Raw genomic sequence first — 288,358 nt, 5'->3', positions numbered from 1 at the left:
GGAAAACTTCTTCAAGGCAGGTATCCTTGCAAGAGGATTCGCAGTAGGGTTAAAATCAACGAGGTGAAAACATTGACTGCAGATGCTGGAAACCAGATTTATTCCTGATGAAGGGCTTTTGCCCAAAACGTTGATTTCGCTGCTCCTTGGATGCTGCCTGAACTGCTGTGCTCATTAGAATATAGAAGAACTAGAGATAACCTCATTGCAATATATAAGATTCTTCAGGGACTTGACTGTACAGATGGCGAAAGGTTGTTCCCCCATTATGTGAGAGTCTAGGACCAGAGGGCATAATCCCTGAGTAAGGAGTATCCAATTAGGATAGAGATGACAAGGAACTACTTTTTCCAGGGTCTTGAATCTGTGGAATTCTTTACCACCGAGCACAGTTGAGCCTGGCACTTAAATATATTCAAGATTGAGAGATAGAGAATTTTAATAAGTAAGGCAATCAAGGGTTCTGGGGAAAAGACAGAAAAATGGAATGGAACATTAATAGACCAGCCATGATCGAATTGAATGTTGGAGAGATTTTGATGGCCAAGTAGCCTAATTTTTGTTCCTAAATCTTACGGCCTTAGGTCTTATGCTGAAAGGTTACCTTATTTTGTTCTCTCCATTTTCTGTTCTCCCAATTCCTGCACTTAGCTTCCTGTCCCATCACATGGTTGCAAAGGTAAAAGTAGTCGTTGCCTTAACAGACCTTAGGTCTGTGCGCTCATGTGAGACAGACATCTGATGGTGGTTTAACCTGAAGGGCACCATACCTCAGGAGAGGTTGGGAAGGAGAATTCTTCACGGTAACCTCAGCCAGTATAGGACTGGAACCCACTCTGTTGGCATCACTCTGCTTCGTAGACCAGGCACCAAGTCAACTAAGTTAAACTAACCCCTCTGCATGTACCTACATGCATCAAGTCAGATGTTATTGGAAGCAATGAACAAAGCGTGCTAGCTGTTCATTGAACCTGCATTTGCCTGTAAACTTTCAATGGGTTTTTGCATGGCATGATACTGTCAGCCAAACAGCTTGGTGCCTTCTGCAAGCATCTGGATTCTATAAACAAGCCAGTAACTCGGTTTATTCTGAACCAACCAACCAAATTGAAAAATTATTGATCAGCAGATGAATCAGCAAGTTAGGATAGTCCATAAATACAAAAATAGGTATAAAAATGAAACGCAATGGAGAAGGAAAATAAGATTGATTTGAGAGAGGTAGGAGACAAAGAAAATGTTTGTGAAGTATCTTCCAAATCTCGGTAACATTAAAATATAAAGGAATGACATTTCATGCGGTGAAGATATGTGCCAAAGAAACTGGTTTTTTTTATTCATTCATGGGATGAGGCTGTTGTTGGCTAGGCCAGCATCTGTTGTTCATCCCTAATTGCCCAGAGGGCGGTTAATAAACCACCATATTGCTGTGGGTCTAGAGTCCCATATCGGCCAGACCAGGTAAGGATGGCAGTTTCCTTTTCTAAAGGACATTAGTGAACCAACTAGGTCATTCTAGCAATCAACCATGGATTCATGGTCATCATAAAACATTTAGTTACAGACTTCTTTTTAAATTGAATTCAAATTCACCATCTGTCGTGGAGGAATTTGAACCCGGGTCCCCAGAACATTATCTGAGTCTCTAGATTAACAGTCCAGCGATAATATTACAGGCCATTGCCTCCCTCCTATTAAAAGGACACTTGTGCTAGAATGAACAAGCCCTAATGTTTTTAATGATGGATTTGTTTCATATCTCCAATGTCAATACAGAAATATTGCACAATTCAATACTTTTGAATGGAAAGCCAGAATATGTTGTTTTCATGCATCTGGGACAGTTGTATGTTTGTATCCAACTACTATATTGGTAGAGCTTGCTGTCTGATTTGTGCATAAATAGAGGTAAACAAAGCTCACTGCTATTATTGTCACCATTATTCCTGCAGCCAGGTTTGGCCAACTTATTTGTAGAAAAAAAAAACTACTAGGAATGAAGAATATTTGAAAAAAACGTCTGATAGAATGTGAGGATTGGCTTTGTTTGGAGAGGTGCAACAGTGAAAGATGGAGAGGCAGATGTGACTGACACCTTTCAAAATCAAATTTCCAGAGTTGTGTGAAGCTGTACAGCTGTAACCAACCTGATATCAGTAACAGCCTTCAACAATGAGTTGTACAAATTACTATTCTAATCATGCCGTTTCACTGCTAACTTTAAAGAGCCTTTTGCTCAATTAAAAACTGAGCACCTACAATAAATAGCTTTTCAAATGCTTTACTCATAGCATGGAGTCATTTTTCTCCCTTTTAAAGTTCATTTTTGATACAGTATTGGTATAGGCCAGCATCTGCACAGTAATATTCCTATACTCTGAGAGAATGTGTTTATTACTCCTCAAGAGGCATATCCAGAACAATAAAAGTGAAGGAACATTGTTATAGTCACAACCCACAGCATGGGTTTGAGTTAAATAAAATAATAAAATGGTTCCACATGATGTAGAGCAGACAACAGATTTCTTTTGTAATGCCAAACAATTGTTAGACATGTGTGCAATGAACACATCTGATACATTGAAATATATTGGCAACTATTTCAAAGGTAGCTCTAACAAACCTAGCACAGACGGCAAAATTCCTGTGGTTTGTTGTCTATAACTGTGAATAAAAGGTCATTAAAAGTGAGTTTGTTGCAATTTTCTTTTCCAACTATATACATTTGCTGTTTCACTCTAGGTGATTTAACTTTACAGTGATGTTCAATATTGAGTTCCAAAGCTTCACAGGTTTCTAATTCAAAAATTTCAAATGTAATTAACTTTACTCTAATACCAGACTATAATATTTCTTTTTATACTCTTAAAACATAACCTGCACTCAAATGAATTTGTGGTATAAAACCCCTGACCCATGACTAGATGCTATGGAAGACTTTCCTGGGGTGAGTTTCTGACTGCCAATCTTGGAATTTCATGGGCTTAAAGTCGCATAGCATGGAAGCAGAGCCCTTTGCTCCAACTTGTCCATGCTGACCAGATACCCTAAATTAATCGAGTCCCATTTGCCAGCAGTTGGGCCCATATCCCTCTAAACTGTTCCTCTTTATATACCCATCCAGATGCCTTTTAAATGTTGTAATTGTATTCACCTCTACCACTTGCCCTGGCAGCTCATTCCATACCCACATCACCCTCCATTTGAAAAGGTTGTCCCTGACATGCCTTTTAAATATTTCCCCTCTCACCTTAAACCTATGCCCACTAGTTTTGGACCCTCCTCCCCCCCCCCCCCCCCCCCCCCAACACTGGGGAAAAGCCCTTGTCTGCTTACCCTATCTATGCCCCTCATGATTTTACAAACCTCAGTGAGGTCACCCCTCAGTCTCTGCTATTCCAGGCAAAAATAGCCCTAGTCTATTCAGTTTCTCACTGTAGCTCAACCCAACAACCCTGGCAACATCCTTGCAGATTTTTTTTTTGACCCTTTCAAGTTTCACAACATCCTTCCCACAGCAGAGAGACAAGAATTAAACACCGTATTCCAAAAGTGGCCTAACCAATGCCCTGTACAACCACAACATGATCTCCCAACTCCTATCCTCAATGCAATGACCAATAGTATTAAGGCAAACATACCAAATGGTGCCTTCTCTGTCATGTTCTCCTTAGCACTGTTCCTTTCTTCCTCATCATAGATCTGAAATCAACACTTTGCTGTGTGGGAAAACCTTGGTGAAAATTTAGTCTCGTTGTAGTTTAAGTAGCCATTCTGTGCTATGTTTTAATGTATGCCTCACCCCTCTACTTCCCAGTGTAACAATGCCTGAATGTTAAAATTCTCCCCGTATTTTCAAATCCCTATGGCTTCACCCCTCTCCGAAATCTTTTCTCCTTCTCCAAGTACTCTGCATGCCCTCATTTTTGGCCTCCTGTCAGCCCAAATTTAATCCCTGTATTTTTGATGACCTAGGCTCGAAACATCTCTGCCTCTTGTCTCCCCTCAATATACTCCTTACGCCGAACTTTTCTTCATCCATCTTAATTTTCTCTGTGAGACTGTGCCAAATTTTATTTCATTATCCTTTCATTTGCTGAGGAACGTCTTACTCTGCTCACGGTGCTACATAAATACAAGTAGTTGTTGTTGCTATGCGCATCGCACATAGGTATGACATTTTCACCTCAACAGATTATTTCTGTCATTGTGATACCAAAAATGCCATCCTTCTGTTGCAGTGGAACATTTAATCCAATGGTGCAATGCAGTTTCCTGGACTGTAAATATCAGATTTTGTCAAATTTGAATTGTGTCCCTTGCACATTTTTGAATCCACGTAACAGAATTACAGCAGCATGGTGGAAAGAGTACTCGATAGGGGCATGAGATGCCTCAAGAATATTTTGATTTTTCAGTCAATATTCAGTCAACAATCTGTTATAATTGCATTTCTCACTAACTGTTTTCATTAACTGTTGCTGCCTCCAAAATCAAAACACTGCCTTCACAACATGAATTGTTATTTTCTTTAAATCCAACCTCCTATTAATGCTGATGAGTGGAGAAGCTGATCAGCACAGCTATGATCACTGTGTCATTAAGTGTATTAAGACTGCTGCCACATTTGCCTTACTAAACGGATAGTGGGTGACAAACCTTATTCACTCTCAGCGACTACTCCTTATTTTAAAATATCTCCGTGCAATTCTTATACTGGTTTAATCAGAATGTAGCAAAAGTATAGAACAAAATGTTTTAATTCATTTTGAAGTACAGTTAAAAATCAGCTCTGGTGCCAGCCAATTTTATTCAGTTCATTGCTTCATGGCACATGCTGTAACCTATTTCTGTCTACTTAAGGCAAGATGTTTGACATCTTAAGTTGTCTCTATGGTGGCAGCATTCTTCCCATTCATCGTCTGGCTTGGTCCCCCTTGCATTCTATTCCCCTAAACTGGAAGTGAGGCTAATGCATCCTGGGTATCTGTCACTGACAGTACCATGAGCTGAACATAGCTCCTTGTTTGTATCTATCAGGCGATTGCATCTTTGGTAAGGTAACTTATCCTTATCAATTAATCAATCACTCCAAAAGCATCTTTAGATACTTTATGAACGAGTCTATTGGAGAATTGCTGGGTAAAAAACACAATTTTGTGCAAATATTTTTATCTGGCACCCATCAGGCCAATTTGCAGGAATACCAGCATGCAATTTGTGACTTTTTTACACTGGATGAGCTTAGAGTACTGATAAATCCAATTTATGTCCAGCTTCCTGTTGTCTTCAGGTGCTACAGTGGTGTAGGGAGGATTGTAGCATTGTCCAGTCTTGTTTTGTGTGGGGGTGTATATTCTTCCTCTTCCAGAGTTTGGAGAAGCAAAAGAAATGTCTACTGAGTTTTCTAGTTCCTATCTTTGCTTTCTTAGTGAGTTGACCATTAGCAGGACATACAGCTTCAAGTAAGTCGAGCAATTGACTGTTTCATACCCTTCTCATCAATTGAAATAAATGATTTGTATGTGAATATAGGAAACAATGGTTAGTAAGTTTGCAGATGACACCAAAATTGGTGATGTAGTGGACAAAGAAGAAGGTTATCTCAAAGTTAAATAGGATCTTGATCAGATGGGCTGAGATGTGGGAAATGGAGTTTAATTTAGATAAATGTGAGATGTTGCATTTTGGTAAGGCAAATCAAGGCAGGACTTATCAAGTCCTTGCCATTAATTGTGTAAGTGTTGCTGAACCAAGAGATCTTGGTGTGCAGGGTCATAGTTCCTTGAAGGTGGAGTCCCAAGTAGACAGGGTGGTGAAGAAGCTGTTTGGGATGTTTGCATTTACTGTCGGAGACCGAGAGGTGACATTGTAGAGGTTTATAAAATCATGAGGGGCATGGATAGGGTGAATAGCCAAGGTCTTTTCGCCAAGGTAGGGGAGTCCAAAACTAAAGGGCATAGGTTTAAGGTAAGGGGGGAATGATATAAAAGGGACCTAAGGGCAACTTTTTCACGCAAAGGATGGTGCGTATATGGAATGAGCTGCCAGAGGAACTGGTGGACGCTGGTACAATTACAATGTTTAAAAGGCACCTGGATGGGTACATGAATAGGAATAGCTTAGAGGGATATGAGCCAAATGCTGGCAAATGGGAATAGATTGATTTAGGATATCTAGTTAGCGCAGACGAGTTTGACCAAAGGGTCTTTCTGTGCTGTACAACTGTTTAACTCTAATTATCCATTCATCAGTGTTGATCACGTTCGAGAACAAAGAAAATTTACAGCCCAGGAACAGGCCCTTCGGCCCTCTAAGCCTGAGCCAATCCAAATGTACTGTCTAACCCTGTCGGTCAATTCCTAAGCATTTGTATCCCTCTGCTCCCCACCTACTCATGCATCTGTCCAGATGCATTTTAAATGAATCTATCATGCCTGCCTCTACCACCTCTGCTGGCAATGAGTTCCAAACGCCCACCACCCTCTGTGTGAAGTACTTGCCATATGTATCCCCTTAAACTTTCCACCTCTCACCTTGATAGCATGACCTCTCGTTATTGAATCCTTCACCCTGGGAAAAAGCTTGTCTCTATTCACCCTGTCTATACCCTTCATGATTTTGTAAACTCAATCAGGTCCCCCCTCAATCTCCTTTTTTTCTAGTGAAAATAACCCTAACCTACTCAACCTTTCTTCATAGCTAGCACCTTCCATACCAGGCAACATCCTCGTAAACCTTTTCTGCACCCTCTCCAAAGTGTCCACGCCCTTTTTGGTAATATAGTGACCAGAACTATACACAGTATTCCAAATGCGGCCAAACCAATGTCTTGTACAATTTTAACGTGACTTGCCAGCTCTTATACTCAATCCCCCGTCCAATGAAGGCAAGCATACTATATGCCTTTCTCGACCACTCTATCTACCTGTGCAGTAACCTTCAGGATACAATGGACCTGCACTCCCAGATCTCTCTGCCCATCAACTTTTCCCAAGGTTCTTCCATTCATTGTATCATTCACTCTAGAACTAGACTTGCCTAAATACATCACCTCACATTTGTCTAGATTGAAAGCCATCTGCCACTTTTCCGCCCAACTCTCCAGTCTATCTATGTCCTCCTGTATTTTCTGACAGTCCCTTATGCTTTCTGCTACTCCACCAATCTTTGTGTCATCTGCAAACTTGCTGATCATACCAACAGTGCCCTCTTCTAGATCATTTATGTATATCACAAACAACAGTGGCCCCAATACTGACCCCTGTGGAACACCACTGGTCACCTTTCTCCATTTCGAGAAACTCCCTTCAACTACTACTCTCTGTCTCTTGTTGCTCAACCAGTTCTTTATCCACCTGGTTAGAACACCCTGCACACAATGTGACTTCACTTTCTCCATTAGTCTACAATGGGGAACCTTATCAAACGCCTGACTAAAGTCCATGTATATGACATCAACAGCCCTTCCTTCATCTATCAACTTGGTCACTTCCTTAAAGAACTCTATTAAGTTGGTAAGGCATGATCTCCCCCACACAACACCATGTTGCCTATCACTGATAAGCTCATTCTTTTCTTAATATAAATAAACCCTATCTCTCAGTACCTCTCCAACTTCCCCACTCCCAACATCAGGCTCAGTGGTCTGTAGTTACCCGGAATATCCCTACTACCCTTCTTGTACAGGGGGACAACATGAGCAACATTCCAGTCCTCTGGCACCTCACCTGTATTTAAGGATGCTACAAAGATATCTGTCAAGGCCCCAGCTATTTCCTTTTCGCCTCCCTCAACAACCTGGGATAGATCCCATCCAGTCCTGGGGATTTGTCCACCTTAATAACCTCTCGCACACCCAACACATCTTCCCTACTTATGCCAACGTTATCCAGACTAATCAAACTTCTATCTCTAATCTCAACATTCATCATGTTCCTCTCCTCAGTGAACACTGATGCAAAGTAATCATTCAGAATCTCACTCATTCTCAGGTTCAATCAGAATGCCTTCCTTCTTTATCTTTTAGTGGACCAATCCTTTCTCTAGTTACCCGCTTGCTTCTTATATAAGAATAAAATGCTTTGGGATGTTCCTTCATTCTGCTTGCTAAAGCTATTTCATGACCCCTTTTAGCCCACTTGATTCCTTGTTTTAAGACTTGTCCTACCCTTCCGATATTCCTCCAGGGCCCGTTCTGTTCTTAGTTACCTAGACCTTATGTACGCTTCCCTTTTCCTCTTGGCTAGTCTCCTATCATCCACAGTTCACTAATCTTGCCCTTCCTATCCTCTCTCTGTTATGTTGGTCGTTAATGATCTGATAGTCCTTGTTTAGCCATTTGTGCTTTTCTGCTCATCGAGACTTTTTACATTAAAAGTAAAAAGCTGTTAATCTTACAGCTACATTTAAGACAAATGCCTGTGAACTCTGTGACAACTATCAGTTTTTTCAGTGCAAAATTGAGGATGCTGCAGTCGTTAAATGGGATCAATATGAGAAGGCTTGCCATGAGTAATATTAGCCTATTGCAATTCTCACCACTCTCTGACCTTTCACAGCTCTTAGATTCATCATGTGTGGCTTTTATCTAAGTAATTGTCTTTGCTAGAAGTCTCTGGTATTTTCAGATCTTCCAGAATCTACTCCAAAAACTCCTGTGAATTTTAAAGTTGTCTTCTGGTATTTCCTCCACAAGTCTTCTCGAGATGAAAATTTGATCTGAACACAACTTACAGATCAAAAATGAGCTGGTTCTCATTTTTACTGAATGTTCAGCACAGAAACAGTCTATTCAGCTTAGGTGGTTCATGCCTGTGCTTACACCACTCCTGCTAATTCATCCAGCTCTATCCAAATATCCTTCTGTTCCCTCCATTATTGTTGTATATGTCTTCAAATCTTTTACCAAGTTTCATTCCTTTTGTATGCACCTTCAGTTTCTTATCATCCTGTCCCTCTGGGTTCTGTGGTAATGCCACCTTTAGTTATAGCTTAAAAACAATGACTGAAGATGCTGGAAACCAGATTCTAGATTAGAGTGGTGCTGGAAAAGCACAGCAGTTCAGGCAGCATCCTGCTCCTCAGAAGCTGCCTGAACTGCTGTGTTTTTCCAGCACCTTTAATTTTATTTTGATTTCACAAATAGCAAGATGGAGCAGGTCATATTCTGGCAGAAATTGTGATTTCACTGTGTGAATGGTGTCTCAGCTGTTTCAAGTTTTAAACCTTTTGAGCAGGGCTCGTCCTTGTATAAATCTTTAAATTAGTGGCAGCTTAATTTTAAGTGTCTCCAGAACAGAGTCACATTGATGTTGAAGTCAAAGTGTTGGCCCAAGATGAGGATAGTTCCTCTTGTTCTGCTTCATTTGAAGCTGGATTGTGCTCTGACTCTCTCTCATGAAGAGGAGCAGTCAACTGAAGTGTACTAAAAATGAACGCAGGAGTGTTGCCATCATTTATATATGGGTACAGTAAAAACCATAATGAAAAGGGAATGCTGGAAAAATTCAGCAGGTCTGGCAGTAGCTGTGGTAGGGAAACAGATTTAATGTTTCAGTGTGTGATGACTCCCCTTCAGAAATGAAGAGAGAATATGGGTTTTCTACTGTGGACAACAATGGGGAGAAGCAAGTAGAGCAGAAGGGAAGACTAGAAAGTAAGGTAGATTAGAGAGCATGGGTGTCGCAGGGCAAAAAGCAAAAGCGAGTGGTAATGGTGTAAAGGGGATAGTTCCAGAGTAGTGCAGAATGTTGGTCAGGTCTGCAAGAGAATCACACTTCAGGCGGGAGGGGGGGGGATCCAGATGAAGAGAGAAAGGTGAAGAAAACACAATGGAGCTTGACATTCATGGGCTGAAGTTGTTGAATATTGAATCTCAAATGCTGTAAAATGCCAAAACGCAAATGACGACGACGACTCCTGCTTGTGTTGGGCTTATCCAGAAGACGGGATGACCACTTTGCAGGTCACCTCCATTGATCCCAAGTCCCTCCTGTGATTTTCATTTCAATACACCATCCAGCTTTCATGTTCACAATTCTGTCCGAGAGTTCGTGAAGCTCAACGAAAGATAGAAGAACAGTGCCTCATTTTCTATTTTAGAAACTTTACAGCCTCTGGACTTGACATGAAGTTTAACAACTTCAAACCATGAACTGTGTCCTTTTTTGATTTGTGTCACTCTCTTCTGTATTCACCCACACCACCAGAAAAAAATCTTAAATTCTCCTATTAATATGTGTACTGCCCACCCTGCCCACTCCTACTCCCTATCCCTCTCCCTCTTCCCCTCTCACTCCGCCTCCCTCTCTCACTCTGCCTGCCTCCCTCTCTCACTCCGCCCTCCTCTCTCACTCCACCTCCCTCTCCATCTCTGCCTCTCCGTCTCCGCCTCCCTCTACCACTGCCTCCCTCTTATTCTCTGATTTGCTCTCCTTCTCTGCCTCTCTCTCTCTCTCTCTCTCTCTCTCTCTCTCTCTCTCTCTCTCTCTCTCTCTCTCTCTCTCTCTTCCCCCCCCCCCCCCCACACCATCTTCCTCTCCCATGCCGCCTCCTTCTCCCTCTCCCTCTTACTCCCCCCCCCCCCCCCCCCCCCCCCCCCCCCAACACGGTCTGTCTTTCCTCCCCTCCCACTGTCTCCCCACTGTGATTCCAGTGATCTCTAATCCACTTTGCCCTCTGAGCTTTCCTTCTGCTCCACTTACTTCTCCCCCACTTTATTCTACTCTACCAAAATCATCAATTTTCGAACTCTTCCTTAAGTTCCCAAGAAGAGTTAGGTTGGTCTTGAAGCATTAGCTCTGTTTCTGTCACCACAGATGTTGCCAGAGCTGCTGGGCTTTTCCAGCATTTTCTGTTCTGATTTCAGATCCCCAGTCAGTGTTGGATTTTACTTCCAATAAAAGCCACCTGTTCTAAATAAGCACAGACTCTAGCCTTGCCAACATAGTCGCAGAAATGCGAGGAGCATATTTTCCTGAGTACATTCATGCCTAAGCAAGGTTTGAAGTGTTAAAATGTACCTCTGGGGAAAATGCAGATATGGGCTGGAGACATTTATAGTGAACTGGAACCATTAAGGCTCTCCAGTAAAATGGCAACATCTTCATTTGGCTGTCTGACTGGCCTGATCAAGATTAGCTTTTTTTTTACTTTTATGGTGACTTGTTTGTCCTTAGTCTTGTATAATTATGAGAGGTGGAAGGGGATGCAGTCATTGGTCTGCTGGTAGTAATATTTTTTTCTACAGTCCCAACTGATGGAAAGTTAGCGCTGCAGTCAATTTGATCCCTCCATTCACTGGCTTAAAACAGTGTGTCCGCTATTTCTGTAAGGCATTGAATAATGTCATAGTCTCATACACACTGAAGCAGACCCTTCGATCCAACCAGTCCATAATCCCAAACTAGTCCCACCTGCCTGTTCCTGGCTCATGTCCCTCCTATTCATGTACTTACACCATTTAGAAGACACTTGGTAACTGTGCCAACATCCACCAATTCACCAGAAAGTTTGTTCCACACTGTGTAAAAAAAAAAAGTTGACCCCTCGTGTCTTTTTATAAGTCTGTCTTCTCACATCTTCAAAATATGTCCCCTAGTCTTGAAATTCTCCCATCCTAGGGAAACGACACCTACCGTTAACCCTATCTATACCTCATGATTGTACAGGAAGTTCCCGGGTTACGAATGAGGTCCGTTTTTAAGTCTGTTCGCAAGTTGAATTTGTAAGTAAGTCAGAACAATTATGTACAGTTCACACTCTAGCGTCAATTAGTCAAATGTTTATCTTAGTATATAGTATATATTTTACCTAAAACATCTTAAATATAATAATATAGTAATAATAGTTAATTTATCAATAGTACAGTATTTATAATTGCAAAAGAATGTGTGTGTGTGGAAAGGTATATAAAAAATTAAAGAAACATTTCTTAAACTGTTAGAAAAGATAATGATTAAAGGTTAACACTTCCACTCATTCCAATCGATGTCTTTCATACTGGAAGGGGCATTAATGATTAATTAAGAGGACTTTATTAATTGGAGGATGGGCCTGGTGCTGGAGAGGATGGGCCGGGTCAGGGATTGACTCTGCTGCTGGAGAGTGAGGGTTTACTTCTAAAGTCAGTTTCTTAAAGTAAACATCAAGGGTAGGTTTTCTTTTTCTCATTATAACTGGCCGCCTTCCTCAACTGCTATCATCTGCTCCAGCTTCATAAGGTCCTAATTGGTCAGTGAAAACACGCAATCTTTTGAGTGTTGCACAAAGTAGTCCGCCCATTCGTTAGTCCAACTCCATTTTTAAAAAAATAATAGGCTCTACAGAGGTCAGTTCTTAAGTACGGGCTTTCGTAGGTAGGGCGTTCATAACCCGGGGAAAGCCTGTATAAACCTCTATAAGGTCACCTCTCAACTCTAATAAACGGCATTCAATTAGCATCTGTTGAAAAGAAAGGGTGGCTTGGCACAGTCAACATGGAGTCTATTTCTAGACAAATATAACTCTTAAAAATTTCTGTTCTGAATTTTGTTGCTGGGTTTCCCTGCTAGTTAATTTGGAAATTCATAGCCTGACATGGGAAATGAGGTTACATAGACAAGACAGTTCCTTTTGGAGTCAGACCTTCATCCATGCTGATTCAATTGACCTTGACTGGACTAGGCAATACAGCAATTGTCCTTTCCACCATGGAACATAACTAGACTCAGACTCCTGCTGGAAAGTGTAAATTTACAGATGGTGGATGATGGCGCAGTCAAGCTCTGCTGTAAAACCCCAAGCACTCAAGGTCTTTGCTAATCCATTGGGATAAATGGTTACTTTGGCAAGACATTAAAAGGTAAGCAGCAATGTGCCCCAGCATGATTCAATATCTTCAGTGTTGGAAAGTGCACAGTCCTAATGCAGGTGGGTTGTGTCAGTCAGGTAGAAATTCCTGGTTAGTCCTATTGTCATACCCCTCGTCAATTCCATGTCAACTTCATTCCTATCTGGTCTTTGACAGCCTTTTTTCTGTGTTCTAAAGCAAAGCTCCTGCTGCTTCCAGGCAGAGAACGTACATTTGATGTGAGCAGGGAAGCAGAAGGATAGAGTCAACAACTGTCGCAATGAACCAAAAAACTGCAGTCTTCCATTTCAGTCTTGAAAGACTCCCATGGCTCTCAAAGGCCAGTGTGTGTTTGCTTTGGGTTTTCTTGTCTCTCCTACAATATTCTCTGAAATGAGAGTCTGTGGGGTTTTGTGCATTCCAGCCATTCTACTTTATAATATTCTGCAGGTGGAATTACCAGGAAATCATTCCTACAGATGTTATTTTATTGGAAATGCATGTATGTTTTCATTTTGAAAACTGTTTTCTTAATAAGTGAATGGTTCCTGTAAGGTCATGAGATCCTTTGTATTCATTCATGCGTGAAGAGTGCACATTCTTATCCATCTTCTTTTGAGTTGTGTTTTCCCCTCAAGTTATTTTTGAAGCTGTTTCTCTGGACAAGATACAGTGTCAGTCTGAGTTGACAGGTCTATCGTTCATGTATTCTACTGCTTCATATTTTGACGTTACTTCTTTCCCATTTTTCTCCCACTATATATAAGTGATGACCATTACATGCTCATGCTTGTCATGCTTGTTGGTTTAGTCATCAGATATAATTCTCTTACTGTTCTTCAAAATTGTCAATGGGATCTTTATCCATTTGGACCAGCAGGTACTTATCCATAAGGTGTGACCTTCAACAGAGCAGTACTCTTTCAGAAATTCATTTCATTTAGCAGTAATTTTTGAGCTCCAGGGCTCAAATAGATTTTGAACCCTGAAGTTTGTGATTCAGAGATGGGACTGCTGCTCTGCTGCTAACTGGTCCACAGCTACTGATTGGATAACTGGGTTTAGCTCCAAGTATTCTTCTACTTGTGCAGCGTAGTTGATCTAGCAACCAGTGGCCGAGGAGAATATTTGCACAAAGGTAGAATCATCTACAAAACCCAAATATTCCTTACTACTTTATTTTTTATTGTAAAGAACATGACTTGGTGTGCTTTTGAGTGGGATGCAAAAATCTTCGAGGGAAGTATGTGAACTTTGAGCATTGATGTAGCAGTCACTCTCAAGGTTGGGCAGCACAGTGGCTCAGTGGTTAGCACTGCTGCCTCATAGCAGAAGGGACTGTCTATATGGAGTTTACAAGTTCTCCCAGTGTCTGCGTGGGTTTCCTCTAGGTGCTCTGCCTGGTTTCCTCCTACAGTCCAAAGATGTGCAGGTTAGGCGATTTGGCCATGCTAAATTGCCTATGTTGTCCAGGGATGTGTAGGCTAGATGGATTAACCATGGGAAATGCAAGGTTACATGGATAGGTAGGGGCATGGGTCTGGGTAGGATACCTTTTTGGAAGGTTGGTGTGGACTCGATGGGCTGAATGGCCTGTTTCCACACTGTACAGATTCGGTTCTATGATACAGGGAATTAAGGGGAGAAAGACAGAAAAGTGGAGTTGAGAATTATCAGATCAGTCAAAATCTCATTGGTGAAGCAGACTCAATGAGCCAAATATGTAACATCTGATCCTATCCCTTATGAATTGGTAATGGTAGAGAAATAGTACACCTGTGTTCATGTGGCATGCAGTTAACTCCTGGACCCCATACACTTCGTCCGTGCTCTTTTGGTGTGGAGTAATTTGGTTTTCCTGATCTTCAGATGGGGTTACTATGGGAGATCAGTGGGCTCCCATGGATTGTCAAGCCTGTGGTTTCTACTAAGGTTCTGGTGATCAGAGCAATGAGCATATTGTAGGTTAGCAGAGGTAGTGCTCCAAGCTTCTTACCTCTTTCTTTGAAAATAAATACATGTGAAAGCATATATGCTCAAGAAAAGCATTCTCCTGTCCTTTGCATCCTAGTATTTCTTAGCAATATGGTCTATCCTAAACCTATAGCCACCATTCTGAGAACTCAAAAGCTGTTTTATGTGCATAGTCTAATTCTGTGTGAATATGTAATTTCCATTCTCAGAAGACAGCTGCAGATGGGAAGAGACAGGAAGTCATTGTGTTAGACTCAAAACGGAGCAACGCCATTAACATCGGACTGACCGTATTACCACCACCAAGAACAATCAAAACTGCAATTCTGAACTTTGATGAATATGCCTTGAACAAAGAAGGTATAGAGGTAAGCATTTCTGTGGATTTTCTCACTGTGCAATAGGGGAATGGGATCAGTCAGGAGAAGCCTCCTGTTTGGGCAGTTGGTGTCATTTTTAATTTCTCAGTTGGTATTAAAACAAATGGTGAAGCAACATGTTTTGAACAACAAAAAACTTAAAATCTCAGTTTGCGTGCAAGTGGACCAACTTACTCTTGATATCCTGAACATTCCCTACACCTCAATCCTGCTAGGAGAAAGTGAGGACTGCAGATGCTGGAGATCAGAGCTGAAAAATGTGTTGCTGGAAAAGCGCAGCAAGTCAGGCAGCATCCAAGGAGCAAGAGAATCGACGTCCCTGAAGAAGGGCTCATGCCCGAAACGTTAATTCTCCGGCTCCTTGGATGCTGCCTGACCTGCAGCGCTTTTCCAGCAACACCTTTTTCACCACAATCCTGCAACACCTTTTTCACCACAATCCAAAGGTCAAAGGTGCAGGCCTCCACTTGGAATTGTGGGAATTGAATTACCTTGAGTCAGATAGGTCAAGTAACAGGTAGAAACATACATTCTGTTGATGTAAACTTCTGCCCATCTTCCTGTGTAAGCCACTTATTTAGGCAATGAATTTTGTTGATCAATTATGGGAGATTTTGTGTGTTAACAATTAGCATCAAATCGACCAGGTTAGGCCTAACACTGTGCTGAAGATCTAACCAACATTGCATCATTTTAAAAAAAAAATCCAAATCAGCAATAGTGGTGATTCAAACATTAATGTGAGGGCTTGTGATTTCCAAGGATAACATTTTTCATTGGAAACAGAATTTTTCCAGCTGATTTTTAGTGTATTGTAGGGTATTGAAATTTCTGTAATTCACAATGTGGGCCAAAGTATAAGTGAATGCCAATGATTACCTCCCTGATGGAACTTCCTATTTCAATTACTCACCTTCACAACTCTCTAAATACAATGAGTGGCATCATCAGGTTATTTTGGTTCATATGTTCATTAATTTGCACCATATCTGAAACAGCAGTAGCAGGTAGTGTGAAGAAAATACATCTTGTGTGACAAGAGATACATTTTACACTGAAATCTATTTGGATGAAACTGCATATTTTTGCAGCTTGTTTCATGTGGATGTTTTGGGAGAAATATTAAATGAGTATACTCACCACTGTGACTCCCCAAAACAAGCAGGTCAATTAAAAATGTTCTACCCTGACTTCAGACTCCATAAACCAGGAGAAGAAAGTAATACCTTATTCCAGTGCTGTCCTCCAATCTGTCTGATTCTAACAAGTTGCTGGTCCACTTTCTGATTTGATTAGTTAAAATGGTGGCCCCTAAAGTCAGTGAGAAAATCTATAATAATGCAGAGATTGGAGCTGAAATGTTGACTATGAACTTAAAGAAAATAGTATACCTGAGTGATCACGCAAGGTAAAATTCCTCTGTTTGCACAGCTAGATTGAAATTGTAAACCATGTTCAAAAAGCCTTCCAATCCTTTCTTTTTTTAAAAAAAACTTTTTAAAAGAATTTCAAACTCCCAATTCAAGACCGAGAGAATGAAACAACACAGTTTCACATTTTGAGACATTTATTGTAACTAACAAGCTGTAAGCGCTATAGACTAACATTATTTTTGTAGACACTCTATACTTTTAATTACGGAACAGAATATATAACACAAGTGAAAACTCACTATCTAGTTTATAGATATTCAATTCTCCTGGAACCAGACTAAAATGATTCTTGCCTCCCTAGTGCTTGCTTTCGATCTATTCTTGGAAATGTTTTAATTCACTGGTCTTTCACAGTGTAAGCTTCCCCATTGACTTCTTTCTCTATCCAGGCAAATATTCCAGCCTTTCTCTAACTCCTCAGCAATTTGGTCTTTCCAGTCTGAGCACAAGCTTCCCACTTGCAATCCTGTACAGCCTTGAGCTGTTTTCTGTCTCCCAGGAACTCTCCGGCTGCCAATCTGGGAGGCTCAGATCTCCAGAAAAGATCTCATCAAAGTCCATCTCCTTGTCAGTGTGAGTCATACAGGTCTTGTATCCTGGTAGAAATGTTGAGTAGCTATTCTTTACAATTGTCTTTTATCTTATGGGCAGCTTATAGAACTGTTTATAACCCAGTATTTACTCTATCCGCTATTCGCTCAGGCTGCTGCCATTGTCTCCAAGTGCAAAACCCCCAGTAAACAACAGTTTTATATTCAAACTGTGACAAAGGACCGAAAACCACTACTGCTTGCTGTCATGCAAACTTAGGACAGATCACATGATTGCCTTCATTTTGTCTTGTTTATTGTATCAATTACATATTTCTAACAGGAAACATGAAACCCCATCCCCACACCCTGACCAAGAACAAAAATTAATCACTGACCTAATGAGTGTCTGTAAACATGCTCTGAAATGTAAAAACTAATAACACCTTAGCAATTATATTGTTGAACATAATATGGAGTATTCTTCCTTGTGCTGCTATGTTTATCATTAAGCAATGCACCTTGACAGCATTGCAATTTTTAAAGTGTATCAACTAAACAGAGGGGAAGTAAGGATTTCAAGTTCATTCTGTGGCAATCTTTTTTTAAAGTTCACTCTTTGTGTACAAGCATTTGTTTCGCTCCTCTTGGCTTCTGATACACATCATAGTCAACCTTTGCTCTCATGCCAATTTGAATGTTTGTGTTTCCATGTCATTACTTTGGATAATTGTATCCTTGATCTGGTTTGGTTAACCTTATCAGAAGCAGCATTGCTCACCATTATGAGGAGGGAACCCGTTCCACAGGGCGTTCTTTGGTTGTATTCCCACCCAAACAACAGGGAGATGCCCACCACCAGAGAGTTGATCTTTTCCCAGAGGTTGACTGGAAAACTCCAAACTTCCTTCTGAATTAGCCTTTAGTGTGGCTCTTAATGCAGTAATAATCTGCAAATGTGACTAGGATTGATGTGCTGAGACTGACGTGCAGTACAGTTCTCAGTGCACTCCTCTCCCCTCCAACCACCACTTCCCTTTCCTTTCTGTGTCATGTCCAGTCTCAAATCCAGCTTAAACCAACCCTCGGCGCCGGGAGGAAACTGGCAGGAATTTACCCAAAGCTACTGTTGCATGTGTTACTGGTGGCTGATTTAGAGCAGCCAGTGTTGGACTGAGGTGGACAAAGTTAAAAATCTCACAACAGGTTAGAGTCCAACAAGTTTATTTGGAAGCACTAGCTTTCAGAGCACTGCTCCTTCCACATGAACCTTTTGGACTATAAACTGGTGGTTTGTGATTTATAACTTGGTGGCTGACTTGGCAGAGGCCCTGAAATAGACACGATTAGTGGCAAACAAGTGGGAGAAAATAAATTTAAGCTTAATGAAGGTTTAACAGCAAAGTGTGTGGTTCCTTTGCTGTACTCTAAATTAGAGCAACTATCCGTTGGTTTAGTTCAGGTTTTCAAATTGCTTGCAAGAATGCTGAACTGTGGATGATCAAAATAAGTTGGCGCATCTGGAGGGCCATATTTCCCGAATATCGTGTTCAGTATTGCCACAAATGTCAGGGATCTCAGCTCTCCTCCTCAACACCAGCAAAGCCCCCATCTCAGCCCACCCTGGACTCTCGCAAATGTTCCCGGGAGTTAGATCAGAAGAAAACAATAACAAAATAAATGCAGCCAGTTCTGTCTAGTTACTACTCACTTATGTAACAAAAAAATGCATCTACATAGCACCTTTCGTGGCTCAGGACACACAAAACATCCACTTGATGTGATGTCACAATTGTAAGGTAGATAACTTGGCCAGCAATTAACATGCAGTGATATCCCAAAAACAGCAGCATGATAAATAACTAGGTAATTTTCTATGTTGAGCTATTGATTGAGGGAAAGATATTGGTCAGAACATCAAAGGTTTCCTTGCTGTTATTCAAAGTAATGCCACGGGATCTATTAAATGGCCTGGGAGAGCAGACAGGGTCAAAGTTTAATGTTTAGTCCCTTCCTTAGCACTGCACTGCATTGCATTGTTCACCTGGATTACATGCTCCTATCGCTAGAGTATAACTTGAAGCCATGACTTTCCTAGTCCGACGTTACTGTCACTGAGCAGTTAACGAAGAAATGAGAGAAAAGGCCTTCTGATCCATTCATCTTTGGCCATCATGTCTGATGATGTAGCATCTAGTTTCATTTTTAGTATCTCTAATGTACTTTCCTTTATCTTTCTTAGCAGATTTTTTCAAATTTTTATGTATATAGGACTAGTGTTTGTCATGTCTGACAAAGTCCCCAAGGTCCACCTGTAAGGAAGATACATTCTTGTAGAATCTAACTGATTTGAGAGTTGGCCAAAATTGAGATTTTCTCTTTTTGAACAAATTTTGCTACAGAATTTCCTTTCAATGTTCACCTTAAGATTTGATATACTGCACATTCAGGCATTCACAAGTCAGAAAGGATTGTATGTCACCATGTACATCTTTACCCGACATGATGTTAGACAAATTAACATCTAGGATTTGATAATTCAGACCCTCTCCTGCTCATCATCTTCAACACTGGAAAAGAAGAGTGACTCATCTTAATTGTATAACCAGGGGACAGTCTTGTGTAGAATAGTCACTCTCTAAAGTAAAATGCACAAACCCAAGAAAAAAAAATTCCCAGATCCTGCAGGCAATTAATAATGAAATGGCTTTCACGTATCTGATTTTGTTTTAGAAAATCCTGACCATGATTCCCAGTGAAGAGGAAAAGCAGAAGATCCAGGAGGCCCAGTTGCTGAATCCCGACATTCCTTTGGGTTCTGCAGAGCAGTTTCTTCTAACTTTGTCTTCTATTAGTGAACTCTCAGCCAGACTCCAACTCTGGGCCTTCAAGCTAGACTATGAGACAGTAGAGAAGGTAACTGCAACCTAGAAAAAAACATGATTTGTTTGTATGTGCAATATTTGATTAACAGCATGGCCTTCTGATGTCCACTTCAATGGATAGCTAAATAATATCCTTTTGCTTACAGGAATTATGACTTGCTACCGGTTATGGATATTAATGAGAGTGATGTTTTCTCACTGATAATAGGTGCAATTATGGTGAGGGAGTAAGTGTCGAGATGTGTATTCTTGAGCAAGACAATAATTGCAAGAGTGATTTTAGTTCAATTTAATCCGTTGCATGTTTATTGGTTGCTAAGGGGATAGTTAATGAAGGTACAATGTTTGATAGTATGTCAACAATGCAACTCAAAGTAGTTTGAAAGGTGATATTTTGCAAGGCCTCTGAGTATTGTTCCCTGTTCAGTACTGAACAGCTGATGCTGCAATGAATCTGAATCTGCTAAACTGTAAGGAACGGCAAGTGAGATTGAGGCTAATATTCTATCATTTGATAAGATACCATGGCTATATAGTGATTTTTTTTTTGTGGGATGAGTTTATGGTATTCGAGCAAGGAATTTGCACAACTAACATTCGCGAGCTGCCTTTCTTCATGAACATGAATTTCTTGGTGTAATGTAGCTTGAGGGATTTAAACGTATAAATGGCATTTAGCTTTATAGAAGGATCATAGATAAGCTGATAAAAACTGAAGGAACCACAGGTGCTGTAAATCTGAAACAAAAACAGAAGTTGCTGAAAAAGCTGAGCAGGTCTGGCAGCATCTGTAATGAGAAATCAAAGTTAAAATTTTGGGTCTGGTGACCCTTCCTCAGAACTGGATAAGAGATTAAGTTGATGTTTGGATGAACATACGTCAGCGGCTTGCCACCACCTTGTCGAGGGCAACTAGGGATGTATAATAAGAGGTGGTGCAGCGAATGACACCTTTTTTTTTAAATGTTATACTGTGCATAATGTAACAAATGCTTGTGACCTTGGTGGTGTGATATGCTTATGTTTTACTTGCAGGAAGTTGCAGAGCCTCTACAGGACCTGAAAGAAGGCATGGACCAGTTAGAGAACAATAAAACTTTAAGATACATCCTAGCAACATTGCTGGCAATAGGGAACTTCCTAAATGCATCAAATGTAAGTTTGAGTGTCTTCTTCCTCTAGTTTGTATATTCTTAATTTATAATGGTTGAGCTGAGCTATTTACTTTTGTGCTTCCTGCTTCATTCATTCATGCATCCGTATGAATTAGGAATAGGCCATTCAGCTCCTTGAATCTGCTCCATTGTTCAATAAGATGATGGTTGATCCAAACATAGCCTCAAATCTGCATTCTTGCTTACCCCTAAAAACGTTTCATACCTCACCATCCCTGCCCCACTTAACAAAAGCATTTACCCATCCTAGTTTTGTCTCATTCACAAGCTTTGGAGTTCTGCTCCAACAACCAAAGCAAATATCAAACCAGGCAGTCATCTTAATAGTGACCCTTGTGTGACCCTAATGTGTTTCCCTCAAGTCTGAATAATGACAGTTTTACTCTCTGCTTTCTTTGTTTTAGGCACTTTGCTGCATAGGCTGCTGCTATCCCATGACTCCTTTAGATGCCAGATAAAGAAACTATGGGTTGGTCATTTTCAGAAATTCAAGGCTGTTGATTAAATTTGTACTAATTTGACATATGCCAATAAACAAACAAATGAGATTTGTATGGGTCAAAAGAGAACAGCACCCAAAGACTTTCAGCAAAAGGTCATTTATTCCTCCTTTGCACATGATTAGGCACAATTTTGTACAGCATTGTTTGAGCCTGATTGATCTTAAATGACTACAAATGTCAATATATTGAATTATATCATGTACAAGAAAATTTGATCATGGGAAAGGTGATGCAAGGAAATATTGGGGATTTACTTTTGGCATGGAGCTCATTCAATGAAAGGTTTATCAATAAACTGAGTGTACAAGTCTGATTTATGAACAGCCTATCCATTTCCAGTTATTAACATTGCTCATCTGTTTTCATGTTACTTGCATAATGGATTTGGAAATAAATGATTTAGTTTTAAATAATCTGCCCTGATGATGAGATAATGTTATCATGTATCAATGAATAGCTAAAAAAAGACAAGGTTCAGCTGTGCACATCATGGATTAGCACACTAGCTGAGGGACCTTGGGAGTAGAATCTCTAAGTAACAAAGGTGAAAATGGAATTGAACTAGATAAAAGACATCGAGGAAAAGAAATCTCAGCTCTAATAACCTTTCGAGCTAACAATCTGAAGTAAAAATGCCTGGAAACACTCTAAGTCAGGATAGCGAGGGAAAAGACAGAGAGATGTTTAATGAATGGCTATGTGATTAAATAACAAAAGGGAAAATGGAATAATGCTTTCTGGGCTGGTAGTGGGATAAGTAAAGGAACAAAACATGGGACTAGAGGAAACCTAAATGGTAAATGGTTACAATAGAACAGGTAAATGGACAGGCTGAGCAGATCATCTTGGCAGGGCATTCCAGACTTGAATGACAGGTTCTTAGGAAGTGCTTAGAAATAAAGGAACCTTAGTGGACAATTCCTTAGAACTCCGATGATGTCAGCACAAGCAGACAGGGTGGTGAAGAAGACATAGAGGATGCTTGCCTTCATTAGCTGTTGTGTAGAATATATGAGCAAGGAAATCTGGCTGCAACTTTATGAAACATTGATTAGGCCACAGATGGAAAACTGTGTACAGTTCTGGTCGCCACACTCTCAGAAGAGCGTGATTGCACTGGAGAGGGTGCAGAAGAGATTCGCGAGGATGTTGCATAGGATATAAAGCTTCAGTTATGAGGAAAGACTGGCTAGGCTTGGTTTGTTTTTTGGAGCAGAGGAGACTGAGGAGGATCTGACTGAGGCAAACAAAATTATGAGAGGCATAGACAGAGTAGTCATGATTTGGAGATGCCGGTATTGGACTGGGGTGTACAAAGTTAAAAATCACACAACACGGGCAGCACGGTGGCAGTGGGCGGCACGGTGGCACAGTGGTTAGCACTGCTGCCTCACAGCGCCAGAGACCCGGGTTCAATTCCCGCCTCAGGCGACTGACTGTGTGGAGTTTGCACATTCTCCCCGTGGTCTGCGTGGGTTTCCTCTGGGTGCTCCGGTTTCCTCCCACAGTCCAAAGATGTGCAGGTCAGGTGAATTGGCCATGCTAAATTGTCCGTAGTGTTAGGTAAGGGGTAAATGTAGGGTTATGGGTGGGTTGCGCTTCGGCGGGTCGGTGTGGACTTGTTGGGCCGAAGGGCCTGTTTCCACACTGTAAAGTAATCTAATCTAAAAACCAGGTTATAGTCCAACATGTTTAATTGGAAGCACACTAGCTTTCGGAGCGACGCTATAACCTGGTGTTGTGTGATTTTTAACTATAGACAGAGTAGTTCATGAGATTCTCTTTCCAATAGCAACCGTGTCAAATACCAGAGGGCGTAACCTTAAGGTGAGGAGCCAGTGCTTTCAAGGAGATCTGAGGAAAGAAAAGTCACCCAGATGGTAGTAGATATGTAGAATGTGCTACCTGATTGAGTGGTGGAAGCACATTCTCTTGCAACATTTAAGAAGCATCTGAATGAAACTTAAAATGCTGGGGCACAATAGGCTGTGGGCCAAGTGCAAGTAAATGAGGTTAGTGTAGTTTTGTGTTTTAGTGATGAGTAAAGACATGGTTTGCCAGAGGACCTGTTCCTACTGCATGACTCTGAAAGATAGATGGACAGAATCTTGGACATAGATCAATCCTTAGATTTTGTTCTGATAGGAAGCCCCACACTCCAGGGAATAATTCACGTCACCTTCCATCAGGTTAGTGCAGGAGGCTGAACCCCTCGAGTAAGTAAAGTGAAGAATTAGTATCACATTACTAGAAGTTCAGGTCATGATTTCAGATTATATGAAGTTATTCAGGAAAGCTATCACCCTGTTTGCATTTGGGGGTCTCCTGAATCTACAGAAGACTACTTGTTGACCAACGGTACAGCAGACAACATTTGGGATAATGTTTGGGGCTACGGTGGTTGGGTGAAAGGGGATGAAATAGCAAGTGCTAAATCTCTTGCATTTGTGTGGGGTTTTAGGAAAGGGTGTGTGGGCAAGTGGACAGTCTCCTTTTGAATGCTAAAAGTATAGGGGAGATAAAAGTGTATTTATGAAGAGACGCGATGCTGAATGATTTGTTGAATATGGAAGCTGGTGGTTAAAATATAGGCAAAGTAAAATGTTTTGTAATAATTACCATAATATAATTGAATTTAATATTGAGTTGCAGAAAGATGGAGAAAGAAAAGTCAAAGACTGGTTTAAAATTTTAAGTTGAGCATCATTCAACTGGAAGGAACGTTACATTACCTGCAGTGCAAGCTGTTGAACTGTTTGTGTGTAAATCTATGAACAGGACAAAAGCTTCTGTCCATTTTTGCTTTGGTATAAAATTGATATACATCACTAAAAGGCAAAAGTTTACTTGAGTAATTAAGCAACCATGTTCAATAAATTAGATAAAATACTGCGGCAAGGTAAAGTAAAAGGCTTATAGAAATGTGAAGAAACTGGAAATCTAGACTGGATGCATTTATAAAGCAACAAAGGAATACAGAGAAATGTCATGAGGTGCAAAAAGGAAAACCATGCTAAGAGCAACATTTTATGGTACTTAGATGCAATGGTCAAGGTAAATATGGGCCAATGAAAGATACATCCAGGCAAGACTGTGTTGAGCAGTATGGAATGTTCAGATTTATTAAGTTAATTTTGTCATTTTGACAAAGCAGGAAGTTAGTTTCAAAAATCAGCCACAAGGAAACCTATATTTAAGTCAATATAGAGTAAATAAGGTTGGAGTTTACTGAATTGAAATTAAATTTTTAAACAGTAGAGGACATAATGAAACCCAATGCCAAGTGCCAACAGTATTATTGTTAAGCAACAGGAAAAGAAGTTATGAATCCGTGTCACTGGGATCAGTTTACAACTTAGGTTGGAAGTGTGTATCTCTCTACTCGTTGAGACTGACATCTTCGAAGCTGCTGAAACTGTATATAAAAGCTTCTATTCAATGGCTAAAACTATAGAGAATTAAGTTGCCTTATATGCTAATATTGAGAATGGATAAAAAAAAAACAAATCGCACCTACATTAGGAGAAGAGTGGGAAACCTTCCTCAAAGCATGAATTTTTACAAGGAAGCTTATAGTAATGTCATTTTTAACTAGCTTTAGTTGTTCAGTTTACTCAGCTTAAAAGTAACCCATTTAAGTAGTTCACATATAGATAGTGATTAAATGTGCCTTTTTAATCTGACTGCAGTTCACATTTTTTTCTTGTGTATTAAGGAATTTTGATGTTGGTCCAAGGTTTTAAAAAGGAACATATGAAGATATTAGGGAGTTGTTGGTCAGACTTGGCTTCTTGAACTGCAACATTCTTAACAGGTTATGGTTGTCAGCAGAAGAAACTTTACTCAGAAGATTTTGCAATAAACGTAAACTTTTACAGTGAGCCTTTTCATGTACTCCCTCCCTCAACTTTCTGTCATCCTCTCCCAAAGACTTGGACTCATGTAGGGATATGGTCAGCAGCCCTCCAATCAGCTGCTTCGGGTGATGATAGGATAGTGATAATATAGTTGGCCTTTGTAATCCAGAGTGTTCCAGGGGACAGTGGATTCAAATCCCACTGCATTAAGCTTCTGTATTTAAATTCAATTAGCTTTCAATTCCAGATTGAATTTTAATCTCCAGAACGGTGACCTTGAAGCTATCAACACTTGTCCAAAAGGAAACCATCTGGTTCATGAACGTCCTTTTTACATAAGGAGTTTTTCCACCCTCCTGTCTTCTGGTCCAATATAGTTGACTCTTAACTTCCCTCTAAAATGTTTGAGAAAGCGACTCCATCCTTGGGCAATTGGGGATGGGCAACGAATACTGGTGGTGTTGGATGTAGGCCACAAAGAATAAATCCACTAATTGTTGGCCACTTATTTGGGCTGGCCCCTGAGTCAATGCTCTCCTTGACTAAAAAGCACTCACACGGGGACTTGATGGTGAGCAGGATTGTTTACATTTTCAACCAACATGTTCAATTGTAATGCCCATCCACTTAGTGTCGTCTCCTATTTCTGTTTTATATTACAGCAATGAATTTTAAACATTTAACATTATTGCTAGCAATAAGATCACCTTTAATTGTATAATTTTACTTTATATGTGATTAAGTTCTGTTTTTGCAAGCAGAATGATGTGCTGTCAGTGCTGAATACTTGGCTTTGTGGAGTAAGTACTTTTCTCCCCCTTCTCCTGGCAGGCGAAAGGTTTTGAGCTTGGGTACTTGGAGAAAGTACCAGAAGTAAAAGACACAGTGCATAAGCAATCCCTGCTGCATCACATCGCAACTATTGTGGTGGAAAAATTTCCAGATAGTTCGGACCTGTATTCGGAGATTGGGGCCATCACGAGGTCAGCCAAGGTATGTCAGTGAAAAAAAATTCTGTCTGTCTATTATCCAGATGTTGCAGCTGTATTTTCCAGCCAGGCCAGAAGGTAACAAAATACTGTTCTGCATTTCACTCAAAAACTTTTCAAATTGAGTTTTGTGGCATTTTAGAAGTCTTCACTTGTCCACTGCATTTAAATGGAATTTTAAGGAATCAGCTAACTTCACCCTGATTTCCAATATCAGACATACAAATGGAGCATTCAAATAAGTTTCTCTGTAGCTGTAACATTATATTCTGCATTCTGTTGTATTACTCTGTTGTACTTGCATAAGGTCTGATTTGCCCAGATAGCACACAAAACAATACTTTTCATTGTATCTCAGGACGTGTGATAATAACAATTCAAATCAAAGTGGTAGTATTAGCTGAAACGATTGAATATGATTTTATTTGGAATTAGGAAATATGAAGGCTTACTATGTCATTCATCCAAGGCACATGTGGAACCTGAGAGTTTAGTAGTTCTGCAATACTATCTATGTAAAAATATCAATCTGTTCCACAATTCCTGTATAACACAGATTACCAAGGCTGACAACTGAACGTTTTCATGTCAGAAGCAGTATCGCTTGGATCTTCGCCGTGCCCCCTCTGCCTGCTCTCCGTGCCCCCTCTGCCTGCTCTCCGTGCCCTGTCTGCCTGCTCTCCATGCCCTCTCTGCCTGCTCGCCATGCTCTCGATGCCATGGAAGTAGGTAACAAACTAAAGGGGGATGACCGGCAATCATAGAAAAAAGAGAAAACAAATTCCACGACCGCTGCTTCCATTTCCCAGACAACAGAAGAATTAAAAGCAGTGGGTCAATCATACAGCCCTTCACCCTGCTCCCCCTTTTGACATAAACATGGCTGACTTTCTAGCTCAACTGTAAAGCATTCTTTCTGTTGCTAAATCACCACCTCAACATTTTTTTTTCTTTTTTTTAAGACAAACCACTATTACCCTTTAGCCTCAGTTACACAATGCAAGCTCCTCAGTCTCTTGTACCTGGACAAAAGGACCAGTGTGAAACAAACAGTAGCATGTTCTGTGTGGGAATTGTTACTTGTATCAATCTATTTCAACAATTGTAAATTCCTCAGGAAGGAGCTGCTTGATGGTGAATGGCTTTATAACCAGAAAAGCAGTAATGAGAGTGAAGCACAGGTGGTTATGCAACATCCTACCCTCTGTTTGAGCTCAAAATGCTGTGCACTGTCCCTGACTCTGTGACAGATTTACTTTCCCAGTTCCCTTTTCCTTCTATTATTCAGCCTTTGATATAGCCATGATATGGAGGTGCCAGTCTTGGACTGGAGCGGTCAAGGTCAGAATCATAACTGTTGTAATGGAGGAAAGTTTGAACACCGAAAGCTCCTGCAAACATCAATGAGCAGAAAATTTGTTACTTTAGTGAATAAATTTTCTCCCCCAGAGTGATAATCTTGTCCAGTCTTGTACCAGTCTTTTGCATCTACTTGATTCAACAAGACCAGGTCATAATTTATCATGTTGCCTGAAGGTCAATACTCTGACAGTGAGGGCAAAGAGGCACCTTCTCAGGTTTGGACAGTGCAATGTCCCAATAATGCGACAACCTTATGATATAAGGGTGTGTGTGCTACCAACTGCACAATGAGTGACATGTAGGGAGTATTTTGTGCATTCACTGACTGGCAGAACTGATTGCTGTAATTTCTGTCTGATTTGTTATTAAAAATGAATAACAATTCTTGGTGTGACAAAAGGTATATGAATGTATTCTATTTCGGGTTCTGGATTTCAAAATAGAGGCAGATGGATATGAGTTCGTTTTGTGAAAACAATTTTTTAAAAAAAAATCTAGCAAGTCATCTGGGCAGTGACCTAAATATAACAAGTCTAAGACGTGTAACTTCAGTGATTTGCCTGGGACAAATTCTGTAGCTTTAATGGATATAATCTTGAAATGGTTGAGTTTATGACAGTATAAACATATTAAGGTAATTAGTTAAGTTTTGACTTCAGAACACATACAAAGTTCCGACTATTGGTGACTAGATAGCACAAAATAATTGCCTGACACTATGGAGGGAGTGAGTTAAGCTAACTCTGACCATTTTAACTGTGGGAGCAAAGATTATTTGCTTCCTTCATGTTGCTGAACTCAACAGTTAATCAGCTACTGATTCCCTGATGCTAGAACTGTCAACATTGATTGCTAAAGAAAACACATTAACAGTGTGAAACTGAAAGTAAAAACTTCATTTAACTTTTGATATTGTTTAAATTTGCTTGAAAATGCAATTCCTTCTCTAAAACTTAACAAGCAATTTTTACGCTTTCTTTTTAGAAACACAGCTCTTCGTTTACTTGCACTTCTATTTCTTCATGAGATTAGAGCAGGCATGCATTGTGTTTCTTGGGCTTATTACCATCAGCACTAGAATCTGCTGGCCTAATCAATCTAACCTTGGCCACTAAGGGGAGTTTTGCAAATGCTGCTGTCAGCTGTGTAAAGACAGGTTTACGATCCAGCCTGACCTTTTGGGATTTGTGCTGCGAGAGACTCTTCCTCACTGGAGCAGCTCTATTTGTCATAAATCAAACACCGGGAACAGTTAGGAGTTAGCATTTGTTAAACTAATGACTTTATCGTGCACAGGAGCTCCATGGAATCCCTGAGGTTCTTTGTCTTGAAACTGTTAACCATTTTACCACCTGAGAGGGAGACCTCCAAGAATTTTGCTGATTGCTGGTGTTTAGTGTAAAATGAATCAGTACAACACTAGGTATCATCTTTCATTATGGTTTACATTTGGAAATCACTGATATAGCCGTAGACTTAAACAAACTAAGGGTAGAATTTCTGTGCTATGCAACACCTGGCAGGGGCACAGAATGGGCAATTAGAGTCCATGAAATCGGGCAGTGATTGTAATCGCTCAATCTCTGCTCCTTGTCTGCCTGTTTGCACTGGACAGTCCTAAGGTGAGTAACAACCTCATTTCAATTTAAAAATCAATGCAAGTTTGTCTGAAATTACCTCGAGCAAGATTCTTTAATTTTTCTTCTGGGCAATATGCTGTGCATTCCAAAGGGTTGTACTCGGTTCTTGACCAGTTATTATGGAATGCTCCTTTGAGACCCATTGCTTCATGACATTTCTCCCTCTTGCTCCCTCTACTTCTCAGCTGTTGGGGTTGTTACTGCTGATCCCAACAGAGAAAATGCACCAAAGTAAATGAAGTGGCTACAAAAGAAACATGTTATTCTAAAAAATGTTTGTGTTAGCATAGAGATATACTCTCAGGTTGGTGAATGGAACACCACTGCATTTTGATAGCACTGTATTACTGTCAGAAAACCTCCACAGATCAATCTCATTCTGTCTCTCAAAGCATGCTTAATCCCTATACTGTGCTAGTCTGATGTCCCATTCCAGTGATCCTACTGGCTTTAATATAATAGAATCAAGACAATTCAATTTATTACGCTGAGTACTTTTTACAGACAATAATTGTTCTATTAGTTTGAGTCATATTCAAATCTAAGAAGTAAAAAAGTTAATAAAAACAGAAGAGACAGGAAACTTTCAGCAAGTCAGGAGTGGAGCACAGTTAGCATTGAGCATTAAGACATTTCATGGAAAAAGAAAAGTCATATCCTCTCCAGCTGCCCAATCTCCACAAAGTTCAGCTGAGACACGGCTCTTGATCGATTGATTAGCTCATTCTGGAATGATCTGTGTTTTGTTGGCACTGCAAACCTTCCTGTTCTGCACCTTGGCTGCCTGTTCATATGACACTGATATCTGAAATGGGAGTTAATCCGAGTTAAGCTCACAAAAAGGATTGTGAAAAGAAACCAGGATTGATTTTATTTTTGAAACTCTTGTCCTCAGGTTGACTTTGACCAGCTTCAAGAAAACCTTTGCCAGTTGGAGCGGAGGTGCAAAGCCTCATGGGATCATCTAAAGGCTATTGCAAAGCACGAAATCAAATCCAGCCTGAAGCAGAAAATGTCTGAGTTTCTGAAGGATTGTGCTGAAAGGATCATCATTTTAAAGATCGTTCACAGAAGAGTAATGAACAGGTACAAGATCTGAAAACCTATTCCCAAATGAGCTCTGTTATCTCATTCTCTTTTTTTTTTGTTTGTAAGTTAAACTTGTTTTTTCATAGTTTGGTTCTGGATGTTTAAAAAAAAATACAGGAAAGGTAGGTAAAGGACTTAATTTTGTTTTCAGAATTTTTAGTTTCCATCTGAAAAGCTAGGCAAAAGTGGCTGAGACCCTTCCAGAATTGGGAGTAAAATGCAGGAGAAGATGTGAAATGAATCCGGAGTTAGTGGCGTGGTGCAATTGAGTTTGTTTTTAATAAAAGGTTGTATTAGTAAAATCCAAATTTAGAGAATTATGTTTAACTCTAATATTCCTTTATTCTGACTTCTCATAATATGTTCATCCTTGTGCAGATTGAAAATAGTGCTTTTCAAATGTGCAGACCTTCCTGTAATATGGTGGGGGAGAATAGAGGATTAGTTTATGAAATACAACTTTTGAATTTGGGCTAAGTGCCAGGGTGACCTATAGTAACAACTCACACTTACTTTTACAATGGTCATCTCGCATGAGGATGTCTCAACAATCTGTCATAGGGAGGAATTTCTGAGCATGAGAGAAACAAAAGAAATAGGGAAGAGCTTTTTAATCAATTTTTGAGAAATGTTATTACACACCACTGGAGCAGGTGAATCCAGGCCTCCTGCCTCAGATGTAAAGACCCACTGCATCACAAGAGCCTTTGCATTGGAATTTGAAAGAAACTGGTCAAAATGAAGTATGAATTAAATTACATCATAGATAAGTAGATATTCTGGGGGTGTTATTAGTGAGTGAGAGGTCAGAAGTAGTGTGCAAAAACATAAGCCAAGCTTAATTCCATCCCTTTCTTAGTGCTGCTCTTTAAACTGACTTCCTGATCTTAGTCAGTCATCACCAGGTGATGTTTTCTTGGAAGAAAGTAGTGGTAAATCAAAAGTTAGCCCGTCTCTCATCTTCAGCATCAAGTCAAAAGTGGAATCAATACAGAGTTAGACAGAGTTGGAAAAGGAATTGATATTTTTCTATTTTTCCAAGATGTTCAGGACTCTGTGCCTGGCCTGTCAAGACTACAGTTGACAATCTAAGCACACTATGCTTATAGTTTTCTAACCATTTCATCTGATGATGTTGGCCAGTGTGTGTCTAAAATCCCAATTTACCCTGGCAGGATAGACTTGTGAAATTGGTTCCTGCTCTACCCACTCTGAGTAGGAGAACATTTTGGATATAATAAGTTACAAATGTGCTGCTGAGAAATAAATGATGTCTGACACTTTTCATTCACCCTTCCGTGCCCTAAGAATGTCCCATAGCCCTGTGTGACTTCTGAAATACTGTTGAAGTGTTGCACTTCTGTGTTATTGGATGTGTGGCAGCTAATCGATGCACAGCAAGCTCCCACATTCATTAAATGAAAGGCTACATCACAAATGGAGTTTTACAGTGCTGACCTCTCCCCTCTGTTCACACCCACTGCTGAACAAGCAGAGTTTGTAGGAATTTTAGAAGGGGCATGTTGATGGGCCATCCCACTGGCCTCTCTCCCATCCTGACCATCCTCTCAGTCCTGGAATAGGGCAGCCTAGGGTCAGAACATGCACCTCAGTGCTGAATGAGACTCTTAAGTTGCCAATGAATGACTAAGAGAATTTCCCACCCCAGCCTCCGTTTTCAGTTTGGCTGGAAGAGATCAGCAGCAGCAGGGAAGCCCAGAAAGTGATCCTGCTGAGGCCTTGGGTAGGAAGGAGGCAGAAGGTGCCTTCATCAACTGACTCCCTTTAATGCAAGTGACATTCCCCTTCCCACCATCAGTAACATGGTCTTCCCCTGCAGGTAGTCCTTCTACCATCCCATCCATCTCTCCATTGGCACCCACAACCATCCATTGACAGCCTGAAACCCCTCTCTACTCGGTTACTGAATTCTGCTCCTTGTTCTGTAGTCACCCGTCAACTGAGCACTATCCACAACTGGGATCAGAGGATGGCTGATCAATCTGATCAAGGAGTGGGTGATCGGTGAACTGTGGAGCCCTGAATGGCTACAGTGCAGCCAGAAATAGTGCTAGTACCTTCTCCACTGAGTATATGACTAGTGGGCCAGGAATCATCACCTTGCAAAGAAATCCTAGCCCATCTTTATTGGCCAGATGGATGGGTATTAACTTGGACATGGGGAGAAAGACCTCTGATCCTTTTCAAAATAGTGCCAAGGTTCCTTTTGCATCCATTATGGGATCTCTTACACTCACCAAAAAGGTTGAGGCTTCCAATCATTGCCTCATCTGAAAGATGGCACCTCCTCAACACTAGAGATGGCATCATTTCCTCAACGCCAGGAACATCAGCATGGGTCTTGGTTCACACAATTCATGAGTACATGCAAACCTGTAGGACTAGGAATAGGCATTCAGTCCCTCATGGGTGATCTGATTGTGGCCTCAATCTCACTTTTCTGCCAATTCTCTTTAACCTTTGACTTTCTCTCATTTGAAAAATGTTCATCAACTCTGGCTGTATCGATCCCTGGGAAAGAGATTCACAACTGCCCGAGAACCCACTATTTTTGGACACTGAAGCAATAGGGCCATCACCTGAGTCCCTGTTGATACTCATGAAGTGGTTCGTGATTTTTCTTTTGGAGGTGAAATTTGTTCTAGTGTCAAACTCATAACTGTTCCCAGTCAGTGTCTCCTGTGAAAGCATTAATGTCGCACTAGGTAAAGTATTCCAATAAAGTCTAAAATTAAGACAGAAAAATGTTTGAGAATATTGACATTAATTGTAACTGCATGCCATGATTCTTTATTTTTCAAACCTTCACTTGCCATCTGTTACCATGAAAACGAAATTAGAATGATTTGTTACAGTCATAGACTTAATGTGAATGATGCAGGCATAGACTTGAGCAGAACAAGAGAAAAGCTTCTAGCACTTCAAGTCTGTGCAGACCATTTCACAGTTAGTCCCATTCCTTTGCTCTTCCCCACATCCCTGCAAATTTGTTCTCCTCTTGCATTTATCCAATTCACTGTTGAAAGCTACTATTGAATCTACATCCACTATTTTACCAGCCAGTGCATTCCAAATCCTACCCACCTTGTCTTTTTTCACATTGCCTCCTTTGCACCTTTTGATTATTGCTCCTTTAGCCATTGGAAGCAAGTTTATCTTTATTCTATCTGAACCCTTCATCATTTACGACTCTACCGACCCTAATCTCTCCTTCTCTGCTCCAAAAAGAGCTACCTCCGCTTCATCAGCCTATCCATACAATTGTAATCCTTTAACTTGGATCCCTTCTGTGTCCTCTCGAAAGCCTTTGCATCCTTTCCAAAGTGTGGTGCTAATACTATTATTTTGCATGGGTTTTGCATATTATTATGGCTTTTGTACATCATGCTTGTGATAAAACTGACGTCCTTTAGTTGCTTTGTTAACTTGTCTTGCTGCCTTCAAAGATTTGTGCAAACATCCAAGGCATCTCCTTGATTAGTTTAAATTGTACCAGGTTTTCCATTGGTTGGCATCATTGTTCTGCTCAAAACACACAATCACGTACTTTAATGCATTGAATTTTGTCTGCCATTGTTCACTCATTCGCCAGCTTGTCTATGGGCAAGAGTATTAACCTCCCTCAGGGTGAAATGTGAGGAGGATGTTAGGAGATTACAGGGTGACCTGGACAAGTTAGGTGAGTGGTCAGATGCATGGCAGATGCAGTTTAATGTGGATAAATGTATGGTTATCCACTTTGGTGGCAAGAACAGGAAGGCAGATTACTACCTAAATGGAATCAATTTAGGTAAAGGGGCAGTACAGAGAGATCTGGGTGTTCTTGTATACCAGTCAATGAAGGTAAGCATGCAGGTAGTGAAGAAAGCTAATAGCATGCTGGCCTTCATAACAAGAGGGATTGAGTATAGAAGCAAAGAGGTACTTCTGCAGCTGTACAGGGCCCTGGTGAGACCACACCTGGAGTACTGTGTGCAGTTCTGGTCTCCAAATTTGAGGAAAGACATTCTGACTATTGAGGGAGTGCAGCGTAGGTTCATGAGGTCAATTCCTGGAATGGCGGGATTACCTTACACTGAAAGACTGGAGCTTGTATACCCTCGAGTTTAGAAGACTGAGAGGGGATCTGATTGAGACATATAAGATTATTAAAGGATTGGACACTCTGGAGGCAGGAAACATGTTTCCGCTGATGGGTGAGTGCCGAACCAGAGGACACAGCTTAAAAATACAGGGTAGACCATTTAGGACAGAGATGAGGAGAAACCTCTTCACCCAGAGAGTGGTGGCTGTGTGGAATGCTCTGCCCCAGAGGGCAGTGGAGGCCCAGTCTCTGGATTCATTTAAGAAGGAGTTGGATAGAGCTCTCAAGGATAGTGGAATCAAGGGTTATGGAGATAAGACAGGAACAGGATACTGATTAAGGATGATCAGCCATGGTCATATTGAATGGTGGTGCAGGCTCGAGGGGCAGAATGGCCTACTCCTGCACCTATTGTCTATTGTCTGTTAGGTGCACTGCTCTCAACCCAGCTCCAAGGTGGATATAGACTGCTGAATTTCTGGTACACGTTAATGGCTGAAGGGACTGGCGCACACTAACGGCTAGACTTCCTTGGCCGCAAACTGGCCCTTAGAGACATCGTCTAAAAATCCATCAGGTTCCTTACACCTGAAACCCCAGCTCTACCTTGCTACTCCTTTGCTATCTCTGATTTGTTATCTTTGTCTTGCTTTCAATACTGTTGGAGCAGGAATTTTCTGCAGCCACTATCTCCAGTTCCTTCCCCAAAGCCCATTCTTTCATCACAGTCTCAGTCATTACCATTTTCTTTCAGAACCTTGGAATCTTTCTTCATCTGAGATGGTCTTGCGACCATGTATCCAGTCCATTCTGAAAATGGCTAACTTCTATCTCTAAGACATTGACCCACCTCTCACCAAAACTTCCTCTTATTTTTGTTGTTCCTTGTTTGGACCTCAGTGTAGTTTTATTCTGTGTAGGTATATTTAAATAAGAGTGGAAGTTGAGTGGTGGTGGATGATGGGGTGTGCACACCTTTCTAGGAGCATTGCCCTGAACACTCTGTTAGTTTATCTGCTGCAGAAACACTTGTCCATGCCTTTATTGCCTCTTGAGTATCCCTGATTTATAATCACTCTACCATAATCTTGTGGAGCCCTAAATTCTGCAAATTCCCACACAAGCCTCTCTACCTCTCTTCTCTCCTTTGTATTAATCCTTAAAAATGATTAGATTGTATCCTGATATTTCAAAGTATTATGGTGTCAAATATTTGATTATTTTTTTGTGAAGGTTTTTGGAGTATTGTATCAGTTTGCCAGTGCAATTTGTCGTTGATTTTTGTGATGAGCAAAAGTGAGGAGAGGCACAAAGCAGTCAGGGTTTTCCTGACCATTATTTCCTCTGGAAGGACTTGGGAAAAATCCAGGACCCTTGAAGTCTTTTTGCCCAGCAGCATTTTGAAAGGCACTGGTGTTGATTTTAATTAGTCAAAATTGGCATTAGGCAGAGGTAGCCTCAATGGGGTTTGTAGGCATACTGCCATAGTGTTAGCACTCTTAGAGGGTCTACAGTTTTGTGAGGCTAGGAGGATCAGGAGAATTTCTCCCAAGAATAGTCAGGGGTGTTGCTGCTTCTGGGTCCTCCACATCCTCCAACCACTCCCATCAATCCATCTACCGTTTTGCTTTTTGATTGACTGACAAACTCTGGATCTCAATTTCTCATGATGAGCTGTAGGAAGAGGGTGAGTGAAAAGTCAACGGGAGGCTTCCTGAGAGTCTTCACCTTGGTCAAAAAAACCACACTATGTTAAACATTGAAAAACTAATCCTCACTCTTCTGTGGTTGTGTTTTCCGACAATCTGCCTTTGGGCCAGATGTGATCATTTTCAATGTCTAAAATTTTCTCAGGTGCCATTCTGTGGTTTTCCCCAGTGCCAGCTGGAATAATCCAGCAGGAGGCAGAAGTTGTAGAATCTCCTGAAGTGTGCCTCAAGGGCACTGTGCAAACTTGGACCCAGACATTCACCGTAGGTGCCGTTGGAATTTAATTTTCCCCAAATCTACCCCTCAGTTTTGTTCGATGTGTTTGAAGTTTCCACTTGTGTATTATTTCACTGAGTATTTGAAGTGGGTTCTGTTGAAGCATTTTAGGCTTATAGTTGTTCCATCTGTTGCTCATTCTACAATTCTGCATAACAGTGACACTGTCTTGTTAGTCCTTTGAACGATAATGCAAACTGCACTTAGACATTTAAACCATGCTTGTGGACCCAAACACCAAAGTTTGAATCATCGAATGAGAGAACCAAAATTAAAATCAGTTGGTCTTGCAGTTCGACAAAATTACTGCAGTATGAATGAAACATAGTCAAGAGAACTCCCAGATAAGTACATCTGAAGTGTGTTCAATGGGATTCTTGGATAAGTGAAATTATCTGATTTTTACAATACATTGTTCTCAAAATAACTCATGACTACAAGCCCATATACAATGGGGAAACAACCAAGTCTGTGGAAATGCTTCTGTGAGGAACCCTACCCTTATAACATCCCATTATTAAATGTTTGTAATTCTATCACTGTTTGTCTTGTAAAGGATTTTGTGCAGTAATTGTCATGCATGCAAGATTTGGTCTGGTGATCAGGTATTCGCATGTGCAATGGCTGAACAGATTATTCTAAACTCTACGTTCCTTCTCCCCAAATTTGTTTTATAGATTCCATGCTTTTTTACTCTTCATGGGACATCCTCCACATGCAGTGAAAGACGTGAACATTCACAAATTCTGTAAGATCATCAGTGAGTTTGCTCTCGAGTACCGCACCACGAGAGAACGAGTGTTACAGCAGAAGCAGAAACGGGCCAATCACCGAGAAAGAAACAAGACCAGAGGCAAAATGATTACAGATGTAAGTAGAAGCATGTTTTGTTTTCAGTATTCATTAGGGAAGATGGAGAGTGGGAGGTAGTGGGCATTTACTGCTGTCCATTCAGTTGGAGCTTCAATCGTCCTTCAACATGCTTCCGGGGAGCCATGGGTAACAACGATCAGATAAATCGGTATTCCAGAATACTTCAGAACAAGGCAATAATGGAATATTTCTTTGGACATGAGCTGTGGTTCTATGATGAAAATTGCTGGAATCCTTTTCCTGTCCTTCACCATTGCTATAAGCAGTGAGTTGTAATTCAATCCCAATGGAAAGCATACACAAAACCCTTGAGACAAGTTTCAATTCTTTCTGGAGGATGAGAGATCCCAGGAATGCTTCAGGGATTTTAAAGGACTGGAAGTAAAACAATAAAGGCCTTTAATAATAGTGACATTTTGATGGTGTTTGTTCATATTTTGAGGATGAGGTTCTCTAGTCATCCCTAAATTTAAATGTCACAAACTCTGGAATTCTCTCTATATCGATGGCCTTCTGCTTGGTCATATTGAAATGAATCTGCCTCAGAAAAGTTAACCTTCTCTCTTAACCAAAAGCAAAACCCCACAGGATGTTTTACATTTGAGTTTTGAGAGTTATGAAATTCATTTTGTTGGCATGAAAACTATGGATGAATTAAGTTATGCAGCTGGTTGAACATTCTGGCACCTTCAGAGGCAATTAATAAAATATCAAACCAGTAAAAACTGCTGATTATGAACCTTGCAAATCTAGTCATTGCTAACCTCTTCTAACCTTAGGTTCCACCCTCTTCCTTTCTCTAATGCATCCCTTCCTCTGTTTGCTGTCGAGCTAAAAACCCAGTCAAAAATGTGACTACTGCACCCATATTTTGCAAAGCTCTTATAGCATCTCTGCAGGGCTTTGGGCAGGAGGCAGGTAAAACCTATTGCCCAAGAGACCCCTGTCTTTCCATAAATTTACTTCAAGCCTCCTGTCCCACTCTCCCTTGAAACCATTCCACTCTTTCTCCACATTCCTGCTACTGTGATCTGTGCTTGCCTTGGGGGAAAGATATAAAAGAGACCTACGGGGCAACTTTTTTCACACACAGGGTGGTATGTGCATGGAATGAGCTGCCAGAGGAAGTGGTGGAGGCTGATACCATTGCAACATTTAAGAGGCATCTGGATGGGTTTGGAGGGATATGGGCCGGGTGCTGGCAGGTGGGAATAGATTGGATTGGGATGTCTGGTCGGCATGGACAGGTTGGACCAAAGGGTCTGTTTCCGTGCTGTACATCTCTATGACTCTGACTTAGTTACAGCTCAAGAACAGCAAGTACATGATCCTGCTTTGTCCTGTCCCAATAATCCCCATTGTGTAAAATTATAATTTTTTTAAATTTTAGTTTATTTACCAGTAGTATCTCATCCAGAATGGAACAAATTGTCATACAAACTGTGAATTTTAATTAATAGCACCTAAAAATGTTACTCTGTGTTAATTATTGTAAAATGTCTTTTACTTATCCAAGGAGGATGTACAGACTTTGAAAAAAAGTGTTTAGTTTTTCTGTAACATTGGAACAAAAGGTCCCTCGGAACTTTGCATGGAACCCATAAGATGCATATGCTTTTGTGATTGGAATCCTGTGACATGCAGAGATGCTGGGTTCTTTGCTGTTGTAGTGTACGATAATGATCTAGGCACAGATGTAGGATGTCTGATCTGGAAGTTTGTATGTGACAAAAAAATTGGTGATGTGGTAAATAATGAAGATGAAAGCCTTAGATTGCAGACAATATTGGTCAGAACAATGGCAAATAGAATTTAATCCTGAAGTGTGTGGCTTTGCATTTTGGGACGACTAATGAGGCAAGGGAGTACACAATGAATTGTAAGACCTGGGAAGTACAGAGAATCAGAGGGCCCTTGGTGTGCTTGTCCATAGATCCTTGAAGGCAACAGGATAGGTAGATAATGTGGTTAAGAAGGCCCATGGGATACGTGCCTACTTAGTCAAGGCATTGCATACAAGAACCAGGAGGATATGATAGAGCTGTGTACAATGTTAGTTAGGCCACAGCTGGAGTTATGTGTGCAGTTTTAGTTGCCAAACTATGGGATGGATGTGATTGCACTAGAGGGGATGCAGATGAGATACACCAAAATATTGTCTGTACTGGAGCATTTAAGTTATAAGGAGAGATTGGATAGGCTGGGGTTGTTTTCCATGGAGCAGGACAGCTGAGGGGGTACTTGATTGTGGTCTTAAAATAAAAATGTAAACTTCTCCACTTAGTGATTAATAACAGAGTTAAAGTAAGGAGCAGGAGTTTTAGAGGTGACTTAAGGAAGATTTCTTTCACCCAGATGGTGTTGGATATCTGGAATTCACTGCCCCAGTGTGTTAGAGGCAGGAGCCATTACAACATTTAAGAAGTGTTTCGCTGAACACTTAAAAGCACCATAACATAGGGTTATGGACCAGATGCTGGAATACCAAGCTAGAATGGATTAGTGCTTGATGGCCCGTGCAGACATGATGACCTAAAAAATCCCATTCTGTGCTATAAAGCTCTATGATTCTGTTAGGTTTTAGGAGTTCAGCTCCCTCAGAAGAAGGGAACACTTCTTTTCTTACACTCTCACTGTTGGTCAAACATTAAGTCCCTGTGTAACAATTTCAGGCTCAAATCTGTTAACTATTTACTTGAAAGGCTGCTGTGTTTCTAGAACTGTGATGTCAACATCTTCTAATTGGATTAAAGAACTACAAGTGCTCAAAATCTCTAATAAAAACAGATATTGCAGCAGAAACTCACCAGGTTTGGAGTGCACGGAAAAAACTGAGTTAACATTTTGGGTCCAGTGACCCTTCTTAGCAACTGATTGTAGCCAGGAAATGTTAGTATGTATACTGAGGACAAAATTGGGTGGCGGGGAGGAGTAAAGGGGTAAGCGGTAGGTGGAGACAGAGCCAGAGGTGGGGGAGGAGGACAAGCAGACAAAAGGATGGATGACAGTAAAACAGGGAGAAAGATAAGCTGCTAATGGAGACCTCCTTGATGTGAAAATGGGTGGTCTGTGCTGAAAATCATAGTGATAAGGCCTGGGTGTTGGGATGGGTAAAGGACATGGAACAAAGAAGAAGAAAATTATTGAACTCGATATTGAATCCTGAAGTCTACAGGGTCCCCAAGCACAAAATGATATGCTGCTGTTCCAGCTTGCACTGAGCCTCAATGTAGCAGGGCCTGAGGCAAAAATGCTGGCTAGGGAACACAGTAGTGTTTTCAAGTGGAAGGCAACTGGAAGCACGTGGTCATTTTTGAAGAGAGAACATAGGTGTTCCACATTTATGCCTCATAGAAAGAGGTTCTGGTATACAAGCTTTTGAGGGATTTTGAAATTTGGAATGTGAAGCGTACTTGCGAAAGGTTCCCGAAACCACTGCTCCATTAGAGCTTTCCTTATGCCTGGGTGCTTTTATTGTCTCATTGATGGAAATTGCAGGCTTGACCACTACAACAGAACCTTTCATTTATGTAGCATGGTTAATATGGTAAAGCATCCCATAGCTCTTCAGAGAAACCTTATCAAACCTGATCCATGACTCCCAGGCACGTATAAAGATTGATGATCAAAACAATGGTCAAAGATGTAGGTTTAAGGAGTATCTTGAAGGGAGCTCTGAGAAGCAGAGATGTTTAGTTCCCAGGCTGTGGGTTTAGGCAGCTAAAGACACTTTTACCAGTAGTTCAGTTTTTTTTTTGTTTTTGTTTTTTATTTGTTTCCGTTTGTTTTTATTTTAAGTTTGATTTGTCCTAAGAACTGGGGAAACAGAGGGAGGGAAGCCCAAAGACTTGGCTTTCTCTCCTCCTGTAGTGACTCATGAACTGGTCAATAGAATCTGACTCGACACTGCTGGAACACTGAAGTAAACTGAAGGACTTAACAGTGCCTCAGCTCTGTGAGAACTATCCTGGCTCAGGCCTCTGTCCCGTTAACAGGTCGCATGGCAGATGACCCCTCCCATGTTCCACATCCAGCCCCAACCTCCTTCCCCTCTCCTGTTGCAAATGACTTCTTTCTCTAAGCCTCCACAACTCATCACATGCAAACTTTGGTGGATACTTACATCCTGATCTGACCACCTCCTGCTCTCCCTCTCCTTTCTTTGATGCGCCTTTGCAGATAGATCCTTCACGTGTCACTGCTCTCCAAATGGAGGTGGTTGATGACTCTATCCTGCCCCACTTCCCAAGCCAAACTCCTCCCTCTTGATGGTACGGTGTGAGGATGGGTGATGGTGCGGGTGTGAGACAGAGCTCTAAGACTTTGGAGTAGGTGAGATACGCACACAGCCTTCTCCAGTTCTAACCTCTTCAGAATCCATCCACATAGTGGGCCAGTTGAGGAGAAATCCCCAGACTGAAGGTAACTTGCTTCTAACACCTACGTTCATATGAGTTCCACAGCAGCCAACTTGAAACGTGTGCCACTGGAGGTGAATACAATTGAACCAGATTTCTTTGCTTGGCTCAGGCCCTCATTCCTTTCCTAGTGGCTAGGATTTGGGCCTGTGCTTTTTTCCCTTTAGCTGTGTTTATTGAGCAAGAAGATTTTATTAGCTAGCTCTGCTGCTTGGCATTTTTTAGTGGATATTTTTATTAATTGCTCATTCTGTGAAATTATCCAATTATTGATTTTGACATTTGTTCTGGTCAGCAGGTTGTTTGTTTTCTTTCTATCTTAACATTTTGTTTAAAATTGACTTTCAATGTGGTATCAAACCATGTCTCGGGTATCTGATGTTGGCTTTCTTGCTGAAAGGGAATAAGAAGGTGAAAGAAGTTTTTTTTTGAAGGCCAACAAAAGGAGTTATTTTTGCTCAACTAGAAACAGGAAATTTTGGAAATGCAGAGCGGATCAGACAGCATTCATGCAGAGTCCAATACCTTTTTGTCAGAACTAGTGCCAATTGTGGACCTAAAGCATTGACTCTTTTCCTCTCTCCATTGATGCTGCATTTTGTCCACATTTAGGATTTCCACCATATGACTATCCAAGGCTTTATAAATTTGGTTAGTTTCAAGGCAAATTAAGAAAACATTTACCAGTCAATATTTTTTTGTTTAAAAACCTTGTAGATGTTGCTGTCCAGCTATTGCATAAGGCCAGATTCAAAGGAATGGAGCTGGTTATTTGTTGTGAATGACCAAGCCGCGTGTAATTGTTTGACAAAGCTGGGGTTAAAAATGGCGAGGAGGGGAAGGGAGTGGAGGTGCAGTGGGGGTCGTGGCAAAAGAGCAGAGTCCATGATGTCTCTCCCCAACCCTCCCACCACTTTGAAATCTTTTGTCCAATATCAAAATAAGTCATTGACATGTAGGATTAAGCATAAATGTTATTACTGCATAATGATTCACGTACCACTCTCTATATGATTCCCTCTCATCTGCAATTGGTGTTTGAGTTTTTATTAGTTGGAGTTTCAGGTTCTAAATCACATGATTAATCTGCTCCCTAATACATACATTAATGGTTATCACTAGGAAATGATGTAATGTCACTTATTTATAGTCTGTTTTTCATGATATATACAGAAGGAAAGAGATAGACAGATACAATCAAAAGCAATGAAGAAACTTTGCATGACGCATCTTTCACAATATATCAGATCATAAAAACAGATGTTCACTTAAGTGGTGAATTATTGCTACAGAGCCAAGCTAACTGAGCTATTCTGCTACCTACAGATGCTAAAGTGACTCTTGGGAGTAACTCAGCCACAGAAGTATCATTCCAGATCTTTTGACGGTATACTGAAACAATGCCCATTTATAAGGAACTGTATTCTCTGAGCTATATTACATGGTTAGCCATTATTTGAGGTTACAGAGGATGTCTGTTCTTCAGTTAGAAAGATAGTCAGGTCTTAACATGTTGTGCATCAAAAATAGTGCAGAAAGGTAACTGGTGCATAAGCCTCCCTCCTACTGATACCAATTCCAGCAATCTCTGCCCCCATCTACATTAAAGCGGTGTCATCAGCTGTGTGCACCACCAGTCTGCAGAGATCTGCAAGCCTCCACCTTATCCAGAAATGTGACTCTTAACTTGACTGGAATGTTCTTTCCCTCCAGCCAGTCAAAGACTGCCATCACACACTTGTTTTGAGAATGTTACTATTAACCAGGAATGTGAATCAATAATCTAATAAGGACATTTCTTTTTGTCAAGCTGCATTCTTCAGTTTCTACTGATTTCAACTGAGCTGAGATGACCTGATCTGTTTCTCTTCATTGTTAGATTACTGAAGTGATGGGCAACATTCTGCACGTGCAGACTAGTCTGCAGAACTTTTGCATCAACGTCTGATCCCTACAGAGGAAGAGCCCACACTTAGCACAACCTTACCAAGATGTATAGTACAATATTCCCACATACAGTGTGAGGTCATGACCCTCACGATCGAACCCAAATCATTGAGTCTACAAGATCTGCATTTGTTTCACTTGCTTCCCTTAGATCCTCAACTTGAGTGAAAATCTTCTTAAAATATTTCAGTGTTACAGAATTATAGAATTCAGCCTTCTTAAACCAGGCGATAGTGTAAACTATCCAAGTCACGCCATACCCTTGTTGCCTCCCCATGCTCCTACAAACAAGTGAACCTCTATATTCATGCAAATGTCTCATTGCCCTTTCACCATTAATCACTCACCATTAATCTGTTTTCCATTCGTCAGTCCATTCATTGAAAAACTTATTGCTCAGCGGTCAGCACCACTTCCTCACAGCACCAGGGACCTGAGTGATTCCAGCCTTGGCTGACTGACTGTGTGGAGTCTGCGCGTTCTCCCTGTGTCTGTGTAGGTTTCTTCCGGGTGCTTTGGTTTCCTCCCCAGGAAAGATGTGCACGTTGGGTGGATTGGCCGAGCTAAATTATCCAGGGGTGTGCAGGCTAGGTGGTTTAGCTATGGGAAATGTGGGGGCTACCGGGATAGGGTGTGGGCTGGGTCTGGATGGGATGCTTTTCGGAGGGTTGGTACGGACCTGATGGACTGAATGGCATCTCTCTGAGCTGTAGAGACACTATCATAAAAATAACTTCCTTATGGATGTAGGTTTGCTCACTGAGCTGGAAGATTCATTTTCAGACGTTCTGTCACCATACTAGGTAACATCTTCAGTGAGCCTCCAGACGAAGCTCACTGAAGATGGTCGCCAGTATGGTTGCGAAACATCTGAAAATGAACCTTCCAGCTCAGCTAGCAAACTTACATCCAGAACCTCAACCTGAGCTACAAATCTTCTCTAAATTTGATAGTTTCCTTATCTCAAGGCAATTGTTTATCATTTCTAAAGCTGTCTCCTCTGGTCACTAACAGTACTGTCATTTCTCCCTTATTTACTATTTAATTTTTGACATCACCATTAAATGTACGCATCATTAAAAGGCATGATTCCAGCCTCCGTTTGCTCTCCAGGTTACTGAAGCCCACATTCCCTTTAAGCTCATTAATTTTCATTCCTAGCCCTTGCTTTTTCTGCTACTCTGTGGTGTAAAGGATTGGCGTAGCTATTCCACCTGAAGCCTAATCAGTGGATGTTCGGCATGCTTCCTTTGCTTTTGGACTGTGTCGTGATTTACAAAGCGGAGGATTTCCTATGAATTTTTACAACATTATCAACTTGTCCCATGAGATTCAAAAGTATGTGACCAGCTCGTGCAGCTCCTTCACCCATGTTAAGATGGTACCATATTGTTTATGTTGCCTCCATCTCTGTTCTTTTGTGTGAAATGGCTCACTTCACATTCCTCCAAGTTAAATTTGCCATGTGTCAGCCCATTTCAGCAGTCAATGATTCAGCAATCAATGACCCCCCCCCAAAAGTCAGCTGGTATCCTTGCCACCCTGTCTTTATTCCAAGTTTTGTATCATGTGCAAAACATTGACTGTATGCCCCCTCCACCCTTGTCCAGGTCATAAAGTATACAATGCTCTAAATGCAGTCACCTGGACCACATCACTATATATGTCTCTCCAGTCTGAAAAGTAATCATTCGTCATAGAATCCCTACAGCGTGGAAGCAGGCTATTCAGCCCATTGAGTCCATACCAACCCTGAAAAGAGCATCCCATCCACATCCTATCCCTTTAACCCTGCATTTCCCATGGCCAATTCACCTCGCCTGCCACACCACTGGTACTATGTGTAATTTCCCATGATTAACCTAACCTGCACGTCTTTGGATTATGGGAGGAAACTAGAGCACACTGAGGAAACCCAGGTAGACAAAGAGAGAATGTGCACACTCAACACAGACAGTCGCCTGAGGGTGGAATTGAACCTGGGTTTCTGGTGCTGTGAGGCAGCAATGCTAAACCACTGAGTCACCATGCTGTCCTAAAGAGCACTTTATAATCATCATGCTATACTTTGTGTTCCATACTTAATTTTGTATCGATGCTATCACTGCCCCGTTAATCCCTTGACATCAGGATTTCTAACAATTCATTCTGTTGCATTTGATTGAACCGTATTGGAAAAGTTCATGTGCAAAACATAAAGCATTATTTCTTTGAAGAACTCTGTTAACCAACTGCAATTTACCTTTAAAGAATTGGTGTTAGCTTTAATTTAATAACTTATCAGATTTAGAAGAGAGAATTAATTTTGTCTTTGAATATGACCTTTAGTATTTTCCTCACCATGGATGTAAACCCTGTAGGGCGTTACACCATACTTACCCCCCTCCTCTTTTTAATGATCTATGATAGAGTTTTGCTTTATCTTTTGAATTTACCTGCAGACAAAATAATCATTGTTAGCCAAAACAGTGATGCTTTTTCATCATGTAAAAGAGATCTAGTGCCTTCTAACTCAAGAAAGGGTAATAGCTATTTTATATAGCAAAGTACTGTTCTGTATCAATATTTTTAAAGGACTGTTTTAAAATGTATCAATCCAGATACAGATCTACAGGTATTGAAAAGTATTAACCTCTGCTTGCTATATTTCTAATGATTCTGAGATTATCAACCCCTAGCAGTGTTTTCAACAATGAAAGGAAAATACCGTACAATTAAATCCTCAAAAGGGTAGTTTTTTTAAAAAACACTTTTAACTGTTATAACTAGCTGTTCTTGTTTATGGTAGTAAGCATAGATTCATACACAGATCTTTAAATGATCCACTTTGAATGATATTTAAATAATCCAACAGTCATTGGGTGCACTGTTGAAGCTAATTTTTCAAAAGGGAGAATTGATTGGATGTTAATTTCTTCACCATTCAACTAAATGTCCTCTTTGGATTGATTATTTGAAAAAATATCTAATTGTATAATTTTTGTGCTCAAATGGATATTGCATTGCTTCCATTAAGTGCCACAGGAAGCACTGAAGCTAGAGATAATTAGTGCAACCAGTACATATTTTCTAAGATGCTGCAAAGAACAATGAATTAATTGGGCATTTAAATCATTTCAAATATTGTTACTTAAAGGTAAATGTTGATCAGGTCACTGAACAAACATTGAGTGAAATCCCTGCTCCCCTCCATATAACGCCATGGGATCTTTAAGATTCACCCAAATAGGCAAACATGGCTCCAGTTTAACATTTGGAACTGAAGAATGTTTTGAACAAAAACAAGTATTGTATTTGTATTGAAAACAGCCTCCGAATGTTACAAAGCTTTTTACGGTCAATTAAGTACCTTTTCAAAGTGTGCAAAATTTGGGCCCCAGTTTGCTTACTGCAACATTCCACAACAGCAACAAGATGATGGATCAGACCATTTGGCTTTTGGGTGTCAGTGAAGGGATAAATATTCCTTGCCCGCTCAAAGGGCAGAATTTGTATACACAAAAATATCTATAGTTCGTCAGCATGGAAGTGCCAGCCTTTTTAGTTATCTGAAGCTTTATTACATTTATTTGTTGAAATGAATACTGTTCATTGTGTGCAAATTGTTTATGAATTGGATGTTTTTCCTTCAGCCTTCATTCTGTGGTTTGCAAATTGTGACCATGAGCTTCAGTTACTGCTCTTTTGAATTGCTTCAGTTGAAGGTTCCTTTACTGATCATCATCTCATACATGTGCATATTTTAAAATTGTATATGTTCAGTTTTACATCTTATTTCCAATGTGTTTAGGATCTAATTGTTAGCTTGCTTTATTGATACCCTAGTTTATGTATGATAACTATACTTGCCGAATTACATTATTTCCTTGGTTGGAAAGTACTTTGAGATGCCCTGAGATCATGAAAGGTGTTATGTGAATGCCAGTTTGTTTTCTTTCTTAAAAATGGATTTGTTCCAAGTTAGACCAACCACTATCAGCTGCATTACCACCCAGACTTAAGCACAAATTTATCAGGAATACGAGTTTCTCTTCTCAACCATCATCCAGAGCAGAGCTGCACTATTTAATTTGTTCTTGAAGTGCATCAGCAGTGCAGATGGTCCTACACCACATGGACTGCAGTGGTTCCAAAAAAATGGCTTACTATCATCTCCTTCAGGCCAATTAAGAATGGACAATGAACACTGGTCTTGCCAGCAATGCTTTCAGCCATTCTCTTTGCATGCATGTGTAGGATTTCAGTAATTTTCTGTTTTGAAGTCATCCCTCATATTTATAAACTTGTATAATTAACTTGACCCACTGCCAATTTAAACATTTTTGTAGTTTGCTGAATTACCTTTGCTATTTCTGTCGGACGCTTTGTACTAGGAGCTCTTTCCATTTCAGTCATTGTAAGCCGCATGTACTTTTTATCTTAAAACCTCCAATTCATTGCTGATGTATTTGATGTATAAAAACTATGGGATATCTTAAATAATCTTCTTAATTTGTTTTTTTTTAAATTATGTCTATAGTTACACAGTATTATCATAGTTTGCTACAGAATCACTATTTCAGCTCAGCACAAAACAAAATTTGGTAAGTTCAGATGGAGACTGATGGGTGTTTAGTGAGCTCTGACTGAACAGGCATCTGAGCTACTCTTTTTGCTGAATTGTATTTTTTTATTGTCAAAAAGTAAATGCAAGGAGTAAAGTGATGAACTTTATTCAGTTATCAGCTTATAGCTTAGCCAGCACCAATCAGTACTGACTGCCATCATGTAATATGGGTTATGTATTTCCATCCATTCTTTATATTTCAGGCCAGTTTGCAAATTTACAAATTTTTTTTTGCTATGTTTCTAATTGTTGATTTTTATTCCTGTGTATTATGACATTCCTCTTCACCACCTTTTCCTCGTCCCATCTCTTTTTCAGACTGATGACGAAGATGATGGTGAGGTATGGCAGCTGTATGTGATTGCGGTGACCACTGTCTTGTGGGCACAGATTCTTACTAATATCGTGTTGATTCTAACTGTTGTTATCACAGTGCACGGCTAACATGAGCCAATGGCGAGCCAATGGCAAGCCAGGCCCTCATGTTGAATCGCACTTCTTCAAATAGCATTAACCTATGGTAGTGTGTTTGAGTGTTTTGACAGTGTTATTTCACATGTCTTAATGTCTGGGGAGCTTCTGATGCACAAATTTGTTGGTTTCGATTCTGTCCAGATGTAGGTGTAACAGAATTTCCTCAAACTCTTTTCAGATGCCTGTGTTCAATATAAACTTTTCATGTCCTTGTTTAAACTGGTAATGCATATTCAGATATCTGTGTGTGGAATTCCTTCGCATAAGATGTTACTTGGTTAAGTTTTCCACTTTTTTTTTCTTGTTGCATATCAATTCTTTGAGAGAATTCTTTCCTCAGTACTTCAAAACAATAAAATCCCCAACTAAATCTCTCTGAATATCTGACCGGAGTTATGCTTGTTGTATTTCCATATTTATGCAGCAAGAAGATACTCAATGCTAAATAGATAATCTGTTATTAAAAACACAATTCTGTAAGTGGTCCTGTTGATCTGGTGTTACCTGAGAAAAGAATGATGTTTAGAAACAGGCTGACAGATTTTTTTTATATGGATTGTGGTTTCACAAGGCATACAGTTAATGGGATGAAGGATTCGCAATATCTCAAACAATGCTTCCATCTTCAAAAACTCAAATCTGTTTTCATGTCATGATTAAAAGTAAATACTTTCTCTTAATTTTCATTTATTGCAAATGAAGGTCTTGTCTTTAATGTAGTCTGTGAACAATAACCAAATGTGTGAAATTATAAGACACCCACTAAAATGTGACTTGGGTTTGACTGAGGGTGATCAGCTTGCGTGGCTGTTTTGGATGAATAGTGCACTGATATTCCACTGATCCCTCCCATACATTTATCTTGATGAAAGAAAAATGTTGGTTAAAAGGTTTAAAAGCTTCGAGTGCAGAAGGAGATTGATCAGTCGACTCTCTGTACCATCTCTTTGTTAAAGAAATCCAAACTTTATCTCTACTGAGCTCCTTCCCTGATCCCGTTCCAGCACTGTATATGAGATGCAATTTTAGTTGGGTTTAATGATGAATTTAATAACACTGAGCCAGAATTGGCTGCTGTCCAACAAAGGACGGTGCCCACCTGTTGTTAGGTTTGTGCCTCCCCACCTATGTGAGCATTTGCAGAAAGTAGGAGATGAAATTCATGTGGTGCCCTCTACGTGGCATGTGGTGACTTTGTGAACTGTACAAGCAACTGTGAATGTCCCAATCAATTCTTCAATCTAACAGGTTAACATAGAATACAGAGCCTTGAGCAAGGAATGCAAATTGGATTGGATTAAGACAGAGACAATAAAGATGAGCAAAAAGTTCCAAAACTGAATTTGAAAAAAAAATCTGCAACTATTAAAATCTGTGGCAATGAATCTCCACACTTGTAAAACTCAATTTTCAAATCCTGCAACTTTTATTTTGTCATTTAAGACTTTCCACTTAGACTGAAATGGAGAAGGCCTAACAATTTTGAGGTTTTTACTCTGTATTTAAAATGTTCATACAAGGGCATTATATTATCCGTGATGTTTGAATTAGGTTGGCCAGAAGATGCAGTGCTGTTTTTGTGCATAGGAGCAGCGCATGGAGGATTTTAAGATTTACTCATTTAACTGAAGTTAGAAACAGGAAAGGAGAGGTCACCCTGTTGGGAGTTTTCTATAGGCCCCCGAATAGTTCCAGAGATGTAGGGAAAAGGATAGCAAAGATGATTCTCGATAGAAGTGAGAGAGACAGGGTAGTTGTCATGGGGGACTTCAACTTTCCAAATATTGACTGGGAACACTATAGTACGAGTACTATAGATGGGTCAGTTTTTGTCCAGTGTGTGCAGGAGGGCTTCCTGACACAGTATGTAGACAGGCCAACAAGGGGCGAGGCCATATTAGATTTGAAACTGGGTAATGAGCCCGGGCAAGTGTGAGACTTGGAAGTAGGTGAGCACTTTGGTGATAGCGATCACAATTCTGTTATGTTTACTTTAGTGATAGAAAGGGATAGGTGTATACAACTAGGCAAGAGTTACAGCTGGGGGAAAGGCAATTATGATGCGATTAGACAAGATTTAGAAAGCATAAGATGGGAAAGAAAACTGCAGGGGATAGGCACATTAGAAATGTGGAGCTTATTCAAGGAAAAGCTACTGTGTCCTAGATAAGTATGTACCTGTCAGGCAGGGAGGAAGCTGTCAAGCGCAGGAGCTTTGGTTTACAAAGGAAGTGGAGTCTCTGGTCAAGAAGAAGAAGGCAGCTTATGTTAGGATGCGATGTGAAGGCTCAGTTAGGGCGCTTGAGGGTTACAAGGTAGCCAGGAAAGACCTAAAGAGAGAGCTCAGAAGAGCCAGGAGGAGACATGAAAAATTGTTGGCGGATAGGATCAGGGTAAACCCTAAGGCTTTCTATAGGTATTTAAGGAATAAAAGAATGACAAGAGTAAGATTAGGACCAATCAAGGATAGTAGTGGGAAGTTGTGTGTGGAGTCAGAGGAGATAGGGGAAGCACGAAATGAATATTTTTTGACAGTATTCACTCTAGAAAATGACAATGTTGTCGAGGAGATTACTGAGATACAGGCTACTAGACTAGGTGTGATTGAGGTTCCCAAGGAAGAGGTATTAGAAATCCTGCAGAGTGTGAAAACAGATAATTCCCCTGGGCCGGATGGGATTTATCCTAGGATTCTCTGGGAAACCAGGGAGGAGATTAACAAGCTTTTGGGATTGATCTTTAAATCGTCATTGTTTACAGGAATAGTGCCAGAAGACTGGAGGAAAGCAAATGTGGTTCCCCTGTTCAAGAAAGGGAGTAGAGACAATCCTGGTAATTATAGACCAGTGAGCTTTATTTCAGTTGTTGGTAAAGTGTTGGAAAAGGTTATAAGAGAGCGGATTTATAATCCATCTAGAATAGAATAATTTGATTAGGGATAGTCAGCACGGTTTTGTGAAGGGTAGGTCGTGCCTCACAAACCTTATTGAGTTCTTTGAGAAGGTGACCAAACAGGTAGATGAGAGTAAACCGGTTGATGTGGTGTGTATGGATTTCAGCAATGCATTCGATAAGGTTCCCCACAGTAGGCTATTGTACAAATTGTGGAGGAATGGGATTGTGGGAGATATAGTAGTTTGGATCAGTAATTGGCTTGCTGAAAGATGACAGAGGGTGGTGGTTGAGGGAAATGTTCATCCTGGAGTCCAGTTACCAGTGGTGTACCGCAAGGGTCGGTGTTGTCCACTGCTGTTCATCATTTTTATAAACGATCTGGATGAGGGCGTAGAAGGGTGGGTTAGTAAATTTGCAGACGACACTAAGGTCGGTGGAGTTGTGGATAGTGACGAAGGATGTTGTAGGTTACAGAGAGACATCGATAAGCTGCAAAGCTGGGCTGAGAGGTGGCAAATGGAGTTTAATGTGGACAAGTGTGAGGTGATTCACTTTGGTCGGATTAACCGGAATGCAAAGTACTAATGGTAAGATTCTTGGTAGTGTAGATGAGCAGAGAGATCTCTGTGTCCAGGTACACAGATCCTTGAAAGTTGCCACCCAGGTTGATAGGGTTGTTAAGAAGGCATACAGTGTTTTAGCTTTTATTAATAGAGGGATTATGGTTATGCTACAGCTGTAAAAAAAACTCTGGTGCAGTTCTGGTCACCGCATTATAAGAAGGATGTGGAAGCTTTGGAAAGGGTGCAGAGGAGATTTACTAGGGTGTTGCCTGGTATGGAGGAAAGGCTGAGGGACTTGAGGCTGTTTTTGTTAGAAAGAAGAAGGTCGAGAGGTGACTTAATAGAGACATATAAGATAATCAGAGAGTTTGATAGGGTGGACAGGGAGAGCCTTTTTCCAAGAATGGTGACGGCGAGCATGAGGGGGCATAGCTTTACATTGAGGGTTGATAGATATAGGACAGATGTCAGAGGTAGTTTCTTTACTCAGACAGTAGTAAGGGTATGGAATGCTTTGTCTGCAACGGTACTAGATTCGCCAAGTTTAAGTGCATTTAAGTCGTTGTTGGACAAGCATATGGACGTACATGGAATAGTGTAAGTTAGATGGGCTTCAGATTGGTATGACAGGTCGGCGCAACATCGAGGGCCGAAAGGCCTGTACTGCGCTGTAATGTTCTATGTTCCTGCATATCATTAGCCTGAAACTTTTCAGATTTCTGCATAAAATAACTTTGAGCACCAAATATCCACACTGTTCTTGTACTAAATTCTGCTGCTTCTTGCAAGCAAGTGGGAAAAAAAAACTTTCTTGTTGCAATAATGGGAAGTTCCAAGGAAGTGTTGCTGAACCAAGAGACCTTGGAGTGCAGGTTCATAGTTCCTTGAAAGCAGAGTTGCGGGTAGATAGGATAGTCAAGAAGGCGTTTGGTATGCTTTCCTTTTTTGGCCAGAGCATTGAGTATACGAGTTGGAAGGTCATGTTGCGGCTGTACAAGATGTTGGTTAGGTCACTGTTGGAATATTGCATGCAATTCTGGTCTTCCTATCAGAAAGATGCTGTGCAACTTGAAAGGGTTCAGAAAAGATTTACAAGGATATTGCCAGGGTTGGAGGATTTGAGCTATAAGGAGAGGCTGAATAGGCTGGGGCTGTTTTCCCTGGAGGGGTGTTTTCTCTGGCTGAGGGGTGACCTTATCGAGATTTATAAAATCATGTAGGACATGGATAGGGTAAATAGACAAGGTCTTTTCCCTTTTGGGGGAGTCCAGAACTAGAGGGCATAGGTTTAGGGTGAAAGGGGAACAATATAAAAGGGACCTAAGGGGCAACAGTTTCACGCAGAGGGTGGTGTGTGTGTGGAATGAGCTTCCAGAGGAAGTGGTGAAGACTGGTTGAATTGCAATATTTAAAAGGCATCTGGATGGATATATGAATAGGAAGGGTTTAGAGAGATCTGGGCCAAGTGCTGGCAAATGGATGGGATATCTGGTCGGCATGGACAAGTTATACCAAAGGGTCTATTTTCGTGCTATACATCTCTATGACTCTGTAACTAAAGCAAAATATCAGTCACTTTTAAAATCGAAAGGTAACAAAGAGCTTGACAACTAGAAGTTTAAGTTGCTTGTCTGCCTCATTCCATCTTATAACGTGTTTCATGTTAGTCTTACTTACAGCTACATGGGGCTAGATGGTGATAGCATAGTTGAAGATAGCTCAATCTCAGCAGCAGGATTTCAGAGAAGGAGGATTGCTTTACTCAAGAGGAGCATTTAGGTTAGAGTTGCCTTTTGGAAAATAACAGTTTCAGAGTCTTTGTTGAACTGAGACACTCATCTGCAATTTCTCCTTGTAAGTACACAAACACCGCACTCCTCCAAAGTTCTCCAACCCCCATTCCCACCACAACCTCCAAGTCCCCAACTTCAGCCTCCAACATATACACTCTTCCCCCTCAGCCCCGCATGCACTCGTGCCCACCACCCCATATGCACTCTCTAGCTGGTTGTCCCTTGCTGCACAGTGGCCTTCAGCAGCTCAGCTGTACTATAAAGCCACTTATTTGATGCATGTCCATGCTCTCCTACTCACCACCTTTCAGACATTAAATCACTCACTCACCTTAATTTGTTCATCTTGGTGAATAAACTTTGCAGTATGTTCCTTCCAATAGATTGCATCAGAGTCTCCTTGGGATTATTTTTTATCTGCCAGTGAAATCAGGTGGTTCACACTGGGTAATGATGCTTGTTTGAAGAGCCAGTGCAGGTACAACTCCCATCTCCTTTTCAGGACTGGATTTATTCCTGTGTGCAAACCACTGAATTCCCCCATCATTAACATTATGCAGGTCCCAGTTAATGAGGTAGATAGCTGGACCAATGCGCGCGCACATACTGTGGCTATGAGTGCAGGTCAGAGGTTGGGCAGTGAGTAACTCACTCTGCCACACTCAACCATTTCCACTATTCACAAAGCGCAAGTCAGGAGGGTGATGGAATGCTCTCCATTTGGCACCACTGTATTGGTGCAACTCCAACAACTCTTTAAGTCTGACACCACACATTTCAAAGCAGCCTGCTAGCCCCTCCCAAAGTGTTTATTCCCATCTCACATTGGTTGCAGCATGATCCATTTACAAGAGGAATCTCTACAGCACTTTTAAAACCACCATCTGGAATTACAAGAACAGTTGATCTTAGAGTAGGAAAGAAGGACCCGTACTGTTCTATGTTCCATTCATTGAAAAGCTACCATCTGCAATTTCCTCCACAAGTCTCACCCACTGACTTGCAAGCGAATCACTATTTCTTCAATCTGGCTGTGTTAAAATCCCAAATGCCTGTCCCTGGGATGTACATACAAGGCAGTAATAGTTGAAGAAGGCAGCCCACCATTCGTTTTTTTAGGACAAATTGTGATGTACAGCTAATGCTGGTCTTGTCAGCAGCACCATGTTTTGTGTCTGTATTTGAAAAGAATAATGATGTTCCGGAAGTGGACAATCAGATGCAAGAAACTTGTTGGTGTAAAAGGCAGATAAGGACCAGTGTTCCAATGGTTTCTCATGTCTTACTCCCGTAGGCCTTCACTAGCCTTTTGAGGCTGGAGGTTAATATTGCATTGTATGTATCATGGCCCAGTCAGCAACTACTTCAGCTTGAGAGTCGACCAAAACTCTGCTGCAAACTTTCCCTTTATCAGGAATGGCTTTTGCCCGAAACATCGATTTTCCTGCTCCTCGGATGCTGCCTGACCTGCTGTGCTTTTCCAGCACCACTCTAATCTAGACTCTGATCTCCAGCATCTGCAGTACTCACTTTCATCCTTGCAAACCTTCATGCCCTGGTTCTGATTAGCTTGGAAAACTCAGTTTTCACATTGAAATTTACGATTCTTTAGGCACCATTAAATGGATAATATCTTTTCATGAAAAAGTGCGAATTTGCAACACTCCTCTGATCGCAGTCAGACTCTAAATGTTGCTTATAGTTTTAGAAATAAATTCATGATCATTCCAAAGGGCAAGATGGTATTATAGAATATTTGGAAGGCAAGGTCACGTTTTCAGGTTTAAGGTTGACAATTTGGGTTTCGTTTTTATCTGGACTCAGTAAACCCAGACTTGCGCACTTTTGTGGATCTCAAAATTCACACTTGACCCTTGTGTGACTTTACTGAGGATTCCTATCCCTTCACATTGATCAGATTCACAGTGTGAGGAGTGTGCCTGCAGAGGTGGGACAGTTAGGGGACTGCCTTAGTTCGCATTATTGGTCCCCTGACACACTCTCCCTCAACTCCTATAACCTGTGCTGCTTCAAATTCTCTGATAAACTTTCCTGCCCCCTCAGATTCCCTCAATCCTCTCAATGACACCATCTTCCCCCTTCCCAAGAACATATTCCTCCATGTATCTATCCTCCATAACTGCATACTTACTTTGCACTGTGCCCAGTTCTTGAGAAACCTGCAGTAGTAATGGGAATTATTTTAAAATCATTAAACTTGTAACGATCTTTTTTTTAAAAAAACCTGAATTCAGGCACATGTTGGTATTGAACAGAAATCCCAAGGGGAAGAAGAAATATTGGAGTAATTTAAGAATGTATTAGGTTTGGAAACAAACAAGAAATTACATCAAAGATATAATTTGTTTATTATAGGCTCCAAAGTTTCAATAGATCAATAAGACCACCTGCTAAGCTGAAGATTTTGAAACCCAGCCAAGCATTCACAATAGAATATCTATTGTAACAAAAACTTCCAGCTGTACTGACCGAACAAATATCCACTTCTATTTCCATGCAGGATGTTTTGTCAGTCAATGACAGGGGAGTAAGTGCAGACCATATCTCCTAGCTTTAGAAGTATTTGATTTTTAAAAGACAGCCAGATTTGGAAATCCAGTTAAGCCAGAGCATAAGAACATTACAACAGAAGTCTTACTTTGTACCTTTTAATACATCATGGTACTTTGTCCATTGGAAACGTTCTTACTGCAGTGAACACTTGGACTGTGTTGGTCAATGTAAAGGGCCAATTTATCTTAAGAGGACAGAACCTAATCGTGACATTTAATGGTGTCAAAACATTTTCAGAATGTTCCCAATTCTTCAGGTTTTCCATTTTCTTCACAAGCTCTTGAACCTTGTGTGCATTTAATGGACTTCCAAAACCCTCACACCACCAGGTGAATGTTTTGTACAAGAGAAAATGTGACTTTTGCTCACCACCCCCATTTACAATGGGGCAGCTGACCTCAGCAGGGACAGGCCTGTATTTTACACTTTAAGCATATCCAACCTGCTAAAAAGGTGAGGGAAGAATAGCAAAAGAAAGTAGAGATTTGTCCAAAAGCAATCAGTGCAGCCACTTGAGCTCTGAAACATCCTTTGTCACCCAGACAAAAGTAATTTCAAAGTTGCTTCTTGTGGGATCTCAGATAGTGCTCCTTTTGTTGCACATGCTTACGTACGTGTTTTCATAGACATGCAGTGTGTGTACGTCTAAGATGTGAAAGAATATAGCCCCACGGGCTGCCAAAGGAATGATGTGATTTGTGTATGTGATTTGTTATGCAGACAGGAAAGTTCTCCAGCAACACAGAAACTGTCTCGGGTGAGAGCCAGCCGCACGGATTGCAGTCTGCAGAAGAGGCAGCAGAACATGAAAACATGAAAGCAGTTCTGAAAACCTCCGCACCATGTGGCGAAGTCACCACCGCTGTGCCAGGGGTGCGGACCCGAACAAGGGCCAGCAGAGGTAAATGGCCCTGTTTACACTGGTAACTCATCTGATGCCTCAGTTGCAAATTACTATCTAGTATTTACGGCACAATACAGAAAAAAAGCTTTTTGGTACAACAGGTCCATGCCAGTATTTAAACTCCCCATAAAATCATAGAATCTCTGCAGTGTGGAAGCAGGCCATTTGGCCCATCAAGTCCATAGAGACCTTCCAAAGAGCATTCCACCGTCCCTACCTTATCTCTGTACTTTCCATGGCTAACTCCCCCTAGCCAGCACAGCCCTGGATGCTATGGGCAATTCAGCATGGACAATCCATCTAACCTATCCATCTTTGGACTGGGGGAGGAAACTGGAGGAAACTCCCACAGACACAGAGAGGACATGCAAACTCCACACAATCCCCTGAGGATGGGATTGAATTTGGATCCGTGGGGCAGCAATGCTAACCACTGAGCCACTGTGCCACCCCATAAGCTGCCAATAGAATGACGTGATTTGTGTACTTGATTTGTTTTGCAGATAGGAAAATCTGCGACAATACTGAAACTGTCTTGGGTGAGAGCTATGCATGAGCCTCCTCCCATTCTTTGAGCACTTGCCTTGAATTTTCGAAGTCTGTATCTGAGATCAGCACAGGGAGGGGCTCACCTTGACAATGGACAGCCCCAGCATCTTAACTGGGTGAAGAAAATCAATCCAAGGGCTTGGATTACGATGAATCAAACCTCACTCCGATCTAAACAAGAAAGTCATCATTATTTACCCTTTGTCTATGACAACTACAAGTACAGACCTCTGCTTTCTCACAAATCGTTCAATAAAAAGACAACACAGCACTGAGGAAAGCACGAAAGAGTCTCATTAGTTCACCTTGCTGACTGATATTCCCTAATAAAGTAGGTTCCACAACACAGTGTCCAGATCACCAGAAGTATGTAGATGTGAAGTGCCTATTTCAAACAAAAGGGAATCAAAAGCAGTGTTTTTAATGGCAGCGAACTGGCAGTCTGCCTGTCAGTGTCTGAGCATTCTTGGTCGTCAGCCTAAGAAACAGTGGAATGGTCTACCCTTCTCAATTTAGTTCGCTCGAATCCAACTTAGTAATTGACTTTTCATGGAAAGAGCTCGGCAATAATATAATTCTACTTTTATTCGTTTTCTGGGTTACTTAAACAGGTGGGATAAGGTCAATCGAGTAGAGCGGAGTTTTAAAGTATCAGGGCTAGATAAGCTGAACCCATTCCCACCCGTTCAATTTTTGGCCAAAGCTAAGCCACCTGCAGAGATTTCTCTGCACAGGGTAGGAGTCAGCCCAAGTAATACTCAGGGGTCTTGTGCCCTGGCAATAGCATCAGATCTGAGGCAACAGATGCCAAGTTTTTAAGAGCAACTCCTTTCAGAATTATTATTTTGGATCAGGAAGCCTCTTATGGAAGCTTCTCCCTTGTGTAACTCTAGTTACAGCCCAGAAATCCAGCCACCTATCTCCTGGTCGACCACTCTCCACTCCATTGTGTCAGTCAGAGGACTGTCCAAAGGTATTTGAATGTGCTAGGTCAGAGGTGGGGAACCTTTTCATGTTGGAAGGCCACATTATTTTAGTTGTAATCTAATAAGACCACATCCAAGAAACTTCAATTATATATTCTTCAAAATTCACATTATTTTGTAAAATCTAACTATGTACTAACTAACTAAAATAACTAAATCATGAGCATAGCAGGTGTCGAAATAGCCCTCATGACTTCGCAATTTTTTTAATTGTGGGCGTTCAGTCTGAGAGGATTATTTCGTTGAATTTTCTTTTACTCTCTGGTATTTTAAATACATTCATTTTAAGATTAAAATAAAAATAATAAAGGACAAAAAAATATATTAATAAAAAATAAAAGATTTGTTCTGCAAAATTTGGATTCATTCAAAAGGCCACACACAATGACCTAGAAGGCCGCAGGTTCCCCACCCCTGTGCTAGGTTCTCTCATCGGGTTGGGCTCCTCTTTTCTTGTCACTGCGACTTTCCCCATGGCTGCCTCCCGTCAATGTTAGTGCCTGATGCTCTGCGTCACTATTTTAGCCATAGAGTTGCAAATTGTAACTCGCTCATTGTGTTCCATGGCTTTCGCTCCATCTAGGCCGTGTTGGATCGTGGACTGCAGGCAACGATGATTCCCCAAATGCCACAGACGATGCCGCAGACGAAATAATGGATCGGATTGTCAAGTCAGCTACTCAGGTGCCAAATCAGCGAGCTGTGCCTAGAGAGAGGAAAAGATCACGTGCAAACAGGAAGTCATGTGAGTGGCCTGTGTTCCCAAATCCACTGTGTGTGTTACTGCAGTACGCATAGCAATAATTCTGAGGAAAGATCACATTCCTGACCATGTAATGTTCTCAGGTAACTTGACCCGCTGTCCCCAGCAGTCTTTCAAGTTTCTATCCCCTGCAATATTTAGGTTTGTTTCTTTTGACGTGTTTTCCACCTTTCTGCTTCATCTCTTCCCCAATCCAGTCATGCTACTGAACTCCCGTGTGAATTAGATTTTAAAGGTCTTTGTTTTGTTGCTTGAGCTTCGGGCTTATTTTTCATGCAAATAAGCTCTGCTCAGTGGGCTAGAAGTTGTGGTGCTTCTCCCTGGGTCTCCAGTTCACCACCTTCCCTGACGGACCCATACCTCCTGCGCCAACCACCTCTGGATTGGAAGGCAGATCCCGTTCCTGTGCCTAATCCTTATTCTATTCAGTTTCTCTTTTGTCTCCTTATGGTGGTTGTATTTAGGTGTGAGTGGATTAATACTGAGGAGTGCCATACGCACCAGCCTCTATCATGATCTCATGTAGATTGAACGGCAAAACGGCTCAAAGGATTGAGACCTAGAGTCTGACCATTCTCAAAGTGTGTAATAATGTCTCTCGTGCTGATGCCAATTATCTTGTTAACTGCAGGAAACTACTTTTGTGATTTTCCTCTGTCACATTAAGCCAAGTGCACATTGTAGTTTCCAGCACTTAGAGAGGATTGCTGCCATTATCCTTTATGAGCAGCAACTTGTACAGCAAACAGAGATGGCATGGCCCTACAGTAACTGTGACACTGGAAGCTCTTAGCCTTGAGAAAATAGATAGCAAACACATGGAGTGCACCTCAGTGTGGGGGCGGTCATCTTGATATTGTCTTCGGAAGTGAAGCTGAACAAGTGGAAGAAGTATTGATGGGTGATCATTTGAAAGATCACGGTTATTGAACATCGTGGGAAAAGATAAAGGTAGAAGAAGAATAGGAGCTTTAATTTGTGGTTTAAAAAAAGAGTTCCGAAACTGAGGGGTGGTCTGTAAAAATGGACTGTATACAGCTACTTGAAGGAAAATTGGCGACAAATCAACAGGAAGCATTTGAAAGTGGGATTCTATGGGTAAAATGTCGGCATGCCCCAACATTAAAGAAAAGGGTGGTACTGCCAAGTCGAGAGCCACTGGTTGTCCAGAAACATACAGATTAAGATGCAGCAGAAAAATAAAGCTTACTACAGTATTAAATTTTTGTGACTGTCATAGGCCTGCAGAATTATAGTAAAATAAAGTCACTATTATCCTAGCAGATCATATGACCGCATTCTCATTAGGGAGAGATAGATGATAGTGGTTTAGCCTGTGAGGGTCACCACACCTCAAGCAAAGAGAGAATTTGACATTGTGGGACTTTCACGGTAACCTCAGCCAGTGCGGGAATTGAACCGAGGCTGTTGGCATCACTCCGCATTGCAATCCAGCCATACTGAGCTAGCCAGTGTATATGAGCTGGAGCACTAGGGTTTAAGTAAACAGGAGGAAATCAGGATGAAAGAGAGGATGCAAGAAAAATTAGCAAGTACAATCAAGAAAATCCAAATGTGTTTTATCGGTATATTAACAGCAAAGAGGATGATGAAGAGGAGGGTATGGTCTATCAGAAACATAGAAATTTGTTCATGCATGTGGAAGATGTAGGCTTGGTTCTTATTAACTACTTTGCTTCATCCTGACAAGGATGAAGGTTGATATAGACATTCCAGCTGAAGAGGATATTGGACCATAAGGCTTTTGGGGGCCATTTAGCTATTTGGCACATCTGCCTGACCTGTGTTTTTCTAGTGCCACACATTTTGACTCCAAGTCTCCAGCATCTACATTCCTCATTTTCTGCTATTTGGCCCACAAGTCTGCTTGTGGCTGAGATTGTGGCTAATCTGATTATCCTCAACTCCACTTTCCTGCTTTCCCTGTCACCCTGGATTCCCTTACTGTTGATACCCAGAATGAATGTCATTTAGATTAGATTAAATTCCCTACAGTGTGGAAACAGGCCCCTTGGCCCAACCAGTCCATACCGACCTTCCGAAGAGTAACCCACCCAGACCCATTCCCATTTGACTAATGCAGCCAACACTATGGACAATTTAGCACGGCCAATTCACCTGATCTTCACATCTTTGGACTGTGGGAGGAAACCAGAGCACCCGGAGGAAACCTACGCAGACACTGGGAGAATGTGCAAACTCCACACAGACAGTTTCCTGAGGCTGGAATCAAACCTTGGGACCCTGGTGCTGTGAGGCAGTGGTGCTAACCACTGAGCCACCCACAAAAAAAAAAATTAAAATCCACAGTTGCCCGAGGCAGGAATTGAAGCTGGGTCCCTGGTGCTGTGAGGCAGCAGTGCTAACCACGGAGCCACCGTGCCGCCCCATGTCATGAACCTTCTCTGGACTGTATCCAGTGCCAGTATATTTCCCCTCAGACAGGGGAACCAAAACCAAGGGGGCATAATTTTCAGGTGAAAGATGGAGGTTTTGAGGGGATGTAATGAAAAGCATTTCACCCAGAGAGTGGTGTTGGATCTAGAATGCACTGCTTGGGTGGGATGTAGAGGTGAGTAACCTCTCAACCTTTAGGCAGTGTCCGGACGATCACTTGAAATGTCATAACATTCAAGCCCAGTGCTGGAAAGTGGGACTATTGTAGATTTAGCATTGTTTTAGCAGTACAGACTCATTGGGCCAAAGGGGCTCTTTTGTCCTGTATGATTATAAAACTGTTTACAATACTCTAGGTGTGTGGTCTGACTAATGATCAGAACTCAGAATTCTCATTAATTTGTTGTTACCTTCCCAGTATTTTTAAAATTGCTGAAATAAGGTGCTCAAGGGTAACTAGAGAGGGGCAATAAATGCTGAGTGAATTTTTAAAAATCTAATGTTCAATAAAATACAGATGCTGGCTCACCATTCCAGGGCAGAGATATATTAGATGAAGTATTTTATATCACTGTTATTAATTTTGTTTTTGTGTTCTCCATTGGTTCATAGATATCTTGTATTAACTTAGATTGGTCTACTTCTCTCGGGCCAGTTCAGATCCTTAGAACTGCTCAGTAAATATGTCTGGTGTGAGGGGGATTCAACTCTGCATTCTGAAAAGTGCAAGGGTTTTTTTTCTCCCCCAAGTGCTGGAAAAAGGCATGTTGCAAGTGAGACCTTGTTGATACGTTTGAATTTATCCTCTTTTACAGTAAGAAGAACATTAAAGAGTGGCCTGACGCCAGAAGAGGCCAAAGCATTGGGTTTACTCTCCACCTCAGAGATGCAGGTGTGAGGTGACTTGAGCATGAACTGAGGCAGGAGACACCGCGAACGTTCGGACAAGGCACAGCTAGAAACATCAACTGGCAACCAACTGCTGCTCTTGACATCCAGCAATCCCCCAGCTCTGGTCATCATACGATGCCTATGAGAAGCAAGAGCTAGAAAGAGATGTCGTGTATTGGCACTAAAGTTCTGACAGCTTTCTTAAAATTTAAAATCAGGATTGTTCAGAAGTATTTATACCTTGGTAAAAGTATTGCTTTTTTTTGTTTTCGTATCTAATTGAAGTGATTAGAAAGATTTATTGAGTAAGCTGTTGTACGTGATATGTTTACGTTGGCTTTACTTGTGGCCTACTTATGTAGCAGGAACATTCACCGTATCAGTGAGAATACCGGGTCTTAAAGAGACAGTGTGCTGATGTTGACAGGCCAACGACCCCACTGTCTGTTAAAACTTTCTTATGGCAGTTGTGTAACTTTCTTCCAAAATGAATCTAAGATGCTTTGAACATCAGTCCTTCAATTCTGTGTTGTTTTATTTTTGTAAGCCTCTTTAGTGATGGCAAAGGATTCCGCCCCCGCACCCCCAATCCTGCCACCAGAATACTACTGCCACTGATGCACATTCAATATTTTAAAATGTTCATTTTAAGTATTATGAAATACTGGTAGAGAAGGGCCTAAAAGAGGTAACCGATATTCCCTTATTCACTCAGTGTAACTAATAATGGCTAAAAGTGGTGGGACTGTATAGCACGAGATTAAATTGACCTCTCTATTAATAGCTTTGCATTTTTTCTTGAAGTCATGTTGCAGTAAAATTTTCTTGACTTGCTTTGTTCAGAGAAGGTCAGACAGTAGTTTTTTGTTGAGTATGTGTATGAGTGATTCTATACTGGCTGAAGAGCAGAAGTTTGACCTTAGCTTATGTGCCTATTAGATGAAGATTGGCCTTGATTGTTCATTATTGAATAGAATGTTTGAAGGCCTTTCAGAATGCATTTAAGACATTGCTGCATGTAGCATCTGGAACAGTTCTTCCCCAGACCCTGTGCTGACCATAGTTTCCGGTTTGCAGTTAATGGAGTAATCCAGAATTTGGACTCAGTGTGTAACCCCACCATTCATTCGCCGCTGGATACTCACAAATCTCAGTGACATGAAGCGGTGTGAATTTTGTCAGAAGCAGAAAGTATAATGCACTGGCCTTGCAATAAACTAAACTTGGCATTGTCACGTACTTTAGTAATAATGTATATGTGCGTTACATCCAGGAGTGGGAATCAAAATGACAGACATTTTGAATTCTGAAATTCAGTAAGCAATCCTTAATGGTATAGTACTGGTCATTTTTCTTCCCACTACCCAGTTAATAGGGGGACTAGGTTCCTGAAATTGAAAAATGGTGTGTTTTGAGCTATGGGGTGGGTCCTTCTGGAGGATTGAAGTCCTTGAGATGAGGCAAGTATGGTTAGGGCTGGCTGAGTGAGGAGCGAGTCAAAAATCTATTTCTGTAAATTCACTTCAAGCTTGTAAGGTGATTTATTGACCGTTAACCAAAGCAATGCTACTGTACTTCACCAGAGTATAGAATATGTTGAAATGTTATTATGAAAGCAGAAGTGGTTGTATGCGTGAAATAGACCACAAGAATGTCTTTTGAATGTGACAAGTGAGGATATTCTCAATCATTCGGGGACATTATCAGTCAAGTTTGAAATCCAAAGTCAAAATGTTTTGTGTTGTGGTTGACCATGTTTTGAAGATGCTTTTAATTATTTTAAGGGTGTTCTATCCATTTCAATTCAGTGCACCAGTAATTTCTATATACTTGGGCTCAATCTTGCTTAGTTATGAGCTTATAATTAAATGGGCTGAATTTAATTAGTTGGGTTACATATCAGCCGGATCCATTTAATCCGGGAGAGATCCCACAGAAGTCTCTCGGCAACATTAAAATGCATGTAATTCAGTGGAGGCTGCGTAGCTTTTCCTGAAGGCAACCTGGATAACCCTGTCATTCTGGTTAACAGGCATTCTGTGTTTGATCAAGGGACCTGTCTTCAAGAAGGTTGATGGCAATGAAAGTTGCCAAACCTTCCCGACAGCCCCAAATTGCATCCTGCCCTCCCTCACCTCTGGCCTGGGCTCCATTAGCAACCTGGGGCTCCAGTGAACACATTTGTCGCCAGCTGACTGTCGTGAGGGGAGCTTCTGGCTCCTGGAAGGCAGAACATCTGTCATCAGCATACTTAATCCCAAGACAGACTCCATGTTAGCCATTTATATGTCTGAAGGGCACTTAGTTGTGTTGATCCTTTTGCAGGGGTTCCCCACTGATTCTGCAACTGTTGCTATGATCCTTATTGGGCTAATTAAAGCCCACCCCAATGTCCCCATAACTAGGGAGGCAACAATCATCATAAAATATTTATAAAAAGACGCATGTTATAATTTGCTGAGGTTGAGTTGCTGTGAAAAGGCTTGGGAGGTGGGGTAGATAAAGAGCTTTTTTTAATTGATGGAAAGAATATATAAAGTACACTTAATATCAGAAAGTATATCAAGCTCCTGTATAATCAGTGGCAAGTAACATTGTAAAGGAATTCAGACAAGATTCAATGCAGTTAAAGGTCACCTGAGCCCCATAATTGTGTTGTTGCTTTTTTACTGTCCTGTCTCTATGTACCATTTATTGTTTAAACTTGAAAAAATTCTGAATTATTTAACTAATGTGTTTTGTAGAACCCAGGAATGAATTAATCAGCCCTTGGACCAAGGTGGCAGATCCAAAAGATTTTTTATTTTATTTTTTTACACGTGCATTGTTTCTGGCTATGTTATTGTCTTAACAACACATCAATGAATCCCACTTCTCAGTATCTGTCCAGAATTGGACATTTTTAAATCTCCATGTGTTTTCATGGTGTTAGATGCTGATTAAGTCACTTGTTTTAGAAGCCTGGGTTCAATCTTACTGAAGAGGAAAGGGTATTACTGGTACTGACTAAATCCAGCATCACTCTGAATTATTTTAACTCTTAATTTATTACTCTTAATCTAACTTTAAGAACAGAAGAAACCTTTTGTAGATTTATAGGTTTCAGGAGCATTAGAATAATCTGCAGTTATGTGGCAAGGCCAAAAATCTGAACATGTGCATGATTCTAAACACAGACCACTTCCAAGATATAAGGAAATCAAAATTAGTGAATCGCTACTTGGATTTGGACTTAGTGAGGGAAGGTCCAGATGTGAAAGTGTTCCTTTCCTTTTTTTAAAAAATGTTTTGTTTGTTTTGATATCATGACAAATTCCTGACTCAACACCCACTAGATTTCCATGCCTCTTTCCATCCAGAGTTGCTCAGTGATTATTGATTATGAAGTGTTAAAGGTTGTACTCATTTCCTGGAGTGTCTCATTATCATTGTAGCGCAGTTGTGATGTCCATGGTGGGTTTGCAATCAGATGTTGGATGCTGTTTCATATTCTGGTGTTCACACAATTCAGATTTTGGTCAGTTGTCCGCTAACTCCCAGAGTGATACAAACCTTCCAACATTGAAACTAATAATTGACTTCAGGCAGTCCCACCTGCTAACTGATGGCACTAGTGGCGCTCTAGAGAAAAAGGGTTTGAAAATGATATGTTGCCTTGAAGCCAGAATGTAGATATTATTTTAAAATGTGTAAAAGACCAATTAGTATATATACATGAGCTCTGAAATAGTGGGCTAATTTAAACAGCGCAGTCTGCTTTAGATGAAGCAGCTTAAAGTTTGATTGCAATTGCTGACCAAAAAGATCTCAAGTTGGAATCCAATTTTAGAATATTTTAAATTAACATGTGAATGAAGAATGGGATCAGCCATGTTTTAATCTGTAGGAAGCAATACTTAAGTCTTGAAGTATGGTCTATTGCTTTTCTTTTAACACTGATGACACAAAACTTGAACTTTAGTTCTGCGAATCTCATCACCTAGCATTGTGTCTCATTTATTGCAATGTTTTAAGTCTGGCCATTAACTTTTGATCCAAAGTATAGTGTTTTTGACATGAAAGTAGTAAAACTGGTCAACAATGAGCTAAAACAGAAGTTGACGAACCGAAGTCAATAACACTTAACAATTATGCATTTAAGTGTTATTTATAATTACCTCTTTGAAAGGATTACTATTATGAAAACAGTTTGTTCTAGTGTAGTGCAGGATCACCAGCTGCAGCATGTTATGGAGGATATACTTTAGAAGTATAAAGCAGTTACACGAGGAACTACAAATTTAAAGCCAACAAAAAGCATTGTGCACTTTAATAGTTCAACATCTGTCTCTTCATTATTCATTGAATATGTTTCTTAATTTGCTCCTTTATTTCATATGATCATGCAATTGTACAGCATAGTGATTTAACAAAATAGAATTGTAGACTGATTGCAGCACAGCCTGAGGTCCCTCAGTCCATCGTGACTATAACTGATGGTTGTAAATGCATCTCTGCTCTTCCCAATCCTTAACATTTTATCATAGTCCTGAAATCAATTTTCTTCACAAAACTAAGTTCCCTTTCAAAGCCATATTTGAAAATACCTCCACCACCAACACTGGCGGTTCATTCCAATGCTAACAACTGGTTGTATTTTTTTTACAATGTTGCCTTTGGATCTTTTGCAATTCACTTTGAATTGTCACTCTTTGATTCTCAACTCTTTTGCCAATGGAAATAGATTCTCCTTATCTTCTCTATCCAGGCCTCTCTTGGTTTTGGCAACCTCAATCCTTATAATGCCAGCTTTTTCAATCTATCCATGTAACCCAAGTCTCTCATTCCTGGAACAATTTTCAGCATCCTCTCCAAAGCTTTTGTGTCATCCCTTAAGTATAATGTCCAGATTGGTGCAATATTCTACCCTAGTCCAATCCAGTGTAACATAAGGCTCAGTATAACTTGTTTTTTTTCAAATCTACCAGCTTCACACCCTTACAGACCAACTAATCTCAGGGCACTCAATCATAGATTTGTTCTACAGGCTTTCCCACCTAAGAAACACCAGGCTTCTCAGTCAGGAAGCTGCAGGTAATAAACCTGCAGAGGAAATATGAAGACAGCAGGGCATTAAGGAGTTTGGTTTCCTCAGCTCAAAAGCAGCCATCCTACCATTCCAGATACTCTCCACCATCACGGCTGCTCCCTCCCTTTCTCTCATATCCAACATATGGAATTAGAATTACTTAACCACAGGAAAGTTGTCTGTTCTAACTGAATACTCCAAACTCTTTCCTTTCAGTAACCGTAGGGGTTATTCCACAAGTCTATTGTCGTAACATCCCAAGTGTTATATCTAATTTCCTTTATATCTCAGTTGAACATTGTAAGGTGAAAATTAAAGTTTGCTCCTGGTCTGAGAGACAGGTTGCCAGCATTTAGGTAAGTCTACATTGCAGAAATACAAACGATATTACTTTTTAGTTTTTGTTTTGGAGAGGTTGATGTATTCTGGGAAAAGCATGTTCTTTTTTTTTTACCAGTTTTGTATTTTTGATTTAAAAAGAAGATGCTTTTGGCTACTGTGACTTCACAGACACTTTCCCTGCTTGTTTTGATCTTTGGCTTCTGGTCTTAGTAATCTTTCATTTAAAACTGCCAATTTATACCAGTGCTCAATAATGCCACTTTCAGATTAATCAGCATTGCAATATGTTCATTTTGGTGTTGGTAAAACCCTTGTGTTTGAATTAGGAAAGCCAACTTTAGTTTTCTCAAAGTCAGCTTTACATGTGATTTCTGAATATAACCCTAATTGGTGATCACTTCTCTCTCATCTGGTTACAGCTCTAATACGGGGTAAGCCTAATCACTTTCCTTCAATAGTTTGAGATTTTATTTTTGCCTTGGCCTGCAGCATAGCACCTGTCTCTTAAACTTACCTGGATTGCATAAGGTGGCTACATTACACTGGCAACATGAATGTTGGATTCTGTAAAGGTTACAAACTGTGTAATGAAGCTTCCTGGAGTATTTGGATAAAACTGACTCTTACTTGCTTTTTGTGTTTTTTTTTAGAAAAGGAAAGCAAATGCATTCTTTCAAAAAGAAACTATCCATTTGCAATCCTTTGCAACCTGAAGCCAGGCTTCCTCATAAACTCTGCACTTTTACTGATGACAGTAGAGCTGAATATCAGACCTTATAGTTTACCAGCCCTTGCAAAGGGCTGCCAGTACAAGATTCACAGCCTTTTGGTTCTCTGGTATGAATATACGCAAAGCTTTAACACTGTAGCGAGGCCACACAAATAGTCATCTCCACTTTCTAATTAAAGGATAAAAACAAAAGTTCATCAATTCTCATTTAATTTGAAACAGTCTTCACAATAATTAACACCTTTTGTTTTGAGAACTGGGAATTGTAAAGAGAATAAACAGTTTTTTTTAAAGGACTTGTAAAGTAGAAAGGGCAAGTTTCTAAGAACAATAAGAATAAAAGAAGGGCAATGCTGTACAGTTGTGTAAATGTCGCTATTCATATTTTTTTTGTGTGTAGCATAGTGTAAAATAAATCAGACATGCTGAATGCAGTGTTAATCTGTGAATTGTAATTTAAAAAGCCATGCATGGTCAATTATTTACTTCACAAATTGCTCATTATAGATAAGGGAGTTTGTTATCTGTTACTTTTGTGTGTCTGAAACTACATTTGTTGTGTCAATTTTATTTTAAGGACATGAAACTACTGTTATTAAACCATTCACTCCACAGCCAACATATATACAGCCTTAGGAAGCCTTGTTGCTGCATTCACTAATACTAGTGGGAAGGAAAGTCTGTCTACTTTATCCATCTTTCTGTTCATTTGCCCTACTCCCTGCTCAACTAGTACTGCAATGTTCTCTGACTTACTTCCAGTGCCATTCAAAGTAAACCTGTGAAACTAGCTGCAAAACCCTGCATTTTAACTTTCATCACAACCCTCACAGTTCAATAGCTTGCAGCAACAGTAAAGTGTACAAACATATGGAAATAAAGCTTTATTAAGCATACTTTGCCTGTGTCCTGTGTTTTGTCAAGCTCAATAAATGAAATATTCAGAGGCTCGTGTAATCCTGTAGCATTGAATTTTCCAGGACTGGATCTGCAGTTACTTTTTCTGACCTAACGTGGTATTTCTACAATCCGGCATTCCCAACAGATCTCCAGCAGAACCCTGATTTTGGCTACAATATTGGAAGTTCATCTCTAACCATCCCATGTGAGTGTAGCTTGCAGGAGGGGTGTTAGCACAGGCTTTGAGATCTGAAAATCTTGTTCCTGTGCTCCTGCTGTTCTTTGTTCTTTTCAGTCTGAAATGTCAGTCATTTATTTTGATCTGTTTGAATGATTTGATTTGATTTGATTTGATTTGAATGTTTTGAAAAAATTGTCTCCCTCATAATTTTGGTATCTGTTTTGAGTGCTCAGACCTAACTGTTGTTTACCATCTTGATTCACACATGGACAGAAAGTTTGAACTCCAGAGGTGAAGTCAGGGTGACTGCCCTTTCAATGCAACCTTTAATCGAGTGTAGAGTTAAGGAACCCTATTGATCTTAGGAAAATGCAAGTTGATGGTGGATGTTGAAGATAGTTATGCTTATCTACCTACCTCGACACTGTCCTATCCCCCCTAGTCCAGGAACTCCCCACATACGTTCGAGACACCACCCACGCCCTCCACCTCCTCCAAGACTTCCGTTTCCCCGGCCCCCAACGCCTCATCTTCACCATGGATATCCAATCCCTCTACACCTCCATCCGCCATGACCAGGGCCTCCAAGCCCTCCGTTTTTTCCTCTCCAGACGTTCCCAACAGTACTCCTCCACCGACACTCTCATTCGTTTGGCCGAACTGGTCCTCACCCTTAACAATTTCTCCTTTGAATCCTCCCACTTCCTCCAGACCAAAGGGGTAGCCATGGGCACACGTATGGGCCCCAGCTATGCCTGTCTCTTTGTTGGCTACTTAGAGCAGTTGATCTTCCGTAATTACACCGGCACCACTCCCCACCTCTTCCTCCGCTACATTGATGACTGCATTGGCGCCACCTCGTGCTCCCGCGAGGAGGTTGAGCAATTCATCAACTTCACCAACACATTCCACCCTGACCTTAAATTTACCTGGACCATCTCTGACACCTCCCTCCCCTTCCTAGACCTCTCCATCTCCATCAGTGACGACCGACTTGACACTGACATCTTCTACAAACCCACCGACTCCCACAGCTACCTGGATTACACCTCTTCCCACCCTACCTCTTGCAAAAATGCCATCCCGTATTCCCAATTCCTCCGCCTCCGCCGTATCTGCTCCCAGGAGGAGCGGTTCCACCATAGAACACACCAGATGGCCTCCTTCTTTAGAGACCGCAATTTCCCTTCCCACGTGGTCAAAGATGCCCTCCAACGCATCTCATCCACATCCCGCACCTCCGCCCTCAGACCCAACCCCTCCAACCGCAACAAGGACAGAACGCCCCTGGTGCTCACCTTCCACCCTACCAACCTTCGCATAAACCAAATCATCCGCCGACATTTCCGCCACCTCCAAACAGACCCCACCACCAGGGATATATTTCCCTCCCCACCCCTCTCCGCCTTCCGCAAAGACCGTTCCCTCCGTGACTACCTGGTCAGGTCCACGCCCCCCACGACCCATCCTGGCACTTTCCCCTGCCACCGCAGGAACTGTAAAACCTGCGCCCACACCTCCTCCCTCACCTCTATCCAAGGCCCCAAAGGAGCTTTCCACATCCATCAAAGTTTTACCTGCACATCCACTAATATCATCTATTGTATCCGTTGCTCCCGATGCGGTCTCCTCTACATTGGGGAGACTGGGCGCCTCCTAGCAGAGCGCTTGAGGGAACATCTCCGAGACACCCGCACCAATCAACCAAATCGCCCAGTGGCTCAACATTTCAACTCCCCCTCCCACTCTGCCGAGGATATGGAGGTGCTGGGCCTCCTCCACCGCCGCTCCCTCACCGCCAGACATCTGGAGGAAGAACGCCTCATCTTCCGCCTCGGAACACTTCAACCCCAGGGCATCAATGTGGATTTCAACAGTTTCCTCATTTCCCCTTCCCCCACCTCATCCTAGCTTCTAACCTCCAGCAACTCGATCCCCTGACCTGTCTGGACTTGTCCGACCTGCCCAGCTCCTTTTCCACCTATCCACTCCACCCTCTCCTCCCTGACCTATCACCTTCATCTCCTTCCCCACTGACCTATTGTACTCTATGCCACTCTCTCCCCACCCCCACCCTCCTCTAGCTTATATCTCCATGCTTCAGGCTCTCTGCCTTTATTCCTGATGAAGGGCTTTTGCCCGAAACGTCGATTTTGCCTGTCTTCGGATGCTGCCTGAATTGCTGTGCTCTTCCAGCACCACTGATCCAGAATCTGGTTTCCAGCATCTGCAGTCATTGTTTTTACCTTATTTATAGGTTAGTCATCTCAACCCAAGGGCATCTCTGCAGGAGCTCCCCAGGATAGTGCCCTAGGCTCTATCATCTTCAGCTGCTTCATCAATGACCCAAACTCCATTACAAGGTCATAAGTAAGAATGTTTGCTGATGATTTCAAAATGTTCAATTTAATTGAACAATTTTTTCAATGAAAACAATTCTATTTGCAACTGGACAACATTGAGTTTGATCTGATAGGTGGTAAATTCATTTGGGTCATAAATGCCAAGCAATGACTGTCTCCAACAAGAGTAAATGTAACCAGAGCACTCCTTGAAGGTCAGTGGCACCACCTTCACTGAATACCTCATCACCACGTTTTGGGAGGAGCAAGATTTGGGGAGGTCACCTTTGACCATAAACTTAACCAAGAGCAAATCAGAGGCTAGATAATTTCATCTACCTCCCCCAGTGTCTTTCCACCACCTGCAAGGCACAAGTCAGCAATGCAATAGAATGCTTTCTACTTGACTAAGTGGGTGCAGCTCAAAGCTCAACACCATCCAGCACAAAGCACCCATCTGCCACCTTAAATTTTGAAATCCTAGACCATCTTTATATTCATGAATATAACTTGCCTTCATAACTGTCAACCATAGATGAAGGACCATCAGTTACCACTGTAACGGATGCTGCGTTGTCTGCAATCCACAAGATGCACTGTAGTGACTGTACAATTCTTTGAAAACACTACTCAGCCTCTCTTACCTAGAAGGTCAGAGTAGTAGGTTCATAGGCACATCACCATTTTCAAGGGTCTGCCTCCAAGATGATGTATGACGTCTTTGACTTGGATGTTGATTACTTCATTGATGCTGGGCCACAACTAATCTTGGAAGCCCCGACCTATGAATATGGATAGGAGTAGTTTAAAATTGCAGGCTGCCACCACCACTTCAAAGGGTAATTTGCAGGAGGAGTTAGAACTCTTTCATAGAACATGGGTAATTGATGGAAGGAACAGAGTCAATAATTGGAATTAACAGATGGCAGAACTAAAAGGGTAATGTTTAGGAGGAACTTGAATAATATATTGGAAGAACTGGGGCTAATTATAGAAGCTACTGGGGATAATTTCACCACATTTCATAAATAAACATTGAAAAATCTCAAAATGAACAATGGTTCACAAAACTGATTCCATTTGAGTCCAGTGAGATCTTTCAATCCTTTGTAGGTCAAGGTTTTATATGAGATTAGTTTGACTTGAGAAATAACTTGTACCTCAACTTATTTTATTTGTTGAAACCACTCCACCACTTGATTTCAATGAATGTGTTACTTTAGTGCTTCTGTGATCTTGGTCCTCCATCTGTGGTTGACATTCATGAAGGCAAGTTAAATTCATGAATTAACCACCTAAATCCTGCTATTATGCTGCTTCACCCGAATGTTGTTTTTTTATTATTCATTCAGGGGATGTGGGCATTGCTAGCTGGGAAAACATATATTTCCCCAGCCCCAGTTACCTTGGAGGAGGTGGAGCTATCTTTTTGATTCACTACAATCCATTTGGTTTAGGTAGGCCTACAATGCTATGCGGGAGAGAGTTACAGGATTTGAATCCAGTTACAAGTGAAGGAATATCCATATACTTCCAAGTCAGGATGGTGTGTGGCTTGGAGGAGAACCTGATAGTGGTCATGTTCTCATGTATCTGCTGCCCTTGTCCTTCTAGGTAGAAGCATTCTAGGGTTTGGAAGGTGCTTTCTAAGGGGTCTTTGTGAATTTCTGCAGTGTGCCTTGCAGTTGATGCACAGTGCTGCTACTGAGCATCAGTGGTCGAGAGAATATTTGTAGATGTGGTGCCAATCAAGTGTGCTGCTTTGTTCTGAACGGTGTCAAGTTGTTAAACTGTTACTCGAGCTGCACCCTCCTAAGGTATGTTAGCCAAAACGGAATATAATACTTTGGACTTGATCTCATGAGACTCTTAAGCTGATCACCTCTAGCTCCAGCTCAGCACCATTTGTATTGGTTTTAATTATGTCATTGCTTATCTGACATCCTGTATTGGATGAGCAGAAATTTCCTCCATTATAAATATTGAGAATATAAATATCTTCCCATGGTTTGGCCAAGTGTCAATTTTGGGGAGTTTATTGGAGGGACTCCCCCCGTAAGCTCCAGCAAGATTTCTGGCGTAATTCTGTCTTTTGCCTCCATTAATTATACATCCTGCCTCCACAGCACCATTCTCATGCTATCTTGCACTGGGCAGTAATAGTTGATAGAGCAGAGAACTTGTGGCTTTCTCACCATGAGTGCCATACTTTATCTGCAGTTGCACACCATTTCAAACTCTGCAAACTAGGAACTGCCCTCTGTGTTGCTGTGTAATTCCAAATGACATAGATGAGAGAAGCAGGTTGGCATCGTGCTTTGCCTGCAGGCACCTGGAAGTACCAGAGGTTCTCAGCCTATTCTGAGCCACCCAGTTCAGTGCAGCAATGATACGAGAAAGCTAATGACCTTCTGCACTCTGCAAGGTTAAGTGCTACCATATCTCTGCTGTCTCACACTTGCTTTAACCCTGCTACTGCACCCAGCTCCCACCAAGGCTCATAGACTACCACACTCTACAGGGCATGCAGCAACTTCCCTCGGCGGTTCTCTCACAAGCTAACACTTCCTGCTCACTTGCTCCGGCCATTTACCACCTTTCTTGGCCAATGATGGATGAGGGATTAGATAATGCCCTTACCTGACTCTGGTGGCATCCTTTGACTGTGCGAAGGATCTGTCCCTTTAGCCTTTCAGATATGGCCATTTGGTTGGAGCATATGCAACATGTTTGCCACATAAGTTGCCGGCATATTGCTGTAGATTGGTTATTGAAGTAGCACATTACCATTATTAACGTTTGAATTCTTGACCCTTCAGTGCTGGCAAATATGACAAGTTAAGTGGCTGTCTGACAGCATTGAAAAGAAGGGCAAGACAGAACCTCTGCGAATCTGAGTCCTGGATGAAGTAGAAATTTGTAAAAAGGCACGGCAGTGATGCTGTGAACATCAGAGTGTGTGATGCAAGTGTGATGCAGCGCGTTCTGAAGCCTAAGATGGGTGTTTATCCATACAGGCAAAGTAGCCTGGCAGCTACATTGCACCATAAAATGTCAGTGAACTCCAAAGGGCACTATTGAAATGTTGTACTTTAGTCTGCAATGATGCAGTGTTTTGCCCGTGATGACTTCTATGGATTGAAGGTGCAGGCAATCACTGCCCAGAGATTGTGCCTTGAGATGTTGGAAAACGTGGGCCAACATGGAGGCACAAGTAAGAAGCTGGTGAGCTGTAGCTTCAAGTCTGGAATTAGAACCAACCAGTTTCTAACTGGTACCTGGAGGAACAACAACCTGCATATAACTGAGGTTAGATTAGGTAATAATGGTGTGTTAATGTATGCAAATAAGGCCTACTCTATTGACTAGCAATTCTCAATATTGAGAATATTGAGCAATATCCTCAACCCAGTATTCCATTAAGGTTCCAATAAACCTTAATGGAATATTGGATTTTGTTTCTTGGTGTTGAGAATTTCAGTATTTCATTCTTACCCAACTTACTTGCATTGACCATATCATTCAGATGCTGGGAAAACTCTGCCCTTTTTCTCATTCACTCAGGCGATGTGGGTGCCTCTGGCTGGGCCAGCATTTATTGCTCGTCCCTAGTTGCCCTGAGAAGATGGTGGTGAGCTGCCGCCTTGAACTACTGCCGTCTATCTGCTGTAGGCTGACTCACAATCCCATTTTCCACTTCCCTCTGAATTAAGTTCATCTCTGTTTAAAACTGCAGGCAAATCCAGGAGATTGGGTGTTATGGCTTACCATCGCAGCCCTATATCAAAAGAATGGCCACCAAAACTTCAATCAGCATAACTAAGTTATCTTTGTTCCTTCCAATTTGTATATCTTATCTAATGCCATGTGAATAATAGGAGTTTTCTGCAGATTGTTAATACCAACCATTGTTTCAGAATTTGCTGCATATCTGTAGAACTTACTGGAACAATGATAGCTTCTTGCAGTTCTAGAACTTGCTTGGACAGTTGTCACGTGATTTACATACTAGAGCAGGACAAATGACTTAATTTTAAGTAAGGATATTGATTTCCTAATTGAACCTTTCTTCCTATGATATTGGCTGAGGAAAATGAAGTGGTGAGATGGGAAAACTAAGGGAAGGTATTCGTCTGAAACATATTGGTACCTGTTCCAGTCTTAGAGGTCTTTAAATATCTCAGCCCTTGAAATGTTCAAAACTGCACTTCCAGACCGATTTGGATGACTCATGTTGTAGGAGTTTGGAGCTCGCCTTAATAATGAAGCCTACTATGTGAGCACATTTATGGAGTTTTTTAGATTTGGATTTGAATGTACAAAAAAAAGTATGTAATATTATTTCTTAAGTATACAATCAGTTGGCAATTAACAGCACACAGGTGACTTTGAAAATTGCCTTTGACACGCCATGTCTCTTATTAACACGCAGCTAGTATATGTGATGCCCATCATCTGATTCTACATATCCATGCCTACTAACCAGAAAGTGGTCATGAAACTTTTAATGTGTGAAAATCCATAATATCTGCTGTAACGAGTCTCAAAGAATATCTGAAGAACACCTTGCAGAAGAGAGAAGGTGGAGTGAGAGCCACCAGCCTGTGCTGATGCTGGAAAAGCAAAGCAGGATTCCTGATGAAGGGTTTATGCACAAAAAGTCAATTTTCTTGCTCCTCGGATGCTGCCTGACCTGCTGTGCTTTTCCAGCACCACACTCTCAACTCTGATCTCCAGCATCTGCAGTCCTCACTTTCTCCTAGTCTGTAGTCGGAGAAAGGCAACAGTAACAATACCAACTCTAAGTCATTACCTGTTAAAATATCAACTAAAAATGTTCATGCTTCCTGGATTCTCTCCCCTCCACCCAACTGAGCCAAAGTTCTGTAAAACTCCTATTTCTAAAACAGCTGAAGTTCTCTTTCAAAATGTTTTAAAAAGTCCCATTTTACATCAGTCAACTCAATCTCACAACTGTGTACATGCACTGTTAAGATTACGTGGTCACCATGTTTATCTTGGTGGATTCATTATGAACCCTTATTAATTTTAAATAGTTCAGACACAATTGCATCTTCTCACAGCATCCACCCACTTATACTTGCTAGCTAGTGTATATAAGTTGCTATTCTTCCAGAAGGGGCTCACTGATTGATGGTAGCTGAGGAGGTAAGGGGTTTCTGTGGACAGTTCCAAGGGCTGATTTGACACTGCCTTGGTGAAGCTGAATTGTTGAGAGGCTGGATTCCAGCAGGGAGATATCAAAGGATTTAAAGTCCACAGCGAAACCTCTCTCACATGAAGGCACTGAAAGGAACAGGAGGAAGTCAACTTATCATTTGCATGAGAGGAACTGATGTTTTGAGGAACATTAACTAATGTACTGCTGCGGAGCACAATATATATCTTCAACTAAGCTTAAAACCCTCTGATGATGAGTCTAAACCAATCCATATACAAAAGAAATGCTGGTCTTCTGATTTAATGATCGAGAATTCCTCCCTGAAATTCCACTAATTCATAACACCTACCAAAAATGATTGGTCTTAGCAGAGCTTAACCTACATTTATTTTTGAGTTAGCCACGTTTTTTGAATTATTATGAGTCATTCTGTTAAACTATGCCACCAGGTATGTGCCAATAAGTATTTTCACTAAAGTTGGCTCCTGGATAAGACTGTGAGGCCGTTTCCTAATAGCCTTTCATGAAAAGAAACATTTATCAGAATGAATGATTGCAAACCGAGATTAGGGCTTCTTCTTTTGAAATAGCTCCAGTGAACTGTTGCATCAAACACAAAGCTTGGTATGAAGCATTTGAATCGCTCACTGGAAAATATTAGAAGCTGCCACAAACACATTAAAGTTCCATTAAAGCCTTTGTAGAGCCAGGAATCTTTTATTCTATCCTGGGAAGTGGCGTAATGGCAAAACTTTTCTGGTATGTTGCATTTCTGGACTCTCCTTTAAATTTTTTTTCACTTCAAACCAATAAAGAATTTTCAAAACTTTCACAAATTGATTGGATTCCGCTAAGAATCTGGATGTTACAGAAGTGTTGAGGCTTTCCAGAAAGTGTTTCCACGACCTCGCTTTTGCTTTGGTGTCCCATTTTTCTGTGCGAGGTTGCAATAGGATATGATTGCTGAAAGCAAGCCTTTCTCCTTGGATGGTGAAGGACGTCAAAAAGGCAGTTCACGTGACCGGTGTAAACAAAAACTACTGCCGAACTGAGTTGTGCACCGGATCGGACAGATGGTTTACTCGGTACATAATTCATCCAGGAAACCCAGGTTTCACACAGATTAAAGTGGAAATTTCCTATCAAACTTCAATGGGAAGTTAAAAGTGGAAGTGGTGTGTTTTTGGTGGGTGGAGTAGCTTGACATGAGAGCACAAGCATAATTTCCTCTCTCATCTGCACCATGTAAAATTCAGTGCATCTGAAACACTTCTGCTCATATTCTATCCTTCCCAAAATAACTGCCTCTTACCACTCATGTGAAGTCTTTGAAAACACACTGCTTAGATGGCATGTTAACTTATCACTGCTAATGATGTTAAACTTCATCTGATAATTGTTCTGCAAAGACTTTTTTTAAAATTTGAATACATTATACAGGTGCAAGTTGTTTTTGACTATCAGTACTGTACCAAATTGAGCTTGAGGTATGAATTATATACTGGAGCCAGGGTGGGGTGCAACATGGTAAACCAGGGGCCCAGACTAACGCTTTGGTGAAATATTCATAGTTCAAATTCTGCCTAGGTGACTGTTGGGATATAAATTCAGTTACTAAAATGAGAATAAAGCTTGTCTTGCTAATAGTGAGCATGAAATATCATTGTTGTTGTATAAACCCATGAATACCTTTTGTGAAGGAAATCTATCACTTTCACCCAGTCTGGCCTACATGTGACTCCTACCAGCTTAGTAAACTATTCAGTTCAAGGGTAATTAGGGATGGGCAATCAATGGTGGCTTTGCCAGTGATGCCCCCATCCCATGAAAGAATTCTCAAAATGATGTACCACTCATTTGGGCTAGAGAGGAAGCAATACATTACATTTTTTAAACATTCATTCATAGGACATGAGTGTTGCTGGCTGGCCAGTATTAATTGTCATAGTTGCCCTTGAGAACTACCTTCTTGAACTGTGGCAGTCCAGGTGCTTTAGTTGATTCACAATACTTTGAGGGAAGGAATTCCAAGATTTTGACCCAGAGACAGTGAAGGAACAGCAATATATTTCCAAGTCTGGATGCTGAGTGGCTGAGATGGGAACTTGCAGGTGGTGGTGTTACCATGTAACTGCTGCCCTTGTACTTCTAGATGGAAGTGTTCATGGGTTTGAAAGGTGCTGTCTAAGGATCTTTGAATTTCTGCAGTTCCTCTTGTAGATGGTACACATAGCTGCTACTGAGCACCAGCGGTGGGGGGAGTGGCTGCTTGTGGATGTGGCCAATCAAGAGGGCTGCGTTATCTTAGATGATGTCAAGCTTCTTGAGTATTGTTGGAGCTGCACTCATTCGGGCAACTGGGGAGTGTTCTATCACACTCCGGACTTGTGCCTTGTAAATTGTAGACAAGCTTTGAGGAGTTGAGAGATGAGTTACGCGCTGCAATATTCTTAGCTTCTAACCCACTCTTGTCACTGTGTTTATGTGACAAGTCCTGTTGAACTTTGAATGGTAACCCCAAGAATGCTGATAGTGGGAGATTCAATGATGGTAATGACACTGAATGTCAAGGGGCTGTAATTGGATTATCTGTAATTGGAGATGGTCATTATATGGCATGAATGTTACTTGCCACCTGTTAGCGCAAGTCTGAACATTGTCCATACTAGAATTAGGTTTATTGTCATGTGTAGTCAAGTACAGGAGTACAGTGAAAAGTCTATAACATCACCCCTCAGCACTATCTTAGGTACAAGTACAGAGAAACATTGATTTTCCAGCATTCAATTATCCAAATTTAGGATTATCCGAACAAGATCTCAAGGTCCCGATGCTTTGCTAAACCTTGTTATCCGGCATTTGATTATCTGGCATTCGATTATCCAAACAAAATACTTCCTGCCCATGTCCTTTGGATAATTGAGGTTCCTCTGTACCTAGGTACAAATCTTAGATATAAAATAGCGAAATAAAGGGAAAAAAGGTTACTTCCTATTTTCTAACTTATGTTATGAATCACTGTAATGAAATGTAATTAGATTAGATTAGATTACTTACAGTGTGGAAACAGGCCCTTCGGCCCAACAAGTCCACACCGCCCCGCCGAAGCGCAACCCACCCTTACCCCTACATGTACCCCTTACCTAACACTATGGGCAATTTAGCATGGCCAATTCACCTGACCTGCACATCTTTGGACTGTGGGAGGAAACCAGAGCACCCGGAGGAAACCCATGCAGACACGGGGAGAACGTGCAAACTCCACACAGTCGCCTGAGGCGGGAATTGAACCCGGGTCTCTGGCGCTGTGAGGCAGCAGTGCTAACCACTGTGCCACCGTGCTGCCCACAAAGTTAAGGGTTACACATTAGTCAGATAAACAAATTACAGATAAACATTATGTTGCAGTACATTAGCACAGGGGCCTTACAGATGTGGTCTGATGACCCACACTGGTGCCCAGTCCAACAACTGTCCCCATTTCGGCCCTCAGCTGCTTCGCTTCAGGTGTCGAGCCCTCACCAGAGGATTGTTTTATTGGTTGTATTTCAACATGGACAGCTTCAGTATTTGAGGAGTGATGAATGGTGCTGAACACTGTGCAATCATCGGCACACGTGCCCATTTCTGACCTTGTAATAGAGGGAAGATTAGTGCCTAGGATGCAGGCCTGAGGAACTCCTGCAGAGATGTCCTGAAGTTGGGATGACTGAGCTCCAACAACTAAATCAACCTTCCCGTGGTCTAGATATGACAGCAACCGGTGGAGAGTTTGACCACTGATTCCCATTGATTCCAGTTTTGCTCAGGCTCCTTGATGTCAAGAGCTGCACCTCTCCTCTCACTCACCCATAATTGAACATACAAGCTTATGAAACTGAAGGGTGGAAAAGGTTTGCAGTTCCATTATGAGCAAGACATATGTACTGACAAAGATAAATTATTTTACTTTAGAGGATTATCCAAAAACAGGAGCCATGTTTGTTCTTATGCTTAAGGTTATGATTATCAAATATTGCACAAGTTTCAGTCATGGGCTGTTTCAAATCCAGCTACGTCAAATGTTATTTTGGAAGGTAGCCTTCAAGTCAGCATTGTCCGCTCACAGCCAGGGCAGAAGAGGAAGCTTTGAGCATCCATTATGAGACAATGAGGACTGCAGATGCTGGAGATCAGAGTCCAGAGTGTGATGCTGGAAAAGCACAGTGGGTCAGGCAGCATCCAAGGAGCAGGAAAATCGACGTGTTGGGCATAAGCCCTTCATCATCGAAACGTCAATTCTCCTGCTCCTTGGATGCTGCCTGACCTGCTGTGCTTTTCCAGCACTACATTCTCAACCCATGTGCATCCATTATGTTAGGATGTCATTCAGGGTCAAGTCAACAATTTGACACTTCACTCATCAAAACAATGAGAGAATCGACTGCAAAATGCAATGGGGTGGCAGTGCTGTCCCTGGGATTTAGGAATGAGATCAGTGCCAAGGTTCACTGACCGACAAATCTTGCCCTACCCATACTTCTTCCAGTGGTGCACCCATGTTTGCATTTAAATTATAGTTTGAAAAGTTTATTCGATTGTCATAATACACAGCAAAAGGCTCAATGCACACCATGATATTTATTTGTGAAAATACTCCTCTGAAAATCCCAAAGTTGCCTCACTAATGTGACATGTAGATGTGTACAATTAAGTTATATGGAAATAAATTTCTCAAGTGCTTCTGTAATGTGGGCTGGGATACCCACACCCCCAGATCTGAGCGCCCACCTGAGTATTGCTTAACACAATGTTTCTCATAGTTGCAAGTACTGTGACTTATATTTACCACAAAGCAGACTGCACGTTTCACCACTGTTTCCTGCAGCAGGCAGAATAAATAGCTGCAAATTCTGTGACCCCCACTCCCTCCTCCACTCTGGTTCCTGCACTTTGCTTACAAATGTTATCACCTAGCTACATTTTGCAAATGAACAGTACTGTATAAACATTCTTCATTGACAAATAAAGGGGATTTTTCTCCCTACCTTTCAGACGACCTTTAAGCTGCCCAGTGTTACTGGAAAAGGGCTATGCCACAGATGCGTCAACATAAGCCACATACACTGATAACATATTCTCTGCAATTGCATTGTAATGTTGTCACAAATTTTATGGAATCCAGTAAATCTAAATGCCAGTAGCTGGCTAAAGATTTATGAGATAAGTATGAAACAACAACACAACAGACATTGCTAGTTTACAACAATTAGTAGGTTGTTACTTACTGACTTCACAAGTTCATTCCTGAGGATTTTCTTCAAGTTGGTACCATACAAGGCTGGAGAGATTTGTATAAGAGTTAAACTGAACATTGTTACTCTGTATCTCTGACTAAAGATGTGCAGGTTAGTTGGATTGGCCATGCTAAAATTGCCCATTGTATCCAGGGATGTATAGGTTAAGTGGATTAGCCATGGTAATTGCAGGGTTACAGGAATAGCATAAGGGGATGTGTCTGGATGCAAGGTTCTTCAGAGGGTCAGTGTGGACTCGATGGGCTGAATGGCCTGCTTCCCCACAGTAGGGATTCTTCGATATTAGTCAAAATTTTTCTAGTGTAAATTTGAAAAGTAATTCCCAGCTAGCAACTTCAGAGTTTAGTCAGTTCTGAACTCAGTGGAAGAAAGCTTGGGCCAGAGAAAGTTCAATCTTTTGATCATGTGAGCTGATCAAATGTGCAGAAAAAATGGCCTACCTACTGTCCCTGAGAAGTGATTGTGAATGGAATATTTAACTATGTTGGCCTTTAAGTATGGTGCCATCCATATCAGACTGTCAGGCGTGTACTTTCACAGGCATTATCAAGGATCAGAACCCTATTATTGACTTTTCCCCATCCAAAGTCAGGATGGGAATCAGCTGATGTAAATCAGCCAGCACAACACAGACCTGTTAATGAAACTGGATCTTACCTCTTTTTTTATTAATCTAATTTTCTATACACCTATGTTTACCATACACCCCTGGTGCAGGTGCGACTTGAACCCAGGCCTCCGAGCCCAGGGTTGGGAGTACTACCATTGTGCTCTTCCTAAACTACAGCTTGGAATTATTATATGCAAAGGCAATGGGCCTTGACAATGGACTGATAATAGTACTGAAGACTTGTTCTCTATAGCTGGCCCTACTCCTAGCCAAGCTACAATACTGGCATCTACCTGGATTGCAGAAAATGGCCCTCTATGTCTTGGTCTCAAAAAGTAGGATGAATCCAATCCAGCCAATTACTGCCCGATCACTCTACTTTTAGACATCAGTTGATTGTTGGAAGGTATCATTGACAGTGTCATTAATTGGTATTTGACCAATTGTCCCATCAAGAAAGCCTGACAAAACTGGAGGCAATGGAAATCAAGCAGAATACTCTCTGCTGGTTGGAGTCATTACCCATTACCAAAGGAAGATGGTTATGATTGTTGGAGGCCAGTTGTCTCAGCCACAAGACATGTCTGCAAGAGCCCCTCAGGCTGTGTCCTAGGTTTAATATTCTTTTCTACTCCACCAATGATCTTCCCCCATCGTAAGGTTAGAAGTGGGGATGTTTTCTGATGATTGTGCAGTACCATTTGTAACCTCTTAGATACTGAAGCAGTCCATGTCCTAATGCAAAGACCTGAACAGCATTTAGACTATGGCTGACATGTAGCAGTATCATTCATATCATATAAATGGTTGCAAGAGAGGTCAGAGTCTGGATGTCTTGAAGTGAATTACAACTTCTATCTTCCCTCGATGAGTGCAGTTCCAACAGCACTCAAGAAGCTCAACACCATCCACGATGAAAAACAGTTTTGAACTCATCTAACTCCTTCAATATTCACTGACACATAGACAGCACAATGAATTGTAGACAATGAAATACTCTACAACAACTCACCTAGGCTCCTTAGACAGCAGCTTCCAAATCTGCAACCTCTACTATCTAAAAGGACAGAACTGTAGAGGCAAGAGAACATCACCACTTGCAAATCTCCTTCCAACCACATATGATTTTGACTTGAAACTATTTAATTTCTAACTAATATGTCTTTGATTTTAAAGTAATTGCCTCTATTTTCTGCTTGTTTCAAAAATTTCTCCATCACAATAATATCGACTTAAATGATTGCATTTATCAATTAAATCTTCTCTGTCACAATTCCTCAAATGCTGTTTGAAGATGAAGACGTTGTCTGTTGGAGGTAATTACTCATGTACGAATTCAATTGGATACGTATTGAGTAGCCTGGGACTATACTCTTTGGAATTTAGAGGAATGAGATGGGATCCGATAGAAACATATAAAATTATGTTTCTATTCAATAAGATAGAAGCAGGGAAGTTGTTTCCACTGGTGGGTGAAACTAGGGGGCATAGCCTCAAAATAAATGGAAGCAGATTTAGGACCGAGTTGAGGAGGAGCGACTTCACCCAAAGGGGTGTGGAACTATGGAATTGCCTGCCCAGGAAAGCAGTTGAGGCTACCTCGTTGAATGATTTATGGCAAAGATAAATAGATTTTTGAGCAGTAAAGAAATTAATGGTCATGTTAGGCAGGTGGGTAAGTGGAGCTGAGTCCACGAAAAGATCAGCCATGATCTTGTTGAAAGGCAGACCAGGCTTAATGGGCCATACTCCTGCACATTTTCCTTATGTTCTTATGCACTGACCTTAATGGAAAGCAAACCCTAAACCTTTCACTTGGAAAATATCAGGGGGTTAGCTATGGCAAAACACAGTAGAAGATGAGCAATGGGCTGATCACAGCACAGGGTCCAAGGGTTAGTCTACATTTATTACTAACCATCAGCTCCAAACAAGGAGAGTTGGGGTAATTGAACAGGGCAGACATTAAAGTAGGAAAAGCACAACAGGTCAGGCAGCATCCGAGGAACAGGAGAATTGAAGTTTTGGGCAGAGGCCTTGCAGGGCTTTTCTAGTGCCACACTTTTCAATTCTAATCTCCAGCATCTGCAATCCTCACTTTCTCCTAGTAATTAAAGTTTGGTAAGATAAAATACATGAATGAAATAAATAACGGGCACCCTTTTAAAATAAGGAGTATGCCATTAAAGTGAAGAAAGAGGGGAATTTTCTTTTCTCTCTGAGAAGCTCACCAGCCTTGAGAACTCTCTTCCGCTGAAAATGGTGGAGGTGAGGTCATTGAATATTTTTACAGCAGAGTTAGGTAGATTCACAGAATTGCTGGAAAAGCTCAGCTGGTCTGGCAGCATCTGTGGAGAGAAATCAGATTAAAAATTCGGGTTGAGTGACCCTTTCTCACAATAGGTCTGAGCTAGGGTCACTCAACCCGAAACATTAACTCTGATTTCACTCCACAGATGCTGCCAGACCTGTGAGCTTTTCCAGCAATTTCTGTTTTTGTTTCAGATTTACAGCATCCACCGTTCTTTCAGTTTTTATGTAGATAGATTCACAACTATCAGGAGAGTCAAAGGTTTTCAGAGGTAGGTGAAAATGTAGAGTTGAGGACACATCAAACCAGTCATGATCTTATTGAATGGAGCAGGATTGAGGAACAGAATGGTCATCCCTGCTCCTAGTTCATATGTTTGAGAATCAATATAAATAATTCCAAATATTGTATAGAGGAAAGAGAAATGGTGATGTGCATATTATAGAAGCAGTGATAAATAGGATACATCCCAAATGAGACTAATGTCAAGAAAGACCAATGTTTCTTAGATTCAACATGCCTTAGTTATAACTCTCTAAGTTATGATATTAAAAAAAAACAAATTATGCAGACATTCAAGCCAGGCTACTTTTAAACCTCATGTCTCACTTAAGGAGCTCTAAGAGTGAAAAGTATGCAAATCCCAAGGAACTGATGGAGCAGGGGTAATGATGCAGAGACAACATATAGACCAGCTATAATTTCCCCAAAATTCTTCACGTTGTAGAATGGCCCCACCTGACTGGAGGTTTGTATATGTAACATCACTATTCAGGAAAGGAGGGAGAGAGGAAACAAGCCAGATAGCCTGACACCAATCATTAGAAAATTGCTGGAATATATTCATATGGATGCTTAGAAAGTCAAAATTTGATCAAAGTCAAAATGGTTTTTCAAAAGGAAGCCACTTGAGAGTTGTTTGAAGATGTAATTAAGACAGATAAAGGGGAGCCAGTAGAAGTAGTATACGTTCATTAAGGTGCTGTACAAAAGGTTAACACACAAGATGAGAGTTTATCGAAGTTAGCCTAAACGAAGGGAGGGAAGCAAACAGTATCAGGGTATGAGGTATTTTCAAATTGGCAAGCAGTAACTCAGGAATTTCCAAACTATGGAGTTGGGCCCCCACCAGGATGGACAACTGGGATTGTGAGCTTGAGGCAGCAATAGCAATATCTGAAAATAGTCCTGGAACCATTCTGAAACCCAACTCTATGCATTTGTATGGCTTAGGGTGTAGGTTTGCTCGCTGAGCTGTAGGTTTGATATTTATATGGCTTTTTATTTGGGTCCAGTTCCCTGACATCGGAGGAAAGAGAATGGGGTCCCAGGTGACTTTTTTTCTGGCCTTCAGTTTGCTGTGGGGTGAAGATACAGTACTCTTGGCACGATGACCCTGGCTTGACAATGTCACAAATTTGAAGTTTTGTGAGTGGAGGAGGGAGGATGTGCACTGTATCAAGGATAAAGAAGATCTTTGCCTTTCCCAAATATGGTCATAGAGTTGTACAGCATGGAGACAGACCATTCGGTCCAACTCATCCATGCTGACCAGATATCCTAAACCAATTCAGTTCATAGATTGCAGCACTTCTTCAATGGATTGCACAAGGTAGTGAGATCTCTTCAAAGCTTTACTGAGGTCCACTTCATCTATTACACCCAGTTTTCCAGGGTTTTTCACTCTAACCATGGTGTTAATCCAGTATATAGGGATTGCCACTTTTTTGATTACACCCTTCTTTTGCATCTTTCATAACTTCTATTTCAGGCTGACCAGAAGACTTTGGAACTGTTCTTGGCAGATACTGTTTCAATATGATATTCATCAGAAAGATACCTCATAACTTTAAAAAGAAATCTTTGTAATGTTTTAGGATCTGTTCAGCAGTCAGTGATAAGTGACCTGGGAGATGGGACTAATACATTCTGGCATGTGTGGGATTACCAATCCAAGCAATAGACTTGATTCAGTTGAGACAAGAGATTTTACTTAATGTCTACTTTCTTGGAAGTGCAGATCTATGTTATAGAATTCCATATTATAGCACAGAAACAGACCATTTGGCCCAACATCCTTCCTGATCAGGTTTCCTAAACTGAACTAGTTCCATTTGCCTGCATTTGGCCCATGTCCCTTTGAAACTTGTCCTATCTTTGTACCTGTCCAAATGCCTTTAAAATGTTATAATTGTGCATGCCTCTACCACCTCGTCAAGCAGCTAGTTCCATATATTACACATCCACTGTGTGAAAAAAGTTGACCCTTGGGTCCCTTTTAAATATTTCCCCTCTCACCTTAAGCCTATGCCCTCTAGTTTTGGGCTCCCCTACCCTGGGGAAAACATCTTGGCTATTCACCTTAACAATGCCTCTCATGTTCTTCCAATTACATTGGCCTCTCAGCTTGGGATGGGTAGTGTCCTATCAGAATGGTTCAACTTTAATTTCAAGAGCTCCACCATCTGTACCACTTTGTGCAGGTTTGGGGAGCTCATGATGTTATATGAAGCACAGCTATCCATCTGGCACTTCCCATTACTTGATGCTCTCCTCGTTCAGTCATCATTCTGTCACAAGCCATTTATCACCTTTGGACCTGACCAAATCAACCTGTTGGATGATGTAGAGTGATTCATTGGATTCGTTGTCTGACACCTCTCCAATGGCGACCTGCGTGGCATTCCCATATCTCAACTGTCATCCTACGAATGTATCAAGACTGTTGCCTATGTCATCTGTGTCACTTCACCACTGTTCCATTGCCTGTGACTGGGTCAGTGGTGCAGCCTGGACAGTAGGTTTCATTCACATAGCTAGCCTACCCAGGATGCAGGGTTCTGCTACTTGGATCGGACAAGTGGGGTCTTGCAATGTACTCCAGACAGAGTGTGCTGTATAATCTGAGGATGCTGTACTGTGCACAATTAGATCAGACAACAAGGACATCTGCTGGATGCTGGCTGCTGACAAATTGGGAGTGCCCGAGCAATCCTCTGAGGAGGTGGAGGAGGAGGAAAGCGAGCAGATAGAACGTTACCTTCTGTATGATGAAGTGCCCCAGTGTCAGGGGCTACAAACCACATGGGACATGCTGGATTCCAGTAGGTGAGAGCAGGGTGCAGTGATCGATCGTTGACTGTAAACCTATTGGCACTCAACAGGCAAGCAGTTCATTTGTGTTTCAAGAGACAAAGGCATCATCCGTTTATTGGATTTCTGTTCATTTTTGGTGTTTGTAAATATTTTAAAGTTGGCAGAAGGCTTTCCTGTTGTGATTGTCCCACATTGCACACTGATAATATGCTGGGCTACATTAGGCACTGGAGATAGAGAGGAATGGAAGATGGGATGTAGCCAAAGACAAGTGAACTGTGTGCCCCAGTGCTTAAACTGTGGACAGGGTAGGAATGTGCAGATGTTTGTACAAGGAAGTGTCAGTTTGCTACTATGTATGGTGAGAAGCTGCAGTGCCTCTATGATGAAGGGTAACTCCACGCTGCTAACGTTTAACAGAAGAGTCTCTAAGATAATTCAGCAACAGGAATCTGGGGCCATTCAGACAGTGTTGAATACTTCTGGCTATTGCAACTGAGAGCTTCAGATGAGAGGGGCACCACAGGACTAGGTAACTGATGAGGTATATTTGGAATGATCATATGAGAAAACTCATTAGTCTTCATGGAGAGATCATGAAATGCGACAAAACATTGACACTTGGCCCATTTCTGGTAAGATTCAGCCCAAAAGATAAGGTTCAAGAGACTTGCTAAGAGAATAAAGCCACAAGTTTCCATGGTTTTGAACAAAACACAAATACTTCAGTATATAAGTTAGACAGTAATACAATCTACAATATAGGTACAACTTATTTCTAGAGCACAGAATTAACATGGTATTTATGGTAATATATTGTGCTTGAACATCCATAGCACACGTCAAGTGGTCAAGATAGATCTCACAGATTTCTCAGCAACTCACCCCCAGACATTACGAAATGATGGCTCACCAAAAAATGTTAAACATCATATGAGATCACAATTCTTCCCCTTCCTCAATCTATCCTTGAACTTCCGTTTCAAAAGCCACTTAAAATCATGGGCTGCCTCAATGATTGTTCACATTTTGGTTGATCACCCGACCTTTTCAGGATTTACCCTCCTCTGTACTCTGAAATTGTATTCCAGCAACCATTCACACGCATGATGACAGATTTCCACCCACAGCTCACTTCACAAAGCTAAACCTTTCCTCTTATGTTTTTAGCTCCCATCTTACTCGAGCAGACACTATTTCAATCCCACTCTCTTAGCTGCTCTGAAATATTAATGCCTACAAGCTTCTTCTGAACCCTTCATAGCTTCCCCAATATAGAGTCAGCAACCCTCCCACATTTCCAGCTCCTCAGCACTACTTCTGAGTTCTGATTCTGATAGTTAGCTGCCTGAGTTAATTCCAATAGCACGGAGCTATTCCTGCCTTGCAGAGCAGCTAAGAATCACTACTCCTGACATGGAGTCTCTTTCTTGCACTAAACTGTGCTCTTGGAACTGCTTTTCATTGACCCCATGACAATCCTGGGTGATATATTAAAAGCATTGCATGAAGCCCCTTTCTTGGATGTTGAAAATTTATTAACCCTGGAGCTCTCCATACCCCCTGAAATTTATAATTTTATCATTTTCACAGAATTCTGGGTTTCAGCACAAATAATATTTACAAAAGGAAAGATTCAGCACAAGCTTTTAATAGTCCAAAGATGTGCAGGTTAGGTGGATTGGCCATGATAAATTACCCGTAGTATATAAACTAGGTGGATTAGCCATGGGTAATGCAGGCTTACGGGATTGGTGGAGAGGGTGGGGAAGGGATCTGGGTGGGATACTCTTCGGAGGCTTGGTGTGGACTCAATGGGCCAAATGGCCCGCTTCCACACTTTAGTGATTCTACTGCTCTATTCTACGGTGCTATTTCATAAGTTGGCCATTGAGACTTGAATTTCCAATTGTGTCTTATTTCACCTTTTATTGCCATAGCACAAGGGGTTGGAAAATTCATAGCCATTTTGGCTCATCCAGCAATTCAAAATACAGACTTCTGATTCACATCTTCCTTATTGGTCTTGAGCAGGTAGTTCTCTTATACCTCTGAGAGTCCCCATAATTTCAGTAGCATTCTCCTGACACCATGTATTGGGTGCTGGATTTAGAAGCTACAGTTTAAAGTGAAAGTCATGACATAGAGATTCCTATGTCAGAGTGTACAATATTCACTGCATTTCTTTCAAACAAGGCAGATTTCAAACCAAACCAGAACTCGTTGCTTCTCTCTGAGACAAAATCCAGGTTTGTCTCCTTGTTTGTGTTAACAGACGTATTTCAGAAACTAAATGAACTGAATGTGAACATGCAGGGGGAGAACACAGTTCTTCTGACTGATAAAGTCAGCAAAAAATATGTGAAGAAAATTGAATTTTGGAGTAACATGCTGAAGGCGAACTATGATTTCTTCCCAGAAATGTCCAAGTTTCTAGCCCAATGACAAAATTGAATTCATGTCCCATTCACATGATAACAGACAGTCCAGCCACCAGGAGGCACTCTTCACCAAATTGGAGCAATAAAGTTCCTCTTCAATGTCAGCTCAAAGAAATTATTTACTTGTAGATGAAGTTGAACAGCTTATTGCAATTTCATGGAATGGATTTTCACATGCTGTATTAAACAAATTCCAGAAGTCCTGTGAGAGAAATTCTGATTCAGTGTGAAGACTGATTATCCTGATATTGCATTATATATGGACAGCGATGGTTACTTTTGCCAGCATATATTTGTGTGAAGCTGGACTTAGCACATTGTCTGCATCAACTTTGGATCAGAGATTAGGTGTTCAGTATCAACCACACTGTCAAATGCTGAGACTGTGTCACAGCATGCATGCCCATGTATCTTAATAGGTCCGAAGAGTGCATAAAATAATGTTTTCACAAAATGCTTAAAAACATAGATATTTATATATTTACCTTCACATGCAACTTTCAACAATCAGACACTTTATTGAAATTTACTACACTGCTATTTTGTTTTTGTTGGCATCTGTGTCATATCAACTTTGAAGTGCCCAAATAGAGTCACAAGGAGAAAATATTTGAGAAGTGCTGCTGCGACTAGTGAGTGTCACAAAGATCCATACTAACCTATGCTCATGGCTTGGCAATTTAAACAGAGGATAATATGTGCAGGAATATGAGTTGTAAGAAAGACACTGACAGATACGATCACAAGAAGTTAGTAAGCAGGAACAGCCAGTAATTAGGAAGTCAAACAACACATTGATCTCTATTTCAGTGGAACTGACGTATTGAGTATAACTACGTCTTGCAGCATTTATATGGGGCTTCAGTAAGACCTCACCTGAAACACTGTGTACAGATCTTAGTCTCCACTGCTAAGGAGACATGTCTCCACTGCTAAGGAAACACAGACGTGCATTGTACACAATACAGCTAAGATTCCCTAGATTGGTTCCTGGGATGCGAACATTGAACAACAATGAGAGGCTGAGTAAATTGGGCCTATACTCTTTACCGATTAGATTAGATTAGATTCCTTACAGTGTGGAAACAGACCCTTCGGCCCAACCGACCCTCCGAAGAGTAACCCACCCAGAACCATTTCCCTCCTAACACTAACACGAGTGGGCAATTTAGCATGGCCAATTAACCTGACCTGCACATCTTTGGATTGTGGGAGGAAACTAGAGCACCCGGAGGAAACCCACAGAGACATGGGAGAATGTGCAAACTCCACACCCTGGTGCTGTGAGGCAGCAGTGCTAACCACTGAGCCACCGTGCTACTCTGCAGTCTAAAAGAATGAGATAAGATTATCTCTTTGAAATAAGATGCTGGAGGGAGGCTCAACAAGGTAGACACTGAGTTTTGTCAACAGGGGAGCATAGATACAGGTCAATTTGTGTTTGTGTTTGATTTGAGAATAATTTTCTTCATTTTGAGAATTATAAACCTTTGAAATTCTCCACCGTAGAGAGTTGTGGAGGCTCCATCATTTCCTGTATTTGTGGCTGCAATAGACAATTTTTTTTAACGTTCAAGGGAATAAATGGATATGGGAAGTGGGCACAAAATAAATTTGAGGCAGAAGATCAATCATGGGCATAAAGGTATAAAGGCCCAACCACAAAGTGGGGTGCTCCTATTCCTGTTTTTAAAAGATTTTATGTTCTGATGTTCTTGCCAGATAAGGGGAAAGAGAAATTGAGGATTGAGTTGTCCTCAAGCAATTTGGTAAAAGGAGCAGTTGACTCATATGTTGGTTCTGGAAAGTGATAGTAGTCAGGAGGCAAAGGGGAGGTTAGCAGTGGCAATCGGGTGATGGGAGTTAACAATGATGATTGACATTGATTGGTCACCCGATGTCAGCAGCCGATGTACCTCTATTGTGAAATTGGGATGTTCCACATATATGTAAACACATTTTACCTTGTTAGCTACTTCCTCCAAGGGCCACCTGCTAAACCATATGCAGACATGGTTTTCCAGCACTAGCTACCTCAAAGCAAACCATCACTGGACTTCAAACAAGCACTACAACTAACTTTGTCTTTAGAAAATACGGCAAGTGGAATATATGGGTTAGAAAGTATGCTGATGAAATGGACACCCTTGCCACACTGACTAAGCTTGGGAGACACCACATGAGTGAATGCAATTGCATAACTTCACTCAGGACATATCCTGAACAGAGGGACTCTAGGTCAGCCCACAACAAAACCCTGAAGAAAGCCAACCCTCAGCCAAATGTTTAATATTTTCTTCAGAATCCAGGCAGGCAAGTCATTACAGTTGCTGCTAGTATGCCGACTCAAGACAGAAAAAAGAGTGCCGCCAGGCCTGAATTGAGTAAGAGAACTCTTGGGCCAATATCCAGGAGAGTGCACACTCTGGAAAGCCCATCTATATTTGGCTTAGAGCAGTTCAATTGCTCATTGACATCCAAATCACAACCACTGCTGGAAGAGTCATAGAGATGTACGTCCATTCTGGTTTGAAACTTTTGGGACACCCTTTCGATCATCACTGACAAGAGCAGACTGTGGACCCAAAACAATCCGGTTCTGGAAAAACTAAAACATCTGGTGGTGATGGGGGAAACAAAAGGGCCATCCGAATGGAAGTCTTTCTGGGCCCAGTGAGACCAGATCACCATAGAGGGTGGCATTTTATATGGGGAGCAAGAGTGATTGTCCTCAGCAAACGTCACTGCCAGATACTGGCTGAACTCCATCAGCGTCATCCAGGGGTTTCCAAAATGAAGATGTTGGCGAGAAGTTATGACTGTTGAGCAGGACTAGATACAGACATAGCTGCATTGATGGGGCAGTGCCCAGCGTGCCAGCAAGAACAAAGGTTACCGTCAGCAGCTTCCCCCTCATTTGTGGAAATGGCCGGGTAAACTCTGGACTCAGTTTCACATCGACTATGCAGGTCCTTTCATGGGCTCAATGCTCTTAGTCATTGTGGCCACCCACTCAAAGTGGTTAGAAGTGCATCAAGTTCATTCATCAAAAATGAAAGAACAGTTCCGAGCAGCTTTTGCAAGACACGGGCTCTCGGAAGTGTTGATCACAGACAAAAGGCCATCAGTTACCAGCAGGGAATTCAAATATTTCCTAAAGTCGAATGGCATTCGGCATATAAGCCGAATATACCATCCAGCTCCATACCATTCTTGGTCCAATGGTCTGTGGAAACAGCAGTCCACATTTTGAAGGCAGACTTAAAGAAGCAGCCTATATATCAAACTATCCTGGTTCCTATTTGATTATCAGCCCCACCTCTCTCAAAACCTTAGAGATAGCTCCAGCAGAATTGCTAACAGGGAGAAAACTCTGCATCAGGTTAAATCTGATCTTCCCAGACCTAAGAGGAGAGGGTGAAGTGGCATGAGAAATGCCAATGCTGGACACAAGACTCCTCTAAGCGAGAGAGACAGTTTATATCAGGGAATGGAGTCTGATGCCGAAAGCATAGAAATGGCCCTGAATTGGTAAGATGCATGGTTGATGCAAGGTCAAGTCCCAGAACGTACAAAGTTCGGAAAAGTGAGGCGGTCCTGAACAGCCATGTGAAAGCTGTAACCTTGCTAACAAGGCAGGAGCAAAACATACCTGACCCCTCAGAACAGCGGTAGCACAGGCTCTCGGAACTCCTGGGTTCTTCCCCTCCATCTAGTGCTGAAGAAATCTGAGTCCGAGATGAACAAGCCAATGTCACAGCCTCGATGCCTTTACTGTCTGAAGGAAAGGATGAGTTTCTCCTGAGACACTCCGGGCTCAAGGGATGGGCTAAGGTCGGGTACGCCGGCCGTATCTGAGTCAGAGGAATGGGCCCTAGTGCGAAAACACCCCAGCAAAAGCTACAACAGAAAGAAGAGGCCTACATCTCTAGACATAGAAGGGGAGGGATATAACAATTATAACAAGGTCAGCCTTGTGGACCTCATAGATTGTGAATTCCCTATTTGGGGCTGTTAACCTGGTCCAATCAGGGAGCCCTAGCTGACAGATATAAAGTAGAATGATCATGGGGGTTTGGGAAGAAATAAGCACTACCACAGTTAGACGGTAGTGTGTGTGTGTGGGGGGGGGGGGGGGTGGTTGGAATAAATAAATAAATAAATAAATAGGAGCGTCAGAAATAGGCGTGTCAGAGTGAAAGAATAAAGGGGAAAAAGAAAAAAAAGAGAAAAAAAAGAACTAGAATGACAGAGATTCTGGTCACACTGAAATTTGGTTCTGAGAAAGCTGGACCAGTGTGAGGTACTCAGCACCAGTAAATAAAAGGAGACTTGATGATGGGATATTGGCCTCCGTGGAGTTATTTCAACATCTACCCTGTTAAGCCCCTGACAGTTTTAAATGTTTCAGTATGTTCTCCTCTTAGATTTCCAATGATACAATCAAACCCAACTCAACCGCTCCTCATCAGAAAATCCCTCCAAACTGGGTATCAACTGAGTGAGCCTTCTCTGCCAGTATATCTTTCCTTAGTTAAGGGGACCAAAACTATTCACAATATTCCAGCTGTAGTTGATTTTCACTTTGTCCATGGAGGCTTAGTCTGTCCCACACAATGATAGTGGTGTTATTTAGTGTATCATGTTTTCACCATTGTGGGAATCACCCACATGTTGACATGTAGGAAGTTCTGTTCTTTCTAACAAAACCTCCTTGCTGACCGAGCACCTTCTCATTTTACGGTGTGCTGCAGCTTATTTTTCTGTGCACTAGAGGGAGCCTGTAAGTTGTGCTACCAGGAAAGGAGAGAGAAAGTTATCACTTTTACAAGAGTAGTTTCCAGTGATTACTGTTTGTAAGGAGAAAATAACTTCAGTCACCAATACAAAACGCAAATGCTCAAGGTGTGAACCTTATTTACTGTATTCAAGATTTCAGTTGCTCACTGGTCATCCTTTTTGTAGAAGAAGAGAAACATAATCGATATCAAGGAAACTTCAACAAAACGTATTACTTTGTTTTATTTAAATAAACAAGAAAACCAAGAAAAGTATTTTGTTCTTGTCACATGATGGACTTTTTTTTTAACTGGGAGCTTTAGTGCCAGACTGTTTGCCCAGCATCTAGCCTCAAATACATGGGAATATTAAAGCCTCCATTTCCTCTAAACTGACTCCCTTGCTGCTGTCAGTGTTCATGTTGAATTTCACGAGTCATTCACGTAGTCTGTCCAGTTCACATTATATGAAGAGATGGTGGTGTAATGCAATGTTATGAGAATAGTGATCCAGAACTCCAGGCTAATGTTCTGGGGTCATAGGTTTAAATCCAAATGGTGAGATTTAGATTTTTATAATACCTGGAGTTAAAAACTCGCCTAATAATGACCATATAACCATTGATGTGAAAGCCCAACTGCTTCATTAATTCACTTTACAGAAGTAAATCTGCCATCCTTACCTAGTCTGGCCTATATGTTACTCCAGACCCACAGCAAAATTGCTGGTTGACTCTTGACTGCAATTAGGGATAGGTAATAACAATAATGGACAAGAAATTCTGACTTAGCCAGCAAAACCCACATTCCATGAATAAATAAATAGCATACAGCAGATAGACTGGATATTTGTTTAAACAGTTATCTTGAAGTTTATTAACAACACTAACTATGTGCATTGACATGATGTCTCAGACTCACGTACACAGTCTGGGTACCAATCTTACTTTGATTGCTATTAAATTATATTCATAGTTGACTAATTAAATTGAACTGTACCAATTGATCAGACTGACAGCTGAAAGTAATATGGAAGCATTTCTGCCAAAAGTAATATGGAGGCCTTTTATGCTACAGCATAACATACCACGATGTCTTGTAATTGTCGTAAAAGTCTAGTGCTCTGCTGAAATCTGAGAGTGGTATAACCTCAATAGAATGGTTGGGGCCAATATAATGAACATTGTGTGGAGATAGTAGCCTACTGATATTATCGCTCGACTATTAGTCCAGAGATGCCAGTAATGTTCTGGCAACCCAGGTCAGCATGGTCAGCATGGTTTTGTGAAGGGCAAGTCGTGCCTCACAAACCTTATTGAATTCTTTGAAAAGGTGACGAAGGAGGTTGATGAGGGGAAAGCGGTAGATGTGGTATATATGGATTTTAGTAAGGCGTTTGATAAGGTTCCCCATGGTAGGCTACTGCAGAAAATACGGAGATATGGCATTGAGGGTGAGTTGGAGGTTTGGATTAGGAATTGGCTGGATGGAAGAAGACAGAGGGTAGTAGTTGATGGCAAAGTTTCTTCATGGAGTGCCGTCACTAGCGGTGTTCCGCAAGGATCTGTTTTGGGACCATTGCTGTTTGTCATTTTTATAAATGACCTGGAAGAGGGGTTAGAAGGTTGGGTGAGCAAGTTTGCGGATGATACGAAAGTCGGAGGAGTTGTTGACAGTGAGGAAGCATGTGGCAGGTTACAGCAGGATATAGAGAAGCTGCAGAGCTGGGCAGAAAGGTGGCAGATGGAATTCAATGTAGCTAAGTGCGAGGTGATTCACTTTGGGAAGAATAACAAAAAGATGGGGTACTGGGCTAATGGTCGGATACTTGGTAGTGTGGATGAGCAGAGGGATCTTGGTGTCCATGTACACAGATCTCTGAAAGTTGCCACCCAGGTAAATAGTGCGGTGAGGAAGGCATATGGCGTACTGGCTTTTATTGGTAGAGGAATTGAGTTCCGGAGTCCTGAGGTCATGATGCAGTTGTATAAGACTCTGGTACGGCCGCATCTGGAATATTGTGTGCAGTTTTGGTCGCCATACTATAGGAAGGATGTGGAGGCATTGGAACGGGTGCAGAGGAGGTTTACCAGGATGTTGCCTGGTATGGAAGGAAAATCGTATGAGGAAAGACTGAGGCACTTGGGGCTGTTTTCACTAGAGAAAAGAAGGTTTAGGGGTGACTTGATTGAGGTGTACAAGATGATTAGGGGGTTAGATAGGGTCGACAGTATGAACCTTTTCCCGCGTATTGAGTCGGGTATTACAAGGGGGCATAGCTTTAAATTAAGGGGGGGTAGATATAGGACTGATGTTAGGGGTAGGTTCTTCACTCAGCGAGTCGTTAGTTCTTGGAATGCCCTGCCAGTAACAGTGGTGGACTCTCCCTCTTTATGGGCATTTAAGAGGGCATTGGATAGGTATATGGAGGATAGTGGGTTAGTGTAGTTTAGGTGGGCTTGGATCGGCGCAACATCGAGGGCCCAAGGGCCTGTACTGCGCTGTATTCTTCTATGTTCTATGTTCTATGTTCAAATCCATATTGTGGAATTTGAATCTAATAAATATCTGGAATCAAGAGTCTAATGATGACCAATGGAACCATTGTCAGGAATAATCCATCTTGTTCACTCATGTCCTTTAAGAAAGAAAACTACCCTTAGCTGGTCTGGCCTACATGTGACTCCAGACCCACAGTGATGCAGTTGACTCTTAACTGACCCCTCAGCAATTAGAAACAGGCAATAAATGCTGGCCTGTCCAGTAATGCCCACATCCTGTGAATTAATTTTTAAAATTAATTTTTACTCCCTTTAGAGCCAATACTTTACACAATGATTTTACTCATTATGTTTTGTGTTGCAGTTATGCTTTTACATGAATTGTGATTTGTTGTTTTATCCCAGGCATATTCCTTCATCTTTCCCATCACATGGTTTCAACTTAAAATTCTTCCTTTTTGGTGGCCTGATTTTCTGTGTGTCCATTTTAAGGCACACTTACAAAGTCTATGCTTAATAGTTTTGTTCAGTTGATAGATCTCTTACCTCTTGGTCTGAAAGATGTCCTTTAAGCCCCAGTCCATGTTATGACACTCAACTGACACACTTGCGTGTTATGGGAGAAACACTGAACAAATGCAATTGAAGAACTGTTTTTTGAATGCATCATTAAACCAAGGATTGACTTGCTTGTTGTGGCCGTGTTGGTGGCTACCAAAAATCTTCTGCAGTAGTGAAAGAAAACAATTCTCTTTGTATCCTGGCCAACGTTTCTCCCTTAGCAACCACTAGTGATAACGCCTTAATCGTTTCTTCATTTCTTTGCCAAAAGTGGGATCTTAATACATGGAATTTGGAGGTACCATTTGCTCACAGAAGAATAGTGATTGTTTTTCGACATCATTCTCAGAGAAATGTTGTTAAGAGACACAAAGTGGATCTAAGACTTCCATTCTCTATATAAATGTTTCATTCTCTATAAAAATTTTACAATGATGGTAATCATACACCATCAACATTCAACTTCATGGACGAAAGTGACTTTTCGTAAAGGTACAATGGTTGCTGACCAGATTAGATACCCTAAACTGTGGAAACAGGCCCTTCAGCCCAACAAGTCCACACCAACCCTCCAAAGAGTTAGCCACCCAGACCCATTTCCCTCTGACGAATGCTCCTAACACTATGGGCAATTTAGCATAGCCAAAAAACTTGACCTGCACATCTTTGGATTGTGGAAGGAAGCCCATGCAGATACGGGGAGAATGTGCAAACTCCACACAGCCAGTCCCCCAAGGCTGGAATCAAACACGGGTCCCTGGCGCTGTGAGGCAACAGTGTTAAGCACTGAGCCACTGTGCCACCCCAGTCCAAGTTGAGACAACTTCATAAAACTGTCATGAAACAAAGATTAACCTGAGCCAAAATTTACATAGTTTCCAAAACCACTAAAAGTCAGATCTGTATCTCCCAATTGAATATCTTTATTGAATTTACACATTGGGAAAAAAGTAACCTGCAGATCATCCAGCTCTGGAAAAAAAACCCACTAAACAATGGAATTCACAAATGAACTGTATTTCAGGCAACAGCTCATAGGGCGCAAAGGTGGGTAAAAAAAAATGAAATGATATCAAGATGTTATCAGTCTTCATAAAACATTAAACCAAGTTCAGCTGGAAAAGTGTGTCCAATTCTGGACCTGCAACATTTGGAAGGCTTTAGAGAGAATATATGTGAATACATACAGGGATGAGAAACTTTGTGTGGTTAAATTGGACAAACTAAGACTATCTGTTTTCCTCAAAACAGCAGAAGGCTGACTGGAGATTTGTTTGAGCTGTTAAAATCATGAGTTATTTCCATACATTAGATGGGGAGAAACTGTTTCCATTGGGAAACAGGTCAAGAAACATGTTGCTTGGCAAAAAAAAGGCAATGGAGACATGAAGAACTTTTTTTCACATCAAGCAGTTAGTTTCTCTTACAAACCAATCAATCAATACATTGCCGGAGAAAGAGATGGAGACAGAGTCAATTGTGGCGTTCATTCTGGAATACAGTTCGCACCTGAACAGGAAGCTTATGTTGTATGTTAAGGGAAGGGACAGCAGACTGAGGCGGTTAAGTTGCATTTACTGAGAGGTGGGATGGACAGGATGCGCTGAATGGCTTCTTTATGCACTGAGACTATTCTATGATTCAATGATAAAGCCGATTCATTCAAGGAAGTTGGGTTCCATCAATGATCTCTGTCTAGAACCAGCTGAAGATGGCCTTGATTGCTCTGAGCCTAGTAAGTCCCTCCTTGGTCTCCTTTACCAGGATCACTGGGAGGCATCCAAAAAAAAACTGAGAGTTGCCCAGCTATTCATTCTTCTACCTCAGCCTTCTTGTAAATGTGCAACAAGCACATAAAGTAGAAAAAAATGCCTCAAGAAGTTAGTTCCTGAATTAAACAGGGCTTGCAAACCCATCTGGAAATTGCATGGAGATGACATTGGCAGCCCATCAATGCTTGAAATAAGCCCATGAGTAAGAATTGCCTGGACCTCAAGCAAGCAATTGATCAATGGTTTCCCATGCACCCTTTACATGAGCCCATAGTCTTGAAACTTTCACCTTAGTGCGCTGTTTCTTGCAAATTTCTTAATGTTATATAACTCTTAAAAACAGCACATCTGTCAATCAAATATCTAATAATCGGCTCGGTTGGTATTTTTCAACTAAAGGAAAGAATCTAACATTAAAAGTATGTTGGAAAGTATGACTCCTCATTAGTAATGTGTTCATGTATCTTAACACTGTCTCTGATGTCGCCAAGTTGTGATAAAATTTATCAACAGTTCAAAAATACCCCCTCCCACAAGATGATTCGGTAAAATTTTTTAAATTGGTTAACAGTTACTGAACTAAAAATGAAATCAAGAGCAATTAAAAAAAGATAAAAACAAAGAAGAGGATTAAAATGAAGAAGTGAAAAACAGAATCATGAAGAACCTTTGCAGAGCACTTGCTATGGGCTTATTCACTGCTGTTCGTTACTCAGGCAGGCTGCACAATTGTAATACATCAACAGTTGGCAGCTGCCATTAAAGCAGGATGAGATGATTTAATTCAGATATCAGGGACATCATTTTCATTAACTGTGGCTCCAACTTGCATACAAAAGCCAAGACGTTATTTTCAATCAAATTTTGGTTAAATTGCAAAATATTTGCAGAGTCATATCGCAATAACCAAGGGGGTAAAATCGCTATTAGCACTGAGTCACCTAGAAGTCGACAAATGCGTGCTGGGAAAGTAACACATCTGAAGATGTTGAGGTTGTATGCGTGGACGTTTTTTGATCAGTTAGTCTGGAAGTCTCCCTGAATATAATGCTACTGTAGTTAACTCCCTCTGACAAAAATTACACTTCTCTCTTTGTCGGTTATATTGGAAAACAGTTACAGCACTGGAAGCTAGCATAGGTCACTTTGTTCTGACCCTGAAATTTGAGGCAAACATTAATTTGCCTAATCTGCTTCACTTACTTCCAGCAAACCTACAGTTGCCTCCATTTTCCATAGAAAACACTAAATATGGAAACAAAAATTATTTTTCTGGCATTATTTTTTGAAACGTGGCAGATTGATCTAAATATATATTTCTAAACCGGCTTTGACTTGTTAACACAAAATATGCAACAAGTCAAAACTGAAGCAGCTGGTAATGTTATCTGTAACATTTGATTGTATATCTGGATTAAATGAATGGGCAGAATTATAACAGACAGAGTTCTCTGTGGGAAAGTGTGAAGTCATCCAAATGGCACTTAAGAAAAACAGCATTTTCTAAACAGTGAGAAGCTGCACACTAAGGAGGAACTGGAGGATTTAGGGATCCATGCACAGATATCATTTTTAGCTGGTGGACTAACACAAAAAATAATTTGAAAGGCAATGAAATATAAGCATTTAGAATCAACAGCCACTTAAGAGGATTGGAATATGAAAGTGTGGAAGTTACAGTACCTTTATAGGAAGCGGTAGTATGATTCACTTCTGTGTGTTGCATCTCAGAAAGTGGCCTTGGAGAGGGTGTATTGCAGCTTTACCTGCAAGATCCTAAGCTAAAAAAGATTAATTTAAGGATAGGTGGCACTACCTGAATACTAAAGAGTAAAAGAGTGATACTTTTGAAATTAAGACTATTAAATATATGATAGATTACACAGGCAGAAAGTGAGAACTGCAAATGCTGGAGATCAGAGTCAAAAGGTGTGGTGCTGGAAAAGCACAGCTGGTCAGGCAGCATCCGAGGAGCAGGAGAGTCAACATTTCGAGCATAAGCTTTTCATCAGAACATTCATAATGAAGATCTTATGCCCAAACCGTCGACTCTCCTGTTCCTCGGATGCTGCCTGAGCAGCTGTGCTTTTCCAGCACCACTCCTTTTGATAGGTTACACAGAAGAATTTCTAGCAGAGTAGAAATAAATTAAGGAGTTTATATAAACTTGCGTAGAACCAAGGGTTAAACTACTCTGGGGGCATTGTGCAAAGCTCTTCATTATAAATTGAATGTAGCAGGCACTGGCAATGTTCCCTCTAAGCTGCGTGTGCAGTGGCTCTGATGTTCCATGCACCATATGTTGAACAGGCATTGACCTCTGGTTCCAGACATTGTTGCTGCACATGGTCCTTGGAGGCCTGTGCTGCCAGGATGAACATTAGAAGGAATGCTGTACTCTGGGGAAAGAACATAAGAGCATTAGAACTAGAAGTCAGCAATTCAGCCCCTTAGGCCTGCTCCACCATGTAATACATTCATGGCTGATCTCATCTTGGCCTCAACTCCACTCTCCTGCCCGCTCTTCAAATGTTACAAATTAAAAAATCTGTCTATCTCCTCTCTAAATGTATTCAGTGTCACAGTGTCCTCTGCACTCTGGGGCAGTGAATTTCACAGATTCACGACTGTTTGGGAGAAGTAATTTCTCCTCATCTCTGTTTTAAATCTGTCACCCCTTCTCCTAAAACCACAATTCTCAATTGCCCCACAAGTGGAAACATCCTGATTAGATTAGATTACATTACAGTGTGGAAACAGGCCCTTCGCCCAACAAGTCCACACCGACCCACCGAAGCGCAACCCACCCATACCCCTGCATTTACACCTTACCTAACACTACGGGCAATTTAGCATAGCCAATTCACCTGACCTGCACATTTTTGGACTGTGGGAGGAAACCGGAGCACCCGGAGGAAACCCACGCAGACACGGGGAGAATGTGCAAACTCCACACAGTCAGTCGCCTGAGGCGGGAATTGAACCCGGGTCTCTGGCACTGTGAGGCAACAGTGCTAACCACTGTGCCACCGTGTCATCCTCTTTATGTCTGCTTTATCAATCTCTGTTACACCTCAACTAGGTCTTCCCTCATCCTTCTAAACACTAGCAACTAGAGTCCGAAACTGCTTAATCTCTCCTCATTAGAAACACCTTTCATCTCTAGAATTAATCTAGTGAAACTTCTCTATACAGCTTCCAGCCATTGTAGTGAACAAAAGGTTTATAATGGTGATGCCAGGACCAAAATATGAGGCTGCAACTATCAGGAAAATTTGAATAGACCATCTCAAGGAAAGATTGGCTGAGAGGTGACTTAAAAGCAGTCTTCAGAATTATGAAGAGATTTGATAGGATTGATATAGATAATATGATTGATCTTGAGTATGAAAATAGGAAGCATTGATGTAAGATAATCAACAATAAATCCAATAAAGAAAACAGTGAAGAGACAGCAGACTGTTCCAACCATTGATTTCCACACAGGTTTTTACTCTTTTGTGCTATGTCTGCACGCCAGGGACAAAGATTCTTATCTTGCTTCATGCTGCAAACTATTTTTTAATATATGTCAAGACATTGCAAAGGTATTTGAAGATTGTGCTGGGAATTAGTTTACTTTCTGTCACTAGCGCAGTGTTAGCCTCGAGTACCAGAATAAACTAAAATGGTAGGCACTGGTAGGTATTGCAACTGCAGCAACCTCTTGGAAATATAATCTTTTTCTTCCTTTCTGACTCAACTGGATTTGTATCTTGCCTGATGTCTGTGCGTAAGTATTTTCTTTTTCTTGTTTTCTTTGTTTGTGAAATGTTTGATTTTACTGTGAAATAGAGTAGTCTTTTTGTATTTGTTTAAAATGTGAACTCTTTGTTCTTAGCCATCTTCTAGGACTGAGGCAGCTTGATCTTCACTCTGGGTATCTTTTAAGGATTCCACCAACTCTTCTTGAGAAGGAGGATGGGGAAATGAAACTGCAGAAGTGGAGGAAGGAACTGCAGATGACTCAGAACAAATGAAACAACACACGCACTCAGCAGCAAGATTTAAACATGTAATCAAGGTAGAAACTCCTGTATACTGGAGTACTGCAATACCCATTCATATTAACCTTTAATGAGACTTTAAATGATGACACTCAGTCTTTCTGCTTACGTGGATATAAAAGATCCCTTGGTGCTTCTTAATCAAGAGCAGAGATTTCTTTTAATATCTTACTTCAACCAATACAGGACCATTGATGCCTTGGGTAGATATGATAGCCAAGCCAATGTCTCCTCTACTAAACTGGTGTAAATGAGGAATAGGAAGACATCTAACTCTTCTTTATGCTAATGCAACTTGGCCGCCTGATTGAATTGTGACATTTCGTAGCCTTCTCACCCTCATTTGGGGTAATATCTTTTTTTTTAAGGCAACACTTGTGCAGCCATCAGCTCACCATCACCATCATTGAAAGCAAGCCAGTGGAATTGCGAAGTGACACCAGACCAATTCATGCCCTTGAATTCAAAATTCTAAGAATACGCTCTGAAATTAATTGGTAAACAGAATTTTGCTTTGTGTTCATGTAATATTCTTCAAAACCACGTAGGTGCTTGCTTTTTCTGTTTGAAAACGATTGGCCAATGCAAATTGTCTGAAAATGCAGGAAAGCATATCCTTGCCGGCATTAAGGCCAGTAATAAACATTGATTGAATGGAACTGAGTTCATTTAATGTAGAGGGTGGGGATTGATGAAGTGAGTACATATCACCAAGTGAATGCATTTTCTGACTGCATGAGTGCAGCAATACCAACACTCAACAAGCTTGACACCACCCAAGAACAAATCAATGCCCCGATCGGCACCCCATTCACCATAAACCTAAATATTGGCAGTACCATTGCTGCAATATTTCCTATAGTAGCACTGCAACAACTCCACAAAGCTCCCTCAGTGCCACCTCCAAAATCCATGACCTTCACCATCACGAACACCAGCAAATAATTAGGAGCACCATTGTCTCAAAACCTCCGTCCAAGGTCTCGCACACCATCCTGACTTGGATCCATATTCCTGAAGATTCCTGAAGAAGGGCTCATGCCCGAAATGTCGATTCTCCTGCTCCTTGGATGCTGCCTGACCTGCTGCGCTTTTCCAGCAACACATTTTCAGCTTGGATCCATATTGCATGCCTCAATTGGGTGGAATCTCTTCCTCAGAATATGGGCCCAATTTGAATGATGGGGTTCTGTAGAGTCTTTCTAGATATAATCAACTTCACCACTTTCCACCTTCCAGAATTGACATCCAATTAGGATTCGCAGGCAGGACCATAAGATGTCAGGCCCAACTAATTAAGTAAATCGTGGCTGCATTTGCAAGGCTGATGTTTACAGTTCAATCACTCCCACCCCCCACCCCACCACACTCACCCACCATCAACAGCAAAATGCCTCCAGCCACATGCCAGGCATATCCTTCAGTAAAGAATGGGTCAATCCACTGTTGGGAAGATCCCAACAGAGGACTCTATCAATATACAAATCGACTGCTAGTCAGGTAGACCTTTTCAGTAATGACCTACCTTGGGGAAAATTGACTGGAGATGGGAATGTTGATCTAATTAAAAGTCAATTATATTACTCCTAACCTTACGTTGAAACAGACCCATGTGGGGAGTTCCCACTTTGCGTGGGTGTCAACATCCTGGAAACCTTTATTTAGCAGAAATCTGTGGACACCTTCACCACATGAACTGATATGGTCCAAGGGGAAGGCCCAATCTCATCTACTCGCACCAGTCAATTTTAGTCAATTATGATTTAAGCAAAATCTGTCTGCTCAAAAACATTTTCTGTCTGCTTTCCGTTGGTTCAAACTTAACTTCCAGCTAATAACTATTGATCTTAAATTGATGCCCTAGCAATTTCTCAGAAAGCTTTGCTTTTTCTTGGGCAGACCTCATCACTGGTGGAAGAGGATACCATAGAGTATCGACAGAAGAGGTGCTGTTCTTAAACAAAAAAGGTTTATTGTATGAAAGCAATAAGTAGAACTATGTTTGTTGGGGCATAATTATTTGGACCTTAAAGAAGTGATACAGATATATTGTTCCCTCCATAAAGTGAAGTCAAATTCCTCTCACAGTCTTGCAATTGGCATCAGTAGAATGGATGGAGCCAATGCAACATGAACTTTAACACCATATACAGTATAATAATATACCAACCACTACAGCGGACAGCTGAAACTGACAACCGGAAGCGGCAGGGACAGACCACTATAAACACCGGAGGAAACATCAAAGAAGCGCTTCGCGGGAGGCTCCCAAGCACTGATGATGTCGCCTAGCCAGGGGACGAAACGTTTGCAACAAAAACTTCCAGCTCGGCGAACAGAACCACAACAACGAGCACCCGAGCTACAAATCTTCGGACAAACTTTGAACAGTATAATAATGCCTATATTTGAGATTTACTTTTGAAAAATGGTTTATAAGAAGATTATGCTTTGAAATGTCTTTTTAATTTCAGGTAAAATGAGGTGATGAAGAGACATGTCATCTAAGCCAGGTTCTGCCCATTGACTGGTCTAGTTACCATGGGGAGCAGGAACCTAGATCAAATGCTATTGAAGTTCATATGCTAGGTTTAATAGTTAAACACAATGAGAGCAGTAGATGCTTTTGCTATTGCAGATCTTAGGTGTAGTCTCACAGCCTCAGAACAGAGAGATTGTGTCCTAGAGAAGGAGAGAGAGGAAGCAACTATGGCAGTCAGCAGAGGGTCAAAGGCTTGTGTTCACTGCTGGCTTCCAAACCTCAGTGAGAAGAGGTTCTCAGGTTAAAGAGACAAAGCTATGGGAATTTTTGGACCCTTATTCCAGCGTGACTGGGGTAAAGGAATCAGCGAAGTGAGCAACCCTGCAACAGGTTGGTTCAGAATGTCTCTGAAGACTGAGGGAAAGGACATTCAATGATTACAACTTGGTGAAATTAAGAGAAGTAAACTTCTTGGAAGCTGGGAGTGATTTTGGGCTGTTCCTGAAAAGGAAACAGTTTTGCAGAAGGTGTGCTATAAAGTATGGACAGTGTAGGATTTTCTTGTTACATTAAGACATTAATAGGGATTATCATTTCTGCAGATTGGATATTAATTACTTACTAAGTAATGTTTAGTTGTTGTTGATTTCAGTTTATTTGTTGCAGTAATGATCCTAATCCTTGGCATTTTAAATTGTGATTCTTTTAAATTGGAAATTCAGACTGTTTTTGCAGGTCTCTACAGGGATCAAAGCAATAATGATGGCTGTGCTCTTTCAGGCTGCTACATATTTACTTGACAGAGCTGACTAATAGTTCTGATGTTCTCATATTAATATCCACATAAAGATTCAGGACCATGGGTACTTTTGTCAGTTAGCTGCCTACAGAAACTGGGTTAGTTGAAGCCTTGATCAGTGTATTCAGGTGAGTAAATGTCATCTACCTCTGATGGTGCCCAGGAAGCTTGTTCTGTTTTGGTTCTCTTCCTCTCTCCAAAGTTGTCCACACTGTGAAGGAATGAAAGAAAAATAGTTTACAAAACAGGTTTAGAATTTGTTTGCTATGGCACTTTAAACCTATACCCTCCTCTTATTGTCAAAAACCCTGTTTGTATTAATTTTATTGTGTTAAGATTCATGTTCAGTGCAATGGAGGCACTGACGATGGAAAAGTTGTCTTATTTACATTAATATTAATGACATATTTTCCACAGTTTTGTCAGAGTTGTGGATATAATGGGAAGAATCCAGCATAATGAGACGGAGGAAAATCTAGCTTTCTTATGTAAAAAAAAAATCAATAATTACACTGTCATCTCAATGGCTACAATCATAAGTCATAACAATGTGAGATTTCTTTGGTCATATAGCTCATCACAATTACCATAGGAACAAACTAAAGATGCTTCAAAATATTTCTCTAAAATTGCATTTATTTAGTACTCAAATTTGCCTGATTCCAGCACAGAGATGTTATCGATTAGATTCCCTACAGTGTGGAAACAGACCCTTTGGTCCAACAAGTCCACACCAACCCTCCGAAGAGTAACCCAACCAGACCCTTTTCCCTCTGACTAATACATTAATGGACAATTTAAAATGGCCAATTCACCTGATCTGCACATCTTTGGACTGTGAGAGGAAACCCATGTAAACACAGGGAGAATGTGCAAACTCCACACAAACCTGGGTTCTGGTGCTGTGAGGCAGTAGTACTAACCACTGAGCCACCATGCTGGCTATTTTCAATGTGTACATTTGTTAAATGGTGATTTTATTTCTGGTGTGGCATGCATTACTACACGTGATTACATATTACGAGATGCATGTGTCAGCAGACTTCGATATAATATTGATCTGCACCCTGATTGTGTTGTTATTCTGGCAAATTCACGCACTGATGTATTTTTATAAAAACCAAGACTGCCAGTAAGTGTCTCAGACAGCCTTTGATTTTGAGGGGGAACAAACATTTTTTAAAAATAGCACACGGGGGAGGAGCTGCTACCGTCTGATGACTAAATGCCTCCAGATCTGCAACAAGGCAGTTCCGGTGTTGTTTCCCTCAGCCCTAGAAATTACTGCAAGAACTCAGTTGAAAATAGGTTCAAGTCACAAAACTTTGGCAAAAGGTATCTGCTCTTTCCATCAAAAATTTCAATTGTGTTTACAGTTCCAACACTTGGGGAGTTTTTTCATCACTTTCACGTTTTCCTTTTCATTATTTTCAATTTGGAAGTAAATCAGAGATTTAGTCCTCCAATGATTCAGTAATTTATAAACTTAATAGTTGATTAAAAGATTACCCAACATTTGCTTTAATTCCATTTTCTACAAGGCCGCATTTGTGATATTGCCCACTTTTTGATGTTACACACCAATCAAGGGCCTGAGAATGCAAGGCTGTGTGAATGTTCCTCTGTAGTCAGTCAGTAAAGTAAAATGGGATGACTCAGCCTTTGATTGTTCTACCTGATATCAACCACTATAACATGGGGAGGCACCCAAGCAGAGATCAGGTGCTTCCCCCCCCACCACGAAAAGGAAAGATAATCACCTTGGGCTATTTTGCTAACTTTCTACTGTCTGGATGCACTGTCTGGTTACTGACTTCTAAACGGCAGAACTTGGAGTTTTGACTGTAATGAAGGTGCCAACTGATGTGCAAATGCTCAACGTGGATTTTTTTCAGTGGAGAAACAATTTCCCTTTGTCATTTTCATGTGATCTTTCGGCAGGTCCTTGGTGGAATTTTAAATGTCCTCTTCTATAGTGGAATTGGTGTTTTTAATAAGTGGGAAACTGGCCGGGTTTGGGATGGGGTGGGGTTCTGTTTGCCTTCATTCATTTTCCCCAGTTAAATGTGCGACAGGAACACTTAACCAGCCAGGCATTCCCTAAAGAGGATAAGGGAAAGCTACCACCAGCATTCCAGCTGATCCCCATGCTGGTGTGCCGTGTTGGAGTATAGAGTTGGGCCTTCAAACTGACCTGCATTGAAACCCACACTCATCACGCTCAACATTGTGGTTCACAAGTTGCAATGCAAACCTAACACTCGCATGAAAAGACAAGATTCTGGGACAAAGTCACATAGAGATTATTTGGAAGGTGTGAAAGTATGCGAGTCGGATTCTCCCAGGACCACACAAAATCCATTCCCAAGCCCCCGGTATAATCTACGCAAGGAAAGCATGTATACCAAGGAGTGTGGACAACAGCCAGCCTCAGAATCCTGAAGACAAATATCCTCAACATCCTACACTATCGGCAAGCACATGCTGATGGTGTGAGACACTGACATTACTGCTGTTATCAAAGTTGGTTCATTGGCGTAGAATCAAGCTAAGGGTTTCATTTGAGCAATCATTTATATTCAGGAATTTGACACAGGAATGTGTCTGACGGCCTTGCACCACTCAACTGGGCTCTGGTATCTTGCCGTTGTTCATTTTGTTTAGAGTAGTGGAGATGGGAATAATGTAAGTTCCAATGCGGTAGTGTGATCCTGGCTCTCGTATCATTTTTCCATGTGGCAGGCTACCAAAGGATAGACAAATCTACTCCTCACTCATGGTAGGTCAGGAAATTCCAATAGATTCCTCCTCAAGTTGGATTCCTGATGTTATTGGATTACGCTTTATGCTCATCAGCATCTACCAGAATTAATTTGCCACATCCCCAAATAAACTCTGGTCTTTTATATCTCAGGGTATTACATTTCTGAATGGATAATAATATTTATAAAGAAAAGTGTATTAAAATGGGCAGTAGCATCCTTTTTCTTTATCATGAGGTTCTTTACATTCAATTACTATTTCAACACAAAGTACAGGGTATCTTTAAAATTGTTGGAAAAAGACTTGTTTTATCAAGGCTTGTTGTCTTGTGCATATCGGGACATTTTGCAAGAATGCAAATTCAATGGAAAAACCCACCATTTATACAGCATGAGAGGAGACTGTTGACTGCCTGGCAAGTGATTCTGATTGGTAGAAGCATTTTCATGGTGAATGCACCCATTAATTCTGTTTGGCAGATAACAGCCAGGTTTTGTTAAATTTTAAGCCAGGGACGTTGACTTTGACTAATCAGGGCAATGCCATGAAAAATTACCCAGAGAATGGTTGTCACCTTTTTGAATGAGATGAAACAGGTGTATTATGTGTACATGCTCCTTACAGCTGAAAAAAAGGATTAATACCTAAAGTTTGTATTAATACCGAAAGTTTTCAAAACATGCAAGTCATAGAGTCATAGAAATGTATAGCATGGAAACAGACCCTCGTTTCAAATCTAGTCCCACTTGCCAGCACCCGGCCCATACCCCTCCAAACCCTTGTACTCATATACACATCCAGATGCCTTTTAAATATTGTAATTGTACCAATCTCCACCACTTCCTCTGGCAGTTCATTCCATACATGTCCCACTCCTTATATCTTTCCCCATTCACCCTAAACCTGCGCCATCTAGTTCTAGACTCCCCCACCCCAGGAAAAGAGCTTGTCTATATATCCTATTCATGCCCGTCATGATTTTATAATCCTCTATAAGGCCACCTCTCAGCCTCTGACACTCCAGGGAAAGCAGCCCAGCCTATTCAACCTCTCCGTATAGCTCAAATCCTCCAACTTTGGCAACGTCCTTGTAAATCTTTTCTGAACCCTTTCAAGTTTCACAACATCCTTCCAATGGGAAGGAGACCAGAATTGAACACAGTATTCCAAAAGTGGCCTAATCAATATCCTGTACAGCCACAACATGACCTCCCAACTCCTGTACTCAATACTCCAACCAATAAAGGAAAGCATACCAAACGCCTTCTTCACCATCCTATCTATCTGCGACTCTACTTTCAAGGAGCTATGAACTTGCACTCCAAGATCTCTTTATTCAGCAACACTCCCTAGGACCTTACCATTAAGTGTATAAGTCCTGATAAGACTTGATTTCCCAAAATGCAGTACCTCACATATGTCTAAATCAAGTTCCATCTGCCACCTCTCAGCCCATTGGCCCATCCGATCAAGATCCCGTTGTAATCTGGGGTAATCTTCTTCACTGTTCACTACACCTCCAATTTTGGTATCATTTGCAAACTTATTAACTATACCTCTTATGCTCACATCCAAATCATTTATATAAATGACAAAAAGCAGTGGACCTAGCACCGATCCTTGTGGCACTCCACTGGTCACAGGCCTCCAAACTGAAAAACAACCCTCCATCACCACCCTCTGTCTTCTACCTTCCAGCCAGTTTTGTATCCAAATGGCTGGTTTGCCACACTCTGAGCCCAACTGACAATCGTAAATTGATTGTCAGCATGAACCTCATGAAACTCAGGATTATCCAGCAAATGTTGCCCAGTTGCAGAATTAGATCTTCTGTTAGAGTAATGCAAGTTTTGCAAACATGGATTGGTTGAAAATAGAGAACATGTTGCTTGTTGCAAACATCCAACTGGGCATGCTGATTGATATAATCTGCCAGTCGTTGTGATGTATGACCCATGTACAAGCACTGAAATTCACATACATTACTCATTTATGTGAAATGCAGAACATCTTTTCTGACATGTTGGCAGCATCCTCTTAGGGTGAATAATGACAGTGTAAAACAGATGTTGCTCTAACTTTTGAGATACTTCCAAAGTATTCGAGATAGTCTGAGCATTTTTCAGGACCAGAAGTGACCACCTTAGTACCTTCCATCAGTTTGCATGATATACCATGAGAAATAATCTGATCAGGATAGGCAATATCCTGCAGGATGGCTTTAATCCACCATGTTTCAGCATCAAAATTTGCAAATAGCTCAGTCCTGGATTAGTCTTGAAGAAGGGTTACACCCAAAACATTGAATTTTCCACTTCCTGATGCTGCCTGGCTTGCTGTGTTCATCAAGACTCTTGCTTGTCTACCTTGGATTCCAGCATCTGCATTTTTTTGTCTCAGTCCCTAATCACTAGCTTGCCAAAAAGGCTAATCTTATAGCATTGGAACTGCAGAAATCCCACCATGTATACTGACCAATGAAGGTAGGTTTGCAAGAGACATTATTAGAGAACCAAAAACAGAAAATCACAGCAAATCTGGCAGCATCTTTGGAGAGAGAAATAGAGTTAACATTTCGAAACTAGTGTCAGAAGGATCTGAAGAGGGATGACTGGCTTTGAACTGCTAACTCTATTTTCCTCTCCACAGGTGGGCCATATCTGTTGAATTTCTCCATCCTTTTTTCTTTTTGTTTCAGATCTCCAGCATGTGCCATTCTTTCTTTTATGATAGTAGAGAACCCTCAACTTGAATATTGAGGAAAAGAAGCTCATTTGACTGTTCCATTTCAAATATGAATTTTAATCAGTGCGATGAAGACAAAATAATCTGTTGTTGCGATGATGTTTGAAGGATAAATATTAGCCTGGATGCCAACGATAACTCTACTGCTTTCCTTCAAAACAGTGACATGAGATCTCTTACATCCACCTGAGCAGGCCGTGAGGTCTTGCAAATTCTGTTCCATCCAAAAAAATAGCACCTGCAACAGGGTGTGCTCCCACAGACCTGGACTGGAGAGGCAGTCTTGGTTTTTATGCTCAAGCCAAGTCAACGCAGCGACTTGGAGGTAAAAGTGCTCCCAGCTGAACTATAGCCAGCAATCAAAGTCGACTCTGATACATTCAGGGGGAAAGAAAACACAAAATCGCCAGTTAAGTAAAACATTTCTCAGCAAAGTTGTTTTACATTTATGAGACGTGTGCCTATCAAGATTAACTTAAACATGGAGATTTGAGTTTGTTATGGAAGGTGAAATATAGCAAGACGTGGCCAAAAAAATTGATATTATCACAACAATCAATTTTGAATAAACCACCTACTCGCTGAGTGGCAGCCACAATTAAATTATTTTTACAAATTTGTATTTCTTGCACCCTCAGTTTCTCTTTTCATTCATCATTCATATTTACATGAAAACTGTTTGTTCAGCTATGAGATGGTTTCTATTTTTGCTCTCATTCTTAAAAGGGAAATTACAAGAAAGAGGTGATAACACTTACAAACTGGTAAATAGCAGCTATTTTTACAAGTAGGATGTCGTTGCGCACTAGTTCAAAGAATTATTCCTTTTAATGTAATAGAAATTCCTTCTAGTTTCTTATAACACCCCCTCTGTTTACAATGATGGTTACAACTGAAACTACAAATTGAACTTTGAAGCATGAAACTTGACTGGTAAGACATAAGACCAACCTGTGCTTCTTTTCCAAAACTTGGTCAAAACTGCCGGAGGTGAAATGGGTCAAAAAAGTACACAACACTAAAATAGAAACTGTGGGAAAGTCACAAATGAAAGAGTTAATGGTAAATTGTGGACCTTGAATCTGTTATGAATCTCAATTTGACCATTACAACATACCCAACCCAAACAATGTGCATAACAAGTAAAAGAATTAAAGGTAGTAATCCAACTGAAGTTTTCAAATGATGCAATAAATTGAGAGAATAAAGCTTAAGAAGTGACAAAGTGTTTCTTACACAATAATTTTAATATTGTTCTGAAGTGGCTTTGCTTTTAAACAATGCCACAGTTATCAGGTATTATTCATCTAAATCTTACCTTATTTTTGCTCAGTCCAAGTCATGTCATTGACTGTGGAGTGATTCTCGCTGTGAGGTTGAAACAGTTTTCCCACTGTGTGTTATCAACTCACCACATTGATTGTCTCTTAAGCTGTTACAGCAAGAATCACAACTTATTTCTACCCTACCTTAACTACACAACATTCTTGGGGCAGCTTGCCACTCAGCAGAGGTCCTTCCTAAGATGATCATCTCTTGCAGGCTGCATCATCTTCCAAAGCACCTGCAGAATGGGCTGCTCGGCTTGTGGAATGAGTGAGGAGAGGTGCCAGAGAATTGGGTAGGGGAACCATGCTGTTCCAAAAGGATCCTGGAAGTCCTTGAGGATGGAGCACTGGATGAGAGAGGACTGGCAGAGGAAGCCATGTCGGCATATCATTCCAGCCTGGTCAGACATCGCCCCCTGGTCAATGCCATCTCCAAGGTAAGGAGGACTGGGCAGCAGTGCAGGAAGAATATCAATGATGTTCTCTGCTTCACCAGGGTAAGTGCAATATGTTGTGCTCTGCTACCTTGCAGTTATCTCTGCCACTGAGCCCATCAATGTTTATTCTCCAACTCCACCTCATTTGCCTGTAGGACCTTTCCAAAGTTGCTGTTGCTACCCTTATGCTCCCACACCACTGAGCGTGCAGGACCTTTGCATGGTCTCCCCAATCCCTGGGAATACCTCAACACTTTTCTCCAACATGTACCATCCCTTACAGCTGGGCCACTCAGTTATGACTTGCTAATTTGCTGCTTTAGGTCATTACAGGAGAAGATATCCCATAAAGCGTCCAGGTAAGGTTGTCAGAAATATGTGTCCTTACCCCTCCAAGGAAAGATTCTTGATCTGGCAGGAGAAGACAGAGACTGCTCCTGTGGGGATGTGGAATGCTCCATGTCCCAATCCTTAAGTAAATAAAACTTGTCATTCCCCTTAAATGGTCATATTCACCAGGAATCGAACACCACTGCTAACCAATAGCTGCAACAGTAAAGGGCTGCTGGACAGGCACTCTATCACCACTTTTGTTTGTTCTCAGGACCAAAGGCAGGGTGAGTGTGGGGTGGGGAGCCTGGACGCCCCCACCCCACCCCCAACACCCCGCTCGCATGGAGTCAGGGCAATGACTGAAGAACCCAGCAGAGCAGCTATACACAGGCCCCTCCACAATATCCACTCATGAGACCATGGAGGTGGCTGAACTCTCCAGATGTCCCCTTCCTACTCCCCTCTGATTGCTGGAAGTTCCAGTCAAGCGGGGCCAACCTTCAGCAAGCATGGCTTACCCAGACACAAATCTGCCCCAGGCTTCCTCCATCCAATCTTTTGAACAGGAGAGCTCAGTGCAGGGCACCAAAGAAAGATTTCTAATTCATTAATGGACTGTGTGGGCAATGATGGGAAAAATCTTGTAAATAACTAGTTCCCCCAACGTTGTGATGTAAATAGTTTGTTAAACATATAAAACAGTTGTTTGCAAGCAACGTCATTTGTAAGTATAGTTTTTAAATGATGGTTATTTGAATTGTTATTATTAGACTACCTACAGTGTGGAAACAGGCCCTTAGGCCCAACAAGTCCATACCGACCCTCCGAAGAGTAACCCACCCAGACCCATTTCCCTCTGACCTGTGTACCTAGCACTATGGGCAATTTAGCATGGCCAATTCACCTAACCTGCACATCTTTGAACTGTGGGAGGAAACCGGAGCACTCGGAGGAAACCCACGCAGACACGGGGAGAATGTGCAAACTCCACACAGACAGTCGCCCGTGGCTGGAATCGAACCTGGGACCCTGGTGCTGTGAGGCAGCAGTGCTAACCACTGAGCCCTCATGAACCTTGATATTTCATTATTCATGCTGCTGTCTCCATCTCTGTTTTGGCTCCTTGCAGTGTCATTTCCTGGCCATTAATGAGGTGCGATTTTGGAGGTGCATGCGTGTGCCAAATACATCATGCGGGAGTAGGGTAGCAACGCACGTGCATGTATTAGCTTACTACGACAACCTAAGACCCTTCCATTATTGCCTACTGTTTATTTGGTTGTGTGTGCAGGTGGTTGGAAATGCACCAGCATACCTTCACCAGCAGTGATGATGACAGGGAGGTTCAACTGAGAAGGCTGATGCTACAGGACGGCTGGGAATGGGGAGGCCTGCATGACTGTGTTGCCAGGATAGCACGTGTTGAAGGATAATGTTGTGCCCATGTGAATGGCCAGTGACTGGTTGCTGGTGCAGCCTCCTCCCACATGAGTTGCCTCACTTATCCTGCCCATTGCGAGTCCCTTTGCAACCATTCTCCCCAACATTGTGAGCTAGGGAGGGGTGTTTAACAAGCAATGATTAGCATCAATTGGGAACTGGCTTCTCCTCACAGGGTCCTTGCCACACTGCTTGTGAAGGATGAACAAGATGCCGCAAGGTGATCTCAACGTTGAGATTGACTGAACATCTCACCCAACTCTCCTATTCACCTCGCCGTAGTGCAGTCCATTCCATTGAAACCTACTCGATTGCAATTGTCACATTGCATCTCATCCCCTTAAACACTTGTTACCAAAATTCTGGATATGTTGAATATAATTTTCATTAGCCCCTCCCTCTAGTACAATCCGTTAGGGACTACTGTGCAACTTCTACCCAAAATGCCATAATCTGTAACCCACATCACATGAAGTCCTAACACCACCATCAACGCTAACCCTGCCAGTCTCCAATTGCCCCTGCACATTAATTTCAAAATCTTTATCCCATCTTCAAATCCTCTCATGTCTTAAATTTTCAATATGTTTACAATCTTCTCCCTATTTTGAGCTCACAGCATCCATTTGTTACAACTTTGATCTGCTACCTGTCCTGTCTTCCCGATTTCCCTATTAGTAATGGACCCTTCAGTCACTAAACTCATCTGAGCTGGAAAACTCTCCATTTCTTGCACAAAACGGAGGTTCCAAGTCCGCTTTCCTGGTTGGTAATCTATTGTTGCGTTAAAGCTGCTTGTCTGTTCCGCTACTGTGTTTCCTGCAATAAATTTCTACCAGAAGAAAATGGCCTGTGGGCACTCCATTGGTTCCCCAACTCTTGATATACTTGCCTATTAAAATCTTCTGCTTTCTATTTTGAAGCCTTTCTTCAACAGCTGACTGGAGGTAAGAACCCCATTGAGCTTTGTGTGGAGAAGTGCTTTCTTGCATATTCTGTGAACAGTCAAGTTCTAGATCTAAGATTATCCCCTTTTGCTCTAGACTCTGAGGTTTTTCTTGATTTACCTTATCAAATCATTTAATTATCTTAAACAACTTAATTAAACACCATTTTAATCCTCTTTTTTCAAGCAATAAAAGCCTCTTCTTTACCATTTACCTTCATGACATATCCTTTTAATTTAAGTATTGTCTTGGTTTTCTCCTAGGCAGTCCCTTGGAATTGGGGTTGACATACTTTCATTTCTGTATTATGGGCCCTGTAGCAACTAAGCAGTGACAATACTGGATTCACAAACTGTGCCACTGGAAGAGGGAGTGGTGTTTGCTGAAGTAGGCGGATGGGATGCTTGACTTTCCACCTGCTCCTTCTGCTGTTTGCACTTGGCCTTCAGCAGTGTCTGTCAATGATGCATAGATTGATCGAATGCTTCACAGATTCTCCTTTTCCAACTGGGGCTGTCTTGGGTTAGAGATTTCCATGAATCAATGGGGATAATACAAACTTTCTGACTCAGTTTTCAAGACAGCGGGGATATTGACTCACATTTCCAATAAAATTATGTTCTATTATCTCATGTATTCTTTGAAATTTATATTTACTCCATATAAACCACATCAACCACCTTACCTTCATCCACCTGTTTTGTCACCTTCTCGAAGAACTCAATAAGGTTAGTGAGACATGACCTACCCTTCACAAAACTGTGTTGACTATCCCTAATCACATTATTCCTTTCCAGATGATTGTAAATCCTATCTCTTATAACCTTTTCCAACACCTTACCTGCAGCCGAAGTAAGGCTCACTGGCATATTATTAACAGGGTTGTCCCGACTCCCCTTCTTAAACAAGTGAACAACATTTGCTATCCTCCAGTCTTCCGGTACTATTCTGGTACATGACAATGATGACATAAAGATTGAAGCCAAAGGCACTGCAATCTCCTCCCTGGCTTCCCAGAGAATCTGAGGATAAATACCATCTGGCCCCGGGGTCTTATCTATTTTCAAATCTTCCAAAATTGCTAAACCTTCCTCTTTGTCAACCTCAATCCCATCTAATCTTGTAGCCTGTATCTCTGTATTCTCACTAAAATTGTCCTTTTCCAATCTGAACACTGATGAAAAATATTTATTAAGCACTTCCCCTATGTCCTCAGATTCCACACACAACTTTCCACTACTATCTTTGATTGTCCTACTCTTACTCTAGTCATTCTTTTATTTCTGATATACCTATAGAAGGCCTAAGGCCTTTCTTGATCCTATCCGCCAACATCATCTCATGTCCCCTCCTGGTTCTTCTTAGCCCTCTCTTTAGATCTTTTCTGGCTAACTTATAATTCTCAAGACCCCTAACTGAGCCTTCATGCCTCATACTCACATTAGCCTTCCTCTTCCTCTTTGACAAGAGCTCCAACTTCTTTAGTAAACCATGGTTCCCTCTCTCAACAACTACCTCTGTGCCTAATAGGTTTATACTTATCAAAGACCCGCAGTAGCTGTTCCTTGAACAAGCTCCACATTTCAAGAGTGTCCATCCCCTGCAGTTTCCTTCCCCATCCTATGCATCCTAAATCTTGCCTAATCGCATCATAATTGTCTTTCCCTCAGTTATACCTCTTTCCCTTTGGTATATACCCTTCCCTGCCATTTGCTATTGTAAACATAACCAAATTATGGTCACCATTGCCAAAGTGCTCACCTACCTCCAAATCTAACACCTGACCAGGTTCATTCCCCAGTACCAAATCTAATATGGCATCGCCCCTTGTTGGCCTGTCTACATACTGTGTCAGAAAACCTTCCCACATACATTGAACAAAAACTAACTCATCTAAATTACTTGAACTATAGTATTCCCAGTCAATATTGGGGAAGTAAAAGTCCACTATAACAACTACCCTGTTACTCTTGCTCCTATTGAGAATCATCTTTGCCATCCTTTCTTCTACATCCCTGGAACAATTTGGGAGACCTGGAGAAAACTCCCAACAGGGTGATCTCTCCTTTCCTGTTTCTAACCTCAGCCCAAACTACCTCAGTGGATGAGTCCTCAAATGTTATCTCAGCTGCTGTAATACCACCCTTGATTAACAATGCCACATCCCCGCCTCTTTTACCATTTTCTCTGTTATTGCTGAAACATCTAAATCCTGGAATCTGCAACAACCATTCCTGTCCCTCCTCTAGCCATGTCTCTGAAATGGCCACAACATCGAAATCCCAGGTACCAACCCATGCTGCAAGTTCACCCACCTCATTCCTGGCATTGAAGTACACACATTTCAAACCAACATCCTGATTGCCAGTACCCTCTCGCGACCTTGTAAACCTATCCCTGACCTCACTACCCTCAACCTCCTGTACACTGGAACTACACTTCACATTCCCAACCCCCTGCTGTATTAGGTTAAAACCCCCAAAGTGCATTAGCAAATGGTGACTTTGTAGTTATACTCATAGTCTCTACTTACTCTAATATTCAATAATTGTTGTCTCTGGCTTTCCTCCCTTGTGCTTGCTAGACTATCATAATTTCCTTGCCCTTGTCACTATTTTGGTGCTTTCTGCTCTCTATCCTGTGAACCTATACCCTCAATCCCTTGTCTCTCTAACTTCAGTTATCACAGGTATGATAAGTCAATGATGGGGAACAGTTAGCACTGTTGGTTGGATGATTAGTTGGATGATTAGCCAGCATCTGCAGACCTTACTTTCTCCTCGAAGATTTCAACCTACTGCAAATCCTCTTACAAGGATGCCTTCCTTGAAGAAGCTCTCTGCCATTCCAGCAATAAAGTTTCAACTTTGATCTTCAGCATCTGCAGACCTCACTTTCTCCTGGATGATTAGTTTGCAATGCAGAATAATAGCAACAATTTCTGCACTGATTGACGTTACTTTGAAAGAGTGTCCTTCTCAACTTCTCTCCTTGCCTGAGGCATGGTAACCCTCAGGTTGAACTACTATCAGCTGATTCTCTCCGATGAGAGAGCAGCCCTCTGATCTGGTAAGACAATGGGGACTTCAAGTTGACAATTTTGGCTCTTCTTGTAATTTTCTTATCCATATCAAATATTCTTGCTTATTTTTAAAATAGCCATATCACGTTATCAATGTCTTTGCAATTTGGAGTGACAGAGTCATAGAGATGTACAGCATGGAAACAGACCCTGCAGTTCAACTCATCTATACTGATGAGATATCCTAAATTAATCTAGACCCATTTGCCAACGTTTGGCCCATATCTCTCTAAACCCTTCTCATTCATATACCCATCCAGATGCCTTTTCCATTTTTCCACTTTTTTTAGATGATAAAGGACCACAATGCTTTCAGCAGTCCAGAAAAAGATAAAGCGTGGTTGAAATGCTAACTTGAAGTTAGATTTCTTAGCGATTGAACTGTAGTAACTTGATGGCTTTCCTCCATAACACATGAACACCATATATCCATTGGACTGGATTTTGCCACAAGCAGCAATGATTTGCACTTGGCTGGAGACGTTTCTCAGATTGTTGCATGGCTAGCTACTGTCAGCCAAACATCCAAATTACTTTCCTATATGGTATCTGGGATCTTTGAGAACAGGTAAGGCATCGTATAGCTCCTTCATCAAATAGATTGAAGAATGATTAATGAGCAAAACTGATCCAGGAAATCTCAGCTAGAATGATGAGTTCAATGTCTCATCATGTAACATAAGAGGGAGAATGATCAGATTGGTAGAAACAAAAGAGACAGAACGAGAAATGTAAAGAAAACACTTTGACTTTTGTAAAATCAAAAGAAAGGAACTTCACACTCACTCAAAATTAATTTTCAGCATCAAGAGTTTTGGCAGCAATTAAGCATTAATAAATCATTAAAAAGTTATTTAGACTAAATGACATACTGTGGTGAGTTCAAACAATGTCCATAATGCCAGTGCATGAACATTACAAAGTTTGATGTTTTTGAATGGAGAATTAAACATTGTAATGCTATTCCAATACATCTTAAAGTGAAGCAACACATCTCAATGGGAATGTCTGAATTGTGTAACTGCATATATGCATTTTGTCGGAATTTTCACTGTAAAATTTACCCCTTGTTTGTTCTTTTCCAGGCTTGGAACAGTTGTTCTGATAAGTTATGCAAGATGACTTAACAAAATGAGAGTACTGACTTTTCTTTAATTATGTATAATTAGACTAAAGTAGTCCAACAATTCTAATCATATCTATTAGCCTGTACATTTCATCTTAGAGTGAATGAGAAAGACATGATGCTGAGCAGATAACAAAGGAATTGTACAGTTTCTCCCTGTCGCTCCTGCCACTTTCAGGTAATTGTAAAATTGTTATCTGGATTTCATAATCTCCTGTGCCCTTTATTGCAACTTTTAAATTCTATAAGGCAATCACACCCTGTCTTTAATGATGTGAATTTTATTTTTTATCTATAATTTTTGAATTTCCGTATTTTTATATTTTACAAAAATTTTACGGAGTGTGGCATTCCATTGGAAGATGTGCAGAAAAGGATGCTTTTGATGGACAATGTAGCAAGTTTGTCAAAACAATGACGATGGATTATATTTATGTATATATAAACACTAATGTAACAAAGCATCACAAATGTTTCACGTGAGAGCTATAAAACAGAAAAAAATTAAGAGACACATAAAGATGTTAGCTCAGCTGACCAAAAGCTTGATAAAAGACGTTGGTTTAAAGATGGCTTCAAGGAGAAGATTGAGGTGTAGGGGCAGGATTTCTAGAGCTTGAGACCACGGCATCTAAAGGTAGGGCCATCAAAGATGGAACAATTATGAGAGGTGTTCAAAAAGCCAGAATTACTGGAGAGCATATATCTCAGAGGATTCTGAGCTGGAGATGTCAGTGAAGGATTAAGGGTGTTGAAAACAAGGTGAATCAAGACATCGCTTGACTCGGAGCCAAATGTAAGTTAATGACTACAGAGGCGATGGAGATATTGAACTTGGGGTAAATTCAGAAACTTGCAATCATAATTTTAAATCATCTCAATGAGGGTAAGTTTTAAATGATTTTCACACCATTATGAGAAATATCAGGAATAATTAGTGCTGACAGTGACTTCAGTAAGGCATTCGACAAAGTTCCCCCTGGGAGACTGATTAGCAAGGTTAGATCTCATGGAATACAGGGAGAACTAGCCATTTGGATACAGAACTGGCTCAAAGGTAGAAGACAGAGGGTGGTGGTGGAGGGTTGTTTTTCAGACTGGAGGCCTGTGACCAGTGGAGTGCCACAAGGATCGGTGCTGGGCTCTCTACTTTTTGTCATTTACATAAATGATTTGGAGGTGTAGTGGACAGCGAAGAGGGTTACCTCAGATTACAACAGGATCTTGACCAGATGGGCCAATGGGCTGAGAAGTGACAGATGGAGTTTATTTAAGATAAATGCGAGGTGCTGCATTTTGGGAAAGCAAATCTTAGCAGGACTTATACACTTAATGGTAAGGTCCTAGGGAGTGTTACTGAACAAAGAGACCTTGGAGTGCAGCTTCATAGCTCCTTGAAAGTGGAGTTGCAGGTAGATAGGATAGTGAAGAAGGTGTTCGGTATGCTTTCCTTTATTGGTCAGAGTATTGAGTACAGGAGTTGGGAGGTCATGTTGCGGCTGTACAGGGCATTGGCTAGGCCACTGTTGGAATATTGTGTGCAATTCTGGTCTCCTTCCTATCGGAAAGATGTTGTGAAACTTGAAAGGGTTCAGAAAAGATTTACAAGGATGTTGCCAGGGTTGGAGGATCTGAGTTACAGGGAGAGGCTGAACAGGCTGGGGCTGTTTTCCCTAGAGCGTTGGAGGCTGAGGGGTGACCTTATAGAGGTTTACAAAATTATGAGGGGCATGGATAGGATAAATATGCAAAGTCTTTTCCCTGGGGTTGGAGAGTCCAGAACTAGAGGGCATAGGTTTAGGGTGAGAGGGGGAAGATATAAAAGAGATCTAAGGGGCAACTTTTTCATGCAGAGGGTGATACATGTATGGAATGAGCTGCCAGAGGATGTGGTGGAGGCTGGTACAATTGTAACATTTAAGAGGCATTTGGGTGGGTATATGAATAGGAAGGGTTTGGAGGGATATGGGCTGGGTGCTGGCAGGTGGGACTAAATTGGGTTGGGATATCTGGTCGGCATGGACGGGTTGGACCGAAGGGTCTGTTTCCATGCTGTACATCTCTATGACTCTATGACTCTAGGTGTAAACACCAGCAAGATCAATGCAGAGGCAGATGCCACACTAGAAAATCACTTGTTTTGCCTTGCAACATCTAATGTGTCCAGTGGGGGTTTTGTGACAGTCTGTGTGTTGACCTTCTCCAGCCCAGAGAGAGGTGGCTGGACAGTTTCTGTAGAGGTATTTTGGCTGTGAGGGAGGGACAAGTTACCAGTAAAAGATGGTGTTGTTAACTGTATCTCCCTGACCAAGCCTGCAGAGGCGGAGAAGAAAGGCGAGAAGCGAGGCAGGGCGGAGGTGCACGTCAGTGCAGTTCAGGGCAGAGGCAGCCGAGCGGAAAAAACGACTCACTCAGGATACAAAAACAAGAAAGGGTTTGAGGCCGTGGAGAGAGAGAGAGAGAGAGAGAAAAATCCCCTTCGTCTCTACGTTGACGCAAGCATTACCACAGGAACAAATGGACAGCGCTTGAAACAAGGTGAGGAATCCGTTTGTTTTGTACACATTTACTGGATTCATGTAGTCACGTCAAGCCAGAGGGAAAAATGTAAATGCCCTTTTGTTGTTTGTGAGTATCTGAAGTGTGAACTGGAATAAATGCTCCTTGCCGGAGTCAGTTGTTGAAGCCTTTCCTAGTGTTTTGTTTTTCTTGTGTAGAGGTGTCATGGAAGTTTTTTTTTAAACATAAAGGGGATATTTTCTGATTCCGATCGCCTCTAATTTCTAATGTTTGCACATCCTTGCAGGTTATTATTATTCGAAGATCAAAATATCAATTTTCTTTTGCTTTGAACATCAGCTCCCCAACTATTTGACATACTTTGTGTTATCGTCTGGTCGTGAGTTTTCAGTCTTTTGTAAATGATAAGAGTCGTTGATGAGCAAGGAATTGGAAGGCAGACTCGGGGCTTGTTTAAACTGATTTTTTTTTGTTATTGATAAGAAGTAGTTAATGTGAGCAATAGTGGGCTTGCTCAGAGCTCGAATCCCCTCTCCTATATTCAATGTTGCTGGCCTTGCTTTTAACACTCACGCATTTGATCAAATTGATCAAGCGTATTGAAGGGTGAAAATAAATACTTCCTTCTTGGCCACATTAAATACGAAAGGTAACACGAAACCCACACTCGGTTAAGATTAATTGCTGATGGCATGGGACCGGATTGTGTGTGAACCCAATTAACCAGTTCCCCGATTACATTATTGTGAATAATTTGACTCTTTATCAATTCTTTCTGGTCCACAAGTTGTTGATTTAAAAAAAAACATTGTTAGTACCACGCAGCTAAGCTTGTTTTGTAATAGATATTTAATATCTTAGCTAATGTACTGTAGATATTTTCCTGATCCACCTGTTCAGAGACGTTATAATATTCCTCTGGAGTAGGTGGGACTTGAACTCAGGCCTCCATGTTCAGAGGTAGCGACACCACCTTTGCACCATAAAAGCCCTTTATGCTGGATCTTACCCTTTGCAAAAAGTAGCCGCAGAATTATCTATTTAGTGTTAAAAGAGGTGGGAAGGGGTAACAAACAAAGGATTGTTGGTTGCATTTATATTTTCATAATCTCTGGATATTCCCAGTGCATTACAGCTGGTTAAGAACAATTGATGTATGAAAAGGTAAAGGCAAAGTTGCCATTGTGCCTGGGACCATAGGGCTGTGAGGAAGTGTTGATGGTTTAACCTGAGGGTCACCATGTCTCAGGTGAGGTGAGAGGTTGAGAAGGAAACTCATTGTGTGCCTTGTGTTCCATGAAACATGACAACCAATTGACAAACATCTGCTAACAGCAACTTTTTAATAAATGGATAATCTGTTTTTGTGATTTGATAAATATTGAACAGTACTTGTTCATCTTTAGGAAAGTTGTACATCTACCTGAGCAGGCAGGTAGGGCCACAGTTTAATGTCTTATCCAAAAGACAACACCTCAGACAGTGTAGCACTCCCTCAGTACTGCAGTGGAATAGCAGAAACCCTGGAGCAGAACTTCAGTCTCGAATGCAGTCACTCAGAGGCAAATGTGTTATCCCTGAGCAATGACTAACATATCAGTGAGATGGATGTATATTTAGGGATAGGAGGGGAGGCGGTGAGGGGACAAAGAAAAGAATAAAATACATGAGATTAACTCCATCCCTGGACATTAAATCAAGTAACAAAATTAAATGTGTGTCATGGTCAATGATAGTGATATATTCCTCTCATCCATGCGTATGTGATAGTATACTCTCCACTTGCCTGGCTGAGTGCAGCTCTGATAACACACAAGCTCATCACCATCCAGAATAAAACAGCCCACTTGACTGGCACCTTGACTTCCACCTTCAACATTAACTCGGCCCACAGTGGCAGCAGTGACTACCATCTGCAAGGTGCACTATAACAACCCATTAGCAGAAGGCCCCATGATCGAAATGCATGACCACCCAGGAGGATAAGGGCAGCAGATACATGGGGACATCACCATCTGCAGGTTCCCCTTCCAAACCATCCTGATATTCCGTGGATGAATTAGAACAAAAACTTGCCCAGTTTGAAGTACAAATGTGGCAACAAATAGTTTTCCAATATGATGACAAACATGGAATGAACTAACGATCTTGACAAATGAAGGGATTGCTTCTCATTAGAATAAAATGTTATCATTGCTTTGCTAAAAGAAATGAAATGATCTTCAGAATGTTTCCTGTTTATTTATTTCCTAACTCTCTGGTAGGTCATGACAATAAGTGGCTGTCATTTCAAGGGGCTGGATGGTTGACAGCAGTCCAGTTGGAGACATGACTGACCTGCTGTTTATTTCTTTTATATTTGGCTTGTATTCTACTACCTGTAGAAAAGGCAATGTTGAGTATGCCCTGTCTGGGCATGCATTGTTGCCATTAACTATAAACAATTAGAGATTGCAGCCATTCCAGGTCATATAGGCCTTGAGTTTGAATGGCAGTAATTACAGATTTTTTCCTCTTTGATTTTGACTGTTTGACCTTTTGTTCTGGAAGGCAGGGGCTAAACATTTCTGGGGCAAGATTCATAAATGGCAGAAATCCTCTAATTTGGGTCAATAGTCTCTTTTGTTGTGAGTTGTCAATGTTAAGTTTCATCCTATCCTCCCTCAACGTTCATATCAGTGCATTCTATAACAAATATTCATTAGTTAATAATCAACAAAGTTAGTTCTGGTTTTAATTTTCCTTTCTCCTAGTTGAGTCCAAGTTTTACATTTTCATTGCTAACCTTGTTGCAACTGGAACACTCAGTGTGGACCAGAAATCAGATCTGTTAAATCAGGTTGAACCAATTGTGTACCATGTTTTGAACTTAGGGATTGACTGAGTCACTGGGGAATGCAGAAATAAGAATAGGCCATTCATTCCCTTGAGCCTTTTATGCTGTTTAATTAGATCATTTTTTAAAATTAACTTATTTGGACATCTTATGATACACCTCTGGAATAGGTGGGACTTGAACCCAGACCTCTTGTTCTAGAGTTAGGGATACTACCACTGCACGACAAAAGGCCTCAATTTTGATCATGCTTAATCTGTACCACAACTTCATTCACCTGCCCTCAGTCCCTAATATTAGATGGATAACCTATGCTAACCATGAAGTGTCAATTGCAAGAACTGAAAACTTAACAAGGTGTGTTCATAACATGGTCAATCAGATTGATAAACCTTCTACCGCATACCAATGGTAGGCAGTAGGAGTGAAAGATTCCTGGTCAGGCATGTGATGGACAGTAAGGTGGAACCTCTATCATAGACACATCTATATGATATACGTGATAGGCTGGAATTGTTTGCCTCAGAGCGGAGAAGGCTGAGGGGTGGGTCTGATTGACGGGTACAAAGTTTCAAGGGGCATAGACAGGGTAGAGATGGAGAAGCTTTTCCCCTTAGTAGAGGGGTCAGTAACTAGGGAGTAGAGTTTTAAGGTAAGGTTTAGAGGGGATTTGATGAAAAATCCTCTCAGAGGGCTGGAACTGGATCTCTGCAACTCCCAACCCTGAAAATATTTTAAGAACTATTTAGGTGAGCACTTGAAATGCCATAGCATACATTGGCTACAGACCAACTACTGGAAAATGGAATCAGAATAGATAGATCTTTGATGACTGGCACAGACATGATGAGCTGAATGGTGTTTTTCTGTGCTATAAAAACTTTATGACTCTGAAAGCACGTGTAACTTTAGAAATTTTGATCCCAGGGAAATCTGCAGCTTCATGGCAGTCAGTGAGACTGAATGAAAGTGATCAGGTTAACAATAGCATATAAGGTCTTTCCAAATCTCATTCAGAGTGGATTTGAAATGGTTCATTTCTTCCTGTTCTGGTTGTTGACGAATTATCATTTGACCGAGTTACTGAAATATTGTCACCATCTGTAACAAGGTATCATTATTTACCCTCCAGTCCCAAGACTACTGGCTGATCTTGAAGTTTGATTCATGAGTGCCTTTTGACAAGTAAATCACAGCAAGCTCTTTGGCAATCATCACCGATCCTAATCCTAACCACGTCCGACATCTGTGTATGTGTACTTCCCATCAAGGATGATTTATGTAATAATCAGCGATTCTCCATGTTTACTGGTTTGTGTCACTAGTTTGGTCAATTTTAGATTATCAAACTGAGAGATTAATGTGATTGATATTTGCCCATTTGCCAGCAGGAGGGTCATTTTCAGATTGCTCTTTAGTACCTTTGGTATAGGGGCAGTGATGTTGGCTAAAATCAGCCAAAGTAGCCTAGACGAGGGATTCAATCTGTGCGGCACAGTATTATAGCATACCCTGCATTTACCTGCTGCACCATCATCTGTAAGACTGATTTTCTGAAATTGTGAAACCGCAACAAGTGGAACCCAGAAGATAAGTAGTGAAAATTGCAGACAGCACAGCTGTGAGTTCCCCAAAATTATGTCCCATTGTCTTCAGGCCAGAGATGAACATTCAGAAAGTGGGCCTTATAGTGTTTCAGTTCTATTAAAGAAAATACATTGGTGTTTATCTTTTGTCTAATTCAGTAAAATTTGCATGATTCTTGAGTCATGTTATGTTTGGTTACAGATATATGTATTGCAAATCCCATTTAGGTCTATGCATTGCAATAGCACTTAAGTGTTGAGAATTATCTCCATTACCACAGTAATTGTATTGTTTTAAATGCATTGTTTCAGGTCAGGAGTCTTTTCTTTAAAAACAGAAGTCATTCCTTGATCTAGAGAAAGGGTTTAGATTAAGCAAGAGTTGTTACATTTATGTTTTTGACAATTATGAATTTTCTGCCAGTTTACCATATGCACTGGGACTAGCTGTGAACAGCTTGCAGACAAATGAGGAAACTTCAGACAGATGCTACAAGGAAAGGAAATAGGTTTCACAAGAATATCTGTTTCAGATCAAAATAAATTCACAAAACAATTTTGTTTTCTAAAAGAAAACAACAACACATTACCATAACATTGTTCAAATGGCGAGCTGCAGTCATTTTGATCTAGATTTAAAGATATGGAGGCAGGATGAGGGATGCTAAATGCTCTAACTCTCGACAGATCAAAAATATCTAAATCGTCAAACTATTGTTTTTGAAAATTAAACAATGTTAGCTTGAATAAAAGGATGTTCTCTTAATTCAAAATCAGTGGAGGAAATATTACATCCTGATAGATATACGTAGCACAGAAAATCACAGATTGGCCCATGAGTCTGCAGATCGGACTACACTAATCCCATTTTCAAGTTCTTGGCTCATTACCCTGGAAATTGCAGGTGAATATCTATAAACTACTAAAAGGTTATGAGGATTTCTGACTCAGCCACTCTTTCAGGCAGAAAGTTCCAGAAACTGCCTCCAGGCTGGGTGAAAACACTTGTCCTCACGTCTCCCCTTAACCTTCGACCCCTTCCTTAAATCTATGCCCCTCATATTCTTATAACCACTATCAGGCCCCCTCTCAACCTTCGCTGCTATTTATTTATTTTTCTACTTTATTCTAAAAACAATGGTAATGCTTTACTTTTAACTTTGCTTCTCTATGTTACTACTTGCTCCAAAGTTTGTAAATAGATACCTTTGTATCTAAGATGACACCAACATTGTATACTTTTCACTGTATTCCGGTACTTCCATATTTGAGTACACGTGACACTTAAATCAATTCCCAACCTATCCTCATAGCTCCCACCCTCCAACCCAGGTAGCAGTCTGATAAATATCTTTTGCACCCTCTCGAATGCAATTACACCCTTCTTATAATGTGCTGATCAGAACTGCACGCTGTGCTTTGGTTGTGGCCTAGCCATTGTTTTATACAGTTCCAATATAATCTCCCTGCTTTTGTATTCTATGCCTCAGCTAATAAAAGCAAGTATTCTGTATGTGGCCTTAACCATCTAATCAACAGCTCAGCTACCTTCAGGGATCTGAGGATGTGCACACCACAATGTACACTGAGGATCTCTCTGATTTTCAGTGTTTTCCACGGACCCATCACTCAGAGTAATCCATTGCTTAGGAAGCCCTTCCCAAGTACAGTATCTCAGGCTTCTCTGGAAGGAAGTTCCATTCGCCACAACTCTGCCCATCTGATCAATTCTTTCATGTCCTTCTGCAGTTTATGGCTGTTCTTCTCACCATTTACCACCTTACTAGATTTTGTGCTATCAGCGAAATTATATCAAAATGATTAATGTCTAAACAGCAAGGGCCCCAGTACTGAATCCTGTTGAGCCCCACTGAAAATACACTTCTAGTCACAAAAACCATCCCTCTATCATCACCCACTGCCCCTCAGCCAATTTTGGATCCTGCGTTTCACTTTGCCTTAGATCCCATGGACTTTTGCTTTCTTCACCAATCAGCCACAAGGAACCTTATCAAAAATACTTACTAAAATGTATGTAGACCAATAAAATGCAAATTCTCATCAACACTCACTGTTAACACCTCAGAAGAAAATTATAATCAGGATTTTCCAATGTGAGCTTCCCTTAACAAATCCTTCCAGACCATACCTGCTTAAAACGTGTCTCTTCAACTGCAGATATATTCTGTCCCTCACAATTCTTTCTAATAATATCCTTACATTATTATGCTGACTGGCCCGTAATTTCCTGGTCTATCCCTTTCTCACTATTTTAATAATGGTACAATGTTAGCAGTCCTTGGACACATCCCCACTGGCTGAAGAGGATTTGACAATTACCACTCGGGTCCTGGTATCTCCTCCCTCAATGCCTCATCTGAGCTTGTGAATTTAACATCTTTTAAGACTGTGGAACCTGCTGGTACTGCTCTCTCTATATATGTTAATTTCTTATCATATTTCATTTTGCTCCCCTGATGTCTACACTGTGTTGTTTTCCATTGTGAAAGCTGACACAAAGCATTCATTGAACATTAAGCCCTTTGCTTCTGGGTCCACACACAGTTTACTTCTGTGGTCCCGAATGCATTCTATTCTCTCCCTATTATTCTCCAATTTATAGATTTTAACAATCCCTTAACTTACCCGGTTCTCTAGTTTTGGCTCCACACATAATAACTTGTCATTACAGGAACATATTAACTCTGCGCTATCAGTATTTTCTTCTTGAGTGCCTCCCACTGCTTTGACACTGTTTTGTCTGTAAGCTTCTCCCAGTCCACTTGAGTTAAATCATATCCTCGCAAAATTAGCCCTTCCCCAGCTTAGAATTTTTATTCCTGGCCCCTGCCTCGCATCTCCCATTTAATATTTAGGTACACTCCCCTACAATTACTGCCTTATTATTATTGTACTCCTTGGAACTTTGATTACATGTTCTGATCCTTTCTCTCTTCCTTTTATTGTTTGGGGGTTTAGAGAACACACCCACCAACATGTTTGCCCCTTTTGTGTCTTTTACTTCTATCCAGTTGGCCACACTTTATTATCGTTCCAAGATTTCATCCCTCCTCACTGCTATAATTCTTTCAGCAATATTTCAATGCCTCCTCCTCTCTTCTATCCTCACCCTATCTCGACTGAATACCCTAAAAACCAGGAATGTTGATCTCTCAAACCTGCCCATCTTTCAGCCAAGTCTTGATCATTGCATGGTAACATACTCGCATATATCTGTGCCATAAACTCATCTGTCTTATTCCTCAGATTCCTTGGATTAAACTATATTCTATTTAGTCTTGATCAATTTAGTTTGTTCTTATCTATCCTATGATTTCTCTGACTGACTTGCTTTCTAACTGCTAATTCAATCTCAGCCTCGCTCACTATATTATAATGTCTTTTTATGTAATGTGAGCATTTAGGTCATTTTGATTATGCTTGTTCAGTTACAAAGTAATCTATTCTTAGAGGTGGACATTAACATCATTAACCACCACAGATTCTGTCAATATGACAATTGATGTCCTTATTGTCTCTGTACTGGTTGCTAAGTCTGAAGTTCCCTTGGCCCTACAGTTTAGGCCCCCTCCCTTATTACTGAACTTCTTTCTCTTGTGTCATTAAGTTTTGACCATATTTTTGATCGTCTCTTTGAACAATGGCATGTCAACATCTGTTTCTCCTCTTTAAAGTACCTTGTCATATTTTCAGTATTAAAGATATAATGTAAATGCAGATTATTCAATGGTTAGTACCACCGTGGGTTATGGTAAACATAAAACAATCCTTGTTATAATCAATTGATGTTAAGATGTATTTGATCAATCTCAACCACAACCTTTTCACACTGGTAACATCTAGTTAATGAACAATGAAATATTATTTCATTTGTTAATTCCTTTCTATCTAATACTAATACGTTTCTCTTAAAACACATTTCTTCAGATTACTCTGCCAATTTTCTCCACATCATTTCAGTCCACAAGGATTGACTCTTTGGTGGGTATTACACTGGGAGTAAAAATAAACTTAATTTGTTTTCAACCCCTAATGTGGAAATGATGCTATTACGATGAAACTTGATCCTGCCTTTTTCCACATTTGACATTAAACAATTTTTCTTTTGTAACATGGGCATCAGAAATGAGAACTTTGGCTGATTTTCTTCTTACCCCTATGTTTCTAATTCACAGGCACTGAGGCATGTTGTGGCCCTACCTCCTGGGATCAGGTTGCTCAGGATAACTTGCTTGTTTGCTGATGATGGATATACTGTATCTATAATATGACCATAGATGTAGAATGTCGCTTTTACACTTTCCATTTGTGCACATGTCTGCAGCCTACTGAACTGGCCATGTTAGTTAATGCAGAGTTCAGCTCTTGGTGCATTTTTATTGAACTCTGAACTGGTCACGTATAAGGTATCAAGGCTACAGTGTCAGACCAACCTTTTTCCAATCACTACACCTGGAATGTAAACCATGTGAACACGATTGGTTAGAGATAGGGGTGAGTAAATATATCATCTTTTGATTGGAAAATAATATCTATAGGAATAGTCGATTGGAAGTTTGTTATCTGTTTAAAAAAAGTGTAAAATCTTTGTTCTTGCAATAAAGGTTTGAGCTGTAAGACATTTTTAGATACGTACCACTCCCATGCATGCATGAATAAATGTTTAAACAAAAAAAAGCTGAACCTCATACGGTCTAAGGGGAAATAAAGGTTTACACTCACCCTTTCAAATGGCAGCATAGATTCAGGACATGAAAATAATGTTCACTTTTAAATCCATCATTGATAGGATGGCTAGGAAGAACTGCAATGACGTAATTTACTTAAAACAAAAGTTGGACACGAAGGTCTAATTTTAGTGTACCCATGTCAGATTCTGTTGTCAGAAGTTTACATAGTGACAGTGGCCTTGACCCCTACCCCCAGTTGAAAAGTCAAGTGCAAACCCATCTCTGCCTGGTTGGGAAGCCCTACAGCACTTTAATCACGATTGGGTCACTGATTGACTGACTCAATGAGAGATCTCTGCTTCCATCTAAATGGAAGACCCAAGCAATCAACTGGCTAACAGCTCTCTAGAGTCAAGATTAGAGTGGTACTGGAAAAGCACAACAGGTCAGGCAGCATCCGAGGAGCAGGAGAATCGACATTTTGGGCAAAAGTCCTTCATTAGGAATTGTAGAGAGAGGAGGAGAACGTCAAGGTAGGCATCATAGAACATAGAAAAAATACAGCACAGTACAGGCCCTTTGGCCCTCGATGTTGCACGATCCAAGCATCCTTGGAAGAGGATTCAGAGTAAGGTTAAAATCAACTCGGTGGAAGCCCTGATGAAGGGCTTTTGCCCAAAACGTCAAATTTCCTGCTCCTCGGATGCTGCCTGGCCTGCTGTGCTTTTCCAGCACCACTCTAATCTAGATTCTGATCTCCAGCGTCTGCAGTTCCCACTTCTCCCAACAGATCTCTATCCCCAGTGGTATCCTCTGCCGCAGTTGGGTCTGTAGAAACAGAAAGCCTCCATGATCCATAATGAAAGGAAAACTTAGGGTTACTTTGCTGCCACAGCCCCCAAGCTTCTGATCCCCTCCCCTCCCACTGGCCTGTCAACATGCCCCGGGAGACAATGGGGCTAGTGAATGTAATGTTATATGACACTGAGCGGGATCTAACTCATGATATGTAGTGTGTCCAACGTGTTGTTGAGCTGCCAGTGCAAAATACAGTCAACCTTGAAGACAGATTTGAAGGATCCTGTTTTCACTACTTCTATCATATTTTAAACATGTGATGCACCCGCTCCAACTCTAATCCCTTCCAGTATTGCCCCTTCATCTGCCACTTCCCACTTTTTGTTCACTCCACTACTTCTTCTGAAATCTCTCACCAACTTGCATTAATTGCCTCTTCCCCATTGGGCCTTCTCCCCTACTCATTTTCTCCCTACTCCCCCTCATCACTTCTTTGCATCCCAGTGAGTCTAAAGGGTTGCAGGTACAAAGGGATCTCGGGAACAGATTCACAATACAGTATTATTTAGCACTAAACTATGTGGCTTAGCCAATCCATAAAGTTTGTGTCACATGTAGAGGGGTGATTAAAAAGGCGCTTAGAACGCTTACCTTTATTGCTTTGAGTCTCTGAGTTGGGAAGTCATGTTGAGGTTGTACAGGACATTGGTGAGGTCTCCTCTGGAATACTATATCCAGTTCTGGTCATCCAGTTATAGGAAGGATATTATTAAGCCTGAGCGGGTTCAGAAGAGATTTACCAGTACGTAGCCGATTATGGAGGGTTTGAGATATTAAAAAAAGGCTGGATAGGCTGGATCTTTTCTCACTGGAGTGTAGGAGGTTTTGAGACCCTCTTATAGAGGTTTATAAAATCATCAGGGGTATAGATATGGGTTAATGGTAAGTGTCTTTTCCCGAGGATGGGGGGGTTCAAGACTAGGGGGCACATTTTTAAGGTAAGAGGAGAGAGATTTTAAAAAAGGCATGGGGACAAATTGTTTACACAGGGTGGTTCATGTGTAAAATGAACTTCCTGAGGAAGTGGTGGATGCGGGCACAGATACAATGTTTAAAAGACATTTGGATAAGTACATGAGTAAGAAAGGTTTGAAGGGATATGGGCCAGTAGCGGGCAGGTGGGAATAGTTTAGTTTGGGATTATGGTCGACATGGACTGGTTGGACCGAAGAGACTGTTTCTGTGCTGTATAACTGTATGACTGTATAAACCAATGTGGTTCATTTCCAGCGAACCGAGTTTGAAAGCAGAGAAAATATGTTGGTGCTACATAGGAACATGGTTAGGCTACACCTTTATTGCAGTGACATAATTAGTATCCGTAGCGTGAAATAGAAATAAAAGCACTGGTGAAATTGTAAAAAAAAAGTTTTGAAAGGATGATACCACAATTTAGAGGATAAAGAAAAGAAAAGAATGAACAGGCTGAAGCACTTTATCTGAGAATTCCTCAATATTTTTGCAGTACATACTCTAGTAAACTTCCAGCTTTTTTTTAATCATCAGTAAGGTTTATATTCCCTGTGGCCAAGTCCAAATTATTGATAAATGTTGAGCACTGAAGTGAGCCCAACATAGACCCCTGGGGTGCACAATCTCTATTTTTAGTCTAACTGTTTCCTGTCAAACAGCCCTCTCTCCAAGCAGTTACATGTCCTCAAAACATATTAAAGCAAGTAGTACAAATAGATTCAAGAAACAATTGAATAAAATTGAGAAGCTTGGTTCATTTATGAAGAAAAAATATTTTGCAGGACTGCAGGGTAAAATGCTGGAAGTGGGACAAAATTAGTTGTTCTTACAAAGACCTTTTACACAAATTAGTTTTTTTTCCTCCTTTTCTTAAAAGCATTTGTTGTGTTATGTACTTAGGAGAACCCATTGATCACCTTAAGCATTGATAAAGGAAGTAGCCTTGGCAACTGTGTTGCGTGCAGGTTCTGTCTATCTTTTCTCCTACCCTCACTTTCAACAATTGAGCAGAAGACTTCCATTAAATTGATCCCTCGGGGTAAACCACTGCAGCAATTTGGAGTTATTTCTATGCAGGATGGCTAAGCAGCAGACTCCTGCTCTTACGACCTGTCATTAGGCAGATAGGAAGGATATGCAGACTGCCTGTCATTATGTTCACCATGCCACGAATGCACCTTTCATGGCCAACATGTTCTAGTGTGGGACTTAAAGCTACAAGTTTTGGCCCAGATGCAAAGTGATAACAGTATGCCACAAGACCTCACTGTAGGTGTTCTGGAAATACTTTGAACATTTGTTGGATTTTCTGATAATTCTACAGATGTGAACATGTTTTCTAACATATATGGTACACCAGATAAAACATTTGGGAGGAGAGTTTCCACTTTGCGCACAATTTGAAATGCAACTGAAATTGTACTCAACATGTTTTGCTTCAAGTTTTTACTAAAATGTGTTTGCATAATTACAATGGTAAAATATTCCATAAAATAGAATTTGGAAAAATTCTAGAACATAGTCATTTAGTTTTCATTTCATTAAGAAACGTTCCTTAATGCAGTTTACGAAATGTAGGAGCAAATTGTCTTCAAAGATAAGAGTTTAGAATCAGAAAGATGCCCAGTCCACCACCTGCCAATAAAGTTATTGAAGATCATATATCATATAAAACCATATCAAACCATTTTAGCATTTTATTGGCATATTAGTTTTCATTGTAAATATTTTTTGATACGAAAATGTTTTAAAGCCTACTTGTGCTTGTGCAATCAAAAACAAAGCTTAATTTGAAGTGTCTTCCAAGATCAGTGTTATCATAAAAATCTGGCAATTTTGCCATGAATTTGTGGGCATGGGCCCAGTTTGAGTGAACTGAATCTTGAGCCAGTGTACACAATCAGGAAAGTGGATAGCATTCACCTCTGTTGTAAATTCAATGATCTTTTCTGCCAGTTGCATGAAAGCTGGGTGCAAATAGTCAAAGTCCCTCCCCTGCCTGTCCCCAATTCCTCCATGTTCTTTCTGTAAGTTTGTTTGCAAAAAGAAAGTAGAAACCCGTTGCAATATGTGAGACTGGTCAGATAACAGTGAAAATGGTTGGAGTATTGGAGGAAAAACACAGTGAGAGGTAAGATATTTAAGCCATGGACAAGTTAAATATAAGAACATCAGCAGGAAGGGGCTGGGGGCGTCATTGTGAATGGAAGTTTAAAATAAAATCAAGGCTTTTTTTTTTAAATAAAAGAACATGTAAAAAGTGGCTTTTTCTGTTTGTGGTCCTGTTTAAAAAAATATTGTATTTGGAATAGTTTACATCTGCTTTTCATAGAGTCATACAGCATGGAAACACTCCCTACAGTCTGTGCCAAACATAATCCCAAACTAAACTAGTCCCACCTGCCTGCTCCTGCTCCATATCCCTCCAAACCTTTCCTATTCATGTACTTATCTAAGTATCTTTTAAATGTTGTAACTGTGTCCACATGCACCACTTCCTCAGGAAGTTCTTTCCACACATGAACTACATTCTGTATAAAAAAAATTGCTACTTATGTCTTTTTTAAATCTCTCCCCTCACATATTTTAAAATAATGCCCCCCAATCTTCATTTGCCCCATCTTAGGGAAAAGATACTTACCATTAACCCTATCTATACGTCATGATTTTATAAAACTAAGATTGCCACTCAACCTCCTAATTTCCAGTGAAAAAACTCCTTTCTTTATAACTCAAACCTTCCATACCTGGCAACATCCTGGTGTATCTCTTCTGAACCCTTTCTAGCTTAATAATATGCTTCCTATAACTAGACGCACTACTGCAGAAGAGGCCTCACCAATGTCGTGTACAACCTCAACATGTTTTTCCAACTTCTGTACTCAAAGGACTGAACAGAAGGCAAGCGTTTGAAGAATTATATACCTGAATCTCTCGGTCCCTCTGTTCCACCACACTACCATCTTGCTGTTATCAGGACTTAAACAAAGGAAACCAACTTATAAAGACAACAACAATTTATACAACATGACAAGAGGCTGGTAATTGGTTAGACCAAGGTTGGTATGGAAATGCAGCAGGAACTGTTAACTGTCAATCTTTGTTAGCTTATTAAACTCTTACCAAGAAGATAGACAGCAACCGAGATGGATAGTCTTCATGATCCTTTGCTCAAAGATAAAGCTCCAACATTTGGACAGATTTGATGTGTGAATTTATGTAGTTCCTAGTGTGTACAAATGAAAATGGCTAACCTGACTGCTAATCTTAGACTGGCGTAATTCTTAGTACAGTCAGAATTATTTAATAAATGTTGTCCAATAGCAGAATCACCTCAACAGGCCAAGATATTTGCTGAGTTATATCTCTTTTATTATCAATTGTCTCACCACAAGCTAGTGTTCATCGCTGATGTTGAACAGTGATAGCATGCCTAGTAGATCAAATATGTGCATATTGTGGAACAAACAACAACTTGGCAGATGTTCATATGCGGCATGAATGCCTGGTGGTGTTGAGTAAGCTTAAGGAAAATATTACCTGGAAAACCAGCAAGTGACTGAAGTAGTCATACTCAACAATCATGACTACATTGAAGAAATGCTATCCTCAGTGATGGTTTGATGATGATACCAATAAGATCTGCCATTGTACACAACTGCAAAACCACACTCAAAGGCAAGTTGCAGAAGTGTTTGTTGGACTTGTGTAGACATGGTGACCTGCCTGATGATATATGACAGAATCTGTCCTCATGGATTACTGTATTCATGTGCTGCCTAAGACACAAAAGCAATGTCCCTTTCTGCACTATTTTATCCATGACTGATTCTGCACTGTATGATTTGGCCAAACAGTTGACTGAGCTATGCAACTGGTATTAATGGAGTTTTCCACCTGTGATAAGAGGATTCCTTCCCTTTCACAAAGAGTACCCAAGACCTACATTTTGACAGCAACAGCATATCTATGCAAATGTTTGACTTTGTTAGCCAATTCCTCAATAAGCCATTCGAGGAAGCTTTAGACATTTGCATGATATCATTATATGATGATGATCTAAAATGTGCTGTCGATCTTTGAATCCGTTTTCATTGGGCTCACAAACTTAGCAACTCACGCAGTTGACTTCTGTTTCAACAACGCACTGTATGACCATGCAGATAGTGAGGACTTCAGATGCTGGAGATCAGAGTCAAAGAGTGTGGTGCTGGGAAAGCACAGCCGGTCAGGCAGCATCTGAGGAGCAGGAGAATCAACATTTCATGCATAAGCTGTTCATCAGGAATGAGGCTAGTGGCCTCAGGGGACCAAGAGGTAAATGGGGGCATGTGGGGAGCTGGGAAAAAGGTAGCTGAGAGCGCAATAGGTGGTTGCGGGTGGGGGGGGGGGGGTGGGGTGGGGGGGGGGGGTGATAGTGATAGGTCGGAGTGGAAGGTGGAACAGATAAGTGGGAAGGAAGATGGACAGGTAGGACAGTTTAAGAGGGTGGTGACAAGTTGGAGGGTTGGATCAGGGATAAGGTGGGGAGAGAGGAAATGAGGAAACTGGTGAAATCCATATTGATCCTTCCAACCACATGGGATCAATGTGAATTTCACCAGTTGCCTCATCTTATGCCACCATACCCCTCCGCCACCCCCACCCCAACCTTATCCCAGATCCAACCTTCCAACTCGGCATCGCCTTCTTGAACTGTCCTACCTCTGCATCTTCCTTCCCACCTATCTGCTCCACACTCCTCTGTGACCTATCACCTGCATCCCTACCTTCCTCCACCTATCACATTCCCAGCTACCCCCCTCTCCCCCCCCATTTATCTGTCAGCACCTTTAGGCCACAGGTTCATTCCTGATGAACAGCTTATGCTCGAAACATCAATTCTCCTGCTCCTCGCTTGCTGTCTGACCAGCTGTGCTTTTCCAGCACCACACTCCTCAACCCACGTATAACCATGGTATTGCAATGGGACTGGCTGTTGGCCAACTCTTGATCAGATCTTTGTCAGTTACCATAATAAAAAGACTAGAGTGGAATGAGCACTAATCTCCTATTCCTTGAATGCTTCCAATATTAGGTCACATGTTTGAGACATTTGGATTTGCAACCCATTGAAGCATTTCTTTGCACAGCTGATTGATGTTTTCAGCTCTCCAGTCATTTAGAGCAAGATATTTGTAGAGCCTTAACTTTCTGCAAATCATTTAATTGTCTACCACCATTCCTGTTTGGATGTAACAGGTCTGCAGAGCTTAGAACTGATCCATTGTAGGATCATTTAACCCATGCTGCTACTGTTATTTGATGTGCAAGTAGTAGTTCTGTGCTGTAGCTGCTGCAGATTGGCACCTCACCTGTGTTTATGGCTGGTAGAAGAACTGGCACAGCCTCCTCCACATTTTATTGAACCAGGGTTGATCTCCTGGCTTGATGGTAATGGTAGAGTGAGGGATATATTGGGCTATGAGGTTACAGGTTGTGGGCAAATACAATTCTGCTGTTGCTGATGGCCAACAGTGTTCATGTATGCCCAATTTTGAATTGTTAGCTCTGTTTAACATTATGCCATTCACCATGGTAGCAGTGCAAAATAGCATGATGGGAGGGTATCTTCAATGTGAAGACAAAATTTTGTCTCCATAATGATTGTGTGCAGTGGTCACTTCTACCGATAGTTTCACCAATGGTTTTATCTTTGACAATACATTGGTGAGGATGAGGTCAAGTAGATTGTTGGCTTCATATCCACGTGTCATTGACATAGCAATCATTAATCAAGCAGTGCATACTCAAGGTCAATAATGGTGTTGCTGTGTCAGCCTTTGTGACAGACATTGAAGATTCCACACCCCTCCCTCCGACCCCGAACCCGCTACCCCACACCCAGAGTACTTGTGCTTTTGCTACCCTCAGAGATACCTCCAAGTGATGTTTAACATGGGGAAGCACTGAATCATTTGCCGAGGTGGAACAGTGGGACACTGGAGGTGATATTCAGCAGAAAGCCTCTTCAAAACATCAAAGAGAACTTCAACAGAAACTTGTTAACTTAAATTAAAATTGTGATTTTGGAAACTCTCTCCTTTTTAAACTCTTCTACAAACCAAATGGAAAAAAAAGTGAAATAAATAAAATTGACTTGTGACAGACCTTTAATGTGGCACTAAAACTTAGATTGTAAAAGACAAACTCGGTGTGGAAGGCCTGATGTGGATTAATGGACACCGTGTGCTCCCTCTCCATGGCCAGCACGGTACAGTCATAACCAAAAAGTGAAGTAGGCAGTCAGGTATAACCACTCCCTGCTCGGTCTGTTGCCTGGACTTATTTGTAGCCACAGTGGCCAGACCCAGGAGCAGGCCCACAAGGAGGTCCTTTGACCTTGCTGCCCGACACTGCACTGCGCAGCCAACATTTAGACGTTTTGGAGCTGAAGCAAAACCAAAACAAAAGTACAAAGCAGGCCCCTCTGAGAAGAAAACAGGATAGTAAGCCAAGTACTATCACCTTCGGTGGGACTGCAACATGCAATACCCTACAGGTGACCTTTTTATATGTGTTTGAAATTGATATTTTAATCAACATACTCAGACATTACATACATCAAGGGCAGTCAGCACTTAAACTGGGCTCTAAGTTAGGGACACTGCCACTATGCTGCAAGAGCCGTCTATATGTCTTTGGGAATTTTTTATAGATTAGCCTGTTCAGTGATGTTATTACACACCTCTGGAGCTGGTGGGACTTGAATCTGAGTTACCTAGCACAGAGGTAGGGACACCACCACTGCATCTCAGAGCACCAATATCTGTAGTTGCAATACTTAGTCATTCACCACTCTTAGTCTGTGTATCGCTAATCTTAGTAATGCAATTAATACACCATTAACATGTTTTGAAAATGTGTTGCTGGAAAAGCGCAGCAGGTCAGGCAGCATCCAGGGAACAGGAGAATCGACGTTTCGGGCATAAGCCCTTCTTCAGGCCCGAAACGTCGATTCTCCTGCTCCTTGGATGCTGCCTGACCTGCTGCGCTTTTCCAGCAACACATTTTCAGCTCTGATCTCCAGCATCTGCAGACCTCACTTTCTCCATTAACATGTTTTGCCCAGAGTGACCCAGTTCTGAGGATGGGTCACAGAGTCCAAAACGTTAACTCTGATTTCTCGCCACAGATGCTGCCAGACCTGCTGAGTTTTTCCAACAATTTGTTTTTGTGATCATAATCTTATTTCTAACCATTAGATTAAGTCTGTACCTAATGGTGTGTGATAACATTGTTTCCTATCTTAATAATACATCCAAACCATTTTTCTAGCCTCTTCCAATCACGTCCCAGGTATAGTGATGTAGTGGTAATGTTATTGGGCTAGTCATCTAGTCATAGAGATGTACAACATGGAAACACACCCTTCGATCCAACAGTCATCAGGCACCTTGCACTATTGCTCCACAGGCATGAATTTAAAGCTCACCACAGCTGCTGGAGAAACTTAATGCGTAAATCACTTTCTCATAAAAGTCCATCTGTTTTAGTAATGCTCTTCAGGGAAGGTAATCTGCTGTCCCAAAGTAGCCTCAATGTGACTTCAGCCTCTCAACCATGTGGTTGAATACAGTCAATCAAAAGCAAAATACTGTAAATGTTGGAAATCTGAAATAAAATCAGGAAGTGCTGGAGAAATGCAAGTTCTGACGAAGAGTCATACTGGACTTCAAAAGGTAACTATCATTCTTTCTGCATGAATGTTGCCAGACCTGCTGAGTTTCTCCAGCACTTGCTGCTTTTATTTACAATTGAAGGCAGAACTGTTACAGAAAAGTTGAAAAAGAACAAAACTGGACCAATTGCAAAGGCACTCCCTCTGCTCAGTTGATGAACTAAGTTTTTGTCACTAACAACTGGGGGTTTGTGCCAAATATAGGAGAGGTATCTCCGGATTGGTCAAGTAGCACCCTAACTTGGTCATACTCAGTGATTAATACCTTACTGGCCAACCCACAACAAAATAGACTCAATAGAGTTACTGGCACAGTGACAAAGCTTTTTATCATTTGGCTTGATGCCATTCCATGAGTTTTGATTCTTTCGAGCCTCGTTGAGGAAGAGGCAAAATCAAGGACTGTATTCAGGCTTACTTTATTACATATTAATTCTCAAACTACTGCTGTTCATAGTAATCAGATTTACAAGGCTCCAATCTTATGTTTACATTATGGCATCCATGATGTAGTCTGATCCAGTGCATTGTTCTAGAGTCTAGAGTGTTGTGGACTTCTTCCAGGGTGTTCCTTCTAGGGCAATCTAACTCTCCTCACACTGTGGTATTTATCCTCAGGGATGTGCAGCTCCTGGTGTCATTATAAGGTTGCTTTAGTGTTCAGATGCCCTTACAACACAATGACCAGTTGTGAGGGAGTGATCCTTGAATTCCTCACAATGACTGTGGACCCAAGGAAGTCTAAAGGAATCCGATCATAATGTGGGTGGAAACCTCCTCTGATTGCCATGTATTATCCTTCCTCAGCTGGTGAATCTGTACTTGGAATTTCACGTTCAGCACTTCAGGACAGGGAAGCAAGGAGAACAGAATGTACTCTGGGTGAGTGCAGTGTTGCTGCTCAGAGTTTCTGTGCATGCCAATTAACATTCTGATGGGTTAAGTTTAGGCTTGGTTGCAGAAGCTACTGTCATGATTGGATCTTGGAGGTCAACCCAACAAAAAAAAAATAGGGCGAGAGATTTCAATCAGAGGGAAAGATTTACTTTACCTCATCCTCACTAATCTACCTGTCACAGATGAATCTGTCCATGACAATATTGATAGGAGTGACCACTGTGTAATTTTTATGGAGACAAAGCTTTGTCTGCACTTACCACCATGCTAAATGGGAATAGATTTGCAGCTCACTGTGGGCCATCAGCTGCAACCACAAGCTATAACCTTGTCACCTGGCACTCTCTCCAATCTCAAATGCAATTCATTGAGAGACACAGGAGCATCATCCAAAGTACCTAAGATGAGATGCCATCTGATGAAGCTACAATACAGGAACCAATGCATCGTAGACAGCAGAAATAGCATAGACAGCTAAACAATTTCAAAGCCTACAGATCATATCACAGCTCTAGAATCCTGCCTCATCCAGAAACGAATGGTGTTGGACAATTTTAAACTGGTCATTCTACGAAGTTCATATCCTCAATAAAGGCAAAACACAGCAAGTCTGAATCACCTGCAATCACCTTCAAAAGTAAGACAAATCTAAGCAGAACAAATGCAATTCACCAAATTACTACCCTATTAATCTACTCTTAACCATCAGCAAAGAAGTTTAAGGAGAGTGATACTCTGGAATAAGCTGCCCATCACCATCTATTTTGCATTCCAGGGTGGTATTGGCTCCAGACTTCACTGCAGCCTTGGCCTAAACTGGCCATAAAACTGAACAAAGTCCAGAGGCACAATTAGAGTGACTGCCCTTGAAATCAAAGCAACATTTGACTCTGTGTGGCCTTAGAAACCCGAGCAAGATTGAAGTTGGTGGGTATCAGGAAGAAATCTCTCCAGAAGTTGGAGACATTCTAGGTACAAAGGAAGATCTTTTTGGTCACGTCAGATCCAAGGTGTTGCTGCAGGAGGAACCTAGTCATCTTCAGTTGCTTTATCAATGACCGTCCATCCATCATCAGGTCAGAAGTTGGGATGTACAACTCCTTAGCTACTGAGGCAACCTGTATCTGAAAGGTCTAGACAGCATCACTTACACCTCACCTCTGGAGTTTAACATGCTTTTTATGTTTGGACCACAGTCATAATGAGGTCAGGTACTAAGTGACCCTGGCGGCACCAAACTGGGCATTGCTGAGTGGGTTGTTGCTGAGCAAATGCTACTTGATTTGTTGATGACACCTCACTTTACTAATGATTGAGAGTAGATTAATGGTACAGTATTTGGCAAAGTTGGATTTGTCCTGCTTTTTGTGTACTAGATATAGCTGGGCAATTTTTGTCATTGCCAGATAGATGCCAGTGTTGTCACTATACTGGAACAGCTTGGCTGGGGTGTGGCAAGTTCTGGGGTACATTGCAAAATGTTGTCAGAGCCTTGGCCTTTACAGTATCCAGTGTCTCCAGCCTATTCTTGGTATCACACGAGGTGAATCAAATTGGCTGAAGATCGGCATCTTTTGACTGATGATCATTACGAATTCCTCTGCTTCATCGTCCGTACTAATGTGCTGGCCTCCTCCATCTATGAAGCTTTGGATAGCTTTGGAGGCTCCTCCTATTATAAGTTGATCAACTGCTCATCACTGTTCATGTCTGAGATGTCGCAGGGCTGCAGAACTTAAATTTGATTGGTTTGTTGTGCTATCGCTTGCTGCCTGTGCTGTTTGGCACACCATCAGCCCTGTGATATAGCTTTAGCAGGATTACACTTCATTTTTATTTATGCCTGTTGCTTCTCCTGGCATGCCCCTCCTGCACTCTTCATTGAACCAAAGTTGATCTGCTAGCTTGATGGTAAGGGTAGACTGGGGGATGTAGTGGGCCATGAGGTTGTTGACAGAGTCATACAGCACAAAAACAGCCCCTTGAATCCAACTTGTCCATGCCGACCAATTCTCCCAAACTAAACCTAGTTCCATTTGCCTGCATTTGGCCCCTATCCTTCTAACCTTTCCTATTCATTTACCTGTCCAAATGTTTTTTAACCGTTGAAACTGTACCTTCATCTACCACTTCCTCTGGCAGTTCATTCCATATACAAACCACCCTGTGTGCGAAAAAGGTTGCCCCTCAGCTCCCTTTTAAATTGTTCTCCTCTCACCTTAAACCTGTGTCCTTTAGTTTTGAAATCCCCTACATTAGGGTAAAGACCTTTGCTGTTCGCTTTACCTGTGCCCCTCATGATTTTATAAACCTCTACAAGGTGACCCCTCAACCCCCTGCTCTCCAATGGAAAAGAATTCCATCTTATCCAGCTGCTCCTTAGAACTCAAACCCTCCAGTTCCAGTAACAATCTTTTAAATCTTTTCTGCACCCTCTCCAATTTAATAATCTCCTTCCTATAGCAGGGAGACCTGAACTGTACACAATACTCCAAAAGTGGCCTCTCAACTGCAACACGACATCCCAACCTAGACACTCAAGGGTCTCAGCAATGAAGGCAAATACACTAAATGCCGCCTTAACCTGTGATGCAACTTTCAGGAAACTATGTACTTGCACCCTTCGATCTCTCTGTTCTACAACGCTGCTCAGTGCCCTGTCATTTACAGTTAAGTCCTGCCTTTGTTCATCTTAGCAAAATGCAATACCTCGCAGTTATCTAAAATAAACTCTACCTGCCACTCCTTAGCCCATTGGCCCAATTGATCAAGATCCCTTTGTAATCTTAGATACCTTCTTCATTGTCTAATCTGCCACCTTTTTTTTGTCATCCACAAACTTGCTAATCAACTCTGATCCCTGTGGAACACCACTGATAACAGGCTTCCAGTCCGAAAAATGACTCCTTCACCAACACCATCTGTCTCCTACTATCAAGCCAATTTTGTATCCAACTGGCAATCTCTCCCTGACTCCCACGTGATCTAACTTTACTAACCAGTCTACCATGCTTGTATGTTACTGCAGATAGCCTATGGTACCCTACGGATACTAGATCTGTTTGAAAACTATCCCATTGAGCAATGGTGTTAGCATCATGCAACACTACATGGCTAGTGTTTAGTGTGGAAACAAGCCACAGCTTCCACCAGGATGATGTGGTTGTTACTCCTATCAGATCTGTCATGGATAGATGCATCTGCAGCAGGTAAATTGGTGAGGATGAGGTCAAACATGTCTGTCCCTCTTATTAGTTCCCTCACCATGCAGACTCAGTCTTGGACCTATGTCATTTAGCACTTGAATAGCTCAGTCTGTGCTGCTGCTGCTGTGCTACTTTTTGTGATGGATATTGAGGTACACTCTCCAGAGTACATTGCAGTGCCTTACCAACTCAGTGCTGTTTGCAAGTGATTTGAACATGAAAATGTACTAATCCATGAGCCAGGTGCAGGTGTGGGAATGGGGAGGTGGTAATCAGCGAGACGATTCCTTTCCTGTGTTTAAGCTCATGCTAAGAGACTTCATGAGGTGCAATGCTGAGGACTCCCAGGGCAACTCACTCCTGAGTGCAAACCACAAAGCCAACACCTCTGCTGAGTTTGTCCTGCCCCAGGACAAGATACCCAGGATAGGGTGCTTGGAATATTGTCTGTAAGTGTGTTTTTATTTTGAGTATGCCAGGCTGTGGATTGGCGAGTCTGAGAGAGCTCTCCCAATTTTAGCATTAGTCAAAGTAAGGAGGACTTTGCGGGATTAGCAGAGTTAAGAAGTCCTCTGAGGTTGTACAGGACATTGATGGGGCCTCTACTGGAATACTGTGTCCTGTTCTAGTTGCCCGGTTATAGGAAGGATATTATTAAGCTGGAGAGGGTTCAGAAGAGACTTACCAGGATTTTGCTGGGAATGGAATAGGCTGGATAGGTTGGGACTTAATTAGCTGGAGCATATGAGGTTGAGAGGTGACCTTACAGAATTTTTAAAAATAATGAGGTGTATAGATAAGGTTATTGATAGTTGTCTTTTCTCTGGGGTGGAGGATTTCAAGACTGGGAGCACATTTTTAAGGTGAGAAGAGAGAGATTTTAAGGACATTAGGGGAAAATGTTTTACACAGAGGGTGGTTTCCATGTGGAATTAACTTCCTCAGGAAGTGGTGGATGTGGATACAATTACGATGTTTAAAAGACATTTGGATCAGTACATGAATAGGATAGGTTTGGAGGGACATAGTCCAGGAGCAGGTAAGTGGGACTAGTTTAGTTTGGCATTGTATTCGACTTGGACTGGTTGGACAAAGGGCTTGTTTCTGTGCTGTGTGACTCTATTAGAGGAGTAGGCTATTTGGCCCCTCGAGCCTGCTGCATTATCCAAAAGGATCATGGCTGATCTGACGTTCTTCATATCTACTTTTTTGTCCTTTCCCCAGAAACCTGATTCCCTTCTGACCAAGAATCAATTTCAGCCTTAAATGTACACAAGGACTTTTTCCCTGCAGCTCTCTGTGGGAAGCTGTTCCAAATACACTCAATCTTTAATTGGCACCCCATAATTCAGAGACTATATGCTGTGGTCCAAGATACTCTCATGAGGGGAGACATCATGTCAGTTTTTACCCAGGCAAGCCCCTTAAGGATACTGTATGTTTCAATGACAATCTCTCATTCTTCTAAATCCAATGAGTCTCGACCTGTTTAGCCTTTGCTCAGAAGACAATCCCTCCAGTCTGGGATCACCCTGGTGAACCTTCTCTGAATTGTGAGATGCACCATTTGTAGTGCATGAACTTGCTGTGGGTTATTACAATTTGGGTGGCTTCCTGTGCCTTTTAAAAGCGTGGAAGATTTCAGCATCAGATGCAGTTGGCAGACCAATCTCAGCAGCGTTGATCTGTCTTTGTAACAGAATTTTTAACACAGCAGTTTCAATGAGACACGAAAATGGGAGGGAACCTTTTGCAGTAGTTTGACTATCAAAGGATTGAAATGATCATTGGGGAATGCACTCATTTCTCACATAGTGTAGGAATTGATTCTGTGGCCATTTTCACACATGAAATTTACCATCTTGTGCAAGGAGCTCATCTTCTGTAAACATAAATTGATCTGAAGCTCTGTTGTCTGCATCGTAAATCTCATCAAATTCATTCACCACTTCCACCCTACCCTTGCCCCCAGGTTAGAAATGGCTCAGTTTTAACATTCACATCATTATTTTCAAATCCTCCCATAGCTTTGCCCCTTTTTATTTTTGAAACCTCTCATTTTTAAAGTTATTTTTCTAATCAACCTATTCAGAGATATTATTACACATCTCTGGAGAAAGTGGGACTTGTACCCAGGTCTCCCAGTCTAGCGGTAGAGACACTACCACCGCACCACAAGAGGGCAACCTCTGAAACCTTCTCCAGTTCTGCAACAAATCTGTAACACCTGCACCACTCCAGTTCTGGCATCTTGCCAATCCTTGATTTTAATTGCTTTATCACTCGCTGCTCTGCCTTCTGCTAACAAGGCCCGAAGCCTCTTTCAACCTCTCTGCTTCACATTGCACAAGATATTCCTCCACAACTTCTCGATATCACCTTATCTGAATCTGTTACATCTTGCCCAATTAAGTTCCTGTGAAGTGTTCAGGAAGTTTGAGTACATTAGAGGCATTATCTAACTGTAATCGGGGTTAGATTTATTTTAACCTCGCCCTTTGTTTTACAATTTTGTTTTTGCTCTGCATGTTAATGAGGATTGATATTAACGCAGCAACATCAGCTGGGTATATGATAAAAATGTTGAGTGTTGGGTCTGTGATTAGTTAAATATCACAGTAACAAAGGAAATCAACTGAATGACCGTGCAGGAAATAGCATGAACTAAAGTCAAAAAGAAGTGCAGAGAGAAGGAAAGAAAGGGAAAGAATGATTATATAGGTTTAGAGAAAAAGATAAAAGAAAGATGAGAAACAAGATATAAATTGAGTTAAACTTCTGTGAACAATTTAGTCCGTGCAGGAATGAAACTCCGTGGTTTCAGCTGATCCCTTTCTGGGCCACCATGGCTTTGGTTTCATGTCAGGATCAGAATTCATTTGATTAACAGGGTCTTCCAAACATGCAATAACAATCTCAATTATCTGTGGCAATGTCCATTTATATCTAAGACATAAATCCAGCAATTCCGTGCTATACATCTCTATAACTCTATGACCTTATTCATGAAAAGATTGAGGACAAGATGCATTTTTTATGAGCCTAACAGAGAAAGTCCCCAAATTGACCATCTCATAGAATAACTAAAAGCAACTCTTGTTTTGTCAGAAATTTAATTTATTTTTACACATTAATAGCTGCAGGCACTGAGAATTCATTGTTACCTCTGCAGCAATGCTGGTCAATTATGTCTAACAATGTTTAGGCAGACTGAAGATGCGTCAGATAGCACTGATAACAAACGTTATATTACAGAGCAGAGAGCAGCTCGACTGTTTCTTGAAGTGATGTTCTTCCCATGCTGGTGAAGATGACACAAGTTTACTACTGAGTTAGCAACATAGCTAGAGGGGAATTTGAACCACTTGCAGTTTTGCTATGTTAAATGAAAGTCTCAAAACTGTGGAGCACAATGTTCAGAAGCAGTTGAGTTGAGGAAAACTGAACCTATGTAAAATCATGATTTAATTGAAGTGAACTATTATAAACCTGTCAGCTTCCAAAACTTCATTACTCGTCTGGATGTTTGTAATTATGAAACAAATGTCTTATGTCATTCAAATATTTTCTTTCGGCTGTTAGTGTTCTAGAAATAAAAGTGATAATTCAAGACTGAAAGTGAGATAGGATTACGGGAAAGTTTAACGTTTAAAAAAAATTGTTCGCTCATTCCTACTGGATCATCACAATACCAAGTATATTAGATTAGATTAGATTAGATTAGATTATATTAGATTAGATTAGATTAGATTCCCTACAGTGTGGAAGTAGAACTAATCCAGCAAGTGGCGCCCTGAGCACAAAGGCACAGCTTGTATGTCATGCTAAATAATCTGGCCCCAAGGGAAAACCTTGAGATGAAATAGGGGACAGCCCTTAAGTGAGTTGTCTGTGAATTTCTTTGACTGTGTGATTAAGACATTGCTGCTAATATTTTCTACATTGCCAATAGCTTATAATAAGAGTATATAAAAATGGCTTAGCTTTCCTTTGAGATTTGAGTCCTCTGCTGAGTTTCCATTGGCATAGTCTTAACATAGAATTTAAAGCACGGAAACAGGCCATTCAGCCCAACAAGTCTATGTTGGTATACTAACCTACTGTCCTCTTTCTAACACTGCCTATTTGTCCTTCTATTCCTTTCACCCTCATGTGTATCTAGCTTCTCCTCGAACACATTAATGCTACTCATCTCAACCAACCCTTATTATAACGAGTTCCAAATTCTGTCTACTCTGTAGATAAAGAACTTTCTTTTGAATTCCCTACTGGATATGTCAGTAGCTGTGGTTTATGTGCCCTGATTCTGGTCTCACCTTTTTATAATTCATTCATGAGATGAAGGTATCTCTGGCTAGGCCAGCATTTATTGCCCATCCCTAACTACCCAGAGGGCAGTTAAGTGTCAACCACATTGCTGTGGTTCTGAAGTCATCGGCCAGATCAGGTAAGATGGCAGTCTCCGTCCCTGAAGGACATTAGTGAACGAGATGGATTTATCCGACAATTGCGAATGGCTTCTTGGTCAACATTAGGCAGATATTTATTGAATTCAAATTCCACCATCTGCCATGGCAAGCTTTGAACTTGGGTCCCCAGAACATTATCTGGGTCTCTGAGTTAACAGTCCAGTAATAATACCACTAGACTACTGCCTCCCCTGCCAGGGGAATTATCTCCACATCAGTTCGATCAAACGCTTTAATTATCTTTAAAGACATCTGCCAGGTCACCGCTCAGGTCATGAACTCCTGTGTTATAACTTGGAGATCTTCAGCTGTTGACTAATCACCTACCAACAGGGGACAACCAAGCTTCTGCAGCTTATATGCAGAAGATATGTTTCCACATAGAGAATGATACTAATAAACAATAACCCCTTCCATTTTTCTGTTGGATTGCTTGTAAATGTACTGTGGTTCCACTTGTTGCTTTCAGCAGTTTTGACCACATGATACAGGAGTAGAATTAGAACATTCGGCCCATCAATCATGGTTGATATGTTCCTCAGTCCCGTTATCCTGCCTTCTCCCCGTAACTCTTGATCCCCTTACTAATCAATAACCTATCTATCTCTACTTAAATACACTCAATGACTTGGCCTCCATCGCATTCAGCAGCAATGAATTCCACAGATTAACCACTCTGTGACTGAAGAAATTCCCCCTTATCTCAGTTCTGAAGGGTTGTCTCTTCACTCTGAGGCTGTGCCCATGGGTCCTAGTCTGTCCTACTAGTGGAAACATCTTCTCCACATCCACTCTATCCAGGCCTCTTAGTATTATCTAAGTTTTAATGAGTTATCCCCCCTTCCTTATAAATGCTATCGAGTACAGACCCTATATTAACATCAGCAATTAAGTCTCTGTTTACAGCACAGCTGGCTTAGGAGTCTAGTGGCACAGTGGTAGTACCCCTACCTCTGGAGTAAAAGATCTGTGTTTAAGCCTCACCTGCCCAGACAAGCATAAAAATGCCAGAACAAATTGATTACAAATATCTATGGCACTGATGGCCAGCTAGTGCTTAGTAAGAGATTAGTCTGATTTGGCACAAAGCTTGAATATTAAAAGACTTGAGAATAGTGTTTTCTTCAGATTGTCCCTTACACATCATGGACTGGATCTTTTATAGAGGTCTGAATGAGGTGGGCTATGGTCAGAAATCTGAGAGAATTGCATGAGATGTTGGGTGAATCCTTTTCTCAAAGTCAGGAGCAACTGCTTCCAATTTCAAACAGAGTTCCAGACACCAAGACACAATTCTCATGCGGGAGCAGAAATATGTATGTTAATAGGGACCAGTGTCTGTTGTCAGCCTCATTAATTGCAAACATCACTTCCTTTCCCAACACGAGGGAACTAGACACGAACACTTCCTGACATGAAAGTCAGGGCAGTTACTGGGCAAATCCAGCTCACTGCTAGCTTCTCTGGACCTCCAGGTACCTGCTCCGAAAGCAGAGTGCAAACTTCCCCTTTATCTGGCAAGTCCAGAGTGAATGCCCCAATCTGTACAGGGCAACTCTGGACTGACAGTGCTTGACCAAGAGCACATGGCTTTTTAAAGATGCCACAGGATCCAGAAAGCTGGTCTAATCCAGAATATCTCAGTATTGGTGAGCTCTTCCAACTACAGTGAGATGGTAAAATCCAGATACCATCGAACGAAAGAGGTGCGGTTGGAGCAGTGTGATGCTATGGCAAGAAATCTCACTGGGCCCCGAGAGAAACATCTGGTGAAGCTTAATGAAATTGACACTGAGCTGAAATATTGTAAGATTCAGCCCAGTGAAGTTTTATTTTTGCAGGATCAAGTAATTAATTATAACTTTTTGCTTTGTTTATTTCTACTGTATTTTTACTGTATCTACTGTTGATCCCAATCACCAACTCAAAAATAAAACAAATCACAGCATGACCTGGTGGGAATATATTTGCCATGAAGGTGACTGAAGAAACTCCTCTAAGGCCAGTAATTCATCACCAAGTCACCCGTTATTTACACATGCACAGTACATGATGCTGACCCGGCCAGCTCAGAGCAGAACTAGAGTGAGCAGAACTACTGACCCTCCTGTGTATTTTTTCTTCTTTCTCTTTTTCTCTTTTTTTTCTTCTTTTTCACAGTGAAAACAACAAGTGTGTAATTCCTTATTTATGTTTCACCACCAAGAAGAAAGGAAACATCTGAGTGGCCAGTGAAGAGCAGTTCCCTTCTCAGAGGGCAATGCTGCGTGATCAAACAGTAAAGGGGAGGGTGGAGACTAAATCAAAATAGAGTTGGAACCCTCCTGTTTATATTTTTTTATTTTATTAAACAATTACAAAACAGTTTACAAAAACCAGCTAACATTAACAGCTGTATACAAAGAAACAGCAATTTTACAAGGGAAAAGAGCAGCAAAGCCAGGCCCCAAACCCTACGGTTCAACCAGTTTACAGGGAAATGAGAATAAGCCTCAAATCCCACCCTCCTGTTTTTTTTTAACCCCCACACTACTGCCTATCTGCGGTAGTGCTTATTTTTTCCCCAGCACCCATGTGTGTGTGCAGGTGTGAGACACAGTGAAAGACACAAGGTGCACAAATCTTTATTCTGTTTCCACCACCAGGAAGAAAGGAAACACCCGAGTGGCCAGTGACAAGCAGTGCCCTTCACATCAAAGGGCAATGGTGTGTGATCAAAACAGTGAGGGGGAGGGTAGGGACTAAATCAAAATAGAGTTGGAGGGGGACATAATGCACCCTCCTGTTTATATATTTTTTTAATTTTATTAAACAAATTACAAAAACAGTTTACAACAAACAGTTACATTTACAGCTGCATACAAGAGACAGCAATTTTACAAGGGAGAGGAGCAGCAAAGCCAGGCCCCAAACCCTACCATTCAAACAGTTTACAGAGACATGAGGACAAACCTCAAATCTCCCCTCCTGTTTATAATCTGTCAGCCAGGACTCTCTGATTGGACCAGGTTAACAGCCCCAATGAGGGAATTCATTCTATGATGTCCACCTGACTGACCTTGTTTCAATTATTCCAATTCACTAATTTAGTGAATTAGATCATACATTGTCATCGAGGCAAAACAGTGCAGATGTTGTAAATTGATAATGATGGAAATCCGAGAGGAGAGAATAATGTTAACCATTCAGCTGAGTGATTATCATCAAATTCAAACTTTGGATTGGATTTTTGAATTAGGTGTTGGAAATGCCAGTTGCGCTCTTCCCTATTTTCGAAATGCAGGGTCAACGCATGACTGACTTTGCTGGGATTTTTGATGTTTTCACACTGGGTTCAGAGTTGTGCTGGGTTGAGGGAAGGGACTGGTTAGAAGGCTGGTTAGAAGACTTGCCCTTATTCTTGGAGACAGGAGCCCAGCTCCAAACATCATTTAAAGGCTGACAGAATCTCACACCCTCATCCATCCATGCCCCCTCCTTGAGCCTTCAGATTCTCCCAGGTCCTGCCAGAGTCTCTGAACCAGTATTTGCTTGGCACAGTAATTTAGAGCAATGCAGGAAGCAAAGTGTCTTAATTTAAATGCAGTTGGAAGCACTTAAACCTGTGCTAATCTAATAAAACTCACTTAAAAACAAGTTATTCTTTCTGAAGAACCATCTTTGCAGTATTGATGAAATTAGATCCTTTGAGTGGTACCATATTGTGAAAGATGCAATTATGTAACCTGAAACCACATAAAAGGCAAATTGTTATTACAATCTCTTAAAATTGCTAATAATTCTCCTAAGCAGCTGTGTCAATAGACCTGCTGAGCTCAGACCATCAAATATTTGAAACACAGCCATGTATTCATAGTGGTCATAGCTGTCACATTTGCAAGATGCAGTACCCTGAAACTGCATAGTACAGGAAATAATCAATACATTCTCATTTTAAAGCATTATGCTCATCAATTAATGGATGAAAGCAGGTACATAGATTTTTATTAAACGTTTTCAAAGTCAGAGCTGCATGTACATTTAAAATATGATACCAAACATGGCAAAAATGTTTACTGACCTATTTTTCTACATTTTTGAACACATCATGATACTTTCTGAAATTGAAAAAGTGTTGTTATGAATCTCAATAGCTATACAAAGTTGGCTAATGTAGGGCAGAAACTAATGATGAATCATCATAATAAATTACAACTACTTACAACAGCATCTAACTGCAGCGTTTGAAAATGTCAATACATATAACACTTATCTGTCAGAATGTTCTGGACTCCTCAGGACAATTCCCTCAGTGGCCCCAAACTCTCGAAGGCAACCCATTTATTCTGGTGCTTGCAAAATCCACAAGATGAAACAAAACAATATGAGGGAAAAATTGCAATTTTCCTGTGGTTCTCACATTCGGAACCATGACCTTGGATGCTGTATCTGTGCATTTTCCACCCACAGGCTTCCTAACCTGGGAAATGTTCACATGAATATTACAAAGGCAGAGGAAAATAGTTTTCTATATGTTGCAAGCCCATTCATACCAACATGAGAAACGTTAACTCTGTTTCTCTTTCCACAGATGCTGGCTGACCTGCTGAATTCTTGCAGTACTTCATGTACATATGCTATAAATTTGGTGAAACTGCAGAATTTGTAGGGATGGCCTTTCTTCTGCCTCCACTGGAGGCACAGGTCATGCTATGTATTGAAAGTCACTCTGATTTCCATGTTTTGAGCTATTCATAATGGTCAATGATTCTCTGACAGCATTGTTTGGGGACATTGAATCCTGTTGAAGGAAAGCATCTACTATTGAGTTGTCATGATGCACTTCAACAAAGCCTTTGTGCGCTGGACTGATTTTTCTGAAGGAACCTAGGTATTGCATCAAGGCATACTGGTTCCCATTGCTGTTTAGACCTGCACTGAGTGAAGGCCCAGGTAAAAGAAGCAGATGTTATGGCAACGTCACTCCTGCTTCATTAGCATGTTATTATGTGTTTTTCTCCTGCTATGAGTACAAATGTTCCAGCCCCGGAACTACACAAGAAGCCTAATGGAGGTGGAGACCTAACATCAAGGTTTGCCACTCCATTTCTTCATTGCTTTGTAGCTGGACAGTCATATGGCAGGCATGGAGCACAGGGACAAACAGCCTCTTAAATTTGTCCTGAAGATTGAATGATAAAATGATGTTTGTGATATGATTCATGAACTTGCCAGTTTAGGCTTTGGTGCAGAATCAAATCTGGTCCATGAATCCTTATCCTTGTCACTCAGTTGATTTTCAAAGACTTAAAAATATTTTGCCTTAGCTGTATTCGGAGGCAATTTACTGTCTCATTAGATTGTTTTGTACTGGGCACTACAGTATTTCTGTACTGTGGGACAGTCACGTGGCACTTGGTGATTGCAGTGTGCAGAAAGTGTGCGTGTATCTTGGAGTGTCAGAAAATAGAGGGTACAGTGGCTGCTGTCACATTTTTAACAAACGGAATCTTGAAATCATACCATCGCAGCAAAAGGTTTCAATGGGATTGAATAAGCAGTAAAAATTGAGAGTGCTGAAGTTTAGCTGCAAGTGAGTTTCACCTTGAGACCAAGCCCAGTTTTAAATCTGGCTGTTTTAATTTCCATGTGAGATGTCGCTGATCAGGTGGGAATCTTCTTAAGCTGTTTCAGCAATATCTGTGTGATTGTATGGGTGCATTGGTCATTTATTTGTCTGTACAATGCCACCTTACAATGTATGGACTGCTTTAGATTGTTGGTATGGTTTATTTTGGTCTATTCTGCCTTGAATTGTGAACTTTACTCCAGATATGAAAGGCTGGATGTGCAGACTGCAAATTAATGCTTTTATAAATCCAATCTGAAGCAGTTGCTTCTGATGTTTTTTGTGTCTTTACGTTTGTATTATGCTTGTTGAATAAATGTGTTACTTAATTACTTAAACTCTCAATTATTTTCTGATGTGTTGGTCTTGTGGTCAATGTTTCTGGGTGCAGTGGTGGTTTTTCAGGTGAATTAAAATTGTATTGATTTCAGTAAGTAGAATTGCAAATCATATTTGCCCTTAATCATTTCTGTTTTGATTGTAGCAGTTGTGTCAGAGTTTAAGATTAGTTGTGGTCCCTTGATAGTGTTGTATGTTATGTTACAGTGTTATCTGATATGCCTGTTGGTTTACATCAGTTGGTTAATGCTCCTTTTCTTCTTAGTTTCACAAAATATTCTTAAGAGTGTCGGTCTTTTTTTATGATTTTAATGGCATATATAGTGTTGCATTCTGAACTGTAGCACAGTGAGCCTGAATAGGCAGTGTAATAGATGGAATACTGGAATGGGGTAGGAGTCTGAATAGAATCAGAGGATTGTAGGTTAAATTGATTTCAGAGACTCCTAAGCTGACACGCCAGTTCAATACTGATGGAGAACATTCTTTCAAATGAGATAGCAAAAAAAGCTATGAGAGCCCATGTTCTTACTCAGGTGGACATGAAAGCACTCTATCTCACTATGTTGAAGAAGAGAAGGAGAGTTCAGGATCACATTTATCTTTCATTAAATATAATTAAGCAAACAGATTATCTGGTCAATAATGTTGCTGTTTATGAGAGTTTGCTTTGTGCAAATTGGTGCTGTGTATCATATATTACAACAGTGATTACATTTCAAAAGTTTTTTTACTGTAAAGGATTTTGGGAAGTTCTGTGGTTATGAACGGCGTTATATAAATGCAAGTCTGTTGTTTCTGTTTTTAACTCTCTAAGTGCAGTCACAGTCCTCAACCAATGCAACTTAAAATGAAATGAACTGACTGCTAATCCTGTTGTTATTTATGGAACATTGGTGTTTGCTCTTACAGAGATGGTCATAGCTCATGGTTCGGCAATTCCTTGAGTTGAGTACTTTGAGATGTTTGATTTTATTTAAATGCAAGTATTATTTCTGAATCATGATGGTAAGATTTGCCTTCTGTTCTGAGTGCCACAGTGTTCTCTGCTTTTGAGATTTGGCATGCAAGTATCAAAACCAATGCTTTGATTGGCTCGCGACCGGAGTTGGGAAACACTAAAGTCCTAGGTACCGGAGTAGGTGAAAGTATAAAAGTTTTCTATTGTGTGTTTCATGTGCTGCAGCACATGATTTCATAACGAAAGGCCTTGTTTCAGAAATGTCCACCACAAGTGAACATAGCTATATTTTCAGGAAGAATTGCATTATATTTAAAGTTAGGAAAATAAATTTTATTTATGCTCTAGTGTAGTTCACTGATGCAACTTCTACAACAAATAAAATCAAACTTAAGCACAGTCTGGATAATATTCTGCAAATTGACTTGCATAAAGAAAAGGTGATCTGCAGATGTATTAGTAAGAGCAGCATTCAAGAAAAAAATAATTAGAGTCCATTGCTCTGATTATAGTCTTACTGAAACCTGCCCTTTATGGGATATCTTTCAATCAGCCACCTTGTACAATGTGCCCCTTTGCACTGGACTAATAATAAGTCTGAATGAGTATGTTCAAATCTCGTTGCCTTATTTAGGAAGGCAAGAACACATGGGGTTTCAATGGTATTGGTTTTTCTTGCAAATATGGACATGAATTCTGTTTTAGGAGTAAAGACCATCCGGTTGTTTTTTCCGGTGAAGTTTTCAGTACAGGTTTCAGGTTAATGGTGCAGGTGCCTAAATATAAGCTTTCAGGCAAAAATATTTATATATATTGGATCTATTAATACCAAATAATTAGATTTTGGTATTTCTTATTGAATCTATCCACAGGAATAAATGCTCATGCTGAAAATGACATTAAATATATGCATTCCTACTATCTATTGACTTTGCTAAACCTAGAAATGCAGGTAAAACTAAATCTCACTTATTTTAGCCATTTTTTGTTGGAAGAATGCATTTCAGGCCTGAGTTATTATTCTTGACAATCCAGAAATCTGACTGACTGACCAAAGATACCTCCACTAGAAATATTAAAATTACTGATGATTTTTGTAAAGGAGAAGGCATTCACGTTGAAGACTGGTATTAAAAAAAAAATATTTTTTGATAAAAACATTGTGCGTTTCAGAGTGGAGTCTCAAAATCCTGCAGAAAAGAGCAAAGGCATCCCAGCATGCTGTTAGAATTTTGACTTAATGAAGTATTATGCAATGAGATTTGTTTCGATGCAGTCATACTACAGAAGTGTGGGTCTTGCATAACTGGCTATAAATTGAATCTAAAACAGCTGCCATTCTCTAGGTTTGGTTGCTGGAAAGACTTATTTCTTCTAGTTCAAATTTATCTCAACATGTCTTTGTTGTTATAAATGCACCGATGTCTCACATTTCCAAGTGTATCTCACCTTTATCTCTTTTTGGCTTCACTGTATTTATTTCTTTTTTTGTTGTTCCCTCTTGCCTTCAGTGTTGAGATAGAAAATGGTGTTCTATATTTATATTTCATGGTGTCTTTTCAATGGCATTTCTTCTACAAAATTTGTTTTTTTTTATTTAATCATTTAGTTCTAAAAAAGCATTGAAATGGGAGATATTAGTCTGCTAAAATATGAGAGGAAAAACATGTTTATTATTGCCAGAAAAAAAGTAATTGATAAAATTACATACAAAATATGTATTTAACTCATCAAGAAAGAAATACTTAAAAGAAGCCAGTTTCATGTGGTGCCTCAATGAAATTGGTTAAGTCCCCTCAAGAACAATTAGTCTCCAGAGCTTTAAAGTTTCTGGTAATAAGTCTGCATAAAAGCAAACCTGTGATTAAATTTCCCACACCCCCGCTGAACGAAATCAGCAAAATTAGTTCTAAAGATTCATCTTTCACTCTGCTGTCATTTGTACTGCACAGAAAATAATTTGTTGATAGAAAAATGACTTTTATACGTATGGAAAGTTAATGGCAAACATTGACTTTATATAAAAATGAACTAGGAAGAGTTTTGGATAAAATTGGTTATGAAATTGTAACAATTGTCTTATGTAATTCTTAATATCTGAATCAGGATCTTAGTTATTCCTGTTCTGCCATGTCTTAAATTGCCTAAAAGATCGCTATTTTGATATGAACAGATTCTACCCTTTGGGAATTATTGGTTTAGCAGCTGCTGAGTTCATCCTATGAGGTCAGAAGGTAGAATCACAATTATCTCTTAGTGTCTGATAGATCCAGTTACCCTTGAGCATTATTGTGACTAACTGCTTTAAGTACCAACAATTCTTGCCAGTTTGTGCTGACGAAAATCTGACTTTCATTTTCAAAAATTGCATGGTCATTTTGCTGTTGAATGTATTTACATTGCTGCCTTTCTGTTAACATGAGGTACAAAAAAATACTGATAATAAATTACTGCAGTATGGCAACATCACACTATCACGAGACATTGGCTTCTCTTGAATATTTTTTGATATTTCGATATAAACTGGCAGCACAAAAGATTAACACCATTCTCACATTTCCATGCATGTAACTTCAAGAAAAAAGTGTCAGGAAATTCTTTCAAAGCTGGTGTCTATTTTTAAATGACCCTATTTGAAGTAATCAAACTTCACTATTGCAACTTAAAACTTATGAACCATTTAATTATATTGTTTTGCTCTTACACTAGAAGGTAATATTGTAATTGCTTTATAACAGACCCATTATAAGTTCAATTAATGGAAAATTTAATGAAAACCAAGTGAAAAATAAACCAAGGGTGAACATTGATTATAATATTGAAGTTGCTATCAACTTTGAGATTGCACTTTTAGCAATCATTATAATAAGGAATTTACTTTTAATTTCTCCATCTATTCATCATGTTAGGGCATCTTCTAAGATCTAAAGTTTAAGATTTAAAGTTTAGTTATAAATGTACAAAAGTGAAAAATGTCATTGAAGTTCATTGCCCACAAAATTATTCACATGCGGTGAATAAAAATGTTTTCATTCTTCTGGTGGCAGCTGTGTAGGCTTGTGTTAGATTGTTATCATATTCTACTTTGACTAAGCTGTCAGTAAAATCAAAACTATATATGTATGTTTAAAAATGAAAGAGAATGGGATAAAATGGATATTGTGCTGTATATCTTGTGCACTCCCATTGATAGTTTCATTCTAATTGTCAGACTTGATTCTATTAAACCATTTTCTGTTGGCCTGCATATCTATGGGCAAGATTTTAACTATGAAGGAAGCAATTGCTCTGGTTGCTCATGTCATGCATTTCAACTACGTCTGTGACAATGCTCTGTTAAACACAATGACAGTTTCATTAGATTGGGGCATTTGTTACACATGAGTGTGAGGGATTTCACGAAGTTTGCATGGAGTCTCAATACCAGTTAGTGGTTGACAGCAAGGCTGGCTGAGATTGGGGACATGGAGGAGTGGAGGACAAAGGAATCAGACACATGGAGGAGTCAATTGACAAAGGTCTGACATACTGAGTATGATGGAGCTTTGGTAGGGACAGTCAGTCAAGGTATGAAGGTTAGGGCCTAAAGGTGGTGTCAGTATTGTCCAAATCTGCATCCATCTCAGGATGTTCACTGGTAGAATTCTTACAGGGCTTTGTTTCAGTTGTTTTTGGATTTTATCATCTGTATAAGGTGAGGCCAGCTGGCCTACATATTCCACCCATAGAATGGAGATTACACCAATGGAAACCAACATGAACATTTAGCAAAGAGTGAATGCAAAAGCACAACATCACTTCTTCCGTAATAAAGGAATTGCCCCCAAATTCCCTGTATCCATCAATGTATACCAATCATAAGGCAAGGCCAGTAATTTGAGCTGCCTGGTGAAACTACTCTCAGTAAATTACAATGTTGCACACATGAATAAAATGAATCAACATAATATGAAGTATTTACAATTGCAGTTTAAGTTTGAAAAATATTCAAATGACCTTCATGCTCTGAAAAAGTCTTGTTAATGCGAATGGAGGTGGGCAGGTGAACAGTCCTCCCTATTTTTCCAGGAGTCTCTTTTACAGCCCGTCTTCTCCTGCTCCATGGTCAGCTGACATTGGGTTTCATTCCTGAAAAGCTTCCCCTGTCTGTGTGATTACATATCTCTCCCATCATACTCCCAGCACTTCACATTTTTAATTGTAATCCCATGGGAACTAGAAATAGAATGAGAGAGGTTCCACCATGCCAGTTAGAAATCTGTTTATAGGCCCCAAAACAACTCTTCACAAATTGTGCATATGCATGTGTGAAGTTATGCCTTCAAGTGTGTAATATTTTTCTAAATGTACCTGATTATGTGCAGCCTTTTACTTTAAAACAGTATTCTGTGTGAATGTACAGAAGCATCTTAGCTGTTAATATTATCTGTATTTCCTGTTAGCAGTGAATTGTTGAATACAGAGCATTATGTAGAATTTACAATACAGAAACAGACAATTTGGCTCCATTTGTTTATGTTCCACATGAGCTTCCTACTTCATTTAACCTTATCTGGATATCCTGCAATTCTTTTCATCCTCAGGTACTTTTCTATCTTTCCTTTCAATGTATCTGTGTAGGGAAATTATTGGAGGAGATTTGAGGGGATTGAATTTACTCACATTTGGGAAAATATGAACTTATTAGCGATAGGCAGCATAATTCTGTCCAGGGAAGGTCATGTCTCACAAACTCAATTGTGTTTTTTGAAGAAGTAACAAAGATGATTGAGGGTAGGGCAATAAAGGTTGGACTTTAGCAAGATCTTTAACACATTTCTCATGGCAGGTTGGTACAAATGGTGATGTGACATGGGATCTGTGGTGAGCTGGTAAGATAGATACTGTTATGGACCAACACAAACCCCCTCAAAATATATTAAATAGTAAGTCTAAACCCTAACTTTTTCTTATTTTAAAGGTAAGTGTAAGGCATTGCGTTCCAGATGCAATTCGATTGGTCAAACTATCAGCTTTAAGCAAAGCACGCTTTATTTTTACACTGCAGTTAAAATATGACAAAATAAAATAAAAGAAAAACATTGGCTGAACTTTAACTCTATTAAAATGCTTAATGGAATAATATTTATTAACTGCTACTAATTAACTGTTCCAAAATAGTAATATCCCATAAACACACCCTTGGCAAAGGCAAATTCAGTAAAATAGTTTGCCTCACATGCAATTCTAGCAGCAGGAAGAGCTTTTAGCCTTTTAGCTGTAACAGAGAGAGGAATAAGAGCTTCCACATCTAGCTTCAAGACTTTAACAACTGCTAAAAGCTAAAACTAAAAATCCTGATTCTGTGGGAGCTTGACCCCACCTATTCAGGCTGCTTCAATTGTTCCAACTTAAATATATCCAAGGCCTCTCAAGCTGTTTACTGCATTAGCTTTGAACAAACTGCTCGATACCTCTGTAATAATTCTTCTTCATTTTTAAAAAAAGGTCAAAATGCGCCCCTTAAAGAAACTGTATTGTCATACATACTCCCTTTCAAACAAAAACAATCAATATATAAAGTTGCCTTCATTTTTATAACCCATTAGCCTTATGCTGTTAGTATACATGTGCATTACATTGACACTAAATATGCAAATAGTCACTACTACAGTCCATTTCAGTCCTTTTTTTCCCACCACTGAATGCCTCCGTCTTTCTTCATCAAAGTCGTGACAACATGTTGGCAATTAAGTTCTCTTGTCTTGCTACATGTATAATTTTCAAATTGAATGGCTGCAATAATAAGCTCCACCTAAACAGTCTGGACTTTTTAATCCTTAAATTCTTCCAAAAACTTTAAGACACATTAATGGAAATATAAAGGTTAAGATATTGCAATGCCAACACCAAACTCAATGTCTCCTTCTCAAATGTGGAACATTTTTGCTGACGATCATTCAATGTTTTGGAAAAATGCTATCTATCTGTCTTCTTACAGGAGTCCAGCACTGACATACACATCACTTGCAATAATAACCGCTTTGAATGGCTTTGCGTAATTCACTGTGGCTAATATTGGGGCAGTGATTAACAAAGCTTTCAAGTTGTCAAATGCCTTCTTGATGTTCCTCCTTCCACTGAACTTTTCTGCACTTCTTCAACAAATCAGTCAGTGGAGCAATTACACTGCTAAAATTCAGTCCAAATATCCAATACAAAATATTCTGTCCCAGGAATTGGAGTACTTCCCTGTTTGTCAATGGTATAGGAAACTCCCCAATAACCTTTGTTTTCATAGCCTGTGGGGCTGTCTGTCCATGTCAAATAATATTACCCAGGAACATGAGTTGGGCTTTTGCGAACTCAGTCTTAATCAGGTTTATCACCAAGCCTGCCTCCTGAAGTCAATCAAACAATTCTGATAGATGCTCCAAATGTTCCTGCCACATGTTACTAAAAATCACCACACAATGGTGTAATCCCAAAATGAGTTTATTGGTTATTGTTTGAAATGTGACTGGTGCATTTTTCATACAAAATAAAATGATTTCAAACTGGTACATTCTGTTCAGTGTCACGAAAGCCGAAATTTCCTTACCGTGCTTATCCCACCTTCTCAATACAGTCTTCCAAATGTGGAATAGGATATGAATCAGATCTTGTAACTGCATTGAATTTGTGATAGTCCACATGTAATCATTGAGTACCATATTGTTTTGACACCAATACTACGGGTGCGCTCCATTCACGCAACTCATTTTGATTATTTTATCTTTGAGCATGTGTTCAATCTCTTTGAACCTGTGCCAACTTTAGAGGGTTGATGCCTATTAGGATGTTGTTTAATCGGAACAGCATTTCCTATATCTACATCATGTTTAATTAGATTAGTACTTCCCAGCTTATTCTCATATGTCTCCCGATGTGATTATAATAACTCTGTCAGATCATTGCAATTTTCCTCTGGAAGGTAACTCAATAATTTATCCCAATTTTTGAGAAGTTACTTACTGTCCAATTTCATTTGAGGAATGTCCAATTCAGAATCCTCTAAACTTATTTTTCACTCTGTGTTGTCACAAGTAACATATTCTGCTTCAGGTTTCTTCCCTTATCAAAATACCTTTTGAACATATCCACATGACATAATCTGTGAGATGCCTTTCTGTCTGGCATTCTTATCAAATAATTCACTTCACTCAATTTATTTTTGATTTGATAAAGAGAAAGTGAGGACTGCAGATGCTGGAAAGTCAGAGGTGAAAAGTGTGGCGCTAAAAAAGCACAGCAGGTCAGGCAGCATCCAAGGAGCAGGAAAGTCGACATTTCGGGCATAAGCCCTTCATCAGGAATGAGGAGGGGGAAGGAGGCTGAGAGATAATTAGGAGGGCTGGGGCTGGGGCTGGGGTGGGGAAGGTAGGTGGGAAGGTGATAGGTGGATGCAATTGTGATAGGGATAGGCCCACTAAACCTTGCTTTTAAAGGTTCATCTACCACTGGGAGTAACACTTTATCTCCACAAGCAAAATTACAAATTTTTGTTGTCTGCTTCCTGTTTTATCACATGCTATGCTACTTTCAAACGCTATCTAGACAAATCACCTGGTCTATTTCATCTTTCCCTAAAATTTGACACATAGTCCAAACATATAATCTCTGAATTCTGACTCGCCAATTTTTCCTTAATTAGTTTCAGTGGTACTCTCACCTCAAGCCCAAAAATGAATTCAAATGGACTGAATTTGGTAAATGCATTTGGGCCATTCCTAAATGCAAAAAATACAAATGGAATATCCTTATCCCAATCCTCTGGATAGTCTTGACTACAAGCCCTCAAATGATCTTTAGAGTCTGATGCCACCATTCTAATGCTCCCTGCAATTCTGGATGGTACACGGTGTTCATAAGATATAGCAGCAGAATTAAGCCATTCGGCCCACTGCATTTGCTCTGCCATTCGATTATGGCTGTTATGCTCCTCACCCCCATTTCCCTGCCTTCTCTCCATATCCCTTCAACCCATTACCAATTCAAAATCTGTCTAACTCCTCTTTAAATTTACTCACTGTCCCAGCATCTACTGCACTTTGGGGTAGCAAATTCCATAGTTTCTCCTCAACTTACCCCTTATCCTAAAACTATGAGCTCTCTTCCAAGAATGCCCCACAAGAGGAAGCATCTGTTCCATGTCTATTTTAATCATACCTTTCATCAACTTGAATATCTTGATTTGATCACCCCCTCATTCTTCTAGGCCTAAACAGTTCAATCTCTCTTCATACGACAAACTCCTCACCTCTGGGATCAATCTAGTGAACCTCCTCTGAACTGCCTCCAATACCAGTACTCCTCCCCTCAAATAAGGGGACAGAAACTGTGCACACTACTCCAGGTATGGTCTCACCAATACCTTGTACAGTTGCAATGCATTTAAGTTGTTTTATTCCTATGCTATCCATAACTTCCTTGAATAACGTTGATTAAAATTTGACCAATATAGTTCATTATACCTCATTTGTGTCTGTGAGGAGTCCGTATCAAGTAAAAAAAAGTAACTCTTCTACAATCCTCATTACTGCATAATAGACTGGAAATCTAGTAGACGCATCCATTATGATTCTCATTTTCTGTTTTAGGTAGCGGTCCTATGCATCAATTAAGACTCTTGTAAAGGGTTCCTCAAATGAGGGAATGGATATTAAAGGTGCCATTTTTATCACTTCCTTTTCCAATGACCTGATATGTATGACACGTCCAGCAAAATTCAACCACATCCTTATGCAGTCCAGGCCAATAAAAAAAAATGTTTTAATTTGAGTTTCCTCACTCCCAGATGATCTCCTACTGTTAATTCATATGCTAACCGCAACATCATCTTTCTATAACTGAACGGTAATACAGCTTGATGAACTTCTGCCCATTTCCCTTCCACCTGAATATGTGATGGTTTCTTTGAGACTTCATTTTTCAGATAGTAACATTTGGATATCCTCTGATTCTTCTGTATATACTGTTTGATACAATTGTTTAAGTTTTTCTTCTTTCCATTGTGATTCAGCTAATTTCTGTGAACTAAAAATATCCACTTTGTCCTCTGCCTGTTCTTGGTTTTTTTTTCTCTCATCCATTTAAGCAAACACTGTTTCTGATAATTGAATTTAACTTCCTTATCTTTACTCCTTGATTTCTCCTTCTGCTTCAAACTGTGGCTTTGTGATCTTGTTACTATGCAGTCAGGAAAGATCCTAGGATACTTCCAATAACACCCCAGTTGCTTGAGTTCCCACTGGCTTTTCAACCACAGAACTCCCACCTGTGATCCAGCTGTATCATTACAAAGGATAAACTGTATTTCTGGAACTGAGAATTTCCCTAATACTCCTACCACCAGTTCACCACTTTTCACCTTCTCTCCAACCTCACTTTGAGTAATGGATCCCTGTTCTTCTGCCCATGATTTCCACATTTTTCCACTTTTTTTCTGGCAGTACTCCTTTTGATTTACATATCTCCTCATCTCTCACCATCAAAGATTGACTAGCTTCATTTCTTAATTTCTTTACCTACTCCTCTTGCATATATGAGTAAAACTTACTGATGCAAGTCAATTCTTTAAAAAAAATGGCACTTTCTTCTCAACCAACTCCTGATTAGGTTGAAAATCCTTTTGCAGCTTTTTAGCTTCCACTGTGCTTTCCTTTACCACTTCAATAAAGCTCAACAGCTTCTCCTGCTTCTGTCTTCCCAGTGCTTTTTCTAAACCACCAATACTGCGACCTCAAGTAGCTTACTTTGCTGCAGTGAAAATACCTGAGCTTTTTTACTTTTCTTTCCCTTTCATGGGTTTCCTTTTTACCCTATGATAAACCATCTTTACTACCTTCAATAAGATCTGTTATGAAGTTGAAAGACTGTACTGTACCTTTAAGAAAGAGTGAAAGTTGTTTTGCACTGAGAGCTTGCAGACACATGTCATGTGACTGACCAGCACTCTCAGAGTATATTGAAAAATTGAAAATATGGTAATATTTTGGCTGTGAAACAAATACCGGAGTAACCAACCAGTTTAAATTATGCCCCAAGATACTACAACCCAATCGAATTTGAATTTAATGTTTTGACAACATCGAACCAATGAGATGACCTGATGTTTGGAGGTATAAAGAAGTATCATTTTGAGAGTTAGCCAGAGAAAGCAACTAACTGTGAGTAAAACACTCTCTATCAAAAACCTTTTCACCTTTTCATATGAAGCATCTTTGCAGTAAAAGACCGAAGACGACCCATGGAGATCTACAGCCAGAGGAAGACAGACACTGGAGACAACAGCACCTGTCAGGTTTTGAAAATTAAGTTGCTGTAATTTAAGTGGAGACGTTTATTGGAACAGTATATTGTTTTAGAGTTGGAGGTAGATAATAAACCTTTAAGAGAAAGGAGGCTTAGCTGTTGTTTAATGTTCAGTTTTTGAGTTAAAGAATACATTGATATTTATTCTTTAAATAGTGGAAGTTGGGAATTGTCAGTCCCTCAGACTTTAGCAGATTATGAGGCGAGGTGAGCCATTCTGAGTGTTTGGTTTAACTAGCAGAAGAGTTCACTGCTGTGTCATAACAGATCTCCTTTTCCCTCACCGTCCGAAGATTTCTCTTCTCCCCAATTTCTATCCATCACAGATTGAAATTGATGTCAGAAGCCAAACTTTGATTTTTGAACCTAGTCATAGTCATCTGTGATTTCCACTGCTAATCTTGCGGTCTCTGCTCTTCCACATGAGTTCTCACTACTTCAGGAAGTGAATTTTTGAACTCCAAAACAATGCTCCCTAAGAGCATTATATATTTGATCTATTTGCAATGCCCTTATCCACCTATTAAAATTACTTATTTGATCTTTTCAAATGCTTTGTATGTTTGACCACTTTCCCCTCCTTAGATTCCTAAGATTGTCTGTAGGTTTCTGGTGCTAGCTCATACGCACTTCAGCTCATCACACTCCCCAGATATGTCCTCTGATAGTGATGGGAATACCTCATTTGCTCTACCTGACAAGGTCATTTGGATCAACAATACCCATACAGTCACCAGCCATTTCATTTGTTTAGCCATTTTCTGAAATGAAATGAAAAAGGCTTCTTCATCTTTCCCATTGAAATTAGGCAACGCTTGGATATATTTAAACAGATTCCCACCAGGCCTTTGGCTGTAATGGGATTTCTCTCTATCACTGTCCCCATCACTATTCCTACCTTTCACCTCTACCTCCACCATTTTAAGCTGACTTTAAGTTTTCACTTACAACCTCTGAAGTTTAAAAACTGTGTCTTTCTTTTTCCTTTTTCCTTTTTCTTTCTCCTCTGCTTTTAATCATAATTTAAACTGCTTCATTTCCTTTTCTCTTTTTGTTCTGCAATGGCTATGCATTCTTTTTCCTTTTCCACGCCCTTGCCTCTAATTCAAGCTGCTTCATTTGCAAGTGAAGTTTAGAAATTCCCAATGATTCTGATTACACTCCTGGCAATTGTTGTAAATGCAGAGCTATTACTGCAGGTATTTCCCTTACCCTCACAGGCTCAGGCAACTCCAACTTTAACTTGTTTGCCAATTCTGAAAGTTTTGCATTGATCAATTTTCTGTAAAACACCCGAAGTGACTTCTTGCACCGCCAAGAAATTCTGAACAACTGAAAGAGCCATTATTATACAAGACACACCCTGTTTAAATCAACAGAATGCAACACCCAAGAAAACAACACCAACACTCCCCACTCTTTTGACTGCCTTTGAATCCAAAAATCCTAGACCCAACCTGGACTTAGAAATTTTGATAATGACAAGAATCCTCAATTTATTATGGACCACACAATGCCCCCCCCCCCCCCCCCCCCCATCCACCAAATATATTAGGAAGATAGCCTGGATCCGAACATTTTCTTATTTTGTAGGAATTGCCTTGTGGATACAATTCAATTGGTCAAACTACCAATTGAAGCAAAACACATTTTATTCATACACTATAGTTAAAATACAAAATCAAAATCAAAGAAAAAATGGCTTAAATATAACTCTATTGAAATACTTAACAAAGTAATAAACTACTCATTACTTTCCAATGTAGTATGTTCCCAAAAGCATACCCTTAGCAAAGGCAGAGTCAGTAAAAATTCTCATTTGCAACTCTCACAGCAGGATGAGAACCCCAGCTTTTAGCTGTAACAGAGAGAGGAAAAAGAGATTCCACTTCCAGCTTGAAGACTCCAACTGAAAATCCTGGTTCTCTGGGCATTCAGGCTGCTTCTATTGTTCCAACTTTTGTAAACAAAAGCCCAAGGTCTCTCAAGCTGTTTACTTTATTGGCCTTGAGCAGACTGATGAGTGCCTCTGTCTCAACCTTTCTTTATTTAAAAGAAAGGTCCAAATTCACCTCTTAAACTATTAGCATTGTCACAATATAGAACTTTATTGCTGGAACAGCGCAGCAGGTCAGGCAGCATCCAGGGAACAGGAGAATCGACGTTTCGGGCACAGGCCCTTCTTCAGGAATGAGCAGAGAGTGTTCAGCAGGAGAAGATAAAAGGTAGGGAGGAGGGACTTGGAGGAGGGGCGTTGGAAATGTGATAGGTGGAAAGAGGTCAAGGTGAGGGTGATAGGTCGGAGTAGGATGGAGGCGGAGAGGTCAAGAAGAAGACTGCAGGTCAGGAAGGCGGTGCCGGGCTGGAGGGATTCGGCTGAGACAAGGTGGGGGGAGGGGGGATGAAGAAACTGGTGAAGTCCAAGTTCATCCCCTGTGGTTGGAGGGTTCCCAGTCGGAAGATAAGACGCTCCTCCTCCGACCGTCGCGTTGTTGTGGTTTGGCGGTGGATGAGTCCAATGACCTGCATATCCTCGGTGGAGTGGGAGGGGGAGTTGAAATGCTGTGCTACAGGGTGGTTGGGTTGGTTCGTCCGGGTGGCCCAGAGGTGCTCTCTGAATCGCTCCGCAAGTAGGCGGCCTGTCTCCCCAATATAGAGGAGGCCACACCGGCTGCAGCGGATGCAGTAGATGATGTGGGTGGAGGTGCAGGTGAATCTGTGGCGGATATGGAAGTTTCCTTTGGGGCCTTGGGGAGAAGTGAGGGGGGAGGTGTGGGCGCAAGTGTTGCACCTCCTGCGGTTGCAAGGGAAGGTGCCTGGAGTGGAGGTTGGGTCGGTGGGGGGTGTGGATCTGACAAGGGAGTCGCGGAGGGAGTGGTCTCTACGGAAAGCTGATAGGGGAGGGGAGGGAAATATATCCTTGGTGCTGGGGTCTGTTTGGAGGTGGCGGAAGTGACGGCGGATGATGCGCTGTACATGGAGATTGGTGGGGTGGTAGGTGAGGACCAGACCTTTCTGTTTCTATCTCAGGCGACCGAATCAACACGGACATCTACTACAAACCAACCGACTCCCACAGCTACCTGGACTACACCTCCTCCCATCCTGCCCCCTGTAAAAACGCCATCCCATTCTCCCAATTCCTTCGTCTCCGCCGCATCTGCTCCCAGGAGGACCAGTTCAAAATACGTACAACACAGATGGCCTCCTTCTTCAAGGACCGCAATTTCCCTCCCGACGTGGTCGACAGTGCCCTCCACCGCATCTCCTCCACTTCCCGCTCCTCCGCCCTTGAGCCCCGCCCCCCCAACCGCCACCAGGACAGAACCCCACTGGTCCTCACCTACCACCCCACCAATCTCCATGTACAGCGCATCATCCGCCGTCACTTCCGCCACCTCCAAACAGACCCCAGCACCAAGGATATATTTCCCTCCCCTCCCCTATCAGCTTTCCGTAGAGACCACTCCCTCCGCGACTCCCTTGTCAGATCCACACCCCCCACCGACCCAACCTCCACTCCAGGCACCTTCCCTTGCAACCGCAGGAGGTGCAACACTTGCGCCCACACCTCCCCCCTCACTTCTCTCCAAGGCCCCAAAGGAAACTTCCATATCCGCCACAGATTCACCTGCACCTCCACCCACATCATCTACTGCATCCGCTGCAGCCGGTGTGGCCTCCTCTATATTGGGGAGACAGGCCGCCTACTTGCGGAGCGATTCAGAGAGCACCTCTGGGCCACCCGGACGAACCAACCCAACCACCCTGTAGCACAGCATTTCAACTCCCCCTCCCACTCCACCGAGGATATGCAGGTCATTGGACTCATCCACCGCCAAACCACAACAACGCGACGGTCGGAGGAGGAGCGTCTTATCTTCCGACTGGGAACCCTCCAATCACAGGGGATGAACTTGGACTTCACCAGTTTCTTCATCCCCCCTCCCCCCACCTTGTCTCAGCCGAATCCCTCCAGCCCGGCACCGCCTTCCTGACCTGCAGTCTTCTTCTTGACCTCTCCGCCTCCATCCTACTCCGACCTATCACCCTCACCTTGACCTCTTTCCACCTATCACATTTCCAACGCCCCTCCTCCAAGTCCCTCCTTCCTACCTTTTATCTTCTCCTGCTGAACACTCTCTGCTCATTCCTGAAGAAGGGCCTGTGCCCGAAACGTCGAATCTCCTGTTCCCTGGATGCTGCCTGACCTGCTGCGCTGTTCCAGCAATAAAGTTTCAACTTTGATCTCCAGCATCTGCAGACCTCACTTTCTCCACAATATAGAACTGTCTTAGTTAGAGAAGGCAGAGAGTAATGATGGAAGGGTATTTTTCAGGTTGGAGATCTGTGACCAGTGGTGATCCACAAGATCAATCCTGGGACCCTTGTTCTTTATAATATGGGGGAGAATGTAGGTAGTCGGATTAGTATGTTTGCAGGCAACACAAAGATTGTGGAGCTACAGATAGTGAGGAAAATTGACAGAAGTATAGCAGGATATAGGTAGACTGGAGACTTGGGTGGAGAAATGTGAGGTGATGTATTTTGGGATATCTAATGCACGAAGGAAGTATACAGTAAATGGCACAATCCTTAATAGCATCAAAATACAGAGTGATCTAGGCATACAGGTCCACTCTTTCCTGAAAGTGGCAACACGAGTGGATAAGGTGGTCAAGAAGGCATATGGCATGCTGTCTTCTTCAGTCAAGGCATAGAGTATAAAAATTGGCAAGTCATGTTGAAAATTTCCCGAAGAAGGGCTCATGCCCGAAACGTCGATTCTCCTGCTCCTTGGATGCTGCCTGACCTGCTGCGCTTTTCCAGCAACACATTTTCAAGTCAGGTTGAGGCTGTGGTAAGGCTGCATTTGGAATATTGTGTACAGTTATGGTCGTCATGCTGCCAGAAAGCTGTGGAGGCTTTGGAGAGGGTACAGAAATGGTTTACCAGGATGTTTCCCACTTTGGAGGATATTAGCTGTGAGGAGAGAGGGACAACTTATAGAAGCTTACAAAATGATGAGAGGAATGGATAAATTGGATAGTTCATGTCTTTTTCTGAGGCTAGACATGTCAATTACTAGGGAACATAGGTTTAAGTAAAATAGAGTAAGTTTAAAGGGCATGTGAGAGGCATGGTGTTTTGCACAGAGGGTGGGAAGTGCCTGTAACCAGAGGAGATGTTGGAGGTGGATGCAGTAGCAACGTTTAAGAGACCTCTTGAGAGACATGAATAGGCAGGGAATAGAGGGAAATGGACAGCGTAGAGGCAAAAGCTTTTTAGTTTAGAAAGGCATTCTGTGTTGGCACAGGCTAGTGGGCTGAAAGGTCTGTTCCTGTGCTGTACTGTTCTTCTTGTTCTTCATTTGCCAAAAGTACTTACTTGGCAGCAAGTTCCACATTCTAACCAATCTGGGTAAGAGTTTTCTCCAGAATTCATTTTTTGGATCTATTCGTGATGATCTTAAATGAATGGTTCCTAGTTTTGGACTCACCAATATCCTCTCTTGTACTGCTATATTGAATTACTTCACAATTTTAAAGACCTCTATTAATCCTACCTCAGAATCTGCCTTCCTGGGGAATAGAGTCCCAACTTGTTCAGTGTTTCTGAACATTAGTAGTCATCAAAATAGTTCAACAATTAGTTCTCTAACACCTAATATTTTTAATCAATCTGTTAGACATGTTCTCCGATGCACCTCTGCACCTCTCAGATGGAGCAATGCCACTACTGTGCTACAAGGTCATTTTATTAGACAAGGTAAAACCCATTGAGATATCCCATGTAGATACTGAATATTCAAATCTATAATAATTAATATAGTCACATATTGATTATTTAGTTGAGTGAATCCGAAGTACTGGTGCAATATGCCAAATCTGAAAGCCATCTCTCATCATAGAATTGTTGCCATCACTGATGCGTAGTGCCAATAGACAATGTATGCTTGTAGGGACAAGTTTCTCTGGAAACAACTATTACACCATATTATAGAGAAAATTATTCAGTTTGTGCAGGGTAATTGAGAGATGTGCAAGAAGCTGCATATCTCCAAAAACTGATCATTGTTTTACTATCATTGTCTTGTTGTAAAGCTCAAAGGTCATCCCTTCCCTAAACTCTTAGTTACTTTTCAGAACTTGCTGGATTTGTAGAACAAGTGCCAAGAAATCTAGCAATTAAAAACAAAAATACCCTTTAAATAATAATTTAAAATGCAACATCAATGAACCTCTCTCGAGCTAAAAATGGGACATTTAAATAGTTCAATGTAGCCCTTTGCTGTGTGGGTATTCTTATGTTCAATGCAAGTCAATGCAGGTACACAATCCTTTATCCGAAATGATTTGGACCAGCTGGTTTTCGGAATTCAGAATTTTTCGAATTTCAGAATAGGTGACAGTTTGATGGTGAAATCTTTTAAAAATCTTACTGGAGGAGCAGACTCACTGAGTAAGATGGGCCTTGAGACAGAACTGAGGCCTGCCAGTGCTAGGCCATGCTCCCTCATGTCGCATCTGAGTTACACGCATCGAGTGGATGTGGAGTTGGGTTAACTGTTTGCATGCTAAACAACCTTGTTAATGAGGAAAAAACTTCACAAAAAAACCTTCGGACTTTGGAGCTTTACGAATTTTGGGATTTCAGATAAAGGGTTGTCTACCTGTACATTGATTATCTCATCAACAATTATTCAATAAACTGCTACTAGTTTTTGATGTGTATTTGATGAATTCTGAATCACTTCTGTTTCATCTTATCCAGGGTTGCTGTAGGCAATTTCTGTAAGAAGGGTAAATAGCTAAATAAAACATAATTAAGATCAATTAAAATATTTTCTATAGAGAAAATTATTTTTCTTTCTTTCATGAGATTTAGTGAAGGTCAAAATGTAAACTTGAATGTGGTTGCCTGCAAAGTTATTTGCTTGTAAGTTAAGTCCCCAAATTTCTCTAAATTTGCAACTTGAAAATCCAAAATATTTCATTCTGAGTGAGTTAGGAACTCAAATAACATATAAACACTTTGCAAAAGTTATGTTTCCACAATTGTTGTAACAATAAATCTGTATTGAAAGCATTGCAATCAAAATATTGTGAAATGTAGATTTTGTCCAAATTGCTGATACTCCATTATTTTCAATTTTTTAAAAATATTCAAGTTTTCTGTTAAACTAACACAAAAATTTAAGTTGGGAATAAATGTAAATCTGTTGCTTACTGTAATTTTGATATTTATGTGATTATATTTTTCTCAGCTGCAAAACTTTATGGTATGTAAAGTGTTTTTATGATTGAAAATAGTTCTAAAGACTGTCTCAGATTCAGTAACTGTTCTACTTTGAACTGTAGTTTACAAGTTAGATTTTTTTTTACTGCACCTGTACTAACTTTACAAATATGTTCTTAGCAAACATCCATATTCGAAAATCTGCAATATGATTCCAAGCAAGTGCACTTAATTCCAATAACGTATTGTAAATATTTAATGTTTTTTTCCAATTCAGTCATAGTAGAGAGAGGCATTATTATTTCAAAATCTTATATTTATATGTCTACATTGTTGTTCACAACTAATTAGATTGTATGTTTTATATTTGTGATCGAACAAAAAGCTGAGTCATTGTACTGAAGTGCTAAAAATGTCGGTGATTATAGTAAGCAGAAGACAGGATTGACAGATTGGGCAGTCAAAGATAGCAGAAGTAGTATTTGGTTAACATTCATTTTAAATGTTTTGATTTTATTAAGAACTGGGTAAGCTTTGTAAAGTTTAATCTACAAGATTGGAATTATTACAATAACACCACGACTGTAAATTGTATGAAAAATTGTTAAAAATTTACAAGCTGAATGTGGGGATATAATAGTTGGTGCTTTCAAAGACTCAATATTCCTGTGATTTATAGATTAACAATTAATTTTCAATAGTTAACACACCAAGAATAACAATTAAATTAAAGAATATATGGTACTAAGTAACAACAAAGGATAATAATTGATGAAACTTTACTACTAATAATGAAATTGTTATGTATATTTGATAAAACATGTTTGATGAATGTCTCCAATTTTATAGCATTCCACATTATTTTGTATTCACTGAAGTAGGCTCAGTTACAATGTATTCTCTGATGTGGCTGAAATTGCGATTTGCAGAATATTGTAACTTTAGAATAATCTGGGTTGCAGTTGCTTTTGATGTTGTGTATCCTAACTTTCTCATGATCATAACTGAAAGAATCCAGATATATCTCTTGGTAGAGAGTGTTTTGTTCTCCGTTTCTATATCCTTTTCGTAACCTCCAAAAGAATGTACTTTGGTGCAGTTGCGGTAATGAAACAATACTATGCAGTACAAATGGCTATGCAACTTCATAACAGAAACTTTATCAATGTTTCAGATTTCAAGATATTTTCCTATTCTAATTGATTTCTCCTTATCACTGTCTATATTAGGTGACAAGCGTATAAGTGGTTTCAGTAATTCGTCAATGCATGTGGACACGATGAATGCGCCTAATTTGCTGTATTGTGTCGAACCTATTAGTTTTCTGCTGGTAGCTACTTTCGTTGCACTGACCTGTCAACCATTAGTATCCTCTTTGTCAATATCATAGAATCCCTAGAGTGTGGAAGCAGACCATTTGGCCCATTGAATCCACACTGTTCCTCTGAAGAGCATCTCTCCCAGACTCACTCCATCCCTGTAACCCTGCATTTCCTTATCCTGCACATCATCTGGACAGTATGGACAATTTAGCTCAGCCAATTCACCTAACTCTCACATCTTTACACTTTCGGGGAAACCGGAGCGCCCGGAAGGATCCATGTTTACACGGGGAGAATGTTCAAACTCTACATTGACAATCATCCAAAGCTGGAATTGAACCTGGGCCCCTGGTACTATGAGGCAGCAGTGCTAACCACTGAGCCACTGTTCCACCTCAGCTACAGTGCTACCCCAAATTCATTAGAAGCATTTATGCTAAATTGTTCCACAAAGTGGATTTTTACAATAAGTTTAAGTAATATCCAAAGTACAATATCAAGTGGTTTGTACAAACTAATTTTAACTGAATAAATAATGTTAAAGGAATCGTAAGTGACAAAAAAACCTGCATATAATAAATTTATCTCCAGGGCAGTTATATAACTGAATTTCATGGGCAGATAATTAAATATAATTAAAAAATGTAAGGAAACTACAAAAGAAAACTGATCCATTTGAATCATAATGAGGCAGAGGTTCAGGGTTTATGGGGGCATCCTGATAGCTACTGTGTAACAGATGCAGTTCCATTACTTCCAGGATCAACAATATTTCCTTACTTAATGCCAAAAACTGAAATGTCTATGTTAATAATTTTCTGCTAAATAACATTTTTGTAAATACTTCTTATTGATACAATTTAAACATGTACAAACTTTATTTTAAGTTGTCAATGTAATTGAAAATTAGTTTTACCTTGGCAATTGCTGCAAAGATTAATTCTTAAAATATATATATATATATAGTGCAAAGTTCTGTTTAACGGCATTTTCATTTTACAAAAAAAAGTTGCTAAGTTTGTTACATTTGTGCTTATTTCTAATGGGAGAGAACAGGCACAGAAATTGGTTGGCAATTTAAGGTAAATGGAAGCGTGAAATGAGTCATTGCTATGTAATGTGTTGTAATACCAATCATGTTGGTTGTAGATGTTAACAGCAGGCTTGCCCTAAACAAGCTGTCAGGATATCCTCAGCCACCAAAGAAACGAAAAATCCGTTCTGCTGACCGCTCCCATTTATAGATTTTCACTGTAAAAAACCCTTGGCCTAAAAAAATACTTTGTAAAGTTGAACAGGGCAGTCAGATCAAGTGTGGTTTTGGTTTAAACTGTGTTAAACTTTCGTAAGATTTTTGCCAGGTGTCCAGTTATTTGCTATTTGCATTCTGTTCAGTAAATTCAACGTGGGGGTTAACCCCAAGTTTAAAAATATTTCTGTCCTCAAAGTCATTTGTGATAATTATTACATAATTTGTAGGAATTAGTGAGGATGAAATGAGCTGGCGTGTTGCTGATAGATACATATAGACAGTGGTCAGTGCAATAGAATATTCATTTGATACTCCATTTCTAAGTGATTAAAAAAGTATAGACCACTTATAAACATACACATGACAATAATGTTCTACCTATATTGAGTGTGTTTTTACAAGACTTCATTAATGTCTATTCCTTTTGCAGAAATCATATGTAATCTGTAGAAGTATTATATGATATTATCCAATTGCTTATTAGATTGAAATTTCTTCTTAAACACATACCTATTAGACCAATGTTCTTAAGCATGCAGACGTACAAACACTCCATTTGTTCTGCTATATGTTCACTGTTTAAAAAGAAATGAAAAGTTTGCTAACTTGCATCTGAAAGCTGTTTTTTTTTTCCCCTGGAAGCTTTCACACTAACGAGACTGTAACTCTTACTTTGATTCCATATTCATGTCACAATCACTAGGACAGGCTCATTTCTTAGGCTCCTGCAATCTGTTTCAGTTGAGCTGATAGTTGGCAGAGTTTCACATTGGTTGGAAAAATCACATTCTTTTGTGATCACTGTTTCTGTTTCTGAATGGTATGTGGGAACCTTATCTACAGTTGTTGCTTCAAATCCCAGCTACAGATTCCAATTAATCTGTGCTGTTTTCCTTTGAGCTATCACCCTTATTCTGATTGCCTACTCTGCTTTACTTTTAAGAACTACCAGGTTGTGAATAATGCAAGGCATTATAATATAATGGTTATATTTCCTGCTATACTACTCCATAGCATTTCCATTCATATCCTAGCATGGCAATAAGGGTGTTAGAAGTTTGGGGTGAAATCTAATCATCACCGCTGTAGGTCTGAACACTGACTGGAGAACCGATGATTTGGAGGAACTGGTGTTGGACTGGGGCGGTCAAAGTTAAAAATCACACAACACCAGATTATAGCCCAACAGGTTTATTTGGAAACACTAGCTTTCAAAGAGCTACTTCTTCATCGGTGGTGTGTGCTACAGTAAATGCTGGGTGTCACCCCTGTCCTATTCCCCTGTCTTCATCCGAGATCCCCAGCATTTCTCTCTCCCCCAAAAATCCAAAGCCAATTTCACAATATCTGTCTGTCTCTCTCTCTCTCTTCCCCTCAAACTCCAATCTGTCTTGAGTCACTCGAGCAGTGCACTGGAAATCAAATTTTGCTATTTCTGACAAATGTGAACATTTGATTAAAACATCAAATTGACAAATTTTGCCAGCTCTAATTTGGATTAAAAGATTATACACACCATGTTTTTATTTACATAATCAAGAAACTATCTATTGTAATCAAGCTGTTTTAAAACAATGATTAAAAAATAAACAAGTAGAATTGCCAATCTGTAACTTCAACTCTACCCCTTTCCCAAAACCTCCAACCACATACAAACAGAGGCACAGAGTCAAGACATGACAAATACTATGAGTAAAGAAGAAAAACAAATGCCAGAGAAGTACAGTTCTGGCACCAGTCTGGATCGCAGACTTCAATAATTTATTTCCTTTTGCCTTTCTTTTGATTCCTTCCCCGTCTTTGCTAATGACACGTGGCTGTGGATATATCAGTTCTTGTTGATTCATTTACTGGTTTAGGATTCTCTCTTTCATTGATTCCAAAGGTGTTTATTCCCCCTTTACCTTAAACAAGGAAACTTGGCAGAGATAGTAGTTCACAGGAAAATGCGGAGTGGGAAAAGCTAACCAGAGATTGTCTGTTACTTCTCCACACAGGAAGGGCAAAAAGAGAGAGAGAGAGAGGTTTAAGTGTGTCCTCTATGCAGACTGGAAGCATCTGCTTATTAATGCACACAGGCTACAGTCACTGCACAGGATTGAAGCACCAATCAAAAGACTGTCTCTGGGCAGAACTGCACTGAATATAGACAGGCAGTGCCATTCTACCTGGAACTTTCCCTTACTGCTTGAATAAGGTAACATTATCAATACAATTCGTAATGTGTACCAGTGACTCATTTTACAATTGCAAACATCGTTTTCCGAAGTTGTATTGGTTTAATAATGTGGAGGTCCGTTGTTGGACTGGGATGGGCAACGTTTAAAAATCACATAACACCAAGTTATAGTCCAATGGGTTTATTTGGAAGTTCTAGATTTCAGAGTCCTGGTCTTTCATCAGGGGAAGCTACCTGGATGATAATCTGGTGTTGTGTGATTTTTAACTGTGTTGGTTTGAAGCAATATCTTTTCCCCTTTTTTTAGACCACAGTCCAAAATATAAAACTGGCCTTTTACACATTGCATAAACATCCATGTCATGGTCTACCATTCTCCTAGGTTCTCATTCACCATTATTTCAGTCCCCCCACCCAAGTCCTAAGCTCCTAGTCACTGCTTACCGTAGACAACAACACTTCCCATTCCTTCACACTTGTACACTCTCTTTCCTTTGCCCCACTGCAGTCAGTGGGGCTGAATATCAGGCACTGAATATTTACTGAATGCCAGGCATCTGATCCATTGCTGTCTGTTCCATGCCAGTGCCTGAGATGAATTTCCAGCTTCACGTGTGTCTGTTTCTTTCAAAGTAGCTTTTAAATTACTGCCTGTCCTTTGGGAATCAATGTTTTTATCTCGAATCCCATTGAATATACAGCACAGAAATAAGCTGTTTGTTCCAACTGGCCCAACACCACTGTTTACGCTCCATCTGAATTGCTTATAATCAAAAGCTGTGGCAGTAATTCCTCTGTGCAATTTCTCTTAAAGGCAACTCTTTGGATGTGTGAATGACTTACCTTCATTCTGGTTCAATAGGATCCGAGAAAGCTGACAAATCCAAAGCAGAATCTGCAGACTGCACCACGGGTGACAAGGATGGTTAAAGTATTTGGGAGACAGGTTAGTCAGGCCCCCACATGTTAGCAAAAAAGCCTTGATGTGTTTGCAAATCTTCCTGGATGAGCCTTATCCATTTTGGTCAGTCTTAAGCCACAGTGTCCCATGACCCAGTAGGGATGTTTGATTTCTTTCAAGGAAGCTTTAACGACAGTCCTCAAACCATTTCCACTGTCCTTCTTAGAGTCTCCTGCCATGCCTAAATTCCGAAGAGACCAGTAGCTTTGGGAAGTTGATGATGTGGGATAAATCACCTCAGTAGAACTAGTGATCAGCATCTTGCTGCTGGGAAAGTTGACTTGGGAAAGGACAGGACTGTTGAACCCGTTAATCCAGTAATAAAAAAGACCTGGGTAGCCTCAAGCTTTGTGATTAGCACTGGATTGTAGACATCTTGAAATTCTTATGCTTAGAAATTGCATGTATTCTGACAGGTTAGTGTTGGGAGAAAATGTGGCTGACAGAGATAAGAGAAACAAATACTGAATTGTTCAAAACTTATGTGGAAAGTTGCTATAGGCTATGCTGACTAAAGCATGAATGAATCACTTGACTCACCATTGAATATGTGTACATCATTAAAAAAACATGACACAGCTACCAGAAAAAATAGCTTGTTTATACAGCTTGAGGAAGCCATGTATTTCCTCTTATAAGAATTATTTGATGCAGCTACATTCAATTAGCATAATTCTGAGGAAATACTTAATAGGCTTGTATATTTTTTCCCAATGCTCCTCCTTCCCAGACCACCAGAGTTCTTGTCTAGATCAAAGGTTAAGGGAAATAAGCCAGGCTAACAGAATAGGTAGCACACTGAAGTTGTCTGTCACCTCCACATCATTCAGGCTGGAAATTTGCTGAATAATGCCAGGTGCTTCCTGGATAGTTCAGTGAATCAGTGGGCGAGTCGCACAGCTGGCTCAAGGTGGTTAGATCAATCATTGGCTTGTGGACAGATCACTTGTCAAAAAATTGGTTATTTTAAAATTAGGGAAAAATTAGTGGATGCAACAAAAAAAGGTTTGTAGTTATAGAGAATCTTTGTAAGAAATTATTAGGCCTCAAACCACTCGCAAACTTTTGACAGTTCAAAGCACTGCAGTCCTCTGACTGCGGCCTCTTACACATCCCAGTTTCCTTTTGCCCACCGTTAACACCCATGCTTTTGACTGTCTAGGCCTTAAGGTCGGCATTCTCTTTCTGAATGTCTCTACCTCTCTAACCATGTGTGGAACGAACTGCCACACAAAGTGGTAGATACAGGTACAGTTACAACATTTGAAAGACAATTGGGCAGGTACATAAATAGGAAAGGTTTCAGAGGGATATGGGCCAAATGCAGGCAAGTATGACTAGTTTAGTTTGGGAGCATGGTCAGTGTGGACTGGTTGGACTGAAGGGTCTGTTTCTGTGCTGTATGATTCTATGACTCTATAACTTCTTTTACAATTGAGTCACTCTTTAAAAACTACCTCCTGGACTAAACTTTTGGTTACAAGGTCATTGGGCAGCACAGTGGTTCAGTGGTTAGCACTGCTGCCACACAACACCAGGGTCTGAGGTTCAATTCCAGCCTCGGGTGACTGCCTGTGTGGAGTTTGCACATTCTCCCTGTGGGTTTCCTCCCATAATCCAAAGATGTGCAGGTCAGGTGAATTGGCCATGCTAAATTGCCCACTAGTGTTAGTGTTAGGTGGGAAATGGTTCTGGGTGGGTTACTCTTCGGAGGGTCGGTGTGGACTGGTTGGGCCGAAGGGCCTGTTTCCACACTGTGAGGAATCTAATCATAGACCTTGAATACTCTTGTATATAATCTTTACACTACAGATTTCATTGCTGCACTAATGCAAAATCATGTTGGTTCCATGTGTATATTTAAGTCCCTTAAGTGATGGCACTATCGAAAGACCGAGGAAAGAATGCATTTGTGTTTCATCAGCTCCTACACAGACTTAGCTCAACTCACAGATTAGACAGCACTGTGAGCAGGCACCAATGAAAATAATCTGAACACAGCTCTTTGCAGGCACAGTTTTTCACTGGAATTTAATCGTGTTTAATCCCAGAGATTTGAAGTTGGTCAAATTGATGCCACAATGCTTGTTTCTTTACTTTGATTTCCAAAATTGTTAATGTGAACATTCTTGTCAACATAACTCTCAAGCATATGAAATGGGAACAGAAGTGGATCATTTGGACCCTTAAGGCCACTCTGCTATTCAATAAGATTTGCTTGTGCTTTGAATTCCACATTTCCACTTACTTCTGGTAACCCCAAATTCTCCTGCCAAACAAGAATCTATCCGTCTCTCTTGTAAAAATGCTCAGTGACCCACACCTCCACCACCTTTTGAAGCAGAGAGTTCCAAAGTAGCACAACACTCTAAGAAAGACATTTTTCTCACACCTGGCCTGAAAGGGTGAACTCTAATTTTAAATATATGCTCCCCTAGTTCTAGAGAGGGACATCCTTTATGCATCCATCTTGTCAAGACCATTCAGATATTTACATTTCAACCATGGTGGTATTCACTGGTGATAGCTGCACTATTTTTCTTGACAAGTGAAAACCAATCTAAGTTAAAGGATGGATTGATTTTCTGTCATAAGAATTATCAGGTCAGTTCTCAGTCCTCCGATCCAATTATGCTTCTAACAGTTTTCACCTCAAAGTGCATTAATTCAGCAACAGTGAGTCAGAATCTAAACATATACAAAAAAAATACATATTTGCCTTTTGAATATTTCTATCTCATATGCAGTTTATAATAGATAACTGTTGCTCTCAAATGGATAGGCTCAGTTAAGATTATACTTTCTTAAAATTCATTTCTGCAATATGGGTGTTGCGGCAAGCTCACCATATGTTGCCCATCCCGAATTGTCTTTAAGAAGGTGACAGTGAGCTACCTTCTTGAACCACTGCCATATATTGTTGTAGGTTAGCTAACAGTGCTTTAAGGAAGGATTCTAAGATTTTAATCCGTCAATGTTGAAGAATCAGTAATATATTTCTATATCATGTGGTGGCAACCTGTGTTCTGTCCATTGTTCTGAATCTGCTGCCCTTGTCCTTCAAGCTGGTAAAATTTGTAGGTTTGTGAGATCCAGATGAAGAAGCCTTGACAATTTATATCTCGTCAACCCTAAGACTGCAGTGGAGTAAGTGAGCTAGTTATTGGGGTGACTGTCAGACAGGTTGCTTTGTCCTGTCCAATGCTGAATTCTTGAGTGTTGTTGGAGCTGCGCAAGTCCAGGCAAGTGGAGAGTGTTCCACCATACTCATGCCTTGTGCCTTCGAGGTGGTACAAAAGGCTTTTACGAGATTATCCACATGCTGTGTTCTATCCAATCTCTGGTCCACTTCTAGATCTGCAGTATTTGTAGGTGTTTCTAAGCTCACTGTGCAGACATGATAAGACACGTCTGGAGCAGGTGGGAATTGCACTCAGGCCAGAAACCCAAAGGGAGGGACACTACCATAATAGGTCTCACTGCAATATTAAATGGCTGGTCCTGCTCACTTTCTGGCCAGTGGTGACCATTAGGATGCTAATGGTGGAGAATTTGGCGATGGTAATGTCAAGGGGAGGTGGTGAGATTCTCTCCTTTGTTGGAGATGGTCATTGACTGGTGCTCTTTGCAGCACAAGCTTGCTTCTCATCCAAAGCTTACTGCACATGGGTACAAGATGGTTTTGTTATCTAAAGAATTGCAAATAGGAATGAGCACTATACAATTAGCAAAAATCAACACACTTCTGATTTCAGAATACCCCTGCTTCCTTTAAGCCAGCCGCTGATTCAAATGGCCGTGAGGTCAGAAGATACAGCTCACTCCCCTCTCCTTGTTCACAAAAATATCTCTCAATGAGGGAAAGCAGAAATCTCAGCCAGAAAGCAGCAGGGAAAAGGTGACTTGATTGAAATCACTCTTTGAGCAAATTCACAAGTGATCAATGATATAATATAATAAATGCAATGGCTACAGCAGGATTTAATGATCTTGTTATGAAAGAGCATATCCTCCCATTCACTGTGAAAAAGCAAGATGAGATTCTGAGAATGATGAGTCTCTCAAGCTTTAGATGGGTAGCTCTGTCAATAATGTCACAGTTATCTTCTGGCATGAACTTGATTGCCATCATAGTTCAGAAAGGAATTTCCCTGTGTTCTTTCTTCTGAAATTGCTAAAAGGTTTTTTCCTCAGGATTTTTTCTGACTGTCCCAGGAGATGGCTGAGGAACAAAAGAGATATTGCACTGGTATGTGTAAATTGCACACTGCTGGGTCTGGACTGTTTGTCTCCTATTTTATGACCAATGTTATGAGAGATCTGACGATTATGAAGTATGTTGCTTTTAGATGTTGCTAATGTGCTGACTGCATTTAGTGCCTCATTTCCAGTCTGCAAAGTTTAAAGGAGCACATTGTTTATAGCAATATTTAGTAGGTCTTGCTTTATTTTCAGGCACAACACGCAACTTATATCAACATGTACTGTTCTGCAGAAGGGTCATTGAAACCGAAACATTAACTCTGCTTTCTCTCCCCAGATGCTGCCAGACCTGCTGAGTTTTCCCAACAATTTTTGTTCTTGTTTCTGATTTGCAGCATCAATGATTCTTTTGGATTTTTGTCGTGCCAAAACACATTTGCTCGCCATTTTCACATTTTTAAAATTCACTTGTGAGATGTGCATGTCTTTGCCTGGGCCAACGTTTATTACCTGTCCCTTATTGCCCTGGAGAAGGTGGTGGTGAGCCGCCTTCTTCAACCGCTGCAGTCCATGTGCTGGAGGTAGACCCACAGTGCTGCTAGGGAGGGAATTCCAGGATTTTGACTCAGAAAAAAATGCGGTCATGGAGAGAACGAAACAGTTCCTCATGGCTAAATAAAAATTGTTTGCCAACTGATTTTGTTGAAAACGGTGCCACTTTAAACAGAGATTAACAAATACAACTGCCAAGCATGTGGTTATGATACTCATGCGGCGTACTATCTCTTTTTATAAACTCCCACCGGGGACAGTTCTTAGATGTTATCTGGTCTAAACGGGTCAAAAGTTTGGCAGTGACCCCTGAGCACAGAGCAACATGCAAAAGAGTGCAGCAGTATTCATGTAAGTCACTGCACTATCAACAGGAAACCAGGCATTTAAAATGGGTCTTTTTAAAGTTTAATCCCAGGACTAGTTATCAAGCTGTGGTTTTGTCCTTTGTTATCCTCATGTACAACCATACCCGCTAAGGGAGTATGGATATTCAGAGCATACCTATTTGGAAGTCACGTATCCGACTACCCCTTGCCTCTCTGACTTGCTCCCGCTTCACCCACCTCCACCCCACGCACCTCCTTGGGGATTGGAGAAATCGAACTGACTGGGTAGAGCACAAATTAATGTGGAAAACCCAAATGTGAGGGTGGGGGAGGGTCCACCAAATGCAGCTCCAGAATCTCTTGGGAGAAACGAGTATCAGGTTCTCTGATGCAGAGAAATGGGAACTCCCACAATATTGTTAGCGGTAGGCGTATGGGCCTACCTTGAACTGTCGTGACTTCATAGTAATCCATTATGAATCGTACAGGCTTTGTTAATTGAGGGCATTCTTCAGTTAGTCGTAAGAAGATTTTGTTTTATTCGTTCATGGCATGTGGGCTTTGCTGGTTTGGCCAGCATTTATCGACCATCCATAGTTGCACTGGATAGGTAGTGATGGGCTGCTTTCCAGAACTGCTGCACTCTATCGGGGTGTAATTATACCCACTGTTGCACTCTATCGGGGTGTAATTATACCCACCGCTGCACTCCGCGGGGTGTAATTGTACCCACTGCTGCACTGAATCGGGGTGTAATTATATACCCACTGCTGCACTCTATCGGGGTGTAATTATACCCACCGCTGCACTCTATCGGGGTGTAATTATACCCACTGCTGCACTCCGCGGGGTGTAATTACACCCACCGCTGCACTCTATCGTGGTGTAATTATACCCACTGCTGCACTCTATCGGGGTGTAATTATGCTCACCGCTGCACTCTGTCGGGGTGTAATTATACCTACCGCTGCACTCTGCAGGGTGTAATTATACCCACTGCTGCACTCTATCGTGGTGTAATTATACCCACTGCTGCACTCTATCGGGGTGTAATTATCCCCACTGCTGCACTCTATCGTGGTGTAATTATACCCACTGCTGCACTCTATCGGGGTGTAATTATATCCACTGCAGCACTCAATCGTGGTGTAATTATACCCACCGCTGCACTCTATCGGGGTGTAATTATACCCACCGCTGCACTCTATCGAGGTGTAATTATACCCACTGGTGCACTCTATCGAGGTGTAATTATACCCACCGCTGCACTCAATCGGGGTGTAATTATACCCACCGCTGCACTCTATCTGGGACTAATTATACCCACAGCTGCACTTTATCGGGGCGTAATTGTACCCACTGCTACACTCCGTGGGGTGTAATTATACTCACTGCTGCACTCTATCGGAATGTAATTAAACACATCGCTGCACTCTATCGGGGTGTAATTATACCCACCGCTGCACTCTATCGGGGTGTAGTTATACCCACCGCTGCACTCTATCTGGGTCTAATTATACCCAGAGCTGCACTTTATCGGGGCGTAATTGTACCCACTGCTACACTCCGTGGGGTGTAATTATACTCACTGCTGCACTCTATCGGAATGTAATTAAACACATCGCTGCACTCCATAGGGTGTAATTATACCCACCGCTGCACTCTATCGGGGTGTAATTGTACCCATTGCTGCACTCCGTGGGGTGTAATTATACCCACTGCAGCATTCTATCAGGGTGTAATTATACCCACTGCAGCACTCCATGGGGTGTAATTATATATCCACTGCACTCCATATGCTGTAATAATACCCACTGCTGCACTCCGCAGGTTGTAATTATACCCACCGCTGCACTCTATCGGGGTGTAATTGTACCCACTGCTGCACTCCGCAGTGTAATTATACCCACTGCTGCACTCCGCGGGGGTGTAATTATACCCACTGCTGCACTCCGCAGGTTGTAATTATACCCACCGCTGCACTCAATCGGGGTGTAATTATACCCACTGCTGCACTGTATTGGGGTGTAATTATACCAACTGCTGCACTCCGTGGCGTGTAATTATACTCACTGCTGCACTCTATCGGAGTGTAATTATACACATCGCTGCACTCTGTAGGGTGTAATTATACCCACCACTGCACTCCATATTCTGTAATTATACCCACTGCTGCACTCCGCAGGTTGTAATTATACCCACCGCTGCACTCTATCGGGGTGTAATTGTACCCACTGCTGCACTCCGCAGAGTGTAATTATACCCACTGCTGCACTCCGCGGGGTGTAATTATACCCACTGCTGCACTCTATCGGGGTGTAATTATACCCACTGCAGCACTCCGCAGGGGGTAATTATACCCACTGTTGCTCCCTATCGGGGTGTAATTATACCCACCGCTGCACTCTATCGAGGTGTAATTATACCCACCTCTGCACTCTATCGGGGTGTAATTACGCCCACCGCTGCACTCTATCGGGGTGTAATTATACCCACAGCTGCACTTTATCAGGGTGTAATTATACCCACTGCTGCACTGTATTGGGGTGTAATTATACCCACTGCTGCACTCTATCTGGGTCTAATTGTACTCACAGCCGCACTTTATCGGGGTGTAATTATACCCACTGCTGCACTGTATTGGGGTGTAATTGTACCAACTGCTGCACTCCGCGGTGTGTAATTATACCCACTGCTGCACTCTATCGGAGTGTAATTATACACATAGCTGCACTCCGTAGGGTGTAATTATACCCAGCGCTGCACTCTATCTGGGTCTAATTGTACTCACAGCCGCACTTTATCGGGGTGTAATTATACCCACTGTGCACTGTATTGGGGTGTAATTATACCAACTGCTGCACTCCGCGGGGTGTAATTATACCCACTGCTGCACTCTATCGGAGTGTAATTATACACATCGCTGCACTCCGCTGGGTGTAATTATACCCACCGCTGCACTCCGCAGGGTGTAATTATACCCACTGCTGCTCCCTATGGTGTGTAATTATACCCACCGCTGCACTCTATCGGGGTGTAATTGTAACCACTGCTGCACGGTATTGAGGTGTAATTATACCCACCGCTGCACTCTATCGGGGTGTAATTATACCCACTGCTGCACTCTATCGGGGTGTAATTATACCCACTGCAGCATTCTATCAGGATGTAATTATACCCACTGCAGCACTCCATGGGGTGTATCTATACCCACCACTGCACTCCGTATGCTGTAATTATACCCACTGCTGCACTCCGCAGAGTGTAATTATAACCACTGCTGCACTCTATCGAGGTGTAATTATACCCACTGCTGCACTCCGCTGGGTGTAATTATACCCACTGCTGCACTCCGCAGGGTGTAATTATACCCACTGCTGCTCCCTATGGTGTGTAATTATACCCACCGCTGCACTCTATCGGGGTGTAATTGTAACCACTGCTGCACGGTATTGAGGTGTAATTATACCCACCGCTGCACTCTATCGGGGTGTAATTATACCCACTGCTGCACTCTATCGGGGTGTAATTATACCCACTGCAGCATTCTATCAGGATGTAATTATACCCACTGCAGCACTCCATGGGGTGTATCTATACCCACCACTGCACTCCGTATGCTGTAATTATACCCACTGCTGCACTCCGCAGAGTGTAATTATAACCACTGCTGCACTCTATCGAGGTGTAATTATACCCACTGCTGCACTCCGCTGGGTGTAATTATACCCACTGCTGCACTCCGCAGGGTGTAATTATACCCACTGCTGCTCCCTATCGGGGTGTAATTATACCCACTGCTGCTCCCTATCGGGGTGTAATTATACCCACTGCTGCACTCTATCGGGGTGTAATTATACCCACCTCTGCACTCTATCGGGGTGTAATTATACCCACTGCTGCACTGTATTGGGGTGTAATTATACCAACTGCTGCACTCCTTGGGGTGTAATTATACTCACTGCTGCACTCTATCGGAGTGTAATTATACACATCGCTGCACTCCGTAGGGTGTAATTATACCCACCACTGCACTCCATATGCTGTAATTACACCCACCGCTGCACTCTATCTGGATCTAATTATACCCACAGCTGCACTTTATCAGGGTGCAATTATACCCACTGCTGCACTGTATTGGGGTGTAATTATACCAACTGCTGCACTCCATGGGGTGTAATTATACCCACTGCAGCACTCTATCGGAGTGTAATTATACATATCGCTGCACTCCGTGGGGTGTAATTATACCCACCACTGCACTCTATTGGAGTGTAATTATACACATCGCTGCACTCCGTAGGGTGTAATTATACCCACCACTGCATTCCATATGCTGTAATTATACCCACTGCTGCACTTCGCAGGTTGTAATTATACCCACCGCTGCACTCTATCGGGGTGTAATTGTACCCACTGCTGCACTCCGCAGAGTGTAATTATACCCACTGCTGCACTCCATGGGGTGTAATTATACCCACTTCTGCACTCTATGGGGTGTAATTATACCCACTGCAGCACTCTATCAGGGTGTAATTATACCCACCGCTGCACTCCGCAGGGGGTAATTATACCCACTGCTGCTCCCTATCGGGGTGTAATTATACCCACCACTGCACTCCGCAGGTTGTAATTATACCCAGCGCTGCACTCTATCGAGGTGTAATTATACCCACCTCTGCACTCTATCGGGGTGTAATTATACCCACCGCTGCACTCTATCTGGGTCTAATTATACCCACAGCTGCACTTTATCGGGGTGTAATTATACCCACTGCTGCACTGTATTGGGGTGTAATTATACCAACTGCTGCACTCCGTGGGGTGTAATTATACTCACTGCTGCACTCTATCAGAGTGTAATTATACACATCGCTGCACTCCGTAGGGTGTAATTATGCCCACCACTGCACTCCATATTCTGTAATTATACCCACTGCTGCACTCCGCAGGTTGTAATTATACCCACCGCTGCACTCTATCGGGGTGTAATTGTACCCACTGCTGCACTCCGCAGATTGTAATTATACCCACTGGTGCACTCCGCGGGGTGTAATTATATCCACTGCTGCACTCTATCGGGGTGTAATTATATCCACTGCAGCACTCTATCAGGGTGTAATTATACCCACCGCTGCACTCCGCAGGTTGTAATTATACTCACCGTTGCACTCTATCTGGGTCTAATTGTACTCACAGCTGCACTTTATCGGGGTGTAATTATACCCACTGCTGCACTGTATTGGGGTGTAATTATACCAACTGCTGCACTCCTTGGGGTGTAATTATACTCACTGCTGCACTCTATCGGAGTGTAATTATACACATCGCTGCACTCCGTAGGGTGTAATTATACCCACCACTGCACTCCATATGCTGAAATTATACCCACTGCTGCACTCCGCAGGTTGTAATTATACCCACCTCTGCACTCTATCGGGGTGTAATTGTAACCAATGCTGCACTCCGCAGATTGTAACTATACCCACTGTTGCACTCTGCGGTGTGTAATTATACTCACTGCTGCACTCCGCGGGGTGTAATTATACCCACTGCTGCACTCCGCGGGGTGTAATTATACCCACTGTCGCACTCCGCGGGGTGTAATTATACCCACTGCAGCACACTATCAGGGTGTAATTATACCCACTGCAGCACTTCATGGGGTGTAATTATACCCACCACTGCACTCCATATGCTGTAATTATACCCACTGCTGCACTCCGCAGGTTGTAATTATACCCACCTCTGCACTCTATCGGGGTGTAATTGTAACCAATGCTGCACTCCGCAGATTGTAACTATACCCACTGTTGCACTCTGCGGTGTGTAATTATACTCACTGCTGCACTCCGCGGGGTGTAATTATACCCACTGCTGCACTCCGCGGGGTGTAATTATACCCACTGTCGCACTCCGCGGGGTGTAATTATACCCACTGCAGCACACTATCAGGGTGTAATTATACCCACTGCAGCACTTCATGGGGTGTAATTATACCCACCACTGCACTCCATATGCTGTAATTATACCCACTGCTGCACTCCGCAGGTTGTAATTATACCCACCGCTGCACTCTATCGGGGTGTAATTGTACCCAATGCTGCACTCCGCAGAGTGTAATTATACCCAATGCTGCACTCCGCAGAGTGTAATTATACCCACTGCGGCACTCTATCGGGGTGTAATTATACCCACTGCTGCACTCCGCTGGGTGTAATTATACCCACCGCTGCACTCCGCAGGGTGTAATTATACCCACTGCTGCTCCCTATCGGAGTGTAATTATACTCACCGCTGCACTCCATCGGGGTGTAATTGTACCCACTGCTGCACTCCGCAGAGTGTAATTATACTCAATGCTGCACTCCGCGGGGTGTAATTATACCCACTGCTGCACGCTATCGGGGTGTAATTATACCCACTGCTGCACTCTATCGGGGTGTAATTATACCCACTGCTGCACTCTATTGGGGTGTAATTATACCCACTGCAGCACTTTGCGGGGTGTAATTATACCCACAACTGCACTCTATCGGGGTGTAATTGTACCCACTGCTGCACATCTATCGGGGTGTAAGTACACCCACTGCTGCACTCCATCGAGGTGTAATTATACCTACTGCTGCACTCTATCGAGGTGTAATTATACCCACCGCTGCACACTATTGGGGTGTAATTATACCCACTGCTGCACTTCGCGGGGTGTAATTATACCCACCACTGCACTCTATCGGGGTGTAATTGTACCCACTGCTGCACTCTATAGGGGTGTAAGTACACCCACTGCTGCACTCCATCGAGGTGTAATTATACCTACTGCTGCACTCTATCGGGGTGTAATTATATATCCACTGCTGCACTCTATTGAGGTGTAATTATACCCACCGCTGCACTCTATCGAGGTGTAATTGTACCCACTGCTGCACTCCATCGGGGTGTAATTATACCCACAGCTGCGCTCTATCGGGGTGTAACTATACCCACTGCTGCACTCCGCTGGGTGTAATTATATCCACCGCTGCACTCTATCGGGCTGTGATTATGTCCACTTCTGCACTCTATCGGGGTGTAATTATACCCACTGCTGCACTCTATCGGGGTGTAACTATACCCACTGCTGCACTCCGCTGGGTGTAATTATACCCACCGCTGCACTCTATCGGGGTGTAATTATACCCACTGCTGCTCCATATCAGGGTGTAATTATACCCACCTCTGCACTCTATCGGGGTGTAATTGTACCCACTGCTGCACGGTATTGAGGTGTAATTATACCCACTGCTGCACTCCACAGAGTGTAATTATACTCAATGCTGCACTCCGCAGAATGCAATTATACCCCCTGCTGCACTCCGCAGGGTGTAATTATACCCACTGCTGCACGATATCGGGGTGTAATTATAACCACTGCTGCACGCTATCGGGGTGTAATTATACCCACTGCTGCCCTCCGCAGAGTGCAATTATACCCCCTGCTGCACTCCGCAGAGCGTAATTATACCCACTGCTGCACGCTATCGGGCTGTAATTATACCCACTGCTGCACTCTATCGGGATGTAATTATACCCACTGCTGCACTCTATCGGGGTGTAATTGTACCCACTGCTGCACGGTATTGAGGTGTAATTATACCCACTGCTGCACTCCGCAGAGTGTAATTATACTCAATGCTGCACTCCGCAGAGTGCAATTATACCCCCTGCTGCACTCTATTGGGGTGTAATTATACCCACTGCTGCAAGCTATCGGGGTGTAATTATACCCACTGCTGCACTCCGCAGAGAGCAATTATACCCCCTGCTGCACTCCGCAGGGTGTAATTATACCCACTGCTGCACGCTATCGGGGTGTAATTATACCCACTGCTGCACTCTATCGGGGTGTAATTATACCCACTGCTGCACTTCGCGGGGTGTAATTATACCCACCACTGCACTCTATCGGGGTGTAATTATACCCACTGCTGCACGCTATCGGGGTGTAATTATACCCACTGCTGCACTCTATCGGGGTGTAATTATACCCACTGCTGCACTTCGTGGGGTGTAATTATACCCACCACTGCACTCTTTCGGGGTGTAATTGTACCCACTGCTGCACTCCATCGGGGTGTAATTATACCCACTGCTGCACTCTATCGGGGTGTGATTGTGTCCACTTCTGCACTCTATCGGGGTGTAATTATACCCACCACTGCACTCTATCGGGGTGTAATTATACCTACTGCTGCACTCCATCGAGGTGTAATTGTAACCAATGCTGCACTCTATCGGGGTATAATTATACCCACTGCTGCAGTCTATCGGCGTGTGATTATGTCCACTTCTGCACTCTTTCGGGGTGTAATCATACCTACTGCTGCACTCTATCGGGGTGTAATTATACCCACTGCTGCACTTCGCGGGGTGTAATTATACCCACCACTGCACTCTATTGGGGTGTAATTGTACCCACTGCTGCACTCTATCGGGGTGTAAGTACACCCACTGCTGCACTTCGCGGGGTGTAATTATACCCACCACTGCACTCTATCGGGGTGTAATTGTACCCACTGCTGCACTCTATCGGGGTGTAAGTACACTCACTGCTGCACTCGATCGGGGTGTAATTATACCCACCGCTATACTCTATTGGGGTGTAATTGTAACCACTGCTGCACTCTATCGGGGTGTAATTATACCTACTGCTGCACTCCATCGAGGTGTAATTGTACCCAGTGCTGCACTCTATCGGGGTGTAATTATACCCACTGCTGCACTCTATCGCGTGTGATTATGTCCACTTATGCACTCTATCGGGGTGTAATTATACCCACTGCTGCACTCTATCGGGGTGTGATAATGTCCACTGCTGCAGTCTTTCGGGGTGTGATAATGTCCACTTCTGCACTCTATCGGGGTGTAATTATATATCCACTGCTGCACTCTATCGAGGTGTAATTATACCCAATGCTGCAGTGTATCGCGGTGTAATTATATACCCACTGCTACACTCTATCGAGGTGTAATTATACCCGCTGCTGCACTCTATCGAGGTATAATTATACCCACTGCTGCACTCTATCGGGGTGTAATTGTACCCACTGCTGCACTCTATCGGGGTGTGATTATGTCCACTTCTGCACTCTATCGGGGTGTAATTATACCCACCACTGCACTCTATCGGGGTGTAATTGTACCCACTGCTGCACGGTATTGAGGTGTAATTATACCAACTGCTGCACTCCGCAGAGTGTAATTATACTCAATGCTGCACTCCGCAGAGTGCAATTATACCCCCTGCTGCACTCTATTGGGGTGTAATTATACCCACTGCTGCATGCTATCGGGGTGTAATTATACCCACTGCTGCACTCCGCAGAGAGCAATTATACCCCCTGCTGCACTCCGCAGGGTGTAATTATACCCACTGCTGCAGGCTATCGGGGTGTAATTATACCCACCGCTGCACTCTATCGGGGTGTAATTATACCCACTGCTGCACTTTGCGGGGTGTAATTATACCCACCACTGCACTCCATATGCTGTAATTATACCCACTGCTGCACTTCGCAGGTTGTAATTATACCCACCGCTGCACTCTATCGGGGTGTAATTGTACCCACTACTGCACTCCGCAGAGTGTAATTATACCCACTGCTGCACTCCGCAGGGTGTAATTATACCCACTGCTGCACTTCGTGGGGTGTAATTATACCCACTGCAGCACTCTATCAGGGTGTAATTATACCCACCGCTGCACTCCACAGGGGGTAATTATACCCACTGCTGCTCCCTATCGGGGTGTAATTATACCCACTGCTGCACTCCGCAGGTTGTAATTATACCCAGCGCTGCACTCTATCGAGGTGTAATTATACCCACCTCTGCACTCTATCGGGGTGTAATTATACCCACCGCTGCACTCTATCTGGGTCTAATTATACCCACAGCTGCACTTTATCGGGGTGTAATTATACCCACTGCTGCACTGTATTGGGGTGTAATTATACCAACTGCTGCACTCCGTGGGGTGTAATTATACTCACTGCTGCACTCTATCAGAGTGTAATTATACACATCGCTGCACTCCGTAGGGTGTAATTATACCCACCACTGCACTCCATATTCTGTAATTATACCCACTGCTGCACTCCGCAGGTTGTAATTATACCCACCGCTGCACTCTATCGGGGTGTAATTGTACCCACTGCTGCACTCCGCACATTGTAATTATACCCACTGCTGCACTCTATCGGGGTGTAATTATATCCACTGCTGCACTCTATCGGAGTGTAATTATACACATCGCTGCACTCCGTAGGGTGTAATTATACCCACCACTGCACTCCATATGCTGAAATTATACCCACTGCTGCACTCCGCAGGTTGTAATTATACCCACCGCTGCACTCTATCGGGGTGTAATTGTAACCAATGCTGCACTCCGCAGATTGTAACTATACCCACTGTTGCACTCTGCGGTGTGTAATTATACCCTCTGCTGCACTCCGCGGGGTGTAATTATACCCACTGCTGCACTCCGCGGGGTGTAATTATACCCACTGCTGCACTCCGCGGGGTGTAATTATACCCACTGTCGCACTCTGCGGTGTGTAATTATACCCACTGCTGCACTCCGCGGGGTGTAATTATACCCACTGCAGCACTCTATCAGGGTGTAATTATACCCACTGCAGCACTTCATGGGGTGTAATTATACCCACCACTGCACTCCATATGCTGTAATTATACCCACTGCTGCACTCCGCAGGTTGTAATTATACCCACCACTGCACTCTATTGGGGTGTAATTGTACCCAATGCTGCACTCCGCAGAGTGTAATTATACCCACTGCGGCACTCTATCGGGGTGTAATTATACCCACTGCTGCACTGCGCTGGGTGTAATTATACCCACCGCTGCACTCCGCAGGGTGTAATTATACCCACTGCTGCTCCCTATCGGAGTGTAATTATACTCACCGCTGCACTCCATCGGGGTGTAATCGTACCCACTGCTGCACTCCGCAGAGTGTAATTATAATCAATGCTGCACTCCGCGGGGTGTAATTATACCCCCTGCTGCACTCCGCGGGGTGTAATTATACCCACTGCTGCACGCTATCGGGGTGTAATTATACCCACTGCTGCACTCTATCGGGGTGTAATTATACCCACTGCTGCACTCTATTGGGGTGTAATTATACCCACTGCAGCACTTTGCGGGGTGTAATTATACCCACAACTGCACTCTATCGGGATGTAATTGTACCCACTGCTGCACTCTATCGGGGTGTAAGTACACCCACTGCTGCACTCCATCGAGGTGTAATTATACCTACTGCTGCACTCTATCGAGGTGTAATTATACCCACCGCTGCACACTATTGGGGTGTAATTATACCCACTGCTGCACTTCGCGGGGTGTAATTATACCCACCACTGCACTCTATCGGGGTGTAATTGTACCCACTGCTGCACTCTATAGGGGTGTAAGTACACCCACTGCTGCACTCCATCGAGGTGTAATTATACCTACTGCTGCACTCTATCGGGGTGTAATTATATATCCACTGCTGCACTCTATCGAGGTGTAATTATACCCACCGCTGCACTCTATCGAGGTGTAATTGTACCCACTGCTGCACTCTATAGGGGTGTAAGTACACCCACTGCTGCACTCCATCGAGGTGTAATTATACCTACTGCTGCACTCTATCGGGGTGTAATTATATATCCACTGCTGCACTCTATCGAGGTGTAATTATACCCACCGCTGCACTCCATCGGGGTGTAATTATACCCACAGCTGCGCTCTATCGGGGTGTAACTATACCCACTGCTGCACTCCGCTGGGTGTAATTATATCCACCGCTGCACTCTATCGGGGTGTGATTATGTCCACTTCTGCACTCTATCGGGGTGTAATTATACCCACTGCTGCACTCTATCGGGGTGTAACTATACCCACTGCTGCACTCCGCTGGGTGTAATTATACCCACCGCTGCACTCTATCGGGGTGTAATTATACCCACTGCTGCTGCCTATCAGGGTGTAATTATACCCACCTCTGCACTCTATCGGGGTGTAATTGTACTCACTGCTGCACGGTATTGAGGTGTAATTATACCCACTGCTGCACTCCGCAGAGTGTAATTATACTCAATGCTGCACTCCGCAGAGTGCAATTATACCCCCTGCTGCACTCCGCAGGGTGAAATTATAACCACTGCTGCACGCTATCGGGGTGTAATTATACCCACTGCTGCCCTCCGCAGAGTGCAATTATGCCCCCTGCTGCACTCCGCAGGGCGTAATTATACCCACTGCTGCACGCTATCGGGGTGTAATTATACCCACTGCTGCACTCTATCGGGGTGTAATTATACCCACTGCTGCACTTCGCGGGGTGTAATTATACCCACCACTGCACTCTATCGGGGTGTAATTGTACCCACTGCTGCACGGTATTGGGGTGTAATTATACCCACTGCTGCACTCCGCAGAGTGTAATTATACTCAATGCTGCACTCCGCAGAGTGCAATTATACCCCCTGCTGCACTCTGTTTGGGTGTAATTATACCCACTGCTGCACGCTATCGGGGTGTAATTATACCCACTGCTGCACTCCGCAGAGAGCAATTATACCCCCTGCTGCACTCCGCAGGGTGTAATTATACCCACTGCTGCACACTATCGGGGTGTAATTATACCCACTGCTGCACTCTATCGGGGTGTAATTATACCCACTGCTGCACTTCGCGGGGTGTAATTATACCCACCACTGCACTCTATCGGGGTGTGATTATGTCCACTTCTGCACTCTATCGGGGTGTAATTATACCCACCACTGCACTCTATCGGGGTGTAATTGTACCCACTGCTGCACTCTATCGGGGTGTAATTATACCTACTGCTGCACTCCATCGAGGTGTAATTGTAACCACTGCTGCACTCTATCGGGGTATAATTATACCCACTGCTGCACTCTATCGGGGTGTGATTATGTCCACTTCTGCACTCTATCGGGGTGTAATCATACCTACTGCTGCACTCTATCGGGGTGTAATTATACCCACTGCTGCACTTCGCGGGGTGTAATTATACCCACCACTGCACTCTATTGGGGTGTAATTGTACCCACTGCTGCACTCTATCGGGGTGTAATTATACCCACTGCTGCACTTCGCGGGGTGTAATTATACCCACCACTGCACTCTATTGGGGTGTAATTGTACCCACTGCTGCACTCTATCGGGGTGTAAGTACACCCACTGCTGCACTTCGCGGGGTGTAATTATACCCACCACTGCACTCTATCGGGGTGTAATTGTACCCACTGCTGCACTCTATCGGGGTGTAAGTACACCCACTGCTGCACTCGATCGGGGTGTAATTATACCTACCGCTACACTCTATTGGGGTGTAATTGTAACCACTGCTGCACTCTATCGGGGTGTAATTATACCTGCTGCTGCACTCCATCGAGGTGTAATTGTACCCAGTGCTGCACTCTATCGGGGTGTAATTATACCCACTGCTGCACTCTATCGCGTGTGATTATGTCCACTTATGCACTCTATCGGGGTGTAATTATACCCACTGCTGCACTCTATCGCGTGTGATTATGTCCACTTATGCACTCTATCGGGGTGTAATTATACCCACTGCTGCACTCTATCGGGGTGTGATAATGTCCACTGCTGCACTCTTTCGGGGTGTGATAATGTCCACTTCTGCACTCTATCGGGGTGTACTTATATATCCACTGCTGCACTCTATCGAGGTGTAATTATACCCAATGCTGCAGTGTATCGGGGTGTAATTATATACCCACTGCTGCACTCTATCGAGGTGTAATTATACCCGCCGCTGCACTCTATCGAGGTATAATTATACCCACCGCTGCACTCTATCGGGGTGTAATTGTACCCACTGCTGCACTCTATCGGGGTGTGATTATGTCTACTTCTGCACTCTATCGGGGTGTAATTATACCCACCACTGCACTCTATCGGGGTGTAATTGTACCCACTGCTGCACGGTATTGAGGTGTAATTATACCCACTGCTGCACTCCGCAGAGTGTAATTATACTCAATGCTGCACTCCGCAGAGTGCAATTATACCCCCTGCTGCACTCTATTGGGGTGTAATTATACCCACTGCTGCACGCTATCGGGGTGTAATTATACCCACTGCTGCACTCCGCAGAGAGCAATTATACCCCCTGCTGCACTCCGCAGGGTGTAATTATACCCACTGCTGCACGCTATCGGAGTGTAATTATACCCACTGCTGCACTCTATCGGGGTGTAATTATACCCACTGCTGCATTTCGCGGGGTGTAATTATACCCACCACTGCACTCTATCGGGGTGTAATTGTACCCACTGCTGCACGGTATTGAGGTGTAATTATACCCACTGCTGCACTCCGCAGGGTGTAATTATACCCACTGCTGCACGCTATCGGGGTGTAATTATACCCACTGCTGCACTCTATCGGGATGTAATTATACCCACTGCTGCACTTCGCGGGGTGTAATTATACCCACCACTGCACTCTATCGGGGTGTAATTGTACCCACTGCTGCACTCTATCGGGGTGTAAGTACACCCACTGCTGCACTTCGCGGGGTGTAATTATACCCACCACTGCACTCTATCGGGGTGTAATTGTACCCACTGCTGCACTCTATCGGGGTGTGATTATACCCACTGCTGCACTCTATCGGGGTGTGATTATGTCCACTTCTGCACTCTATCGGGGTGTAATTATACCCACCACTGCACTCTATCGGGGTGTAATTTTCCCTACTGCTGCACTCTATCGGGGTGTGATTATGTCCACTTCTGCACTCTATCGGGGTGTAATTGTACCCACTGCTGCACTCTATCGGGGTGTAATTATACCTACTGCTGCACTCCATCGAGGTGTAATTGTAACCACTGCTGCACTCTATCGGGGTATAATTATACCCACTGCTGCACTCTATCGGGGTGTGATTATGTCCACTTCTGCACTCTATCGGGGTGTAATCATACCTACTGTTGCACTCTATCGGGGTGTAATTATACCACTGCTGCACTTCGCGGGGTGTAATTATACCCACCACTGCACTCTATTGGGGTGTAATTGTACCCACTGCTGCACTCTAGCGGGGTGTAAGTACACCCACTGCTGCACTTCGCGGGGTGTAATTATACCCACCACTGCACTCTATTGGGGTGTAATTGTACCCACTGCTGCACTCTATCGGGGTGTAAGTACACCCACTGCTGCACTCGATCGGGGTGTAATTATACCCACCGCTGCACTCTATTGGGGTGTAATTGTAACCACTGCTGCACTCTATCGGCGTGTAATTATACCTACTGCTGCACTCTTTCGGGGTGTGATAATGTCCACTTCTGCACTCTATCGGGGTGTAATTATACCCACTGCTGCACTCTATCGCGTGTGATTATGTCCACTTATGCACTCTATCGGGGTGTAATTATACCCACTGCTGCACTCTATCGCGTGTGATTCTGTCCACTTATGCACTCTATCGGGGTGTGATAATGTCCACTGCTGCACTCTTTCGGGGTGTGATAATGGCCCCTTCTGCACTCTATCGGGGTGTAATTATATATCCACTGCTGCACTCTATCGAGGTGTAATTATACCCAATGCTGCAGTGTATCGGGGTGTAATTATACCCACCGCTGCACTCTATTGGGGTGTAATTGTAACCACTGCTGCACTCTATCGGGGTGTAATTATACCTACTGCTGCACTCCATCGAGGTGTAATTGTAGCCAGTGCTGCACTCTATCGGGGTGTAATTATACCCACTGCTGCACTCTATCGCGTGTGATTATGTCCACTTATGCACTCTATCGGGGTGTAATTATACCCACTGCTGCACTCTATCGCGTGTGATTCTGTCCACTTATGCACTCTATCGGGGTGTGATAATGTCCACTGCTGCACTCTTTCGGGGTGGGATAATGTCCACTTCGGCACTCTATCGGGGTGTAATTATATATCCACTGCTGCACTCTATCGAGGTGTAATTATACCCAATGCTGCAGTGTATCGGGGTGTAATTATATACCCACTGCTGCACTCTATCGAGGTGTAATTATACCCGCCGCTGCACTCTATCGAGGTATAATTATACCCACCGCTGCACTCTATCGGGGTGTAATTGTACCCACTGCTGCACTCTATCGGGGTGTGATTATGTCCACTTCTGCACTCTATCGGGGTGTAATTATACCCACCACTGCACTCTATCGAGGTGTGATTATGTCCACTTCTGCACTCTATCGGGCTGTAATTATACCCACCACTGCACTCTATCAGGGTGTAATTATACCCACTGCTGCACTCTATCGGGGTGTGATTATGTCCACTTCTGCACTCTATTGGGGTGTAATTATACCCACCGCTGCACTCTATCAGGGTGTAATTGTACCCACTGCTGCACTCTATCGGGGTGTAATTATACCTACTGCAGCACTCTCTCGGGGTGTAATTATACCCAATGCTGCAGTGTATCGGGGTGTAATTATATACCCACAGCTGCACTCTATCGAGGTGTAATTATACCCGCCGCTGCACTGTATCGAGGTATAATTATACCCACCGCTGCACTCTATCGGGGTGTAATTGTACCCACTGCTGCACTCTATCGGGGTGTGATTATGTCCACTTCTGCACTCTATCGGGGTGTAATTATACCAACCACTGCACTCTATCGGGGTGTGATTATGTCCACTTCTGCACTCTATCTGGGTGTAATTATACCCACCACTGCACTCTATCAGGGTGTAATTATACCCACTGCTGCACTCTATCGGGGTGTGATTATGTCCACTTCTGCACTCTATTGGGGTGTAATTATATCCACCGCTGCACTCTATCAGGGTGTAATTGTACCCACTGCTGCACTCTATCGGAGTGTAATTATACCTACTGCAGCACTCTATCGGGGTGTAATTATACCCAATGCTGCAGTGTATCGGGGTGTAATTATATACCCACTGATGCACTCTATCGAGGTGTAATTATACCCACCGCTGCACTCTATCGAGGTATAATTATACCCACCGCTGCACTCTATCGGGGTGTAATTGTACCCACTGCTGCACTCTATCGGGGTGTGATTATGTCCACTTCTGCACTCTATCGGGGTGTAATTATACCCACCACTGCACTCTATCAGGGTGTAATTATACCCACTGCTGCACTCTATCGGGGTGTGATTATGTCCACTTCTGCACTCTATTGGGGTGTAATTATACCCACCGCTGCACTCTATCAGGGTGTAATTGTACCCACTGCTGCACTCTATCGGGGTGTAATTATATACCCACTGCTGCACTCCATCGATGTGTAATTATATCCACTGCAGCACTCTATCGAGGTGTAATTACACCCACCGCTGCACTCTATTGTGGTGTAATTATACCCACTGCTGCACTTTATCGGGGTGTAATTATACCCACTGCTGCACTCTATCGGGGTGTTATTGTACCCACCGCTGCACTCTATTGTGGTGTAATTATACCCACTGCTGCACTCTATCGGGGTGTAATTATGCCCACTGCTGCACTCTATCCGGGTGTAATTATGCCCACTGCTGCACTCTATCCGGGTGTAATTATACCCACCACTGCACTCTATCAGGGTGTAATTATACCTACTGCAGCACTCTCTCGGGGTGTAATTATACCAAATGCTGCAGTGTATCGGGGTGTAATTATATACCCACTGCTGCACTCTATCGAGGTGTAATTATACCCGCCGCTGCACTCTATCGAGGTATAATTATACCCACCGCTGCACTCTATCGGGGTGTAATTGTACCCACTGCTGCACTCTATCGGGGTGTGATTATGTCCACTTCTGCACTCTATCGGGGTGTAATTATACCCACCACTGCACTCTATCGGGGTGTGATTATGTCCACTTCTGCACTCTATCTGGGTGTAATTATACCCACCACTGCACTCTATCAGGGTGTAATTATACCCACTGCTGCACTCTATCGGGGTGTGATTATGTCCACTTCTGCACTCTATTGGGGTGTAATTATATCCACCGCTGCACTCTATCAGGGTGTAATTGTACCCACTGCTGCACTCTATCGGAGTGTAATTATACCTACTGCAGCACTCTATCGGGGTGTAATTATACCCAATGCTGCAGTGTATCGGGGTGTAATTATATACCCACTGATGCACTCTATCGAGGTGTAATTATACCCACCGCTGCACTCTATCGAGGTATAATTATACCCACCGCTGCACTCTATCGGGGTGTAATTGTACCCACTGCTGCACTCTATCGGGGTGTGATTATGTCCACTTCTGCACTCTATCGGGGTGTAATTATACCCACCACTGCACTCTATCAGGGTGTAATTATACCCACTGCTGCACTCTATCGGGGTGTGATTATGTCCACTTCTGCACTCTATTGGGGTGTAATTATACCCACCGCTGCACTCTATCAGGGTGTAATTGTACCCACTGCTGCACTCTATCGGGGTGTAATTATATACCCACTGCTGCACTCCATCGATGTGTAATTATACCCACTGCTGCACTCTATCGGGGTGTGATTATGTCCACTTCTGCACTCTATTGGGGTGTAATTATACCCACCGCTGCACTCTATCAGGGTGTAATTGTACCCACTGCTGCACTCTATCGGGGTGTAATTATATACCCACTGCTGCACTCCATCGATGTGTAATTATATCCACTGCAGCACTCTATCGAGGTGCAATTATACCCACCACAGCACTCTATCGTGGTGTAATTATACCCACCGCTGCACTCTATCGGGGTGTAATTATACCCACTGCTGCACTCTATCGGGGTGTAATTACACCCACCGCTGCACTCTATTGTGGTGTAATTATACCCACTGCTGCACTTTATCGGGGTGTAATTATACCCACTGCTGCACTCTATCGGGGTGTTATTGTACCCACCGCTGCACTCTATTGTGGTGTAATTATACCCACTGCTGCACTCTATCGGGGTGTAATTATGCCCACTGCTGCACTCTATCCGGGTGTAATTATACCCACCACTGCACTCTATCGGGGTGTACTTATACCCACTGCTGCACTCTATCGAGGTATAATTATACTTTCTGCTGCACTCCATGGGTGTAATTACACCCATTGCACTGTTTGGGTGGGCGTTCCAGTACTTTTTGTCCCAGTGACAATAAGCATTAGCAGTATTCTTCCAAGTCTGGATGATGTGTGGCTTGGAGGGGAACTTGTAGGGTGGTGTCATGTTCCCATATTGCTGTGTCCTTGTCCTGCTTGTGGGAGATTTTAAAGTTTGGTAGGTGCTGAGAAAGGAGCCTTGGTAAATCGGTTCCGTGCATTTTGTAGATAGTACAAACTGATATCTCTCTCCAGTACATTGGTATTGGAAGCAGAAAGGAGTGCAGTTGAAGCAAGCTTCTTTCTCCCTGGATGATGTCATGCCTCTTGAGTTCCGTTGTAGATGCATCTAGCCTGGGGAGTGGAGAGTACTTCATCACACTGTCGATTTGTAACTTTTAGGTAATGGGCAAGCTTTGGAGAGACAGAAGATTAATTATGAATCCAGATTTCTCAAAAGTTGACCTGCCCTTGTGGCTTTAGTATTTATAAAACTGGTCCAGCTCAAGTTCTGGTCAATGTTAATTCCCAGTCATATAGATAGTGGAGGATTCAACAATGGTCATGCTATTGAATGTCAACGGGAGGTGATTAGATTCTGTCTCCTGATCAAATACTTCATAGTAGCACAAGAAAAGTTTAGTGAGCAACAAAATGATTTATAATTCTGCATGTTGACTGGTACCAAATTGGAAATGAGTTCTCGCAATTGTTTTTCATCTGAGCTTGATGCTAGTGTAAATGAGACTAGAAGTGTGAGCGTGCGCGAGTGGTGATTAAGAGGACAGTTGTTCTATGGGCAGATGGCTGGTGTAAGGGAGATGAGGGGGCTGTTTTAGGTGAAACCCTCTTTGATGAGTCGTTGAGAAATTTAGCAGCTAAGGGGACTGGGTGGGTGTGCTGCCCCCTCTCTTCCTGCTGCTCTTCCTCTTCCTTCTCCTCCTCCACTTTTCCTGCCCAGGTGGTGTCCTCTGAGTTACAAAATTGTGCAGCATGCCATGAAGTGAAGGTCACCAAAAAGACAGTTTAATGTTTTCTTTATGTCTACAAACTGTGGATCCAGGAGGATCTGAAGACTGTCTCCATCCCATTTGTCTCTCACAAACTCCCCACTCTGGCACAAATCGTAACATTGTTGCCAGTAAAGCAAATAGCACCCTTTTAAAAAATGCTTTCACAGGATGTGTGTATTGTTGGCAAGACCAACTTTTGTTGCCCATTCCTAATTGCTCTTGAGAAGGTGCTGGGGAGTTGCCTTCTTCAGTGACCATAGTCCAACTGTTCCCAGAAAATCCACGGTGCAGTTGAGAAGGCAGTTCCAGGATTTTAACCCAGTGACACTGAGGACACAGCAATAGAGTTCCAAGTCAGGATGATGTGAGACTTGGAGGGAAACATATGGCTGGCAGTGTTCCTGTTGCCCTCTAGGTTTTAGAGGTCACCAGGTTTTGAAAATGGTTTTGGCGAGTTGTTGTAGTGCACTTTACACGAAATGTGAGATGCAGCTGCTGCAGTGAGCTATGGTAGCGGGAGTGAATTTTGAAGATGGCAGATAGGATGCTTGCCAAATGGGCTGCTTTGTCCTGGATGGAGTTGAGCAATTTAAGTGTTTCTGGAGCTGCACTAATTCGGGCAAGTTGAGAATATTCCATTGTACTTTGTGGACAGGTTTTGGGGAGACAGGAGGTGAGGTTACTGTCCACAGACTTCCTAGTCCTGACTGTATTAAAATGAGCAATTTGCCTCTGGAGCTATGAAAGCTATTGGCCGTTCACTCAAGTAATATGAGTGAGACTTGGAAGCCAGTGTTGGCTGCCCTCAGACCTTTGCATTGGACATTCTGCACAGCAACTATCCCAGGGCCAACAGTGGATGTGAAGTAGGTTGATTGTCCTGCAGACTTTCACCTCTCTAATACCAGCTTTCTGAGCCCAACTCTGCAGTCCCTCCAGTGTCTCATTGAATGCTACTTTTGTTGCCTGGCCCTCTAAGAATTTATCAAGTTTTAGATTGCCGTTCAAATACAATAACATGAAAACCACCATGGAAAAAATTGAGCATTTGTTCAGCATTTTGAAGGTCAAGAAATGTCCCTAGCTACCTGAAAGGTATAAGAAATGGAGTGATGGAAGTTGATGCAAGTTCAGAGGAGGAACGGATGGCAAACTACAAAGAAGTAGATATTAAGAGGTATAACGATATGGGTTTCGAATATCTTAAAGAAGGAATGGCGTGTGGAAAATGAGAGGGTTTCAGGAAGAAATTCCAGAAGTTGGAACCTAACCAGGTTAAAAAAACACTGCTACCAATATCTGGTTACTTTAATTCCTGCACATGATGTGCTTCTGAAAAACTGAATGCTAAAAGTGGGAGCATGAAATAAAGTTTTGTCATGTAGTAAGTGTGAGTTACGTTTCTGACCTGACTGCTTCTGAGATCAAACATAGGGATCAATTGGCATTGGAGAGCAGGAAATGGCAGACAAATAGTGGCAGTGTGCTAAGCAAGTGGACTCATCAACAGACCGAGAGCCCAGCACTTTTCTCTGTTAGTGGACAGGATCTCCAGTGTGCTGACAGCCCAGCTCCAAACAAGTTTTGATACCAGAGGTGGGGATGGAAGACAGATGCAGAAAGATCCTGTCCCAACATGAGTGGATGAGAGAATGGTTCCCCAATCCACTGAAGAGACTGGGGGCGATCAGGTCCTGATATGTCAGGAGAGCCTGAGTATCATTCACAGATAATAGTGGGAATATATCATTCAGGTTCCTTGAGACTTATCAACTGTGTTCAGCCAAACATTGAAGTTGTGTCTGACAGTGGTACTTGAGAAAGGACCCTCATATGAGACCCACTCGAAGATGGAGGCATGATATTGGAAACTGCACTGAATAAGAGGATAATTGTGGAGTGAATAGAGGATATGCAAAAGACAAGAGTGAGAGGAACAGGGTACTCTGGGGAGGTGAAGGAAGTTACCGAGATGAATGGAGTCAGGATATTAGAGGTATTTAAACACAGAGGATAAACATTGAGCCACTGGGGGCCAGGAACCCTTAAATAGCCAGGATTCATGGAGAAGCAGAATTCTGAATATGTTTGCGTTTACAAAGGAAGTAGCTGGAAACAAATCACAGTAACATTTGAACAGTAAAATATGGAGGGTACTGAAGGACTGAAGGCTGCAGTAGCAACAGGCAGAGGAGAGGTGCAGGAAGTAGGGATGGGCCAGCTCAAAGCTGAGTGTTACATTGAGTTTGATCCTGTTAAGACAACTGTGGGAATAGAGGCTGGAATTAGTAATTAGGATGTGGAATTTGCAAACCATGTGCCTGTGTTTTACAGGATTGCTACCTTCTTGAAATTACTGCCCTGTTTGATGAAAAAGGACATTGCAGCTATGGAAGTTCTTCCATATTGTTTAGAAGATCATCTAGCAAGCAACAATTTGATTTCAGATAGTCAAGATGGTTTCGTCAAGGGCAGGTTGTGACTCACAAATCTCACTGAGTTTTTTGAGAAGGTGACCAAGCATGTAGATAAGGGTAGGGTAGTTGACGTGGTATACATGGACTTCAGTAAAGCCTTTGATAAGGTTCCTTTTCTCTTGTTGGCCTTGATATTTTAGATTGTGGAGAATGGGGTTTGGGATAGCTATTAAGGCTTCGTAGATACTGCAGTGCATCCTACCTATGGGACACACTGCAGCCACAGTGCAATGATGGCAGGTGGAATAGATATGTATGTGGTAAATAGCCTGCCAATCTAGTGACATATTTTGGAACAACAAAAGATGCAAGATGAGTCAGAGTGTGTACAGATCTCCTGATCGGAATGATGCAATTTGGAAATACACAGTTAAGGGCAGCACATAACAAAAGTCCCAAAACCTATGATAAAATCATGCCGAACTCTTTCACTTGTGTAGTTAAGCAGCCATAGTCAACAAATGTCGTGAGAGACAGTAACGGAGCAAGCTACAAAAAGTAAGGGTGCAAATAAATAAGAAGTGAAAGAAGGAATTAAAGATTTTGCAAAGAACTTTAAAGCTAATAACTAAAGATTTTTATAGATATATTAAGAACATTTCACCGATATATAGATCTTCATTGATTTCCCATGAATAGGCAATGTAATGGACAATAACCTGAGCGGGTCTCATTGTGTTCTTCTTTGTCATCAATCACTTTTCACAGAATATATCTATTCTCTGATTTCACTTCCCACTTTAAACATGCTGCCACTGTCATCATATTTTGTCAAACTTGCACTAACTTCTGGTCTACCTCTTCCTATTCCATTGTTTAACATTTTTTAAAAGTTTAACAGTTTGGCTTCTCAGCCCAGATCGTTGATGTAAGTTAGAAACAATAGAGGTTGCAGAACAAGTGCCTCACGCCCACCCCACACCCCAATATCCCACATCCTCCATCTCCTATCTATAACTCAAGAACACCGTCCCTCCTCTCCATCCCACAGAAACCTCAACAACCTCCAATAACTCCTCAAATAAACGCATTGTATTGTGTCCTTTAGACAGTCTCTCATCTATTCCCAGGGATTACCCTGAATTCCCAAAGGTCTGACTTAATATTCATTCATTTGGAACATTAAAAAGGGTGTTTTAAAGTTAAGGTGCACCACGTCACAGGGATTTCCAAAGTTGTAATCGGGTAGCCAGTTCCTCAAAAAGTTTGTGGGTGTCGATCAGGCAGGAGCTACCCCTTTTGAGTTCATGAACTGTTAACTAGACCGTTGTTATCTGCAGCTCGCCCTTCATTCAGTTTGTTTCTGCTCGTTCTGCCTCAGACTTTGTTTCTTTATCTGTTCATTTTCTTCTGTGCTCCACCCTTTTGCGGTCCACAGACAATTTGGCACAGTTGTCGCTTGATTGCTTTTACTGTCGTTAAAAAATGCCTGCTTTGCACCCACCAGGACTAACCACCCCGTACCCCACTATTCTTTCAATTATCCTGGGATGGAAAAAAGATATAGCAATGGTGTATTGTTCCTTTCTGGTTTTTAGTACCTGCATATTCTATCATAGCACTGAAAAAATATACCTGTCAGGTTATGAGTTAATAATCATGATTAAGTGCTCAGCATTGGATTAAAAGTCACTTATTTTGTTTCCTGTTGCTGCCCTTACTGTAGTTTATCAAATATGATGTCATTACACTGTATGTTGGAAGATTAGCACAACTTCCTTTTTTTACAAATCAAGTGTAGGTCACACATAAGAGGCTTTCTGCAATGATTTGTGTGGGTAGAACGAGGACCTGTTAGAAGAACTTCTGTTTCAACAAAAATAAAGAACTGATTTCAATGTTTAATTCGCAAAATAGATGGTAGTACAATTTTCAGATATTTTGTTCACATGATTGCTGCATGGAAGTTGTTTCTTTCTCCTCATCACACAGAAAGCTGCTGAGCAGGTTGCTGTGAATGGATTATTATACTTGCAATAAACCAAATGTTGCATTAACATTTTAAAAATCATTCACAGGATTTAGGCATCACTGGCTAGACCAGCATACATTACCCAGATGGCAGTTAAAAGCCAACCGCATTGGTGTAGATCTGGAGTCACATGTGGGTGAGACCAGACAAAGATGGCGGATTTCCTTCCCTAAAGGATATTTGAACAACAACGGACAATGGTTACAATTAAAACTTCACCATTTGCAGTGGGCAGGATTCAAACCCATGCCTCCAGAGCACATTAATCTGCAGTTCTGAATTATTAGCCAGTGACTTTACCACTAACGCTAGTATCTTCTGTGATACTACTTAGAAATGCAGGAATCCATTTATGTGAAATTCGTGTCTACTATTTTAGAAATCTCAACCCTCTTATTTTATGAATGTGTTGGCTCTATTTATCAACAACATTGTACATGTCGCTTCCAACCCCAATTGTTTAAAGTATTTAACCACCTAATCATAAAAATGAGCAACTCCACGAGAATATTGGACGTTGCTACAATGACGTACTATAATCACAGAAGGTTGATAGGACTGCATAAGAATGTTGCTTTGAGTTGGCCTCTCATCTATTGCCTGAAATCATTTTAATATTGCAACTGGCAGTGATGATTGGTGTGCAGACCCCAGACATCAGAGACACAAAGGTGGTAACCTGTAGAGGCCCAATGATATATTTTCATGAGGCTGAATCATACCTTTTTGTAAAATCCCAGACCCATCAAGTTTTTTTTGTATTTAAGGCCTTGCAAGATCTCTTGCTATGTCTTACCAAACTAACCTCATCAAGTACCTATCCCAGCACAATGGTGTCTCTCACGTCTAATTCTGGTCCGGTTTTACCACACTCCGTTCCCAGACAGGTCATCACTCAGTTGATATCCCTGTATTCAGCATCCCTTATGTCTGACCATCTTTAAAAGCCTGTTGTCCACCTGGCCTGTTCATGTGACCTGTTGTCTATCTGTTGTCCACCTGGCCTGTTGTCCATGTGACCTGTTGTCTATCTGTTGTCCACTTGGCCTGTTATCCACTTGGCCTATTGTCCATGTGACCTGTTGTCTATCTGTTGTCCACCTGGCCTGTTGTCCATCTGACCTGTTGTCCATCTGGCCAAGCAGTGTCAGTCTGGAGCTGGCTGCATGGTTCCTGATATTTGCTCCGGACTCGGAAGACATGGGAATTTTGATGCCCCATTTTATTGTGGAGGCCTGGACCTCCCTTTGGATGAAGTGGTGTAAACAAAGACCTTTCCCGTGTCCTGGGACCAGCAGGTGGAGGCCACCATTCCAAACTGGTCTGAGGTTGCCACCCAGTTTCTGGTGTCTTAGGGGAGATGCCCAGTACTATGGGAAGAAGCTCACATGGCAGGGTATGTCTCTCTAATGCCTCACTCTGCTACTGTATGCACTTCCTACAAAAGCTCAGGCTCCCCACTCTCATTATTGCCTGCAGTATCTTCCCTCACTCGCTGTTACCTGCCTCGGTTCTCTGATTGACTCCTGCCGCCACTAACCATGTCTGCCCTCTGCACAGCCTTGATCACTTGCTTGGGCCAACGCGCATCAAAAGTAATAGCTGTTCCACTCACTTTCACCTCCCATAGTACCTGTCTGCCCCTCATTCCAGTAGAAAAACAACTGACAGCAGAGCAGGAGGAGTCAGGACAGGTGTACACTGCCCAATGTTTGGCACCTCGTCCATTATGTGGGCAGCATCCTGACTCTAACCACCACAAGTAGCTGAGTGATGGTTTCCGAGCCCCCGCACTGCTAATGATGGCTGCTCTTGACTTACTGTGCCAGAACCCCTGACCAAAGACTATCTCTGTTGACTTCGATGTCAAACTTCTTGGCTTTGTGCCAGTACGAAATGGCAAGGAATGACAGAAGCATTATGAGCCTGGTATCTTTGGCTAAGATGGGGGGTGGTCAAAGCACTAAAAGGTAAGGCAGGGTAAGACTACTGAGTATCTGGGTATGTTCAGAGCAAGTGAATGCTATGAAAGTGAGTGAGTGAAGAGCTGGGAGATACACTCTGTTTCAGTTCCTGAGCTGAGTATGTGTTCCTGAACACAGAACAACCCTGCTGCAGCATTACAATTATAGCTGTCAGCAATGATCCCTCTAAGCTGCATAGCCACTCCAAGATTCCACGCATGATTGACATCAGCACACTGACTACGGCATTGACTGCTGGGTTCGTGTAGTTGCTCCAGAGGGGTTGCTGGTTGCCAGTTCAGCCAAGGTGCAGTATTGAAGTGCAGAAGCCTATAAGTGCATCAGAGATGTGCCACGAAGGTTCTTAGAGGCTGGAACGTTGGATGTCAGGGTTGGTGGACATAGGCTTCATGTGTGGTCTGTGACCAAGGAGCATGCCCTGAGATTTGATTGGTGATGTACAATTGGGAGGTCCTTCAGAGCAATGGCAAGCTGATTTCCCTATTGACATCCAGCTTGTTTTGTACATTTTGTACAATAGAAAGCTAAATATTAATGAGGCAAAGGGGGCTGTTTACAAGGCATTTAACAAGCAGCAATTACCCTTAATTGGCAACTCCCTGCTTCCCAACAAGAAACTCACTGCATCGCTTGTCACAAGTATAAAAGATGAAACAAGATGATCCTGACTTCAAGATCAGCCTCACCCTTCTCATCCAGTTCTGTCACAAATTTTGCCAGAGTCAATGTCATCCAGACCACTTTAAGTTTCTGCTCATGAATTCAATGGGCCATTGCTAGTCTCTGATTATCTAAGGGCGACAGTAGTTTTGAGGTGCAAGAGCACCAGCAGGCAAAGAGAGGAATTATCCTGCAAGAACGTCGAGTGCTTCGCAGTAACTTTATGTCCACAGTACAATACATCGTCAAGGAGGCATTGATTCCCATTGATTCAGTACAGTTGACATTGCCTTTTAATATCTAATAATACAATTGCAGAAGGCCTCCGTGTAAACTTTGGTTCACTAATATCTTTCAGGGAATCCTTACCTGGTCTGGGATATATATAACTCCAGACCGACAACAATGTGGTTAACTCTTAACTGCCCTCAGGGATAGGTAATAAAAACTGACCTGGCCATTTATGGCCTCATCCTGTCAACGAATAAAAAAAATTCTTGTTGCTCTCAGTAAACAAATCTCTCCTAAGCGTGTTAATATATTTTAAAAAACCTTTAAAAGGAATTTCAAGTGAACTTCATGAGATTGTTTTTCTTACCCAATATAGATTTTTTTAAAATCCATATCTGCTTTGCACAAATACTTTTTTGAACTTGCTGCAAGCCCAGGAGCTGCTAAACTTGTAGATTAGAGAGTTATGACTCCACTCAGTCAACCTGAGATGTCTATGGTTCCAGTTACGCTCCTGGATATTCATACAAAATCTAAAAGTAACTTCAATGCTGCCTATACCACCACACATGAAGAGGCAATGGCCTGGTAATATTATCTCTGGGCTATTATTCTAGAGATAGCACAAGTTAAGATAAAGACAAATGTTTCTATTAAAAATGGATAACAAAAGTTTATATTAAAGACAGCAAACGTTTCTATAAATATATAAAATAAAAAACAGTGACTAAAGTAAGCATTGGACCTTTAGAGGATGAGAAGGGGAGTTTAGTTATGAGATATGATGAAATTGCCGAGGCATTGAACAGTATTTTGTATCGGTCTTTACAGTGGAGGACACTGATAATGTGCCAGTAATTGACAAAGACGATGAGGAACTGGAAACCATTATTAAAGAAGAGATTGTGTTGGGCAAGCTAATGGAACTAAGGATTGGTAAGTCTCCTGGCCCTGATGGAATGCATCCTAGGGTGCTAAAGAGATGGCAGGAGAAATAGCAGGTGCACTGGCGGTAATTTTCCAAAATTCACTGCAGTCTGAGGCAGTCCCAGCAGATTGGAAAACAGTTTATAAAGGGAGGTAGACAAAAGATGGGGAATTATAGACCAGTTAGCTTAATCTCTGTAGTGGGGAAGATGCCTGAGTCAATTATCAAGGAAGAAGTAACAAGGCATCTTAATAGAAATTGTCCTGTTGGGCAGACACAGTATGGGTTCATGAAATGCAGGCCATGCTTGACAAATCTTTTGGAATTCTATGAAGATATTACAAGCAAGATCGACAAAGTGGATCCAGTCGATGTGGTTTATCTAGATTTCAACAAGGTGCCACACAAGAGTTTGCTGCATAAGATAAGGATGCATGTTGTTAGGGGTAAAGTTTTAAAATGGATAGAGGAGTGTTTGACTGACAAGAAGCTAACAGTGGGGATAAATTAGTGCTATTCTGGTTCACAGAGGAGGTTCACTAGGTTGACTCCGGAGTTGAGGGTGTTGACTTATGAGGAGATGCTGAGTATACTGGGATTATATTCATTGGAATTCAGAAGATTGAGGGAGGATCTTATAGAAACATATAAAATTATGAAGGGAATAGATAAGATAGAAGTAGAGAGGATGTTTCCACTGACAGGTAAAATTAAGACAAGAGGGCATGGCCTCAAGATTAGAGGGAGCTGATTTCGGACTGAATTGAGAAGGACCTTCTTCACCCAGAGGGTTGTTAAACTATGGAATTCCCTGCCCAGTGAAGTAGTTGACACTACTTCAGTAAACTTTCTTTAAAGCTAAGGTAGATTTTTTTTGCACAATAAAGGAATATGGGATATGGTCAGAGTGAGGGTAAGTAGATCTGAGTCCACAAAAAGATCAGCCATGATCTTATTGAACGGTGGAGCAGACTTCAAGGACCAGATGGGTGAAAGTGAAGACTGCAGATGCTGAAGATCAGAGTCGAGAGTGTGGTGCCGGAAAAGCACAGCCGGTCAGGTAGCATCTGAGGAGCAGGAGAGGAACTTCTTCAAGATAGGCATACCTTGAAGGGCTTTTGCCCGAAACGTCGACTCTCCTGCTCCTTGGATGCTGCCTGACCTGCTGTGCATTTCCAGCACCACACTCAAAGGACCAGATGGCTTGCTACTGCTCCTAGTTCTTATATTCTTATGTTCAGAGACTCAGGTAAAGTCCTGGGACCAGGGTTCAAATGCCATTATGGCAGAATTTGAATTCAATAAAAATCAGGCAAATGGTACTAGCTTAGTTAGCATGGATGAGTTGGACTGAAGGTCTGTTTCCGTGCTGTGTGACTTAAACAAAAGATGTAATCTATATATGCCAATGTATTTCCAAAACTTTCATCTGCTCCACATTTCCAGTACCTGCCAGTTTGTTTTAAAAAATAATCTCAACAAATATTATAGCCAGATCATACTTTGTTTGTGTTAGTCACACCAGTTAACAGATTCTCCTCTGCATGCTGAACAATGTGCGAAACGAACATGGAGAAACAAATGTCCAGAAAAACGACTAGCATCATGATTACGCATTTCTTCCGTCCTCCCAACTCCTACTCACCCTCACACTATGTATACTTCAGGGAGAAGCAAGAAAAAAAACAAGGGAAAACCCTACTGCTTTCATGGAGTATGTCACACTACCCTGTTATGTGTCTGATACTAATTACTTAAGCAATGTGGGTCATCTTTCATCAAAAACACTGACCATTTGAGAGATATCATTAGTCTTTAAACTCAAAAGTGTCTCGTTGTATAGGTCAATGAATGATGGAACAACATATAATTTCCAAATCCTAAATTGTTTATAAATGTTGTTGTAATGTTATTTTAGCTGCCTTTATGTCATATAACTTCAAGGGACCAAACAGCACCACCGACTTGCCCAAGTTAATACCTCTTGGTGAAAATAAAGCCAAATCAGACTTATCCTTTTAGCATCTTAAACTGCATGAGTAACCACATGTTTCCTGCCTATCATCTACCACGTTACCTGCCCCTAGCAGTATGGTATGACCACTGGAAGATGTCATCCTTCTTTCCAGATACCTCCCCCTCCCACTCCTTCCTTTCATCATTTCACCATTTCTCCCACCTCCCAAACCATTGCCAATATGTCAGGAAAATTCATCCCAAAATTTCAACTGTGTGATTTTTTCCATCAGGGTTGTGAGATTTTAGCAAGACTTCAAGTTGTAAGCAAGTCATCCTCAGCAGTCCCTCACAGACAAGGATGACTCTCTTCCATTCTCGGGGTGAGTCCATAGGTGGCTGTATAGACTATTGTGGCTACTGGAGGCTCTGTTACACTTGGGGCAGGTGGTGGTTATGAGAAGGGGTGGGTGGGGCAGCATGCTCCTTTCCCTGTTTTCGCCTGGCTTTGCTTTCTTCCTGATAGCAAGTCTCAAGGTGTTTGATGTCTTCTCAAATGTTGCTCTTCCACTTTGGACGGTTTTGCTCTAGTGATTCCCAGGTGTCTGTGCGAAAGTCGCACTTGGCCAGTGAGGTACAGAGGCTGGATAATGCAGATGTGGAAAACAGGCCAAAAGGGTGATAGAAGATAGAAGAGAAAAAGAGAGAAAGTAAGCAGCAAAACTGTAAGCAAGGCAAAAGGTAGTGGTAGTATAACAGGTACAAAAAGAAAGGAAGTGTCGAAAGGAAGTGTGAATGGCAGAATCAGAAATGTTATCTGAAAACAAAGTGACAATACAAAACAAGGAAAGTAAAGGGAGACAAAGTAAGGGGCAGAGTTTATGTAGTTAATGCTTTGTTCTCTTCCATAGATTACAGTCTTTGACCCTGGCAGCTGTTTGAAATCCCCAAATCAATGGTAGGAAAGACTGAAAACCAAAATGCTGAAGGTCACAGAAGATCAGGCGGCATCCATGCAGAGAAAGCAACCTAGCATTTTGAGTCTAAATGACTCTTCAGACTTCATCAGACATACCAAGTACCATTTAAGGTATTAATTTATTTGTATAAAGTTTGCATAAGATTTATTGGGAAGAAATGAGAACTGCATAAAACAAAGAACTGTGGATGCTGAAGATATGAAACAAAAACAGAAGTTATTGGAGAAACTCAACAGGTCTGGCAGCATCTTTGGAGAGGAAGTAGAGTTAATATTTCACGTCCAGAGACCTGCGTTCTTGTTCTGAAGAAGTATCACTGTATTCAACATGTCAACTGTGCTTTCGCTCCACAGCTGCTGCCAAAGCCACTGAGTTTCTCCAGTAATTTCTTGCTGTGTGTCTGCAGACTGTTACCTTTTGAGACATGCACAACATGTCACCCTCCTGTATTATTTTTGATAACATGTCCAAAACGGAATAACAGGTGTTGGGACAGAGAAGAAAATGCCAGCAACAAGTAATTATATCATCTACCATCATCAAAACGGTCACAACATTACCATGCAGCTATATGAATGACAAAAAAAAATTTCTCGATCTTTGGAGTGTACTACTACCTACTCATCCATTTAATGGTTCTTTCCTGATCAGGTTCCCTTGATTGTTTGAAGCTCCCTACATTTGTTTAAACTATGTGACCATTTTTCCAAGTCCCAATTATGCTGTTTCACGAAGAATATCTAAGCCTACAGCTAAAAAAACAAAAGGACTGCAGATGCTGGAAATCAGAAATTGCTGGGAAAGCTCAGCAGCTCTAGCAGCATCTGTGGAAAGAATTCAGAGTTAACTCAAATCTTAATTGTGATTTCCCTCCACGGATGCTGCTCGACCAGCTGAGCTAACTCAGATGTTAACTCTGATTTCTCTCCACAGATACTGCCAGACCAGCTGAGCTTTTCCAGCAATTTCTGTTTTTCTTTCTAAGCCTACAGCAGTTGCCTGCCTGATTAGGTCATGCTAATCAGGTAGATGGTAATGTGATATGAGTGAGATACCCCTGCCCACTTTAATAGCCACCTAATTTCTTAACAGCCAGTGAAAAGAGTTGCCAATGTTTAATGATGTAAGAAGTCCCATCATTGGCGGCATGGTGGCTCAAAGGTTAGCACTGCTGCCTCACAGAACCAAGGTCCCAGGTTCGATTCTAGCCTCAGGCGACTGTCTGTGTGGAGTTTGCACATTCTCCCTGTGTCTGCGTGGGTTTGCTCCGGTTTCCTCCCACAGGACAAAGATGTGCAGGTCAGGTGAATTGGCCATGTTAAATTGCCCATAATGTTAGGTGCGTTAGTCAGAGGGGAAATGGGTTTGGGTGGGTTACTCTTCGGAGAGCCGGTGTGGACTGGTTGGGCTGAAGGGCCTGTTTCCACACTGTAGGGAATCTAATCTAATTATCCATCATAACCACCTCATTTGCACTAATTTATAATTGGATTGCTAAGAAAATGGCAAAAGAGAATTTAAAGTATTGAAAAAAGTGTTTTCAAATGCAGGTGATGACTCAGTATTCTTTGGCAGTTTGTTTTTCTTTTGCTTTCTGTCAACTTAATTTCCTTTGTGCCATTTGTTGAGCAGTTATCTGTCTGTGTTATATTTCAGACATGTATAGAAATCACATGCATAAGGCATGAATAGACATCAGAGCAGAGGATCACATACACAAAACCAAGCTTGCCTAATATTTTTGTTCCACTTCTGTTTCATGGATTAAGTCAAACAGGTTAAATTACATGTGTGCAGGTCTGCTTACCCGAATTTGCCCCATGGACTGACTCCAGATGATCATTTACGCCCAGCAGCTGCAACAACTTTTATTTGTATAGCACTTTTAATGGAACTTCCTAAAGGCTCCTCAGGGGCCCAAGGTCATGAAAATATGACTAATACAATATTAGCAAATTGTCAGAACTCAGTGTACAGTCAACACTGATTTGCTTGACATAGTTAATGGGGCTTAATTTTCTAGCAACCTTGACTCCCCTTTCCCCCCATTGCATGACATTGATCATGAATTTCATAGTGCAATTACTGAATTTGTATAGTTTGCAACTCAGAGCGTATCCTTCCTCATCCCACATTGCCTAGTTACTTAAACATCGAGGATAATGTATACATTACGTTCAATGTTACTTTTATCATCAAATTCTGGGCCACTATAAAGATTTGTTTGGAAGTGCCTAAGCAGTAGTCATGAATGATATCCTATGTGATTATGAAGGTAGTCTATCCTCCTTCATCCATCTCAACCTGGCTATAGCCTTTGACATGGTTAACTACGTCATCTCTCTCCAATGTCTCTTTGCCAACAGCCAACTGAGTGAGACTGTTATCAACTGGTTTCAATTGTATCGATTCAATTGCAATCAAAACTCCCTCAGATGGTTTCTGTTCCCATTCCCACACCATTCTTTTTTGTGATCCCAAAGATCAATTTTTGCCCCTCTCTTATTTCTCAGCTGCATTTAGCCCCTGGTGAAATCACTCCAAATATCAGTCCATCAACAACAGTTCTACGTCCCCCCCAGCTCTGTAAGCCTTTTTAATGTCTTTAAATTATCAGACTTGTTGTCCAGTATCCATTGATGAGCAGCAACTTCCTCCATCAAAATATTAGGAAGAGTGAAACCATTATCTTTTGTCCCTTGCCTTAAATTCCATTCCCTGTCAACCGACATGATCCTTCAAGTCGACAGCTGTCAGAGGTGAGTCAAGTTGTTTGCAACATTGGTCAGTTTTGACCCTATATCACCAATATCTGTGCCATCAATTCACCTCTCTAACACCATCCGATAGTAATCCCAACCACTATTTTCATTCTGCTAAAATCTGCAGTCCTGTGTTTGAGATCTCCAGGCTTGACTGTCTCAAAGCAAGGAGAAAGTGAGCATTGCAGATGCTGGAGATCAGAGTCTAAATGTGTGGAGCTGGAAAAGTACAGCCAGTCAGGCAGCATCCCAGGAGCAGGAGAATCGACGTTTCGGGCATAAGCCCTTCATCTGCAATCCTAACTTTCCTCCCAAACTCAAACCTTTAAAATTTGAGGTCAATCATTCACTTATCATCCACACGCTCAATAATCTAAAATGACTTTCAAGTTAAACAATGGCTCCATTTTAAACATTGCAGCCTTGTTTTCAAAAATTGACCCTTTGATTTCTCTGAATTGAAATTTTGCATTCCAGCCTTGGCATGATCCCTGCATTTGTCCCATTCAGGCTTCTTGAATTGATTTCCCATTGGTGGACAGGCATTGACTGCCAAGACCTGAAGCGCTGGGACTCACTCCCTAAACACTGGCAGCTCCATTTCTTCCCCCCTCTAAGATGCTAAAATTAAACCTATCTTTCCGACTAAATTTTTGGTCACTTGCCCCATTATCTCTTCATATGACTCAGTACCAAATTCTGTGTGATAATGCAAAGGCACCATATTAGTACTTGTTATTGTGTGTGTCGATACAAAGGGAGGAAATTGCCTAAGACCTTAAACTGGTATGCAGATTGCAATATGTGATTAACATGTACCTTTTTCATGTTTTAAGGCAATGGGCATACAGTAGCGCCTCGACATACGAACGACCCCGTTCACGAACAAATCGGTTTACGAACAGGATTGTATATAAAATTTTGCTTCAGCGTACGTACGAAATTCAAGGTAGGAACAAAGGTACAAACGCAAAAAGCCCATGTGCGACCACGTGGTTTCATTGTTCTGCTTTGCTACGCGCTTGTTTAACGCAAAGCATCTCCGGCCCCGCATATCTCATTCAGTTCGCCTTTGGCACGTGTGCTGTGGGCAGTGTTTTTGCTACGTCCAAGCATTCTTATGCTATCCGAGCAATGGGAAAAATTGCTTTAGTTCGCGAACTTTTTGGTTCGTGAACTGGGTCCCGGAACGGATTAAGTTCGTAAGTCGAGGCGCTACTGTATTTCTTGCTGGTTGTTTAATATGATCGTATTGTGGATCTGGTGCTAAGCGTGTTATTGAATAAAGGCACAGCTCACTTTCACAGCTACTAGCTTTACTGTTCTAGAGCTGAAAGGTTGCCTGCCAACACCAGCAAATTTCAGGAAATACTTGCATGCTTTATTCCTCACTAAGCTTCATATAAGTGAATTACTCCTTAAAGACACTCAAATGATAACACCTCCAGCTGAGAGCCTTTCTACCTTTGTTCTACCTCCCTCTGAAAACAGGTTGTCCTCCTCTTTCCAATTTCTTCTCAGTCTTTCTGACCTGCAGGTGAAGGAGGATGGCAAGGTCAGTACACATGGCTGGGAGCAAATGTTCTGAATCTGGAGAAATCTGGACCAAGACATCATAGAATCCCTACAGTGTGGAAGCAGGCCATTCGGCCCATTGAGTCCACGCCAACCCTGTGAAGAGCTTCCCACTGAGACTCAAACCCCTACCCTACAGCCCTGTATTTCCCATGGCTAATCTACCTAGTCTTCACATCCCTGGATACTATGGGCAATTTATCTTTGCCAATCCACCTCACCCACACATCTTTGGACGAGGGAAGAAATCGGAGCACCTAGAGGAAACCCATGCAGACACAGGGAGGGCGAGGTGGAATTGAACCCAGATCCCTGGTGCTGTGAGGCAGCAGTACTAACCACTGACCAACCATACTGCCTTTGCTTGCAACACTTCCTGCAGATTTCACCAACTTACCTTGCAGCACTTCAACAGGTCAGGCAGCATCCAAGGAACAGGAGAATCGATGTTTCGGGCATAAGCCCTTCTTCAGGAATGAGGAAAGTTTGTCCAGCAGGCTAAGATAAAAGGTAGGGAGGAGGGACTTGGGAGAGGGGCGTCGGAAATGCGATAGGTGAAAAGAGGTCAAGGTGAGGGTGATAGGTCAGACTGGGGTGGGGGCGGAGAGGTCAGGAAGAAGATTCCTAACCTGCAATCTTCTTCCTGACCTTTCCGCCCCCACCCCAGTCTGACCTATCACCCTCACCTTGACCTCTTTCCACCTACCGCATTTCCGACGCCCCTCCCCCAAGTCCCTCCTCCCTACCTTTTATCTTAGCCTGCTGGACAAACTTTCCTCATTCCTGAAGAAGGGCTTATGCCCGAAACATCGATTCTCCTGTTCCTTGGATGCTGCCTGACCTGCTGCGCTTTTCCAGCAACACATTTTCAGCTCTGATCTCCAGCATCTGCAGACCTCAATTTCTCCTCAAGCACTTCAACAGGGGCCGGTAGATATCAACAAGAAACTCATGGTAAAGTTACAGTGACCATTGCCTACTAGACTGCAGGACTGCTCTCTCATTTGACTGAGACAACTGGTGGTGGTTTAAACCTGAGAGTTACCACACCTCAAGCGAAGGGCAGAGTTTGAGAGGGCAAGTTCTTCATGGTAACCTCAGCTGGTGTGAAAATTGAGCCCATGCTGTTGATATCACTCTACGTTGTAAACCAGCCATCCAACCAACTGAGCTAAGTGACCCCCTGACCACAGTGAAAAACTAACCTGCACATAAAAACAGAAACTCAGCAGGTCTGTCAGCGTCTATGGAGAGAGAAGCAGAATTAGAATTTCAGGTCTGTGACCCATTAGCAAAGCTAATAGGGAGGCCTTGGAGCATTGAGGACAAAAATGATTCTTCTCGAGTCATCAGGGTTACACATGGACTAAACTCACAAGTTGCCTACTTTGTATAGTCCAAAGTGTGCATTGAATTCTTGTACTAACAGCTTCACCAACATGATGTCACAGGCCGTCCAGGACATGTGTGCATGCAGTATGTTGCCCAGTTTGCACTCAAAGCAGCAGCTGTAACCCCAAAACTGTATGTACTTCACATCCAAAATCTGCAGCTCAGATTTGTGAACTTGGTATCTACGCCATACCAAAAATCTAAACTCAACCAATGTTTCCTGACCGAACCACTTGAATTCCTGTTCTAGTATCTCACCACACAGTGTGGGGGAAATAACTCCTCCTTGTTCACGCAATTAAAATGGAATAGATCCATTTCCCACCCATTCCTGCTAATTTCTAACTTGTAACATCATTACATGGGTTGCTCACTGGAATTGAGCAGGAGCATCATGCATAATTGCTCATCAGGTTCCTGTGATATCAAATCCTGTTGAAATGCTAACTAAGGGTGACTAGCTGAAGTAAGTTAGCAACTCCTAAGAAAGACAAATTAGTTGTCCAGGTAGAAAAATAATCCTTTGTGAGGCTAAGTATAGCAACAAAATTATCTTAACTTAGAAAACTGTCACCTTTAATGAGTGAATTACATTTTGAAGACCCGTCAAATTCAGTTATTCGGAACCTCACAAGACAGCAAACGTCTTCTCTGACCCAATCTAAAGACAAAATAATTAACCAATCGAAAACATTAACGCTCTCATTTGCTCAAGGGTAGAGTCATAGAGTCATAGAGCTGTACAGCATGGAAACAGACCCTTCGGTCCAACCCGTCCATGCCGACCAGATATCCTAAAAGGAAATACTTTTGTTCGGCACCAGCATATTTTGGTTAGTTTTATTTGAACAGTACCAATGCAAGGATAATGTCCATAATTTTTAATTTTTATGTAATTCCATTTCACTTTCCCTCCCTGAGTCCACCCACTTCAACGAAAATGGTACCATCAAATGCTGGAGATAAACCAGGTAACAGGTAATTTGATGAGTTCTGAATGGCAGATTGTGCCAGTGAAAGGAAAGAACTTGATGGATTGAAGTAGCGAGAATCTAGAAACACAATTGAAAATAGAGCAGTCGTGTTACTTTTTTTCTTGGTTATACTGAAAACACCCAAATCAAAACTGAATCTGTAGTTAACCACAGTAACTGCCAACTACATGATGCCTGGTTCACTAACTTAATATTTGCTAATGACAACCAATAATAAATAGGAATAAATAACATAATTCAAGGCAATGAAATGCATGACTGTTTCATACATTCTACTAGACCCATTACCTGGTTATACAAAATCATTATATGTTTTAAATTAGATTTGGCATTCTTTTAATGCTGTTCATTATCCATTGTCCCTCAGAGTCCCAGTTTTCTGCTATGACTCTTCATGTGACAGAACAAGGTTCTGGATTAGTGGCGCTGGAAGAGCACAGCAGTCAATTCTCAAGCCTTAGCGAACACCCACCCAGGACACATGGGCAGGGCAAGATGTTCTTCTGTGCAAAGGATCTGCAATTGATACACTAAGATAATGTTCATTTGAGTTGATTTACATACTTTAGTTATTCACCAAATTAAAAGGCAAGAGCAAAGCAATAAGAATTCAGATTATTTCCTAGCATTACCTTTTACCAAGAAATAATATCAGAGCACCTTCTATATTTGTAACATCATTCAAATCTGTACAGTTTCTATTAGTAGTGTCAATTACTGAGATTTAAGCTGTAGGAGTTGGTATCATGATGCCTCTTAGAAATATACAGTCATTTACTAATTTGGGTCTACGGGCTGACTAGGTTTACAGTGGGCAAAAGTGAGGACTGCAGATGCTGGAAACCAGAGTTTAGATCAGAGTGGTGCTGGAAAAGCACAGCAGGTGAAGCAGCATCCGAGGAACAGGAAAATCGACGTTTCGGGCAAAAGCCCTTCATCAGGAATAGAGGCAGAAATCGTCCAGGATGGAGAGATAAATTTATCTCTAGGTTTACAGTGGTACAGGAAAGCCAGTAGTATGACTTAAGAAGAGGCTTATGCGTTTATTGCATGATGGCAATCAGGTACAAGTTATATCAGTAAATTAGGCATTGTTAGTGGGACTGAGGAGACCCAGGAAAAAGGGCTTTACTCTACAAGGTCCTAAGATAGGTTCCCTTTCCCCAACTAGATATTTATGACATCTTCAGATTGGTGGAGCTTAATGCAGTCTCCAACATTAACTGCTTCAGGACCATTATCTTATGCAACATAATGCAGGAATGTTGAGGCAGATCAGCTATCATCTTATTGAGTGGAATGTAGACTGACTTCAAACATTTTTAAAAAGAATTTGGAAATTGAAGAATCCTCTTGAATAACTCTTCCAGTTGCTTACTTAAAATGAATTGATTGCCCTATAAGCTGTGAAAATAATTGTGGTTAGTGGTAAGCATTGTTGTGTGAGTGAATTTGAATACAAATGCTTCACATGCTCTGCCATACATGATTGATGTTGATCTGAGCAGATAATGTAACTCTAGCTCCTGATCTAGCTGTTGTCACTTACTGTTGGTAGGTTCAGCACAACAAGAACCTACCTTGATTGTCATATCATGCAAGGCTACAGGGCTAGTTTGTGAAAGTGGTACTGATGTAAGTAGTAGTGTATTTTTAATTGTATAGACTCAGTCTGCCAAAGGGTCTCTTGTTCTGCAGATTCTATGATTCTGTGAATTGGATCTAAATTGATAGTAAACAAAAAATCACACAACATCAGGTTATAGTCCAACAGGTTTATTTGGAAGCATTGGTTTTCGGAACGCTGCTCCTTCATCAGGTGGTTGTTGGAAGCCACATCGTTGAGTTTAATCTAGTGATGCTGAAGATTGCATTGAAAATGCTTTACATTTTATCGGACTGATGTTTGTCTTCTAAGAATGCTCCAATTTGTAATACCAATACATCACTATTATCAATGCTCAGCAATAACTATTTACATGAAAGGTTTGCACTGGGTTTGCTGAGTTTTTCCAGTCAGTTTGCTTGTGCCTGCCTTGGTGACATACTCTTCCCCAGTTTTATTTCTGTAGTGTTTCCAAATATTCATATGAAGGAGGAAACTTCAGCATTGCTACATTTCATCAGCTACTATTGTGTACCAAATCACATGTTTAATCTGTGGCTTAATATTCAGAACAGGAAACAGCAATGGAGAATATGAAGGCAGTGATATAGAACTAGCTGCAAATCTCTATGCTCCAGTAAACTTCACTAATTACATGCAGTATCAAGGAATATCTGCTTTTTCAGTGCAAAAGGAACACAGACTCTAATGGAAGCAAGTGAATTGTGAAGTGTTTTAAGATCTATAAGCTATGTTCACTATTCAGGGTGGAATTGTTGCATTTAAATACACTTTATTTATGTTTCTGTACTGTAAATTAATTTTCTGCTAACTTTCACAAAATAGAAGTAAAACTAAGAGCTGCACCCAAGCTTTCCTGTGAAATTCCCACAAGAATTGAAATTAACCTTCTTCATTGCTGAAATGCTAGGACGCTCATAAGGAGGTAGCATATCGATCTGCAGTGTTTCGAATTTGGATGATCATAATTTCAAGCAACCTTCCTGTCAACTCGTTAAAGATACAGAAGTAGTTCTGAGGTATCTAAGGAAGGAAGTATAGCACCCATTTTCTTTCAGGCCATTCTTGCTGTTTTGAATAGCTATATTTAGAATGTTTTGTTTTTCTTTCAAAAAGCAGTGCTTATTTCTGTCAGCAATAAATACAGCCATTATTGCTACATTCCAGGCCTTTTGGTCCTGGTATTGATTTACCTATAATTCAGTACTTGATGATTCTGTTTATCAGAAAGTTTCCAATATATACAAGTGAGTTTTTCTTCCGTCATTTCCCATGGGGCCTTGAGCCCAATCCAATCTTAAACCTGGGGAACGCTTGTGCTGTTAGACCATTGAATAGCATGAAAAGATAGAAGAGCAGATTTGACATGTTTGAAGCAATAAATCTGGTGAGCATTACCAATTAGGTCATGTGATTCCAAATCTATTTTCTAATCAACCTGTTCAGAGATGGCCTTACACACCTCTGGAGCAGGTGGGATGTGAACCTGAGCTTCCTAAATCAGAGGTAGAAACACTACCACTGTGCCATAAGAGGCCTTCCATGTTTGTTTTTAACAGCAGTCTGGCAGCTTCATGATTATTGTTAATGTGAATTATCCTTCTATTTATATACTCCATTGAGTGCAATGCTAGAGATTACTAACTTTGAGGTCTGCTGGCTAGTTTCTTTCCTAGTTCCCTAAGCACTACTTGCAGGAATCATCTCACTTTCTAGATAGGACCTTGTTACTGAAATGGGCCAGGGACACTTGTGTCATCATTCAGTGATATTTTTGACCTTGGTATCAGGGAGGCAGTGTGCATCATTGACTTATGCCTGCCACTGCAGAAAGGCTTGCCTGCTCCTTATCTATAGAATGTCTTATCACTGTTGCTTTCTCAGTTTTCCTTCTGCCCTTTGCTCAGCAAAGTCAAAAATGGTATTTTGTACATGGCTTTTGCTGCACTCCCAGAGGAGCCATTGGTATTCTGAACCGGTTTGAGATTCAATGGAATCCTGCACTAACTGCCTGGTCTTTCTTGAATATCTGGCAGTCATCCATTCCCCTTTGGTTGGCATGTGTTTACTGTATACACTTGAGTAATAGTCAAATTTTTTAACTACTTTTTAAAATTAAATTTATTAGTTTGACTATTACATGGAAACTACTTCTGAGAGGCTGAAAATCAGGCCCATCAAAATTAATACCGTATTATTAGCAGAAGCCCAACTAATTTCTAAACGAATAAAGGAACAAAAAAAATGAATTATGGTAAATCCAAACAGCTGAAGCAGAACACAACCGCCAGTGGACTGGAAGACTGGGAGCATCACGGAACAACCGGCAGACTGGAATGCTGGAGCGGGACATGATGGTCGGCGCACTGACTCATAAACATTGATCTGTTATCTGTGAAGAACTAGGGTTGATTTTTACTAGGGTTATTTGGCCAAAGATAGGGGGCCAAATTTTACATGAGATCAACCTTTACTATTATATACAGTATGTGACTGAGCCACAGTGTCTCCAGTTTCTACTCAGACTCTGAAACCCAGAAGTTAAGCTGCTGCAGCTGATATCTTTATTGCCCATGTAAGGATCAAGAAATGTTCTAGAGTTCCCACATGGAATATGATACACATTTCACAAGTCTGAGCTGCTTTGCCATGCTTCTGTTTATTAGACTAATGATCTACCAGCTTAAATAAATAAAAACCAATCAGCTACTTAATATTTGGCTTTGAGGAAGGGCCACTCTGATTTCTCTCCACAGATGCTGCCAGACCTGCTGAGCTTTTAAAGCAGTTTCTGTTTTTGTTTCTGATTTACAGCATCCACAGTTCTTTCAGTTTTTACTCAATAATTAGCCATTTTTCTTGTGCAAAAGTCAACTTATTTTACAGAGCAATTAACTGAAATGTTATTAATTAATACATATTTCTGAAATAATTGAAATTTCAATTTACTGAAAACTTTCGTCACCATGATGTTGCTATCACTTCCTATTCTATTTAACTTTATCCTGTAGACCTGACTGATTTATTCAAATGTGTCATATTCTTCCCAGATGTTGACTCCCTTGAATTTCCATTGTGCTTTTCCACCAAGCCACCTGCTGGTACCATAGACCCTCAGGAAATTTCAGCACATGGTTTCTAACTTTGTCATCTGACTGATATAGCAAAAATTGTCTCCAAATGAATGTCATGCTCACAGATCAGATTAAAAAAAACAATTTTTTCCATCTATGTAGTGTTAACTTTTTTAAAGAGATAGCTGTGTCTGGATTGGGATAGAGTAATTTATTAATGAATTTATTTCATAGTTAATGCCTAACATATGCTAGGTAATAACTATAAAGTGAGACAAACAAACAAATTGGTTTTGACTTACTTTGACGAGACTTCTTTTTTGTTTCACTTTTTCTAAGGCACTGAGTACGTCAATTTAGAAATCCATTAAGCATTATTTAATGACCTTTCACCTGATTTGTGACATACTGCATCTTTAATGAAGGAGGGAATTCATATGGACACTTCAGATGTCCCAGATGACTTTATTTCTTTCCATGGACTTGTAAAAGCAGCCTCATTTGTTTATTTTAAGTTTAAATGAGAAGTAGTTGGTGAATTTCAATTTCAGTTCATACATGTAACATTCAGAATGAACTGAGAATAATTGTTTCAATTTCTGATAAGAGGTTTGGAATAGAAAGATTGCGTAGTTAAAGTTTTGTTTTTAGAGAAGTATTGATCAGGAGCAAAATATAAATATTCTTCTCGGTGAGGAATATAATTAAACCAGTGTGTTAATAAATTGGAATGTACTTTGCATAATAAAACTAGTTGCTCAGTTGAATTATGAAGTAAAACTGGAGGAGTGCTGAGAATTGTGACAATGCCTGGTTCCAAAATAACACAAGCCATCTGAAGCTTGACTCCACTGAGATTGAAGTAATCTCAACCATCCATATAAATGTGTCAGAAATGGATTCAGATTTCTTGGACTATCGTTGTTCTATACTTCAACTGTATCTGTTAGAAACCCCTGATAGGGGTAACTGAAGGTCAAAGGGAGATTACCATGTGGGGGTGGGCAACTGCTTTTGGTTGCAGGTGAAACCCCATGCCTTACAGCCGACTATTTTTGGTTAATACTTAATATTAGACAGGGAACTAAAACCTCAATTCTTTCACATTTTTGCTATTCATAATTCTCAAAATCTGCTTTTTCCATCTTCATATACATAAATAGCAAACTATAACTATGTCAAATAGCTCAAAGCTAGTATTGAACTTAATCACAAATATCTTCTTCGACTTAAGGCTGCTTTGTGCACTGCAGTGTGTAAGTTGGCAAATAGTGGCCTTCATGGACTGACGATAATTCATGTTCTGCCTTACACTGTTCCTCAAACAAGAAATGATAATGAAATCTCTCAACTAATGTTTGGAAATTGAGCAGAGGTGAAGGCCTAGTGGTATCATCGCTAGACCATTAATCCAGAAACTCAGCTAATGTTCTGGGGGCCTGGGTTTGAGTCCCGTCGAGTCCCGTCGTGGAATTTTGATTTCAGTTGTAAAGGGAAAATAGTTTGGAATAATGAATCTACTGATCACCATGAAGCCATTGCTGACTGTTGGAAAAACCCATCTAGTTCCGTAATACCCTTCAGGGAAGGACATTTGTCATTCACACTTAGTCTGGCTTACACATGACTCCAGCTCCATAACAATGTGGTTGACTCTCAATTGCCCTCTGAAATATTCTCAGTTCAAGGTCAGCTAGGGACGGGCAATAAATGCTGGCCAGCCAGAGATGCCCACTTCCCACGAACGAATTTACAAAAAATCCAGGAGTTACGATTGTATGTAATTGCGTACCAGTTGGTAACATTTTTTGCCTCGGAGTCAGAAATTTGTGGATTCAATCCCCTTCCTGGTCATAAATATATAATTTGACTGATGCTCCAGTACTGATAGAGTGCTGTATTCTCTGAAATGTAGTTTTTTTTTAAAAATGATTTGGGGAATGTGGATATCACTGGCTGGGCCAATATTTATTGCCCATCCCTAATTCCATTGGCGAAGGTGGTGATGAGCTGCCTTCTTGAACTGGTGCAGTTCTTGAGATGTAAGGACGTCCACATTGCTGATAGTGTGGGAGTTCCAGGATTTTGACCCAGCGACCGTGAAGGAATGACATTACATTTCCAAGTCAGGAAGATGAGTAGCTTGGACTAGAGCTTGCAGAGGCTCGTTCCCCCGTGTACAGGCTACCCTTGTCCTTCTGAGTAGTAATGGTCATGGGTTTCAAAGGAGCCATTAGAGGACCTTGGTGAGTTGCTGCAGTGCATCTTGTAAATGCTACAACACTTCTGCCACTATGCTTCAGTTGTGGAGGGAATGACTGTTGAAGGTAGTGGAGATCTGATGAGACATTAAACCAAGCTCCAGTATAACTGTTCCTATCATATCAGTGGACACAAAAGATTTTATGGCAGAACTTAAACAACAGGGCTATTGTTTTTGATATTTCTCACCTATATAATACCACCAAGAAAAGTTTTGTTATTCAGAGAATGTATATTCAGCAGCTCTGATAGCACCTGTGGAGAGTGTCTTCAGATCGGTCCCAGCGTAGTGTCATATTAGATTCAGAAGATTCGCTCTGTTTCTGTCTCCACAGCTGCTGTTGGACCTGCAGAGATTCTCCAGGACTTTCTGTTTTTATTTCAGATATCCAATATCTGCAGGAATTTGCATTTCTCGGAACTGGTTATTTGTGCCAGTTTTGTTTAGTGCTTGAAAAATGACTATAATCCTTGGTGTCCTTAACAACAACTATGATTTTTAAAGGATTTTAATCAGTGGTGATGGCCCTAGCCTCTGGCTCGCAAGTCAGGGAGTGAGCCCACCTCTACTTGACTGGATGACCTTAACTGCTTTTATGTTTCCCCCACCACACCACCTCTCCTCCACTGTCAACTTGCAACTTTCCAGCTTGCCATGGTGGGGGGAGGAAGGGTTTGAAGGGGGGTGGAGGTGTCATGTAAAATACCTCCCGAACTATGAAAAGCTCTTTGTTATGTCTCTCAGGGGGGTTGATGAAGTGCTTTGTAAAAACCAGGTTCAGTTTAATGATATGGATTGTGGATGCAGAATAAAAAGTTGGTTGGCTTTTTTGCTTATCCTCTCATTACCTGGCTGTTTCAGCCCATGGACTTGCAAGTACAGAAGCAGGAAATTCCATTATCTTATGTTTCATTTAAGACAGAATTTCTTTGCTAGTGGTTTCTCATCTAACTGAGTAAATATGATGGATTTCGGAGCTGGCTTTCCTACAAGTGCCTCTGTGTGATTTTCTAACTAGAACAATGATTAAAATGGGAAAGGCATTGCTAATAATTTCTTGCCTCACGTGTATGGTGCATGCATTCCAGCAGCTTCGTCACAGTAGCATTGTGCTCATGCACCAGGAAAAGTGAATACTTTTAAACCATCATTTTCTCATTTGGAAGAGAACACTTTAAGCCCCAGATTTTTGATCGTTGTATTATGATAAATAATTGCAGCTTTGCTATTATTTTTATGATCTATGGGATACTTGAACAAATAAAACTAAGGGAAACCCAAAAGGTAAAAGAATGATCACTTGTGCTAAATGGGCATGTCCCCATGGTTCCATAAACTTTAATGCCAGAAACAGCACATCAAATAGTGTGATAAGAAATAAAACACTTGAGGAATTTCATAGTCTCATATTATTGTGGTTCATTTGTCAAAATGTCTCCAGTTTTGTGTACCTGGATTAGTGGGATCAATTTGATCAGGTACCTCAATTGGCTGGATGACTAGATTATAAAATAAAAGCCAACAGCTTGATTCAGTCTTTATACTGGCTGTGGTGTTCGTGAAAGCCTACCTCCCCACCTTACTCCATGTGTGTGGGGTGGTTCCCCTCAAGCTATACAAAACCAATTGTGTTTCGGTCGTGGAGAGAGATGAGTGATAGTTATGGCTCCTTGCATTCTTTCAATGACTTTTTAAATTGATCACTTTGTGTTTGATTTGTCTTGCTTTCCTCTCCACTTTTTTTGAGTTTAGAATATGTGGGGGAATAAAAAATAAATGATTACTATTCACAAAATTACTGACCAATTGTCTAAAATAGAAGCTGACAGCATAGCAAGATGTCAAAGGAAGGATAAATCTGAGAAGAAACTTTGATGATACAAACTTCTAGTTGACTCAGCATCTGCAGCATTGCGGGGAGGGAATATTTGTTTTCCATTACCTTTTAAAAACAGGCTTCTAATTCCATCCCTAAATTTCCTTGTTCCATTTTTCACATAATGCTTCCTTGTTCTGGAATTCCCTACGAAAAGAAAATACTTCTCTATTGCTACCCCACAAAATACCTGCAGAATTTTAAATACCAAAGTTGTATCACCCCTGACCTTCTGAATTCAAGGGAACAGAACCCGAGCTGTGCAACCTTCTCATTGTTTAATCCTTTAGGCACCAACACGAAAGCCTTTGGATCCACACAGAACTAGTTGTAGAGTCTCTTACCTGCCACAAGGAAGCTGGATGGGAGGTGTGACTCGGATTGGTGCCCACAGCCTGGCCCAGCAGGTACCACACTTTTGTCTGAGTTCAAGGCTGATTTTGTGAGTCCCTGCTCTGTCTGTCTCATTGGGAGGTCAGCCCCGTAATGGATGAGTGTCAGAATCAGCAGCATGCCCACCATATGCAAGTAACTAATTATATTTGAGCATGTGAAAAGCTCAGTTGACCCCAATGTGTTATCCATTGGCACCGTCATACCATTCGCTTGGGCAGGAAAACAAGAGCGAGAGACCCATTTTTTTCTTTTGAAGATATTATAGAAGGCTGTTTTTTGTGCAGTGGGGAGAAACCCACCACCTCCAACAAAAAAGATAGCATCTCTCTCCCTTTGTCCTTGCACCAACTGTTCTCTAAAGTGGGCACACACTCCTTGGCAATGCTTTGGTCTAGGACGCATTGGGCCTTCTTTTGGAGTGATTGCAGACCCATATACATCCTCTACCAAATTCTATACTGCCAGGACTGGTGAAACTGTCCCAAAGGATAGGATATTCTGAACTGAATGTCAGAAATCCCACTCCCAAACAGATTAGGTCACCTTCCCTGCTGTGTGTCTGTGAGACAGGTTTCTTGTCGATGTGCTGGCAGACTACATGTCTTTTGGATTGTTGTTTAAGGGTGGGTGGGGTTGGATTTGCGGGTGCAAATCATTCATTCCCTAACTGTTATAGTCTGTCCCAAGCTTTAGTGAAAAAGGCAAAGCCCTCTAGTGTTGTATTGACTGAATGCTGCACCTTCAGTGCTGTCATTGCCTTGGTGAGACATTACATTCTGGCCTCAGCTGGTTACTTGAGTAGATACAATGATCTCTTAGCACTATTACTAAGATTATCCCATTGTCCTGGCCAATATTTACCCTGCCGTCAACAAGTTGATCTGATAATTATCACATTGCTAATTGTTGGAGTTCACTGCATGCAAATTGGTTGCCCATGCTTCCATTATGATTGTGATCTCACATCAAAAAGCACATTATTGTCTACAAAATATTTTGGGACATCCAGTGGTTGACAAAATCATGATACTAACCAAGTCTTTCCTCCATATATATTAATAACTATCACATTGACGTGTTTATTTCAACTTAATCTACTTAAATTCTTTCAAAAATAAAACAGCTGCCCAAATACACTTATCTGACCATGCGAACTGTATCCTGAAGTGCCAAAGGTGTTCATAGCACTCACAAAAACAAAAATTATAGGAAACACTTAGCAGCTCTGTAAGCATCTATGGAGAGAAATCAGTGTTAGCATTTCTGGTCCAGTGACCTTCATAAGGCTGCTGAGGTAACACTTTTTTGGTATTGTGTTCATGCAGGAATTTGACATCAAGAAATAGGGTCATTTCATTTTCAATAAATAGACATACTTAATGGGTATCAATAATTTCTATGTTTTACCACATTGAGCTTCATAGTGAACAGCTCTGATGAAGAGTGGTCTAGACTCGAAATGTTAGCTTGCTCTCTCTTTCCATGGAGGCTGCCTAACCTGCTGTGATCGCCAGCACTTTTGTTGTTTTCTCCTACATTTACAGTTCACCTTGCTTTATACTCTGCTGCTTCTGAGTACCACACTTTGTGGGATGTCAAAGTCAGAAGCTGAGATTGTTAATTCCATTTTGTGACGCAGGCCAGTACTTTCTAACAAGCTGTTTTTTTCTGTGCAGGTGGAGAAATGCCTTGAGGGATCATGGTGTGGAACTATTTAACAGATGAAGGAATCGTCAAAGACCTAATAAATTGCAGCAAAAGCAAGAGATGACACCAAAGGAACGCAAACATGGAAGATTACTTCAATCTGTAAATTGAAGATGGGATATCACCAACAGGACAAAATAATTTAAATATTAATTATTTAAACTCTGCACTTAACAGCATCAGATATATTAGCCAGCTTGGCTACTTGGGGAAGTCTGATATCAACCCTTAAACCTGTTGCACAGTAAATTCATGCTCTACCACTATTGGAAAAATAAAGTTACACATATTACCCCCATGTCACAGGCAAAAAGTACTTGTGGTTTTAAAATAATGCCCAGCATATTGTAATTGTGAGAACGCTTCATAAAACATTACATTTTAAAACATGGTCAACACATGCCAAAATTCTGTTGACTTATGACAACTTGTGTACCAAACTGTAAAAATAGGGCCTCAAATATATTTAGGAGAAAGCGAGGACTGCAGATGCTGGAGATCAGAGTGAGTAAGTGTGGTGCTGGAAACGCACAGCCAGTTGGGCAGCATCCGAGGAGCAGGAGAGTTGACATTTCGAGTAACCTCTTCATCAGAAATGTAGAGCCTGATGAAGAGCTTATGCTCAAAATATTGACCCTCAAATATATTTACAAGTTGGCCTCCACCTTTGCATTAGAACCTACCTCAATACCTTGATTTAATTTCAATATTTGCAATAATTCATATGAGATTTTGAAGGAATTTCACAAGATAACTGCTCATAATAATTTAAAACTTCACTGAACGTTTGTTCCAATGAGATGGCTACTGGATTCAAATAGAAGTGAGCATTGTGGAGAATATAGTGTATTTGTTGTTAAAGATTTAAAGCTCTATAGCTTCTCAGTGAAACTGGAGCTGCTTTACTAAACAGTATCTGTGGCAGTTTGCAATTCAAGACAAAATCATTAATTGCCAGTGAAGTTGATCAAGCTGTAATGTTTTTAAAGGGATGTGAACAGAATATCAGGCCATGATAATTAAGCTCCAGAGTTCAATATAGTCATTGAATCTTGATGTTTAATGGAATGAGTTGAACTATGTCATTTTATGCCGAGCAGCAGAGTCAACAGGTTTCAATAATTTATTATACTTGTTATTCAGGAACTTGCAGAAACAAATATAAATGAGAAAACCACACAAAACATTACTAAGAACATTCAGTCTTTACAAAGGCAATGAAACACTCAAGAAAGAAACGAAACTTTTTTTGTTGTTTCACTTCACTGACTGCTGTGTAAGATTAAATCACAATAAATCCTGATCGCAAAAGTTAAAAAACAGTTTACGTTTGTACAAATGGATGGTAAATATCAGCAGGTACATTTATTTGTAACATTGCCTATAAGCAGTATATAAGAAAGAAACAAAATTTGGCAAACTAGGGATTTACTGGTACTGTTGCAGGTCCATACTTTTGGTTTAAATGGAATCCTGCTCTCTGTTACTTGGTAAGGATCTCAAGTCCAATGATATTTATTAATTCAGTTCTCAATGAGTTGTTGACAGCACAAAACATGCCTGAACACAAATTTTGCAATATTTCTCCTAGTACACAGGCAGCTGATGTGAAACAGAGAAAATATTAACAGTGATGCATGAGGAGGAACACTTCTGACTTTGGGTATTGCATTTTGTTTGGACAGTTCCTGATCTGGGATTGGCTGATGGCATTGGATGACCCAAAGAGCTCTTTTTCCTCAGCTAACCTTAGCATGATGAGCACAGAAATGAATGAAAAACAGTCAAGTCTATTGTTTCAATAAACAAAATTGACTAGCCTATCATTCCAGAACCATGACACATCATTAATATAAACATAAAATTTGATGCTACATTTTTTTCAGGGAATGATCCATATTGATATAAACAAATATTGATCTATTTGGATTTCCACAGTTGTGTCAGTTTAAATCCACTTTTAGGACCTTTGTTTGGGGAACCTTTGCCAGAAAAGATCTTCCTAATCTCACTTGAAATAGTCTTTTTATTTAATGGACGGGTTGGACCAAAGATTCTGCTGCCATGCTGTACACCTCTATGGCTCTATAACTCACTACTAAATCTGAATATGAAGAATCCAGCATATTCTTTCCACAATTGCAATTTCCTGGCATGTTTTTCCCCGCTTCTTTCTCTCTCTCTCACACACACACACACAGAGAATTATTTCACAATACAATGTTTATTACATGTGCAAACACAAGTGTATGTATCTTTGTGCACTGCAGGATCCAGCAGAGAGTCAAATCTGCGTGAACCCTTAATCTGCTTTTATTTGTTGAGGAAAGAAAGTTGAGTGGGGACACTGGAAGAACACTAAGATAGAATAGACATTAGTTTAGCCTCTCATTCAAAGTACAACACCAATTATAAAGGCGTTACCTGGCTTTTAGTGGTGTGTTAAACTGGAGTATGCAGTCACAATTTTCTGATTCCAGGCATCACTGAGCATGAGGTTTATGTTAAACTTTGCACAGCCTAACAAACCTATTTCTCACTAAAATTAAAGTTATTTAACCTTACTTTAAATGTGTATGTGTTACATAACAGGCACATTAGACTCAGAATTGTAGCTTTATTTGTTAGATTCAGTTCCTAATAATTGATGCAATATTCAGGATGTGCTAATCAACTATATTTGGTCTAATAGAATGTGCAAATATAAACTTTGTGGTAGTTAATGAAAATGTTACTTTACTGGAAGTGCAATAAGTAAATGAAACATTACTAAGCACAGGGCAAGAAGCAAATGTAACGTAGAACGTGCAAATGTAACATTACTCAACAAATAGCAATAAGCAAATGTATTATTGAATATAGGACAGTTCCACCACATAGCAGTCAAGAAACGATGAGATGGCATTGAATAGTATGGTTCAAGATATCTTTTTGTTCAAATTAGGCTTTACTAGTATCTATGCAAAATAGTTGTTTTTTTTTGGTTTATACTTCCCAGTTGTGCCAAATGTGTTTTGGCACATCTTGCACTGATCTACATCTTAGGTATTGTTATGGACTAGGCCAGACCACTCTAAACATTCTTAAGCAGGCAGCCCAGAGCATAACTTTGTAATTTGTTTCAGTAAATGTACAATGAAAATTAGCAGGAGTAAGATAGCAAGGTTGACTACCAGGTTTTAAAACAGACAAAAGTTAATTCACAAAATTACACAATGAAACATAAAGAACCCCTACAGAACTCACTCTGTCCAAACCAGACTTAATTATGCTGTTCCAAGTATATACAACAGCCCCAATAAGCAAATCCCCTTTAAAACACAGTACAAAGGGAACAAATGCTCACAGGTTGAAGTTAGAAGGGAAGAAGGAGAGAGAGAGAGTTTCCACACAGCTCACTGTTGAACTCCTAACTAGTTCTGGACGGAACTGTTCAGCTAGAGAGCTGACCACTCCCCTTTCATTGTATAGGTCACTTCTAAAACATGACCACTTAGGCCTGAAGTCTCATCTGTGTATATATAAACAAAAAGCCTCTCAAAATCCTTTTCATCTCTGTACCAAACTATTCTAATTGGAGCCCGGCCCATTTGCGACCCCTCTGAAAAAAAATCATGGGCACAGTATCCTTGAGAAAAGGACCAGCTTTTAGTAAAAAGGGATCATCCTGATGAAGAGCTTTTGCCCGAAACATCGATTTTACTGCTTCTTGGATGCTGCCTGAACTGCTGTGCTTTTCCTGCACCACTCTAATCTAGTAAAAAGGGATCAGCTTTGTGGCATCTCTCCCCTTAAAAAAGATGAACCATCAATATCAAAACATGGCGTCATTTTTAAAACCCTTCAAAAACTCGGTTAGTAGTCTAAACACACATATACACTATACTAACTGTACACGTGCAAACATGCACAACCACATGCAAATTCAGGCCGTGATACACCTGCCACAGAACGCCTTTGTATCTCATATGAGCCTCGACGACACCGGCAATCACATTTTCGCGACCTGTCACATGCACAATTGTCAAATTGAGTGGCTGCAACAACGAGCTCCATCTAAACAGTCTGGCATTTTTGTCCTTAATTTTGTCCACAAATGTCAATGGGTTGTGATCAGTGTATCCGATTGTCTCAGATGCATTGCTGGTAATATAAACACTGAAATGTTGTAATGTCAACACCAAGCTTAAAGTCTCGTTCTCCACGGTTGAATATTTCTGTTAATGAATGTTCAACTCCATGGAAAAATACCTGATGTGTCTTTCTATTCCCTCGTCATCCTCCTGCAGGAGCACCGCACCCACACCCATACCCACACCCACATCACTGGCATCGATAACAACCTTGAAAGGCTTCATGTAATCTGGTATGGCTAATACTGGAGCAGTGGTTAACACAGTGGTTAAAAAATGCCTTTTGACAGTCCTCTGTCCACTGAAATTTCTTGCTCTTTTTTAGTAATTTGGTGAGTGGAGCAGCCATACTGCTAATGTTCGGCACAAACTTTCGGTAAAATCCACTCAATCCAAGGAACCGTAGTACTGCTTTTTGCGTCGACAGTATGGGAAATTCCCCAGTAACAAAGCCAACTGAGAAATGTAAGTTGCTTGTCCCACTTCTTCAACACAGTCCTTCAACTGTGGAATTGGATATGCATCAGTCTTTGTAATGGCATTGACTTTGGCACCATGACTATGGGTGAGCTCAGTCACCGTAACTCACTTCAATTATGCCATCTTGCAGCATGCACTCTATCTTTTTCTGAACCTGTGCCAATTTTAGAGGGTTATGCCAATAAGGATGTTGCTTAATCAGAACAACATCTCGACATCATGCACAATTAGGTTAGTACTTCCCAGTTTATTTCCATATATCTCCCCATGTAATAGCAATAACTCTTTCAGGTCATTTTGATTTTCTTGTGGAAGGTAGCTCAGTAATCTATCCCAATTTTTGGGAACTTCCTCAATGTCCAATTTGATTTGAGGAATGTCTAATTCAGGTTCCTCTGAATATGGTTCTTCCTTCTGTGCTGTAATCATGGACACCTCTTACTTTCCTTCCCTATCAAAATACTTTTTGAGCATATTCACATGACACACACTGTGAGATTTCTTCCTGTCTGGAATCTTTATCACCTCACTCAATTTCCTCTCAATTTGATCAGGTCCACTAGACCTGGCTTTTAAAGGTTCACCTCTCATTGGAAGTAACACCAATACCTTATCCCCAGTTGCAAAATTGCGAATTTGTGATTTTTTTTTCCACTTCTTGTTTCATTGTATGCTTTTAAATACTGTCTAGCCAACTCTCCAGTTCTGTTTAATTGTTCTCTAAAATTTGACACATAGTCCAAATGGGTGGTCTCTGAATTCTGACTTAATAATTTCTCCTTAATCAATTTTAACAGCTCTCTTACATTATGGCCAAAAATTAATTCAAATGGACTGAATTTGGTCGATTCATTCAGACCATCTCTGATCGCAAAAAGTACAAATTCCAATCATCTGGATAGTCCTGACTATAAGCCCTCAACATGGTCTTTAATGTTTGATGACATTTCTCCATCGTTCTCTGCAATTCAGCATAGTATGCAGTAGGTTTGAATTGCTTTATTCCCAAGTTATCCAAACCTCATTGAATAGGTTGGATGCAAAGTTTGAACCTTGATCTGACTGGATCTCTATTGGTAGTCCATATCTAGAAAAAAAATTAAGTGATTCTTCTACAACTCTTTTTGCTGTGATAATGCATAATGGGATTGCCTCTGGAAATCTTGTTGACACATCCATTATTGTTAATAAATATTTATTCCCACTTTTTGTTTGAGGTAGCAGACCTATGCAATCAGTCAAGACTCTTGTGAAAGGTTCCTCAAATGCTGGAATAGATTTTAAAGATGCAAGTTTTATTATTGCCCGTGGTTTTCCAATTAGCTGACATGTATGATATGTCTGGCAAAATTCAACTACAGCCTTGTGCAGTCCAGGCCAGTTAAAAAAAAAGCTAGAGAGCTAACCACTCACTTTCATTATATAGGTCACTTCTAAAACATGACCACTTTGGCCTGAAGCTAATCTGTTTACTGAAAAACAAAAGGCCTCTCAAAATCCTTTCATCTCTGTAAAAGACTGGTCTAATTGGAGCCTGGCCCATTTACGACCCCTCTAAAAAAATTCAAGGACACTATCCTTGAGAAAAGAAACAGCTTTTAGAAAAAGGGACCAGCTTTGTGACAGTACCAATTGAATATGACTATGTTGGACTCCTAAGTTACAGTTGGAAGAGTGCTAGTATGTTTCATATGCTGTGATGTAAAAAGTAAAGTAACTACAATGAGCAAGATTTTATTTTCTAGTTTTGTGGATTGATTGCCCTTCATAGAAACCACTTGCTTCTATTGAAATCAATAGAAATGAGAATAGGGCAGTTTCTATAATGGGCGGCTGATCCGCAAGCCCAGTTTACTGACTAGGTGGCAAGTTGAAAATCTACCTCAATGGCTCTTTGTGGTACGCTTTCATGGAAAACACAGTAAATACAGTCACTCGACTCAGTACGGACGGTGCAAACAAATTTCCAGCACCATTTTGTTGTCTGGAAAATACCAGAGTAATAGAAGGGGCTACACATTGTTACAGTCACCTCAGAACTATTTTATTTTTAACCAGGATTTTCCCACCTTAAATAGTGCTGTGGAATAGCAATTCAACATTGGGCAATATTAATTCAAAGGTTGCAAAATCAAACAAGGATTTGCTCCTACAGCCTTAAGAACAAACTTAAATTCTATCCCTGGAATATGCTTCACTTGAAGTGTAATACTTCAGAGTTCACAACTTACACTCAATGCTTTTTTCTTTCACTTTGATCAGGTTAAATTTCTCATTTTTCTTTTTAAGGAATCACTTCATGCTTCAGACATTAGGATAAAAATTACTCTTAGTAATACTAAACACTTTGGTATTCATTTGATATTCTTTTGTCAATTGCTTCAATGACTATGCTAACTCATTTAAGACAAAATGATTAAAATTGACATTAAAAAAGGACAAAGGGATGTTGCATGAATGCACTAAATCTGCTCTGCCAATTGGAAGTAATTTATTGGCTAACCATACACATTTTCTGTTTACTCTTTTTAAATGAACTTTTAAATTTAGACAGTTTCTTTGAAAACTAGACAATCAGGACTGTGGTAACAACGGACAACAGTTGAATGTTTTTTTTCTCCCACAAAAACAGTTTAAACAGTTTTAAGTTGACTACAGATCTGAATATAACACACTGTATTCAGCATTAATCTGTTCCTTTAGTTACCTTAAAATAGCAAAGATTCATGTCTCTACATGTAACCAACATCTGGTGATTAAGTTTAAATTAAATTTGTTCTGTTTATGCAAATTATAGATTTCAAAGGGTTAATGACACACACTTGCAATATTACACACCAGAACAGCTTGTGAGCATGCGTATTTTCTTCAGTATACTGCAGCAAGGTTTTGCGTGATACCAATATCATTAAACAAAGCTCAATGATCATTCTCTTCTGGATGTGAACAACATTACATTAACATCATTGGCCAATGTTTCAATATTCCCAGTAAATAACTACTTGAATTCCCAATATGAAGTGTTTTTTTTCAATGCTTTATTCACTGCTTCATCTCTGCTTTTAATCAACTCTACGTTTTGATGATCTGAGTATTCATTAAGATTTTCTATGACCATAATAAGGGTCCATTTTGGTGCGATGTAAAATCCTTTGCAGAGTCTATTCCGCCATTCTCCTGTGATAGTGTAGCAGGAGCTGGTAATCCATCTCAGAGTTGGAAAACCAAATGCTAAGATTGTCCTTAACAGCTTGCATTAATTGACACCAACACACAGTTACATGCCTTCAGGATTCAAAACTGCTGCCACCAGGCCACTTCAATATTTAAAAGCAAGAGTGTTCTATGTGATTGTTAGATTAAATACCAAAGGTCATTTTTATGCCTCATCTTCAGTTGCTATTTCTTTTTTTTAATGGTGTAACAATGTAAATTCAAAGCTATGTGGAGCCTAAGTATTTTCTTAATGTGATGTGATAAGAGTTTTGGGATGACATCAGTAAGATGTCATATTGTCAATAAACATCATTAACAGTGTTTCTGGAGTCAAAAAATATTCAAAGATTAGGAAATAGAATGAATTGTCATTAGCATTCTTACACCCTAAGTGTAAAACTGAATTCAACATATGATATCCACTGAGGCAATGCATCACACAGGTCTATGGAAGAAGGAAAAATATCTTTTAAAAAGTTATTGTAATTGTTACTGCTTTTGCAGTTCTTTTTAAATCAAAAAGACACTTTGAGTGTTATCCTGAAGATTCCATCGGAATGTGTGATGTGCGAAAAATCAATTCCATCAATTCCAGTAATTTAAAAAATGAAGTATACATTGTTAACTTTCTCGTACATTTTTCTCCAGTTGTATTTGGTCATTCCATACATAATTCATCATGAATCTAGTCATGGTGGGTCACCCTCATTAAATGCTGACCTCTCTTGAATTAATTATAAAAAGCATAGCAGTTGGCTTCAAAAGGGCTCTTACAGTGCAGTAGTAGTGTCCTTACCTAGGAGCCAGATAGCCTTGGTTCATGTTGCACCTGCTCCAAACAACACTCATGAAGAGGGGTTCGATTAGAAAGTAGCTGTTGGTTTCACTGTGCTAGACCTAGGCAAGAGCTCACTCTCCAGTGGTGCCTGGTGTGAAGGATACATGAGGAAAGGAAAGGGACTGTGGTGCCATTTGCTTGTGATGTTTTTCATTATTGAATATCTGCCAGTATGTTGAGATTGATGGAGGTACTGGGAGGACTGCTTTTACATACCCATAAATATAGCCTTTTTTTTAGTAGAATGGAGTGGATGTTCATCCTGGGCTTCATATATAATTAGTTGTATCAGTGAGATCACCCTTTAGGCTTTCCCAATAATATTTATTGATTCCCAGAGAATAGAATATCAAGCACCATATATGACAGGAGGTTAATACAACACTGCCTGCTTAAGTGAGGCGAGAGATTACCATTGCATTTGAGTTAGCATTTGTTTCAGTGTGACCTGAAGCAGCCCTACCAATACTGGAGTCAATGAGAGGCAATATAAAATTATTCTTTGGTTACTGTCACACCTAGCATAAAGGAATATGTGACTGCTGGCCACCAAATATTTCAAACTGCAAACATCGCAACAGGAGTTATATAGGATTGTGTACTAGGGGCACCATCTTCAGCCACTTCTTCAATGTTTCCTCCATCATAAGTTTAACTACTGGTGATCACATAGTGTCACTATTAACAACCACCAAACCTCTGAACAATCCATATCCAGCAAGATTCAGGTTTGCACTGATGAAGAAGAAGTAACATTCTGTCCACACAAGTTACAGGCAACAATCATCTTCAATAATGTAGCAATCTGCCCTTCTCATTAATATAATTGACAGCACTGAATTCCATCAACTCCATCTATACCTCATATTATTTTATGAATTTTTTTCAGGTCATCTTTTGATCTCCTAAACTCTAGTGAAAAAAGTCCCAACCTATCCAATCTTTCTTTATAACTCAAAACTTCCATACCCATCCTGGTAAATCTCTTCTGAACCCACTCCAGCTTGATAATATCCTTCCTATAGCTGGGTGAACAGAACTGGACACAATACTCTGGAAGGGGCCTCATCAATGCCCTCTACAACCTCAACACAATGTCCCGAAAAGGCTGAGCAATGAATGCAAATATGCCAAATGTCGTTTTTTAACCATCCTGTCTATACGTGACACAAACTTTAAAGAATTATGTACCTGAACCCTTGGGTCCGTCTGTTCTATAACAGTACCCAAGGCCCTATCATTAATTTTGTAAATCCTGCCCTTGCTTGTTATACCAAAATGCAGTACCTCATGTTTATCCAGATTGAACTCCATCTGCCATTTTTCAGCCTATGACCCATTTGATCAAGATCCCTTTGTAAACTTAGAAAACCTTCACTCTCCACAATGCCACCAATTTTGGTGTCATCTGCAAACTTACTAACCATGCCTTCTATATTCTTATCCAAATCATTTATATATATGAGAAACAAAAGAGGACCCAGAACCAATCCCTGTGGAACACTGCTGGTGACAGAGCTCCAATCCGAAGAGCAACTCTCCACCACCACTCTCTGTCTCCTGCCATTAAACCAATTATGGATCCAATTGGCAAGCTCACCCTGAATCCCATGTGACCCAACTTTACTAGTTAGTCTACCATGTGGAACCTTGTCAAAGTCTTTACTAAAGTCCAAGTACACAATGTCTACTGCTCTGCCTTCATCAAACTTTTCAGAACTTCCTCAAAAAACTTAATCAAGTTCATGAGACACGATTTTCTTACACAAAACCACACTAACTATTCCTATTCAATTCTTGCCTCTCTAAATGTCCATAAATCCTGTCCTTTATCATCACCTCTGACAACCGAAGTCAGACTTACAGGTCTATAGTTCTCCTTACAAACTTTCTTAAACAAACATCTTGAGGGTTACCATTGACCAGAAACTTAACTGATCATCCATATAATTACAGTGGCTGGGACAGCAGGTCAGAGGCTGGGAATTCTACCAGGTGTAACTCATCCTCCATTTTTCTGTCCATAATCTATGTATCCCATGACATCACTTATAGGTTAGGGCTGAGCAGGTACTGTGTTTGGCTCCACAAATGAACTGACCTAAATGGATAGGAAACAGAAACAGAAATTGCTGACAAAATTCAGCATGGACTCAGCGACTCCAGTAAAGTGTTCAACAAGGTTCTGCATGGTAGTCTGGTTAGTAAGGTCAGATCACATGGGGTCCAGATGGCGCTAGCCAATTGAATACAAAATTAGCTTGAAGGTAGGAGACAGATGGTTGTGGTGGAGAGGTGTTTTTCAAACTGGAGACCTGTGACCAATGTTTGCCACAAGGAACGGTGCTGGGGCCACTGCTTTTCATCATTTATATAAATGATTTGAATGTGACTACAGGTATGGTTGGTAAGTTTGTGGATGATACCAAAATAGGTGGTGTAGTGGACAGTGAAGATTATTATCTCAGAGTACAATTAGACCTTAATCAGATGGGCCAGTGGGTCAAGGATTGGCAGGTGGAGTTTAATTTAGATAAATGTGAAGTGTTTCATTTTGGTAGGGCAAATCAGGGCAGAACTTATGCAGTAAGTAGGGCGCCGGGGAGTATTTCTGAATAAAGAGTCCTAGGGTTACGGATGCATAGTTGCTTTAAAGTGTAGACAGGGTGGTGAAGGCACTTGGCACGCTTGCTTCATTGATCACAACATTGAGTATAGGATTGTGGTGTCATGTTGTGGCTGTACAACGGTGAGGCCACTTTTGGAACACTGTATACAGTTCTGGTTGCCCTTCTTTAGGAAGGATGTTTGAGCTATAGGGAGAGATTGAATAGGCTGGGGTTTCTTCCCTGGAGCATTGGAGAATGAGGTTTATAAAATCGTGAGAGGCATGGATAGGGTGAGTAGCCAAGGTCTTTTTCTTCGTGTAGGGGAGTCCAAAACTAGACGATATAGGTTTAAGGTGAGAGGGGATAGGTTTAAAAAGAACCTGGGAGGTAATTATTTCACACAAAGGGTGGTGTGTGTGTGGAACAAGCTGCCAGAGGGACTGGTAGAGGTGGGTACAATTATGACATTTAAAAGGCATCTGGATGGGTATATGAATAGGAAGAATTTAAACGGGCCATATGCTGGCAAATGGGATGAGATCAGATGTCTGGTCAGCATGGATGAGTTGGACTGAAGGGTCTATTTTCGTGCTGTATGACTCTGGGTTTGGCAGCCTCTGTGGAAAGAAAGCCATATTAAAATTTTGGGTCCAATGATCCCTCTGTGCTTCCTCTCCACAGATACTGCCAGATCTGCTGAGTTTTGCCAGCAATTTCTGTTTCTTGTTTCTGATTTCCAGCATCCACAGTTATTTGTTTTTTTTGTTTAATGAATGTGAAGTCAGATCACTTGCATTTATATTATGAGTGCATTTTCCATTCGGTACCAAGGCTACATGAATATGAATTGGGCACTTCCTTAGCATTACAACAGGGAAGCATAGTGTGAGAGAAGGGGTGAAAAGCAGAGGTACCTAAAATATCATTGGATTGGTAACAATGCCAGCTGCACCTAATTGAAAACTTCATTAATTGGAAACCTTCGAATCTAAATCAATTTAGGGGTTGTGAAATGTCTTGTGGAAGGCTCTCGCGTGCAATATTAGTGTTCCTAAATCTAATGTAGGAGGCCCGGGTTCAAGTCCCACCTGCTCCAGAGGTGTGCAATATCACTGAACAGATTAGTTAGAAAATATTAAAAGACCTTGTGCATCACCAATCAATATATGGAAACTAACAAAATATTATCCATGTCAGAGTCGCCAGGTGAGAGGAAAGGCAATAGGTTGTCTCTGAGTCTACACCTTTTTCTGGTATTGTTCTTACACAAAAATAAATGCAACCTCTCATAACCTCAAATGATAACATGCATTGGAATTTAAAGAAGCACAGAATTATATAATACTTACGACAGAGAAACAGACTATTCGGACCAGCAGGTCTATCTTATGCCAATGTTTTTGCTCCATTAAATCCTCCTTCCACCCATTCATCTAAACACATCTGAATACACCTTCACTTGTACCATCCTCATCAGTTTGCCAACTTCCACTGAGATACATTACTGTTCCGCAACTTCAGCATATGGTGACAAGTTCCATAATGTAACCAGTCATGGATAAAGATGCTTCATCTGAAGTCCTTACTGATTTATTCAAAACTATATTATAGTTAGAAATCACATGGCACCAGGTTCTAGTCCAACAGCTTGATTTAAAATCACAAGCTTTCGGAGCGCTGATCCATTGTCAGGTGAAGTCACTTCACCTGGTGAAGGAGCAGTGCTTCAAAAGCTTGTGATTTCAAATAAACCTGTTGGATTATAACCTAGTGTCATGTGACTTTGTCCACCCCAGTCCAACACTGGCACCTCCACATCATATCTTATAGTTCTTAATTCAACCTCCGAGGCATTTTACTGAGGTATTCCAAAACGAAACATGTCACGAAACCACAGAGCGAAATATTAGGGCAGGTGACCAAAGGTTTAGTCAGTGAGGTTCGAAGCACCATGTTAGGGAAAAATGTGAGATAGAGAAAGGGAGATGTGTCGGAGAGAATTCTGCAGCTTAGGGCCTAAGCAACTGGAGGAAGGGCCACCAAATTTGAAGCAATTAAACTCCGGGATAACAAAAGAGGCCTGGATTTAATGAGAGTGGAAATTTCAGAGGGTTGTAGCGCTGGAGGAAGTTACAGGTAAGAAGGGGTTAGGCCATGGGAACATTTGAAAGGTGTGGATTTTAAAACTGGGACATTGTTTGACTGGGAGACAGATTAGATTAGTGAGCATGAAGACAGCTGGTGAAAGGCATCAGGAAATTGGTAGCAGAGCTTTGGGTGACCTCATGTTTATAGCAGATAAATATGAGGTGTGATAAACGTGGGTGTGAATGAGAATAGTTGAGTGTGGTGGGCGGCACGGTGGCACAGTGGTTAGCACTGTTGCCTCACAGCGCCAGAGACCCGGGTTCAATTCCCGCCTCAGGCGACTGACTGTGTGGAGTTTGCACGTTCTCCCCGTGTCTGCGTGTGTTTCCTCCGGGTGCTCCGGTTTCCTCCCACAGTCCAAAGATGTGCAGGTCAGGTGAATTGGCCATGCTAAATTGCCCGTAGTGTTAGGTAAGGGGTAAATGTAGGGGTATGGGTGGGTTGCGCTTCGGCGGGTCGGTGTGGATTTGTTGGGCCGAAGGGCCTATTTCCACACTGTAAGTAATCTAATCTGAGTCTATGGCACTCTGAGCAATGGGCAACCTTGTATTCTAGACACAGCAATGGAATTACAGTGTTTGTCCCTCTCTATCTGAATTGAATGAAATGCAGTCAGCTGTCAGTAAATCGAAAACCTCAGTCACCTCTCTTATGCAGCAGTTCATGCCATATTGTGAGACTGTGGAAACATCTGCAGTTCCAGATTGGAAGGAACCAGACCTGTAGAAGTTTATTGACATGGTCACCTTCGCAATTACTGCCAATGCAGTCCTCCTCAAACTGTGAGGTTGCAGTTATAGTCGGTGCAAATCTGAACAATCAAACAACAATTAACTAATATTACTTTTATTTTGTTAATTTTTGTTTGGGGACTGGGATTGCATCTTCCCATCAATTGTCTATATGATCAGCCGACTCCACATACTTCTGGCGGCAATGCAATATCTGTGCACTAAGCTCCTCACCAGTATGGTCTCCAGTACATACATATCACTGACAACATCTTGGAGCAAATACTGATGTCATTTCCACAACTTCGTGCAAAACAGTAAAGTCATCAAACTCAAACCAGACCATCGGTCTGCTCTCTCATTAAAAAGAGAAAGAGACAGAACTAGGGGTGATTTATCTAGTGGGTCACCATGCCTCAGACTATGGGAGAGGTTGGAAAGGGGAGTCCTTCAGGGTAACTTCAGCCAGAGTATGAATTGAATTCACACTGTTAGCATCACTATTTCACAAACCTGCTGTCCAACCAACTGAGCTGTAACATAACATAACAAATGCTATTATGGGTATCAATAGTCTTGTGCATTATCCAATGCCTATACTGGTTTGTACATTAATCCCAGAAATTTAGGATGTGTAATTTAATGAAAGACATTAGTCATATTAATTTGTTTTTGTTGTTCTCTTCCTCTTCTGCTTCATTCGACATTAACTCCAGGTTAACAGTGCTGTTTGAAGCTGGCCAGAAAAATATGCAGGAATTTGTCCCAGTGTGATTGACCTGCCACTTCTTTTAATTTAGAATATGTCATGGTTTTTAAAAAATACAGTAAAATAAAGATATACTACGTACAAGCAAAACATCAAGAATGGTCACACATGATAGAACATACAAAATAGATGCATTAAATGAGGTCAGTTGTGAAACATTAGGAAGATACTGGTGAGTTCAGAGAAACTGAATCATTTATAAGTCAGTTTTTCAAATATTTAGTCTTTTTGCCTTCAACCCAAAAATCTTCCAAGGTGTGATCAGACCTATCCACCCAAATTTATCTCTTAATGTAATAAAGCGCACAGCTATTTGGAAAAGTATGAATGTTCAGTAAAACAAATTGCAAGAATATGTTTTCATGTTTCAAACCACTTGATTATTTTTGCATGTGTCCCTTTTGACCCTTGTTTCACATGACTTTCAAAACAAATAACACACTTTAGAGTTTGTTTCCCAACTATATTCTGTCATCTCAAACACAGGACTCCCTGAGCTGAATCTATTAGTGTTTTAGCTGCATTCAGTCTGTTGGTGCAGTTAATTCTGTTACTAACCTCTCAGAGTAGGGTCTGAGGAAGAGTCACGGGATCCAAAACGTTAATTCTGCTTTCTCTCGACAGATCTTTATTCTTTATTCATTCACAGGATGAAGGCATCACTTGCTAGACAACATTTACTGCCCATCCCCAGTTGCACAGAGGGCAGTTAAGAGTCAACCACATTGTTGTGGGTCTGGAGTGACATGTAGGCCAGACCAGGTAAAGATGGCAGTTTTCTTCCCTAAAGGACATTAGTGAACCGTTAGTTGCAGCTTGACCTGTTCAGTTTCACTAGCACAGAACAGGCCCTTTGGCCCACGATGGTGTATCGAGGCTTAATCCTAATGTGAAATAAAATAACTTAACCTATACACACCTCAATTCACTGCTATCCATGTGAATGTCCAGCAGTCATTTAAATGTCCCTAATGACTCTGCTTCTACCACCACTGCTGGCAACGCATTCCATGCATTCACAGCTCTCTGCGTAAAGAACCTTCCTCTGACGTCCCCTCTTTACCTTTCTCCTAATATCTTAAAACTCTAAAGTGTGTTATTTGTTTTGAAAGTCATGTGAAACAAGGGTCAAAAGGGACACATGCAAAAATAATCAAGTAGTTTGAAACATTAAAACATATTCTTGCAATTTCCCCTCGTGCCAGTCAATCCTGCCCTGGGGAAAAGTCTCTGGCTATTGAATTTATCCATGTCTCTCATTACCTTGTATCCCTCAATTTGGAGCCTTGGATGTAGGTGAGGGGAGAGGTGTGGGCGCAGGTTTTGCAATTCCTGCGGTAGCAGGGGAAGGTGCCAATAGGGGAGAGTGGGTTGTAGGGGGGCGTGGACCTGAACAGGTAGTCACAGAGAGAACGGTATTCGCGGAAAGCGGAAAGCAGTGGGGAGGGAACTATATCCCTGGTGGTGGGGTCCATTTGTAAGTGGCGGAAATATCAGCGGATGATACAGTTTGTGCGGAGGTTGGTGGGTTGGAAGGTGAGGAACAAGGGGGTTCTGTCCTTGTTGGGGTTGGAGGGGTAGGGTTTGAGGGCGGTGGTGCGGGACATGGATGAGATGCATTGGAGGGCATCTTCAACCACGTGGGAAGGGAAATTACAGTCTTTAAAGAAGGAGGACATCTGGTGTGTTCTGTGGTGGAACTCGTCTTCCTGGGAGCAGATACGGCGGAGGTAGAGGAATTGGAAATACGGGATAGCATTTTGTGGCGGAGGCAGAGGAATTGGGGACGGCGGAGGCGGAGGAGGGGAACCTTATCAAATGCCTTGCTGAAGCCCATATACACCACATCCACTGCTCGACCTTAATCAACCTGTCTTGTCACCTCCTCAAAAGAACTCAATAAAATTTGTGAGTTATGACCTGCCCCTCACAAAGCCAATGCTGACTGCCTCACGCTATGCTTTTCCAAATAGTCATAAGTCCTATTCCTCAGAATTCTTTCCAAAACCTTGCTGATCACAGACATAACACTTACTGATCTGTAATTGCCAGGGATTTCCCTATTACTCTTCTTGAAAAGAGGAACAATATTTGTCTCCTTCCAATCCTCCACTATGACTCCTGTGGAGAGTGAGGAAGCAAAGATGTTCGCCAGCGGCTTAGGAACCTCCTTTCTCACTTCCCGGAGCAGCCTAGGATAAATCTGGTCTGGCCCTGGGGACTTATTGATCTTAATGTTTGCCAAAATTTCTAGCACATCAGCTTCATCAATCTTGATCTGTTCAAGCCTGTATCCCAGCTCCTCAACATTCTCATTCACAATAAGGTCCCGTTCTTTAGTAAAAACTCATTTAGGGCTCCCCCTATCTGCTCAGATTCTACGCAGAAGTTCCCTATGCTATCCCCGAACGGCCCTACCTTCTCCCTGATCATTGGGGTTTTTCCGTTTCAGATTTCTAGCATCCATTGTTCTTTATTTTATCTCATTCCATTGCTAAATTGTTAAGAGTTACATTCTGGAGATATCATTAGGCATACAAGATACTATAGTATTGCTTCTCATTGAGTTACCACTGCTGGGAGGGGGAGAAATTTGGTGTCGCCTTCTTTTGAAAACTGCTGAGATGGAAACCATTCTTTGCGTTTCAAAAAGCAAAAATTGAAGGCTGTCTGAAGGAGTAATGGCCCTTGGGGCAAGAAGAGTTCTTAGCTATGTGTCTGTAGATTTGACTTGATTTATTGTAGTTACATGCATCTAAGCACAGTGAAAAGTTTGGTTTGTGAGCAGTATAGTCAGATCATAGCAAACACAAACACTCATAGAGTACTTAAACAGAGCGAGGAATATAAGGTTACACTGCACAGGAGTTGCACAAAGCAAGATCAACATTAATAAGGTCAACATTGTTTGTGGTTAGAAAGGTCCATTCAGCAATCTGATAATAGCAGGAAAGAAGCTGTTCTTGAACCTGTTGGTGTGTATGTTCAAGCTTCTGTATGTTCTGCCTGATGGAAGAGTTGGAAGAGAGCATCATTAGGGTGGGAGGGATGTTTGATGAGACCAGCAGCCTTTCTGTGGCAACGACTGGCCACTAAAAAATGACCACCTTTCAGGTATGGAACAGAGAGAATTCCAAAATAAGATGGTTCAAGTTTCCTCCATGGAAGCAGTCAGGGAAATCTCTCTAGCATTTCTAGGATTGTCATACTGTGCAGGAAGTTTATTGACCTTACAAGGATGGCTAAGTTAAGACAGGGCACTGTTGTCTTACATCTCATTCAATTGATAGAGACATCCCTCATCTGCATTCGTTTCTCCCAAAGAAGCTAATGTTGACAAAAGGCAACCTCTGCAGAACACTCTGACACCGTCAGACTGCATGACTTCTCTTTTGGCTTTTATAGCCTTCCACAAGAGGTTCTGTCAGACTTTACTGATGATTAATTTAATGGGACCAAGCAGCAAATTCCCGATCATCATGACATGATGCAGATGCCTATCGTCTACATCATGTGCCTGTGCATGAGTTGCAGACCTGACTCAACAGCCATGTAAGAAATAGCATTCCCACCCCAATCGCATCATTGTAGCGTTATCTTCTCTCCTTGAAAATGAAAAGGTTGTGAACAACTACTGTCAGAAACTGCAACTGGGAAGGTCCAAGCATCTAGAAACCCAGAGTGCACACAAGCAGAAAGCTCTGTTGGTAAAGTAGAAACAGAAATGAGCAGTCAGTCGTGAGAGGCCATGTCAGTGGCACTTTGATGAAATATTGGTAATGACAGAATAAGGCTCATCATAAGCAATGGCACCTTCATATGCTTTCTCAAAGCATTGTATTTCCCCTACATGCAGACACTACATCTTCAAGATCAAAGATTACAGGGTGCACAGTTAATTACACTCTCCTGTGGTCAGCCACTCCAATGAATAACAGGATACCCCAAAATCATAGCTTCTGCCACTTCTAGCTTCTGCAATCTAAAATAGAGATGATAAAACATTTTGTCTCTCAGAGGATTCTGGATAATTTGGAACTCCCTTCCTCAAAAGGCAGTGGATGCAGTATCTTTAAATATATTTATGACACAGGTGGATAAATTCTTGATTAACAAGTGGATGAAAGATTATTGGGGATATGCAGGAATGTGGAGCTGGGTTTAAAATCATATCAGTGTGGTACTTATAGGATGGTGCAGCAGGCTTGAAGTGCCGAGTAGCCAAAGCTTGTCCCTTGTTGGTAATTATTGTCATTTCATTGCCAACTCTATTATGACGTGCATATATCAGAGTAAATTTTAATTTTTGGGCAGTAGTTTAGCAGAAAAAGGTGTGCCTCCCACCTCAGACAGGCAACATAAGTACAAATTGTTTCGCTGAAATATTGACATTTAAAAATGACAAGAAATTACGTGTATTTATTCCAAGTGACCTATCTTGTGGATATTGATGCGATTTCCTTCAAATGATCAAGCTCGTGTTGGGACGCTGTCGCAGAACATATATTTTACCATTCTTTCACATGAAAGGTTCAGAGATTAATGATTGTGCTAGCACTTATACAAAAAAGCATTTTGTAGTGAAACACCTTACAGCATTACAGAAAGTAGAGTCCACTTTCTCTTATATAGTTTTGTGTTTCATTATACTGTAAATATATTCTAAGACAATAGGCTTCAGTACTATGACTTTTGTTCAAGTTTACAATTACCCTTCATCGTGGTCATCACTCAGGACATCTTTTGAAAAGATTATGTTAAAAACCAGTGAAAGCCTTGCCTTAAGCTGAATGTTTTTTCAAAACTATTGGCTCAGTGAATAAGCATTGTGCAGTCAAATAATAGAACCGTTAATGTCCAAGATATTTCAAACAGTTTGCATCAGTGTTCTATACTATTTGCATGTTGCAAAGACATGATGGACAACAGAGCAGTTACGGTAAAAGGAACAGGCCTACGGAAATGCCTGAAACTCATTCTCTATGAAGAAATTTCTAGCTATGGTTTATGCAAAATATCACATTTTTATGTAAAGTGAATGAGACTCATTGAGTGGGCGAGGGAAATTCTGGGTGTTTTCTGTCTTGTTGTGATTTACTCCAACCAAGTGCTAATGGATTTACATCATCAGGATTCTGAAGTCCTCTATTCTGCTGTCAGTCTTTGCTTCTAACCTTGATTCTCACCCAGCCTTCAGAATATCCTTCCTGTTGGTATGTTAGACAAGAGTAACCATGCATACAAAATACTTTTTACCTAGTGAACATATATGAACTATAAGACTACATTGTTCCTTTTATTATATCAGCTGCTGACAGATTGCACAGCTGTTCTGGGTGACTGCATAATATCTACAAAAGTCATTAAGGTGCTGTTATACTTGTCAAAATGGGAAGGATAGTTATCATGTACATTTGCCCTGTTTATGTGATTGCTTTGCACAAGTAAGCTTTTTAACTTTTTTGTTTTAGTACTAACTCATTTTTCAAATCACCAGAAAAAGTGAAATTGCCAGAGCAAAGATCATGAATAGCGATGAAGTGTTTATGAAAGTTCTTCTGGTTTGCTGTAGCCCTTCGGCAGAACTGCAGAAATTTTATCAGCATTTACGTGACTGAGAAAACATCTAACAATGAAAATCTAATAAACTTCAGCAACATACGTCAATTATGAAGAGACCCACTTGTACTGTTCCTTGAAAAGGCCATCACATGAAGCTGATGTGTTTTGTTCTAAATCTCACTTCTCTCTCTATGAGCAAAGACAAAATAAAAAATAAGGAAATATCTGCTTAAGATATTTTTTTGTACATTTTTCATTATGAACTCCTCACTAAAATATGAGAACATAAAAATGCTTTTTGACTTAAATATCAACTATTAAAACTAAACTCAGACCAGGAAAGTTTAGGAGATGGTTGCTGAGCATAAGTGACAAAATTTGATGAATGAGTTATGTGTGCATATTTATGTGACAAATGAATGCCTTTGAGTTTACTCAAAATGATTTTGAGGGAGTGGGCTGGTTTATCTATGATCTTTCATTATTATACAAATATTTTGTACCAGATTACATTCAATATATAAGTTGGGTTCTAATGGGAGAAATAACCTTTTTCTCACTGGGTTTGTAGTGCTCACTAAATTTTTATTTCACTGAGTTTTGTTAATTATTTGATTAACTATAATCAATTAACTACAGTTCTTCCATAGTTAGTATCTGCAAAGCTAAAACAATATGAATTAAATCATATTTCACAGAAGGAAACCATTCAGCTCACCATGCCTGTGGAAGAGCTAGCCACAATGTCCCATTCCCTGCTCCTTACCCATTGCCCTAAAGGTTTTTCTTCTTCACTCCCATCTGAAGTTCCTTTTTAACAATTACTGTTTTATTTGTTTTTACCATCTTTGAAAGCAATACATGTGTAATCATAACAGCTGGATGTACAAAAGAAAAATCTTTTCATTTTCTGTATGGTTCTTATGATATGTAACTGTCATTGATAAAAATGTAATACTCCAAAACAAAAAACAAAATTGTGAGAGGCACCAGTGACTGTGTTCAGATTGTCCATTTTCCTCAAATACCAAATTTTATCGGAATATAGAACCTAGAATCCAGAATAGGTCTTCTGTTCCTTTAACTTTGCTCTGCCATTCGATCAGATCATGGGTGACTTGACTATGTTCTCAAATCCACATTTCTGTCCGCCTGCTGTAATCATTAACTCCTTTGTGTATAAAAGTTTTCATAGTTCAGCGGTGAACAAATTTAAGGAGCCAGCCTCCACTTGGGAAGAGAATTCCATGGACTGATGACTCTCTGAGGGAAAATGAAATTCTCCTTGCCACATCTTTGAAAGGGAGACCTCTTACACTTTAAGTTGTATCCTCTATAGCTCGCTGTCCCACAAGAGACAACATCCTGAAGAAGGGCTAATGCGTCGATTCTCCTGTTCCCTAGATGCTGCCTGACCTGCTGCGTTTTTCCAGCAACACATTTCCATCTAAGAGACAACATCTCCCCAGTAACCATTCTATCAAGTACCCTCAGGATCTACTATGTTTCAATAAGATCATCTCTCGTTCTTCAAAACTTCAGGGGTGTGTAAAAGCCCAAAATGTACAACCTTTCTTAGTAAGATCCTTATCCCAGGAATGAATTAAGTGAACTTTCTCTAACTGCTTCTAACCCCTCAATCTCCTATGCTCCAGTGATAAAGGCCCAGCCTATCCAATCTCTCCATATAACTCAAACTGTTAATTCCCAGCAACATCCTTGTTTTCTGACTTTCTCCAGCTTAATAACCTCCTTCCTACAAGAGGGCGGCCAGAACTGGACACAATACTCCAGAAGACGCCTCACCAGCATTCTGCATTCCAACTTATTGTGATCCAAGTACCAAGAGCCAGATGCCTCTGCACTACTGAATTCTGCAATCATCTCACTACTGCATTACTCTTCTGTTCTTACCAAAATGGTCAAGCTCATGTTTCCCACATTATACTCAATCTGCCAAACTTTTGCCCATTCACTTAACCTATTATATCCATTTATAAACTCTTTACTTTCTCTTTACGATGTATTTTTCTATCAACCTTGGCATTATCAGGAAACATTTCTATCATGCATTTGATCCCTTCATCAAAGATAATGATATAGAGGCCCTAACATCAATCTCTATCGAAATTCATTAGTTCCACCTTGTCAACACCAAAATGACATACTTATCATTAGTCTTTGCATCCTTCAGATAACCTATCCTTTATCAATGTCAATATGCTACCACCTAAACCATGAGCTCTTATTTTGTATCATACCCACTGATGTGGCACCAAATCAAATGTCTTTTGAAAATCCATTTACATCACATTGAAATAGCCACAGTGCAGCTCACTCAGCCCTTCAAACCTGCTCTGCCATTGAATATGATCATGTCTGATTCTCTATCTCAGTGTTACATTTGCTGCTTTCTTCTCTTAATCCTTGATACCCTTAAAATCTAAAAATGTATATATCTCATTCTTGAATATATTCAGTGATTTGACCTCCACAGGCTTCCGCGCTAAAGAATTCCACAGTTTCACTACCCTTTGAGTTAAGAAATTGAGCTTTATCTCAGACCTAGATGGTCTGCCCTGTATTCTGAGACTGTTACCCCTGGTTTTAGACTTCACAACCAAGAAAAACAGTCTCCCTGCAAAGTAGTTTGTCCAATCCTGCTAGAATTTTATATGTTTCAATCAGATTCCCACTCACCCTTCTAAACATTAATGAATACAGGCCCAGTCAAACCAATATATTTTCATATAACAGTCTTGTCAACTCCTGTATCAGGCCAGTGAACCTCAGTTGCACTCCCTCTTTGGTAAGTATATCCTTTCTTAGGAAGAGAGACTAAAATTGCAAGCAATACACCAGTTGTGGTCTTACCAAGGTGCTGTATGACTGCAGTAAGACATCTTTACTTCTGAACTCAAATCTTCTTGCAAAGATGGCCAATGTACCATTTGCCTTTCTAATCGCTGGCTGTACCTTTCAATTTTTATTGACTAGTGTACAAGGACACCCAGATCCCTTTGTACATCCATATTTCCCAATATATCACCATTCAAATAGTACTCTTCTTTCCAGTTTTTCACACCAAAGTGTATAATTTCACATTTAACCACATTGTATTGCATCTGCCCACTCATTCAACTTGTCTAAATCACCTTGAAGCTTACTTGCAGCCTTCTCTCAACTCACAACCCGGCCCAGTTTTGTGATGTCAGTCAACTTGGAAATGTGGCAGTCAGTTTAGTCATCAGGTCATTCACATATATCATGAATAGCTGGGTCCAAGGCACCCCACAAATCATTGTCTGCCACTCAGAAAATGATTTATTTATTCCCACATTATGTTTCTTGCCTGTCAACAAATTCTCAATCCTTGCTAATAGATTACCTCCTATCCCATATGCTTTAAATTTGCCTGAAAACCTCTTCTGAGGGATCTTATCAAAGCCTTCTGAAAATCCAAATACTGATTCTCCTTTATCTATTCTACTAGTTGTGGCTTCAAAGAATTCCAGGAGATTTGAAAAGCATGATTTTTATAAAACCATGCTAGCTTTGTTCAACATTATTACTGCTTTCCTAATGTTCCTTTAATCTCCACGTTCCCCTTCATCCACCTTGCTTATTGCTTCCCCAAATAACTGTATTAAATTAGTTAAACACAATTTCCCTTTGACAAAACTAGATTGATATTGCCTGATTCCATTATGATTTCATGCAGTTATGCTGTAACTACCTTGTAATGAATTCTAGTTATATCCCTCTGACAGATGTTAGGCTAATTGGCCTATAGTTTCCTGTTTCTTGTTTCCCTCCTTTCTTGATTGAACATGTTATATTTGTTATTTTCCAGTCTGCTGGGACCCTTCCAGAATCTAAATAATTTTGGACAATTATAACCACTTCTGCAGTCCCTCACTGAAGCCTTAGGAAACAGATAATCAAGTCCTCAAGACTTGTCAACTTTGCAGTTGAATAATTTCTGTGGTGATGGTGATTTTTTTCTCTCTCTTTCATCTCTTGATATCCAATAATCTTTGGGAAATGCTCTAAATCTTCTTCAGTGAAAATAGGATTAAAATGTCTTTTCAATGCTTTTAACATTATTTTAGTTTCCATCATTAATTCCTCAGATTCACACTGTAAAGGACCAAACATCCTTTTTAAATGCTTGTAGAATTCTCTTACATATAATTTTTCCCTCTTTTTTTTCTTTTCTCTAATGGCTTCTTAAAACCCACCTATTCTTCTGAACTACCACTAACCTTTCTAGAATTATCCTGTGTTTCTTTCAATTTGACATTGTCCCTAACTTCCTTACAGATGATGTATACTTCTCAAAGAAGTTTTTACTTTCACTGAGGTAAATCCTTGCTGAGAGTAAATGTCTCCTTAGAACTCCGTCACAGCATTCCTACTGTCTTAACTTTTAACCTAGTTTCCCAGTTCACTTTAACTAACTTTGTTTCATATCCTTATGATTACCTTTATTTATGTTTAAACATTCACCTTAGACTCACACCTCTCACTTTCAAATTGAATGTGAAATTCTGTGACGTTATGATCACAGTTACCTAGAAACTTCATTACCACGAAGTTATTGATTAATTCCATCCCATTTCACATTACCAAATCTAGACCTATGACCCAATTGGTGCAAGAACATTCCGCTTTAAGAAATCATCCTGAATGCACAATAGAATTGGACTGAATTTGAGTGTTGCTGGAAATAAGCATATATCACAACCCAGACTTGTTCTATCAAATATTTCATTTCCCACATTTGTTGAAGGAGAGATCCTGGAATATGTGGAACATATCCAGTACCTATCTGGCCAATTCTCTCAAAAGACACCTTTGCGGATGAGATTCAACATTGGGTTGGCCATGCCAGCTTAAACCTTTTATGAACTAAAACATCAAGTACTTGACAGTAAAGACACCTCAAAGGTCACCAAAAATCCTTGTGTACTATTGCTATTCTCACACTGCTGTGAAACTTTGATTGCATATCAGTGACACATAACAGTGCAAGAGAAATTACTGGTACAACAATAATGATGCCTCCATCTCATCCTCCGGAACCCACAGGAGGACTACTGAACAAACATTAATGTCAATCTTAAAGCTGGTTCTGCAAGCATTCAGGTAAAACTGCTTCACAAACAGCTATAATGGATTAGACATTGTGTCTGGATAACCAAGAAATATTTCTCCTGACATATCCTGTTTTCTCAACACTCAGATGGCCATTACTTCAGGGGAGGACAGCAAAAACACTACAAAGACATTCTGCTGTGCTTCTTGATGCATAGAAAGACCAACATTAATGATTGGAAAGAGCTTGCTGCCAATCCTTCAAAATGGCAACAACATGACCATCAAACTACAACATGCCTTGAGTCTAAATGTCTTATTCATGAGGCAGAGCAGCCTCATATTTCCAAGTTGCCTATATAAATCTAATTCATATAGTCTCAGTGGCTGACACTTGGCTCAAGAATGAATCCAGTTCAGGCTTGTGGGTTGCCATCGTGGGTCTCATTTGACCAGCCAGGCTGGAGCTTGATCCACAGATATTTGGGGATATGGAGCACAATATCCCATGAGGTAGTGAGATATGGAATGAAGGGATTGATTTCTTTCTGTGCTGCTACTCTGCCTCATGTATAAGACGTTTAGACTCAAAGCGTGTTGTAGCTTGATGGTCATGTTTTGTCATTTTGAAGGTTTGGCAGCAATAGACAATAGACAATAGGAAAAAGACAATAGACATTAGATGCAGGAGTAGGCCATTCGGCCCTTTGAGCCAGCACCACCATTCATTATGATCATGGCTGATCATCCATAATAATATCCTGTTCCTGCCTTATCCCCATAACTCTTGATTCCACTATCTTTAAGAGTTCTACCCATCTCTTTCTTGAAAGTAATCAGAGATTTGGCCTCCACTGCCTTCTGTGGCAGAACATTCCATATATCCACTACTCTCTGGGTCAAGAGATTTCTCCTCAACTCTGTTCTAAATGGCCTACCCCTTATTTTTAAACTATGTCCTCTGGTTCTGTACTTACCCATCAGTGGAAACATGCTTCCTGCCTCCAGAGTGTCCAATCCTTTAATAATCTTATACATCTCAATCAGATCCCCTCTCATCCTTCTAAACTCAAGTGTATTCAAGCCCAGTCGCTCCAATCTTACAACATATGATAGTCCCGCCATTCCGGGAATTGACCTTGTGAACCTACGCTGCACTCCCTCAATAGCCAGAAAGTCCTTCCTCAAATTTGGAGACCAAAACTGCACACAATACTCCAGGTACGGTCTCACCAGGGCCCTGTACAGCTGCAAAAGGACCTTTTTATTCCTATACTCAATTGCCTTTGTTATGAAGACCAGCATGCCATTAGCTTTCTTCACTGCCTGCTGTACCTGCATGCTTGCTTTCATTGACTGATGTACAAGAACACCTAGATCTCGTTGTACTTCCCCGTTACCTAACTTGACTCCATTTAGGTAGTAATCTGCCTTCCTGTTCTTGCCACCAAAGTGGATAACCACACATTAGTCCGCATTAAACTGCATCTGTCATGCATCCATCCACTCACCTAGCCTGTCCAAGTCACCCTGTATTCTCATAACATCCTCCTCACATTTCACCCTGCCACCCAGCTTTGCGTCATCAGCAAATTTGCTAATATTACTTTTAATTCCTTCATCTTTATCATCAATGTATATTGCAAACAGCTACGGTCTCAGCACCGAACCTTGTGGTACCCACAAAGGTCACCGCCTTTGCTTCCTGTCAGCCAGCCAATTTTCAATCCAAGTCACTATTTTGCCCCCAATATCATGTGCCCTAATTTTGCTCACTAATCTCCTATGTGGGACTTTATCAAAGGCTTTCTGAAAGTCCAGGTACACTACATCTACTGACTCTCCCTTGTCCATCTTCATAGTTACATCCTCAAAACATTCCAGAAGATCAGTCAAGCACAATTTTCTCTTCGTAAATACATGCTGACTCTGACCTATCCTGTACTGTTATCCAAATGAGTTGTAATTTCATCTTTTACAATTGACTCCAGCATCTTTCCCACCACTGATATCAGGCTAACTGGTCTATAATTCCCTGTTTTCTATCTCCCTCCTTTCTTGAAAAGTGGGACAACATTAGCCACTCTCCAATCTGCAGGAACTGATCCTGAATCTATAAAACATCGGAAAATGATTACAAATGTGTCCACGATTTCTAGAGCCACCTCCTTAACTACCCTGGGATGCAGACCATCAGGTCCTGGGGACTTATCAGCCTTCAGACCTAACAGTCTATCCAACACCATTTCCTGCCTAATATAAATTCCCTTCAGTTCATCCATTACCCTAGTCCTTCAGCCACTATTACATCTGGGAGATTGCTTGTATCTTCCCCAGTGAAGACAGATCCAAAGTACCTATTCAACTCTCCTGCCAATTCCTTGTTCCCCATAATAAATTCACCCATTTCTGTCTTCAAGGGTCCAATTTTAGTCTGAACTTTTTTTTTCTTTTCACATACCTAAAAAAGCTTTTACTGTCCTCCTTTATATTTTTGGCCAGTTTGCCTTCATACCTCATTCCAAGCCCTTTCCAATCATTAATGTTGATCTTTCTATGCATCAAGAAGCACAGCAGAATGTCTTTGTGGTGTTTTCGCTGTCCTCCCCTGAAGTAATGGCCATCTGAGTTGAGAAAACAGGATATGTCAGGAGAGATATTTCTTGATTATCCAGACACAGCGTCTAATCCATTATAGCTGTTTGTGAAGCAGTTGTGCCTGAATGCTTACGGAAGCAGCTTTAAGATTGACATTAATGTTTGTTTAATAGTCCTCCTATGGGTTCCGGAGGATGAGATAGAGGTATCACTATTTTTGTACCAGTAATCTCTGTTGCATTTTTACATAGAACATAGAACATAGAAAACTACAGCACAGAACAGGCCCTTTGGCCCACGATGTTGTGCCGAGGTTAACCCTAATATAAAATATAGTAACTTAACCTACGCACCCCTCAACTCACTGCTATCCATGTGCATGTCCAGCAGTCACTTAAATGTCCCCAGTGACTCTGCTTCCACCACCACAGCTGGCAACGCATTCCATGCATTCACAACTCTCTGCGTAAAGAACCTACCTCTGATGTCTCCTTTATACCTTCCTCCTAATATCTTCAAACTATGATTCCTCGTACCAGTCAATCCTGCCCTGGCGAAAACTCTCTGGCTATTGGCTCTATCTATTCCACTCATTATCTTGTATACCTCGCTCTGGTCTCCTCTCTTCCTCCTTCTCTCCAGAGAGAAAAGTCTGAGCTTATTTATGTGTCACAGATACACAATCAAAGTTTCACAGCAGTGTGAGAGTAGCAATAGTACATGAAGATTTTTGGTGACTTTTGAGGTGTCTTTATTGTCCACTTGACAATAGTTTGTAAAAGATTTAAGCTGGCATAGCCAACCCAATGTTGGATCTCATCCTCAAAGGTGTCTTTTGAGAGAGTTGGCCAGATAGGTACTGGATATGTTCCACATATTCCAGAATCTCTCCTTCGACAAATGTGGGAAGTGAAATATTTGATAGAACAAGTCTGGGTTGTGATATATACTTAATTTCAGCAACACTCAAATTTAGTCCAATTCTATTGGATGCAACATTGGAGAGAATAAAGGTGGCTTCCAAATCTGATGCAGAGGGTGCAACAATGCTACAATTACCCACAGATTATAGATCATATATGTCTCTAGTGTTCCGTTCAGCTTTAATACAGAGCTGAGTGAGAATTGTCCTCTAGGCAGTAACTAATACTCATAAAGAGAATAACTAACCTTCAGATGGATGTTCACTATCAGGTGTAAATAGCATGGAAGTTATTACAGAGCCTTGCTTGACACCAGCCTGGATTTTCAATATGTAAATTTAAGATCTCCCATTCAATACATGATGCAGTTATTATGTCTCTTGGATGTCCAAATCTCTGGGAAACAATCCACAGAGCCTCATGATTTATGAAATGAAATGCTTTGGTCAATTCAATGAATACAATAAAAAGTTCCTATTGATTTCCTTGATATCTTTCTCTGATTTGTTTGGCAACAAAGATCATTTCAAAGGTTCCTCTGGAATGTCTAAACTGAGTCTATAGGAGGATTTCCTTAGCCACAGGAAGTAGGGAAAGAAAGAGAATGCTGTCAGGACTTTCCCTGCTATGGATGACAGGCAAGTATATAACTAGCTTCCAAAACATGCCTTATTCCCTGAGAGGATACTCCAGATTATCAAGTTCCTGTATGAAGAGGCATGAACTAGTTTTCCATCTTCATTCACTTGACCCCTTAGTTGGCTGAAACAAGGTTAATTCACACAAGACCCTACATTGTGGAGAACTTTCTCCCAGTCCAAATGAATCTATTTGTTAAAAGAAACCATTTTAATCAGGCTTTCCTGAGTTAACAAAGAGTGAAGTAGTGCACTTAGTTTACTAAGTACAAGAAAAAAATAATAATGCATCTCAGAGACACATTTAACAGAGATGCGAAGTGAGTCCAAGAAAGATAAATATCAGTCTCTGTGGGTAGATAATTGAAAAGTTGACTTCAGTATTTGTGACTTGCAGGGCTAATTGAAATTCTTCTGTCATATTTCCTTTTGACTGGCTTGCTGCTAGTGAGCTTCTAGCACTCAGAGTGATAGAGAGTGATTAATGTGTGGTTCTATGATTATGATCTTTATACTACAATGGCATGCAAACCAAGTTAGCACACAAGCAGTCCAGCTCACTGGCACACATGAGTGCCTAGTTTGCTAGCACACCTTCAACTAGCACAAGCACACAAGAGTTGAAAGGTTCTTGTTTATTCTTAAAAGGGGAATGACAGAAAACAGAGTCGCTCAGAATGCTGTGTTTTCTCCCATCATCTTCACAGTCTGAGGCACATTCCCATTACATTACAGTTTATTTGTAGTGCCTTTCTCTCTTCTAAGTCTATCACTTTGAAGCTTCCTTGACAACTCATTAGGTGTGACATTCTAGATCTCTCTCCAGGAAGCCACTGAATTAACTTTCACAGATATCTGTTATCTATTGTTCAGTATGCCTGTAAATACTGCCATCAGGACAGCAGCCAAGAAGCTTAGAAATTAATCTGCAATTTCTTCCAACATGTGAATGAATTGTTAGTGTATGGAATTATCTTCCTCAGAAAGAAATGGAGACTGTGCCATTGAAGTTATTCAATGCAGAGTAAAACAAATTTTTGACAGACAGTGGAATCAATGGCTATTGGGAATGCATACAGAAATGTGGACTTGAAACCACAAGCAGATCAGCCATCATCTTATGGAATGGTGGTGCGGCTGTCAAGAGATGAGTTGCCTAATCCTGATCCTAAGTCCTATATTTCAGTGCCAGACAGAAAGAGCAAGAGAGATTCCCTGTTGGCCAAGTGATGGAAATGATGTGGAGCATTGGTCAGTATCTGTAAGTCAGGATAGCAACAAGCATGTAAAAATGTGAATGTTGCCTCAGTAATCCAGGCTCCCTGAGTGCATGATAAGATTGCACCACAGGTGTGAGGATACCTAAAGGGTTTGTCATCTCTTAAACATTTGTATAGTTGTTGAACTGGCATGCTAAATCGTAATAGAACTGCAAGCTCAACAACTTCACAATATAATGTGATATAATCAACAGTGCTTAAGATATTCATCAGGATGTTAAATTTATGTATGTCACATAAATTGCAGGAGGAATTTTGATGCCTGGACCAGTGCTGACTCATTAATGTGGGCTTTCTATATTTGCCAGATGTGAATCAGATTATATTCTGGCAACAATATTTGTAGGGAAAATACATATTCTGTGGCTACTGACTTTGTCTTAGGTGTTATATATTTGATGCATTACAATGAGTGAAAGATCAAATGTTAAATTATCTTCATTTCAATTTTGTTTTGAACACGGTTTCAGTTTTGTAGAAACAACTTCAGTTGTACCCAATGAAATGTATGATGGGATGAAATAAACTTTGAAAATGCTGGATTTTATGATGTTTATAGTTTTTTTGCAATTACAATCTGGATGATTGTTATAACTGTATTTGTGATCATGTTCAAATGTTCTGACAATTGTCTTATCAAATGCCGGGGGCGGGGTTCAAAGAATAATCTAGAACTAACTGTTTGTGATTAAATGCAATCTAACTCTAATATCAAAGTGTAATAAATCAAATATTTTACTAAAGACAGTCTCCACAGTTGAGGTTAATGGTTTTGAGAGTGGGCAGTGGCAGTAAAATGCATGCTTCACGTACGTATAACATTCAGATTTGATTGATTTCCTTCTAATTCCAAGTTTACTATCTGTTCTTATTTTATTTAAAAGTAGTTGATGCCAGCTGATGACATTGTCATTCCAATTGAAAATTAACAGTGTAGAAATTTATGACATTAGCTGTCATTCCCTGTTGATGCAGAGGGACATGTCACACAATGGATTTCCACATAACATCATTGAGTGGTTAACACTGTTGCTGCTCGCTATTACATTTCCCGGGATGTTCTGGGTCCTGGGATCGTGGAGGGTACTCCCTCTCGCTGGTTATTCTCGCTGTGGGCGTCAGGCGTACGTTTCTCACCTGAAGAGTTGGCCATTCCCAGAGCGTGACTGCACCTCAGCGCCACACGAAGGACTCAAGTTGGCCGAATTTCAGACCAGTGTGTGCCTCTGTGCATAAGCCGTTCAACTTTCCCAGCATCTCGACCAGTTGGTGCTTGCTTCAGTCAGAGGCGGAAACCTTTCCTCTAAGTTTCATGGGCCTTTCGTGAGTGTTATTGTTTACAGTGAGATACGTTAGTCTTCTCAACCCCATCACATGCATCAGCACAACTTGGATCAAACGCCTGTGAATTTAACTGATTAAATTTAACGTGGTGAAAGATAATCCCAATCATGTCAATCCAATGGTTTCCTTCATTACGTGACTATATGAGAGAGTTTAGCTTGACTTTTATTCCAGGTTGCGTCACATGAGCCATCATCTCTTCGGTTTATTGTCTTCTCTGTCTAATCCACTGAGTATCTCAGGAATGATGGCTTGAAGTGATGAAGACTCCGAACAGCCTATTCGAACTTGATATAACCCCTAGCCAGATAAAAATAACAACAGATGTACGTCACTGAACAATGGGACGAAGATGACAGAGAAAAGGAAACGCTGGATTCCGTTCAGACACATCTACAACACTTTTAAAAAAGACTTCATACAGGTGTGACTTTATTGGATAATGATGGTGTGGTTAAATGGGATGTTTGGGCAGGATACAGATTGATTTCTGAATATATACATTTATATTCTGTGAATTCCCCGTTATGTCTATTTGCCCGTTAAAGGATTCTTGTGAAAATTACGTGTCATATAATAGTGGCCCTAGTACACGCATTGCATAAAATTTAAAACAGATCATTTGTCCAGCTGATTCGTACCAGCGTTTATGCATTGAAAAAAAAATCGTGTTTTACTCTATTCAACCCTACTTGCATTATTTTATCTTTTCTCTAATACATTTAACTGGCTCTTCATACAGCCATCTATATTATTTCACTCAGTGACTCAATATGTTAGCAATTTTCACAGTTAACTTGTCTGACTGAAGACATTCACTGTTGCGTTATGGCTTATGGTCCCTAGTCTTAACCATCTGACGTTTAGTCAGTCAAACCCCTTCATAGCTTTAATGAAGTTTATTAGGTCAGCCCTCAGCCTTCTCTCACAAAGAAGGGACTTTCACACTGTCAGTTTATCTTGACAGTCATAACTGTTCAGTCCTGCCATTATCCTTGCACATCATGTTTGCACCTTGCCCAGTTTGTCTCCAACCTTTGTAAGCCAGAAGTGTGCATTCCAATCTAAGTTCAACTGAACCAAAGTTATATTTTATGTTAAGGTCATTTATCTGTTTTTCAATTTGCAGTCCTCTGAACGTGTGTCCCTTTTTTTGAGCTTTTTATTGTCCCATTGGCATTCTATCAGCATTAATTTACTGATTTGTGAATATGACCCCCCCCCCCCCATTATCTCTGATTTGAATCTACTATTCCAAATAATGTACAATCCATTATTCTTCCTATCAAGATGCATCACTTTGTACCTAGTAATGTTAAATCTCATTTATAATTTACAAATTTCTCTATTCTGTATGTATACACATATTCTATATGGGTTGTTAATATCTTATTTTGGTACATATTTCCGGGCTATTGACTATACCTCTAATTTGGCGTTATCTTCAAACTTTGCATTAAATGTTAGTTTCCGAGCAAGGCTACTTTCTGTAAGATGTGAACAGCAGGGATCCCAGCACTGTTTCGCTGTAGCCTTCGCATCTCACCTTCGGCACATCTGAGTCACTACATTTAACTTCATCCCGCTCGCTCTTCTGGCTTTCTCAGCCAGGTTGCTCTCCAATGTGCTACTTGTCCTCTGATTCCACTGATTGACTGATCCACCATGTAGTACCCCCGATCAATAATCATTTAAAAAATCTCTTTACGTTGCATCTACTATATGAAAGTCTACTCTCCCTGTTATCCGTTTTCAAAAAATCCAAGGCGATTGGTCGAGCATGACCTTCACTTGTGAAATCCATGTTGACACGGTATAATAGTTTCGGCTTCTAGGTTAAACTGACCAATCTCGAGTTCTGATACTTGGTTGTACACCCTTTATTAAATATAAGCTGTTCTCCACTTCTCTGGCACTTTACTGATTCCTTTTCTTAAAACAAGTATATAAATTTGAAGAAATGCCTCTATTAGTTTCTTTTGTATGTATCAGTCAGTTTCGCTAGTACATTGATCTGACTGTCCATATTCGAATACATGCATGAGTGCTTCCATGTGTGATCTAGTGGACTTCTGAGTACAAGTGTGCAAAAGTTGTTGGTTTCCTAAGTAAATGGGATTTCTGAGTAGGGTTACTGCAGTTTAAATTCGAAGAGGCAGAGATAAGCTGACATTTTATGAGAACTGTGACTAATTAACATGACCGTAAACTCAAAGGGCGATGAGCAATGTTTTAAGAAATACCCATTAAGCTGGGACATATATAACCTTTTAAAAATGTATGTTTAAGACAGCCAGGAAATGCTGTCACAACCACCAGCAGAAGAATTTCTAATGTGAGTGCAAGCCTGTTCCAGAACATATTAGTGAAGTTCTTATTAATTCCTGACTTGATTGGTACTTATATCTCGCTCGCCATTATAAGCGATTCCATTGCCAGCACACCGTTTTTTGCTGCTTTCTGTCCATATCAACAGCGTGTAACACAATACTGCTGCCTGTGGTAAGTGGAATGCATTTACCTTCCTTTCTGTTGTAACAGTAACAAGACACTTAGAAAATCAACCGATTAAAGAAATTGTTACACTTAAGCTTAAAATGTTTCTATTTTGATTGATGTTTTTGATAAGTGTTTGAATTAATTAATGTCTGAGGATAAACATGCTGTGAAAGATGGAAGACCACAAGGGAAGTAATCTCTTTGGGTAACCACGTCGGTTTGAAGCTTTTGTCCCTTATCCAAATGATTTTATTTTGGCAGAGTTGCACAAAAGAAAAAGTTCATGTGCAAATGCAGATGTAATATATTTGCAATACGAACACGCACGTACACTGACAGACATATGCGTGAACGTATTGATCATTGTAGGTAACTCCACAATGTAGTTGAAAGTGTTAGCTTGAGAAATTAACCACGGCAATATTATTCAACAATCCCACCCTCGGGTTAGTCTAAAACTAGTAGTAACATTGGCAGTTTGTGATGCGCGTGGAGTGAAACAATAACAACACAAACCCCAGACTGGAAAAAAAGATTTTGCCGCTTAAAATAGGCCATCGGTGTTATTTTGACAAAACAATGCCAGGTGCGTTTATTTGCAGTGTTTATATGTTTTCCTGTTTTTCTCGGTACTTTTTTGTGATGTCACTTCGGGAATGAGCACCGTAAAGGTGGGCGCCCAAATGTTAAGTCTTATTCTTAGTAACAATGGAAAATAAAACGGAGGTGTCTTATTGATTATTTTTTAGTATCTGACTTGACCTTCTTTTCAGGAACAAACTGATAAAGTACAAAATTCCTCTATTCGCGCTGTCATTGCGATGTAATTTTAAATCATGGTAAAATTGCTTTAAAACTGACAGCAGGTCGTGTCCCACTGGGCTTGATGTGTTTTGAAAATTGCCCTTTTTCTCAAAGCCTGTACAAGCCTGTACAATGGGAACAAAGAGAGTGGATAAAGATATCAAAAAGAGCTGTCTTGTACAGTGATTTATTTCTAATAGAAAAGCGTAGCGTTTAGAATGACCATTGGAGCTTCCGAATTAGCCCACGTTATTTTGCAGTTTCTAGTTCACTATCTTCTCATCATCTTATCTCTGAATTCTTTGTTTCCAATTAGTTCCACATAGTGGAACAGTAAAAAAAAGTGAGTGCATTTTCAGAAACTCCCACTCGAACCACTCTTGATAACGAGCACTTTTATTATGTAACCTGGTCATTTCAAGAGTTTAGAGAATGCGAATTAGTGGAATTTGCTGTGTGAATGTTTGCTGGTGATGGCAGAGGGAGTCGGGTCGAATAAAAGACAACCCATTAAGTCCAGCTGCCGTAATGGTGCAAATCCTGCATCAACTGCAACTTTAAATGCTCATAGAATTAAGGACCATCCAACATTTATCAGAGTTCCAATAGAAGCGAACTGACAGAGATCTTGCAGTGCAGTGGTAGTATCCCCAACTCTCGACTAGGAGGTGTGCGATAACAACTCCTGAATAGGTTAATTAGAATTTTTTTTAAAGAATAACAACGAGAGCTATTGTGGCACAATGGTCATGTGGAACACCTTTGGAACAGAAGACCTGGGTATCTGCCCCAGAGGTGTGCCATAGCATCTTAGAACAGGTTGAATAAAAATATCTAGAATAATGATGATTATAAATTGGCTCATATTTTTAAACTGCCAGCAAACTCTTTACCTCGCTTGGTTTGGTTAGTGAGTTATGTAAATGCAGTTTTATTTATTGCAGTTATTTTCATATATTGCACATCAAATGTTTATTTAAGCATTCGATTCCCTTACAGTATCTATATCGGGCCCTTTTTCATGCATTTAAAGAATGGATGTTATGTACAAATCCACCTCTCCTTCTCCCATTCATTAAAATCCGAAGTGCAGTGGCTAATCTGAAACAAGTTAGTCAATTCTGCAAGTAATGCCAACTATAGCTCTTTCCTAAAACCAGACCTAACTCTGAAAAATTACGCGAATTTGGGGGATGGGGAATACTCCAAACCAGTTGCACTGTCATTCAGGTCACCCTCTGATGAACCTGAAGTTGATCATATGACTGAGACATCCAGATAATTATTGCGGAAGAGAGGACGCACTATGGGACATTAGGAGACAACGCGGAAATTCTGGATTTGTTGTGTTTTTCTCTGTCTCCTCCCCTCCCGCCTCATGCGTTTCCACAAGGAAATGACTTCTCCCTCTTAGAAGGGAGTGATAAAATGTGACGAATGAAAAACAACCAAAGCACTTCTTAGAATTGAAACTGGCAACTGGTTAGAGTTCAGATAAACTGATGTGACCAAATAAAAAGCACCAGAAAGATAACAAACAGTCCAGTGTTTAGAATTTCTAACCTCAGACAAATTCTTCCGTGTAGACAACTGGGAAACAAATATGTCAAGTTATTTTCTACAATTAGCCCCATGTCTTGACAGAAGCGAATGCTTCCAAAGAGAGAGGGATGGCTTGCGATGGAAATACAGTCTGGTCTATTACCGTCGCTGGAGGAGTGAGGTTTTGGGGAGTGAGGTTGGATGGGGAGGAGAGAGGGTTGCCGTTGATGGAACGCGGGTAGCATACATTTTGCAAAAGGTGGATGACCGGTTCAGGCATGGACCCTTGGAGAAATGCCCAGGAGGTGGCAGTGCTGAATTGGTTCTTAATACAAGTCTAATCTAGATAAGTGCTTGCACCACGCTTGCATATACTTGCAGGTGCATTTCCAAAGTGCAAGTTCAATATAGCCATATATTCCATATAGCCCTGAAACTATCTAAACGGGCACCACTTGGTCATAAACACCTTCAAGCACTTGTTAAACAGCAGCTTCTCCACCCCCCAACATTTATCACAATTATTTCCTGAGACATTCCCCTTCTGTCTAGAGGTTATTATCCCAAATTCCACCCAATGACAATAATCCCTGTGTCTAGCAGCATCTCTAGTGAGAAAATGTTTTGGATCCAGTGGCCCTTCTTCAGGCCAGCCTGAAGAAACTTCCTTGGACCCGAAGCGTTGACTCTGCTTTCTCTCCACAGATACTGCCAGACCTACTGAGTTTCTCCTGCAACGACTGTTTCAAACTTTTTTTGTTTCAGATTTCCAGCATCCGCAGTTCTTTGCTTTATTTTTTATCCCTGCATGTTACCCTGATAGCCTATCTGGGTGATGCTGTGGAGCCTTACTTCTACAGCGAGAGAAGAGTGGAGATCTTTGTCTGACCCTCTTCAATTGTGCCCCTGGGGGACGCTGGGGTAACTGATAAAGGTGGTCTCAGCCTGACTCATGAACCAAGACCCCTGTGGCTCAGTGGTTCAATGTTGCAAACTCTATTCGAAAGTCATTGGTGACTTTCACTAACCCAATCAGGCCATTTGTACAACACTTTATAACTACACTTGGAGAGGTTAAGTAGTGACAGGGCAACTAACCGATAATCTGAGGGAATATTTGGAAATTTTCAATTGACCAAATCACTGCACTCTCAGATTGACTTTGATATACCTGTAATTTATAATCTTTTTTTCCAAGGCAATTACACACTGGGGTATATGAATGGCATCCAATTCTGACTGAAAATTTGTGTGACTATATTCCAGAGAAATGTTATGTGCAGTTTTTCCATTGCTCAGGTAAAAAACAACAGACAGACACACACAAAAAAAAGCCGATCTGTCAAATTCTTCTGACAAACAAATACGTTAACGTTTCGTACTCTGAAATGGAGCAATGTTGTGCGCCGCTGGGGATTTTTCTTTCCTCTGTCTGTGACACTTCTGTAAAAACAGCCTGTGATTGATTAGCAGCAAGTCCCGCCTCCCAGCACTCTATTGTATATAAGAGAAAGTTCCTTTTCAGTGCTTGTGCCGAGTAGATCTGCTTCATCGTAACCAGTCAATCAAACTTTAAACAGTGCAAGCCCCCAGGTAAGAGAGATCTACGCCAGGACACCTTCGGCTAACTGGTGTCTTCGCTGGGAGTCCTGTTTTGCAAGATACAGTTGCGTTTTGTTTTAGGATCAGAGACTGATGGGGTGACTGTCAGCTACCCCGCAACAATTTAAGGCTTCTTTTTGATCCTCTTAAAATGGCCTGGCTGCGGGCGAGAGAGCGAAGCCTGATTTTGTGGGTGCACTTTCTTTGGATTTGAATTATTCTATATTCAGGTGGAAGTGCTGGCGAGTAAAGGGTGTCCCATGTGATTTTAAAAAAATGCTCTGCAAATATTGTACAACTTTTCCTGCAGCGAATGTCCTTGTATGAATAGGATATTATTAAGACTTGACCATATAGGTTGCATGTGTCCTCTTTGTCATGAGTCTCTCTCTCTTTCTATGACACACGTTATCTAGACATGAATATGGATTCAGACTGCAACATGGCTCCAGTAACTTCCGGAAACGGCAAACTTCGCCAGTGGTTGATTGATCAGATTGACAGTGGGAAATATCCCGGGCTGGTCTGGGAGAATGAAGACAAGACGATTTTCCGCATTCCTTGGAAACACGCCGGGAAACAGGATTACAACCGAGAGGAGGATGCGGCACTTTTCAAGGTAACCCCACTTTCTGCCACCCCATCTCTTCGCTTTCTCTACTTCTGATTTTTCTCTCTCTCTCATGGGGGGAAGGTGTTAATTTCCTCTTTTTAAAAAAAATACACACAATGCCTTTTTTCCGCTTTTTTCTTCAATGTAATTTTGTGCGTGATTACTGATCTGCTGCTTAAATCAGCGGGTTCTAATGTAATTAACCCTGTCCATTGTATACCAATTCCCCTCACCCCAGGTTTCTGTACTCTCTGTTTACTGCCGCCCTCCCTGCTTCTATAAGGGCTCTTCATGCTGTCTTGTGACCCCATGTGATCTTGCTCATGTCATCAAAGCAGTGTCGTGGGAGAGCCACCTCCAGCCACTTAGTTGTATTTCGGATAAATGAGGTATTTGGACAAATGAGGCATTACCATGTAACCCGTCAGGGCAAGCCCACAGTGTTAGGCGATGGTGGCGGAGATAGGCACATGTGGGAGAAGGTGGCCCCATTCTCAGCCGCGGTTCGACCAAGTATAAAGCTGTAAAGCCGGGTTGCTTTCTATTACACGGTGACTTGCACAGCATTGTATATACTTTCAGGAAAGCTACAACGAGACTTCAAGTAGGCGTGCATGAATAATTGTGGTCTAAATTCACATTTCTGTGGTAGATTTGGACAACAACACCGGCAAAACTTAGTCTTTTGTTTCAGGGAAACTGCACCATTGCCAAGAATGCGTTTGAGTATTTCTGAAGACACTGGCCTATGAATTTTTACAAAAGTTGTCATTGTAGTGACTCACTACACATACCAAATACGAGATATTATAATGACTTATTCCCACAGGTCATTATAGTTTCTTGCAAACAGGGTGACAGGAGAAAGCTCGTTTCTAATTAAAACATACCTGGGGCTTTCCCTAGCTTCCAGTGAATAATTATCATTTCAACATGTAAGGCTATTTGATTAGTATGATTTGTGCAAAATGCATTATTTATTTCTAAATTATGTACCCAATCATTATGAATGAAGACATGTTTGCAGTAAATGAGTCTCAAGACCTGCTTTTGCTTGTTTTGTACCAAACAATTTGAATAAAGTTAATGTACTGTCAATGTCAGGTTATAGAAAGTTAGGATATGTAATTTCCCGGTGACAATGCCCCAACATGATATACTACACATTTCTGTGTTTATAGTTTGTCTCACCAGTTTTGCATTCATGATGCAACTCTATAGCTCTGTAGATCGTGCCCTGGCTCTGGGATGTAAATTCTGGGTTAACTTCTATTCAAGGACTTGATAACCAAGGAAGGATTGTTTGTGATGTAATTCAAGAGATTTATAATTAGTCTGCTAATTACCCTACTATCCACCAAAGGAAAAAAATGTGTATGCACAAAGGTAACAAATATACATGTTAACACCCTCTTTATATTAATTATACCATGTCAGTTAACTGTCACTCATCATTAGTGCATTCCCCAAGGAAATGCTGCTACCAAATAGAATCCAATTATGAACCAATCAGCACTTTCATCTCATATAGAATAATTGTAGATGTACCTTTAAATTATATTCTTGCAAATTATCCTATTGAGTGCAAGATGAAATGTTTACTTCTTTTCAGCAAAACTCAATTTCTCTACTAACAAACAACTAATCATAGTTAATTTAAAGATGGGTAACTAATCATTTAACTTGACATACACAGCACATTCCTTAAAAATTGAGCATATATATAAAATGCTTTTGAACGAATTATGGAAGGTAACAGTCAGCGGAGAAAATACTTTCTGGTTAAAATGAACATTGTATGGTTACAAAAGTATGTAATTTATTCATACTCATTAGTTTTCAGTATGCTGAAGTATTTAACATTTTGCATTTTGAGAGTAAAGTTTCTACATCCAGCACATCCATTATCTGTCTTGTGTAGATCTCAGTTAATAATTTATCATAGTGTCTTTATACATTGTTTATGAAATTGAGTCAATGATAGTGATTTGCTAAACTCATTCTGATCAAATCATTTCTCCCAAGGCTTGGGCACTTTTCAAAGGCAAATTTCGTGAGGGAATTGACAAGCCAGACCCCCCAACTTGGAAGACCAGACTGAGATGTGCCTTAAACAAGAGCAATGATTTTGAGGAATTGGTTGACCGCAGTCAACTCGACATCTCAGATCCATACAAAGTGTACAAAATTATTCCAGAAGGAGCAAAAAAAGGTATTTGTCCCCACTAACCTGCTCTTTCAATTAAAATTTTTAAAATTTGAGAATGTAGATTGGATAAGATAAACTTATTGAACAAATATAAATCAAAACATCTTCCTACCAGTCCCTGGATAAATTAAGATTATGGGAAATTGCAGCAATTTCCTTTCTAAGTTGTTTCAAATTCCTACCATGTTATTCATTTTAAGATTTTTTTTGATTCAAGCAGGATCAAAGCAAATGAGCATGGAAGGTCCACAGATATCAATTAACCACCATTCATATCCTACATATCCATCAATGCCACCCCAGGTAAGTGAGAGCCCTGAATTTAAAGCATTCAAGATAGCAATTAACACTCTACTTCTTTGAGCTAAAAAAGTGTGAAGCAATTAATGATTTTCTTATGGTTGTTAGATACCCAACTATATTGTACAACATGAACGTGGCTGGAGAGATTATGAACAGCCGCATCCAGAACTCTCCTATCAGTGCCCAACTGTGCCATTTCCTCCACGAAACCACCATTGGCAAGGCCCTGGTTGTGATAATGGTAAGAATAGTTTGTAATAGCTTGTGTAATGGAAGCCAACTGATAGATTAAAATAATTGTGCAATCAGTGTGCAAAAACATGTGCCTCCTCACTTGTAAGACCAATTCTCTCCTCATCCTGCTGTAACTTGTTGTAAGATGCAGCTTTTTAATAACTGTACCAAGATTATCCGTACAATGAATTCATCCAGCCACTCTCAGTTTTACTTTCATATATGCAAGGTGGATCAAAAGACAAGGGAGCCAAGTCACAGCATTACTGGGATCTTTTAACTGGCTTTAACAAGTTAGTCTTTGGTCCAGTCATTACCAAATTAAGTTATTTGTCAGCAGTGGCTTAGTTGGTAGCACTCTTGGCTCTAACTTGGAAAGTTGGACTTTCAGATTGTAGCTCAGAACCTGAGAATAGAAAACCAGCACTTTAGTGCTGCAGCATCAAATATGTTGGCTTTTGATTGATTATATTAAACTGTGTTGCCATCAGTCCTCTTGAATAGGCAAATAAAAGAAATCTCAGAGCATTGTTTTGAAGAGGAGGCAGGGTGCTATTGCCAGTATCCTGGCCAAAACTAATCTTTCAACTGGTACCAAAATAAGTAGATAATCTGGTTATTACCATGTGGCTGTTTATGGGAGCTAGGTGTGGTAAGCATGTTGCTATGTTGTCTAGTTTGCAACAGTGCCTGTACTTGAAAGACTCTAAAATGCTTTGGGACTGTGTGGTCATACAGAATCTAATTAAACCGTATATATTTTCCCTAATATAGTAAAATTTGGGCTTAATCCTAATGTAGAACATGTTGCTGCTGACTGTTTGGAATGTTAACAGAAGAGATTAGTCAGCTATTCAAAGTTAATTATGCAAGTCTATTGCAATTAATTCATAGAGCTGTGCAGCATGCAAACAGACCCTTCAGTTCAACTCATCCATGCCGACTAGATAGGGCTAGATTAATCTAGCCCTGTTTGCCAGCACTTGGCCCATATGCCTCTAAACCTTCCTATTTATGCACCCATCCAGATGCCTTTTAAATATTGTAATTGTAATTGTGCCAGCCTCTTTCACTTCCTCTGGCAGCTCTCTCCATACATGCACCACCCCCAGTGTGAAAAAGTTGCCCCTTAGGTCCCTTTTAAATCTTTCTCCTCTGCAATCTCCACAAATAGCAAATATGGTCAACAAAATTGTGAAGCACATTAGTTACTATAATTGCTGCACTTACTTTTAAATTTACAATATTTAAATGGATTGTGCAATGTTACTTTAATTGTTAGAAACAGCATTTAAATCAGTGTTTTTTTTCTCATGGTTTGCAGGTTATCAAGTGACTGGATCATTTTATGCTTGTGCACCAACTGAATCGCAAGCACCTGGTATTTCAATAGAACCTACTATGAGATCTGCTGAAGCACTGGCCCTTTCAGGTAAGTCAACACATGTGGCATTTACATAATAGCAGTACTTAATCCATGTTTTGTTACCTCTAGACTTGACTATTCAATGTTATAATTATTGCCTCCCATCTTCACCCGACATAAACTTGAGTTCCTCCAAAACTTCTGATGTTCATATTCACACCCCAATCCAATTTTGACCTTCACCTCTATACAACCTGAACTAATTTGACTTCAGTTTTACCAATGTCTCTGCTGCAGAACTCATGCCTTTGTTTTCAAATCCTTCCATCACCACCTCACCTCTCAGAATCTCTGACACCTGCTCTGAGATCGCTGTCCTTCACCAACTCTGGTCTCTTCCACAATCCTCATTTCAATTGCTCCACCATTGCCTCACATGCCTTCAGCGACCTAAGGAATTCCCTCTCTCAACCAGTCCAGAACTCTAACTCTTCTGTTCCATGATGCTCCTTTCAAGCTATTGATTTGTCCAACATTTTGATCATCTGCCTTACTATTCCCTTATGTGGCTCAGTTTCAAATTTTGTTTAATTAGGCTCCCCATGATATACCTTAGGATGTTCCACTACATGAAGAGGGCTTCTTCATTTTAAATTGTTGCTTAAAAGCTTAATCAAACCTTTGATAGCTAATCAAACTTAAAACCTTTATTATGATCTTGCCTATTATGAATACAATCGAGAAAGCTACAATAAACAGTCAGCTTTGCTTTGAATAGTTAAATTGGCTTACATATTTTAACTTACCCAGGTTTTGCAAACTGCAAAACAAACCACAAATAAAAACTCCGTTTAATGAATTGAATCCTGCAGGCTTATACTAAAACCTTGCTAAGTGCCTCATATTGCAACAATGTAGAATGGCTTGAGGAGCCAGAGAACAGTATTTCTGGAATAGCAAGTAATAAGATAATTCTAATAAATATGTCAATTTAAATGATCTCCAGTTTTGAGTTGTTGTGTTATAAAACGTAAAAGGTATTTTTGGGAGCAGTAGTCTGGTGGGTTTTTCTTCTTTCTTTCTAACACAAGGCCTATTGTTATGAATTAAGTTTGATAGTTCAAGCGATTAAAAAATATCTCAACATTTAACAACTATAATTTTATGAAAGTGGAATTTAGCTGTTGATGTATAAGAAATGAGAGAGAGTGTTTTCATCAACAGGCATATTTAAACTGCTTACAATGTGTACAATTAAGCTTCCGCTACAATAACTAAGTTGCTTGTAAAGAAATACAGTAACTGAGTGCCTTGAAAATGCAATTGTCATATTTTTCTGGCCAACTTCCTAGTTTTCTTTACTTGCTACATTGGCACTGTGATCCCCTCTCGTTGTTCCACCCATGATTATTTGCATTTCATTTTGCCCATTAGCAATTTTTAAATGTGGATCAGCGCAGTCAAAAATCTGACAATAAAGCCACTGTCCTTGTGTCCACTGTTAAATCTAGCCATGCGTCCAACCATACAGTTGATGGCAGACTCTTCAGTTGGGTGCAGAAAAAGGGATGAAAGCTTTCTAAATTGGACAAGTGTGACCTCTGATCCTGCCTGGTATTTCTAAGACTTCCTTCCGGCCATCTCCAATCCCTTGAATATCCCATCCTTCCCCCAACCATGGCCACAAGATTGGCCTGAAGAATCAAAAATAACATAGAAGATGAAGAAGAAGGGAAGGATGATTTCATTCATGAACAAAAGACAAGAAGATAAAAAATTGAAAACGAAAATTGAATCAAAATACAAGCAGCCAGAAAATGAAAAGATTGACTTGATAAGAGAACCATGTGTTGAGAATAAACAAAACATTTTAAAAAAAAAAGTAAAGGAGGGAAAATTATTCACAGTGAAGAAAGAAAAGCTAAAAGAAAAAAAAGAAGAGGTGACAGGTGGAAGACAAAAATGATGTCAGAAATTGCCAAATATAACTTTGGATTTTTGAAAATGGACTTGGGAGTCTTGCTTTTGACTCTCAATCATAAAGCTATTCTTACTCCTGCTTATGTCCAAAATTGGCTATGCCGCTTTTAGAAGTCACCAGGATCTTCTGAATTTCAGAATGTGGGTTCCGCCTTTCGAGCTCTGAAAAGCTATTTGCCATTGCTTGATGCTAATGAAGCTGCATGTTTGAATATGAACTGATTGATTCAGTCAATCTGTGTGGACAAAAGACTTGGACCTTACAAAGGAACATGTCCAAACACCTTGCAATTATTTTTTATTTGCTGAGAATTATGTCAATGACTTTCGGCTTGCTGATTATACTGAACACATCAATTTGATTTGCTTTTGCAGACTGTCGACTACACATTTTTTTGTATTATCGAGAAACCCTGGTGAGAGAAGTGACAACAACAAGCCCTGAAGGTTGTAGAATAGCCCATGGCCAAGATGATAAGCTATTTGCAGCTAGCAACATAGATCAGGTGCTGTTCCCTTATCCAGACAGCAATTCACAACGCAAGGGTATTGAAAAACTACTCAGTCACTTGGAGAAGGGAGTCCTGCTGTGGATGACACCTGATGGTCTCTATGCCAAACGATTGTGCCAGAGCAGAATCTACTGGGAAGGACCTTTAGCACCATACAGCGACAGGCCTAACAAGCTGGAGAGAGACCAAGTCACAAAACTTTTTGACACACAACAGTTTTTAGCAGGTAACAGAGAGGATATATATTTTGTAAGTTATTACATAAAATTACTTCCCTAGAAAAACTGCAAAACACAAAGTCAATGTATAACCTTTGCAAGTTTGTTTAGGTGTTAATGTCATTTCAATGTTTCAACACTTTTATAAGTGTAGAGAAAGGAGATGTTTTGTTAATGGGAGTCAAATTGTAAATGGTTACTTAATATTCACCATTTTAACATTAAAGTTGAAAATAGTGGTAACATTTAATTTAAAATATTGAAATATTTTTTAAAAATGAAGATTACTTTGGGATGAATAGATAACTTCTGATTATCCTTTATTGTACTAAATTGAAGACAAGTAGTTAGATTTTGATGACTGTTGAACAGACAGTTCCATGTATATATATTTAAGACTAATGAACTGTAAGAATAAGCATTATTTTCTTTCATCAGAACTACAAAGCTATGCACACCATGGTCGATCACTTATGCCCAGGTTCCAAGTTGTGCTCTGTTTTGGTGAGGAATTTCCAGATCCACAGAGATCAAGAAAACTTATCACAGCACATGTAAGTTCCCAATAACTATGAAAATATGAAAGCAACAATCTGTGATTGAGGTAAAAACTTGCACAAGCATTTAATGCTAAGAATTAATGAGGTGATATGCAGATTACCAGTAATTAGTCATTTTACGTGTATGATCTATTCTCAATATGAGGAAATGCCAAATAATTCAGTCCCTCTCTCATTCCTGAAAAGTTACAATCATCCCAATCGGTATTTTTTGTATCTCTTTTTCTTTCACGTTTGTTGAACCGGTGGATAGTTCCTCTTTATGCAGTCATTTCATTGACTCCAAAAAGAAGTTGCAAATAATCACAATAAAGAAAATGTAATCAGTGACAGATTATTCATGGATTTGGAGCTTTGTTAATAACCAAAAGAACTGCAGATCTAACATTTGTCAAAGCTTTAAGTGAAAATGGCAGAAGTCTCTGCTGATGGTGGGGACCCTTAACTAATGGCAATGCAAATCAGAAAATTGTCGACAGACTAATCATTAATGCTTGGAAGATCATGTGTAATGTACAGCCAGATTTCCAATTTGTGCCACTTGCTGATGAAGCTTTCTTGCTGGCAGTGCAGACCTGTCAAATTACCACGTAGGAGGTATTTGAAATTTGAACGTTGATCAATCTACATGCCTTCAATTTGGTGCCATGTTCTATATTATTTCAATAGATGACCTAACTCATTTATATTACTCATAGAGATTATTTCAAGCATAGTTATAAAATTAGCATGATTTAACATCACTCTAAAACCAATATGAGGGCAGGTAATGATTACACAGTGGGAAGAATGGACATGCCATTTGTCATAGTACATATTCATTTGGATGAAATTAGTAGGAAAAGTGTATTTAGGCAATTAATGAGTGGAAGTAACACAATATGAACATGGGTGTTTTGATCTGCGTAAGGCATTTAGCCTCTGAATAATAACAGTTGCATAACTGTGCATAACATAATTAAAACAGAAATCATTTCATTATTAGCATAACATGCAAATTAAAATATTTTTTAAAGATTTACTTTGAGAAGTTGTTATTGGTTGCATGTATCTCTTGCGATAAGGGACTTGAGAAGCAAAAATCTCCTCTTCACTCTTAGTGGCAATTGAAGGTCAATCATCTCAGTTACAGGACATCTCTGCAGGAGTTCCTCAGGATTGTGTCCAAGGCCAAAATCATCTTCAGCTACTTCCTCAATGACCTTCCTTCCATCGTAAGGTCAGAAATGGGAATGGTCTTTGGTGACTGCATAATGTACAGCACCATTTGCAACTCCTGAGATACTGAGAATACCATTCCATGCCAAAATGCAGCAAGATCTGGACAATGGGCATGTTTCAGATGACAAGTGGCAGGTCATGTCTGTGCCACACAAGTGCAAGGCAATGACCATCTCCATAAAGAGAATATAACCATTGCCCCATGATATTCAATGGCATCAGAATCCTGCACTAACAACATCCTGGGGGTTACCATTGACCAGAAACTGAACTGGACTAGTCATATAAATGCTGTGGCAGGTCAGAGGCTAGGAATTTTGCAACTTGTAACTCACCCACTTACTCCCCAAAGTCTGCCTACCACATACAAGGCTGCTGTCAGGAGAATTCCAACAGTTTCCTGGATGAAACAATGTTCAACAAGTTTGACATCATCCAAGGCAAGCGTATTTGCAAATCAATTTAATTAGCACTACATCCACAAACATTCAGCCCTGCATCACTAACCCTCAGTAGTAACAGTGTGTACTATCTACAAGATGCACTGTAGCTATTCACCAAGGCTTCCTTGACAGCAACTTCCAAACCTATGACCACTTCTATCTAGAAGGACAAAGGTAGCAGATACATGGGAATACCTCCAAGTTCCCCTCCAAGAAAGTAACCATCCTGACATGAATGTATATTGCTGTTACTTCAATATCACTGGGTCAAAATCCTAGGACTTCCTTTCTAACAGCATGTAGGTGTATCTACACCAAATGGACTTCAGCTGTTCAAGAAGATAGCCCACCACCACCTTCTCAAGGGCAATTAGGGATAAGCAATAAATGCTGGATGAGGCAACAATGCCCACATGCCATGAGTGAATAAAAACAAATCATAAAATTGATACTAAAAAACCTTTTACACTGTTTGCTAATTACAAGTAGAGCTTATTTTCTCTCAGATAGATTTGCTAAAGTGATATTCAGATAATATATAGTAATTGATAATCAAAACAATGATAGAGTTGCATCAGAAATACATTTACCCCTGCAATTCTGACTGGATGGTGAGACACTTTGTAATTTTAAAAGTTTAAAGTGCTGCAATCTTTTACTGACCCTGAAAGTCTTTACTGTGATCTTCCACAAGTGACATATGCCTGTCTCGAACAGATATGTCTTGTACATTTGCTTTGGTGTCTGCTTTTTTGTCATTGTGTAGAATACACACTACCCGAGAAGGTTAGCTTTCTAACGTCATGTGTTGCTTGTTTCTCATTACACCTCTCTTTTATTTTGGCTGGCATGTACCCTTCTAACTGAAAACACCCACCCTTGACCCCCACCACACTATCTTAAACCCCTTGTCTCTTTTGGTTTTTAGCTAGCTATTGTAATGTATATGAGAGGCTTACGTGAAGTCTGTCCATTCAATTTTCCTGCCCTAATCACTTGTGGAGATGTTTGGTCATTGGGAGATTTGTAACAGATTGATTGAACTCAGAATGACACCCAGATTTGATATCATATACTGGTGGTTCACTATGCTGTCCTCTAATGCCAGCTTTTAGATTACTGTGTCATTTATACAAATTGGTCATGAAACACATGACTTTAAAAACCAAACCTCCTTTGGATTTACCGGTGAATGATCATGAACAATCTGTACCGTTAAGCATGTCTTCTGATATTTACTAAAATAACGCTTGGCGAGAATTATCTTTCACTGTGTGTAACACATGCTAACCCATGTCTGATTTACTGACGCTGCACCTTCCACTTGATGAGAACACCTTGACCCATTACTGTGACCCAATATTGACCTCTTTATTTCTTCACCAAGCAGCTGTATAGTGAAGAGGAACATTTGAGGTTTCCCTTTCATAATCGTGCAAAACATTCCTATGATTGCTGTTTTACCAGATTTTCAAGTAATGTAGATGTACTTTTTTTTTAGATCGAGCCAGTGTTTGCCAGGCAGCTTTTTTACTTCACTCAACAGAACAGTGGACACTTGCTTAGAGGGTTTGAAATACCTGATCATGTGAACAGCCCAGAGGATTATCACAGAACCATTCGACATTCAATCCAAGACTAAAATTATGAAGACAAATAATTGTTATTATGCTGATCAAACTACGAATCCAGCACTTCTTGTTCTGGAGTGCCATTGCATGGCATCAAACTGGACATCAGAAGTCATTGAATCTACGACTGAGGGCTGTGCCACAACACTGTCCTGACAATATTACGTTGTGAGAGATGAAACATTGTGACAAACCGACTCCTAATAGCTGATGATTTCATGTTGCTGTTCAGGAATGAAGATACATGAATTTGCCCACTTCTCCTTGGAACACATTTTGTTGTGTAATCCAATGATTTTTAAAATATATTTATTTTAACATTTGCCATTCTCAGGGAATTTTTTTTACATCGCAGATGTAAAAGTGAATTCTGGGATATAATATCCTATATGATTATGCATTTTACTTTTTTATAAATAGTCGTTTGTTAATTTTTTAAGCTGTTAAACAGTTAGTTTTGTTCTATTAAAATATGAAGTCCAACTTCTAAAAGACAATTTAATAGGTGTTATTATCATTGTTATGAATGTGTCTACTTTATTACCATGAAAATGAATATCATTTGAATATAACCATTTGGAAATGTTTCTTTAAATACCAACAAAAAGCAGCAATCCTCAAAATTCTATAAGTAATGACCCACAACAAAAGTCAGTGACACAATATAACAACTGGTTAGACAGTAATTAAAATTAGCATCAGACCAGTACTGAGGCTTCCTGTTTTCATGTTAGTCAAATGACTTTTTTTTAAGTCCCATGTTTACCAGCTGTTATTAAGCTAGTGGAGCAATTCCAGATATGAGGTACAGAATCAGTTTCTTCCTGGTGCAGGCTGCTCAGTCACGAAGGGAACCTATCATGATAAACTATTGCATTACTTTTTTGATGCTATATGTAATGCAAATGAGCATAATAGTGTCAAAAGTGCACTCGCCTTTGTTGATGTCCTTCAGCCACAGGCCACAATTACTTTCTTTGAGCTGTTAAGAGCAAGAAATTAGGTTAACTTAAATTATGCAACCATTTAACAAAAATGATTTGAGTTCTTTCTCTTGATTTCAATTTATGGCAAATTATGTTAATTATAATAGAAAGGTTCACCTCATACATTGAATGAGAATTAACAGTTTATCTTCAACTATTTTCTTTCTTTTA

At 41.0% G+C, this 288,358-nt stretch overlaps 2 protein-coding genes and 1 long non-coding RNA gene across 21 annotated transcripts in view; all 3 read left to right on the top strand.

The window, feature by feature from the left end:
* fhod3b (formin homology 2 domain containing 3b) overlaps nucleotides 1-70,430 on the top strand; it is a 598,094-nt gene extending 527,664 nt beyond the window's left edge. For 9 of the 12 annotated variants that reach the window (XM_087978543.1, XM_043719366.2, XM_087978542.1 and 6 more), the window contains 10 exons: nucleotides 15,016-15,174; nucleotides 19,883-20,065; nucleotides 21,070-21,189; nucleotides 26,401-26,562; nucleotides 30,456-30,646; nucleotides 37,418-37,610; nucleotides 48,903-48,926; nucleotides 57,604-57,784; nucleotides 59,906-60,067; nucleotides 63,319-70,430. In XM_087978543.1, the coding sequence (XP_087834669.1) occupies nucleotides 15,016-15,174; nucleotides 19,883-20,065; nucleotides 21,070-21,189; nucleotides 26,401-26,562; nucleotides 30,456-30,646; nucleotides 37,418-37,610; nucleotides 48,903-48,926; nucleotides 57,604-57,784; nucleotides 59,906-60,067; nucleotides 63,319-63,401 (1,458 nt within the window). In that variant the 3' untranslated portion in view covers nucleotides 63,402-70,430. The remainder of the gene's footprint in view (nucleotides 1-15,015; nucleotides 15,175-19,882; nucleotides 20,066-21,069; nucleotides 21,190-26,400; nucleotides 26,563-30,455; nucleotides 30,647-37,417; nucleotides 37,611-48,902; nucleotides 48,927-57,603; nucleotides 57,785-59,905; nucleotides 60,068-63,318) is intronic. The other 3 variants (XM_087978541.1, XM_043719378.2, XM_043719377.2) reach the window with 1 other exon arrangement.
* Nucleotides 70,431-125,281: 54,851 nt separating this feature from the next.
* On the top strand, nucleotides 125,282-258,544 carry LOC122564460 (uncharacterized). Of its 7 annotated transcripts, XR_015752834.1 has the most exons (6): nucleotides 125,285-125,572; nucleotides 216,399-216,503; nucleotides 219,363-219,541; nucleotides 223,030-223,142; nucleotides 235,286-235,402; nucleotides 237,068-245,248. It is a non-coding gene; the product is annotated as an uncharacterized LOC122564460 (long non-coding RNA). The 7 variants fall into 7 exon arrangements; XR_015752838.1 differs by lacking the exons at nucleotides 216,399-216,503; nucleotides 235,286-235,402 and adding an exon at nucleotides 257,520-258,544 and having other exon boundaries at nucleotides 125,282-125,572; nucleotides 237,068-241,696; XR_015752833.1 differs by lacking the exon at nucleotides 216,399-216,503 and having other exon boundaries at nucleotides 125,287-125,572.
* A 17,244-nt stretch (nucleotides 258,545-275,788) lies between these two features.
* LOC122564461 (interferon regulatory factor 4-like) lies at nucleotides 275,789-287,703 on the top strand. Of its 2 annotated transcripts, none has more exons than XM_087978540.1 (9): nucleotides 275,789-275,902; nucleotides 276,328-276,530; nucleotides 278,550-278,736; nucleotides 278,954-279,036; nucleotides 279,142-279,277; nucleotides 280,595-280,702; nucleotides 282,992-283,354; nucleotides 283,785-283,900; nucleotides 287,072-287,703. In XM_087978540.1, the coding sequence occupies exons 2-9, from the start codon at nucleotides 276,330-276,332 to the stop codon at nucleotides 287,210-287,212; spliced, it is 1,335 nt and encodes a 444-aa protein (XP_087834666.1). In that variant the 5' UTR covers nucleotides 275,789-275,902; nucleotides 276,328-276,329; the 3' UTR covers nucleotides 287,213-287,703. The 2 variants fall into 2 exon arrangements, with proteins under 2 accessions (XP_087834666.1, XP_043575316.1); XM_043719381.2 differs by having other exon boundaries at nucleotides 278,951-279,036.
* Nucleotides 287,704-288,358: the final 655 nt, after the last annotated feature.

The sequence above is a fragment of the Chiloscyllium plagiosum genome, unplaced genomic scaffold (assembly GCF_037043375.1).
Source record: "Chiloscyllium plagiosum isolate Xiang-an unplaced genomic scaffold, Cpla_swu_hap1 HiC_scaffold_34, whole genome shotgun sequence".
Taxonomy (NCBI): domain Eukaryota; kingdom Metazoa; phylum Chordata; class Chondrichthyes; order Orectolobiformes; family Hemiscylliidae; genus Chiloscyllium; species Chiloscyllium plagiosum.
Note: the sequence above shows the minus strand (reverse complement) of the source record. Positions and strands in the feature narration are given on the sequence as shown.

What these genes read in the sequence shown, in the direction of transcription:
- LOC122564461 (XM_043719381.2), top strand. Translation starts at nt 276,330, where the DNA reads ATGAATATGGATTCAGACTGCAACATGGCTCCAGTAACTTCCGGAAAC. An exon ending in TCCAGAAGGAGCAAAAAAAG is followed by an intron (nt 278,737 to 278,950) that starts GTATTTGTCCCC and finishes TTTTGATTCAAG; the next exon opens with CAGGATCAAAGCAAATGAGC. An exon ending in GAAAACTTATCACAGCACAT is followed by an intron (nt 283,901 to 287,071) that starts GTAAGTTCCCAA and finishes CTTTTTTTTTAG; the next exon opens with ATCGAGCCAGTGTTTGCCAG.